Source organism: Micropterus salmoides, unplaced genomic scaffold (assembly GCF_014851395.1).
Source record: "Micropterus salmoides isolate LMB-PRFRI ecotype aquatic unplaced genomic scaffold, ASM1485139v1 Ms_hic_scaffold_2, whole genome shotgun sequence".
NCBI classification, from domain to species: Eukaryota; Metazoa; Chordata; class Actinopteri; order Centrarchiformes; family Centrarchidae; genus Micropterus; species Micropterus salmoides.
Genome location: NW_024041150.1, coordinates 28,193,867 through 28,446,844, shown reverse-complemented (window position 1 = coordinate 28,446,844; position 252,978 = coordinate 28,193,867). Strand labels below are relative to the sequence as shown.

Genomic DNA, 252,978 nt, shown 5'->3' with positions numbered 1-252,978 from the left:
GTGAGACAACACAACATTTTCTTTTTTGCTCAGTTTTGGATTAAATACCCCAAAAAAACAATTAACAACACACCCAAAACCAGCAGAATGATGTGTGATTTTTTTCAGAATTTTCTCACCAACATCTTGACTGCGTTTTAAGTTTAAACTGACAAAACTATCCGGGTCTGTCACATATGCCATCACTACCTCAACTTGTGAGAAGGTGTGTGGAAACAGCCTCTCACCAGTAGCTCAGTCAGTAAGTCACCTTCTCTAGAGAGCTGAAGCTCCAGGGTTCAAATGCCCAGGTGACCGAGTCAGACTTGCTAACAATTGGGGTGTTCAGATCATAGTGAGTCTAAGTTCTATGTTTTATTTGGATCCTGTGACACTTTCTTCTTATTTTTCTCTGCTTAAATGAGTTTGTAAAGCTTAAACTTTAAAACTTGAAAACACAAAATGTTGCAGGTGGGTTGAACATTTCACCCAGTAGTCAGGTACATTTTATGATGATCTCTGATCTCAAGGCGATGCTGCAAAAATCAAGTTTGCGTTTCCCCAATTATCTCAAAAACTAAATCATCACTTTAATCTCCTAAGTCATCTGCATCTGTTCTTCTTGTCAAATGTCAAATGTTGCGTTTTTCACGACTTGCTTGGATCCCGACCATTGCCGCTCACGGCTATATTTATTTAAATGTAATTGTTTTAGATTAGAGACAGTTTGTTTTGATATTTTTTGCTCATTACTTATGAATGTGTACAGACTAACAAGCATGACATAGATGTCAAAACTTTGACTTGACAAATAAATAACAATAATTTAATACATTCAAATTCTCAGTAAAATTCAGAATTCATAATGACTTTTAACGCATGCTATTTAAACATTTTAGACGAGCAGCTGTAGACACCCTGATAAAAAAACATTCATAACGTTAATAAAAGTTATAGTTGGTTATATAATAAATATATATTATATTCTCATACTCTAAATACAAAATGTACATGTACATGACATCGATGCTGTGTGTCCATGGATGGATTACTCAACAGGCTTACCAGGCACAGGAGCTCCCACAGCCTCTGTTTGAAGTGTCTGTTGTTAACGTTTCATGTTGGAAAGCGACGGGGCTCAGTCAAAAGTAGGAATGTCCTGATCTTGCTAAATTTGCTCCTGATTCGTTGATATGATGCATTTGCTTGTGTAAAGGCAGATGTAATAATAATAAAGCTCATTGCTACAGTAAATGTACATACATTTGAGTGCAGAATAGCTCTGTTTTAAGGACATATAATCTGCATTACAGGTTTGCTTTGATGGTTTTCTATAATATTTAGAAAGAAAAGAAAAAGAGTATACAGATAGTAAGCTGTATACTAGTAGTATATAGTATAGCTGTGGAGAGGAGTGTCAGTCTGGATCGGCTGAAACTTCTTTTTTTTTATCTAGAAGAAAATACTAAAGGATTTATTGGGGATGCTCACATACATAGGAGGGTGGGTCCCTTACAAGCCTGCGCCCAGGGGCGCAGTGTTCGGTAATTGATGATCATGAAATCACCAGTTGGAATATCACCAGGAAAAAAAAAAGCCTAAGCTTTTGTGTCTTTTCCTTTTCTACGCCTTATGTACGCCACCTTGAACTGCCTTGTTGTTGAGAAGTGCTTTACAAGTAAACTTGGAAACTTTTCTTAGAAAGCTGCTGAAACCAAAAAAACAACCTGCTGCACCCTGTGGGAAACACGCTGAAGCCTTAAACGTCTGAGGATCAGAGTCCTGCCGGGCTGCCCAGTCACTGAAAAGAGTCAAGAGGTCAGGGCAGCAGCAGAGGCACGGTGTGACCTTCGGGGCTGGGAGGCGGTGGGGCCTCAGCAGCAGGGAAACACATTTAAGATTATTAGATCAATATGTGGGGCTCTGTGCGGGGATTTTGAACGGGCAACAACATTCTCCGTATAGGCTATGGATCGATGAAATTTAAATTTGGTACTGGGATTTTGATGTTTGTTGTACTAAAGTACAGATTAATACAGATGAGTACATGTATAATTTATAGTACTATGGTAGTATATAGCATGGGAGTTTCTGCTCCACTAATGTTAAGGGACAAATAGCAAAGTTGTCCATCCACCAATTGAGTTTTCTGGTGTGTACTGAGCAGCTGTAGTTTATCGATTAGTATTACATCCTCACAGGGTATGGCAAGCCCTTTTAAAATGTATTACTTTAAACTACTTAAAAGCAACTAGTACTTGTTATATTTATTAATTACTAGTAGCCTATTCCCGTAGTTACAAGTAACTATTGTCATCATAGTAACAAGACACTAGTACTTAATTTTTACCTACTATATCTATTCCATTCTTCTAGTATCCATTATTTAGATACTAGTAACATTTTCATTCTTACTAGTACTTTTTTGTTACTAGTCATTCATTAATGGCTAGTAAAATGGCTTGATGATAATAACTTTTTAATTACTACTAGCAACAATAGGATAGTGACTAGTAACTAAGAAATATGTGAAAGTGAATTGCAGAGCCCCATAGATTTAAATTTAAAAAATGTGCAATTAGTTAACTAATGTAATAGTTACTAGTAACTAAAAATTAAGTACTAAGAGGGTGGTGATGGCGCAATGCCTTTGGTGTGAGAGACCCAGGTTTAATTCCCCATTGTGACCCATCCACCATAGTGTAACTGAGGAAGACACTTAACCCCTAGTTGCTCCAGAGGCGTGCGACCTCTGACATGTAACAATTGTAAGTCGCTTTGGATAAAAGCGTCAGCTAAATGAATAAATGTACTAGTATCTAATCAACTGTTACTAGTAAAATGAGAATAGTTAGGCTACTATTGACTAATACATATGTGGGCCTACAAGTAGCTTTTAAATAGCAGCTAATAAGTTTTAAGGAATAAATGTTAAACACTGTAAACTCTGGTGACCAAATATATTCTATTCTACAAACCTTTACTTTTTTAAAGTACATTTTTAAAATAATAAGTATTTTACAAGGTAATAGTGTGACAACAGATGAAACAATACTGTAGCCAATTGTTTTCATGACTAGTATTCCTCTTATTTTATTTATTTTTGATGTGGAGATATTTGAGAAAATAGAAAGAAGACTATGGAACAGAAATATTTTGGGGATATTAGATATAGATTGAAAAATCGTGGCTACTATAGTGGCAAGGTAGAGAGGATCAAACTTAGCCTGGATTTGGAGCTATAGTCTAACTGTGACTTTTCATCATGTTATATTGATTCATTTGGGGGTTTTCATCGGTACAATCTTTTTCCAGTTGCTTCGTTATCCTCAAAATTTAGGCTATCTGTGTGTTTTCATAAATTTGTGTGCTCATTTCATGGTTGCGATATTACCGCCAGCACTTGAAGGCAGCACGGCCATGAGTCAACCAAAAAGAAACACTGCGCATGCTCGGCAACATCTTCCACCCAGTCGGCATTGGGAGAACCGCTGCAGAAAAGGCGCTGATGCGTAGAAAACCATCTTTCTACCGCATCTTTAGAGCAAATGTCTGGCCTGAGCAGAGCACGTGGGGACTTTCTGACACTGCAGGTCACCTGCCCTCCTCCTCCTCCCCCGGCAGCTCTATGGTGGGATAAAGGGGAGGGGGATACCTTCAGGAGGAGGGAGTGGGGGTGGATGCAGCCTTATCAATAGCAGGTTGCCTCTGATGATCCAGTTCAAACTAGTTTTGCTTTACATAGCCTATGTGACTGTGGCTCTGTGGGGTTTCACACGTCCACAAAGAGCTGCAGGCTCACAGCCTAAACACGTTGACCTTCGTGGAAACATGATCGTAGTTTTCTTAGTTACAGTGGAGAGGAAAGGGAATAGGCTACTTTATGGCATAATATTCGTTTTGGGACATTACCGTCTGCCAGTGATGCGCAATACTGGTGCTGTTTAGACTCAGTTATGGACATGGACCCTATTGATTTGCAGCTGTATCGAATAGCAACCCCCCACAGGTTTACCACCATCCTGTTTTCTTATGTTTATCAGGGGAAACTATTGTCATTAACTGTAAAAAATAAACTAAGCCTCCCCCATCCCCTAACGATCATCTTGAAGCACTCAAAATAAAAGCACACGCACATCGTGGCAGCAATTTTTTTCATGAAAGCTGGACTCCGACAACAGTCACGGTTAATTATAGGGAGTGTCGGGGGACAACAAAGGGCCGAATCGAGCATCATCATCATCATCATCACCGGTACCACAGTCGAGCGTGAAGCCGGTGTTTCCGTCGCTGGAGCTTAGTGCGCGGCGCATGTCGCAGACAGATAGGCTAATGGGAGGTTTCAGATGCGCAGTAAGACGACATATAGCCTAATCTCCATGTTAGGTCTGGTGTATTACAAGAGCAGGGTGACAAAGCGAAGGGAAGCCGCGGAGGAATCACTGCAGTGCAGCAGAGCTGTCAGTCAACAGGCAGAGGAGGCTGTATGTGCAGCCAGTGCCCAGACATACGGGCGACTATTTAAGGGTTTACAGTGTCCTTTTAATATCGATTCAGTGTCAGGATACAAATGTGTCTTTATCAGAATCTTTACCACCCCATCGCTGTCACATTTATTTATCTGCGCAACAACGGAAATGTACAACCAATCTATTTTCACCTCGTATTTAATTATAAACATACATTATCAATGAGTATGAACCCTCATGTTGAATTATAAACAGTTTAAGAGTTTTTTCTAAGCCGCAGTCGCCCTGTTACTGGGATTTCCTCCTGTTTGACGCATCGCCCCCGCGTTACCTTGCGCCTTTGTGCTGCGCATCGCATCCTTTACAGCCGCGGCACCTCAACAAACCGGGGCATCCTCCTCATTAAAAAAAGACATAATGAAGAAAAACCTGTTCAGAAACAACCTCTCTACGCAATCTCACCATCACACCCCCACCTCATGAGCCCACATCATCAAAATACACACACACACAAACACACACAAGCCTGATCAGATGCAGAGAGAGCGACTGTCTGTCTCTCCCTCCTCCCTCAGCATTCAGCGGCGCATCGCTTCCACCAATCTGAGCAGCGGGAGGACCACCCCAACCCCTGAACCTGAATCTACCCGCCCTGCCAGTTTATAAATACCGCTTGGATTACGCCGGCAAGTCTTGGTCGTCAGAAACGCTCAGGGTTGCAGCAGAACATCCCCCCTCGTCTTATCCCCTTTCATCGTTTCTCTGTTTTTTAAGAAAATCTCACGCATCATCCATTCTCACTCCCACTATACCCCTATTTTTTCCCCCGAACTGTAGTTGTTTTTTTGCGGCCAGTTGCATGCATTTATCGTCTCCCAAAATGGTTTGCGAGACTAAAATTGTTGCGGACGAACACGATGCTATACCTGGGACCAAAAAAGAGTCAATCATGTGGGGCTCTCCTTCGTCCAGCGCGGCTCTGAACCCCGCCGAGACTAAGGAGGATGTGAGGAAAGATGCGGTTTTTATCCGCGAGTTCGAGCGCGGGGATCAAGAGGAGGTGCGGCGCATCTTTTACGAGGGTATTATGGAGAGGATACCCAACACGGCGTTTAGGGGGCTCAGGCAGCAGCCCAAGACTCAGTTTTTGTATGCTCTTTTGACAGGTAAGTACCTTCATTGCCTTGCATCATGTAGCTACCGGTTTATATTCCCATTAGGTTTTAGACCTACTTTTCTAATAGCCTACCATAGGAAACTTCAGCATAATCCCCTAACATTAATGATGCATGGAGTTATTTCTGATCTCACTTCACATTGTAGGATAATGTCTGTCTTTTGGTGTTTATACCCTCATGTGATTTATCTGAGGAACTTGAATCCCACACACATCTAACGTTTCTCTACCTGACCCTGTAGGCGACGTACAGTTAAGTTGAAATCTGTTGCAGCACCACACTGCGCCAACGTGGCTCCCTATCCGCCGGCACACACCGGCATGTTGCTCATCATGCAACAAAAGGCATGGCCGGCCGCATGGTGCACGTGTATAACCGGCGGCCCGCTGATGATCAGATGACATGCCGGTGTCGTGAATGAATGAGTGAATGAATTTGAGGATTGGCCCAAAGGGTGCGCGCACGTACCCATAAAGCACTCCCCCGCGCACCCCAGAGCACAGTAACCCCCCTCCCGCTGCGCGCACAAGCACAGTGCGCGCCGCGCCCCCCTCCGCCTCTGCACAGCAGCCAATGCGCCAGTCATGCACTGATCTCGTTTGGCTTTTGTTGATGTCGCCAGCGCAGATTAAAGCCTCATGTATCGTGACCGGTGCCGCTACGCACGCCAAAATCAAACAAGCTCTTACAAATACAAACTCTGTGCAGTTTCGGCAGAGGAATTAGGCTATGTCAATTTGGCGTTAATTTGACTCAGGCAGCCACAAAACATGAAACTCCTGCATGTAAAATCCCTCAATTTCCATTTCACTGCGGTCTGAATGTGTCTTAGTGATAGTTAAAATCTCTTTAATAGAGTATCATGTCCCTTCCACATGTCAGCAGCTGATGCTTCAACCACACTGGGATGCAGTGGAGTAAAATAACTACTAGGTTATTGCATGCCACAACAACATGCTCTGCAGCATCCAGCCTGCTTGTTTGTTTCCGTGTGCGCCCCCCAGCGTCACATATGACTAATTACTCCAGGTGGTTTGATGATGTCAAATGTTGTGCTCCTGCAGATGTACTAATGAGCCTTACTTCACAGTCTGGTGAATGTTACTTTGCCGCCTCGTGTGAAAGTAATCATAATCTCTTTGTCAAACCTATTCATAATGTACCTTTATAACACAATTTCATGTACCTGTTTTTACTTACTGGTGTTTACATATATCATATTGTGTTTTCTGTGTCTGTGTGGGGTCAAATTCTGCCAAAATCAAACATGTGATTCTCTTTTCTGACAGGTTTCGTTTACTTTTCTTCCATTTCTCCATAGTAATGTGCTTTTTCGTGACCAAATCCGTCACGCTGACCTGCTGTGCACCCCTCATTCTAATGGGTGCACGCTACTACTACAGCAGGAAAGTTATCCAGAGTTATCTGGACTGTGCTCTGCAAACGGACATGGCTGACATAGAGGCTTATTACATGACACCCACAGGTAAGAGGAGGGAGAAACGTCGCTGTTCTTGCTGTAGTGTGACTAAATGAGATAAATTCACATTGTCTGGTTTGTCAGTTGGCGATGCTCCGCCGCCACCAGTGCTGATTTCAAAAAGGAATCAAGAGGAATGATGATAAAGCTGTAAAGACCCTCTATCCATACTTTAAAAAGTTAGGGCCTGTAACGTTGCTGCAGCAGGAGGGATAAAAGTCAAAACTAGATGAAGGTCAGTGTGACTTACACATACTTTAAAAACTGACTGGATCTAAAGAGTAAAATCCAGAGGCAACTCATCAAATATGCAGGTCGCCTCTCTGCTTTCCTTCTCCTGCACCCTTCCCCCCCCACCTCTCCTCCTCTGTCTCATTCCCCACTCACTCGCTTCCTCCCTGGGCTTCACTCGGTAATGGGCGGAGGGGGTGGTTGCATCACAGGGCTATTGATCGCTCGGAGAAAACTGCTGATACACCTTCTGCAGTACACTTGGTGTCGGCAAGGCTCATTTCCTCCACTAAAGTTTGTAATTGGAAATATCAATCCACTTCTAGTGTCATCTCAGACTATTAATTCTGGTCATGGGGTTGAGTTTTGAGGTGTGAGCGATGGCCAATCGTTTAACACATGACACATTTTCATACATCCCCCTCCCTTGCCCTGTAACTTCTTGGACACATTTATCCCCTGTTAACCCAAGCCACGTGGTCAATATAAAAAGCAGGTGTTGGTTAAGCCAGTCAATTGCCACCCATTGTCTCTTTCTCTCGGACATTGTGCCCCCCTGGCCTGGTAATCCACTGCATACACAATTGCAATTTAGCATTCCCATTATTGCTGCAGGGCCGTGATGGTTTAGAGGGAGTCAGGCACCGCTGCTCTTGGACAATGCTAATGATTGTATCCATGCAAAGTGAATGGGCCCGGGGGGGGGGGGGGGGGGCGACACCTGGGCACCAACAGTGCAGTCCTGATGGAGAGGCACCTCTCACGTAGCTGTCATTTGTTGTGTTATGTTGTTTTGTTTGTGTGTACAGGGTGGCACCGCAGGTAGCACGTAGGAGTGTGTAATTATGTCCCAAAGACTGCTTGTTGAACTTAAAAGGTCCTGAAAACATATTTTCCCCATCAGCTTCTTACATAAGCAAACAAGCGTTGGCTATTTGACATGACAGATTTCTGTGTTTTTCTCTGAGCTCTTCTCACTGGTTTAAGGTGGGCGGGGCTCAGTTGGAAAAAGGCGAATTGACATACTTCCATGCACCAATCAGAGTTTAGCAACATTTTATTTAAAATCTGATGACAGTTGTAGGGTTGTGTGCTTACGTTAATAACTACTTTTTGACTTGATCTCCATGTAAATAACATCCATTTTTTCCCCCATTTTTTTGGACTTTTGCTTATTTAGTCACAAATATTTGATGTTACAGAGAAAAACCTATTTGAAACCAAGCTTTCAGGGCAATTAAACCTCTATTTTGTCAACGTCAGTAGGGGAATTAGGTCGTTTCCAAAATCAACCAGGAAATTCTTCTTTCTTTTATCCATTTTTTGGCTTGCCAGCAGCAGAAAACCACAAGACCTATTCAAAGAAAACGTGTAACGGTAACATACCTGAGCGTGGGGATGGAAATCAGTCTCATTATTGTCGTTGCTAGAATCAGATATTAAGGGCATTCGACAACCACAAAACAGTCTGTGTGATTTGGCAAACTAGCTTCTATTGATTAGCTAAATTAGCTGTTCAGCAGAGAGTTTCGCAGTATGTGCTATATTGTGTTTGCTTATCTCAGAATGTCCACAATGAAGACCGGGTAGGTGAACTCTAGAAACAAGTTGGAAATGTACTTGTTAAGGGATTATCTCTGCACTGCACTGCAAAAAAAGTTTCTTCAATAAATAACAGTCAAGATTAATGTTTGAGAGTTTGCAGCATGTGTCTGAAAAAGTTTTTGCAATGAGGTAACATAAGGACCGAGTGCGTCTTTGAGGGAATGAAATCTTGACATGCTCCATCTTTTCGAGCTTAAAACATAATTTTTAATCTGTGTTTAATAACTGAGATGTCTTGTGGCTTGGTGGATGATGAGTTGGTGCACCATAGAATATAAATGTTGTATTGCTGCAACCAGCAATTAATCAACTTAAAGGAGCAACACTACTTTAAATGCAGACAGGAAGAGAGATTCAAAGACAGGGAGAAAGGGAGAGAAAGAGGGAGAGCATTTTTTGACAAGCAAAATATGAACTAAATAAACTAAGTGGACACTGATATCAAACTGCTTAACAGAGGAGGTAACAGAGGAGGACTAAGTGAGCCGACCGGAGCCACATGTCGCTGTACACATGGAGCGACTACACCGATCAATGCACGTATCTCCTCTGTGTGTGTGTGTGTGTGTTGCGATCACTCACTCCGCTGCTACTTAAGGCCAGCTGTCACCTCTTTCATCTGCCTCATAATAAAGTGCGTGTGTGTCTGTGTGTAGGCGGAGAGGCTGCAAAGCAAATTGAAGGAACAATGGCTGGGAGTATAAATGTATATGGTTGTACAAAAAAAAGATAAAAAGCTTGTTTCCTTAACAAAAACACATCGAGTTTTATACGCCAATTGATCCATATTGAATTTAAAGCTCAGTCTGAAATTATAATCATTTGAAGCTTATTGTGAATTAAACTTTCCAAATTCAATACTCTCATTGTTCAGATTTCACAAGAAGTCATGTTGAGTTTAGAAAGGATTACAACTCTTACTGCTTCTAAAAGTCCATTATTCAAATTCAACTGTTCAGTAGCAGCTTGACAAAATTTTAATTCATGCAATTAAAATACAACATCTGCTACTACAAATCTCTTGGTACACTCTGACTCCTCCTCTTCCCAGCCATCTTTCTCTGGCCTTCCTTGGAAGCAATAAACCAATAATGAGTCAATCTGGCAATCAATAAGTCCACCAATGGTGTGTTAACAGCTACAAAGCATATTTAACAGTAAGTCTTTATCCGCGAGCAGCTGACTCTTATGACACTAATCTGATCTCTTTGTACTTGTGCACTGAAAAATCCTAACAATATATACATTTATTAATCCATGTGATTGTGTTGTGACTTTCAGGTTCCTCCAAACAATGAACATCTGATTTAGATTAAACAGAAACGTCCACAGTGTTACATTAAATCTAAAACAAAACACAAACAGTGTCATGAAATTATTGACCAGTTGCAGGAGTCTGTGTTTTGTCGGGCGCAAATAAGAAGCCTCTCTTTGGTAAACTCAACTCCTTCTGGACGATTGGAGACAGTCTTGCAGACACAACATGACTTGTTTACTTCTGTTCATTATTTGTGTATACAAATGTTTTTTAAAATTACACATTAAAATTACATATATAATCTATAAGCATATTTTAGTAAAATGTAATCTGAAGATTTTGGTTTTTGCATACTATCATGAACAAGCTAGAGCAGACTAGCAGGCTAGCCTTTTGGATGTCTTGGGCTACTAAGATAAAAATCTTTTTTAAATATGTGAGCAGCTAAAATCCTGAAATTTTTGGTAACTTTCCAGGCAACAGAAGCAAACACCAGCTTTACTGTTATGTTCAGTTGCATTTCTCATTGTGTCACGGGGCTGGTTTCATGTCACTGCCTATCTCATCAAACAGCGTTCGCACGGTGGTTCCCTCCTCTCGTAGGAAATAAATGTCGGAGTCACTGTTACTACGACTCTCCGCCACACTTAAACCCAGAGGGACAAAAGACGGTCATATTTTAAACCGCTTTTCAGGAAAGAGAAACCTGTAAAATGAATTGTGAATCCCGAAAGGAGGAGGTTTCTCCTCATGTTCAGGCAGTAGGCGGACAACACACCCCCTCGCTTGCATTCTTACTCTTCTTACTAAAGCACTATAGGTCAGTGTGAGGCAGCTTAGTGCCTAAAACGTGAATGTAATGTAACGAGGGCAACACTAGACACAGAGCCAAATCCTCCCCGGCTGGAAGTGATACCCACTCAGTCATACTGGCTGTTTAATGAGGCGTCATGGCCACTGCAGGCCCTCATCAATGTAGGAGACATTATAATACCTGCTAGTTTCATTGTGGCTTTATGTGTGTCTGTCTGTCTGTGTGTGTGTGTGTGTGTGTGTGTGTGTGGGGGGGGGGGGGGGGGGGGGGGGCTGCTGTGCTCATTTCTAGCTCTGAACGACAGAGAGAGAGGGAGAGGAAGGGAAAATATGTGAAGGGAGGGAAGGTGAGTGCTAGATAGAAAATGGGGGCATCTGTAGGAGGGGTGTGCTCCTCAACTGTAAGATTTATCTTAATGTGTGAGACGGAAAGAGAAATAATTGTCTGTGTGCTGGTTCACACACAGACAAAAGGATCTCCTGGGTGTATATCTGACTGCTGAGCATCTCAGATTAATAAGACATCCTCCTTTCTATCCTCTCCTCTCCCTCCAGCATTTTCTTCTTTCTCTCTCCCACCTGTATCGCTTCTCCTCCACTTCCTCTTCATTTCTCATTTACGCTGAAGGTGCTGCAGTGGCCAAGTGGGTTATCCATCATCCTGGCACTGAGGAAGTGATGTTTCCGCCCAGCCAAGGAAACCGCCTTCAGTCTCGTAAAAAAAAAAAAGAACAGAAAATAGAAAACACAGAAAAATGTAATTTAATATTTAAACGTTCATTTATTGGTGGCAGTCGACAATTACATTCACTTCAACAGAAACAGAATGTTATGCTGCAGGTTCAAAGGTTAAAGTAACAGAAATATTCTACACATCCACAAACAATAATATTCACAGACATCTAGAAGGAAGAGCTGCAACAATTAGTCAAGTAGACTCATCAGCCATCAAATATTTTGATGATAGGTGAATCACTCAAGTCCCTTTTCAAGGGGAAAAAAAAATACAAATATTTGTTGTTTCCAGTTTTTCAAATGTGAAAATGTACTGCTTTTAGTTTTATATAACTCTGATGGACATATTTCACTATTCTGACATCTTAGAAACAATTAATCGTTAAGACAATCAAGATATTACTCAACATCGAAAATACGTTGCAGCCCGAGCAGGACGACGGTATTAGAGGAGTTGTTCGACATTTTGGGAAATATGCTTATTTATTTAGAGAGTGAGATGAGAACTCTCATGTCTCTACACTAAATATGAAGCCCGGTAGCTTAGTTTAGCACAAAGAGAGGAAACATGGGAAATAAGAGTATTTCCCAAAATGTCAGACTATTCCTATTAACCATGAGGCTGCGGTACAAATACCATCAAAAGCAGACAAACCCATCAGATAAAAGCAGAATCAAATGTACTACCCAGAGACACATGATTCCATGATTGATTTACATCCAAATCACATACTTTCAGATTATCGCCACTCCAAAACCTCGTCACAATGTTGGCCATGCTGTCCTCCACGTCCTGTACAGCCTGTACATACTGAGGAACAGGAGAACACAGCTGTTACTTTAGCCGCACGCTGCAAGTACATGAACATGAGTATCTATTGTTTCACATTCTGCTTGAATCAATGCCGAACAAAGACACTCTTTGGAAATAGTGGATGACGTGTCAACCGCAGCTTCATTAATGCAGCTTTGTGCAATCTGTCACCACCATGACCCTCTGGTGACAACGCTCAATCAGTCATCATCAGTTATTAATAGGCGATAGATTTCCTGTGTGTACTTTGAGCCAAACTAGCTTGGTTTTGGTTTACACAGGAACACTATGCGTAGGTCTAGATGTAATAGGTTAGAGTCACATTTTTCACATTGGTGTGAAGCCTGATGGCCTTTGACACCGGGGAAGAAAGGGGAGGCAAATGGAAATGTAACTCACAAGGCTACGTGAGCGTTTTGCATATCGGGTTTTGTTTAAAGGCTAAATTGACGTCAAAGGCTTCTTCTTCTTCTTCTACTGTAACTCCAGGCTTTAATATGCATGAATTATTCATTTTCTGTTATTACATTGTTGTGTGTTTTATGTACACATCTGGAAAGTGTGTCCTCTGTCCGGAGGAACAAAATGCTGACGTGTCGGTTACGTGACAGGCTAATCCATACTCCCAGCATGCACTCCTCTGACGTGAGGAGGAGGGTGTGTACGTGTGTGTGCTTTTATGGCAGGACATGAGGAAGGGTGGGTGTTGTAAAGGACCAAACAATACTCATTAGCATTTTTAAGCATTTCTCTTTTAAAAGGGAAAGTTGAGCATTAAAAAAAAGAAAAAGATAAAGATTCAAAGTACATCAAAATAAACTGAATTTGTCTCTTTTTTTCTCTTGCAGCAGAACTTTGTTCACTCTTTACCAGCTGGCTGCAACCCCCTGTCTAATTTCTCTAAAACCAAATTGATATCCTAACTCAACGCTTTTAGGTCAAGGCCATATTATAAAAGAAATACATGTATGACAAAGTAAATGTCAAGAAAAGCTTCTTTTGATGATTTGTTTTGTGTCCATTGGCCCTATATGATTTTATTTGATAGCCAAAGGACAACGGAGACTTGTCTTTAGCGAAGTAAGAACCAAAATTGATTGTTAGGATAGAAAATGATGCTTTAACATAGTCTGACATTGCACTGCAAGTATACAACACCAGCAGCAATGCCTACTCATCATTTAACGCACAGCAGGGTCACAGTGATGCAACCGTTTCAACCCGGAACCACTCCTGACACATAAATCACTGGTGCTTAATGTACCCGCAACAATGACACACGTGCTGCGGAGAAAATAACCACACACTCACTATTTAATTATTAGACCACAAAGAAAATTGAAACAATACACAGAGAATAGAGTCAAGCCACTTATGAGCTTTCGTCAGGGCTTACACCCACAGTGTTTAGGACAGCGCTTGGCTCACAGTGAGTGAACTACAGCGCAGAGAGGCAGCGTCTAGACTGAACGCTTATCAACTGAATTAGCCCTCTAGGTTTCATCTGAAGGAAAAGAAAATAATCTTGTTAGACACCATAAAAAAACTGCTGCTGTGTGTGTGTGTGTGCAATTGTCTGAGTGCGATTTTTCAGTTTTGATACAGGGTTCATATCACAATATCAGCCAGCATTTAACACTCCCACACACAAGCATGGAGGCATATTAATATCCTTGTAAAGTAGTTGAAGAAATTAGATCTGTCGCATTAAGAATCCGATTTTTGCTTGTGTAAGAATGATTTCCAAAGTTCTTCCTCGCCTTCACTCTGCCTTGATTTATTTCTTGTCTTGAGATCATCTGTTTTGTTCAGGTCCCCCTTCCCCCCCCGTAATAATGCTAGATTTCCTGTCTTCCCAGCCCCCCCCGCCATGTTTGTATGCCCTAGCAGCAATAATGGACCCTTTCAGGCTCATCACTATTACTGTTGACACAGAAGCTTCGCCTCGCTCTTCCTCTGCTCACTCAGAGAGGACAGATGAATGACTTCTTCTTCACTGTCCCGCTCTTTCTCTAACTCCCCTTTCTGAGTGACTAAGCTCATTCATAGGACTTTCCGGACACAGTTAACGCACACTAAAACATGGGCGGAGCACTGTGTTAATACTGTATTAAACTCTACTCTTCAGCAGTGAGCTGCTGCACTGGAGCATCAGTGACTTGCTCAAAAGCACAACAGTCTTTTTGGAAAACAGAGTCCTATTCATTCCCTCACTAATCAATCTCGTGGTGAGATGCAGGGCAAAGCAGCTTCTCCCTCATATATTGTAACCTGCAGTATTTAGCAGGAAAGAGGGAAGGTAGATACGAGCAGGAAGAACGATGCAAAGAAGAGAGATTGGCCCATCGCAAAACAGTCCATTTGTGGCGTAGGTGAGGCTAAAGGTCTTGTTGTTTATGTACACTTTTATCTCAATATTCTCTTCAATATCAGCCACTTGGCGACTCTCCTATTTCCCCAAACCACAGACAGACACAATGTGTCAATGTCTGCATCCATCATTTATTCTTATGACAACCAGCAAAACTGCCCACACACACCGAAGTCATGATGCTAGAAAGCTAACATTGACAACAACAATTCTAAGTTACTTTATCATATCCTGTCCCAGCTGCTGGGCTGTAAGGCATCTTTAACAACACTAAAAGTCTGCAGCCACGCTAGCAGCTCTGTGAGGCGCTACGTCTGGACAGCGGTGCTTTGAGCTAAATGCTAACATCAGCATGCTAGCTTACTCATAGTGACAATGAGAACATGCAGATGTTTAGCATATAAACGGCCTTTTGGAGAATAACGTTCTCTTCTCTCTTTTGTTCTTTCCATTTCTCTCTGTGTCTCTCTCCCTCTCTCTCTTTCCATCTCCAGGAAGTGCAGTTCCCAGCAGAAACAATGATAGCTCACTAAGTCCATGCAGTTTAAAAGGAGCAGTGTCAGATGCAGCAGATGTGAAGTGCCATGATGTCAGGAAGCTTAGAGGCCAATATACCCTGCTCAGCTTTCACTAGAAAAGCACAGTCAGGGAGGAGGGACAAGGAGACAAGTAATACTTCTGAGTTGTTGTTTTTTTAGTGTAGGTCATTGTCCCATGTGATCCAAGTGATGTTTTTGAGACACAGAGTTAAGTTATACACACAGCGTGATAGGCAGAGAGGCGGTTGGCGCGTGTTCCTGTGCTGTCCTCATTCCTGGCACAGGCTCAGTTCAGACAGATGGTCAAAGGGCTTTATGGAAGTGTATCCCCCCCTCCTACGCCTCCAACACACACACACACACACACACTAAATAATAGTATCGGCCACAGGAGCTGACACTTCAGCTTTGACATACAGCTGCCTATAATGAAACATTCCATACCGTTAGCGAAGGCTGCGAGACAATTAACCATATAAAACTTTAAAGGTTCAGTGGCATCCAGTGGTGAGGGTTACGAATTGCAACAAACGACTCACTGTGCATTCACGTCAGGGTTGGCAATTAACACCCGCCGAGCACCAAATGCGGGTAGATTTAACGATTGGTGGCTAAATGTTGGAAGGCTACCGGACACATTGGCGGTCAAACGTATTCAGATCAGCGTTGTTTCTGGTTGTGTGTCACCCTTAAATTGTTCCCCGCTGTACCAAGGTATCTAAACTCAAGCAGCGCGATGGGTTCAGGACGGATGATATGTTGCTAAACAGAGTATTTCACATGCATTTGCCCATAAAATTGATCCGTGTGAACTAGAAGAATAATTTACGATGTGCGAGTAAAAACTACAACCTACAGTTATTTTTGTGCATGAATGGTTATGATTTCTTTTGTTAGTACTTAGCATTAATAAATTACAGACCGGCATAGACTGTTTTTCTTGCACGAGGATTTAATAAATTGTAAATTCAGCAGTAAAAAAAACTAACTTTGTACTTTTTGTCCATGAGGTTGCACATTATATCAATTTAGTTTTTAAATCCAACAACAAAATGGCAGTGAAAACTGTCAACATTGTCCTCTTTAAATATCTTTATATAATATAGACAACCCCTGGCAAAGTTTTATTTATTTGTATACTGTTCTGTATACTTCTTTATATCATATGTTCAGTTTATTCCTCTTTTGGGAGGAAAAAAGATTCCGATTACAATGAATGCACCATCAATCACTGCTCACCCCTCCCTTTCCAAGCTTGGAGGAGAAGTTACGATGGATGACACGCTCTCGGCTCTTGTGTTAAATACATGTGGTCTTGCATCTGTCCAAATTTCGCTTCTCTTCTTACTTCTAACAAACCAGTTGACTACTACTCCCACTTCTTCTTCTTCTGCTTGTTTTTTGTACGTATTCAACGTAGTGATGAAACATGCTCTGTAGAGCAGTTTGTCCATTTGGGCTACTGTAGAAACATGGTGGAGCAACATGGCGTCGTCCATGTAAGAGGACCCACGTGTATGAATACATAAATGGCTCATTCTAAGGTAACGGTTCATTATGTAAGGTCTTTATACACCGCTGAAAACATAGTTATGGATAGCATATTGCATTTCTGTCAATAGATCCTCCGAAATATTACACACTGGACCTTTAATAGATTGCCTGCCTGATTCAGATTTACATCAAAGCTCCACATAATCACCCTTTTTTATAAGGGAGAAAGACATTTATTATCCAGAAATGTAATGTCAGTAAACTGCACAGTCATCTGACCCACATTTATTCAGAGACAGCGAACAAGATAAAATCTCTGATCAGTCACTTCCTGCGTGCACATTTTTCCTGCTAGTGTCTCCGTACCTAACACCAAAATTGGATTTGAGGGTGAATCTACAAAGTCTCAGCTAGCGCAACAGGACACTCTCATGTGTTTTTAGTTAAACAGATTATTCTTTAGGGAGCTTTTCAGCACTTCAAGGAGTTTATGAACCTTCCCGCGTATAATTCAAAATCACAGCTCCCCAAACAGATTAGTGAAACACGCAGTGATGCCATATCCCTGTTTAGCTCCCAGGGCGGGGAGTCCTCTGGTTTTCCTGTTGCTGCTGCAACCTACATGGCAGTTGTTTGATTCAGTAACAGAAGCCTCCGGATCAGCTTAACACAGGCCTGCAGGGGCATCAAATCCCCCCTAACACACGGGACTCCAGCAGAAGCATGATGTTAATGCCACTGCCTGTTTGTGTGTGTGTGTAAGAGTGAGAGATTCAGCAGAAATGAAAACCAGAAGAGGTTATGTGTAAAAGCAAGAAAAGAGAGAGCTAGGACAGATGAACACAAATTTTTACTGTCTGCAGGTCAGCCGCTGCCAGTCATGTAATAGTCAGATTAACTTTATCTATAACATACAGATGGCATTTTAGTACAAAACCATGTAACCGCTGCCAACACATGCTGTAAATCCTGCTGACATTGATGGAAAGGCTGTTTCAACATGGTTACATAATAAAAAAGACCGTCCCTTTCCTTGAAAGATTACGATCGGTAAAGGAAATTAAGCAAGGGTATGCACCCTACAAGCTATGTCCATTTAAAACTGCCTGATTAAGGTTCAAAGGGGAATAAATGACATATTTACATTTTTCTCTGCGCTGTTAGTCACATATTTAACAACCTGTGAACTGGTGATTCTTCAGCTGTTTTGGGCCAGGGTAATGCGGGGACTATGGATAACGGAGGGGTTTTTTTGTGTTAGCATTTTTCTCTGTAGGGGGAGTTTTTTTGTAGCTCTAAAGGTCGACATGAAATACATTTTGTCAACAAACTAAACTATTATCTCACAAGCAAAATATTTCATAAGCATAATCACTCTGTGTCAAAGTGAACAGCGTAGGAACAGCAGCACGAACATAGAGGGTTGATATTCAAGATCTTAGCGGTACTCTGGTGGAGGAGCATTGGCTGCTGACTTTTATTGGCATTGGTCTAACCTTGTTTGTCTGTCTGTATGTGTGTTAGTCTTTTTATCTGTCTGTTGCCAGTGTCTGATTTATCGCTTTGGGATACAGCCCACAGACACACTATGTAGTTTTAACATGACAAAATAAGATTCAATTTCCGCAACACTATTTTGTAAACTTGGAAATTCCTAAATATATTTATTCAATCCCCAAAACTCTGTCCTATGAGATCAGTCTCTGCTCCACTACACGTTGAGCCCTAAGTGGCCGCTCCGTCATGCCTGCGCTTTTAATCAGCAGCATCTCATTGAGTGGCTAGTGTCTGCCCTCCTCCTTCATCTACTCCCTGCTAATGGAAACACAGGACGTTAATTATGATTCGAGTTTATGGTGCTAAACACTCTCATTCAACCACTGTTGTTTTTCTACTTATTCCTTTCATCCATCCAAAATATTAGTTTGTTTTTTGAGGCCACTCACGGTGTATATTTTGTTCAAATAAGTCCCGTGTGATTTGTGTTTGGGGCATGAATTTCTCTCAAGTAGCAAATGTTTAACCATAGAAAGTATTTCGATTTGACATTTGTGAGAGAGATTTGATAAATATGATCTGGAGCTTCACAGTATATTGGAGCAGATAAGTGTGAAGGTCTCTACCCTTAACTACCTCTTCATAAAAAATGTTTTTCACTGATGCTTAAAGACTTTAGGGTCCTGTTCTTTACCTTTATATCTTAAAGGAATCATTTGATGTTTTGTGAAATATACCTGTTAGCTTTCTTGCCGAGTTAGATGAGAAGATTAACTTTAGCACAAAGACTGGAAATAGCACCACCTATACAGCTCACTAATAAACACATTAGACATGTCGGTTAAACCACAACCTGTCATTTTACACTACTACATACCAATTATGTTACCATTGGACAAAGCAAGGCTTGCTATTTCCCCTTATTTCCTGTCTTTATGCTAAGCTAAGCTACCTGGCTGCTGGCTCCAGCTTTCTCTCTTTGAACTATTTGATGGTTAATGTTGAACTAATACTTGTATCTTTAACTACAGCCTCTGACAACAGTCTGCTCATAGAGACCAACCTAATTTTATCAAACTTATTGTTTCTGCCAGGCTCCTGTTTCTGGGTGGCAGTGCTTGATGGACGTGTGGTTGGGATCGTGGCTGCGCAAGGCCGTGAGGATGAAAACACGGTTGAGCTGCGGCGCATGTCGGTGGACTCCCACTACCGTGGCAAAGGCATCGCAAAGGCACTTGGTCGTCGTGTTCTGGAGTTCGCCGTGCGCAACAACTACGCCGCTGTGGTCCTCGGCACGACGGCTGTCAAGCTGGCCGCCCACAAGCTGTACGAGTCGCTGGGCTTCCGCCAAACGGGCCAGAGCGAGGACTACAGGCTCCCTGGGATGAACCGCTCGCCGCTGCAGAGGCTCTTCTTCCAGATCCGCTACAGCCGCTACCGCTTGCAGCTCCGTGAGGAGTGAGAGGTGACAGGGAGAGAGAGATGGAGAGGGGGAGATGGAGAAAGCGAGGGACAGAGAGAGAGAGCAACGACCCTCCTTCACCTGAGAGCCCCGACCGCATCCTCTCCTCTGACAGCTTTTATTTATTTTGTGTCATTAGAGATAACTCCGAGTACAACTTAACACTTCTACTATTTCATCTTTAAAGTCACTAACGTTTTCATTACTATTATGCTTTTGTTGCTGTTGTTTTTGTATTATACTTTTACATTTTAAATAAGAGTTTGTTTCTTTTCCTCTATTTTATTAAGATATTTTTTGTACCTTTATCCCTCCCTTTCCATTGTGGGAGAAAAAAAATTGGCTTTTATAGAAGACATCTAACTGGCACCCCAAGTAGGCACCCTCCCCTGTCCCTTTGGTTTTAAGATCATGTGACTCTGATCAATACTCCTCATCATTATTATTCAACAATGCCCTCTTTACCCTTCCCCCATTACCTCAAGCCTTCCCTTCCCTCCCACATTCTCCTAATTTTCCCACAGCAGAATTTATCAGAAGCAGGGCAGTGCCATTAAATATTTGCACTCGGTTTCATTGGGGGGGGTGGACAGAGCAATGGACGGGTTGGGAGGGGCCGATGGCTTCCTCCAGAGCAAAACACACAAAAAGAAGTGCTGGGGGAGATTGTGGTAGACACTCTCTTTTACAAAAAAATCTCTGCAATGTTGCATTTTGTGTGTGCACTGTACACAGAGCATGGTCACACACACAAATCAAGTCATTTTGGCTTTTAGCCAATCGCTCAAGACACCATATTGAAGCACAGCGAGAGTGTGTTACTGACCCCCATAGTGAGAGAAAAGGATGGCAGGATGGTTACCGGAATATGCACTGTGTATCCTGCGTCCTGGATGGATTTGAATCAACACAGTGCATCTTCCTCACACATCCTCCTCTTCATTCTCCTCACTGACTATGTGATTGGATCTCTCCTTCCCTCCTACTGTTTCCTATCATCAGTTAACCACTGCTTTTCTCACCAGAGCTGTGGAGAGGGTCTGTGATTGGGTTGAGGTGAATGAAGGGTGTAACTTTCTCGCTGCAGCGTCACACTGACAGATCCTAAGATACAATATAGCTGCATGACAGAGCTTGTGGATGTATGTACGCTTGACTGTTCAGAGTGTGTGTGACTGTGTGTGTTTGTGTGTGCGTGTGTGTTTGATGAGCTATGGTCAGACATCAGACCATGTCTCAACAATGTCTCAACTATTTTTATTTTGCGTGAATAGACACGCACCTTCCTTGCTAGAGTCAAGTATTATCTAACTAAACACTTTCTATGTGTACTTATAAAATGTTTATTGATTGAAGAAAGATCAATTCTAACATTTTGAATATGTTTAGTATTTGACTGACAATTAGTAATTTTATAACTTTAAACACATATTACCACATTGTAATATGCAAATTTAACTGACAAAACCTAAACAAATAGTAGCTACACTCCACATACTTAATCCAAGTTATTGGGGAACAACTTGGGTAAGACATGACTACTAGCAATACTTGCAAACCTAAAGTACATAACTGAGCACAAACAGCAAATAATAATTTACACCAATATATTGGCATTAGTATTCCCCATGTATTTATATTGTGTATACAGTTGAAAACTCGTGTAGCAAACAAAACGTCAAAGTTTCTCCCATAACACCTCTCTCCATCTCCCATCCTCCGACCATACAACCAGCAGTATATTCAGCCATCCACGACTCTGAGCCTAAGTTCTGTCATCACACCATTGGTAAAAATTAAAATATGAAACAAAATACAACAAAAAAAATCACATAAGATAAAAAAAAGATGAAAAAAAATTGAATATAAATGTAATTGTCATGAAATTAGCACTGACCCTCCTTGCCTTGCCACCCTTTCCCGCCTAAACTCTCCCCATTCATTAATCTGTCTGCAACCCTGGGCTAGACCCCACACCTTCCATTTAAACCCTGCACACCCTCCACTGACCTTTAACCTTCCCTGCCCCAGGCCACACCCATTCCCTGCCCATGTCTGCATGCGCCACAGAGCCTTGCTGCACTGCTTTTATTATTCCACTTGAAGCTTGTTGGTCCAACCCTAGACCCTGCCCTTACCCTGATGTCATCTAGGCAGTGTGACGCTCCAGGACTGGCTGGTGCCGGGTTGCAAGGCTGATGTATGGTCGTATGAGTATCTGGTGTGATGCAGAAGACACAGAAAGTGAGAGAGAAAATGTGTGTGTGTGTGTGTGTGTGTGTGCGTGCGTACTCACCAACGGCAGCACTGCCTGGATGACATCATGCCTGCCAGCCAACCAACTGTAGAATGCAAAAAGCAATGCAAGTGTGGCATGCCTCTGTACCCAGTGTGTGTACGGTGCCTGCCCTGGAAAAGTGTAGAAAAAAATGTACTGCTTTATATACGATATATACGACATATATATCTATATAAAGAAACAAAACTTATTTTTTAGAATCAACATATAAAAGAAATGTGTGTTTCTTTGTTTGGGAAAAAAAAAAGATAATTGTACCATTTGCATGAAATGTGTCTTTGAATGCAAATATAACATTTAGGGGAGAAACTCCTAGCACAGGCATACAGTGGAACCATAGAGTTGTACATTTTTTATAATGGTTTATTTTAAATTATTTGAATTCTCTGCAATCAAGACAAGGATGTGAAATTAATACCAGCCACAGGCCAGTGCTCATGAATCTTTAGGAGGTAGCCAACCGTTGTTTAGAAGTTGTACACTATTCTTAAAGCCTTGCTCAATTTGAAAGTGGCTATTGACATTCAGATTTATCCATCACTGACTGGAGGACAGAAAAGTTACGTTTTTTACCCTTTATTAGGGGAGTGAGGACATATGATTGAAAGTATCGCAGCTCTTCTTCTATTAAACCAGCTTGTGGAAAGGTTCCCAAACACTTCGCAGGACTAAGATCATCAATGGGCATTCAACAAATGATGACAGAGGAAAAATGTATTCCCATGCAGTACATAATGCAGAATGTTTACGAGCATCAAGTGATTCAAATTCAAGTCCTTTGCCAAATTTATCATATGCAGATAAAGAAAACAGGTAGCAGGGTAGTGTAATGGTTTTCAGTGACGGTCAAAGCCGTTTCCTGTCAAAAGTGTCCTCAAACCCTACTGGACCTCCATCTATGTAAGCTAAATGCCTAAAACTAGACAGTACGTACATGCTTCTTTTGCATCGAACTTTCTTTCCATAATATATATTTTTTTATTTAGGGATGTACCTTACATAACACCCAGAATGGACAAAAGTTGACCTTAGCTACTTTAAGCGGTTGATGTCCCATAAAAATAAAGCTTCTTCCCCTTCCCTCCGTTTGTTCAAGCAATGTGCCCGAGTCACATTTGGAGCAGGCTTAGCTACCGACAACTCCTTTGTCTTTTAATTGGAGCTGACCTAATTTAATTTAAATTCTGCAAAGTAAAAGCAAGGCACAATTGCACTGAAAGCATCAGACAGTTTTCAAAAACACACAAGATGTTTTCACCGGGCGAACATGTGGAGGATGCCTCACACCACTTTGATGCGTCTGCTTTGAAGATGCTGGAGAGTCAAAAGAGGACCCCGCTGTATTTTGTGACGTTTCAGGAGCAACAGCTACCACTGACCTTCATAGGGCACTTACAAACTTCCCACTAAGCTAATGGTAACAGTTGACAACAGCAAAACTACAGTGTGAACACTATACAGAAATAGGTTCTGGTTTCTCTCCAAATACAAGAATCAGACTATAAACCATCACCTGAAGAAAATTTGATATCACAGTTGTGAAATGTAGGGGTCAGTGGAGCTGAGGCTTTAGAAACACCACAGCTGAGACACATTTGGAGTCAGTTATTACTGCCAGTGTGTTTTGGTCCTTAATGTATGACTAAACCCACTCTTTAAAGACTTGGGTGAGGTCCGAAGGTTGAGAGTGAGAGGTGGACACTGTTGAGGTGGTTGTAAAAAAAAAATAAAAATAGTGGTCTGGATCTTGTGGAAGAACGTGAAGTCCGTCAGTTCTGAGCCATTTCTGCTGCTCCCAGTCTCAGTTTCTGCCACATGAAATTTAAGACACTCCTTCATGTATTTTCTGGAGAAGTTATTATCCATACTGGTACATATGAACAAAGGTAATATCATTAAAAATGCCTTTGCCAAGGCCTTATGCACTGGAAGCAAATGCTGGAGTTAAAATATCTTGTGGACTGCATGGCTCAAGGTAGTTAAAGGGTGATTTAGAATTGTAAAAATGAAGTGCACTGACTATAATGCATTTATTTCTAGTCTGAGCAATGTCTGTTTTCTACTTCATGTGAATGCAATGCCCTGTGAAGTATCACCTCCCATTTAAAACTGGTATTGCATACGTAATGTTAGAATGTAGTAATTAAACTGTATGCAACTTCTACCAGAGTGTAAATTTAGTTACAAACCATTCCTCTGAAATGTTCTGCTGATGTACAATCCAAAAACAATCTCACACTTTTTTTAAATTTGGTTTTCTGTGATTTGTTTGAATGCGAGTGTGCTGTCCTATTGGTTGAGGTTTGAGAAGGTATGCTGCATAAAGAAGGCTCTTTTAGTTTAGTGCTTTAGAGTCCATAAATGACCATCTGATGCTCTCTCTCTGATGGCAGACACAGAGGCCTAAGCTGAGGCTATTGAAGCTAACGCTTCAACTTCAGAAGTTTTATAAATCCTAAAACATGGCTGTTAAAATAATCAAACACTAAAAATATCAGTATTTGTCATGATCAGTATTTCATTCAGTTTATCAACTGGTGAAGGAGCATATAATTCTGCACAAATGTACAGATCCTGTGGGTGTGTTGATGGTGTGTGTCTATGCTCAGCAGCCTTGGGGGAGAACACTCACAGGCATGAATGTAAACTGCCAGCATTTAAGGTCTTAAAAAGGTTTTTATGTTTTAAATCTTTCCCAGTTGCTTTTTTTACTTTATGAATGAGAAGAATGGTGGGGAAAGGATGAAAAGCAGCTATTGGTTCTTTCATTAAGTGACTAAACCACTACATTAGGCGTTAGACATTTTGTGTGATTGTAAATAGTCGTATCCTACCTATTGTCAATGTATTATTTTCTGCAAACTGTCATCTTTGCTGGTTTTAACCAATCCCGATGGAGTATATTTTTGTCTCAGAAGATGGCTGTCGCCTGGAATGTTCCACCTAACGAGGAGGGCGAGGGGTGAGGGAGGAATGTGCCACATTGGCAGTTAAATGGGGGGGAGGGGGCGGCGGGAGGAGGTCTGCAGCAACAGAGCTCCACAGCATGGACTCCCTCTCTCTCTCTCTCCCTCTGGTGAGGATTTTGCTCTACTGTGGCAAATACAGAAGGACTCACAATTGGACTGAGGCCACAGGTGCCAAGAACACATAAGCACTTGTAGCACAACTGTGTCTTGTTTTGCTATTACAGTACAGATAGTTTTGATTTTTTACATTTCCTATGAAGAATATGGATAAAGATTCTCTTTCTGCTGTATGAGTCATAAGCATATATACAAGACATGATACCATGATGTATAACTTATGTATACTTCGACCCATGGCTATTTATGGAGGTGAAAATTTGTCAAAGGTGACAGTAATTGCTGCATTTTTATTCCTTATGTGGCTAACTTTTGTTCAACACAATCCTGTACTTACTTGGTTATTATATGGCAAAGATCCTGCCCACGTGCCATCTAATCAAGCAATAAATTCAAACAAACAGACAAAACAACAAAATACAGTACTGGCATACTATCAACAATGATTTTATTGAATACATAAAATGCTGCATTGATGTTATATCCCTTATACTGTACCAATTAGTGGCAATGATGCCACCACAGTTTTGGCATTGCGACATTACCACTCATTATATCGAAGCCTGATGGGGTGTTTGATTGTAAAATGTTTCTGTTTTTTTGTATTTTTCTTTACAAAGAGGTGTCAATGATGTGTTTTTTTAAACTCGAAGTCGAAATACACAGGTGTACCTCTGCATATTTGTACAGATGTCAAAGGAAATGGGGAAAATGACAAGAGGGGTATAATGGATGCTAAAGAATGAGCAGTTCAAGCAGACAGGAAAAAGATGGCGTAGCCACACTCTGAAAGTGCAATCTGCTGTCAGTCTCTTAACTGAGCTTTTATCTAACCACAAAAGACTTCCGGTGAACTTATAACACGGTATTCAGTGCAACTTCACTACCACCACTCTGTTAGTACAATTAAAAATAATCAATTAAAAACACATTGCAGCTGCCAGAATCTAAAGTCTCAATCATGTTGACTTTTCTAACAAGCGAGGTTCAAAGTCTTTCTTTGAATCTGTAATTCAGTATCTGTAAAGTTGTAAAGTATATTTTACTGTAAATAGCATCAGGGGGTCATTTTTACTCCTTTTGTAAAAGAACTGTGGAATTAAATTTTAAAGATATTTACAGCACTAATAAAGAGATTCTACAGTAGTGCAGGTGTCTTCATCTGTATTACCTCATGACAATCCCATGCGGACTAATGGCCGCCACTTTCAGGGGCTACAGCGCACGCCACCTTAGCCTTGGTGTCTCTGTCCCACACTGATGGGTCCGGACACAGCCTTCCTTGTCCTGCCTGTCTGCTTGAACTCTCAAGTCATCAGAGAGAACCTAAAACACAGCAACAGCAACCGCTCTGTTAGCTTATAGCACACACCAGGCATGGCCATGAATGTCAGTGGCTCTGGACTGAGCTATCTAGCTTTAGCAAGCTGCTGCAGTGCAAGGGGATCTTTCTGCCCTGGAGCCCTGTCATGGCCTGTTGCCAGGAAACCGACCCACACAAAGCACAGCAGGGGGGCTGATACACAGCCACGCTGTGGGGAGGCAGGCAGGTCAACCAGCTGGCCATGATAGTGGAACTGGAAGGACTTCTGGGGGGAAGGGAGCAAAATTGTAACTATGGGATCTTTGTAAACCAGGGGTTAGGGGACCTGTAGGGGCAGGGGTAGTTTGGCTACGGTGAGGAATTTGAGAAAAGGGGCCCTGAGGCATGTAAAGTACAGCAGTAAGCAAATAGTGTCTGGGGTCAAGTGGGTAAGAAGAAGACAAAGAGAGAAAAAGCAGGGTCACAGTTATAGGCAGGTATGGTGTGGGACAAGATTCATAAGGTCAAGCATGGTGTGGTGATTTAGTGTTAACAGGGAGAGACTGCAACATAGTGTAGACACAGTTGGTACACCGGTCTGCCCGACCTCAGTGAGACTGCAGTGACAACCTGGTTTTTATTGGGGGTCTATTAGCTTTCAGTTCCCTTTCTGCCATTCCTTTCGGAGACTGCTGTATTACCACACTGGGATTACTATTATTATTGTTGATTATTAACCCTTTCTTTTATACTGACAACAACTGGAACACTGTACAGATGTAAAGATGGCATTTCCTGAATTATGACGATGATTGAAACATGGATGTACATAAATTGTATCAATTAAAAATGATGATGCATTAAGCTTTTATATGTTGCAACTGTAAACCAATTTTTTTCTTTCCAAGAGAGCAGAGAAAGGGAAAAGGAAATGTAAACACACAGATAAATATTTTATTTGAAGTGATATATGTGTGCCAGCACAGCCGTGATGGTGCGAGCTGCAGGATCTACTCACACATGCCTCTGTTGTCCTTGACAACTGTACTCTTCAGAGTGACCCTCAGGCCTTGGCTCCTGTGAATGGTACGGGTCATTAAAGTGAAGTCACCACTCAATCAAATGAACATAACCTAATTTACGTCTCTTTAATTTAGTAAAGTTGAAGACAGCAGTCCTCCTAAAAAAACTGCTGTAATAACCCCGAAGTGAAAATATTCCAACTGATGGTGAAGAAAAAGTACAGCACTGGTTTACTGTTGCATCCTGTACACAGACTTCAACTACACAGAACACAAACAAAGGAGTTTAAAACAGCTTTATTAGTATTTGTTTTACTTTCGTACCTACATCGAACAACCCTACTCCAAAAGTGCAGAGTGCCCTCTAGAATTTGCACATACCAGTCTCACGCTCTCCTCTCAAAGGGGGGAAGGCCTCGCACCCTTAAACCACAGAACAATGAGAGAATGGAGGGGCAGATTTCCATAACACTGTGCATTGCTCTGAAATGCTCATACTGACCCGGTGAGAAAGGCATCTCTTGCGTCGATCCACGAAGAGCACATTCTTGTCAGTGGGTTCAATAGGCAAAGTGAAGGGCAGTTCAGCTGAAAAAGAAACTGGAGGAATGTAAATACATAACAAGACAGAACTGTTGGCGAATCTGCGGGATATCCCACATGCCACCTTTGTACCGACTTAAAAAGTGACAACTCCTATAATTAGCAGCCAACATTAGGTGACATTTCAAATGGGTAATGGGGGTTAGGCTTTGTTCTGTGTAGAACCACGTTATAGGCTTGAAGGGTCTTAATTGGAGGACAGTATAAAAAGGGGCAAAAAGAGTCTCGCCGTAGCTTCCATAGGCAAGAAAACTCAGTTAGTGTGCCTGGCAGCCGGTGACTGTGTGAGCGCATTCATGGCGGCTGAGTGGATACAGAGTGCGTGTGTGTGTTTGTGTGTTTCTTAAGTGTATGGATGCTTGTGTACGAGCATTTGTGGAATGTGTGTACGTGTGACAGAGGCACGAAGAAGACAAAGGGGAGGAGTGGGCTAGAGCCAAGTGAGCGGATAAAAGATGGGCTGTAAGCTGGATGCACATGGCCGAGCAAGATTAGATCATCTGCTTTGAACCAGGTGAATGAAACCAACAAAAAGGTGACATTTATTAAAGAAAGCATCCCTCAAAATATTGTGGCTTCATGTCATTAGAATAATAGAATATTTAGACTTTCTCAAAACTCTCCATTGTTGTCTCTTTTTTCTGGAATTTGTCTCGTAAATCATTCAATATTCATTAAGGTTTACAGGAATACTATCAGGGAACTATGACTTAAACTCATTTGATTCAAGGTTATTCTTCTTCTGTTAATAAGAGCATCAGCTCTAAAAATACTCTAAAATGTAACGTGCAAATTAGCTTTAAGAATTAAGTAAGGATTAGTGCCTTGTGCACACAGAAAAAAACCTGCGGAAATGAAAATAGGTGAGAAAGTGAGATTGGTCACACTTTCAATTAATGCAAGCTTTATTTAGCATGAACAAAGCATAAAAACAGTAAATACAAGGAAGTTTTTATAGAACACAGTACACCATATTTCAGGCATACAGTAGCTCAACTGCTACATCTTTTTTTAGATCATACTAACAACAGATTTTGAACCAATCACCCCTCTCTCAAACATGTAGCTTCACCTTGGCAACAAGGCAGAGAAAACAGCAGTGGTTTTAACAAGAGAGTGTGAAAACTGAGGAGGAGAGGAGGAGACAAGGAGAAAAAAAAAGGACCGGTGCAATCCAGTCTGAGGCTCCCGTTGCCCCCAGATACGGATGGAGTGAAAGCAGAAACTGGGAGCTGCAGCTGCCTGGTTTCCATAGCAATGTGGATGCAGGACGAGTGAAGAAGAGAGAGAGACTGTGAGACTGTGAGCGGGAGAAATGGACCAAGAAGCTCAGAAGATACAGAAAGATGAGAACACACCAGAGAGAGTGAGAGGGAACAGAAAAGGTCTGGGGCAGTGAAATAAAGTATATTCATTACAGAGGCGGTGAAAAGGGGGAGGGAGATAGAGGGAGGACTCATAGAGAAGAGAGAGAGGACTCAAGAGAAGGAGAGGGAGGATTCAAAGAGAAGGGAGAGAGGATTCAAAGAGAAGGAGAGGGAGGATTCAAAGAGAAGGAGAGGGAGAGAGGACTCAAAGAGAAGGAGAGGGAGGATTCAAAGAGAAGGAGAGGGAGAGAGGACTCAAAGAGAAGGAGAGGGAGGATTCAAAGAGAAGGAGAGGGAGGATTCAAAGAGAAGGAGAGGGGGGACTCAAAGAGAAGGAGACATTGGAGGGATGTTAAGCTCTGACATGGATCCCCAGGATTTGCCAATAGAAACTGCCACCTTCAGGGGGACCTGGGAAAAACACAGACGCATAAGAAAAGGAAAAGGTGTCAGTGTGTCAGCCTACATGCGTAGATTTCGTTCACAGTGATCTACATTGATTTCCACTCACTTAACCACTCAAAAATGCTCTTGTTTTTAATAAATATCTGCGTGCAGTGATATCATGTACTTAAGAAATGTGTGTTTCAACCACAACACTAGCACTTAAAGACTTTAAATAGGCCTATTTCTTGTGCCACAGTCCTGCTCTTTCCTCTCTGCGTGATACTGTGCTGCTACTGTGTACATCTCCATTAACCTGGGTTGCATGGCAAGAAAAAACATCTTTGCATCCACAACTGAACAAAGGTTTGAAACAATCTGAACATGACAACTGATACTGTTAAAGCACTGAATGATTTTAATTCCAGGCTTCGTGTACTCACCTTAATATGGACTCCTAGGTGGACTATGTGCTGAAGGGACTCCATGGTGCTCCTCACCAGAGCTACACACAGAAGTACATGCACGCACACATAGACACAGGTATTAATGGTCACACCAGTGAGAAGAGCAATAATTTAGTCTTTTTTTGCAGAGCACTGCAGTGTTCAACCAAACACCAATTTTACACAGCAACATTTGTATACAGATCTTGGGAAGAATGACTGCATAAGTGAAGCAAGTTGCATACAGCCTTTTGTGGCTCCAGAGAGCTATGTGAAGTCTGATAAACTGATAAATCGATTTGTGCCAAAGACTACAGGTTGGACAATGGAAAAGATCTGGGGGTGTGGAGTTCGAGCTTAGAAATGAGCTTATCAGACCTATGCGGCCTGCTCCTCATCCCTTTTTTAGGCTAGCAGTTCGAGGCTACATTAGCCGCTACTAGCATAACACATCTGAACCTCCAAGCTGACTGTCAGTGGTCAAGTTGCATTGTGGGTAAGGTAGGCGCCCGGTTTTGACAAGAAAGAACAATGCGTAGAATAAAAAAGATGATACCTCTGATTCTGCTGCATCAATGTATCAAATGTGAGTCGAACAATGTAACATGCTAAATACTAAACTGATGGAGTACACTTTTAACTGTAGCAGTGTCACATCAATTTACCAAAACACCCTTTGAAGGACTAGTGTGTAGGATTTAGTGGCATCTAGCGGTGAGGTTGCAGATTACAACCAACTGAATAACCCTCGCCCCACTATCCACGTTAAAGCGTGTACTATACTGAAATTCGTAAAAAAATGTCAGGCGATTACACTAATGAAAAACATCCATATGAATTTTATATTTCATATTCAATAAATAAATAATAAATACACACTGGCCTTTTAATATCCACCCAAAAATGTCTACTATTTTATATACAGGTGCATCTCATCATGGAAAAGTTCATTTTTGTATGTATTTTGATAAAAAAAATACCTTCTAGATTTATTACACATAAAGTGAAGTATTTCAAGACTAACCTTTACCTAAAAAATACCTCAAAACACCTGCACAGGTTTCCTGAACCTTTCATCTCTCAGTCTGGTTCACGATATTCAAATTTTTGTTGAGATACACCTGTACACTATACTTGCCGTCATAGGTACAATACTTTAATGTCTTTTTTGCCTTTATTGGACAGTTTGACAGTGAAGAAGGAAACGGGGAGATGGAGGGGGGCCTGACAAAGGTAGCGAGCCAGAATTGAACAGGTGGCATGCACTGTAGGCTCACCACATTACTGTCTTTCATACAAGTGAAAATATTTGATAACTGCATTCACCTGCAAACTGTTCCACCTGGGAGTCCTCCACTTCATACAGAAGCTCATCATGGAGCTGTGCTATCAGCCTGCAGTTACAAACACATTCAGAAATACATAACACCCCAACTACTGCTAGACTACTACTACAACTTCTACTAATAACGTGGCATTTGGCTGATCTTCATCAACCACCATGAGGACTTCAACTAAGTCCTCCCCTGCTCTTCTAACATAGCCATCTAAATCTGGTATATTTTGGCTCTGGGCTTCAAGTGTTTTTACTCTAGCTAGAGTGTTTGGCGTGCAGCATTCATTTGAGAAAACTCTTCAACTCTACAAATTTAGTTGGCTAAAATAGTGAAAGTTGCTTATGTGTTTTGGCACGATAGACTTTCTTCATTAGCGCTTGGTCGTGTTTTGCTGGTGTGGATTCAGACAAGACTACAGTGTGAAGAGCCAGAGTGTACTTGAGCTGTATGAAGAAGGATACAGCCTCGCCTTAGGTGCTGTATGATGTGGCCATGTTTGGTGGTTGTACCTGGCAGAGAGCGAGCTGGAGGAGGAGACCAGGTTGAAGATTCTGATCATGGCCATCTTACAGAGATCAGCAGCAGAACCTGTACACACATACACAGACAAAATCTCACACATATCTGTTTGACCACATTCATACAGATACAGACCAACAAACAAGCTGACACACCTGTCAGTCATCCTACCTTGGACTACAAAGTTGACAGCTTGCCTCTCAGCCTGCATGCGGATGCCCCAGTCGGGGGAGTTGATGTTAGGGAGGGTTCGTCGACGACCCATGATGGAGAGCACATAACCTAAAAAAGATATTTCAATTTTAATAATTCATTGTCAGCATTCTGAGCACAATTTAATATGCATGGTGAGATCATGTCTTCAGTACAGTTTGAGTAAATGAAGATTTGTCCTTGAAGGATGGTCCTCTCACACAACCAGGCATAAATTATTCTTTATAGTTTTTATACCCATTCAGCACAGCAGCTCTGCTACTGGCTCAAGATTCACTGCAACCAGAAATCACCAGTGGTGTAGTTTTCGCTGAAGTAGTGGGCATACTGTAAAGTGAAATGTGATAAAATAACTACTTGCCAACAAATTCTGGTGATTTTCTCCAAAGCCAGGTAAACACAATCCACATCTGCTAAAGGTGAACTACTGACATTGACAAACGTAGACCTGACTTATATATCACTTTTCATATAGTAGAGGCTCGATAGGACGCTTGATATTCTATAGTCAAGCATTAAAAAACTCAACACTGTTTTAAGCAACTGCAAATTGAAGATTAAAAATAAAATGTGACCTTCAGTTGCCTATGCACCTCCCTCTTCCCCCACCCTGGATGCTGTAGTTATACTGTGCACATACAAAAGCAAAGACAAACACACTCACATTCCCAGTACGTCCACACAAACACACACTGGGAGGCAACACAAGATTGTGCAGTGACATGATACTAAATGAGAACCACAGCATTATACATTATATTTTATTTGCTTATGCAGATGCTGTATTTGTGTTGTTTTACAATCAGAGGCGATCGAGCCTTTAGCGTAGCTGCCACCTTGGTTGTTTTAAGTGTGCTATATAAATAAAATTGATATTGATATTGATGTTGAAGAAAGCATTTTGATTTTATAATCATAAAGAAGCCAAACATGTCAAAAGACAATTAACAGGTAGCCTATATTTAGTTTTTCAGACATTCTGTTGACCTTTGCTTTTATTGTGCATTACTGGAAATTTTACAACAAAAATCAGTTACAACCTTAAGGGGTTACAAGGAAATAAGGTTGGTAACGGTATTAAAGGAATACTTCACCAATTTAGCATTGTACTTAAATTCCATTGTTGGACTCTGGATGGACAGTTTAAAAGTTTAAAAATCAAAATCGATGCAGCAAAACAACAGATTTGTCTTTATTTCCCACATCTAGACTTCACTTGGCCGGGCCGTCCAAGTATATTTGGTGACCCGTTTTAGCACTTTGCATAGAAACACAGAGAAAGTTGTTATCTTTTACATTACAGGAAGCGGACATGGTGGGTATTTTACAAGCACGGAACAGGTAAAGCAACAGTGAACACAGCGGTGCAGATGTCACTCATTAGTTGCAATGTTGGTTTTGTTTCGACATTAAAAAGCCTCCTCCACATGCGGCGCACCGCCCAATTTGTCTGTCATTCTGTGAGAAATTCAATTCAGTTAAAAATTCGGTGGTGTTATGCAAGTAGCGGATAATGTGGCCTCGAGCCTCGCGAAGAGATGAGGAGCGAGCTACAGAAGTCTGAGAAGCTCACTTATTGAACTAGATCATTTTTATTTTCAAACTTGTATTCTTTAGCAGCAACTGACAACCAAGTGAAATCACTTGAGGCATTTTATCAACCTTTACACAGCTCCCTCTGAAACTACATAAGGCTTTATACTTCTTGTTTTCCCGCATATGCAGCAGTACTCCACCTGTAAACGCACCGATTCACACAGTCAGCCAGAAACAGGCAGATGTGGAGAATCATTTGCCCCATTACAGTTTTTTTCAATGGCTAACCTTTGGTCAAATCTGAAGTCACAATGTCAAAAGTCTTCACACATCTAGCGAAACAGAAGTGTATCTGGACCAAACTGTGAATCATTTTTCATTGCTTTCACACAAAATGCAATTAATGACCACTTTTTCTAAAATCCATCCTTTTCTCATTACTACTTAACCACCAGCAAAACACTATTTATCTGCAGCACATTTTTCAAATGCTAACGCACTGTGTCCAAAACTGTTAAAAACACATTCAAAACAGAAAGATGGCAAATGTCGTGCTTTTCTGCAGCAACCAGTCTGAAATATAAAGAAAAGCTAACATTTACGTACATTTTATGTTTACGTCTATGTGCATAGAGTAATGTATATAGTCTTTTAAAATTGCGTGAGCGTAAAGCAGGAAATGTGCTTGTATTTTAGCAGAATTGGTTCAGGGGGTTTGTACATGAGACAATAGAGTGAAAATATGTTATTCTTACAGTTTTTCTCAGTCGCTTAACATTTGCAAAATAGTAAGTGCATTTCTCAAAACTCGTACAAACAGCACTACGCAGTGGAACCTGCAATAGTCCATAACTTGCTCAAAATCCTTCGTCTATCTCTCAAAAATAAATCTTTATATCAGTGAACATGTCAGTGCATCAGAATGACAAGTCCTTGTGTCATTGTTTATGAACAAGAACAAGAAGTCTGGAAGTATTTTCTGATGTAAACTATGGCTAAATGCAGAAAAGAAATCCACATAGCACAACAGAAAAAATTACCAAATAATGTAAGAAATGTAAACACCCCTTAGGCTGACGTTGCTATCTGTCATGCCACAGATTCTTATCCACATCACTGCGGAGATCTTCATCAATTTAGGATACATTTACAAATAACAATGTATAATAGACATGTATTGAATATATGCTTGACAGATTATGACAACGTGTTCAACCATTGTGCAAGTAGTGATTTATGAAATGAACTTATGACTAGATGTTTTTAGGGGTCAGACTATTCAACAGAGAACCAGTATAATCCATTGTGATCAACATGACATGAGTAATTGATAATGTAGGAAACAGCAGACAGTTGCAAAAACATTTGCAATTTGTTCAAAAGAATAAGAATTGCTTTTCCAACATGCATGTGACTAGATGATGTGGAGGTTGAATGCGTAGTTTTGAGAATTTCAGTTCTGAAATGAGATCTGAGAAATGTTCAAAAGCGATTGAGAAAAACTTTATTGTATAATGAAATATTGATTTATATGAAAAAATCATTCATACTTCAAAGATAAAGGTTTACCATTTACGTAGTGCTTCCTGTTGTTAGTGTTTTTTTTAGGTCAGTGTGTTATGAGTGACAGTGTTTGCTTTCTGAGTGAGAATTGTTTTGGTTGAGACTCCTATGAAGTGTTTTGGTGGTCTGAGTGACTTTCGGAGGTGAGATTAACTGTTTTGCCAAGATGCATGATGGTAATGCAGACTGTATTAAGAGTTTTGAAAAAAGTGGCTTCAGTTTTAACCATTGCATGTTAGTAATTGAAAAGAACTGTAAAGCACACATTTGATGTGTAGCACGGCATGTCCAAAAGGAGGATGCTCAAGTCCAAGTCAAAAAGCCTTCAAGACCAAAGCGACTCTACGATCAGTAGAAAATTACTGCGTGTGTGTGCAGCATCAGTTTCTGGATGGAAACGCTACTTTGTCTGAACTGTCTCTTTCAGTCAAGAGAGTTATTTCTAACTACACGCTGAGCAGAGCTAAAGCTACTGAGAACAGTTTCATGAAAAGTCATTTGTTGATGCAGCATTATACAGTAAGTGATTATGGTAACAGCGGGCTTACAATGACACAAGCATGCACCCACCCACACACAAGCCTACTTACACACACACAAACCCTAGTATCCACATGATGCACATACAAAGGCAAAGACAAACACACTCACATTCCCAGGATAGCCACACAAACACAACACACACAAGAATGTGCAGTGACGTGATACGCACATTACACACAAACACACACATGATCAAATGCAGGTATGCAACACACACACACACACACACACACACACACACGCGCGCATGCACGCACACACATAGACACACATAAAGACTCTCACACAGTGGACCAGTACATTCCACCAGTTGGACAATGGAGCAGGCTTACCATCTAAATCCCTCTAGTATCCCTCACTATGAGGAAAGCCAACCAGGGCATGAAACCTGAATGACCCTCTTCTCAGGACACACACACACACACAAACACACACACACACACACACTCAATCAGGAAATGAGCGCACAACAGATAGTAACAAACACTAAAAACCTTCTACTCACTGTGAATTGACCCATGACACATGTGTGTGACCTTTTCACCAGGAATGTGACCTTTGTTCTGGGGCCCAATGACCGGAATGCGTGGTCTATTTTGTACCACACAAACGATGTTTCCAACTATGGCCAGGTATCAACGTGAATCATACAGGAATGTGCATGTTTTTCACACCCAATCGGCAGGTCAGTGACACAGTCCTGTGACGGCCAGTGCTTTTCAAGTTCAGGCAGCTTTCATGATCAGCGGTGTAGAGAAAGTGGTGGTTCATTTGATGCTCAGTAGCACCAGAAACTAGGAACAGGGAAACAATTCAATAGTATCATTTATCAACTTTATACTGATGAAATTATAATTAAAAAAGGCCCTGAAAACCTACGAGCGATGTGGTCATAAAACCTTCTGCCAAAGTTATTCATGTACTTCCATAGGCCAATAAGGATTTTATTAATTATATTAATCAAAGTGTGATGACAAATGGTGAGCTGTTTGACCACTGTCAATCAAATCTGATCAAACCACATCCACACAGTCCAGAAGAAGCAAATTAGTTTTTAATTCATAAATAAAACTTAACTTTAATAGTTGCCTTTTTTGCATAGTTAAACCTGTAACTACTGTTTTTTTTTTTTTGGTCACTTGGGGTCAATAGTGAACACAATATTGAACTTGAAGTTGAAGCTGACAAGGCGAACCTGTTAGCAAAGTGTTTACATATTGAGCTGTAAAGGAGCAACATTATCATTAATCTGGAGCCGTGTTTCTAGTGAACTAGTGAATATCCAATATTCACTTTTATCTTTTAGCTCTGTTGTCAGTTTCTACCAACAATATATCTGGCTCTTTAGCTGCTAAATAAGGGTGTGACTGCTGTACCACAATGCAGACTAACAGAAAGTGCTGATGCCACCACTGCACATCAAATTAGGCTTCCCTAAGTTGTCTGGGTTAATGATCAAAGCCGGTGTATAAATACATGTTAATTTGGATTCATATGTTGTTATTGTCTGACTATATGTAAACGGAAAGACACAAATAGGTACATTTCAAAATATCACTGTCCTGGTCACAAAAGCAAAGTCTGTGGTAAATAATTCTCTAAACTTCTGAGGCATAGGCAAACAGGAAACAATACTTACAACCCAGGAGCGAAATAATAAATAAATTGTTACACCGTGTTATAGCTGAGCATTGCTGACATTTGTGCTGACTTGTGCCACAACTAAACTGCAAATTACAACTGCAATTCTAATATCTGTGTGTGTGTGTGTGTGTGTGTGAGCACTGCAGGGTGTTTACATATCTATGCAGATCTACGCTTCCCTGAGTCTGTGGTGGCCTTCAGAAGACAGTTTTTATCTCTGTGATTCCCCCTGTTGTTTTTCTACTCGTCTTTTCATCTCAGACAGTCTTTACAAGTGAAGGTACAGCATTCATCCCAGGAGAGTCAATGAAATGTGCACGATATTAAGAAGAGGACAGACTTATCCAGAGCCGTGGCTTTTATCTCATTTTAAAAGTCAAAGGAGTATCAACCAGAATGACGACAATTTAGAAGAGTGCGGCCATGCCATCTATGGCTATTAAGTCTTTTATTGTAGTTTATATAATAAAAAATATCAAACTATTCCTATTTTGTCCACTTCTTTCTTTCGTCTGGTCCATTTTTGTACTTCCTCCTTTACATCCACAGCCCTTTTTTTCTGCTCTTCTCTCGCGGCTATTACACCCACACTGTGATACTGACCTGACCTTCACATTGGCCTTTCCAATACATTTCCAATAAATATGACAAAAGCTAAGCCTGCACTGTGCACCTCACCTCTGCTCAGCCCGCCAGCATCCAGCAGTTCTAAACAAAATCAGACACCAATCAACCATAAACTTGGTGCTGAGTGGACATGGAGCCCAGGCACATATTAATCTCTGCTCTCTGAGTCACGGCACCGCAGCTAAAACAGCCCGTGACTCTAGTGCGATACTGTACGTCTCCTCACAGACATGGGGATAATTTTATCGACGAGCTAAATTTCTGCTGTGGAACATAAAGAGAAGAGGTATGAAAACAGTGACGTAGATTGGACGAAGGAGAGCAAAAGGCAGAGAGAGAGATAGACTTAAAGACAGCAAGAGAGAGTGAGGGGCGAGCGGGGCAGATAAATCCCGGCACGGTCTCCGATGGGAGGATCACCATGGTGATGAGCTGAACTGAAGCAGACTGCTTGGCGCAACATCACTCTGCCCCTGAGAACGAGGAGGCTTCCACGTTAATCTGTGAGCAGCATTTTGGAAGAATGAGTCCATTAATTAAGAAGATAACACTGGAGAAAAGGGGAAGCGATGAGTGGGGCGCGGGGTGTGTCACCGGTGATAGGTTACTGTGGGTAATGGAACAGCTGTCTGGGTGTGACGCTGGGATGGTGTTAGTGATAAATTTGTACTCCTGGCTGGCATTAAAAAACATCCACTTCCTTGACCTAACAACAAAACAAGGTTGTTCAACACTTGTTATACAAGATAAAGTTATAGTTTTCCATTCAGAAACAGCCAGATAGAGCTTGTCATAATACAAGAACTTAAGGACTCAAAGGCAGACTCGGAACAGTTTGAAGGGGTAACAAAGGGCTTTATTGAAAAGAGCAACGGAAGACTGGGTGGTAGGTTCCAACAGGGCAGAATGGAGAACACGGAGGAGGGGAGTTTGTCCAGGCAAGATATGAGCTGAGCGGGGTGTGGCGTTCAGCAGAGTTCCCAGAGGTAGTGTGATCCTGGGCACAGAGAAAAACAGTCTCCAGGGAGACAGAAATTGCAAGGAATCTTACGGGAGTAGATAGTAGGCCTTGACACATGTACCACATGTGATTAACTGACGATCTGGCGAAGAATGTGAGGAGGACTGGGGCTGAAATACTGCAGGAGCTTGATTAGTGGAATGAGGACCAGGTGCGCCGCTGGAGCCAGAGAGTGTAGCCACGCCCAGACAAACACAGACAGGGAGGACAGACAGAAAACACAGGGAAGGGGGGGAACAAAAGAACACAAGGTAGTGGGGAGACTCTGTAGTACCACAACAGTGCTAAAGTTGACACTGCGGCATTAGTACTCACACAGCTGGCTCGTTCTCTTAGATTACTCCTCATGTATTTGGTGTGTTATTGGTTTATACTGCAGAAGGTAGATTTATTTATCATTTTACAACACAGGGTTGCGTAACAAAATGAAGTAACTCATCAGTTGTCCCTTTAATGCTTTTATTTTGAAGGGAAAAGCCGATACAGCACACATAAGATGCGATTACACACCAAACCAGAGGCTGAGGTCTTGACCCAAACACAGGCCTTAGTGCTGAAGGTTTTGGTGCAGACCGACCTCATCCCTCTGCCTGTCGATGCTGGGCTCATGTACGTGTGAGTGCAATGAGGGTTAAAGTGCAGACTTTACACTATTTTGTGTGAGCGTGTTTAAATCTCAGGTGTGCTGTGTTGGCAGTTCAGTCCGAATCAAAATAGAGTGTCCCGTCTGAACCATCCACCTCGTCCCCCTCAAGTATTGACCCGCGGCAGTTTGTCTCATTCCTGCCAATGCAAGCACATCTTCTTCTTCCTCAGCCAAACACACACACACACAAACACACATGAGAGCATAGGAGTATATGTGTACGCCTAAGAAATTCAAACAACATAGTGTATGTCAACAGTCCAGGTCCTAACCCAGAGATATACACACATTTTTGTTATATTTATGGGGACACTGTGCTAATTTTTAACATTAACTCTTAAATTCCCGTAGTTTAACCGTGACTCTGATCCTAAACTCTAATCCTATAAATAAACATTTTAGCTATTGAATTCTGGGAAACTGATCTTGAGACTCAAGATAAGAACCTTGAGGTAATGCTTATATATTTTATTGCTTATTAAATCGGGGGGGTGGGGGGACACAATGGGAATTTGAATGTACACAGACCTTGTCTGTGGCACTGCTGGATGGTCCTCTGGATGAAGGTCTGGACTTCTCTGTAGGTCTGGAGGAAGCTGTCCTGGAATCGGCTGGCCTGCTCGGCGCTCACCCCGAGGATTCCTGACAGACGCTCACGACCTGTTGGAAACAACATTTACTAATTCGTATTTAACTAAGCAGGCACGCATCAGGGAGAAGTTACAAGGGAGATGCCATGCAGATGTAACATAAATAGTACAATTAAATATGATCTTGGCATTTTTTGCTTTATTTGACACTGATAGTAGAGAGAGACAGGAAGGCAGAGGAGAGAGAGAGAGGAGACATGAAGCAAAGGCAAGGGCTGGATTCAAACCCAGGCCGCTCCGCTAAGGAGTCAGCCTCAATACATGGTACGTGCTCTTATAGGTAAGCTACCGGGGCGCTCCCTCACTGATTTTTAGTAGCTTCCACACATTTATGTGCCTGGCAATGTGTGTAGAATGCTAAAGGAATTTAACATTTTGGGAAATACATTTCTTCATTTTCTTGCAGAGTGCCTCTGACAGCTCAGCTGATTCTTCTCTAAGCATTCATTGGCAAATTCCATACAAGGACATCTTATTTAAGTTGCTGTAGCCTGTCTGCCCTTGCTGCTTCCTCTGCAAGCAGCTTGTAAACCGTTGCCACCCCAGCTCCTCCTTTCAGGCTGTGTCTGATTAATGCTGTCATTCCTGTTGTTATTGATGCTCTGTTCACTACCCTGGAGGGTCTTTGCTGCTGCTCTCTGCCTCTGGCTTTCCATGTATTATCATGGATGGGCGGGGAGGTGCTCTCCCACGTAGGTGTGTGGAAGGGCAGGCATCCCAAAACAGAGACATAACGGCAAATTTAACTTACTGCATCACAAATATCTACTTTGATGAAGCTGTCCTGACTGAAATGAGATATCACGTGTTAATTAGTGAGCTTTAGAGGAGCTGGTAGGTGGATTTTGTTACCACTGGACAGAGCCAGGCAAGCTGTTTACCTGTTTCCAGTCTTTTATTGTACAGATATTTAAATGTAAATGTTCTGGATTTGTATAGTGCCTTTCTAGTCTTTGTAAAAATGGGTTAGGGTTAGGTGAATGGTGACAGGGGCCAGGGGAAGAGAAGAAAGTTGAAAGAGAAAGAGTGAACAGAGGCCAGACTGGACTAGAGGGTAAAATAAATGAAGAGAAAAAAAAGTAGAGCCAAGTGAAGGGTGAAAGATATAAGAGGACAAGATAAAAGGATAGTGGGCAAGGATCACGGCAAGGCTGCAAGGGGTGTATGTGTGTATCTGTGTGTAAAGTGAATATAAAGCTAAGAACAGTGTGTGTGTGTGTGTGTGTGTGTGTGTGTGTGTGTGTGTGTGTGTGTGTGTTCCCAGTACAGCCTGTAGCAGGAGTAGAGGAGCGGGCTGTAAGGTTAGGAAGAGATCGATAGAGGAACGTAGAGGGTGAGCTAATGGGTGCCATAGTTACTGTGTGTGTGTGTTTGAGCTGTCAGGGTGGTGTGTTGATGTGTGGTTGGTGATGAGTAATGTAATGCCAAACAGCCCGAGAGCTGGTAGGAAGGTTAGCAGAGAGGACAGTAGCTTCTACTGCAGGGATTAAAAATCAACACCACCATAAAACACACAGACACACACACACACACACACGCCAGCCACTCCAAATGTGTTTTGCTTATTGTTACTTCACTTGGATGTTCGACTTTCACTGTGCAGAATAATGTTTGCGCTGAGTTTCAAACTTTAGACATGTACCTTTGAGCATGACTCTGTGACATCACAACTAGTTCTGAGCCAATCATGGTTCAGTATGAAACTTGAAACCTCCAGTCAACATACGCACATTGAGGATGGACTTTTCAGGGGAGGTAGGAGAAATCTTAAAACTTAAAACTTAAAACTTTTGTAATAATACTTGCATATTCATAGATTCTTATACTTGTACTATGACAATTAAACACATATTGATGTAATAACTATGATAATGCCTTTTTAAATGGGAATATTGTATTCAAGTTTTTCCGGTGGCAAAACACAAATGCAATACATACTTGTACTGTCATTTTAGAAATTAAATGTAGAATAAATTTAGATATTAATTAATAATGATAACAAAAAATAATTTGAAAGTTCGCCAACATGGGCTTCATTTTTTAGAAAGTGAGCCTTAGAGTAGAAGATAAAGACATTTAAATTCAGTCGGCATGTCTGTGTGTGTGTCAGTGAAATACAGTGGGTACGGAAAGTATTCAGACCCCTTTAAATTTGTCACTCTTTGTTTCATTGCAGCCATTTTCCAAAAATTCATTTTATTTCTCAGTAATGTACACTCAGCACCCCATCTTGACAGAAAAAAACAGAAATGTAGAAATTTTTGCAAATGTATTAAAAAAGAAAAACTGAAATATCACATGGTCATAAGTATTCAGACCCTTTGCCGTGACACTCATATTTAACTCAGGTGCTGTCTATTTCTTCTGATCATCCTTGAGATGGTTCTACACCTTCATTTGAGTCCAGCTGTGTTTGATTATACTGATTGGACTTGATTAGGAAAGCCACACACCTGTCTATATAAGACCTTACAGCTCACAGTGCATGTCAGAGCAAATGAGAATCATGAGGTCAAAGGAACTGCCTGAAGAGCTCAGAGACAGAATTGTGGCAAGGCACAGATCTGGCCAAGGTTACAAAAAAATTTCTGCTGCACTTAAGGTTCCTAAGAGCACAGTGGCCTCCATAATCCTCAAATGGAAGACGTTTGGGACGACCAGAACCCTTCCTAGAGCTGGCCGTCCGGCCAAACTGAGCTATCGGGGGAGAAGAGCCTTGGTGAGAGAGGTAAAGAAGAACCCAAAGGTCACTGTGGCTGAGCTCCAGAGATGCAGTTGGGAGATGGGAGAAAGTTGTAGTAAGTCAAACATCACTGCAGCAATCCACCAGTCGGGGCTTTATGGCAGAGTGGCCCGACGGAAGCCTCTCCTCAGTGCAAGACACATGAAAGCCCGCATGGAGTTTGCTAAAAAACACCTGAAGGACTCCAAGATGGTCATAAATAAGATCCTCTGGTCTGATGAGATAGAACTTTTTGGCCTTAATTCTAAGCAGTATGTGTGGAGAAAACCAGGCACTGCTCATCACCTGTCCAATACAGTCTCAACAGTGAAGCATGGTGGTGGCAGCATCATGCTGTGGGGGTGTTTTTCAGCTGCAGGGACAGGACGACTGGTTGCAATCGAGGGAAAGATGAATGCGGCCAAGTACAGGGATATCCTGGACGAAAACCTTTTCCAGAGTGCTCTGGACCTCAGACTGGGCCGAAGGTTTACCTTCCAACAAGACAATGACCCTAAGCACACCGCTAAAATAACGAAGGAGTGGCTTCACAACAACTCCGTGGCTGTTCTTGAATGGCCCAGCCAGAGCCCTGACTTAAACCCAATTGAGCATCTCTGGAGAGACCTGAAAATGGCTGTCCACCAACGTTTACCATCCAACCTGACAGAACTGGAGAGGATCTGCAAGGAGGAATGGCAGAGGATACCCAAATCCAGATGTGAAAAACTTGTTGCATCTTTCCCAAAACGACTCATGGCTGTATTAGATCAAAAGGGTGCTTCTACTAAATACTGAGCAAAGGGTCTGAATACTTATGACCATGTGATATTTCAGTTTTTCTTTTTTAATACATTTGCAAAAATTTCTACATTTCTGTTTTTTTCTGTCAAGATGGGGTGCTGAGTGTACATTACTGAGAAATAAAATTAATTTTTTTGATTTTTGGAAAATGGCTGCAATGAAACAAAGAGTGAAAAATTTAAAGGGGTCTGAATACTTTCCGTACCCACTGTATGTCACGGCCAAGGCCCTTTCAGCAGCGTGTGTGTTTTTGTTTGTGTTGAGCTAGAAGTCACTCAGTCTGATATGCTGTGTGTAACAAAGAGTTTCCATGGATTATAACAATAAAAAAAAAAGAGTACGATCTAGACCGGCTCTGTATGAAAAGTGTATAAATTGGCGCTATACAAACATGTTGAATTGAAAGATGCTGTGCAGATACTAGAGAGCACTGCCTCTGGGTGTGACGGCTGTACCGTATGAGTGTGTTCTTATGTGTGTGAAGCTCCACATTCCTGCTGAATGAGGTCACTTCAGGGACTGACCTTTAACCTTCGTTACTGACGCTCCCTGCTTCTCTGCATGTAACCCGTCAATCTTTTTTTTCCCTCTCTCAGTTAGACCTTGTTCATCTTTTCTTCTACCATTGAAACCCTCCTATTTAGTTCTGCCCTCTTTACCGTCCATTTTCTCTTTTTCTGCCCTCTTTCTGTTGCCACTGTCCTTCCTGTTTCCACGTGTCAAAATGTTATCATAAATACGAAATGCTACTTTTGCAAAAACACTGTTGATATGCTAGTTTGAGTCTTTTTTGAAAGGTCACAGAAGTCCTCAAAAGTCTTTTTCATTTCTTTAATCTCTCACTGTATCTCTGTCTCACCTCCTTCATCCTCCCCCGCCAACATCATTTCTTGGCCTTTTTATTAGTTGACCCATTTGTATACGTATGCGTGTGTATGTGCGCGTGTGCATGAGTCCATATTGCTGCGTGGCCCCTCCTCCCTGGCCTGATTATTGTCTTGCGGAGAAAGCTTCCTTTTAGTGTTTGTTATCCATGGCAACGCATCCTCCCATGCAGAGCTGCCTGTCTCTGATCATCAGGAGCTCCTTCCATTCCTCTTCCCCTTTCCCCTACATTACTCTCTCCACATTATTCACCCCCCCCTTCTTTCTATGCCTTCAGCCTACATCTCCCTTGCTATTCCCAGCATCTGACTTTGTCTCTCTCTTTTACTTCTCACACACTGCATATATTCACTCTGAATTTTTAGCACTGATCTTTTGTTTTGTGAATTGTCCCTGCATGTATCCCATGGCTCCCTACATGTCTCAAATGAATAGCTTGCACACATTTTCCTCGTTGGCCGTTACTGTTGAGGTTTATTGAGTTTCCTAGAACTGACTCATTCATCAGTGTGTGTTTGTGTGTGAGTGTTTGTGTGTTTATGCTTGTTTTCCTCCCTCTGAGCTGCGACTCCTGCTAAAGTAGAAATGCCACAAAACACTCCATCATCATCTTGAGAGCGTCAGATGTTGCTGACCTCTTGAATGCACTCTAAACAAACTCAATCCAATAAGAGAGGGATAGCCACTGACCCAGTTCCCCTCCTACACATTCTAATGAAAATTATGCGCGTTAAGAGTCACTGCTGACTGGTTAATTAAATCGAACATATTTTCTGATTTCGTCATGATGTTGTCTTCAGGGAGAACACTAAATGTCCTGTTTTGATAATATATTGTGTCTGGGTCACAGTAAGAGCAGCACCTGTGTAAGTAAGTGAAGCAGAGGAATATAACATATCTTGGCTCCTACCAAAAGTAGTTGTACACAAATTAAATGCATCATTGTAGGGTGATACACAGGCCCAGTTTTTTGTTGTGAGGTAATCTAAACCATGGTCATGACTTTTGACCCATTTTCCCATCCCTACAGAAGGTTTATGGGAGGGTTCACCAAGTAAAATTTTTACTTTTTGATACCACGTGGAATGCAATTTAATACCTTTTTACCCAAAATATTAAAGTATGATGGAAAACCAGTTGGGAAGAAATTACCTAGAATGACTTATTATTATCACATTGTTGTCAGTACTTCCTAGCAATATATCACAACTACCCATAATCCCTGTCCCTCTACTGGCCAAGTGTGGCTACGCATTTTGACAAATAAACGCAGGTCTCAATTAGAAGCCTGGTCTGGTCCACCAATTAAAAGAATCAAAACAGTTTTTCATTAAAATGTATACATGTTGACATAACTACAATAACCTCCGGATATATATATATTGTTTTAAGGTTTACTTTTTAAAAATTCTGGATATTTTTAAGGCAGCAGATCAGTTAAGATCTGGAATTTATGTCCCCACGCACCCAAAAATTGTTGTCTTTCCTGCCCCAAGAAGATGCTGATCATCACAGTTTATAGTGATGAATTTTATTTTTTATTTTTTAAATAACAGACACACACAAATAATAAGTAACAGCAGGTTTGACAACAGGCTCCAAAGCTGTCAAAACTGCTATTATACCAGACCACACACTTTTGAAGAGTAGTCAGCCCTGCTGACAAGCTACTGAGTACCAGCTGCCTGTAAAACCTCCCGCCATCACACAGGTAAAAACACAAACGCACATGTAAACACATGTCACTCATCAGGTCCATATATACACACGCTTAAAAAAAAACATAACACACAACTACACACACCAACTCACAACAATTATTAGTAGTCATTGTTTTAAATCCACCGGCCTGGATATCCACCACATGTCCACTCACACACACATATTCATTTAGTCTCCATGACACCACTGACTTGCATCACTGTGGTTGTGTGTGCATATGCAGTAAGTGTGAGTGTTCGCGAGAGCATGCACTTTAATGTGTGTGAATCATAAATGACGCTGACACACACAAGTCTCTTTATGGGCCACAAGGGTGTATTATAAATTCATCTTCCTCTCTCTATTTTTATCTTCTCCTGCCCTTCCACCCTCTACCCACCCATCCCTGTCCAGCCCATGGATTCAGGAATGTGATCTACAACATTAAAGAAACACAGCTACTATATGTCCCCGTCAAAATCCCAGGGCAATTTTTTGTAAAGATAACCTAAACCCTGCGTAAAATAATCACATCATTGTGATACTGCAGTCTCTTTCTTCCTCTGCCTCGCTTTCTGTCTGCGTCTTCTGAATTATCTCCTTTGCTAACACATTTACCCCCTTCAAACAACGATCCACTTGCAGGTCTGAACCGGTCACCAAATTAAACTTTGATCCATTGTTTTGTCACTTTGAAACAACAAAGATCAATTGTCTAGCTGACTGATAAATCTCTTTTATCTTCACAACGTACTCACCTGCCCCGTACACAACAGAGTAGACGATGCGTTTGGCGTGTTCCCGATCCTCGGAAGTCACCTCACCCTCACGCACCCCTTTCCTGAGTGACAAAGGTGAACACATTGAGAGAGACAGTGTGTGTTACTAAATGAAAATATAAATACACTGTACAGTATGTATTATTGAACAAACTGACAGAGGCAAAATAATTAACTGATGGTACAAAACAAAATTTTGATGTTTTTTAGTTAAAAATGCAAATAAAGTCCTTGGATGACCTTTCCATACACTGGATTACTAGTTTATGGTTTTGACACTGAATACAGACAATTCCCAGACAAAATAGAGATACAACGCTGAAATTGTAGAAAACAGTTCAAATACAAGTATAATAAGTTGTATGGATGTACGATAAAAGTCTTGATTAGACATCAACCCACTTCCTTTGATCGTTGTCCGGTGGGAAACAGAGAAAGTAGAAGTACAAGACAGAAAGGTGACACAGAGAGGGAGCAAACAGAAAAGGAAAAGGACAGCAGAAAAATCACTAAGAACAAAAGGGAAAATAAGGACAGAAACAATGTGACATATGGAGGTTAAAACGACATGAAGTACAGAGACAGAGGGACTAAAGAAAAGAACAGAGACGGAGAGAGAGAGAGGCAGGGACTGACAGAGACAGTTATGTAATATGACTTGCAGACAGCAGTAGTACTGGGGATCAGACAGTGTGGGTGGGATGACACGTCTGCAATGTGGCATTCCTGGAGGGGCTGACAGGGAGCTGCCACTACTGATCGGAGCTGAGGTAATTACACTTAAAATGCCGCTCTACTGCTCTCTCTCTCTTACAAACAAACACACACATATCTCTGTTAACCTTTAACCTCCAGTGGGTGACCCAAAGGTGATCACTTTCCTCCACTGTGCATCTGGCCAAGGGAAATCCATTCTGGATTTTCACTGCCCCCTGCTGGATAAGTAAAATTCTTCTTCTCCTGCTGTTTCACCTAATCTGGTTTATTTGAAAATGAAATGGGCTTCTACATAAAATTGGCTTGTTGCTGTTACATGTAAGTGTTTGCCAATGACACAAGTTCACTACAAGGTGAAGGACTAGAAAGCCCAAAAGGTAATGTAGCAGGTTGTTCTCTGCAGCGACGAGTGTGTTATAAAGAAAAATCTACATAATATTCAAAGTAACAAGGAATTAATTTTGTGGTAGGCCAAAGGAGTCTGACTACACAGGTCATGAATAAAAAGCTTTTTATATTTTTCTCTATACCTAGAGGCTATTCCAGCCAGAGTAACAAATGCAAATTACTGGGGGGAGAGTAATGGGACATTGTGGGAGGAAGGAATGAAATAAAAAAGAAAAAGAAACTGTGAAATGAACATGTAAAAGATTGATGGAAAGTGAGGGGGAAAAGGGATTAAGAAGAGAAAAACCTGACAGAGAAGGCAAAAAAGAGACCAAAAACGACTTGTTCAAAAAGTTTTTATAGGGACAATTGCATGGAAAGATACAAAAGCTATAAAAGACAGAGAGTGTGCAAAAGGTGGAGTAATCCCAGCAGAGTTACAGTGACACCACTTAATTTCTTTAAATGTGAAAGAGAGATAATGAAAGAGACACAAAGTAAAGCCTCAGTAGAGCTGTTAATATGGTCTGTGTGACCAGGTAATCTGTTTAACCGGCTGCCCTCTGACACACACTTGACTGAGATGGATAACAGAGTAAAAGTAGCACATTGTGACACACACATGCTCACACACGCACACACACACACACACACACACGCACGCACGCACACACGCACACACACACACACATGCACGCACACACACACACACACACACACGCACACACACACACACACACACAGCATCAGAATGACAAGACAGACCTATGTGTAAACACAGACACACCAGCAGCATGAAAGAAGGAGAAAAACTCACATACACATTCACAAAAATACTTCAAAAGCACGACAATGTAATCACTAGGGTGACGAGCCCACGGGTGCCCTGCCCATGGAAAAGAGCGGGGCGAATCAGGCAGTTGGCATGGTAGTCAAGGCAACAAGGTTATTAGCGTTTGAAGTGAAGGCAGTCAGGAGGGGAGGCGGGGCTAGGAGAGAGAGAAAGAAAGAAAACAGGAAGGAGAAACCCTGTGGAGCATCAACACTCACCTTGCCAAGAAGATCAGGTGAGAACTAGAGTGTGTATGCATGTGTTTGTGTGTTATACTGGATATCAAAGAACTTGAAGATAACAATAAATTAAGAATAATCCTATGAGAAGGACATATGGCAAACTTTGCCGCCAAGTATGTGGCCCTGTGTCACAACCTGAGGGACAGCGAGTGACTCAGCGAACTGTTGCACTTAAAGGTTAAGTGTGTTAAGTTTTACTGACATCTAGTGGTGAGGTTTGCGAATTGCAACAAACAGCTCACTGTGCATTCAGTTAGAGCGAGTCCTATACTGCGCTGTGATTGGCCAGCTGCGTATTCGGGGCGTGGCTTAGCGAAAGGTCAATTACTACTTTTATGTGGTACTTTTTCTCCATATTTGTATACCTTATTCCTCTTTTTGCAAGATTTAAAGAAAATCAGATTATTCCTACACGACATGAATACACCATCAATCACCGCTCACCCCTCCCTTTCCAAGCGCAGGAGAAGCTACGGTGGCCGACACACTCTGTCGGCTCTTGTGCTAAATAATACGTGTGGGCCTCTATTTGTACAAATTTCTCGTCTTTTCTTACTTCTAAATAAACCAGAAGACTAAAACTACTACCACTACAAACGTTACTTGTTCTTCGAGCGTTTATAACATAGTGACAAAACGCGCTCTGTAGAGCCTTATGTCCATTTGGGCTACCGTAGAAACATTGCGGCGCAAATGGCGTTGTCCGATGTAAGAGGACCCGCAGTGTATGTGGATAGAAATGGCTCATTCTAAAGTAATAAAAACACAACAGTTCATTATGTAAGGTTTATACACCACAGTATAGTTATGTATATTATATTGCATTTCTATCTACAGATCCTTTTGCTGCAAAAATCTTTAGCAACATTGTTTAACTGAAATATTCATGCCACTAAAGCACACTGAATTGTGTGTGTGTGTGTGACATACCACTGAGAGGCTAACATGGTAAAGACGTCGGCCTGCGGGAGGGTGAAAATGCGGAGCAGCTCAGGGTCAGAGGAGAGGTGAGCCAGCAGACGCAGCTCCACCTGGCAGAAGTCTGACACACACACACACACACACACACACACACACACACACACACACACACACACACACACACACACACACACACACACACACACATTTTTAATGACACATTTCTCCAATTTCACATCCAAAATCATCAACTATCCAATCACAAATACTGACACATTGGGGAAGAGGGTTATTGGCTTTCTTTCCGGGAGTTACATGAGAAGATACAACTTTGATGTCTGTATGGTCTACATGCAGCTAGAGTCAGCAGCCGGGTAGCTTAGCTTAGCACAAAGGGGGAAACAGCTAGCTTGGCTCTGTCTACCACCTAGTATTTTTACAGAAAGTTACGGCACATAAGCTGCGTCAAACTACAACTTGTGACAAGACCAGGCTCCTATCTGAATAAATTGGGAGAGAGCCAGAACTGCAGTTTTACTGGTCACCAGGACATAAAAACTACATGAATAGAATCACTAGTAAAACCTACTAAAAATCGCTAAAAAAGTTTGACAATTTTGCCCCAAAATAAGGTTTAAAAAGTGTTTTCTGACCAGTTATACTTCGCATGCATCACTACTACTGTGTCTCCTCTGTAAAACATCTCTGGTTTTAGAGGTGCTGGTAGGTGGATTGTGTTACCTTTGGAAAAAGCCAGGCCACTGTATCTGTTCTCCCCACCGTTTCCAGTATTTGTGCAAAGCTAAGCTAACAGACATCCAGTAGGGTATAGGTAGCTTTGAGCAAGATATTACTAATGACGCACTGGACCAAGAAAATATGTACAGTGTCACATATACAGAATATGAAGGAAGATTTAGGGTTCAGTAAGTTCAAAGTACACTGTTCTGTACCCTTAAATACTCATACACTGTTAAAACACAAACACTATAATTCATCTGACACATTTGGTGCATAGAAAGGTGTTATTTACGCTTAAGTGTTGCAATTTTCTCGCTGTTCCTCAACTCGCCATCTTCAATTCATTTAGTGACTTCCAACATTTTCCACGATAACTGTAAATAACCTACAGAGAGTGGGTGTGAAATACGGTAGTTGCATTTGGGCAAACATGGAGGCGAAGAGAGCAACAGCAAACAGCGACACAAGAGCAAAAGAACATGAGCTTCCAGTGGAGAAAGAAAGGTCACCATCTGTGGAGAAATTGGTGTCTCTGCCTCCTACATCTTTCTCCCTGTATTACTGTTGATGGCAGTGCTAAATGGTGGGTATAAAAAGGCACGTTCCTTTTCATTCACGACGCTCACTATTGATGTTTTTGATGGCTGAGAATTTTGTGCTATCAAACTTAATTGTACCAAAGCTGAAGGAAAACCTGACATTTTTCCACAGAAGTCAAAGAAGCTCAATACACTTTGTATACACACACTCAAAGCGCTACCCAGCTACATCATTATCAGCATCAACTATCATGATCATCATCAGAGATACATGATAAAAAAACATGAGACAATACACACAAAGCTGTCAGATTTACCACCTTCATTATGTCACTTTCTGCAGAAGTCCACTGTTATTTTTATAAAGTTAGGGATTTTTTCTCTCACATTTTTTCAAACCCTTAGTTCATTTGCATTCAATAGAAAATGAACTGGGAATTATCTCTTGCATATCTTGGTCTGATTATCATAGAGCAACGTCATAATCATTGTAAACACAACTAAACTGATTAAATCCAGGGTATTAAAATGTATGCAAGTGTCATAATGCTCACAATTTGAAGCTGACCCTGTGTTTCTTGGACACGACAACATAGTGACGCAAGTTGCAATTACATCACTGCATCATCTCCACCTAATTCTCTATAACAGCAGGATGTTATGTGAATGCTACAGCGTCATCTGACAAAATGTTCTGCCTTTTGTTGTCGTCTTCTGATGTTGAAATTGACATGATTTGGATCTAATTTGTTATATCCGTCTCACAGCAAGCCAGTGCTGCTATCACATAAATAAATGCTAAGTTGGGTTATTAAGGAAAGTGATGTTACGCGGAACAACATAAATGCTGTTATTAAAGCTTGATGTGACAATTTACAGTGACCTGAGGATGGTGAGAATGTAAATGAAGAACCTACCGGCTACATCTCAATGAACAGGTTATTTGGTGTATGCTTCACCAAAATTATGAAGTCGTACAGTTTAATTTGGCAACATACCCCGTCACAGGCCGTGTTACAGTGATGCTGTTTGCACTGCTCTCCACACTGTACTTATGACTAAAATAAATCAAATTGCCATCCATCATGAATTGACATTATGAGAGATTATATGTTTTTAATATATTATTCATCTGTATATAACGTAAAAGGGATCAATTAATTTAAGGTTATTCACTGTCAAATACTGTCTAAGCCAAAATGGGTGCATGGTTCAGTGTGTAAAATTTAAGAGTAACTACTGACATAAATGCAATATAACATACATAACTATGTTTTCAGTGGTGTATAAAGACCTTATATATTGAACCGTTATGTTTTTATTACCTTAAATGAGCCATTTATATCTCCTCTCACATGGAAGTCACCATGTTGCGCCGCCATGTTTCTACAGTAGCAAAAACAACACTACAGAGCGCATTTCGTCACTACATTGAATACATTTACATTTATTTATTTAGCTGATGCTTTTATCCAAAGTGACTTACAACTGCTATACGTACGAAGAAGAAGAAGAAGAAGAAGAAGCAGTAGTAACGTTAGTAGTAGTACTAGTAGTAATCGTCTGGTTTATTAAAAGTAACAAAATAAGAGAAATTTGGACAAATGAAGGCCCACGCGTATTATTTAGCACAAGAGCCGACAGAGCGTGTGGCCACCGAAGCTTCTCCTGCGCACTTGGAAAGGGAGGGGTGAGTGGTGACTGGTGCATCATGTAGTGTTGGAATAATCAGAATCTTCCGAAGCATACAGAACTTCGTGCAATATCACATAATTTGCAAACATATAATAGTTTACTGTGCATGTAGAGTGAACTAGATCTCTGCGTGTTGTTTCAACACTCTGATAATGCTAATAATGTTGATTCCACATTCAGACTTAAGAGCACATGAACACACACTGAAGTTGGAAGAACGACTTCACAACTCGGGAAATGGGACCAATCGAGGGGTACGTGAATGCACCGTAAGCCACTGGCTGCAATCCACAACCCTCACCACAAGTCACTAAAACATACTCATCTGAAAACAGCAGAGGTTAATTTGGACATAGGACATGGATGGGTAGTTGCTGGGCAGAGTTTAAGGTAAATAATTATATGCACTTTACGTATAGGGGCAAGGCTATCAGAAACGGTGTCAATGAAAAATGGTGATTGTGACCTGACAAAGATCCAAGTAAGAAGCGTTGTCAGTAATAAACCTTTGTGGCATGGAGAAAGTGTGCAGGTGTTTTTAGACTAGAATAGAATAGAATAGAAAACTTTTCATTAATGAAAGGACAGACTCTAAAGCCTAGTTTACACTCAGCGACCGTCTGAGGCTGTGATCAGGGGTAAATCAGCCGTCGATTGGCGGTCGCCAAGTTGTTATGTGTGAACTACAAAACGACGCATCAAAGCGGCTCCCCGACACATTTCTAACACATCACCGACATCTGCCAGATATCTAGCATGCCAAATATCTGGAAAATTCGGCCGACTCAACATCCACATCCAGCCAATGAGAGCAGGCAGCTACTTTTTCTCTGCAAAACACTTTTTACTCACCTGCAGCTCTCTCTGTAGCTCAGACAATCCCTGCTACCTGCGTGTGCTAATCCATTCTTTCACCCAGATTTTTTGTCTGCTATCTTTATAATATCAAACAGCTGTTTCATGTATAGGTTCGCATCATTTTTCACATTTCACGTGTGTTTTCTTGACAAAACGCGGTTTGGAGACCAGCGTCCGGTGAGTCCTTGTCAGATTGCGTAGTGTGTGACCCCCGTCACCGATAAGTCACGTAGTGCGAACGCCACAGTGACTTCAAGACTCCCGTCACAAGACGGCAAGTTGTGTAGTGTGAACAGCACAGCCATCAGCCAACGCTGAAAGTCGTGTAGTCTGTACGAGGCTTAAAGTTGCAGGACAGACACAAAAACACCTGGTTTAAAAAGGCATCAGATGCCAAATTGTCTCAGACATTTGCCCCAAGCACTTACATAAGCAGAGAGGTAACTGGGTGCAATACATGTGACACACTAACAGACAAACACACACAAAAAACGACATGTCCTGCGCTGACAGGTCGACAGTTCTCCTGTCAGTTTGGCAGATCTAAACTGAAACACCTCAACACGAAGTACACACACACATTAAAACACAGACACACACACAGACACACAATCACACATTGAAAAACAGACACACACTTACATCCACACCCCAAAAAGCAACTGCAGTGCATTCCATTACTGCCATTTCACCCAGACTCCTCTGCTCAGCTGCTTCAAAATCAAATTAAACCCAACCAAAAGCACGGAAAAAAGACTCAAAATGGGAGCGGAGAAATATTAGAGATTTTCTGGATGAAGCAACAGGCTGTAATGGGTTTCTGCTGATGTGGAAGGAGAAAAAGTTACGAAGGATGGGTGCATGAGTTTGTGAGAGGGAAATATAATACACCAACGCATTCAAAATAGTTATTGTTACATTTATAATAATTGAGATAAATCTGACAATTTACTCGTTATCGTTGAGCCCTACTGAAAAAAAATTCCTCGACTTTTCAGTTCACAATGAAGCTGAACATGAACACCATCTACCCATACGTTCATTTATTTGTGGCGGCCCGCCACAATATCAACGCTGACCTCCACATATTGATTTTTTATTTATTTTTTATTTAAAATCGTATTTGATTGCAGAGCGTCGCACATCCTCTCGCTCGTCCCTCTGTCTCTCTCTCCCTCTCCTTCATGAAGACAGCTGCACAAATCTGTCCAACATAACGCTGTCAATCGGAGTCGGAGACCAATCTTAAAAAAAGTTATTAGCAAGCATGTAAGGAGCCTAGCTAATAAGAAGAGCTAAGTTAATGTAATGCTGTATATAGCTGGTAGTCAATATCGACTGCACCAGCCCCCCCCCCCTCCCCTAAACATGTTTAGCTCAGTATTGGCCATCTAACGTTAGCTTGCTACAGGAGGATGAAAAGATGAATGAGCGTTAGTTTACTTGACAAACTCGTGGTGGTCGATTAACGTAGTCATTTACGTCCCACTGCCATCACATTAATTATAAACAGTGGATGCACACAGGTTACAGGTTGATTGGCCTGGATTGAACGCAGCAGGTGATCCAACATTCATTATCACAAGTAACTTGAGACTTAAATTGGACTCTTGCTCAGAGACTTGAGACTTGACTTGGACTCTTGCTCAGAGACTAGAGACCTGACTTTGACTCTTGCTCAGAGACTAGAGACCTGACTTGGACTCTTGCTCAGAGACTTGAGACTTGACTTTGACTCTTGCTCAGAGACGTGAGACTTGACTTTGACTCTTGCTCAGAGACTTGAGACCTGACTTTGACTCTTGCTCAGAGACTTGAGACTTGACTTGGACTCTTGCTCAGAGACTTGAGACTTGACTTGGACTCTTGCTCAGAGACTTGACTTTGACTCTTGCTCAGAGACTTGAGACCTGACTTTGACTCTTGCTCAGAGACTTGAGACTTGACTTGGACTCTTGCTCAGAGACTAGAGACCTGACTTTGACTCTTGCTCAGAGACTAGAGACCTGACTTGGACTCTTGCTCAGAGACTTGAGACTTGACTTGGACTCTTGCTCAGAGACTTGAGACTTGACTTGGACTCTTGCTCAGAGACTTGAGACCTGACTTTGACTCTTGCTCAGAGACTTGAGACTTGACTTTGACTCTTGCTCAGAGACTTGAGACCTGACTTTGACTCTTGCTCAGAGACTTGAGACTTGACTTGGACTCTTGCTCAGAGACTAGAGACCTGACTTTGACTCTTGCTCAGAGACTTGAGACTTGACTTGGACTCTTGCTCAGAGACTTGAGACTTGACTTTGACTCTTGCACAGAGACTAGAGACCTGACTTGGACTCTTGCTCAGAGACTAGAGACCTGACTTTACTCTTGCTCAGAGACTTGAGACCTGACTTGGACTCTTGCTCAGAGACTAGAGACCTGACTTTGACTCTTGCTCAGAGACTTGAGACCTGACTTGGACTCTTGCTCAGAGACTTGAGACTTGACTTTGACTCTTGCTCAGAGACTTGAGACTTGACTTGGACTCTTGCTCAGAGACTTGAGACTTGACTTTGACTCTTGCTCAGAGACTAGAGACCTGACTTGGACTCTTGCTCAGAGACTAGAGACCTGACTTTGACTCTTGCTCAGAGACTTGAGACTTGACTTGGACTCTTGTTTAGAGACTTGAGGCTTGACTTGGACTCTTGCTCAGAGACATGTGAGCATCTCTGAGTGGGTTGGAGAAAGAAAAGGAAAGCAGGGTAGAGGGGTGGCAGTGAGGTGAGCAATGGAGGAAAAGAGACTTCTTTCTTTTGGTTGTGATGAGGTGAGGAGGGGGAGTTTCTAAAGATATCTTCCCATCAATGTTTTATGAGTCAGATCACATTTCCTCCAAGCATGGCCGGCAGCTTCAGAAACATATTGCTGAGCAGGATTTGTGTGTGAGAGAAACAACGTGTAAAAATGTCTTCCTTCATGTTTATGTGTGTGACAGAAATAGAAAGTTAGAGGAAGGAAACGGGTTGATATAAAAAGACAATGTGTGTGTATGAAACAAAAAGTAGTTATATGAGACTACACATGTGAACGTGTGATCTTGAGCCAGTACATGTGTGTGTGTATTCTCCAAAATGCCACAATCAAAAATCCTTCTAGAGGAATATGTCTGACCTACAGGAACCTTTCTCTATAGATAAACCCTTAAAACTTGATCACTGCCCTTGATGACCTTAAGATGAAACTATACAGCTAAGAATATGTAGATTTAGATGTCAGACGAGGTCAGATTAATTAGAATTATTATTATTATTAAACATCTGCTACTTTATCAGTTAAACATACAGTATATTGTAATGAAAGTGCTAAAGCAGTTTGACATTTGACCCTTCGCTAAGCCAAGTCCGACTTAGTTACTGTTGCTAAGTCCGACAAACTGTCGGACCTGTCGGACTTTTATCATGGCGCTGCCACAGTCTTTAACTTCTCTCCCTGGAGAATTATTGTCTAATTTTTGGAAAAAGTGATCTCAGAAAGGAGCAGACAGTTTTGCAGTTGCATTGTGCATTTGGATTTTATTTAGGCTGTCAAACTGACGTTAAAAAAATAAAGAATAGAAGATATAACCTACCGATCACAGAGTAAGTATACCATTACCTGAGGAAAGAGAACAATGATATTAACAATCAACACTGTTCCTGTACAGCTGGGTAGCTCTCTGTTCAATATTACACTACATATATCATTAAAAAGCAGAACAGTAGGGCTTTATAACATTTCATAGAGTAGTAAGTTAGCTAGCGTTACCTAACTAACATTACATTAGAAACAATCCACTGTCTACATTTTTCTGGATTTGTTTTAGGTTTTGGAAAGGGAACATATCATACTTCTCCTTTCAACCTCTCTGGGTAGCAACTGTTACTTTTACAAGTGCCCCAAAAACGGCGTTTGACCATATCTTGGAAAAATACAGAAAAAGAGAGCTAGAAAACGACTCCTCTTGCATTAGAGTCAATGGAGCGCAGCCATGAAAGTGTCGGACCTCAGTTAGAGCGAGTCCTATACTGCGCTGTGATTGGCCAGCAGCGTATTCGGGCGTGGCTTAGCGAAGGGTAACTTGAGAGAAAGTTCATCAATGGCAATTTCAATAATTGTAATTTGAATATCGGTATCCCTTGTAACACTTTGACTGCTGATTACAAATGACATGAGCAATATTGGGCTCTGGTAACTTATAATTGGTGTTTGTCATTATTTTTTCTAAACAAAATGAGCAATAACGTAATTAAAAAAACAATAATGTACTTGTAATGAAAACGCTCATTAGTTGCAGCCCGCATAAGGCACTCTGGAAGAACAGAAAATGACTTTCCTACTCCAAATGTCATGTTCCTTTCAATTTTCTAGACAGCATGAATCCAGAGAAAAAGGTCATGTATTACTTGAGATTACAGACATTGAAAACAATAAATAAGGCGGTACTATCTCCTGTAGTTCCTTGGACTGCATACTAAGATATTGAGGGGACTAAGCCATGCTTCAGCCATTTTTAATGCCAGCACCCTCAGCACCCTGAACAGACCTCAGTGATATTTTGCAGTACAGTCTGCAGGATGAAGACTGTGCATAAAAGCGCTTGAGCTCAACTAAAACCTGCACAGAGAGATTATGAAATGTCCCGTGGGTTGTGGTGGGCCTAGAGAGGCTTCCAGGAAGAATGCATCGACCAGTATACAGACCAAGGTCATCTGGGGACACAGGCTCGACTGGATTGTGAAAGTTAAAAGTCTAATGGGAGAAATGTATACCGTATGTACTTGGTACTTCACAACTAAAATCCAGGAGGAAAATCCCAGCTGAATGCAGGATTTATTCCAGAAAAACAGCCGTGAAAGCTCACGTGAAGGAACTACTTTGATGAATGAACTGATCAGACCCTGTTTTGTAAATAATTTATACATTTTTCCACCTTTTACTAAACCTGCAATGACTTTTTTAGATACTTGAGGGCAGTGAACACAACATTGACATATCACTGTTAACGGACTGACCCGATACAGGGGACGTAATCAGTGTTTGCTGTACTAGCTGTTTCCCGTCCAAAAACAGCGGTCCTTTGTGTCAACAGGGACCGTCTGGTGGGCCGCCATCTTGGTGAGGTCAGCTTCGCCGGTAAATTTCGTTTCTGTCGTCAGATTGAAGTATAGAAGAACAGTTAGCTTTGGCGGAGGCGGTCTTTATCGGCCTCTGCTGGCGACCCATAGGAGATACACAGACATGCAGGATATCAATCGATTCGTCTCGTCAATACAAACTTGCGGCCCTGTAGGACGTTCTGTTCTCAAGCTGTTGCCTGTAAAGCATGGGAGTGCTTTTGGTCATATATATTGACTGTTTTTATCCATATTTAAATTTTATGTTATTTGGAAATGTATGGAGAGAAATTATGTTTTGAAGATAACTCCCAATAAAAGTGAACATATAAACAGTAAATATGGCCAAAACATGGAAATAAGCCTGGTATATTTTTGAAAGATTGTGTAATAACTGTTGTATATCAGTTTCTTTTCATCAAATTTACAGTTACAGGTGTATTCTAGGTGTATTAGAAGATATTCAGTTGCATTATAATGTACCTTATGATGGTTTTGATGGTTTATTGCATTAAAATATAGCTTTTTTTTACCAGGCGAGGATGAAAATATCATATTTTTTCTGTACTGCATCTCCATGTAGTCTGTAATGGTAAAATAAATATTTTTAATGTACAATGGATTTATATTCCTTTCCTTCTGACCAAAGGAGACCCGAATTATGCATCTAGGACTAATGGTTAAGGAGATAATTTAGTTTGGGTATGTTATTTTAGCCGTTTTTCCTGGAAATAGCTGTCAGGGACCATTGTTTAAGCTGACATAGCTAACTTTTTACACTTGAACAGTTGCTCTTTGAGCTCTGTTTTTGTTCACTACCCTCTCCTGAGGGAAACATCTGGCTGCTAAATGCTCCACTATGTTCACCAGCTAGTCACCAACTGTGTTTGTCTGCCGTTTGGTGCTGAGAAGGTAGTGTACAGCGGGTTTTGAAAGACTTCCCTCTGGTAACAGCTGCCTGCAGCGCCCGGAAACGTTGCTATGAGAGCAGTGCGAGTAAACCAAAACAGTAAATTTGTGGCAGGACAGTTAAACAGTGAGCTGAAACTCACTATAAAGCTTGGCAAATCCGAGGGGAGCTGTTGAGTCAAGTGATAATTGTCTGTAGGTTCGCCCCTAGACATTGCCACATCATCTTCACCATCATCAAAGTAATTTGATACATCGTTCTGCTTTAAGAAACATGATTTTTAAGTTTTGTGATAACATACACCTGACCTTGAAAACTGTTATTACTAGTGGTAGATGAAGTCTAGTCTATAAATCAAACATACCCATCCAGTAATCCCACATGCACCTGTGTACCAGTATTTTGTGGTACACGGGTTCTTGTTCTGACGAAGAACAGCAGGCTGATGCATGTTGCTGCACCATGACTTTATTACCTTTTTAAAAAATTTTTTGCATCAGTTCAAAATAAATAATGTATAATATAACAATAAATAAACCTAACTGCCTAACTCTCTGAAATCACTGCTTTCTTCATGATAAAAAAGCACATTATGCAGCTGTTGTTAACATTTTGAGTTACAGCAGAAACATTATTTTCCAACAAAAACCTTGCTACTTTTCAAACCACGCCAATGAGATAACATATGTTGCTCCTTATTAATGCTGCACACAACAACTGTTATGTGTTTTCCCAAACTTATCCTTTTCTATTATGGGCTGAAAAACGAAACTAAAACTAACAGGGTTGATGAGGGAATTAGGTCTTTGTTCTCATTTTGGCTAGTCTTCCTTTTTCCTCTCTCAGCTCCAGCCCCCACACACCAGCAGACAGCTCCCAGTAGAAAGTTGACAATTGCAAATATAAACAAACACGCACACACACACACACATCAGGCCCACGCAGGTTGCTTCAGGACAGGGAGGAACAGTGGTTTGTTATATCTCTGGTAAAACAGCCGTGATAGCCATGCACTTTTTTACTAATCCATGATTTTGATTCTTCTCAGTGTGGGCTCGATGAATTAACACAACACACACTCAAGACAAAATCTGCACAAACACACACACACACAATGCTTTCAGAGACAGGACAGCAAATACCGTTTGACGTGCCTCTTCACTGAACTCTTTTTAGGGACAGAGCGGTAGTAGTTCAAACACACACACACACACACACACAGTAGTTGTTCCAGTTTGGGAAGGACATCGGAGGACATGAAGGGACTGACTGGGCGAGGGCTGCCTAGGAGGGGATGTTTCCATGGCAACCTTGCCTGTGTGTGAGTGTGGGCATGTGTTTGGCTGAATGTGTTTGTGAATCCGTGCCATGGTGTGTGTGTGTGTGTGTGTGTGTGTGTGTGTGTGTGTGTGGTGTGTGTGTGTGTGTGTGGGGGGGGGGGGGGGGGGGCTGCCTCCTGCTAACCCTGGTTTATCTGTCTGCTTATGTAAGTGCGCGACACACTGTCAGGGCCAGCAGACACCCGGCGTTCCCCACAAAAGCTCTCCCAGGCTGACAGTGTCCCAGCTCTCCCCTCTGTCTGCACAGTGTGGACCAGCGGTGACACCCTAAAGTGACCTTAGGATGCCAGCTAAGGTTGTGTCAGCGTTAGAGGTTTTTTCTTTTAAGTTACAAACTTACAATCTAGCTGAGGGAAAACATTTATGCTGATGTGAAAGTGCAAGAAATCTCAGAGACTTGAGAGATTGGTGTGACGAACTAACAAATCCAATTTTAATACGGACTGCTGTCAAAACAGATGCTCACACACTTTTTCCACAAGGCTGAACTATAAAAGCAGAAACGATGCTGATGCTGAAACTACAGTTCAGGAACTTTTCTGCTCCCTTAGGTTTAGTTAGCGGCTGGGTCAACAGTGAATGACATGCCTGAGCAGCTAATTGCTGCTGAATCAAGAATAAAACTGTGTCAAAACATGTGCAGTGGTTAAAGTCTGTGAGTGTGACCTTCACCTCTGTTTAAACACTAAAAACATTTAGTCAAACAATATATGAAAAGATGCTCAGTAAAAACATCTAAACAGCCGACTTCTAAAATACACATTAGACCTTCTCTAAAAGACAGATCTGCAAAAATACATAAATCAAATATCTCCTAAAACTAAGAAAACATTTCTGGAAAAGGAAAACACACCTCATTAATTTGCATTTGATGGGGTGACAGGAACAACAAAAACAGTGCTTTATGAAACACAGAAAACATTCTGATTTGACATGAATAATTGTCCTACCTGCAGCAAGAAAAGTCCAGCCCTCCTGAGGGATGAACATTGCCCGAGGATGAACAGTCACCACCTCCTCCTTTCCTGTGAGGAACAAACACAGAGCCCTGAGGAACGCCTCAGCAAATCATCCCTCGCTGCAAAGTGTGTGCTACTTTAAATGTACAAACTGTGCTACAATAGCCTCAAGTAACCTGTTTGCAAGCTCAGTTTATGAATCTTTTGTTTGGTTAAAGAAAACCAAAGCCTATTTTCCAAGCCGGTTTTGAATAAGACAAAAAAGTACTATTGATGGCATTTTATATGATATAAACATATATTCTTATCATGATTGTGCAATTAAATTAAAGTCAACACAGATTACACAAAAGTTAAATAAAAATATAACAAAACACTGTCTTTGGGTTAAAAGTTATACATATCTAAAACATTACATACATGTATTGTAACACATGGCACATAAGTGTACCAAGACAAAATTTAATTTAGATTGACCTTCCATAAATAAAAAAGCACAATGTCAAGTATGGACGTCTTTCACAGCACATTTCTAAACAAAGTTCTTTACCAGAAATACAGCATAACAGTCATTTAGTTGCAATATCCTGTTTGTGTACGTGCGCTAACACTGACATTTGACTTAATGAGGAGTTAAGTTATGAAGCCACAACGCCCCATTTAGAGGCAAATCAGAATCCTATCAGGATCAGTCCATCACTGCACTCTCTGCTATAAGGAGCTGGACTGAAGTGCTGACCTCAGTGCAGGAGAAATGATGGGATCCATCACACTCCATGTCGGCATAATGAAAATACTGCTACAGCAGCACATGCACACACACATAACATGCTGACAATGAAACTATGACACACATACAAACTGGGGTAATGTAATCAATTGCGATTAGGGCCTCACTTCGCTCCTTAAGACACAGAGCAATAACTGATAGGGATGGGGATGACAGAGACAGAGAGAAGGAGGGAAAGGAGGGATGATGTGCGGGATATAGCAGGGACAGAGAGAAGAGGATCTGATGACAAACAGCTTTGGAAATCTGAGAGTATGTGGAGCAGAGGTGCTGATATTAGCACCTCTGAATGACTCAAACAGTGAAAGCGTGATAAAGAAAGATAGAAACACCGACAGCAAAGAACAGAAATAGAGCTATAAAGCATAGTGTGGCACCGCCAGCTGTGACTGACGGCACAGGCAATGTGGCCTGGCCATGCAAACACATGGATAGACTTGTTTTGATGTTTTATTCATCTGCAAATGGAGGAATTTTGTTTTGGTCGTGTGTTCGGGACACACTGACAGCCAGCTAATCTGGTAGCCCCCCCCTGGAGCAGACATTTTTGAACTGAAGCCGTCCAGATAAGCGACAACTTTACAAAACCATGACCAAGCTTTTTTTAATTAAGAAGCTGATAATTTGTCAAGCGGTGCCAGAGCAATGACAGTCACAGTCGGATGGACCAACAGTTTGGTGCACGGAGAAATGAAAATGTAATTTATCAGTCAAAATTATTATACTGAAGATAAATGCTTCTGTTAGGCAATTAAATCTTCCTTCAACACAGAATGTAGGTGAAACAGGCAATGTGTCAGTGTAAATCAATACAAACATTAAGAAATAATGTCTTTTAGATATTAGTTTTATATTAGTACGATTTCAAATTTAATTTAGAGCAGTGTTGACACCTTGCTCAGAGAGGGCCTGACTCTGAACAGCTCACTAATAATAAAGGAAACTGAGTGTGTGGTCATGGCCGAGCGTGTGATTTCAGCCAAGTTCTGTCTTAAATTCAACTTTTGTTATAATATAATTGCTGAGGGGGCTCTCAAGCAACTGTCCCACAAAATGAAGAGTCAGGCTGTTTCCCCAAAGTGTCGGTGTGGCAGTTTTCATCAAATGATGACTGCTTGCAAGTAGGGCAAGACGAGGTAATTAAAACTTCCTCCAAAAGGAGAGGGGATGAAAAGAAGGCGGGCAGTGAAAACAGAGAAGGTGTGACGGGGAAATGATCAAATCTCAGATTGCCAAGTTGCTGCTTGTGTCCATATGGATATTGTTCTCCCCAAGTTGTCGTGGAGAAACCATTCTGCTCATGAAAGTAAACATATGTTGCATACATGATCAATTAAGCACACCTGTTCATTTTCTCAGATGTTTCAGCTGGCTCTGTAACAGGGGACACGCTGTACAAGGGATGTTCTCGCTATGAATCTTCCCATTAGCTTTTGTTAAATCACCGTCCACCATCTTTTTCTGTCCACATTACAGGCATAAGAATAAACAAGGGGAAGACAGAAAGAACCTGTTTCTATTTTAAAACACAATATGTCTCACTTCATCTCTTTTATTACCATCTTTAACATCTGAAAATGTTTAGGTGGTAGTAGTGGGAAAAAGGAACTTTTAATGTTTTTAATATTGCAAACAAACATAAGGCTAATAGGTCAAATGTGAAATATTATATAACGTCACTGAAAAATGATGCTATAACTATGCGCTGTTTACTGAACAATTTTAACTATTATCATCTTCAAATAATACGGCAGCAAAACAAACTGTACATCAGCCACATTTCAGACAAACACAAATATTGACACTTTTTAGTGACCATCCCTTTTGCTGCTGCAGATTATTATTATCCTCGTAAACCCTCTTTACAAGTTTCTGCTCATTAGGTTTTGTGCGCCCTGAGAGGTGAACCTGAACTCTCTCTCTCTCACACACACACACACACACACACACACACACACACACACACACACACACACACACACACACACTCAATATTTATCACTGTCTCACTCTCTAGGACGCGTGGGAGGGTTGTTTTGTGCCTGTGTTAATGAGTGTGTGTCACCTCACCTTGGATGTACCGCTTCTTGGTGATCTGAAGTGGCTGTCTTGGCAGCGCCTGGAAGTTCTGCATCGGGAGAACACACATTTTGTAAGCCAGCTGGAGTCAGCTGCATAGTGTGCAGTTATAGATAGTTCTACTGTAACAGTGTGTTATTTCTCTACGGAAGTGGGTCTTTCCATTTTCAACATATTGTTTCGTACAGATTAATTATTCCCTACTGGGGAAACCTGAATAAACTAATAAAGCTCTACATAAGTGAGAGGGGTCAGCTGTATGTATCTGCAGCCCCTCCCAGAATGCTCCTGTGAGGCTGTAACGAAGGGATGGAAGAAAAGATGGAGGTAACATTCACTTGCGTGAATTTGTGCGTTATAATCAAATTATTTCATTCTTCCCCACCTTCAGATGAGGCTGCTGGGAGTGCCTCCTAATACGTACTTCATCACGTTGAAACATTATTGACAATATTTTCTCTGTAATTAATTCCTTTAGCTACATAGTTACAGTAAATAAGTCATATTTAGTCATTTCAACTTAGCAGTCAAGTCATGTAAAAGAAGACACGCCTGTAGAGGCTTCTTAACGTTGGGAAACTTTTGCAAATCTTTCACAAAAAAGAAGACACACCTGTAGAGGCTTGTAACAGAATGAAAGAAATGAAGAAACAATATAGAGATTAGTGCTGTTATGAAAACATTTGCAACCTGTATTGTGAAAGAAGACACACGTGTACAGGCTTCTTAACATTAGGAAACTGTTTTCATGACAGCACTAATCTCTATATTGTATCTTTATTTCTTTTATTGTGTTCCAAGCGCATTTTATTATGTTTTCTTGGGCTGTCACTTCTTATTTGTAACTCAAACTACTATTTGAATGTGGGGAGAAAAAATGTCAGTTTCCGTTATGTAGTTTAAGATTAGGCTACATGGATACTGTTTACATTCTAGTCTACTCTACTGAAATGGCTCTTCTGTCTGTAAAAGAAGCCCTAAGGGCAGCTAAAGCTGCAGCCCAGTCCTCGGTTCTTATCCTGCTTGACCTATCAGCTGCCTTTGACACAGTCAACCACAGGATCCTGCTATCTCTCAGCAATGGGCATCTCGAGTAAAGCACTCCTGTGGTTTGAATCCTACCTCTCGGGGCGTTCCTACAATGTTTTGTGGCAAGGACGATTATCCTCCTCCCACTGCCTCTCCACAGTGGTGCCCCAAGGCTCAGTGCTAGGGCCCCTTCTCTTCTCAATTTACACCACCTCACTGGTGATCGCCGATCATTCGCTCGCACAGCTTCTCTTACCACTGCTACACAGACGATACGCAACTCTACCTATCCTTCCGCCAGGCGATCCCACCGTCTCGCGCGGATCACGGACTGTCTATCGAACATATCTGCATGGATGAAGGCTTGCCACCTTCAACTAAACCTCTCTAAGACTGAACTTGGTCATTCCAGCCAAGCAATCTATCCACCATAACATCAAACTACAAATTGACTCCGCAACCATCACTCCAACCAAGGTGGTGAGAAACTTGGTTGTCATGATTGATGACCAGCTGTCCTTTTCAGACCATGTTGCTGCAGTCTCCCACTTTGCTCTATACAACACAAGGAAAATCAAGCCCTAACTCACTCAGCACGCCACCCAGCTTCTGGTACAGGCCATGGTTATCTCTCACATCGACTATTGCAATGCCCTCCTAGCAGATCTTCCAGTTTGTTCGGTGAAACCCTTACAAATGGTTCAGAACGCAGCAGCGTGTCTGGTTTTTGATCAGCCCAAAAGGACTCATGTCACTCCATTACTCAGTGACCTCCACTGGCTCCAGAATCAAATTCAACTCACTAATGCTTGCATACAGAGTGACTACTGGGTCTGCACCCATCTACCTAAACTCAAATAATACAAACTTACGTTCCTTCTCGGCCGCTACGCTCCTCCAACGAACGCCACCTGGCTCTGCCATCCCTTCACACAAAGCAATCCCAGTCCCGGCTATTCTCATCTGTGACACCACGATGGTGGAACGAGCTACCACACGCCATCAGAGCAGGGGCGTCCCTCTCTAACTTCAAGAAGCTCTTGAAAACTCATCTCTTCCGAGAACACTTCCTCTTATAACACCTCTAACTCCTAACCTCTAACATGCACTTCCTGTGCTCTTCTTCTTCTATCCCCTACAATTATCTTGTATTGATTGCACTTTTTTGTTTTGATTGCACTTTTTGTTAACTCCTACTTCCTTCCCTAGGTATTTACCCCATTGATGTGATATGTACTATGAGCTCTTACTAGTATTTACTTCTGCTCTTACTAGTATGTATTGTCAGTTGTAGATCTGTATTTGATGCTCTGTTGATGCTTGTATGTTGTTCCTCACATGTAAGTCGCTCTGGATAAAAGCGTCTGCCAAATGAGTAAATGTAAATGTAAATGTAGTCGTAAAATCAGAGTATATACAGGAATGCTGCAGTAAAATTCAATACCTTTTTAAGACTTTGTCAAAATATTTTAAGACTGCCGCGCCACTTTGAGCTATAACCGATTAAATCAGCCACACACCTTTAAAAGGGACATTTTTGAGCTTTTAAAAGAAAGAAATATATTTATAGCCTATATATCATCAGGTTGTAATGCCACCTAGAAATTGAGGCATTCACCAACTTTCTCAGTTGCCTATAGTAGCCTGTATGAACCAACTGTTTTTTGTTTTTTTTTGTTGCAGCACATCAAACTTTTTTTTGAATCCCGCTCCATCCAGGCTGTGATTGATCTGTTCACAAAAACTGACATTGACGAGAGCATCGGCTTTATGAAAAGTTGAATGTGTTTCAATAAAAGGCACCGATTTTGCTAAATAGCCAGCTAATGTTAGCCAAACACACACGCTCCTTGGATTTTCCCTGTTGTCTTCTGTCTTACCGATTCAGCTGCTGGCAGCGCATCTCGCTCTTGTTTTTCAGGAACGGGGAGGGGTTAATCCCGTTTCTCCTGATCGCCACTCCGACTATGTTTTGGACAATTAGCATTGAGGGTCCGGCGGGGTGGGAGATTACGGTCGGTTGTACTTGTAAATCATTTCCCAGATCGCATGGATCTATTTTTTGGAGCATTCAAGAGTGAAATAGGCGCTCGGTAGATTCCTGCGGCTAACGTTACAGAAACGAATCATACAGTTGCTAATCACTGCCTGTCTAGTGTTTTTGGCTATGCATTATAAATAAATACGTTCATCTACACTTTTAACAAACAAACTTTTGGAAAAACAGGATTTTCACATTGAAAAAAATATCTTCAAAACTGAATACCTTGTTAAATGGCAATTAAGACTTTTTAATACTTTTTAATGGCCTTTATTTTCGCAAAGTTTATTTATTACCTATTAAGACTTTTTAAGACCCCGCGGACACACTGATAATGTATGTTTAATCTTGTGACATTTGTGGCTGCAGTGACACAATTCCCCAAAAAGTTGCATAGAGAGCATACATTTAATTTATAGACTTTGTCAGTGATAGCCTATTGATGAATTCCTTGATATTCCTTAACAATTTAAGGCACTGACCCGAACAGTATATTGCGGCCTGCTTTTCCACTCGGACTCACTTCTTGAATGCTAACAACTACAAACCACCATATCTATTGCATTAGCTCTCAAACTTTTTCTGTCACACCCCTCCCTCCCTTTAGAAGCTGAAAAACAGTTCAAGCCCCCTGACTGAAAAAGTGGATTTGTTTTTTATCAATCATTAACAACATGCGCGATTGAAATAAAAGATTCAGATTAGCAAAAGTATTGCTTGCATTCAGAAATTCCCCAACAGATATGACCAGCAGAAACCCTGCATAGCTGTTTATGTGGCAGTGGCTGCTTTGGCTGAGACAAAGAAAAACAGAAAGCTATCCTGAGAACCAGGCAGCACTACAGATCTTTCAAGTATTCAGACACACATCTTAAAATAGGCTCCTGGCCCATCCTGCATCGACCCACTGGGTAATCTAAAACGTTGCTGATACAGACACACACACACACACACGCATACAAAATTACACTCATGCACTTTTTTCTCTGCCTGGAGGAGGAAAAACAGGAACAGTGATCAGGCACACCGGCAAGCACACACACACAGTTTGATGAAGGGAAGAAAGCTGGTTCAGACTCAGCAGTTCCAGTTTAATCCCAGTTAATCCCACTGTATCCACCCTTTTAAACACACACGCACACTCAAACTCAAGGTGTGTAAGCGTGTGTGTATATATAAGGAGGATGTTAACGGTTATATTCAAGGACATGCAGGCCACATTAATCAATTTGTACACAGATACACGCACAACACTGGTTTTCATGGAGAAGGACAAACAATAACATTTTTTTTAAAAAGTGTCTCCCGTCATGGTCGGAATCTAAACCCGCATGTGGTTGGTTTGACCCTACAGTGAGTGTGCATGGTTGTGTGTGTGAACCAGAGAGAGACAACAGCTCTCTGCTTTCACCACTCATTCATTATTCACTAGAGGAAGAGAGAGGGGAGGATAAAAAGACAGGACTGCAGTGGCAGGGTGTGGACAGTGGAAAGAATACATCAGGGACCAAAAACACACACACACACACACACACACACACACACACACACACACACACACACACACACACACACACACACACACACACACACACACACACACACACAGTGGTCCTACAGCGTGCATTCACGGGCTGAGTGAATGAGAAAAAGTGCAAGTAATTTAAATGTATGTGTGTTGGCCTGTGATGTGACAGGTGATTCAGTGTGTCAGATGTGAGTGCTCAGCTTTCCCATCGTGCAGTGTTGCAGTGACGGCGGCATAAATCAGCACAAACACACACACATCACATACAGGATACAGAGTACAGTGAAATGCCTGACAGTCTGTCAGCATACTAGATGTTAATTTGTTGTGTAACACTGATTATAACTCAGACCTTTTGTCCTGAATATTGATTTGTTAAGAGGACACATCAACACACAAAGCTTTATCAGGACTACAGATAACAAATGTAGGAGCCAATTCGAACAACTCGTTCTCACTCCCAACTCGTCACATGGGTCATACTTGAACGCAGTGTGGGAACCTCTGTAGCGTCAGTTTTGGACAGTAAAAGTAGGTGTACAATATTTAACAGAAAGACAGTCATAGTACGGAGTTGGTTGGGGTGGACAGAGGGCCAGAACCCGGACTTTCAACCAGGAGACCGGTGTTCGTTTCCCATGTGAAACAAAAAGTTAAAATTAATATTTTTTACTTTTTAAGTTACGTAGGTTACGTAAATTGCGTAAGTTACACAAGTAAAGTTAACTTACTTAACGTTAACATTTTACTGTAATTTCGCAAAGTTAAGGTTTTACTTTGAAAGTCTAACCGGGAGCTGAATATTTATTGTTGCTTGCCATTGCTAACTTGACTGCGGAGCCCTACACGTTGAAAACGACACTAAATGGGTACTCAGGGCGTTAAAAAGCGACGCCAAGGGGTCTTGACCAAGCGTCCATTTGTGAAGCGTCGACATTGAGAATGTGTTGATTCGATAGTGAGTGGTGCCCTGTGTTTTGATATACAATTAAGAAATGTCCAGATGCTTTTAAAGAGAAAGCAAGCTGTGAGCATTGAAAGGACAGGTGGGGAGGAGGGAGAAGACAAAGACAATCAAAGAGATGGAAAGGAAAGGAAAGGAAAGGAAAAAGAGAGGGACAGAGGTAAAAGAGAAGAAGAGCAGAAAGATAATCAAAGAGCTAAAGAGCAGCTGTAGACTCCTGTACATGCATAACTGGGTGAATGAGAAATTGTAAAATATAAAATAGCCTAGGTCAGCTTGCTCTGCTCTCTGCTGACTGTACAGTTTCAAACACACACACTAACACACAAGCGTACTGTATATAGACACAATCACTCTCCAGCACTGGTCAATATAAAATAAAATAAAAACTCCATGTGCACAGACGCTAAAGCAGAGGACGGATGAAATGAAATGAAACTAATGAATAGATTCATCATGCGCCATACAGCGAACGTCAGATACATAAAGACACAACTATATTTCCACTGACGACAAGCACCAACAAACAGGTAGCACCTCCAATTATTCCAACAACCAGCTCTCAACAGATCTCTAGCCGATGTTCATGTTTGAATCAGGGCAAGCAAAGACGAACGACTGTGCAGCGCCGGAAGGTGTTCAATACCTGTCACATAAACAGCATCAACATGGCTAATAATCAATAAGGAACCTGTTAATACACACACACACACACACGCACACACGGCAATTACAATACAACTTTTACACCTTTTGTATGTGCCCAAAAACCACAAACAAGAAATATGACTACAGACTTGAAATGCTGCTCAATTATCAATTTATTATCACAGCACTTCCGGTAACAGCATCATTTACTGGACAATAACTGCCCTCCTGCACTTCCACACACACACACACACGCACACACACACACTGCGTGTAGTCTAAGTCATTATCACCCTTAATCTGTCATGAGGAATGGAGGTCAGATCATTAGTGAACACTGTGTGAGTCAGAATGAGAGAGCAATGAGTCCAAACGCACATAAGCAAACACACGCTAATTTCCTTATGTTTCATTTATTCTGTCCTCTAAATGTTTAAAACTCAAACTGGATCTTACAAACACAAGTCCAGGAGCACAAACACTGCAGGTACGCAAAGGTATCAAACACAGACAGCAAGCAAGCAAGCAGTCACACAGCGTGTATTAAAATGCAGACACACACACACACACATACAAACAGATACACGTGAGCACTGGCACAGGACGGGCTCCATTAAATGGTGGCTGGTGTTGTTGTTCCTCCCTTAATTACATCAACGTGTGTGAATTATACAGAGCTGACACAAATAAATTGTGTTGCACACATACAGAAACACACACACAACATAAATATTCCTAGGCTGTCAAACACAAACACACACACACACACAAACACACACACACACACACACACACTTGAAAATATGCCCGAGCCATGACTGCCAAACACACCAACACACATGCATGTGTACTTCCCTCGTGGGCTCATTGACTCTGAATAGGTCACTTAATCATGCAGATGTGCTTGTTTTCTGTGTTGTCTTTCTGCTACAGACGCTGTAAGCAGAATCATTCCTTATTCTCCTCAACACCACGCTGTTTGTACTCTTTCATTGCCCCCCTCATGTCCTAATACAGGATCACAATAGCCGATAATGTCCTGCAATTGGCCCCTGTTTGGTTTGCACAGACCCCACAAGAGCGTGACAATGACACTTGTTGCCTAAGCACCTGTTAGCACAGCTGACCCGGGAATTAATGTTTTTAGATTAACATTGGATGAAATATTCTTGATGGCTCGCTTACGGCTACTTCATTTGCAGGTAAGATGCAAATAACCACTTAAAGTACTTATTGTGAAAGGGCAGGATTATGCCAGTGTGCTCAAATGAGTCACGATGAGTGGCTGATGTTTCATTACCGTATATTCAATATGCATTTGCACAGTAGACAGTATGCTTGCCATGCTAGCGTTGCTTGCAAATTCTGATGATTTAGTTTCCCCTCCTTTAATCCGCTTCATTAAAAAAAAAAATAATGTGGTTGAGGAATCAAACAGGCTTATTGGATTCTGAACATCTAGACCACCTGTGTTGATGGACCAGAAAGTTAGTTCAGAAAAATATTCAGATCTAGATATTTTCACACCACAGTGAACATTTTAATACACTCCATAGAAATATTTGATCACTGTGCTTCCTGTTGGGTGTCATATACCAGCTCCATAACAGCTCTCCTACCTTTTTGGCAGCAGGGCGGTACAGTGAATGTTTAGACCCTCATTTAAATGGAGAGACCTGGTTCAAGCCCTGTGCAAGCACCTACTCTGCTAATGAGCCCCTGAACAAGCCGCTCCTCTTGAAAGAGATGAGGATTATGTTCTTCTAAATAATAAAATATTACTTCCACCATGCACTTGATTTATTTCCTGAGTATTTCCACACAGCATGACTTTGCTGTTATTTCTGTCCTGAGCTCAGATAAATCCCATGCACCTTCTGAGCTCTCTTGCACAAGCATAATGCACCCAGAGGGTAGTCCCAGGTGCAGGCTTTGTAATGAGCTGTTGCCTTAGTGTGGTAGGATGGCACCAGGAGCCAGCTCCATAAGAAGGTCTGCTGTACAGAACACCGGTATGGGTTGCTGGTATTGTCCTGACTTGCATTATAATCCTGCATGCACACTGAACACGTGGTACACCACAAAGCTTTTTGTATACTTTTAATATATATCTATTTTATTAAGGAGAGACCAATTATATTTTCCACACCGCTACATTAGTGCATCTGGCACTAATTACACACAGATTGTGAGTGCAAATTGAATGAAAAGGCGCACTGCAAATTTCATGAACGCAAATCAGGCCCACAGAGAGAGACAGAGAGAGCAGGAGTCTCCGAGGAGCACTGCCTTGTTAAACAGATGGGAACGAGTGAATCACTGTGCTGGTGTGGGGTAATTTAATCACACTGACTGCACTAATTTAACGACTCACCACAGAACACATGCACAAATAAATATACGTGCACGTCTGTGTGCACACTCAGACGCACAGTCTGATAAATTATCTCCACTCACACTGCAAACCACAAACAAACACACCAGCTAGAAACCATCTGCTCAGCATGAAGAGAAAGACATCGGCACGTGGCTGCAAAACCCACAGCCGGGTTATCCATTGGTTGGGGTAAGGTGACTGACAAGAGGGCAGAAGCAGCTCCCTGCCATCAGCTGCTGTCCCTCTGAACTCTGGGACTGCTCCTGGTAGCAGAGTTGAACAAAGCCAGTTTATGTTGCCAGTATGCGTCTGTGATTATACTTAAATGTCAGCGTCATTATAAACCCAGTTTACTGTCAAAATGTATTGGAACAGCATTATGCAAATATGTGTGTCTGTCTGTGTGTGTGTGCACCAGAGTGTGTTCGACACTGCCAGCAAGCCAGCGGAGAACATGATGTACACTTCAGTGAAGTGCTCAGATCAGCCTTGGGAGGACTTTCTGTGAATGCAAAACATTTAATGCAGAGCAGTCTTAAACGAACACTGAACTGCTTGAAAAGCCCTGAAGGAAACTCAGTTGGCAGTTTGGGAACAGACACAGCTTCCACAATAATGTGAAAAACACACAACTTAACATCAATAATGCAATAAAGCAGCATTGTTATATAGGGCTGTATCAAATATACGTTAGAAACCACTTTAGAAAAGATTCTAGAGTAAAACTTGTTCCATATGGTTGTAACCTGAGTAAATCATGATAAGAGGGGTGCACTAGCTATAGGTAAAATCCCTCAGTTGAATTATAGAGATAGGAGGCTTGCAACAAACCATAATTTCAAATTTGCATTCATGTGAGGGAACATGAGGCACTTGTGCGTGGCATGAGTGTATAAATCTTTAAACGCCATAAAGACACTAACTGAACAGTGCAGAGGGAAGAGAGAGAGAGAGAGAGAGAGAGAGAGAGAGAGAGAGAGAGAGAGAGAGAGAGAGAGAGAGAGAGAGAGCAGATGATATCGGGTGGAGTACTGCATCAAGGACCCGGCAATCTGAATGTTGTTTCATCTTTATGGTGATCCAAACAGTCAGAGAGAAGGCAGGGGAGAGGGAAGGGCAAAGAGAGAAGGTTCAACCTTATTTGTCCTCTTTGGTGTCACTGCTACACTAGAGAAAATAAGAAAGGACAGTACAGGATTCGTACACAGAGTAGACAGAAGAGATGGGTTGAGAATAGAGTGAGAAGGGAGAACAGCGCCAGAGATGGAAACACTGTAGATGGAGACGCTGGGACTCGCAGACTCCCATCCCCCCCCCAGCGAGACTCACTTCTTGCAGTGCTTTAAACACAGCACCAGTTTATGGCTGTCCTGCTTTAATTCCAGCAGCCCTTTCTTACTGCAGTCTGGCTACACCTCCATTGAACCAACAACAGATGAAAGCTAAACCCCTCTGCAACACTCCTCATTTGAATATGTGTGTGTATATGTGTGTATGATGCACCACCCTGCACACACACATACAGCTCCAAACTATAAAACGTAGCTTTTTCCCTTCAAAGCAGCGGGATGTGACATGTTAGTGATCAGTGAGTGAGTATTCAATTAACTACCGGCACATACCACTGCAAGTTATGATGAGAATAATTATGCGGGAACTTCATTTATATGCTAGAATAATAATAAGGAAAAAAGACTGGAGGGATTTGACTGTTTTCCCTCCTGGCTTTAAAATGATCTTCTCATTCCAATAAATCAAGCAGCACAGTTTCTCTCCACGCTCTGTCACAGACTAAACTCCACATTTTAAGAAACATGTCTCACACACATCTTCCTCTGTGGATCACTGTGTTCATTATATTCACACACACACTGTATTTGCACTGGTTTCATGGTAGGCCTGAATGATATGAGGAAAATCTGTGATGTGCAGATGTTAATGCAACTGTAGCCAGCAGGCTGTGCAGTGAGTAAACCTCTCCCCCCGACGCTTTAAGAGATGCACTAGCGACCGATGGTAGGGCCTGTGGGTTTTAGCCTCCTCGTTTGCGCATCCGTATCCCGTACCCAAGGTCGCTGGTTCGGGTCAGGACCGTGCAGTACCACTCAGGGGCCGGTTGCACTGATTAATATTGCGATGAAATATGACTTGTGATAAATAAACAAATATTGAAGTGTGAATATTAGCTATATAGTTTCAGTGTCAGCCCGACGGTCTTTATATTTTAAATATAACAAAATGTCGTTTCTACAGCAGCAACAGCAAAGTCACTATATAAACTCAATAATATCTGAGTGGAAACAAATCTAAATTGTCAATAAAATAAAAAATACATTATAGTGTTATGTCACACTATAAACGGATATCTCTTTTTGTCTTTTTGATAATTGTTTGGTCTCCAAAATGTAAAAAAAAATGTGTGAGAGAAAAACCCATTTTGACATCTTCAGACCACAGTCCAAAAGTCAAAGACTGTCAATTTCTAATGATATAAAACAGAGAAGCAGCAAATTGTCACATTTGAGAAGTAACGATTATATGTATTGCAACGAATACAAACACAACCACATTTGACATAAGCCAAAATTCATTTTGAACATGAAAGAAGCAGCTGGCTTATTTGGCATAAAAGAAGTGGTAAATAGCTGGTGTACTTTAGAGGACATCAAGCAGTGAAGTGGTTCCACCTGCTACACAGAAACATACTGTAGATTTTAACAGCATCAATAGTATCTTTATGTATTCAGGTTACTCACTTATTCAGCAATCGAAAGTAAGACAGGAATTTTTAGCAGAGTGACATGACACCAACACCAAGCATGAAGACGAAATTAGCAAGTGTTCCTATTGACTGTTTTGTGTCATTTATCATATGTGTTGGAAACAAATTACAATAACAGCAAAATCTACAACAGAACAGAAACCAAACTGGCAAACACACACCTACACACAATTAACCAGATACAGGCATCCACACACTTAATGGGATGCTCAACCAAATCACAGAACAGAGGTGTGTTAAACTGCAGCTGCCCAGCAGTCACATATATCTTTCAGTAGCAGAAAGATCAATTCAATGCGTAGCTCACACTGGTTGCAAATTGCTAAGTGATATATATATGTGTGTGTGTGTGTGTGTGTGTGCAGCACAGAACCATTGGACCCTGACAGCTGGGTAATGTCGAAATGAGCTATCGACCGCCTGTGCCATACAGAGGGGGGGGGGGGGGGGGGGGCGAGGGAGAGAAGGAGATAACCAAGCTCGCAAGACGAAAGAGACAAATCATTTGTAAGTGAAACTGCATAAATGAGAAGAATTACTTTAATTATTTAGTTATTCTTTATGCAAACAAGTTCTTCGCAATTTATCTGTAAATACAAATATATCACAATGCCGGGTGGCGCGGCGGTGCAGCGGTTAGCACTGTCGCCTCACAGCAAGAAGGTTATGGGTTCAAACCCTGGTTGTCCCGGCCTTTCTATGTGGAGTTTGCATGTTCTGCCCGTGTCTGCGTGGGTTCTCTCCAGGTGCTCTGGCTTCCTCCCAAAGACATGCAGACTACGTTAAAATTGTCCTTAGGTGTGAGTGGTTGTTGTTTCGTAGGGCTGTGCGATATGATGATATCTGTCGTTTGACTATAGAAAAATACCTATCGTTTACAATTATGCTATATCGTTGTGTCTCAAAGTCCACACCGTAATATTTCTGCAAGAGGACGGCACTTTACACCGCGAAGTTACTTTTACGTTGGAATTCGGCATCTACTGAATGTCCAACGTAAAATGAATATCCTAAATATATACTATAACAGATACTAAAATCTGATTTTTTGTCATTACAAGCTAAATAAGATCGATGACCTCACAGTAATACCATGGAGTAGACTGCTTATCCTTATGTTTTACTTCAGGGATGAAATTCAGCACATTGACTGATGACACTGAAGTACAAACACACAAGTGCAAAGAAATACACCCCAGTGACAAAACAAAAACACTGTCAAAGCCACCCACATCCCCTAAATCTCACTAATTCTGAACTGCTTTTTTAAATCTCTCTCTCTCCCTACGCCTATTTCTAACCTTCAAACAATCCTTTGAAGAAGTGAAGACCAGACCAAAATGTCCTTGAAATTGGTCCTCACAAAGATAACAATACAAGCCCACACACACACATACACAGACACTCCTGGCCCCCCTCCCTCCAGGAGATCCCCAAGAAACCCCAGCATGTTGTTACATAACACTTCAAAATCTCCACATCTATATTTATAAGCCAGAACAGAGTATTATGTGTGTGTGCGTGTTCTGTAATTACTATGCAGTCAGCATCATCAAAACATCTCTTTGATTAGAGAGAAAGAAAGAGAAAGGAAGAAAGCAAAAAAAGATACATAGGCGGGCAAAGAAACAGGGATATAAAGGAAGTGGAGAGCATAAAAGAACATGTTTTTTAAAGGTTATATAAAAGGACCTGCTTTTTTGTACTGTGCTGATAACTCAGACGGCCTCTTTCTGCTTTATTATGATCTTACACACCAACTGACAGAACGTAAGTGTGTGTGTGGTAAACACAACCAAAGGACCAACTAAAGGATTTTTGTGGCAGAAATTATAAGAAATGTCAGTACTGATAGTTTGCACCTTGAGTCTTGTTTACTTATTCTTTTATGAGATGTTTTCAATAGTAAATGTGCTTTTTGTTAGTGTTAACACATCAGGTGTGCAGCACAGCACCCACTTTCCACACGGCCTGCAGTTCAGCACCATGGATAGCTCCAGGGACGGCCTCACTGCAGCTCCAGTCTATCGCAGCCACTTAACAAGCCGAAAAACTCATTTCAAGATCAAAGAAATGAAGACAGAGGGAGACGTGTAATGACGGCAGGCAGGTCATACTTACTGGGTGTTTGGCTGAGATTCTCCCCGTCACCACGCTGGTCTGGTACCACGTAGAGCAAATGTAGTTCTGATGTGTTGTTGAGAATGACAGAGATACAAAGAGTGTCAAGAGTCAGAGGGAAACTTACAAATCCAACATGTTGGAACATCAACATTTAGAGGCGAAGCTTTACATCTGAATATAAATACTTTCATCGAACTACATAAATGTTTCAAGGAGTCAGCTAGGGGATCAGTAATGTTTCCATATAGCTGAGTCCTCTTTCCAGTTCAGCTTGAAAACAACAGCTGCGATTCCTCATTGCCATCACCGCTCTGATTCTACTTTTGGACCGAAGTGCATCAACAGTGCCATACGACAACTTGAACAGGCTGTTTGTAGACTGTGCTGCCAGAAGATGAGTTGGTGCAATAAGTAGGACATGCAATAATATGCAAGGGTTTCTCGAGTGGAGTTGAGTTGGAGTTGTAAACACCCAATTATACTATAATGGCTTCAGAATCTGGTGTGCTGTCTTGACTAGTAACTATAATGACATGTGACAAATCACTCTATTGGTAAATACACACAAGGCAAGTAGAGCTGGGGAGGTATGATAAGTAGTGTGATATTGGCATGGTAAAAATATCTAATTGATGGAGAGACAGTGAATATATTTGCCATCTTGGCATAATATTCAATTGCCTACCTGTTATTCGGATTTAATTTTATATGAAACCACCAATAACACCGCAAGCTTGACATCTGGGTTATGAGTAAAATAATACAGTATTTGTTTTTGTCGACAGCACCCTCCTCTAGCAGGGATTGTTGCCTGCTCTGGCCAAAAGACCACCAAATGAATCACCACCATCAGACGCCAAACAGCTCAAGAGACAGCCAGACAGACTGATTTGCAAAGTTGAGTAAGCACAGATTGACAAACACAAGCTGCTGCCTCCCGTACAGAGGCGAACCAAGTCCATGTGGAGAGACAGTCAGACAGAAATGCATCTTTTCTTCTGCCAAATCAGTAAACAGGACCAACAGCTTAAAGAGCCCAGCGCAGGCGAGATATTCTACTATTACTTTACAACAGCAGAAGCATCCGGGCCTGTGAGCGCTCTCTGCTGCAGGGGTAGAGCTATGCTGAACGAGTATGAACAGCCTACAGCATCATCACCCCGTTGTTTTCAATTGTAGTACTGAGCACAGCGGTATTATAGTGGTGGCATTCACACCAGCAGCAGCTTTGAAGGTGAAGAGGGTTTGTCTAGTAGCATACAAGCAAGGTTCTAACGCAGAACCAAACTGTGAGTAGAAAAACAAAAGCTGTGGGATGTGTTTGAGTCATTCTACCCTGCAGCTTTCTCACATCTTTTTGTTTAGCTGTTGCAGTCTCAGGGAGAAAGGTCTAGAAAAATCCATCTCCCAGAGTGAGCAAAAAGGCAGTTGAACAGTTATGAAGATCCTGTTTGTGAGATGTCCTTTTTGGTGAATGTTTACATTTGAGGTATTTCATTGACAGTTTTGCTTCGTGGCCTTAAACCAGCTCTATGCTCACCTTGCTCATCATGCATGAAAGAATCCCATCAACAAATGTCGACTTGATTTTGTGCACCTGGGGGTGACAATGCAGACAGTCGTTACTGAAGAAAAATGCTCTGCTACTGCCTACTTTATCCATATATTTTACTCGAAACATAGTTTTCTCTAAACAGACTGTTTATAATACACACTAGCTACCTAACTCTTAGTCTAATTTTGATGACAAGGGACTTTGATAACAAAAGCAAACCCTTTGCTAAACAATGTTTCTGACAATTATGGCACACGAGTAAAGAGCAGCTGAGAAGATAGCTGACCTGTCTATACTCTAGAATGATCTTTGGCAGAGGGTGCAGGTCCTGAAGCTGCAACAACTGCAACAGAACAAGACAGAGAAGAGTAAGGGTGACAGCAAACTGTTAATTAAAACTGCTAACGCAATCCTGTAACTGCTTTCTTTGCTTGCAGCAAATCTGTTTTACTTTTTGTCTTTTCACTATAGGCCAAGTGTTGCCATGCTTTTGTAATGTTCCCTTTAAACTGCATCTGCAGAATAAGTTGGCAACATGCCTGTCTGCCTATTGTCTGTGAAGATTCTCAGTCATCCAGGTTATAGTTATTCAAGGAAGGTTAAAATCAAGGGCAACTGGACTTGTTGAAGATACTTGAAGACGTTCCACCTCTCTTCCAAAACGCTTCTTCAGTTCTGTCTATTTATTGTTTATGTAAACGGGCATGTTGTTTATCAAATACTAAGAGGTAATGATGTTCCAGGATATGAAGTGTGCATGTGTGTTTGTGTGCGTGCCTCTGGATTCCTCGGTATGATTATGTCAGAGCACATATTGAAACTCAAATAAGATTGAGATGGCTTTCTTAGATTAAGGAGATCTGAGGATCAGACTGAGTCTGTGTGTGTGTATTTGTGTGTGTTTATGCGTCTGTGTGTGTTTGTGCGCCGTACTGCAGCTTCTGATGTTGACTGATGTTGTTTGTTGATGGTCTTGGGAAGTTTCTTGTTGCAGCGCTCATGGAGGCACAACTTCTCAAACAGAACCTTCAAACATTGTAAAGCCACAAATCCATAACATTGGAAGATACACACACACACACACACACACACACACACACACACACACACACACACACACACACACACACACACACACACACACACACACACACACACACACACACACACACACACACACACACACACAGAAACTTGTGTGCATACATACAGAATATACATTTACACACAAACACAACGTAGAAGGAGGGAAAGGTCATACACATTGTAGGAATTTCACACTTCACATAACAACATAATTATTATCAGAGGGGCATAGAACACACAGTTACAGGTATAGATAGCAAAAGTATACACGCAAATGCATACAACACACAGGTGTACAAGAGGGTACACACAGTTCGAAGTTGAGTGTTGCTGGTGACCAGGAATTGTTGTCCAGCTGCTCGATGGGCCTCCTGCTCCAGCTGCTTCATCTTAGTCTGACAGAGAGACACAGAGTCAGAGTGAGAGGCAAGAGGAAGGAGAGAGACAGAGAGAGGAGGGAAAGAGAAGATCAAGGTAAGACTTAATCTAAAATATTTCTAAATACTACATACATGACTCAAGGTTTGTTTTAGCCAATTTACCCGTTCTTAGTTACTTTTTAGAGGTTAGACACTAATGATACTAAGTTAATGAACTAATGTGTTATTCAGAGCAGCAACAAATTATAATTGTAATAGAAGCACTGACTGACCCATAAATCAAAAAGAGCGTTGTTGTTCTGCAACATCAGCGGCTGATTTTCTGCAAGATTATCAAACTAATTAACCTGGACTAGATGTCAAAGCTTATGCGGCGTTAAGAACATAACACAGTCCAACACATTATATGTATATATAATATGTACTAGGTAGTCGTTACTGCAAAGTCAGTGTGTAGATTCAAGGCGTTTAATAGCAAAGTGCTATATGAAGGTTTTGACTTTTTACATTATAGTAATTGCTTCATTTAAAATTAAAAATGAATTATTGCCTAAATAATGTCAAAACATTAACTTTAATGCAAGGTACTATTTCTCAAGAATAAGGTACATTTCATTCCATTACAATATTTCATATCTTTGTCAGACTTTTTCCACATAAGCCACTCTATCAGTCAGTAGATTTAAAGCCAATTCAAATATTGGGAGACAGCAATTTATTTATGCCAATATGATGGGGCACCTCATGTCTGTAGCCTGGTGACTGTTAGCTTGCACAATAAGTTTCAAGATAAGTTGATTATCAAACACATTTTCCAGACCTGGGTATAAACCCTGAGGGTAAAGAGGGGAGGTTATTCAAGGAGAGAACTGTTTGTGAGACACAACGCGTCTTCTCCTTCCTTTCAAAGGCCAAAGGCAAAGCACTCTGTTAATCTGTCTAACGCACACATCAGAGTCACATTAGGATCACACACAGGGAAACTGAAGATAAACAGCATAAGCTAAAACTTTCACACACACAAATTATAAAGAACTTAAAAATCGAAAAATACAACAACATACAGATACGTTCAACTACAGAAACACGCACACACACACTTTCTCTAACACACACACTAAATCCTAAACACAGAGAGAGCCAGAGAGGGTTTAATGACTGCTGTGCTAATCCAGTCAAATACAGAATGAACTTTGCTTCCCGGGATGGTTGACAGGCATCATGATAAACTCAGTTAGAGAGACAGGAAGTGAAGGGACACAAAATGCTGGGGGGGGGGGGGGGGGGTCTACAACGAAGAATAACAACTAAAGAGAGGAGGGAATAAAAAGGCACCTGCAATGGAAAACGGATATTGAAGCCACGAAAAGTAAAAGAGACTGATAGATAAGAGAGAAAGGTGGAGGCACTTGATAAAAACATGATAAAAGAGGAAGGCCATGAGGCTGAGTCCCAGAGAGACAGAGATAATGATGAAAACTAATGGAAGAAGACAAAGAAGAGCAAAAAAGGGAGTTTGGTGGGCAGACAATTAAAAGAATGCCTGCTCTTACAATACTGAGCACATGATTTTTTTTTTTTTTTACAACTGGGTTGAAACCCACACACCAGCTGCTCATTACGAGTCTGACTGAAGTAGAAAACACTTCTGTAACGACCTGACAGGCGAAGAAGAGAGTGAGGGAAGAATAGAAAAACAAATGGGAGGGGAGACGGAGAGGTAGGGTGACGTAATGAGAGACAACAGACAGAAAGATTTGGGAATGTGGGAGGGAGAGAGGACATTTGAGAGTTAATGGGTTGAAAACAAGTGTTAAAAATGTGATGCAAATGCCTCACTGGGTAGTCAGGAAAGTGATGGAACAGATGAGGACTCGGCTATGGCTGGACCTTGACAGAAAATGGCATTTGAAACAAACAGACATCAGTCAGAGGAGTGAAACAGACACAACTTGACAGCATGATGAGCAGAGGCGGGAGAAACGACAATAACAGAAAGAGCAATAAAGGAGAGGAGGGTGGAAAGAAAAGAGACAGAGGAATAAAACAGGAAGGCTGGCAGACATGTACCAAAACTCCAAAATATGTACTTTTCCCTCTCTCTCTCGCTCTTAGCCCAGAGCAGACTCCAGACTGCATCATCAATAATACATGCAAGCCCCTTAGTACTGGTAAGATAGAAATCCAATATGCTAGATTAATCATAGCAATGTGTTAAAATGTAGACAGTCTGATCTGGATTTGATCGGTGTTTACAGATGGATGTCCATCTAATCTGAGAAACACAGACAGAGCGTCCTGCTGAATGTGAACAATGATAAAAAGAGCATGTGCGCATGTTTGTAAGGTGCAGGCTGTCAGACAGGAGGGATCTTCTGTTCAGTGTTCAGACAGGTGAACTTGACAGCACAGACAAAAACAAATCCAACAAGACGGGGGGGGGGCATCCGTGGTTGCACTCACAGGCACATGTTATAAAAACACAAGCCCACATACGCACACAAATCCGCAGCAGTCTGCAAAAGCTACAGCGCCTCAGCATGTGTGTGTGCTGGCAGAGACAGTGATGCTCCTTCCTGCAGCACAGCCTCTTAAAGGAGAAAGACAGACTCTCCATCCTATTAATAGCAACACAGCAAGATACCAAAAGACTCTCTCTCTCTCCACAACAACTCCCCTCGCTGGCGTCTGCAAGAGTTATAAGTAGGTTTAAGAGTGTGTGTTGTTCTGTGGCTCTATTAGAAATGTGTGTGTGGGGGGGGGCTCATCATGCATTTGTCCACAACATCTGCACGTCTGTCTTTGTGTGTCCGCGATCACTCGCACCGGAGGACGTCCACCCACCACCTCACTAATCTTACCCAGAAGAAGTAAAGGAGACATTTTATTTTTCATTCCCTCTCAGGTTCTTGTTTTTCTTCTTCTTCCGTTTCTCATATCCACCCACTGTTTTGCTCCAATTTGTCTTAATACAGCAGCTGTCTACAGCACTTTACTACACTGTCAGCTAAGAGTGATGCAGCACAAATCTTAGCTGATCCTGAACATCATACCTACATGCAGACTGGCCAAAACTAAGTTTCCATTGATCAACACATGAAGGCTGTTACAAAGCACTCCAACACATTTTCCTCTTCAAAACAATGACTCACGTAAAGATTCTCATTTCATAACTGCCTTTTAGGATTCTGGTGAGGGTCCAGTTTGCTATGACGACTGCTCCAAAATGCCTAAGGGTTATTTCCATTCACTTTCTTTTAAATAAATTATGCATCTGTGGAAGGAAACTAACTGAAATGGAAAGAAATAACTAGAATTGTATGGAAACACCTAGACCGGTCAGTTTTAAAAACCTTACTTTCTGGATTGTCTCAAAATCAGATCATGATCGTCTGTGTGCTTCAAAAAGAAACATACATACAATACTGTTAAGAATACTAATTGGAAATACATTATAGTTATAAGTTATATTAAGTGTGCTGGTGAAAGTCCTGTGCTGCTGCAGAGGCAGTATAATGGAAAATTTATTTTTGTGTATACTGCTCCCGTTCCATTGTTGTGTTCTGGTGGGAAATTAACATCAGCCACGAGGAAAATGTTGATAACTCCTGGCTATGAGAGAAAAGTTTGCCTACTCTGCCAGCAGCGATATGAAATACTGATTACACTAATAGGGAAACTTTAAACTACACTAGCCGTAACATTCAGTGTCTGATGTTCGGCCTTACCCCCAGCATGTCTGACGTTCTCTGAAGAGCTTCTTTGTCCACATGGATGTGATGGATCTCCATAACTGAAACAACATAAGTATTTACTGATCCACAGGATCTAACACAGTAAATCTGTCTACCACTAGGAAGATGTAAAGCTGAATATGGGCAGCTCTAATCAAGTTTCTAATTGATTGAATTAGAGCACTAACAATATTTTTAGTAACGTAATATTGTCTCCAAATACCAGCCAATAAGGCTTCTAATGCAGCCTAATACACATGTTGCTGTTTGCACTTAATTGTGGTTATGCTCGATATTTTCACAAAACATGCACTGCATTAGGGTGAAAAAGTCATGTTTTAAATATGTGTTCAATGTCTACTGAAGAAAAACTGGTTTTCACCTGCCAGAACAGTGATCATGTTCAGCTCCATGTCCGAGTACAGCTCCCACAGCCCCTGGCTCTAGACACACAAATAGTCAGATAATGTGTTGTGTGTCTATATTGTATGTACAAGCTTGTGTGTGCGCGCACATATAAACTAACCTGTAGTTTAGAGCACAGCTCCATGTGAAGCCAGTAGAGCGAATACAGACCTGAGATGACCTGAGAGACCTGAGAGTGAGTGAGACAGGCAGACAGACAGACAGAGAGAAACATGCTCAGCTTGCTTTCTGAAGAAAGAGAGTGCAGGGACCAGGGAATCTGTGCTTACATGGAGTAACTGTCTTAGAGGCCGCTCTATCCTTTCACAGACAGATTTCAGAATGTAAATGCCAGCCGCTGTCTATTTAGAGATAATTTGGTGAAGTATTGACTTGTTAAAGTGTCCCCCGCCATGGATTTGTTCTGTAGGTGACACATCTCAACATAGAAATCCACATTTGAACTAACCTTCTTGGTACCCAGGGCAGGTGTTGTACGAGGTCTTTTGCTGTGTTTATTGAGAAGGTCCTGGTAGCAAGAGGAGGAATTTGCAGGATCCAGTAGCCACCCTGACACCTGCGGGTCCTGGATATGACAGCCTGCCACTGGAGAGAGAGGGCGGTTCTTTATGATATTGAGCAGTATTCAACATGATGTACTGTGTACTGATGAGAGACTAGCAACAAAACTTTGGAGATTACTGCACATCTTGTCATTACTGAAGTCCACTGTAAACAACAATAATTCAAGCTGTCTATAGCTGCTGTTGATTGTGAAGAACAAAACTAAACACTTTCCTACAAAACTGCAAAGAAGTGTTATTTTTTCACATTAAATTGCTTGTGCCTTGGCTGGTTTTGTTGATCACACTGAATGGAATAAGTAAATATTGAGAAGAAACTACAAACTTTTAAACAGCCACCTTTCAAGACTAAATGTTTGATACTCAAAGATACATTTTGGGCGCAGTACCAAGATGTGCTTGTATTTGTTTTTCCACATATGTATGTGCATCTATGTATGTGTGCTCTGCCTTGTTTCCAGCTGAGGTCTCGTCTGTAAAACTGCAGAGCTGTGCGAAGTAAATCCTTGGCTTTATAGCACACCACCAGTTGAGTTCTTGATAGCACCTGTAGCAGCATATCTCTGAGGAACGCGCACACACACACACACACACACACGCACGCACATATAAGTACATGCATAAACCTTTTTTTAGATGGATTCAAAAACGCATAAATGGACGCACTGTAAACTCACACTTCAAATTCACATTCATTATCAAATTCACTCTCACATCTCTCTCATACAAACACACACAGACCTCGTAAAGAGCTCCTGGCTCTGGTGTGTGTGTTGCTGGGCCCATGCAGGTGTGTGCTCTAATTTTAAGTAGATCAGACTGTCGTTTGGCCCGAGCGAGTCCTCTGGCGTGCTGCAGTCGAGGTTGTTCTTCATCAGTATGAGGAGGCCACACACCGGCGGACTGAGCTTCTATATCAAGGTTCAGAGGGGGAAATTAACATGAGCAAACAGTTAATGAAGCGGTGAGCCACAAGAGTAAATGGTTCACACTAATCTTTTAACAACTGGGACAGATACTAGGCACGGGACAAATTCTTTTTTAGTCTTTCTTCCTTTACAGCTGAAACTGAAAAGCCCTTCAGAAATAAGTACCTGACCTGGTGCTATATGTTACCTATGGACAATAAGTCTCCCGACTTCATCAGCCACAAAAAGTTTTTGTTCAGTGGTCACTTTATAAAATCCATCGTTGTTTTTTCATCTTATTTAAAAGCTCCACACTTGTGGCCCTGCTCACCTGTTCTGAGTCTAACTGGGTTGTTCCATCTCGGTGCACCAACGTTAGCACCAGCGCCTTGGCCTTCCCAGCCTTCTCAAGCATTTGCATCTTCTCGTCTTGGTTCAGCCTCCCAGAATCTTCTACTCTGGGGTCAGATGTCAAGGCTGCAGTCAGACAGCTAGCTTTGGATTGGTTCTGTAGCTCACCACCATTAGCCCCCTCACGGGATATGTTCGTTCCCTGGTCAGGGCCACATTTGGCCCACTTGTGCTTGAATGGTTTGCAGGTCAAGGTCACAGAAGATGAGGCCTGTTTGGAAACATTCATATCTGATTCACGAGACATTTTTTTCACTTTACTCTGCTGAATTTGTGGAGTTTGCTTTGCAGCATACATGTCTCTGTGTACCACTGTTTCTGTTTCATGAGAAGGACTAACTTTGGTCTGTGGTTCTGGGGGTACAGCTGGGAGTTCAAGGTTAGAGGTTTTGGGTCTGGATCTCTTCGGCTCGTTGACTCTCCCTCCTGCTTTTTCTTGTGAGGAGTGAGTTAGCTGCCATTTTGGAGGACGTCTGGTTAGATAGATTTCAGGAGGAGGGTGAGCATTTTGGTGCTGAAGTACTTCATTTTTCCTCTTTAATGGGAGGGAGGGGATCAGAGGAGGAAGATGTGAATGAGTTTGGGAAGTAGGTAGGTTGCTGTTTTCCAGCTTTGTGCTTGCTTTTCTAGCAGTGGAGGCCAAGTCCTGCACAGAGGAGGGGTTTTGTCCAGCAGCAGAGGTGCTTGCTGGGGCCAGTAAAACGCTTGAACTGCTCCCTTTGATACTTCCATTAGCAGTCTACACGACAGAAAAGGTGAACAGTGTGCGGTCAAATGGGGGGAACAGGAAACAGAGAGAACAGGGGAGGCAAGAATATTTTTAGACAGACTCATTCTGCAACATCAGAAGGCACTTGAAAACAGTCTCTCATGGTCTGTGTTTGTTTTGTTACAAAATCAATACATAAGAGCCAACAGTTAGAAAAGTCATCAGAATGAAGTTACAGTTTCTAGTGTGCATATTTAGCTTTAACACAGAGACAATTGCTTGCCTTATTAGGGTACTCTCATTCATGTTCTGCGTCTAGTTGGATAATACTAAATTTGCGAAAGAGACAGAAAGTACAGACGAGCAGCAGGAAAGAGAAAAAAGAGGAAGTGAAGGGAGGACTGTGGCACACATTCAGCCCTCAGCGCTGTGTCCCAGACAAAAACACAGACAGTGAAGACGCTGTTTGTCTGACAGCCTGTCTGAAGTAGTCACTCAGTCGTACTTATTTATTTTTCATGAAGAAAAAAAGCCAGCTTGTTTTGCCCTGATAACAATGACACTATCCAATGTGTTCAATGAACTAATCTGACAGATTACATGTGTAGAACATACTGTGTATAATATATGTGGTCTGTGCTGTATATGTATGTACTCTAACTGATAATATGTCACACAGTGAGTATGGTACTTTATGTTAGGCTCTGTAAGAGGTGCAGGTGGTCACCCACAGAATAATCCCATAGAGGCCAGTGGAGAAGTGGGAGGATGGAAAAAAAGGTGAGACAGAAATATGAGTGCCATCTCCTAAAAGTACAGCCTCACCTCCCTGTAACCTTCCCAGCATCTAATAAACATCTCCATTATTCATACTCGCAGCTCGCATCTGTATTTATGCAAAAGCGTGTGCATGAGCAGTTGTGCTCTTTGAAATCTAGGTATGAAATGTGAAGTTGGGTATTCGGAGGAATTTTTTTCAGACCGTGTGTGGGTTTGTGTATGCACACAATTCTGTATGGTTGTCAGCGGCTCAGCATGTAGGGATTCCAGTGATTCAGCTCCCCAAGGAGAGTCTTCCTCATTTCCCTGTAAACACAACCCGTTTTCCAGCTGACAAAGTCACGAACCCCCCCAGGGTGCTGTGCTACAGGATATAGATAGAAAACTGAGGCAGGCCGTGGCCGTAGCCCAGTACTGGAATGAATAAGGGGAAGGAGAGAGAGAGTGGACTGATGTGTTTACTGCTGATTGTAGTTATACAGTGAAGTCCTGCACCTCTTTCTAACTTTCTCCTCCTCTGTCTTTCAGCCTCTCCCACTTCTCTCCCCTACGTCCTTTCTCTATCGCTCTCCCACACCATCCTCCCATCTCCACGCCTCCCTTCCCCCCTTTATAGTTCTTTCTCTTTGCTGCTCCCTCCCCCTATCTGCAATATGCATAGTGAACTACCTCGTCAGGGCTTTTTTCTTTTTTCCTTTACTTTACGTCTCATTGGAGAGCTATCACTTGTCAGCAAGCTGCAATATACTGCCGACGGCACCCAGTTTCACACAACCCTGATTGATTTTTATGCGCATCGGGGAAACAGAAGCCTAATCCTTTTGAAAGCAGCTATTCAAATTTTAGGACTTTTTGGTGTGTTGCTGCTGTACACACTGTTTCCTTGGCCTACAGGGATTACAGAGGTAGAGTGGGACACAGACAATAACAGGAAAAAAAAAGAAATCAGCATTTCCGTATAAAAAGACAAGTAAACAAATCTTAGCAAGTGAGACACTTTTTCTTGAAAGTAGACTTTCTTAAAGGACAAAATTATAAAACTGATTTTTACATCTTGCTGACTCTGTGGGCTGTATCAAATAGGGCATAAACATTTTAAAATAGTATTAAAAATAAATTATTGCTTTATGTAAGTTAAGTATAGCTGTTGTGCAACTTGTGAGTCTTGTTCCACGGAGACTCACATGTACATTTTCATGGTTCTGGTGGTTCCCACGGAGACAAGGAGCTCTGAAGCGTGAACTTTTTTCCGTGCACTCCTGCGACAATGTTGCCGTGGAATAACTTTCTCTAGCCGAGTCCTCTAGAAGGGAGATGGTGAGAGGATTTCTATTAGATCATCACTTTTCTGACACATTCTCAATCAATGAACCCATGTGTGTGTTTGGTTTGAATAAGCATGTATGGGCACTTTTACAGTGTGTGTGTGTGTTTGTGTGTGTGTGTGTCAACACAAGGTCACTAACGCTAGAAATCCTGGCTAAGATCAAACTGACATTTTGCAACAACACAACTTGCAACTTGTTTGTGTGTGTTCTTGTAGATGTGTATGCTTGTACGTGAGTTGACTCAGCATTGTCTCAGCAGCTGAGACTCAAGCTCCTTTCCTGCGGCTGTAATGTGAGCAGGAACACAACATCCCTCATCAGTGCTGAGGCTCTGTCATCAACTCCACTCCGATAAAAGAAAGACAGCAGAAAGCCATATGCAAGAGTTTGATATAACTTGAAATGCTTTAGCACCCCCTAACTGTTTTTTCAAGAATAAATTAATAACAAGCATGTCCTGGGAAGAAAAAGAGCACTTCATTTTTAAATATCTATTTATAAACTTAGTAGTAGTACACTTTCTGGTTCCGTATTCAGAATATGAACCTCCACACACCCCTCCTCATTAATGTAATACAGCCCCAGCACTCTGGCTTTAACAATACGAATATCCTTTTAGTAATTATTTGAGTCTCTCTCCCTTTTAAACACATAGCATAATATTGCTTGAGTCATTTAAAGAGACCCAATGGCGTGGTGAATTCTTCATTGATCCTGTTATGTATTGTTGGAGTGCATTTACTCTTTCAGTAGCAAAGTATTCGAGCACTCTCTACTGGTAAATGCTGTAAACTGCAATTTGTTGATGTGGGCGAGACTAGATCAGTCACCACTAAATTTAAACTGAGCATATAGTTCCTGGATCGCCTGTGATTCACTCAAATAAGAACAAATGCTACATGTACAAGTTAAAGATGGCCACCGTAAAGAAACCAAGACGATGTGACAGTGTTATTAAAAAGAGGCCCATCGAGCACTTACCTTCAGATGCACTCTCATCCTCACTGTCCACAGGTGGCATCACGGACTCATGTCTGTCTTTGCCCCTCCCTCCCAGCTCAATGTCTATTTCAGGTAATTCACCGACTTCTCTAGAATCAGTCTCACACGTTCTCTCTCTTTGTTGGACGTCAGAACGACAGTGCTGCTCTGTCTCCATCTTATCTTCAGTGCTTGCCTTTGTCCTGTTCTCTGCTTCCACTTCCAACCTGACCTCCATCACATCTATTCTTTCCTCAGCGGTTCCTTTCAGATTATCAGCAGTGTTGTTGCCCGGGACTAATTTGGTCTCACACTGCACCAATGGGTTTTCTGTGTGGAGCTTCTCTCCTGTTTCAGTCACAGCCTGGCCCTTGTCCTGAGGGGTTGCAGTCTGGCAGAGGCTCACCTCGTGGTCGGCCCTTTTTAATGCTGCTGAGACCTTTTTTGGACTGCCAGTGTGACCTCCCACTAATATCTCTTTAGACTTAAAGCCAGGTGGATGTTCAGCTTCTTTGACTTCAGGTGTATCAACTCTGCACTCGAAGTCATTCTCTTCTTTCTCCCCAAGCTTTTCTCCTTCACTATCACAGTGAAAGATTTTGTCCATGATGGTTGCTGTAGATAACAAGTTAAAATTCCTCTCTAAACTAGTGCTCTTATTGGTTCCCAAGAGCCGAATTCCCCCCGTTTCACTGGCTGATCCTTTCTCATTTCGCAGGGTTGCATCCATATGACCTCTCTCATTCCACGTAACTCCATCCTGCACTTCATGTTCTGTGTTTAACATTTGTCCCAAACCAGCCTCAGTCACATCTTCTGTATCCACTATCATCTCCAAACTTTCCTCTATAACTAGATTTCTCATCGCCTTGCCTGAATGTGCATCACAGCCTGTCTCCTCTCTTGTTGCACAGCCACTGGGATGTACATGTATCCTTCCAGTTTTGACTGTTTCAGACTCTGGATGCTGATATAGTATGCCTCCATCAGTGGTCTCTTCAGTAGAGTTGGATAGACCTAGATTCCGCTTTGCTTGACTGTCTTCTAGTTCATTTCTGGAGGTTTTCCAGCTCTCTGTAACTTTGTTTTCTTTCTGTGCACCTGATGTGAAATGTGTCTCTTCACTTATTTTAAGGCTGGATAAAACTGGGCGGCAAGCCAAAGGCTCCTCTTCATATGTATTAGGGTGTTCCATTGACAATACATCGCCAGGGCCGTCGTCTGGAGGAAGATTGTGGACGAAATACGGCCTGATTTCTTCAGTGAAGCTATGAGTGAAAAGACAGAGTATGCTAAGTTTATAACCCATGCTTTCACTCACAGAATAATAAACAGAAGATCATCAATACTTGCTTAACATTCAGCTTTTCTTTTTACAATGATATATAAATATCTTAAAAGTATAAAAGTAAATCCAGCAAAATAGTCTCTAAAACCCTGAAATTTACACTTAACTATGAAATAGTAAGACATAAAATACTATCCCCATTTCCTTTGCCACTTACTTTCTCCACAGTGTAGTTGGATGTTCACAAAGACTCTCGGGTATTTGGAGGGACGGCGTGTATCGGTCTCTATGGGAGAAAGAGGCTGCTGCCTCAGAGATCTCATGCTGAGTGAATGACCGAGTCTGGCTGGTCTGGTTAGCAGGGGGTTCAGAGTACTTTCTATGGGAATAAATCTGTGAGCTCTGATAATAGGCTTCAGTGTGAGTCGCCTGCCTTTGGAGTGAGGATATGTCCCAGCAGGAGGAAGAACAGGAGGAGGCCTGGGATGACAGAGAGCAGACTGGTGTCTGCGAGGACTGATAGTAGGCCGAGGTCTGATTGCTCTGCAGCTGGTTGGAGGAGTGGTGGTAGGAAGTGGAAGAGGACACCTGGGGTCTAAACCATCACATTGGCAAAGGGACTTTTACTTCTTCTGTCTAACACTTGCATTAAGGATTAGAATGCAAGAGCACATAAAATCACGTCAGTAATAAACAGTCCAACCCACACAATTACATCTACTGTGGTTCAAATACTAATACTCCTATTAAATATATACTAATAAATTGTATTAAACTACTGTTGTGTCACTGTGTAGGCCAAGATGCTTCTGCAGCAATCTGCTCAGGTAAGTAATATTCTGACCGCAGTAGAAATAAGATATTGATAAAATAGAAACTCTCATTAAACATAAGTACATGTTCTCATATCTGTGTGTAGCCTCGGTGTGACCTATCTTACCGGTCTGTGTCTCCATCTTTGCTCTGCTCCTGACTCATGCTGCAGCTGCTCTGAACCAAAGGCTCCCTCTGGCTGCCATAATCTCTCTCCACTACTACATTCACAACAAAAAGGAAAAACAACAAACTCTCTGGGAACAACCGGGAAACTAAATATGTTAAGCATTATATTACCTGTATAAAATGCCTAGTTGACCTGTCAAATCTACATCGCATCTCCCTGTTTTACACTTTTTACATATAGTACGTGCCAACAAAGTGATGCAGGGAAATTTTCAAATACACAAGATTTACTGCTAAAGAAAACCAGGCTTGATAATTATTGATTTATCAAGTAGGCATGTTCTGTCAAAGGTTTTTTGTTTAATTACTTAACACTCACAAGGATAAAAATAACATACAGTATCCTTAGCAACATTCACCTTCTTACTTCAAAATCATCTCAAAAGTTACTTAACTAAAAATTCTGTTCTCAACAAAAAAAAGAGTAGAAAATATTAATTACAAACTGGCTAAATTGGTTAGGAGCAGTTTGGGGGATAAATTATGAGCAAGAAGATTTTCTGTGCTTGTGCCCTGACTGTTAATGTAGGAGTAGTTGTGGTGGCGTCTGGCTGCATGTGGACTGCCGGCCCGCAGAACAGCCAGGATCTTCTGGGCCGCCTGGGAAAGAGGTCCTGAGTACAACCTGCTGCTAGACCGCTCCATCTCCTCCCTGTCAGAATGCCCTCTACTCTCTCTCTACCTGAAGCTCTTTGACTCTGCAACTGTCAATGGCCTAAACAGGACAAAGGGGAGAGTTTGGTCAGTTACACAGACCTGGTTTACACTGGCATCCACAAAGCCCATCCAATAATGTGCATCTGCACAGCAGACTATACCAGGTATGCTGATAACCCTCCATAGATGTCAATAATGTAAAATAAAAACAAAGACATTTTACTTTATTTATTAGATGATTTAAGACAAGAATGAAACATTGATTTCTTAAAACATCAAAATACAGAACAAAACATTAAATTCAAAAATTCTTATCTGATATGTTTATGTACAAATATTTTGAAAAACAATCCAATGAATCCCAATCATCATATAAGCAGCACTGCTCTAGACTTTTCCCCCAAGTTGAGTGTTGAGTCATTGAAGACTCAAGGGACTGATCTCCGTCTCCTGCACAAAGCAAGGTCCAGACGGTCCAGATTTTGAGAAGGGTCACAGTTTCTGCCAGGGCTTGCAAACTTTCTCCACTGAAAGCACAGACTGTACTTATTAGATCTCTTCAAACTATATAACACAAGTCGACTCCCTTAACCTACAGACTGCACAGTGGGGTTGAGCTAGTTGTAAGCGCTCCTCATTCATCCTGGCTGGTTTTACTGCTGCCCTCTCTTCGCAGCCATTTTGCCTTCCAGATCCTCCACTATTTTCTTCAGTAGCCGTGCATCCAAGTTAAAGTAGATGTATAACTCCCTCTCCTGCCTGAGGAGGGCATTGCGCTCCAGCTGAGAACGCTTGGATTTAACCTCCCTCGTGATTTCTTGCGTTACACGCTGCAAACTCTGCAGCTGAGACTCTACTTCCACGAGTTTAGCTGTCAGCTCCTGTAGAGACAAGGGGACGGGGATGAGAAAGGAATAAATAAAAAGCAACAGGCTATGGAAATACATATGAGACTCTGAGGTACCTGAACTGCTTGATGGTCAGCTTTAATTATCATAAAAATAAACCAGGCCAGGATCAGACAGAAAGCGTTTTTTGCAGTGAGAGGCACTTTTGTTTTTTGTTTTTTTAAAAGGGTGCATAATCAGCGCAGAACGCTCACTGTTTAGACACCCTAGGCACCTTGCATTTTGGGCCCCTGCTGCGCCTTGCGTCTTTGAAGGAGCGCTCTGAGCGCACAGAGTTTAAAAAAATAAATAAAATTAGAATAAAATTCTATTCTGGCCAGAAAAGCGCCCGACGTAATTCGCTTTTTTTTCTCCACCCATTGTCCAATCGAATGAATGGAGACAGGCCCACAGTTGTGTTGACGGAAGTTTACAGTTGCTTGGATTGTCCGGAAACTGCAACAAACTGTCCCCTTGAACCGCCCATTATTAAGACGAAGCTACTGCACCAGCTGGTGGTACACCTGCTACCAGCGGTGTCTCCCCTTTCTGAGGGTCTCATGTACCCACGTTTCCCATTCTCCTTCATGTTTGTACACCTCTCGCCCTCAAACAATGTCAGAGAAAGCGCTCTCTGTTTGTCTGTTTTATTAAAGCAGACTGTTTTTAGCAACAAAAGACACAGACATGTGAGTTGTGTTGAAGTTTCTGCTAATTTGGCAGTTATTACGTAGCGGCAAACAAAGATTACAGATCGCTGGCACTATAATGTTTGATTAGAATGACAGGACAGCTGATTTGGTGGTTCCCTAGCAACATGAAAAAAAAAACAACAAAAGCACTGCTCTTTTCCAAATTCAACCAAAAAAGGCAGTGCTGTGCGCCTTGTGTTTTCAAACCTGCAAAGCACTTTCTGTCTGACCGAGGCCTAACTGGTTCTCCAAATAAGGTAATAAAGTTTATAGATTTCCTTTATAGTGACACATGTTGTCCATAAGTTAAATAAGTTATTAAGGAGGCACAGCTGCATTAAAAAATGCTCAGGAAATGTTAATTTCCCATGTAAATGCAAGTTTATCCTTTGAGGCGTTCCCCATGTTTCAAAATCTCATTTGATCCACGAATCCATAGATCACACCCAGTATAAGCATAGTGTTCTTCAGGTACTAAACATAAATATGCCACAACACAGAGTGGCAGCATATTGTCAAATATTCATGACTTAATGATCAACTAAATGTTACAGCTCTGATTAAAATATCTGTTCCTATTGACGAAAGAGATGCAGCTGTGCGTGAGATAGTATCCATTCAAAACTGTTGAGATGTTAAGTAAGAAAATATTAATATTCTTAAGCAAGCAGACAAATACACATTGTTCCTGATCCTAGTCTTTGTCATGCAGCAAAGCAGTTCCCTGTGAGAGCAATTTATCATGCAGTGCTTTTATACCCAACATGAGTGTCCTTTTATTAAGTATTTGTGATTTATGGGAGAAATGTGCAAAAATATATGGTGCTACCAGCTTCCCTCACCAAAGTGACGAGTAATTTTAAGATCAACTGACTCACATTAAGGACTGCTTCTGAAATGCACTCTGTATGATGACTGTATAAAACAAAAGGAAACAAACCCACCTGTGCATTGGGACAGAGTGGCACCTGGTCAGTGATGGCCGTTGGACGTACCTGCGGCCCTAAAACCAGCTGCTGGAGCTCTGTGTACATTGCTCTGTGGAGCGCCTCACAGTCGCCAGTGAGACGAGCAGCTGTGTAGTACTGCTCGCGCCCAGCACCGGAGAGAGCATCCCGGGTCACCTGGAGGTTGCCTGCGAGGTCCCGAGCAGCCTGGTCCAATGCTTTATATGTCCGGAAAGGCTCGGATCGACCGTGGTCAGAATCATTGTCAAGGATCTGGAGCAGTCTGAGAAAAGAGTTGCATACAACTATGAATAAATTACATTTTAAAGAGAGACAGCCTGCGCCTGCATTTAAAGAAAGACAAAGAGGGCCATTCAGGCCGTTTTCCTTTTCTTATCTCTTATCCATGAAGATGAGAAGAATAAATGACTAGAATTATATAAAGGTAAACTGGAATAATAAGGATTGACATTTGTAACAAACATGCTTATAAAATGCTGAGAGTTTCAGTTCTAAAAGATCTATACGAGTCTTCTCACCTGCTGAAAGCTGCATCCTTGCAGGTGATGATAGGGTTGGGCCTGGGGTTAAGAGCCAGGTCAGGGTGTGCCAGGGACTCCATTCTCAGGGTTGCCGCTTTCCCTTCCTTTACCAGTCTGCTATTTATTTCTCCCAGCTGCTTAAGACACGTCCTCCACCTCCTTATCTCCATCTCCTGAGCCAGAAGCACCAGGTCAAAGGACGCCTTCTGGCGGAGTAGGTAGTCACGTACCTAAGAGAGGAAGATTCATATTTCATTTCCACTTAGTCTTGCAGTGAGGTTGATGGTCAGTCCATGTCTTAAGCATGATTCTGACAGTGCAGATGGCTGATAATCGACACAAGGATCAAAACCCTGACTTTTATCTGTGATTAATTCTTGATTTGTTAGATCTACTAAGAAAGAAGGGCACTATTAAAACAAAAGGACAAAAGTGTAACATTTAGAGCCGCAACAAACAAGTATTTTTTATTATCGATTAATCTGTGGATCGTTTCCTCAGTTAAGTGATCAGTTGTCTGGTACACAAAATGTCAGGAAATTGTGAAAAGGGTGAATTGAAGTTTTCCAGAGCCAAAGATGACCCGTTGAAATGTCCTGTTTTGCCCAAAACCCAAAGATATTCAGTTTACTGTCATAGAGGAGTAAAGAAACATAAACAAATTCACATTTGAGAAGCTGGAATATTGGCACACTGGCATCCTGGATCTAAATCTACTTCTATGTTAACTGCCCAGCCAAAACCTTCTTTATGTTATCCCCGTTTTCTTCGGTCTTACCGCTTTAGGGGCACATGCGAGAGCCGGGTGTGGGCAGAGATAATGAGCAGACTGCAGTGCAAACTGAGAGGAGATTCTCACACACAGCACACTTTTTGTGTTTATGTAATCGCACATAACATCGCGATTGCAAATAGATTAATCGTGCAGCCCTAGTAAGAGATGATAAGAAATGTCGCTGACCTCCTACCTGCCTGCAAAAGACACTTTTTGACAGAGAAACGCAGGGTGAATTGGGCACAGGGATGGAAATTAACACCCACCACCTGCCAAATGCGGGTGGATTTTCCGTTTGGTGGCCAAATGTTGGAAGGCTACCCGCCACATTGGCATGTAAATATTCAGCATATACACTGAACAAAACTATAAACCCAACACTTTTTTTTTTTGCTTTCTCTTTGAACACAAAAGGCCTATTTCTCTCAAACATTGTTCACAAATCTGTCAAAATCTGTGTTAGTGAGCACTTCTCCTTTGCCAAGATAATCCATCCACCTCACAGGTGTGGCATATCAAGATGCTGATCAGACAGCATAGGTATTGCACAGGTGTGCCTTAGGCTGGCCACAATAAAAGGCCATGTTGTGTAGATTTATAAGGGGTGGGCTTCAGGGACAGACGACAGGAGTCGGGAGGGAAAGAGGAGAGAGTGAGAGTGAATAGCCGCTTTCATACGGAGAACAGCGCGAAAAGACTATCCGCAATTAAATATTATCTCAATTAAAAGGACAGAAACAAATGTATATGTGACACAAAAGGCAATTTATTATTTTGGCTGGTAAAAAATATGTTTGGCTGGTGGAATTTTTCCATTTACCTGCCACCTTGGCAGGTGAGCTAAAAAGTTAATTTCCACCCCTGACTGGGCGATATCACCAACTAACCTGATCCTGTCTGGAAGTGTAGTAGTCCTGCCTGGCTAGTTGCAGATCCAGGTCTCCCCTCACTACTGGCACATTAAGCAGCCTGGCTGACTCCCTAAGGGCAGCAGGTACTTGTCCATGAAGGAGAGCCTCCAGCTCAGCTTCCACCTCCTGCAGCTCCTTCCTTGACACAACTTCCCGGACATGCAGTGAGGAGGAGGTGGAAATGCTCTGGTACAGTGAAGAGATAGATGTGAAGGAGAGCTTGCAAGAAAAAGCTGAAACAGAGGTGATATTGTTTGCAAACAAAACACACAAAAAAACCAACACCATATGTGTCTGCTTTACCTTGGTATGAGAGGACTTCTCCGAGAGCCAGTCCAGCCCAGCCATGACACTCTTCTCTTCTGCCACGGCCTGCATCAGTTGGTGCTGGGCCACAATATGAGACCACTGAAGTCTGGCCATCTCTGTCCTCCTGCGGTCCACCACCCGCTCCTCCCTCTCTCGCCACTCATGCTCATTCTCTTCCTCCTCTATATCTTCGCAACAACTGAGGTCAAGGACCTGGAAGCGCTCAGAGCAAGAAGTCTGAACAATGTCGGAGATGCCCTGGAAGAAATGCCTCTGGGTGAAGGCAGTTAGTGTTTTAGTGTTGAGCTCCTCCTGGCGCAGGTAGGGATCCAGGGACAGTTGTGAGAGGAGGACAGTTGGGCTTTTGGAGATGGGAGGGTTTGATAGGGCCACAGGTTCTCCTTTTCCTTTTTGCTTGGCTTCTGGCTGAACTGGGAGATATGAAGCAAGCTTGCTCACCTCATCTGTTAGGTTTTGTAAAAGAGCGTTGGTGTCAGCATTCTCAGCTCCGATGAAAGCGCTGGCTCCTTCAGCTTGCATGTGGCGCTCTCCAGTTCTGCATTAAGTCGTAGATCAACATCTGCACGCGTGGTGGCCACAACCTGTAACCTGTTGTAGCGTCGTTGCTTCAGCTCTTTCTCTTTATGCAGTGCCTGGAGCTCTGCCTCCAAGTCCTCTATGGCCACATCCCCCTCTGCCTCAAAAAACACAGATGATGAAGAAGAGGGGCCTAAGATGTTTGCACTGCTCCCATCTGAAGGTCCAATGGTTTTTAGGACCTTGCCCAAGGCTGCTTCATCCAGAAATGGCTTGCCGGACTTCCGTAGCTCCTGAAAAGCACGCACCTCCTCCATGGTGAGAACATTGCTCTGGTTGAGGGTCCGACAGACAAAGCGCAAGAAGTGAAGGTTCTCCGGGGCACAGTCAAACAGCCAGTCGAACTCAGTGGCCTTCAGTGATGATGCACCAGGATAGCCTAGACGGCCGAGGGCCTCCACAAACTGACCACCGCCTAACATGGTGCTTCAGCACTCTTGGGGCCACGTTGTTATTGTGCTAGTCCGTCAAACAGCAGCACAATGTGGATTATGGAGGATTAGGTGAAGACCAATATAAAGAGTGAGAGCAGATAAAGCAAAGCATATTCATGATCTCTTAAGACTAGAGAGTTCCTGGTTGATTTGCATGATTTGGATCAGGGATAATCGGACAGACATTCAAAATTCATATCAGCTAGGTTGCGTAGAGCCTGATCCACATCTGCTCTTTATTTGTTTCAGGTAATCCAGCACTATATTGCACTCTAGAAATTGGAAACATTTCAACACGTAACATTGAACAGTGGATCACAAAGAACACAAAATAAACAGTAGAAGTTTTTAGTTAATGAAGTAGTTAATGATATGTTAGAGAACATTAGTACTTATTTTGTGCAAGGGTATACATGCTCCATTTTGTAGACAGTTTTAAAGAGAAACTTCAATTTCAATTTGGAAATTGTTGAATTGTACTGTATTATACTGAGATGTGTTTTCTAATATATTTTCCAACCCATATATATCAGTGAAGCTAGACTAAATATTAGAAATCACCACTCTGGATAAAGAAAAGCTATTCAACAGCACAAAAATAAAAAGAGCTTCCAAAATGCTAAGCGAACACCTCCCTGGAACAGTTTCACAAACTGAATAGGAATACTATATCCTTCATCAGGGTCAGATACATTGCAGGGTTGCTGAATTAGACTCTATTGGTTTTATTCCAAATCTTCCTGCCACAACAGATCAAATAATTTTCTCCATATCATACAAACATATCACCCTACAAGACATGTGACCAATAAAGGAAACTATGAAAAAAGCTGTGTGGTAGGTTAAGTTATACTTGTGTAATGCAGAGCTAATTACCGAACTAATTTGAATGTGAGTGTGAGACTATGTGTACCCTTTGCAGTCACATAATGTATAGAAACACCACATCAGGACACGCTTTCTTAAGAATAAACAAAGGAGGCCCAATATATTCTCATTAAAAAAAAAAAGTATCTGATAAACATGGCTAGGCTGAATACTGGGTCTCCGTGAGAATGCTACCTATGACACATGTTACTGAGTATTGATGACTGTTCATTGCATTAATCAGCATGAACAATCTGTTAGCGTTACGTTGATTGTATTAATTAACACCCGTTAAGGTTAAGAATAAACCTTTTATAGCTAACTAACGTGATTTTACAGTTAAACCAAACCCCAACGATATCACTTAAGTATCTTCTGACTATAGCACTATCATAGAGGTATATCTTTCAACTCCAACTTAAAAACACTTAACGTTAACTTATGTTTCGTTGAATCTTTCTCACAAGCAAAGTTAACGTTTCAGTAACATTAACTTACAGACGCATCTGAACATTTATCACAACATCTCCATCTTAGTTTCTAACAATAAGTTATTAATCAGTTGTCGGAGTGTTCGTAAATGCATTCTGATGGAACAATAATAATAATAACTGTGATACATAGACAAAAAATGTGCACATATTAGCTTCCGTCATCTGGTGACGGTATCTGTCCCCTCTTGTATTTAGCATGCAGCTAACAGCTAACGCTAACTTAGCTAAACAGTTAGCCAGTTAACAGCTAAAAAGTATAGCTAGCCTGCACACTAACTACCGGACTCTTGTCAGTTTTGTCGAAAACAATGTGTTTTGATGTGCCATCTTACCAACAAAAGGTTAATTTGTAAACAAACTGTCACTATGTAACTTACAATTGTATTCAGGAGCTCCGTTTGTTAGCATCCCGTCCTAGCTAGCGTAGGTGTATCTGCCCGCGCCAAACATCCAAACTTCTTCTTCTTCTTCTGATTGTTTGTTGGTGGATCAGCATACCGCCACCTACCGTATCGGAGTGTGTAGATTCATGGCATTTATTTAAACTGAATTCTGCTTAATCTACTATACAATAAATACATTTACACATTATTTCTATATTTCATAACCTATCAATCCCTTCTGAGTCCTGTCTTGAGCTCAAAAGGGATTTTAAACCCTCCATCCCTGTTCTGTCTCATGCACTATATCCTTAATGCCTCCCTCTGTCACGATCCTGTCCTGAGTTTCTCTTTTGATTCTCTGTTTCTAGGTTTTGGTTTTGTATCTACAGTTTAGTCCTGTCATCTGTTCTTTAGTTTAGTAATCTGAGAGTTTAATCTATTGGTCTGTTCGGTATCTGATGACACTGTGACATACTGCTCTGCATCTACACCAAACCAGGCTCTTTTCAGCTACAACTTGCTTTTGATACTGTACAATGCACCTTGTTTGATTTAAAACTTGTTTTGAATGATGACAAAACAAAACTTGTGTTGTTCTCCAGTGCAAAATCAAAGTCACAGACACTTCCACCCATCACTACTTCTCAGGGCTCCGAGATTGAGTCTGTATCAAGTAAGTTGAATACTAATTGATGATTCTCTCTCTTTTAAACCTCACATTCAGCAGTTAGCGAAAAAACTGAAGCTGAAACTGGGTTTTTATTTTAGAAACAAGTCGTGTTTTTCCTTTGAGGCCAATTCCGGACTGAATTGGGAAAAGGGGCGTTTAAGTATGCCCCCTGCGCTTGGAATCAGCAACAAAATGTCCTGAATCTTCAGGAGCCGGTTTCACTAGTTGCTTTTAAAGTACTTTTAAATGACATGGAGGCTGTACACACTGGCTGTAGATTTTATGAATGATTACTCGGACGATCCTTGTAGTTTATTACTTGTGGTAAATATGAAATTTTAGATATTTTATGACCTTGTAACTCACTAAGTATTCCCATCATAAATTGTTGTATGTTTTATGTTTATGTTATATGTTATATGTTTTAATGTCTGCAACCTTGTTAATTGTGCTGCTGCCTGTCTTGGCCAGGACGCTCTTGGAAAAGAGATTTTTAATATCAATGAGTTTTCTTTCTGGTTAAATAAAGGTGAAAAAAAAATCTGTTATTTAGTCTGTGCTTTGGTTCCATTTTTTCTACTGTTTCGCCTTGTTAATTCTTGTGAGGACTGTTGTGTTGGTTCTCAAGTTGTTTTCTTGTCTTACTACTTAGTCCTGCGTTTTAGTTCTGTGTCTTAGTTCATGTCTTAGTGTTTACTCCTGGTCTGTGTACTTCGGTGTTTGTTGTTATTTTGCCCATGTCTGCTCTGTGTTCTGTTCTTAGTTCAGTCTGTCTTCACTGCTATGCACTGCTACTATCTGTATGATTAGTTTTTAGTCTGTTCTGTGTTCCAGTTCATTTCTCCTCCTGTGTCAGTTGCCAGTCCCTTGTGTTCAGTGTTCAGTCTGCTTGTTTCATGCTCAGTTTAGTTTTCATCCAGTGAGTGTTCAGTTTGTATTCTGCATTTTGGTTTGGTCCTGGTCTGTTGTCGCATGCTTTACTTCCTTGGTTATTTTGTAGTAGTCAGTGTCTGGTGTTTGTGTCTAGCTTTTGCCTATTTCTGATTAGTCCCTCATGTCTTTCACCTGTTGACTCCCTCCCTGCTCGTTAGCCCTATTACTTAATGCCTGTGTTCTGTTCAGTTTTTGTCCGGTCCATGTAGTTTGCCATACTCTGTCTCCTGTGTAGTTTGTGTCAGCCCTGGCTATCTGCCTGTAACCTTGCCTGACTGCGCCTTGGATCTGTGTTTCCCCCATCAATTATTTTGGCTTTGGACTCAACCACTGCCTGTAAGTGTGCTCGCTTTTCGTTTATTGGAATAAACCCTCTGAACTGAACCTTCTCCGCTCTGTGTCCTTCATTTGGGTCCTCAACCTTGCTCAACTCTACACCCATTCGTGACACCCTCTCTGAATTATATTTACTACACTGAATGATAATGTGATCTACATCTTCCAAAGTGTTACACCACTGACACACCTGACTGTTCTCCATTACATATAAGATGGAGTGAAACCTTAATCTTGCAACAATGACTTCCTCTAAACTGTATATTAATTTTTAATATTATTTAAATATTGTCTCACTTTATTGTCTGGAACCCACTCCATCTGCCAAGATTGAAGTATGGCTGTTCTACCTAATAATTTTGCCTCTCTTCCACCATAAGATACTTTTATTAGGCTACGTTGCTCATGGCTGTCACCTCCTTTAAGAGTCTTCTTTGGCCATAAAGGTGCTTGTTCATTTCCTTTTACACAGTTATGAGCAGGGACACAACAAAACTCACCTCTATACTACATTTCTATCATTAGATCTTCTCTGACTGTTTGCCTTGATGAGAAACCTCTGAGAGCTGCTGTTGAATCTGTTTTTAATGCTGTATCCATCTGCTCCTCTGAAGGCCAAAATGACCGCAATGAACTCAGAAAACATGGACAACTTATCAGTCAATCTGTCACATGTGATGTTAAATTCTGGATTATATATAGGCTGCCAATTCCCACATGTCTGTCGTCTGGATTCTTTCAACCATCTGTATTGTCAAAAATCCTATAGAATTGTTTTTGAACCTGATATTTAACATTACAATGAATGTTATCTGTTGCTTAGCAGTTATTTTCTTCTAGCAGCTGTAAGTCAACATGAATCTAGGAGAGTCCATGGAGGAGCATAATTTAAAACAGATGGGCTGTAGTTTAACTCTTTCACATAAAACCTCAGTGATGGGGTGTTTCTTTCCACATCCTTTTTAATCAAACCCAATATGCTACTAACAGAGCATTTTTTTGGAGTTTTTCTTAAAGCTCTACATCAAATTGTTCTGAACCCTGTCCAATCTTTAGCGTGCTTTTCCATATACTACACCAACCATAATCAATAGTGGATCCAATTATTATTTTCTATTTTAAACTCCCTAGACATATCTGATCCCACTAAATCTAATATCCAGTTATACACCATTCCCCCAATAACTGACTCATTTTAATTAGTATCCCTTCTTTCCACATATGGCTTTTCAATATCTAAGTATCCAGCTGCCATTACTTCTTTCTACCTCAGAATCCACTTTGACGTGGGCTTAACAATCTTTTATGCTCTAAAAAGTAATCTAGTCTTTTCACAATAATTTGTACCATTCATTTACATAGATGTGATGTTAAAACTACAGGTCTATAGTGTTGAAGAAATATTGTGAGCCAGGTTCAGGTGGGAAGTTTCGGAGACTGATGTAGACTTAACATAGCATGGTTTATTGAGCCTGAGGAGATACAGAGCCAGCAACATGTGAACACCAAATGCCAACACCAAATCTGAAGGATAACATCGGAATTTTCCTTCGTTACAGATCTTGTTTAACAAATCTAAAAGACAAAATTAACAGCTCAACGTTTAAGTGTTGCTTAAGACACTTTATCTTGTCCAGGATCAGTATCACCACACCCAGCCATGCCCCCTTTTTTTGGCTCAGACTCTAAATTCTAAATCCAGACTACAGGCCTACCTCTGATCCTGTTCAATTTTCTCTTAATAGCTCTCTTTTCCTCTGTCCAAGCTTATCCACAAGATGGGTTCCATTGTGCACACTAGCAAACATGTTTACAAGTAAATTCGCCTTTTCTTTGGTAGTTTTTGCTGATTGTTTACCATCAGTTAGAATAGGAGTTTGAACAGATGTTTTTTGCCCACTAACATTGCCCATACCTATTTTAATTAGATTTCCCCTCTTTTGCTTTATCAGAGGAATGTGTGTTTCTCTTTGATTTACAGATTTTTACAATTGTTAACAAGCATTTTTCAGTACTGAGTTTACTTTTTCAAAGCTCTTCACACGATCTGTACCAACACACAGCTTGCACAACAGTCAATTTCACACCTAAATTGCACCAAAACTTCCAAAACACTGCTTACTTGTTTCAATATCAAATAATTTTACAAAAACACCAGCAGTTGTTCTCTCCAAGAGCAACCCTTTGTCACTCATAAACACAATTACCTAAAACACTAACAGGTAGCATTACAGTAGATGCATAATTTTATGGGAATCTTTGAAGTAGTACATTTTTGTGTGGTTCCTATTATGAAATACAGTAAGAATAGTAAGTCTTCATAGAATGTACAACAGAAAGTTATCGAAATGCAAGAGGAAAACAGGAAAAGCTTCACTGTGCTTTATCTTTGCCATCAAGTAATTCAAAAATAAACTACAGTAAATGAAGATTTCAAGGAAAACAAAAGTCAGCACTGTAAATGTTTGCTCAAAAAACAAAACACAGTTCACCAGTTTCTTGCATCTGTGTAGCAGCACTCCAGAGGATATCACTGCACACATGGTAACATTGGCATCCACTTTAGCTCTTTTGCCAATCAAGTGTCCTTGCTGGCATGATTTGGCCAAGTCCACGTGGGGGTTAGTCGTTGGGTCGTAAAAAAAAAATACAAGAATTACACGCAAGCAATCAACTTTAATTTTGGTAATATGAGTGAGAAAGGAACTCTTGAATTTTGAAAGCTGTGGTCATTGGATGTCTTGTGTTCAATCAATGCATTTTGTATTACAGCAAGGCAAGAGTCGGTCTCAGTTTGGTCCACATAGACTTCTGTTGTGCTCACCATGTGAAGAGTTTTGAAAAAATAAACTCGGTACTGAAAAATGCTTGTTAGCAATTGCAAAAAAATTCTGTCACCATTTTACAGTTCTTTTCAGTTGGTAACAAGCATTGGTCAAAACTGAAGCCACTTTTTAAAAACACTTCACACAGTCTGCATTACCAACATGCATCCTGGCCGAAGACTGCATATAATAATTTACTTGTGAAAAATAAAAAACTGAAACCAAAAACAAATTCCTTAAAGTTGCAGTTCAGTTTCTCTCGGTTGTTTCCACACTAACACTGGTACATAATGCCCACAACCTGTAATTCATGTACCCACCCCCTGAACCAGTTGTGCTACAATACACGCACATTTCCTTGTTTTACAATCAGATTGCAGTTCTTAACCACACTTTGTTCAAAACCCTGCACATAGTTATTCATGCACATAGACATAAACATAAAATGCATGTACATATTCTTTTAAGATTTTCTATATATATATCAGCTGATTTCTAAAAATGCAGGACATTTATTATCATTCTCTATTAATGTGTTTTTAAAGTTGTGTTTTTTTTTTTTTTTTCAAATTGGTAACATGCATCGGTCAGAAGAGAGACACTATTTCAAAACTCTTCACACAGTCTGCATTACTTTGATTGATCTGCATTGGTCAAAACTGAAGTCAGTGTCAAAACTCTTCATACAGTCAGAGAATCAGAAGTGTGTGTGCACTAAGCTGTGAATCATTTTTCATAGCTTTCACACAAAATACATTCAATCACCACTTCCTCTGAAATCCCAGAACTCTTTCTCATTACTACTGCACCACCTGCAAAGCACTATATATCTGCAGCACATCTTTCAAATGCTAACACACTGTGTCAAACTGTTAAACACATTCAAAACCGAAAAATGTTTTGCATTTTGCAGCAACCAGACCGAAATATAGTGAAAATCTTGGCAGAATATTTACATTTTATGTTTACACCTAGAGAACTGTGTAGTATTTTGAAAAAAGTGTGATTAAAAACTGCAATCTAACTGTAAATTCTAATTTCATTACAGAATAACAATAACATATTTTCACTTCATTAACTGTACTAAAATATATTTAACATGAATTAATCAAAAATATAGAAATTTGCTTCAATATGCTTTAGTGTTGTTGTTTTTTTTATATATATATCATAGCAAGTTGAAACAAAACACTAATTCTCGAAATTCCAGTTCTGCAATACAGTTTTTCTCATTTGTTTCTGCTGTACCACTGGTAGTGAGATACAATTACCACAATCTGTAATTCATGTAACCACTGAGCCAATTCTGATAAAATACAAACCCATTTCCTGCTTACGCTCAGATTGCAGCTCTAAACCAGGATGTAAACTATGTAAACATCAAACTTACATAAATATTCTGCTAAGATGTTCTACATGTTTCAGTGTGGTTACTGGGAAATGCAGGATATTTGCCATCATTCTGTTTTTTGAAAGTGTTTTGGACACAGTGTGTTAGCATTTGAAAAGTGCTGCAGATAGGCCTGTTTTGCCGGTGGTGCAGTAGTAATGACAAAAGAGTTCAAGGATTTTAGAGAAAATTGTCATTGAATGCATTTTGTGTGAATGCAATGAAAAAGGATTCACAGTTTTTTATATGTTTCTGTTTGACTGTGTGAAGAGTTTTGACACTGTGACTTCAGTTTTGACCAATGCATGTTGGCAACTGAAGAAAACTTGAAGTGATTGTAAAAGCTTGATTTTGTTCATTTATGGTCTTGCTACACATTATTCCAGATAAAACGTTCCTTTTACCACTTATTTTACTTATTAGAACATAAGTTCTTGCTTATGGAGCCCCTAAGGAGAAAGCACGAGATCCTATCAGAAGGTAGTATCTGATGTGAGACGGTACAGTACAGATGTCAGAGACACTGTCAGAAAGTATCTGGTGTGCACGAGAAATGATTTCTTTGTTGCATTTTCCAGATTTTGAGAAAGGAGAGGCTTGGTCCAATGAAAATAACAAAAGATTTAATTACAAAATGGTGATAGAGTTACTGCCGCCCCCAGCAGTGGACTGAATTGCCTCTCCTTCAAGATTTACAGCTTATGGGTCCTGATTCTTACAAAATAGTATGCTTATATCCTCAGGTATGTGGGCGGGTCCTTTTTCCCTCACATGGCTTAGGTCCATATAGTCACTGGTCGTTTGGTTGTTTTCTTCGTCACCCAATTAGGAAGGGTGTACCATTTTTGTATTAATTACTTTTGGTCGCCGATCCCAGACGTAAAACACCTCTTCAATCTACAGGATTAAACAGTCTTTGCTCTAAACTAATCATACAGAACAACAGAGGTTGTCTCCAAAACGGTCGACACCCAATCTTATGAAACAGTTCAAACAAAAGAATCCTTCTGGCACTAAACAAAGAGGTCAGTTTTCTTCACATTATAAAGCGGAGACAAACAATGGTTTACTTAACATTCTGATGCAATCGTCTGGCCTAAAACCCAACAGTTTACATTTTAAGAAGACAGAACACTGAAATACCTTTGGTAAGAAATATCAGCTTTGTTGTAACTTTTCAAACTCTACAGCTTGTTATTTAATTTTCCCTTAAGGGCCCCTGTAGTTGCAGTATTTTCTATTATATCATATTTGTATCCAAACCATAATAAGATCCAAACTGACCAGACGTCAGCACGCACGGACCACGTTCCGTTCTCCGTCATACGTTGGAGGCTGTGTTGTATGGCGAGTGGATAGTGCCAAAGCAAGGATTACCAGTATGGCGGGTGGATAGTGTCAGAGCGAGGATTACCAGGAGAAAGAGAAGGAGCAGTGTACCATGCCGTCGCCGATAGACCGTGCAGATTTTTCAAAGGGAGTGATTTGAACTGCAGACGGGAACCGGTGGCGACTTGGCGGCGAGTGCATGGATGCGGCGTATGTTAGAATTTCTATGGCGGGTGGATAGTGTCAGAGCGAGGATTACCAGGAGAAGGAGAAGGAGCAGTCTACCCTGCCGTCGCCGCCAGACCGTGTGGATTTTTGAATGGGAGTGATTGGGACTGCAGACGGGAGACCGGCGGCGACTTGGCGGCGAGTGGAAGGGAATCAACGTCTTCCGGCGGCGACGTCACGGCGGCGTATGTTCGAATTCCTGTATAAATATACGCCTACTAAATACGTCTGAACTAGGTACGTCGCCTTACAACCGTGTGATACACACCTCGTCACTAAGTACGTCGCCTTACAACCGTGTGACACTCACGCCGTCACTAGGTACGTCGCCTTACAACCGTGTGATACACACGTCGTCACTAGGTACGTCGCCACCAGTACACCATTGTCAGTGTAACTCCTATTTTAACTTTATTGAGTAAATTCAAGTCATGCTTTGTACAGCCTGTGTTAAATGCTTTTATTCTTGTGGTGACTGGGAACTCTGGAGTAGCCTACAGTTCATAGCCTGTGTTGTGCTTTATTGTTTGGATTCACTGTCCTATAAAATTCCACTGAAGAAGATAACGTTAATGCTTTCACTTCCCCACAATGTGAAAATGGTTGTATTAGGCCTACAGTTACTTATAAAATTAATCATTGAAGTATTAGAGCTGTTTCATGCTTATTCAGTTTATATTATTTGTTATAGGCATTTGCCTTTGGTTATTTTATTGGCAATGTATTTTAAATGTATATTTCTGCATAATGATTTGGATTATTTTGATCATGCTAATGTGTTACTAATCAATGTAATCCTAAAGGAGTTATAAGATACTATGTTACCTTATGTCTGCACTTTTTTTTTTTTTTTGCAATTACATTGTTTTTGAAGTACAAAACACCAAATCAAAAATCTTAAGACCCTCAGTGAAGTTCTTCATTTTCCATCGGGATGCTACGCTAAGAGAAACCAGCATACTATTATACAAGGATTCAAACGTAATTTCCCACTCTGCATAGCTTATTGTTAATGCTCATATAAATATAAAGCTCCCATGATTCTATACCAAGAACACCATTTAATGTTCAACTGTAGACAAACGTAAATGTAAGTGTTATCTGTTACAGTTAGGCCGACTGGTAAAATATGTAATTAAATCACAATTTCTTATTAAAATGCTTAAGATGCCATCTGAATATTTTCTTTAAAAAGCTTGGCTATATGCTGAATAATATTCATTTTGTTGCTTTGCGTGTATTTCATGTGCACATTGTCTTCCTTTGCCATTTCCAGCCACAGTTGTTTAGTAAAGTTTGTTCTGATGCTTTTGATTGGTTCTCATGTTTGAATTTGCAGCGCCACCGTGACTCAATTAAACTGCCTCTCAAGCTGTGTTTTTAAAATGGTTAACTGTTGAAAAACAAAACATTTATGGCAGCATCAAATATGAGGAAAACATTGATGTAAATAAAACATGTAGCTTGGTGTTGGTCTATTTTTTATATTATAAATGACAGTTGGGTACACAAAGTAAATGATAAAAGCACAATTTTAATCTACAGAATAGACCCAAAAGTAAACATCATGCCAGTTAAAAAAATTAAAGATGGGAGGCTAGAACTTCAAGTTGTCCCTGATATCTATAATACAACAATATAGCATAATTTCATGGCCTATAGGCTACTCAATTAAATTACAAATATTACCAGTTATATTTTTGAAGTTAGAGCTATAGTCTATTAATGAATAAATGTAAAAACACACTCAATGTAATATTTAATTAAGTAAACCCCACAATTGAGTTTTTCAAGTTTCTGCTGTAAACTTCTCAGCTGACATAACTTACAAAATTAAGTTGATTAATATCTTTGATAAATATTATATCCATTAGATTACCCTCCTTTTAAATTTCTGTGTAAAATTTAATTTTACAGCAACACTTTTAATGACAAAAAGGCTGGAGCATGTAGGCCTGTACTCCTTGTATTGAAAATAATCTCTGGCTCCACACTCCAGCCCAGTTGGTGGCGCTAATGCACATCTCGGCTAGTTTGCCAACCGCCAATAAAAAAAAGAGAAAAGAAGAAAAAAAACAAGCCTGACGGCGACGGGCTTATCAACGACGTTGTTCACTGGCGACGGAGTAGCCTGTCCACACACGTAGCTGTCACACGACGGTCTCCTTTGGTAGGTTATCCGTGGCACTATCCACCCGCCATAGATTCCTGTATGCCTACTAAATACATCTGAACTAGGTACTTCGCCTTAAAACCGTGTGACACACACGTTGTCACTAGGTATGTTGCCACCAATACACCATTGTCAGTGTAACTTTATTTTAACTTTATTGAGTGAATTCAAGTCATGTTTTGTACAGCCTGTGTTAAATGCTTTTATTCTTATGGCGACTGGGAACTCTGGAGTAGCCTACAGTGCACAGCCTGTGTTGTGCTTTATTGTTTGGATTCACTGTTATTTTGTCCTATAAAATTCCACTGAAGAAGATAATGCTTTCACTTCCCCACAATGTGAAAATGGTTGTACTAGTCCTACAGTTTCTTATAAAATGAATCATTCAAGCAGTAGAGCTGTGTTTCATGCTTATTCACTTTAGTAAAGTTTGATGCTGTTCTGATGCTTTTGATTGGTTCTCATGTTTTAATTTGTAGCGCTGCCCCCCAGTTAAAGTGCCTCTCATTGTCTTTTTAAAATGGTTAACATTTGAAAACAAAACATTTATGGCAACATCAAATATGGGGAAAATATATATTATCCCAGTTAACAATTGAAGGATGGGAGGCTTGAACTTCAAGTTCAAGTTGTCTATGATATCTATAATGCAGAAGTGTAGCATCATTTCATGGCCTATAGGCTAGTCAATTGAATTCCAAATATTACCAGTTATATTTTTGAAGTTTTAGCCATAGTCTATTAACAAATAAATGTAAAAACACACTCAGTGTAATATTTAAATAGGTAAACCCCACAATTAATTGAGTTTTTGCAGCCTAATAAAAGACGAGGTCCAATGCTAACAAAGTTCTGGAAGGAAAGGCTATTGCAGATTTTATCCACTAGATGGTGCCGTAGCCTTTGTAAGGTGCTACAAATACACTAGAATATAAGCAAAAATCTTGAACTAACTTGAAGTGCTGCATGTAGTTAAATTGCACAAACTTTTAATTAGCAGATTATATACTATTAACTGAACAAAACGTAATACAACCTTGTTTATAAGATTTTGACATCGTATAAATTTTTTGTGTGTTTTACAGGCCCTTGTCTTGTCAGAATAGGCCTTGTGCTGAGTGTTTCACCATTTGATATTATATGTGGGCATGGCGGTGTGTTCGGTTTGTGAGACTGAGTGTGAAGTAGTTTTAGTGTATAAACAAGTTCAAAGCAGACCAACGGAAACAGTGATATCTGCCATTAATTTGGCCAAGTTGTCACTGCACTTTCCTTTAAGTATCTAGTTTTGGAATTCTTGAACTTTGGCTGAACAATTGCTGCAACTGATGTTCATGAAAAGGTATGTATAAGCAAAAGTATACTTATTTGGGATAGTCTATGCTATTGCAAAGGTATTTGCAACATCTTTGAGGTTTTACATAATGATGTGCTCCTCCAGTGCATTTCTTTTGCCAGCAGCTCTCGCTTGCTTCCAACTTCCTCTGTAACAATGAGAAGGCCAATGTTTACTCTTTTTGTAGCCTGATGAGCCTTTTGTAGAAATTTGATGATTATTTTACTTTATAGGACAGATGTTAAAATTAGATCAAACTGTTTTGCCTCAAGGAGTTCATTGAACACTGGTCAAACTCGTTCAACGATCCTTTTTATTTCACAACTGTAAACATTTTGTGATTTGAAGGTATTGAACAAATTTTTCACGCTTCCTTTTGGTTTGAATTACAAAGGACATCATACTAACAATGTTAAAGTACTGTTGTTGTTTTTTCAAGTACAAACGTCTCAGCTGACAACTTACATTAAGTTGATTAATATCTTGGATAAATATTATATTCATATATTGCTTAAAAGATTACCTTCCTTTTAGATTTTTGTGTAAATTTGTTTTTGTACTTTCAAGTATTTTTATAGCAACACTTTTAATGACAAAAAGGCTTGAAATGTACTCCTTGTATTGAAAATAACCTCTGGTTCCACACTCCAGTCCAGTTGGTGGCGGTAATGCACCTCTCGGCTAGTTTGCCAACTGCCAATTAAAAAAAAGAAGAAGAAGTTTGAGTGAAAAAATTCAAGCCTGACGGCGACGGGCTTATCAACGACGTTGTTCACTGGCGACGGAGTAGCCTGTCCACACGTAGCTGTCACACGAAGGTCTCCTTTGGTAGGTTATCCGTGGCACTATCCACCCGCCATAGAGGCTCCCGTCTTTTCTCCTCCCCACGTTCCAGCAGCGTTTCGCAGCCTGCTCCTCTGTATTGTGCCTTTTCTTTGCTGAGAACGACAACGGGTAAGTTTTGTGAATGAAGCTGAATGGGCTGTATGATGCTCAAACGAACTTAAACGAATTTAAAGCGGTTGACTTTTTTAGTTAGGTGTTTTATTTATAACATCACACAGTGAGTTACCAATGTGCTCACTGCCGTCTTCTTTCAATGTACAGTATAGACAGTATAGTTGCATTGGTTTGCAGAAAGAAATCACCCGAAGCAAATGCCAAGTCACTGATGTGGTTGAGTTTCATGAAACATTTTTGGTATTGCTTCTTCCTGTTGTTTTTCATGCGTCCGTGTGTGCGTGCGTGCGTTCAGACTTATTGAACAGGCATGTTTGTGTAAGGTGAATACATTCCTCTTTAATGACCGTAACACTGCAGAAAGCTTTTTTGAAATCTTCTGCGTGCGCAGCCAGGGTAATCTGAGGAGAATTGATCAGTTTAAGTCTTAACAACGTAATGTAACTTTGGTAATGCAAAGATAAATAGTTTTGCTGCTAAGAAGAAATAAGATTTGAGCATTTGGCTTGACCCACAGTATGTCCCCAAGCTTTTGTCTTCATTTTCTCTTCTCACCTTAATGACTCAAACGGGCTTTCCTGAATAAATGCTTGCAGCTAATTCACTTATCAGCAGCTGGGTCTGTTTAATATCGGACAACTGCTCTATCACTCACAGCTGCCCCAAACCAAGAATCATGGTCCAAGCTAAGAAGTGGATCCTGATCAAGCACTTTGATGGCTTCCCGAAGAACAGTGACTTTGAGCTCAAGGTGGAGGAGCTCCCTGAGCCCAAAGATGGGGGTGAGATGATTTTTGTCTCTTTATTCTCTCTACTTAGGCTTGAAGAGGAGCGCACACTCTTGTGTCTTCATTTTGTCCCAAACACTGAGCACTTTGAATGAGTCATTATTTACTTGATTGAGTCACACAGAGAAGATGAAAACATCTGTTGTTTACGTGTATACTGAACACTCTTGTTTGCACTGATGTCTCTTTGTGGCAGAGGTGCTTTTGGAAGCAGTGTTTCTCAGTGTTGACCCATACATGAGGTAAGTGAACCAGAAAAAACACCCTGAAATATTATTAACAATGTCTTTGACACTACAAACTCACAAATTAGTCAAATGCAATTAAAATGTAACATAATGCATTTTTTATCTCTCCAGGCCGTTCAGCAGGGTTCGCATGAACGAAGGCGATGTGATGATCGGAAGTCAAGTGGCCAAGTAAGGAACACAAACACACACACAAACACACACACACACAGAGGAATGTCTTTCATCTGTCCTGATGCACCGTGCATGCACATCAAGATGTTTACTGAAGCAGAACCTGCATCTGTTATTAATTATTCAAGTCTTTGGACAATTTGAATGTTCTTGGCTGAGCAGTCGGATCTGTTTCAGTGGGAACTTTTTGTGTTATACATGCAGAATAAATCACTTAGTGACCAAACTTTCCACAGAACATCACAACAAACCCACATGTTATGCATTTTCTTTGCTTTGTTGTGAACCAAAGTGCATAAAATTCATCGGCCATGTGGTTTGACATCATACAGTTGTCTGGGATACCACAACACACGTAAATACATTCTGGTTTAAATTTTTAAGGCACATTTTGTGTGTATGCCATCCATATGGCTTTAGCTAGCAGTGGCAGCAAACTCTAAATTAGGGGTGTGACACAACGGACTGAATTGGGAACAGGTGAAACACGTTTGATTGACGGTTGACTTTTTTCTGTTTGTGTTTTGTTTTTTCTATAGAGTGATTCAGAGTAATAACCCTGCATTTTCCGTGGGAAACCATGTTGTTGGTCGTTGTGGCTGGAGAACCCACACAGTCTGCGATGGGACAGACCTGATTCCCATCATGCCCGACTGGCCACAAGACGTGTCCTTGTCCCTGGCTCTGGGTGCCCTCGGCATGCCAGGGTGAGACAGATGTTCGGTTGAACGTGTGGATAGGAGTTGTATCTGGCAGAAGTAAAAATACTATTTATTTTCTTGTAGACGGTTAACTGTGATTTATTTGATGGACATGGAGTTGCCTGAGCCTAATCATGAGGACAAAACAAATCCTGCTTCACTAAGTAAAAGTTAAAGATGTTAGACAAAATAGCTTTAAAAGACACAAAGTCAGCTATAAGTGTAAATGGAGGTCCCATGTGTGATCTATTATTCAGAGGGAAAATACCTAACCTGCCCTGAGTAAATGTTAGATCAAATGCTAATCTGGAAAAAGTATTTCCATTCCTCTGCTTGTTTTTAAGGTCTGTAAAAGGAGAGAGTTGTTTGTCAGCTATTTTAAAGACGTTCCGCTTAGCAGAACATCTGAGTTTTTTCTTCCTTTGAGAAAATAAACGTATAAGGCTCCAGATGTTTAGTCCAGCTAATGAGTTAAAGTCACCTCATAAGCACTGATAACCTTGCTATGGAAACAATTACAGAGAGTTTACATAACGAAGGTCAAAGAGGCACCTCTGTGGGGGGGGAAAAAACCCTCATGCTTTTCAAGTTTTGGAAGTTGGAGTTTACCCTTTCTTGTCCTCTCCAGACTGACTGCTCTGTTCGGGATAGAAGAAGTTCTGGGACTCCAGAAGGGTGAGACCCTGCTGGTGAATGCTGCAGCGGGGGCCGTTGGCTCCGTAGTGGGCCAGATCGCCAAGATCAAGGGCTGTAAGGTGGTGGGTTCAGCAGGGTCTGATGCCAAGGTGGCTTTCCTCAAAGAACTGGGCTTCGATGAAGCCTTCAACTACAAGACTGTTGGGTCCCTGGAGGAGGCACTGAAGAAGGCTTCTCCAGAGGGATACGACTGCTTCTTTGAAAACGTAAGCAATGGCAGTGTCCTTAAACGCTTCCTGTTTATGCTGTCCTATAAGAGAGTGAGTGAGTGAGACGCTCCCCAGGGGGGCTCCAAACAGTTTCAGGGGAGGCTCAGGGAATGAAAGTGAAACAATATAACATTATCAAAAGGAGGTCACATGGAATAAACTTGTTTGTGATTTGGTTAAAGAGAGGTCAGAGATTCAGTCATTTTAGAAACAGTTTTTCCCACTTCATCAAAGTCAGAAACTAATAAATGCCTGAGGACAGATTTGTTGTTTAAAATTTTATTTAATGTGGTTGGTCTAGTCTGAAGGTACGTCAATCAGCATAATTTGGCAATCTTGGCTCAATTGTTGAGTATCTACGGGATCAAATAACATAACCATGATCTCATAGGCATCCAGGAATTGAGCAAACTATGCAAGTACACTAAGAGTGTGAATTTGAAAACCTCTGCTCTATAAGATAACTTCTTCTTGGTTTTTAGGTAGGAGGCCCTTCTTCAAGTGTTGCCCTGCAACAGATGAAGAACTTTGGAAGAATAGCCATGTGTGGAGCTATTTCCACCTACAATGACACCGCGCCGCAAACAGGTGTGTGTGCTTCCCTACTTTCCTTTTCTACATCAATAGTCCTGCCAATTATTCCACTTGAACTTGATACCTGTTTGTGAAAATAAAATGCAGTTTAAAAACATGTTCAGATGATTTCATGTCTTCTTCACTAGATGGCGACATTGTATTGCTGGAAACGTCAGAGGAGCCGTATAAACAGACCTGTATTGTGGCAGAGTTTGTTTCCTTGGACTACCACAGAATGACTTTCTTTTCCTCAACCATCTCTCTCTCTTACTCACTCTCTCAGGCCCATTCCCTCACCTGACCATGATCTTCAAGCAGCTTAAGATGGAGGGCTTCATGCAGTCCAGGTGGGAGCACAAGCGTCCCGAGTCCCTCAAGAGGCTAGTGAGATGGTTGCAAGAGGTTAGTGACTGAACAGTTTATGATGTGTCTTCAGTAAAGATTGAATCTCAAGTTGTAGGGTTGCCCATGTTTCTGCATCAGATTTATTTATTAATTCTGCATCTGCAGGGCAAACTGCAGTGTCGGGAGCACATCACAAAAGGCTTTGAAAACATGCCAGCTGCTTTCATGGGGATACTGCAGGGAGAAAACATCGGCAAGGCTGTCGTTGCAGTCTGATGTGGACTGCTGGATCAATAGACAAGCATCAATATTATTAATTACAAATTATTACAGATTTCATACATGAAGGGCTGAGCAATATACACTTACAACTAACAAGCTATTTTCATGTTAACTTGTTCTTGTAGCTGTAGGTGAAAAGATCTTATTCTTAAGGAGGTGGTATTGTGCTTTTTGGCTTTTCCCCTCTCCTTTTTTTTTTTTTTTGTGAATGTAATAGGTTTGCAAAGTGAAAAAGTCCAGCCCAAAGGGAGTTCCCATCTCCCACAGAAAACTGAACTGCTTGACAACGGCTCATAGTCCAGCTGTTTCCTTATCATCCCTGTGTCGTCTCAGGGATGAAAGCTAAATGCCCCTCATATATGCTCGCTAAGTGGCTAGTCCGACATGCCCTCAAAAACACCGGTGGAAAAACACTGAGATGTGTTTTTGAAAATTAAACCATGTAAACCTGTTCTGGTACAACCCCTAAATAAGATTATGGACCTGAAAATGACCATAATACCACCTCATTTAATTTTTAGGATTAGTTCAGGATTCATTGTTAGGAGTTGAGTCTGAAACTGTTCATTCTTTAGAAGTGAGATGGTTTTATGAAACTGCACCATTCTGCTAGGTTTGGTAGATTTTCAAATGCATTTAAAGGATAAAGACAAAATAAAAGAATGGGACTTTTTACTTTAAATGAAATCAGTATTGGAGACAAATCTGAACATTTCTCCCTCACATGCAGCTACATGTTTACATTGTCAAACTAGTAGCACTCACTAACTATCTTTAACTAACCAATGTTTTGACCATCATCCAGACAATTGTCCCCTGAATGCACAGTACATCATTAGGGAGAGACCAGACTGCTGTGGGACATCAGCAGGGCTGCATGGGAAGGCTTTATATTTACTGAGAAAGGAGAAGAGAAATGATAACCGTGCAAGACGACACAAGACTGTTGGTCTGCTGTGCCAGCATGTACCTGGATGAGCTGTGCAGATCTGCTGCGGACATGTTCATACATTGTTCACACATTATTCATCATAAGACAACTAACCATGTGATTTTGTATTTAGTGAAAGTTTTTGTAAAGGTAATAAAATGTTTTGGCTTTTTGAAAATGGTCTGGTGATACATGTTTCACTTATTTGTTGGGCTTCATACTTCAATCCTTAAATTACTGAAGTCAAGATAATAGAGCAGACACTTCCTGATGCCAAGTGCAGCTTTTTGTTTGATCAGGAAATAGACTATTTTTAGACCCTAATTTGAATTTCATAAGGTTGTGGTAGTGTTGTGAGCCCCAGCTCCCTAGTAAGATATTACACGTACTGTTTGCAGACCCATGGCTCCATAGACCAATCCCTAAACTGCTCTTACCAGTAATGACACTCTGGGGCAAAGCTTAATGCACAAGTCACCAAACTGTCATTGTAATGCTGGATAAAATTGTTCATGTCCACCAAATTGGGAAAATTAACAAAAATACAGACTTTTTCAAGAGTTAGGGAGTCAAAAACCATTTGATGGAAATAACAGCACTTAATCAGTCTCAAAGGGACATGCTATGATTCATCAAGCACATAACGGTTGAGGGATTGACTTGAAGAGCAGAGAAATCCATCTGGTCAAAAAAGAGGCTATCAGGATATTGCCGAGCGTGATAAGCTATACAGATGTGAAAATGTGTTTATACCACTGTGAAGGATAAACCCATGAAATCTAATTGCTGGATATTTGGATTCTGCAATCTCAAAGTATTGAAAGATTGGGATCATTTTTATGAATTTAGTTAGTGTAAAGGCGACATAAAACTTATCAAAAACATTTATTTTATTTGTTGCACAAAAAATATATTAAGGAACAGCCTACTAATACTAACATAGACTAAATGTTTGGCTATAATTACACAACCGAAATGTGGAGGTTTAAAGGAGGAAAAAAAAAATCAAGCGGGCAAGTCACTTACTTCCGCGTTGGGTTCATTTTGCTCCAGAGGCAAAGGTCTTTGTGTTTATACTGGAATTGAGTCGCTCTGACTCAGTCATTTACGGTAAATCAAGAATTTGCCAAGTCATTGTGACTTGATTCAATGTTCAAACGCTTTCCCTCCAATTATTAAAATAACAACACTTATGAGATATATAAGATTATGCAATAACATTTTGATAATTAAAACGCTATAATGAGTTATCATTCATATGGTGAATAGCCTATAGTTGCCTGTTTTGAATGTTTGAATAAGATCACCTTATCTTGATTGTTTACCCAAAGGATTTCAAAAACCCTTAGAGGCACATCATAAACTGACCGGAAGCCAAACTTTTTTACATTACTATATTTTGCATCATTTTGTTAGGTGGACTAAAAAGGCAACACCCGACAGTTTCAAACCACAGACGGTAAATCAATCGACCCGTTTTTGCGTGAAGCTGGGAAAATGAAAAAATATGACGTCGCTGACAGCCTTCAAAATAAACGTCTCTATTATACAAAGATTTCCACTGCATGCTACTAAATCAAAACAAAAAACATATTAATTGTGAAATATGTACGGAATTGAAGTGCAGTTAAAGGCATTTCACAGGCACGTCCCACACACTTTGCCTCAACGCGGTGTGTAACTTCCAGTGTATTAATTTAATCGCCTAACAATTGAATACTTTTATTTTGTAAAGCGACGTACACTGGCTTCCGCCGCGGCGTGGCCTACGGATTAGTAGCTTGGTGCAGCTGCGATAAAAACGCGGCGTGCTGTGCAAAAAAGGCATTCCCCAACTTAGCGGCTCGTTGGTCACGTAGAGACACGTTCACTCAAGCCTCATCATGGTTCGCGAAGTGGAAAATTTGGTAAGTTTTATCTCGTTTACGTAGTGTAATGTTAGAAGCCGCCATTGTTACACATTAGTAGATGTTTGTGGTGTTTCCACAAGCTCGGGCAGCCCCCTGTTCCCCCCGCGCCTGTTTCCTCCGCGTTGATTTTATAGGGTTTCCTAGCTTGTTTAGTTGGCGAAGACTAGCCTCAAGTTAATTAAATAAATCCCTCTGATCGCGTCATAATGTTCAGAGTGAAGGCTCCCAGTGATTTGGCGATTCAGCATGAGCTGGCTTGATGCTGTCTGTTAGCCGCCTGTGTGTGTGTGTGTGTGTGTGTGTGTGTGTGTGTGTGGCTGTAGACTGTTGCCATCTTGTAGACAGGCGGGCTTTCAACTTATTGGAAACCTCTGGCGTTTACTTATGAAAACAATAATCTGAATGTTAATTGTGAATGAGGCTGTTATTGTTGGCTGGGCACAGATGCTAAAGTGGTTTGTGTTAGCAGCTGTAAGAAGTTGTAGCTTAACGTTACCGCCGCTGCTGCATCATGTGGGATCTCCCACAGCAGGCCATTCCACTGTTACAGGACGGTAATCTAATCTCCTGTCAGTAGTTTTTAACTCGCAGATTTTACTGTCGGATTGGCTATAAATCCCGTTGATAATCATAAAAGGGGGTGGTGATGTGCGCAGTGGTGTGGGAGACCCGGGTTCAACTCCCCACTGTGACCCACCGATGTGTCCCTGAGCAAGACGCTTAACCCTAGTTGCTCCAGAGGCGTGCGACCTCTGACATATATAGAAATTGTAAGTCGCTTTGGATAAAATCAGCTAAATGAATACATGTAAATAAAAGAAACCGGCAAGTGTGACATAATTATGTAGTTTGCTTGAGAGAGGTTTATTTGCACAATACTAAAACATGCTAAATAATTATAATAACATGCATAATTATAGAAGAAACATGAAACATGCAATGTAATTATAGAAGAAACACGTGAATAAAGGATTTTTAAATTTAATGATTACTGCAATTTAATGATTACTACATTATGTTTCATTGTATATTTATATCTTGAATTGCCACCTGCATTTTGTGTTTCCATTTATATAAATAAGACATTTCCATCATAAACTGATGCAGAAAATTCCAGTTTAATGCTTAAAATCTTCATTTAGTTTATATGGTCTTCCGGGTCACTACTACAGTATAGCTACAGTATTATGACCAATTCTGAAGTCATTATTTTATTGCCCAATAATCTTTCTATCTTACAATATAATAACAATTCATTTCATTAAATAAGTAAATAAAACAGTAAAAGGTGTGGGTGTGTTAATAAAAAAAAAAAAGTAAAATAAATATTAAAAGTAAATAAATAAAACTGTTAATAGGAATAATAAATTTAAAATAAATAAAACAGTTTAAAAAATTGAAAATTAAGATAAATAAATGAAACGTGTCTGTGTGTTAGTAGACACAAAAACAAGAATGAATTAATTTTAAAAAAAAGTATCAAATGTAATATTTAAAAACAATACAAATAAAGGAACAATTACTGAAATATCAAACAATGAAAATAATAACTTGAAATTTAGAATAATTATCAGTCTGAGGTTGTCCTCAGTTCATGGCATGAGGAGACATATATTGCAGCAATTATTTGACATTTGGGCATTTCTCCCGGTAATTAGGGGAGTTTCTGTGTGTCAGATATAAATTTGAATTTGGGAAATGTTTGCAAAAAGTTTTCTTTTTCTTAGTGTTTTATATTTAGGGCATGAGGTTAGAAAGTGCAGCTCTCTACCGGTCTACTGGGAGCAGAGTCTCTCCTCTTGTGGTAGCGCTCTCTCTGTTTCTCTCTTGCCCTCTCTGTACTCAAGTGTAACAGGGTTAAGTAAAATATGGAGAAGTGAAATGACCTACAACTTTGAATTCAGTAAATAAGCTGACTTTGTTTGCCAGCCAGCAATAAGTAAAATAAATTGCTTCAACATTATTTTCCAAATATAAGCTGCATTAATTGTGTTCAGATTAATAAAGCTCATCACATCTTGATCAAAAACACTTTACAGATGTTATCTGTTTTCATTTTCTGTAGGCAGATTTCAAGGCCATCCTTCAGGAAGCTGGAAACAAGCTGGTCGTGGTGGATTTCACAGCCGCATGGTGTGGTCCCTGTAAACAGATTGGCCCAGCTTTTGAAGTAAGTGGATGATTTTAGCAATAAAAACTTCTTGACAGTTGAATGGTGTGTGGGTTTTTTTTTTTATTCTTTTAATGGCTGGAAAGGGGAAAACCAAAGGTATTTTATTTTTTTTCATACTACTACTTTTTTTCAGTGTTAAAGCATGTAAACATTTTCTAACCCTAAAGGTATAATATCATAACATAATATGGGACCTTTTTTTTTTTTTTTAGGGGGAAAACACTTGATAAAATGGGAAATATATAATATAAGGGGAGGAAAACCCTACACTGGATGAGGGGCACAAAAAGTAATAATTTTATGAATTGCGATTATTTTAAGCCAAAGAAATGTTTTTAAGGACTGTTGACCGCTTCCACAGTATGCTCAGTAGTTGCAACCTTAGTGAAACCAGTGTTTCTAGTTTGTTAGTAGTTTAAGGATCCCTTTCCTGAGGGACACATGTTCGAGTGCAGCAGCCTTTGCCAAGCTGTTACAAAAAAATACCTGCATAACTGGAAGATTTGATGGCCGGTCATATGACTTTTTCTCCTCCTTGACTCATTTTAAATCAAGGACAGAAATGCAGCAATGTATTGTTCTCACAATTATATGGCAGCAGGTTCATTCTGTGTGTGGTTAATATGTTAATGCTCATCGTTTAACTCTCTTGCAGGAAGAATCGCGGAAGGCTGAGAACGTGAACGTGATTTTCCTGAAGGTGGACGTAGATGAAGCTGAGGTAAACATGCGTTTCCCATGTTTTTACTTCATTTAAAGCCTGAAGCGCCATTTACAGCTGCTGGTACAGGGCTCTCCAACACACATCATCACTCACACATGCAGTGACTTCTCTGGTATAGCCACATGTTAATCACACATTTGCGCATGTCACAGTACTGTCATGTGACCGAATGCAAAGATTTTTCTGTCTTACTGCAACAATATAGTGACATGAGAGCAAACCTTGCTTCAATTGTTTCTTTATTTAAATCCAGGTCATCAAAAAGCAAATCAAAGAAAGGCTTTACAGCTTTTGACTAGACGCACATTCTGACATGAGGTCTGTTTACATGTGTAGGTTTTTCTAGGTATTAACCAAACTTAAGTTAATGTCTGATCTGTAAAGCTGATAACATGAACCTTTTGATACTGTGTTTGATTCTCCCTTTGTAAGTGAACAAAACATTTTAATCAGGTTGCTCATGATCTTATCTTTAACACAGCAAACGTTCGCAGATGACTTTAAAAACAGGTCTTTGTTTACTCCTGTAAGTTTCTGCAGAAACGCAGAAGTATTGAGCACAGAGGGAGGCTCAGGTGTCCTGTTCATCCAGCAGTAGTTTCCTGTTTGCTGTCCAGTATCTTGATTAGTTTCTGTCTCAGTTTAATAAGTGCAGCATTCACAAGCATTTTTTTGAAACTTTTCTTTAAAGAAAAACTTGTTCCTTTATTTGGATCCACAGTAGCATAAGCATGTGGCTGTTCCTCCTGGGGTCCTTTGATTGTATGTCCACGAAAACACTGACAACTAAATAACTTTTAACTCACCATTTTAATTCTACGTAGTTCTCCACCTTTTATTTTAGTGTTTGTTCGCAAACTACAGTAATCTGCTCACTGTGCTTTTCTCTTTTATACACCTGTCTGCCTCTCCCTTTATCTGTCTGCTCTGTTGATTTAATTTTCTTTTTAGAAAAAAAAAAAAAGCGTTGTTGTCTTGTTGCACCTATCAAGACCAACATGGTACTTCATGAAATCGACACCAACAGGTGTATTCACTGCATTAACTGGTCATAATATGTGTGTGTGTGCGCGACACAATAGTTGGTTACTGTCTGTACCGCTGCGTGCAGGACATGAACCATCATGCGGCGCAGCATGCATGTAAATGAATGATTGGCGAAGGCTACAGAGATTTCTGGCTCGAGTGTATAATATTCTCTGTACTCACCTGATTAAAGCACACAATGTCTTGTTGACCTTACAGTTCATATTGGATGCTTCACACATGTATTGGTCTGTTTGGCTCATGCATGTTCACGTGGACGGTCCTCCGTCAGGGGTGTAGGAGTGTTTATGACTTAGTCCATCAATCTTACTGTTCCCTTTGCTCTTTTCAGGATGTGAGCGCATTCTGCAAGATTAGCTGCATGCCCACATTCCAGTTTTACAAGAATGGAGAGAAGGTAAGCATTGCATGGAAATATACAGCAAAGACGGAAACACTGACATCACCTTTTTTGTTTAAGTTGTACTGTGTCAGCAGTAGCTCATTTACACATCCAGCAGATATGGAGAACACTAGAATTAATTTAGTCGTGTTTCTGGCCAGCTAATGAATCACCTCCTTTTAGCTCTGTTTAGGTCTCCACCAACTCTGAAGGAAATATCTGGCTCTTTAGCTGCTAAACGCTCCACTTTTACAAGCTAGTTGCTTAATGTATCTGCCTGCTGTTAGTCACTTCATCAAGGCTGTTCTGCCAAGGCAGGAAACAAAAAGCCTCATGCAGGAACAAGTCATACAAACAGATTTGGTCTTTGAATTTTTCTGAGGGTTTTTTTTTAAAGACTGAGGTGAATGGAAACTCTGGGGTTTCTGTTCCAGAAAGAGAGCTGGCAGGTTTTCTTCAACAAACTTTAAAAGAGTTTATCTCTTACTCCTCTCCTGCTGAGCCTGAAGCAGCGGTCTGACACACCGTTTAATTTTCTCATTCACACAGTCAATATTAAGGCACATGCGGAACACATTCATTTTCAGAAGTTTACGTCTTTAGAAACATCAAAATCCCGCTTAGATATTAGTTCATTACCCAAACGTGATCTTTAACATGTCCGCTCTCGTAGATTCATCCTCGGCTCAGCATGAAATCTATACGTTGTCTTTCTTTATAACTATGTGACTCTGTAGACATCAAGGCAGCTGCCAGGTTGTCAACAGCAGCTCTGAAACAATTAGCGTGGGCTACATTACTGCAGTATCACTGTTTAAATCAAAGTGATCTGTCTGAAGCTGTAACTGATCAATGAACAATCATTTTCCATCTGTGATTAATATCACAGATGGAAAATTTCTGATCAGTGTCATGTTGGAGATGATTTAGTTAGACTAGATGTAGTTCAATATTAAAGTTTTAATGTGTCATGACAGTATTTCATTAAATGTGAAATGAGATATATATATATATATATATATATATATATATATATATATATATATATGATGATGTCGTATGTGTGAAACTATTAAAACAGTTTTTAACTGTCTGCCTGTGCTGTTTCAGGTGGATGAGTTCTCTGGTGCCAACAAAGCTACACTGGTTGAGAAACTGGCAGCTCTGAGAACATAAAAACCGCAGTAGCCACTGATACCTGTACACACCCAAGAAGAAATTCCAGTTTCATTTTATGTATGTTCTGTTGCACACAGGCAATAATTTATTCCACTCATCATGTATTGGTTACATACTGTCGTCCTGTCGGTGTCTGTATTAGCTAGATAACCAGATGACCACTTTTAAAATTTTTTTTTTTTATGACAAATTTGGCTCCTGACCAACTCCTGAAGTTTCTTTGTAGTATGTGTTCAACAAGGTGGATTTAATAAATGAACTTGTATCAAACACAACAGAACGACTTTTGATTCACAACCCCTTGCTGCAAGAGGGCATAATCTGATGCTTTAATACAGAGGTTTGGGAGGCGGGGCCTCTCCTGGAGGGGTCCGTGAATGGAAGTGACAAAATATAACATAACATTTATTATTACATTAGTCATTAGAAGGAGATCATATAGAATAACCCAAATATGTCTGAGTTGGGTATTCCTTGTGTATAAAAGTCAGGCCTAGTCTTGGGCTCTTTCATAGTCCTTTTTGCTAACAAGTTGACAAATGACACAAAATGACAAACAAATTTAATCGTGCGTCAAGACTGCAAAATACAAAAACATGAGGGATTCAATTCCACTTGATAAATTTTGGTTCTTTCATGGTACAGATTTATTGTCTCTCTTCATCTGTTGGTGCAGAAATGTATTTCAAATACTGGGTCTTTAAACTTAGTTTTGGTCATGTTCGCAATAGGACATTCACATGAAGGAAAAAAATGGAAACTGGGTTATCAGTTTTCCTGTATTTGAGCAGATGTCTCTTTAACTTTCTCCACATGCACTAATTTCTGTAGCTGCTGAGCAGATGAGTGACCGCAGTTTGGTTTTTGGCTGCTGACTCTAAATTCTGCAAGATTTGACTTCTCCATTTGTTTGTCAGTAACGAAAGACAAGAGGATTTCAATTTCATTTTTTAGCATTTACTGTAGAGCTATGGTATCTGAGTTTCTCAGAACCAGGATAAAAGCTAATCCAAGTTTCTGAAAGCATGCCACTGAAACCTGATCTTATCATGTCATGATGCATGTAAATATACTCCCATGACGACTCTCCCTTGATTGAGATCAGTGATTGTGCAAAACTTCCTCAAAGCTACACTTAAAATGTCTTGGCAGACAAGAATGTATAGTGCTAAATAATGTAAGGTATGCCGGGAGTAATCCTGAGCAAGAACCTTTCCACTTAACAGCTACATCGCTGTAATAAAACCGCTGACACAGATGTGCTTGGTGGATGGCTCAAATGAAACAAGGGGACTGGGTCATTAGTTCAGGCCTCAATTTCTGTTTACCAACAATTGGGACAGTGAAGAGAAGAGGGTTGGCAGCAGAGCGCTCATTGTGCACGTGTAAAGCGGTGTGCAAGATGGAGACCTTCACCTGAAATACATCCAAATAAATTTTTAAATGTAGCCAGCATTTGATTTTCCATTAAATACTTAAAAGTAGCTTTAAATCCATTACGTTTGAACTAAATTACTTTTACTTTGAATAAAGATGCTTCACAGAGCAGCATGTTAACTTGTCCTGCATCAACCAAGACATTAGTTTGTATAAATATAGATTGGGATCCAAGCAAGTCGTGAAAAATACAACATTTGACATTTTCAGAGGAGAAGAACAGAAGACTTAAGAGATTAAAGTGATGAAAGAATGAAGTCTTTGAGTTATTTTTGTGGAATCGCAAACTTGATTTTTGCAGCATCGCCTTGAGATCAGAGAACGTCATTATATGTACCTGACTACTGGGTGAAATGTTCAACCCACCTGCAACATTTTATGTTTTCAAGTTTAAGCTGCACAAACACTAAGCAGAGAAAAATAAGAAGAAAGTGTCACAGGATCCAAATAAAATAGAGCCCTTAGACTCGCTATGAACTGAACAAACCTTATTGTCGGCAAGTCTGATTTGGTCACCCGGGGATTTGAATCCTGGAGCTTCAGATATCCAGAGTAGGTGATTTACTGACTGAGCTATTGGTGAGAGGCTGTTTCCACACACCCTCTCACAAATGGAGGTAGTGACGTCACAGGTGACAGACCTGGATAGTTTTGTCAATTTAAACTTAAAAAACAAAATCATGTAAATGTAAATGCTCCATACTTGTATAGCGCCTTTCTAGTCTTTTCGACCACTCAAAGCGCTTTTACACTACATCTGCATTCACCAGTCACACACATTCATACACTGAGCCTAAGTGCTCAAACGGAAACTAACATTCACACACATTCATACACTGGCGGAACAGCCGCCAGGGGCAAATCGGGGTTCAGTATCTTGCCCAAGGACACTTCGACACGCAACCAGGGGGAGCCAGGGATTGAACCGCCGACCTTCCGCTCTACCTCCTGAGCCACAGCCGCCCCTAAATCACACATCATTCTGCTGGTATTGGGTGTGTTCTCAATTATTTTGGTGGCATTTGATCCAAATCTGCCATCTAGAGGATGATTGTGTTGATTTTGGCGTTTGAAGAAAGACTTGTGGAGATATAATAATAATAATAACTTTATTTGTATAGCACTTTTCAAAACCAAGTTACAAAGTGCTGTACAGAGAAACAAACATGATCCATACTTAAAAATGTAAATGAAAATAAAATTAAAAATCAACAATAAAATCAGCATTAAAAAAAATAGATCTATATAAAGATATAGATGTTAACTGATTTAGCACATTCTGAAAAATATAGAGTGACTGATTTCTGAATTGACCATAGGTTGCAGTGAAACGAAAACATTTGAGCTCACTAGGACGTACAGATGATTTTCTTAGATTTTTTGAAGTTACGAATGAGAAATGTCTAGAAATGTACATTTCCTGTAATAAGCCACGCCCACTTTGCGCAATCATTATCAAATTTTATACATCAACTGAGTAGTGACCCGAGATCGTACGAACCGAATTTCGTATGAATCCATCCAGCGAATTACGAGGTATAAACTTTTTGCAAGTGTAGCGCCCCCTAGTGGAAGAATATCCCAAGACTGCTCAGCCGTACCATCTGAACAGACGCGTCAAGTTTGGTGACAATAGCTTAAGCCAATTTTGATTTACGGGCATGTATGTAAAATTGTACAAAAAGACACAAAAGTAAAAATTTATGGGGAAAAAAAAGAGATTGACGTATCAAAATTATTTTCATAACTTTTGCGACATCCATAGATGATCCTGTCAAAGTTTCAGGTCGATTGGCAAAACCATCTCGGACAACTTCGTAAAAATAATGTTTTTGAGAAAAGTGATAAAAAGTCACATTATGACATTTTTAGAGCAAAGATGCAGATGAATCCAGAGATTAAAATGATGAAAGAAGTTTGACTCAAAGCTGTTTGAGATAATTGCAAAAACGCAAAGTTGATTGTAATAGCACCACCATGAGGTCTATGAGTGCCATTTTTTTGCCTGAATAGTGGGTGGAATTTGCACCTCACTTGCCAATTTTGGTGAGTTTTCATGCAGCAGTTTTTGCTGTCCAAACACTTTTAGCGGAGAAAAAGAAAAACGATAGTAATAATATACAGTCACAACGTCACAGTAAAGCAACATAAGCGTTCCCAGGTCCCAGCAGACAAAACAACTGTCTTTACAAATAAACAACAATAGTTTTAGTATACAGACAGCTTATGTATGGCTTAACAACAAAAATTTGTCAGTATACATGTTCCACTAAAAGAGAAATGATAACACGGCAGGACGACACAAGACTGTCAGTCTGCTGTGCCAGCATGTACCTGGATGAGCTGGACACGTTCATACATTGTTCATCATAAGGCAACTAACCATGTGATTTCATATTTAGTGAAAGCTTTTGTGTAGGTAATACATTTTTTGGCTTTTTTTCCAAATGTTCTGTCGACATCATATGTTTCACTTCATACGGCAGACTGAGTATCGATACACTATAAATCCGGTGTTCATTTGTGCATGTCCTGCATTAAAGGCCTGACATATTGTGTTATCAAGAGGTTTACACCTTTCAATCCCTAAATAAGTGCAGTCTAGATAGAATGTAGCTTTTTGTTTGATCAGGAAATAGACTTTTGTTGGTTGTGGTGGTGTTGAGAGCCCCAGCTCCATAGTTGCATACTGTTTTCAGACCCATGGCTCTATAGACCAATCCCAAAACTGCATTTACCAGTAATGACACTGTGGGGCAAAGCTTAATGCACAAGTGACCAAACTAATGTCATTGTCATGCTGAATAAAATTGTTTAATGTCCACAACATTTGGTGTAGTAGTCAAAAACTATTTCATGGAAATGAAACCATTTTATCAGTCTCACACGGACATGCTATGAATGAAGTATCAAGCACACAGAGAGCTATGCCAAGTGTTATTAGCCAAATGAGGGATTGACTTTAAGGGCACAGAAATCCATCTGGTCTGTTCAGCGTGTTAAACCATATGTGAAAATGTGTTTGCTTCTATACTGTTAAGGAGAGATCCTTAAAATCAAGTATCTGAATATTTGGATTCTTGAAATCTAAAAGTATTGAAAGAAGTTAGAAACATTCATATTATTTTATATGTTGCACAAGAAATAGTATTAAGGAAATCTAGGAAAAAATAAATCTATAGTGATGACGTAATGACGGCAGTCACTTAGAGGACAGTGTATTACCCTGTTGTATTACCAGAGCCATGTAATTTAAACGGGTAAATTATCATGGATATACTGTAAGCTGTAGAGGGCTCTTCAGGTTGCTGTTCACCAGGCTGCAAAGATGTTTATATCTGATGTTCTGATTACATTACTTATGATCAAATAATAGCAAGTTGATAACTTTGCTAACACAGCCAAACATCAAGCAAGTGCAACAAGATATAACAATATTACTGACTGGTCGGACAGAAAGAAGGCCAGCTCTGCGTCTGTCTTCAAGACTTTTTTTTGTACAAATCTCTCACCAACATCTTGGATCCTCTTGCTTGGTCACTCTCTTTTTCTATTCTTAGCTTCTTCTGTCAACATCCTCTTTTGTCTATTCGCCTGAGCCCGATTATGTTGCTTCCTCGGACGTCGTCTTCTTCTGTCTCTCCGCAGCCTCTGCTATGACATCCATACTGAAAATATTGAGCTAGCTTCTTCCAAAGAACTTACATTGTGCATTATATACTTTTTGCTTCTTCTTACAGCTCGCTTGCTGAAGAGTCATGTTAGTGCCGTAAAGCATTATGCTGTTGTTGCAAAACATTGTTCATACATGGGATTCCAACGTTAAATAGCGCCAATAACTGCTTTAACAAGGACTCTATGGGGATTGATTCACTTTTGGAGCCAGCTTCAAGTGGCCATTTGATGAACTGCAGTTTTAGTCACTTCCGAGTTGGCTTTATTTTTTTAAGCCCTAGAGGCAGGAGCAGAGGATTCCACTTGATATTACTTCACTAGAATTGAGTTGCTCTGACTCAGTCATTTACGGTAAACCAAGAATTCGCCAGGTCATTGTGACTTGAATCACTGTTTTAACTCTTTCCCTGCAATTACTGGAATAACAATACTTATTATACAGTGACACTTTGGTAATTAAAACACTAATAATGAGGAAAAAACAAATGTGCCATTATGCCATGCACCCAATATTTATATTATAACAATAACTTTAATAAAACAATGTAGGGGAACGTGTTGCTCTCAGGAGGAGGCGACTAGAAGGAGCACATATTGGCACTGGCATCCTAGCTCACACTATCCGCAACCTGGAGAAGTAACTATAGTTTCTATAGGATAAATTAGTAAATTAGTGTAATAATACAACATTAAATAAAAAGGATGTTAGCATAATATTAACATATTTATAGCTTTATTTTGTATCTAGTCTGCCTACTGATAGTTTAAAGAGTATTTGTAACATTTAAACAGATCATTAGTTGAGATTCAACAATTCAACTGTTTTCTGATATTACACCACAGTGTTTAAGGTTTTATAAATGCTAATGTTAGTGTATTCAATATTATTTCAGATAATAGTAGCTTTATACAGCTTACCAATAGGATAATATAAATTCCACTTGGGCAGTAGGCCTACAGTTGTTTCATTTTTTGGGATGTTTTTCCTTTATTAAATCCTTGTTCATGAAACATGCTCGACATGGTGGTTAGTTTCTTAATTTGTTAATGTCAGTAATCATACCATTCAACAACGTTAAACAAGTTTGCTGTAGAACCTCCAACGTTTTCATTGTCCCGCCCCCATCCAGGCTGTGATTGGTCGAGCGACTTTATGAGAAGTTGAACATGACTACAAACAGATCCCAATCTTCTCCCTACTCGAGGTTAGCAGGCTGGGAGAACTGGAGCAGGTGAGCATCACATAGTGTCCCCTGGGTAATGCAGTATATATAGAGCCATTATGCTTCTTTAGTACAGCCTTTTTTTAAATATATATATGTATAAGGTCAGATTTATCTCGACTGTTCATCCAAACAATTTTAAAAACAAGTAGAGTCACTTCATAAATTGACCTGGAGACTTCATTTTACATTAGCATTTTCTCGCATCATCCAGTTGGGTTGATGGATTTAAAAAAAATGGCAACACCTGCAGCTTCAATCCCCGGACAGTAAATGCGTAACGTGTTGATTTGAAGATGGGAAATTTAAAATATGACGTAGGCTAATTGACAACCTTCAAAATAAACCTCTTTATTAGAGAAAGCCTTCCAATTTATAAAACTAACTATCAAAACAAACAACATATTAATTGTGAAATTTGTACGGATTTGAAGTACAGTTAAAGTGCATTTCACAGGCGTATCCCACACCATTTGATGGTTTCATTAAATCTTACTTTTATTTTATAACGCAAATCCGCTGTGGGGTGGCCATAGACTGTGTGGCCCGCGGTCGAGTAGGTTGGTGCGGAAGCAATGAAAACGCAGCTTGCTCTCTAATCACGACGGCATTCCTCAACTCTGCTCGTTCAAGTCGCCGAGACAAGTTCACTCAAGCGTCAAATCATGGTTCGCAAAGTGGCAAATTTGGTAAGTTGTATTTTGCTTACATTTTTAGCCCTTATAGTTACACAAGCCAACATGTGAATGTGGAGCAGCCTACAGGCACCAATTTATTTCCACTTCAACCACTGTAATTACCGCTTTGTAATGACAACATTACTTTCGTTCTAACATCAACAGCTGGTTACAGCCTACAGCTCGGCTTAATCTCAGTTTTTTTCGCAATTTTGTGAGTTTTAGCTCATGAATTTACTGCTTTAATATCAGAAAATATTAAAGTTTTTGTTTTGGAAAATGTATGAATTTAATCTCTGAAATATTTGAGTTTTTCTCTCGGAATATATTAGATCCCAGGGTTCCGTTTCCCCCCCTACAATAATTGGGCTATATTGTTGAAACCTAGGCCTAAGTCTCTGACAAGTTAGAAAATGGAAAATAAACTGGGGAGGCGTGGAGCAACAGCTGTTTCTCTCTCTCTCTCTCTCTTTCTCTCTCTCTGTCATGTCCCTCCTGTCTGTGGATCGCCGCTGGGGAAATGTAATTAGCGCCGACAATAATATTTACAACCAGGAAAAGCAAGCTGGTAAAGAAACTGAACTAAGTGACATGTTCTGATTTCTATCTCTGGTCCGTTTCAGCACTGTGGACAGCGCTGCCCCCCAGACTCGTTTCACCATTTCACACCACATACGGGACATTTCACAGTCCAGACCTGCATTGTGTTTGAATGTAACTGACTGCTAGCTACAGTATAAAGACTCAACTTCTCAAGTCTTTATTTTGTAGCCCAAAATCACAAAGATACTTATAAGGGAAATCTCCATAAAAGAAATCCTGTAGCTTTAGAAAAACAAAGAAACCCTAATAATGCTATATGTTGAGTACACAAGAGTAGCAGGTTTAGAGGTACAATATAGCCTAAAGAAAGGAGAAATAAAATGATCTACAACTTTGAACTATAAAGGAGCTGCCTTTGTGTGATATGTTCAGCAAACTGCATTTCTGTTTGTCACACACGCTGGCAGTGAAAGCTTTCAGGTATAATGAAGGAAATGTAAGGTTTAAATTTGCCACTGCAGATGATGATCATGAGACAAACTGCCAGAAATAAGTAAAACAAATTGCTCCTCAACATAGTTACTTTCCAAATACTATAAGCTGCAATAATCGTGTTCAGGTTAATAAAGCCCATCACACCTTGATCAAAAACACTTTACAGACGTCTGTTTTCATTTTCTGTAGGCGGAGTTCAACGCCATCCTGAAGGAAGCCGGAGACAAGCTGGTGGTGGTGGACTTCACAGCCATGTGGTGTGGCCCCTGTAGACAGATTGGCCCAGAATTTGAGGTAAGTATATGATTTTGGTGATGAAGACTTGTCAAAATCCTAATTAGATGATTTTTCAGTGGCTGGAAAGAGGGAAACCAAAGATTCTGTTTTTGTCACTCAGATAAATGAGTTTCTGTCAAAGGGAAAAAACTTGAACCAGAACCAGAGAATCATCAAGGAGAGGAGAACCTACACTATAATCCTTTCTAAACTGGGATCATTTTAAACCAACAAAATGTTGTAAAGATTGTGTTGGTCACTTACAAACATGAATTGCAGGCTTTGTGAAACAAATGTTTCTTGGGGTGGGGCTGTGGCTCAGGAGATAGAGCGGATTGGCCGTTAATCAGAAGGTCAGTGGTTCAATGGCTCCCCCTGGTTGCATGTCGAAGTGTCCTTGGGCACTTACTTGGCAAGATACTGAACCCCGAATTGCCCCTGGTGGCTGTTCTGCCAGTGTATGAATGTGTGTGACTGGTGAATGCAGATGTAGTGTAAAAGCGCTTTGAGTGGCGCTATACAAATACGGAGCATTTGTCTGTTAATAGTTTAAGCATCCCTTTCTTGAGGGACACGTTACTCGAGTGCAGCAGCCTTTTCCCAAGCTGTCCACCTCAGGTAGAAAATACCTGCGTAACTAGAAGGTTTGATGGCTGTGCATATGACTTTTTCTCCTTCTTGACTTTATTTTAAATCGGGGACATTAATGGGTCAATACGTTGTTTTTCTTATGATCATACGGCAGCAGGTTCATGCTCATCATTTCACTCTATTGCAGGATGAATCACAGAAGCCTGAGAACGCAAACGTGATTTTCCTGAAGGTGGACGTGGATGAGGCTAAGGTAAGAGTCCCCGTTCTGTACCTGGAGATCTGCTGCAGGTACAGAGATCTCCAATCCACATTATAACACCTACAGTCTCTGTATAGCCGCATGGTTCCCACATATTTGAGCAAAAAAACACATTTAATGAGGTTGCTCATTATCTTATATTTAAAGTTATTTAAACATTTACACAGCAAATCTTTGCAGATAACTTTAAAACAGGACCCAGCTTACTCCCATAACTGTCTTTACGACTAACAACAGCTGCTGTGATACGAGCGGGATTTAGTACATAGATAGTAATACTTTGTTTGGCCAAACAAGTAAAACTCTTTAGGTCAGTAAACATATTCTACAAAACCGAAGCCAGTGAAGATAAACAGTCATTGGGGCTGGTAACACACAAGGCAGTGAGCACAGAGGGAGAGGCTCAGATGTCCTGTTCATCCAGCATTACTTTCCTGTTTGCTGTCTGTATCTGGATGACTAACTGAAGCAAGTCTTTCACATGCTAACGTGTAGTGTTAATGACTATGAGTCCGTCAATCTTAATGTTGTTCCCTTTTTTTCAGGATGTGAGTAGATCCTGCAAAATTAGGTGTATGCCCACATTCCAGTTTTACAAGAATGGAGTAAAGGTAAGCATTGCATGGAAATATAGCAAAGAGGGAAACACTGACACATTATCATCTTGCTAATAAAGTTGTTCTGCATTAGCACAACAGTAGATCCAGCAGATATGGAGAAACATTAGAATTCATTTAGTCGTGTTTCTGGCCACCTGATGAACTGCTAAATGCTGCGCTTTCTTCACAAGCCAGTCACTAAATGTTGCTGCCTGCTGTTAGTCACTTCATCAAAGCTGTTCTGCTGAGGCTGGCAATGATGAGCCCCAAGCAACACCCAGTCTTACAAACAGACCTGTTGTGCAAGTCTGCCTTTAATTACAGGAAAACACTTGTTATAATGCCTTAACCTAACCTGCTCATTGGCAGGTTTTCTTCAACAAACTCTCAGGCATTCTTGGCGTTCATCAAGTTGAATGGATCTGTTTAAGTCGGTCCAGTTAGGACAATTTGGTGAATCTGACTTGGGGCACTCGTACAAGCAAACCTCAGAGAAGAAAAAAATAAAAAGGTTTAGGATAAGAGTACGAAAATGCTCTTGAGTGGCGTTTGTGGGCTGTAAAACCAAAATAATACTATGTAGAGCTGAAGGGAACTGCTGAGTCTGGTGATTTAATCCATAGCAAATTCTAAGATACTCTGTCACTTTGTAATTCTTTTATTTTCTGTAATTAAAGTTGTTTTTAACCGCCCGTCTGTGCTGTGTTTCAGGTGGACGAGTTCTCTGGTGCTGACAAAGCTACACTGGTTAAGAAACTGGCAGCTCTGAGAACATAAAAACTGTAGTAGCCACTGATACCCATCTGTACACACATAAGAGGAACTTCCAGTTTCCTGTTATGTACGTTTTGTTTCACACAGGCAATAATTCATTCCACTCATCATGTACACACTGTCACTTTTATATTAAATTTTCATGCTCTTATCTTTTTTTTTGTATTATTCTTTACACTTGTTAAAGCACTTTGTAACTTGTTTTTGAAAAGTGCTCTACAAATAAGGATTATTATTATTATTATTACTGTCACCCTGTCCCTTGAGTTTCTGTATTGACTGTATTGACTACTTTTATATGACAAATTGGCTCCTGTCCAACTCATGAACTTTCTTTGTAATGTGTTCACCAAAGAGGATTTAATAAATGAACTTACATCGAGCACGACAGAACGTGACTTTTGATTCACAACCCCTTGCTGCAAGAGCACAGAATCTGATCAAAAGAGCATTTAATGGTATTTTATGCTTTAATAAAAATGTGAGAATAGTTTACACATATACATTGGACAATCACATCAATAGTTTTTTTTTTACACATCGTACAAGTATATAGCAGCATATGTTTAATACTGTTGATTCTCTATATGAAAAAATACAGCTTTATTTTACAAAATGGATCTTGCGTTGCCTTTTGCAGAGAGATGAGAATGAATGGTTTACAAGTGTGTCAGTTAACTATACAAGAATTCCCTTCATAAGACGATTCACATGGAGCTGAGTGGAGCCTTTAGAAGTGATAGTATCCCGATTTCCTTTTCCTGCCAAGAGAAGTAAGAAGGGAAAACCGTGCATCAAGGCTGAGTGCAAACACCCTTGAGGAATTCAATTCAACCTGATAACTGAAGGGTCATTTGTGCTACAGATTTACAGTCTTTTCCTCTGTTGCTAGAGAAAGTCATTTCAAAACACTGGCTCTTTAAACCTTGTAAAAATACACTGCTCATCTTTATGTGGTTACAATAGTTGTTCAGTTGGAAATAATTTTATAATAGTGGCAATTTCTACACTTACTCTACTGTTATATGCATATCTACCTACACATAGCAATCTATTTTACACTGATGTGAAAAAGATATTCTCCTTACTCTATCATGTCACTGTAACTATTCATTAAATATCATCTATTTATTTACGCTTCTGAAACAATCTATCTCTATCCCAGGAAAGTTGCTCAGCATTTTTGGAAAACTTTTGTTGTTGTCTCTAAATCACCTGGAGCAGTCGTGTCCATTCCACCCCTGACTGCAGTGACACCTGTTGGGACGGATGCACCTGCCTCCATTCAGACAGGGTGATGAACACACAGCTGTGGACATGACACACACGCACACACACACACACACAGACAGATGTTTAGGTCAAAACCTGTAAAACATGGTCATGACAGACAGATGATTAGGTGCTCAACCAGTCTTTCTTCTCTGTGCCATCAGTTATGACAAACCATCAGTAAAACTGTAAACTAAAAAACAATTAAGATGGCAGTCGTAGTAGTAGTTAAAAAGGTACATTTGTAGGCAATGAAAAATAAAACAAAAGATTCATTCATAAAGTGACACAGGAAAGTATTACAACATACCCCAAACATTCTACACACTCTTTATGGGTCTCTCAGGGAGACATGTCAAAGCCTCAGAGCTTCAGCAGCAAAAGCCCTTCTATGAGACAATCATGTTTGTCCATCTGTATATTAAATACTTTAAAGTGGTAATTTTATGCTCATTTTCAGGTTCATAATTTTATTTAGGGGTTGTACCAGTATAGGTTTACATGGCAAAACACCATATTTTTCATATCACTGTGCACACTGCTGTAACTCCTCTTTTCACCCTGTGTGTTGAACAGTTTTATCTACCGAGTGAAGTTGGGAGCTGCCCATGCGCAGGACCTAGTTAAGGACTACTAGCCAATCATGTGATCCAAAACAAAGCCGTAACTGTGGCTTTGATTTAGCCATCCATGATCCTCAAACACAGGCAGAACAACCTGAACCAGCTTCACAACCTAGACTGCAGCAAGAGCTTTTGAGTTTTAAGTTTTTAATTTGTAACAAATGTATCTTTCAAACTAATGTTTTAACTGTGCACTGCTATCTAACGTTTGGTAGGGAGGGTGGGGGTGAGGGGAGAGAGCAGACGGAGGACTTGTCACTGTGTGCCGCAGCTCAGTGTGTTTCTCCACCAGTATTTTTGAGAGACTAGTCGCTAAGTGAGCACATGTTACATAGTGGCACATATAGTTTACTAAAGTAAAGGCTGGACTACAATCGAGCTGTATTTAGGCAGCTCAGAGCAGTGTTTTCTGTGGGAGATGGTACCTTTGGGGTGGACTTTGGCCTTTTTCACTTTGCAAACCTATGACATGCACAAAAAAGATATATAACAAAGGAAAGGGAAAAAGCCAAAAAGCATAATATGACCTCTTTAAAAATTAAAGTAATCAGTAAAAGTGTTGTTGGTTGTATGTTTTATATTCCAGTGGGTTGTGTTGTCATATTTGTTTGATGTGTTGTATGTTCTTGTGCTGCGTTTTTGTTTTAGTTTAAAAAAAAAAAAACTTTCCACTTTGGTGGACAAAAGAATTTTGATTCTATCCTTTCCTTTTTTATTGGTTTATTTAACAGTGTGAATGAGTTTATTGTGCATCTTGAGAGCAAGCCCTCACTTTACAGGATTCCCTTTACTCACTTATGCACCAGCCTAAACATGCATCACTGACTCACACATAAACTCACCACTGTGACAGCGCGTGCCCGTCCACCCGGTGGGACACTCGCACTGGTAAGGTGCCACGCAACGGCCTCCATTCAGGCACGGCAGGATGCAGATCGCTGTTATTGAAGAGGACAGAGGAGCGAAAATAGGAAATCATTTAAGGTAATCAATCCCCCGCTGTCTTTGTTGAAATCCCAAACTCTTGATTCAATTGTTTGTGACCGCAGACTAGAGAGAGGCATTTTTTTGTCTTGATGAAACAGTGATCCATCTCAAGTTTTAAAAAAGCAAACCAGTGGCTGCGCAAAGAGTATAGTCACTCCAGTAGCTGTATTTTAAAGCCCCAGTTCGTGTAAAGTGTAAAATACAATAATGTTCAGTAAAGTTAAGAAGTCCTGGTCTTTTGTGATCAATTGATTAGTAAATTGTAAAAAATAATAATAATAATTAACAAGGTTCAATTGTAATTTTAATTTTCCAGAGCCCTAAGGGAAGTCTTCAAACTGCTTGTTTTGACCAACAAAAGGTCAAAAATTGTTGATTGACTTTCTGTTGACTGATTACCTGTTTAAGCACTACGGCAGCAGTCTCAGGCCAACTGTTTGTTACTTTAAAGAGTATTACTAAGTATTACTAAGAGTATTTAGCCTGTGCTAACATGCTGATGTTAGGCAGGTATAATGTTTATTCTACATCAGACCAGCATATATGGGACTTTGTAAAACATCAACCTTTTAGGGGATAGAAAACCAAAGATCCTATTGATGCCAATGCAGTTTGACTTGTGCTTGTATTATTGTAATTATAAGTGTAATGCATTAATTTTGTGTAAACAAATAACTAATAATATTTTTGCAACCTTACCTGAACCTGAGAGTTTGCACTACCTTAATAAATTAAGGCTGAAATTAAGGTCAACTGGTGTGCCCCTTCAGTCTTCCCCAGTCTTGATCAATGCTTGGGCTGATATTACTTATCTGAACAGCTTGAGCTTGGAGACAAATTAATCAGTGACATTTAGATAAATCTGAGAGACGTTTCCAATCTTTTGGTGATTCTAATTGTTCCTTTAACTGCTGTGTTGAGTGAGAAGGAGACAAACTGTAAACTGTCGGACTGTGTTTTGTTGAAGTGCAGAAAATGAATGACAGTAACTCTAAATTTCTCCGCTGAAAACAACCTTTCAGTCCATTATCTCTGACCCTCTTTGTGCACCATTGTCTGCTAAATTCCGCTTAGCAAGCTGGTTGGATTCCAGTGTGTTAGCGAGGGTTTGTTTGAATTTGAGTTGCAACACACTTACGATCATGTTCTGGGAGTGAGTGTATCGACACTGTGTTGAAATTTAATGATTAATTAATTGATTAATGATTAACTTACGCTCCTCACAGAGTCGGCCCATCCAGCCCTCGGGGCAGGAGCAAGTGTTGGGCCGCTGACACACACCTCCGTTCTGGCACTGCAGCCAACACAGCGCTGAGGGAAAGGACACACACACAAAACATATCAGAAACACATTTTCACACTTCATATAGAGCAGATGAGTGTACTCATATGAAGGAGACAAAGAACAAATGTTACAGGTTTTCATGTTTTACAGTTTATTTCTCAGCCACAGCCTGCCAAACATCTGATGCAACTCTTGGCCATGCAACCTCATGCACTAGAACAACGGCAGCATTCACACACTGTGGATTAAAATCCTTAGTACCAACTAATAAAGGATATCAACAGAAACAGTGTCTGCATGTGTTTTTCTGTGTAGACAGGCACGTGCACAGTCGCAGCAGCTGTTGAGGACAGGCTAGCCTGGATCCAGTCTTTGTTTTCATATGTAAAACACGCGAGAGGCCGTTTGAATTTCATTTTGCATGAGGATCGGCTTTGGTTTCTTTTCCTCTTTAAATTTGCAGCAAGGGAAGAAAGCTCATGAATATGGAGCCCGACTGATCCGATTCTCTGATGTGTTATTTGCACCCATGTTTTCTAAATTGTGTAGAGAAGACAATGGATCTTACACACACTGCACATCTATTCACTGAGGATGATATGTCACTGGTCTGTTTGGATATTCATTTAAAGGACAGGTCTGTTCCAATTACAGCTCTTTTCTTAAGTTGTGCTCACAGTTTATGGTTTTGTACGTGCTCAGGCTCGTGCTAATTGTGGAACTGAATTTACACTTTAAAGACAAAATATGGCTTTAGAAAGGACTCGTATATGACTCTCACAGACATAGACATCACTCATGGTAGAGCGGGTGTTGGGAAGCTGCCTTTTTAGGTTGAATAAGTGAACCATATCCTTTCCCAACCTTAACTTTTAATGAGGAAGAGGCTAAAAAGCAACAATTTCTTGGCTACTTCACCTACATCCACATACTGTACACATGTCACTGGTGTAAACCCAGGAGAAGTAGGCATTAGAGTCCAGAGAGAGCAGGCACAGAGCTGTTAATAACCTGTAGAGAAAGTTGTATCTGTTGAACAGGAGCAGGATTAAAAGGCTGAGAAGCAGCATGTGCAAAAGGGAAAGTCAGGTGAAGCAGGAAGTGTCCTGGGAAAGTCCCCTCTGTTAAACACAGGAGTGTGTTCGCTCTACCTCTGCATGTGGGAGGCGGCGTCCAGGTGCCATTCTCCAAACACCTGCTCCTTCCAATGCCCTCCATGGCGTAGCCGCCAAAACACGAGTACACTGCCACGTCCCCGAACTGGAACACCGCCCCCCGCACCACCCCATTGGCCACATGGAGGGGGGGGCCACAGGACACCCCTGTACAACAGCCCAGATGGAACGACCCAACGAGTTACTCACTACATGTGTCTTGTCTAAATGAATGTTGGCCTTAACATGCTGCTGCCGCCTTCACCATTTTTCACATCTTTAATTAAATGTCAAATAAATTAATTCAGGTATTACAGCCACAAAAGGTGCCTTTTCTAGATGGCGTAAAAAGTAGATGAGCATATCAATCTTCATTATGAGCAAAGAGGAAAGTTGCTAAGTCTACAGGGAGTGGACAAAATAAAAGAAACACCTTACAGCACAGTTCAATAGCAGCCTATTATATTAATATGTGAGAATATGAGAGTTTCCAGAAATTATTATATTGTATTGTAAGGTGTTTCTGTTATTTTGTCTACTCCTCATATCTCGCTCTGCAGAGTAAGAGATCTGTATCCACTGAATGAAATCAATCTCTGTTTTCTGTATCCCTCATCACCGGTGAAGACAGTGAATTTCATGCAAAATATCCAAATGTGTCAGATAGTTCAGCTGTTTGGCTTGAAAAACCCTCAGGGCCACAACAGGACTACTGTAAAAGGATGACGTCAAACATGCATATAGGAAAATGAACACCATGCAAATACAAACAACGAGCCATAGCAACCTAAATACTATGGTGTTGCATATTCAGGACAATTGCAAGCAAGAAAGATCAGAGGATCATCTGACAAAGGTTGCCATAGAAGCTGCAGAGGTGCCCCTAATTAGTCCAGCATAAGGACACCAACACAGTGTTTGATGCAGCCCTGTTTGTTTTGATTAAAGCTTAGTGAGAGACCAGACAACAACACAGAGAAAAACAGGCAGATTGAAGCCAACAGCCATGCAAGTGTTGAAACGTGTTCGGCACAAGGGGAGCATGCGGACGTGTGCAATATCAAACACACAGTTTTTATTCAATTCCTCCATCCTAATAACTACATTTGATCGATTTCCCCAAACATAAGTAAATCAATGGTTCATGATTTTTGAGTCCAAACCTGAAAGAGTTTTTAAAAAGTGCTATATTAATATATCAGTTTTTTACACAGACACATAAAATGAACAAAATATTGTTGGCAGTTATCTGTCAAAATTGAAAGAGTTGGGACAAACACTCATACTGAGACAAGATCATTTACAGTTGAACAACACACTTTACTATCGCAGGAACAGTGAAGATGGCTGTAAATATCGAACAGTAAACCTCACTGCAAATCAAATATCTCAAAATTATCATTTTATCAATAAATAACAAAAATATTTTTAACTCAAATTGTGAAAAATAAAGTAGAAAATACATAAAATCCAATCAATAAAACACGTACAAATATATGTGTATCCAATATCTGTCAATATTAGTGAGAGCTGAAAGACTGGACAGGTTTAACATGGATGGATCATGTAGTCACATCTCTCAGGTCTGTGGTTTTGAATTTGTTTTAAATAAAATCTATATTTGCCAGTGTGATCGAAATGAATATTTTGAATATTTACAACAGAAGATAAACATCTTTTCTTTTTGAAGAACTAAGTTCGTAGTTGTCAACATCTATCTTTCCTGTAATATTTATTTTCCAACAGAACCCGACTTAACATGCAACAGTTTTTCCAAAGTGCATATGCTATATATTTCACCTACTTTCACACACGGAGCTGATGGGGCTCCAGGTCTGGTCCGGCCTGCAGGTGATAGTGCCGCTGCCTTTGACCTGCTGACCTTTGGGACAGGTGACTCGGACCGACTGTCCAACATGAAACTCCTGCTGGGATCGGTTCCCACTGCTGTCGTCCCTCCAGCCTGGAGGAGCCGGGCAAGACTTGGCTGTAAAGAACAGAAATGAAAGATTATTTTTTAGACTAATTAAGGTTTTTATCCAGACACACTGTATCTGTTTTTATACAAAAGTAGCCTATAGTTTATTTTACCACAGATATGTAATAGCAAACATGACTGACATCCTGCCCGGTTACTGACTATATACTTCATAAAAGATGTTTAGATTTGAGACACAAGACAGTTTACATGACCTGTAAAATGTAAAATTCAAGTTTCAGATTTTACAGTTACAGTAATACACAGTAGTTAGCCTACACTGTGATATTGTTGTATGTAAATTGGGTTAGACAAACATTTGAAACTTTTTAAAATGTGATGTAATCCAATGAGACAACATCACAAATTACCACACAGTTGAGCTGCTGCCAACTCGGAACATAAAGTTTCACAAAGACAGTATTCATTACCAGGCTTGTATAACATTGCATCATGTGATATAGCAGTTCCTATTTTCATGATCACTTAAGATATGTTTGGTATCAACAGTCCACATAAAGAAATGTGTGTTTGTTTTTTCAAACTTCGTCTATTTCACAGAACGTCTCTGACTCATACTGTATCTACTTAGAAAGAAGTAAGAGGGCTCTGATTCACCCATTTTATCACAAGTGATGTGGGGAAATAAATTGTGAAACTGAGTGGTGTTGCAAAGAATTTTGTGTGGTGGTTGTGTTTGCTCCTCTTGTGCAGTTGCAACAGACTGTAAAGAAAGCAGAAAGTCATACACAACAGAAAGCCTGACAAACAAGGGGCGGCTGTGGCTCAGGAGTTAGAGCGGGTTGCCCGTTAATCCCCGGCTCATCCAGGGTACATGTCAAATTGCCCCTGGTGGCTGTTCCGCCAGTGTATGAATGTGTGTGAATGTTAGTTTCTGTTTGAGCACTTAGGCTCAGTGTATAAATGTGAGTGAATGGTGAATGCAGATGTAGTGTAAAAGCACTTTGAGTGGTCGAAAAGACTAGAAAGGCGCTATACAAATACAGAACATTTACATTTACAAGCTAGGACACAGTGGTAGGTAGAAGGTAATTTGGTAATTCACATGAAATCAGTTAAATTTCCCCTGTATTTTGCAATGTATGTTTCTTTGGAACTGCCTGGTAGTGTGTGGGCAGGAGTGCAGAGTTGTCTCACGTTGGCAAGTGGGGAAGGTGGAGCTCCAGGTGCTACCTCCCATACACACAACCAGACTATCTCCCACCAGGTTGTAGCCTTTATCACACTGGAACTCCACTGCGCGCCCTGTGTTCAGGTTATGTTCTTGCACTTTACCGTGCAGCATCTCCTTCGGGCTGTCGCAGCCTTTGGCCACTGACATGAGAGGAAATTATAGTGAATAAAATTATGATTCAGAAGAAGAAAGAAAAAAAACAATAACGATATTAATAACCATGTAGCTCATGTTCATGCCACCCTCCATACCTTCACATGTAGGAGCTGGCAGGCTCCACGTGCCGTTGGCCAGACAGATGAGAGTCTTTGGGCCGACCAGCTGCAGCCCAGCATTACATACATAACTGGCATTGTGTAGGTGAGTCTCTCCACTTGTCTGCACCTGTGCATTTTTTACAGTGGGAGGAGATCCACAGGACTGTGCTGAGGAGACAATAGACAGTATCATGGGTGTGGTGAGGTTGGCCTGTGTGTGTGTACAGTATAATGTAACAGGTTACAAAATGTATAAGGTTACACCATAAAAACAAACTTGTTTTTGAGAATTTTTACATTTACGACAGGAGCCTGGAACACGAACATCAAATAGGTGAACACTTTGTGAAGGATGTCTTTTTTTTTGGTTAACAGGAAGGAATAAAAAAAAGATGTTTTCTCATGGAATTTCAGGTGTTGCCTCCTGACTTGACTCTAATCATAGTCTACCTGCCATACAGTGTGTTGTTGTCTGTAATTACTCATTCATGAAACATTCCTTTACTGACTTGCAACAATAGATTGCATTTTTGACCCAGATGTTTCCTCTTCAGGCCCTCAAATGTAAACAAACCTACCAACACACACTGGCTGGGTGCCACTCCATGTTCTGTCTCCCTGGCAGGTCTGGATAGAGTCTCCCTGTGACAGGAAGAACAAAGTGTAAAGCTACAAGAAAAGCAGATCACCCAAACACAGCAAAGTGTACTCTACCCTATATTGATCTGTAGCAATATCAAGAAACATGATACAATCAAGATATATGATAGATTTTTTAAGACAATGAGTCAGCAGTTTGTCCTCTCTGTATGTGTGTCTTCAGTGTAATAAGGCTGAAGGCACTCATTGTGGCGGTTATTCAAATTGATGAGGCTAGCATATCAGTGGGATAGATATCAGGAATGGAATGACTCAGCTCCTTATGTTTTCTCTGTAACTACACACTACTCATTGCTAAAGAGAAGTCATGTGATTTTCTGTAATCTGATTGTTAGCCATTAGCTTAGTCTGGACAGTCTGCAGTTTAAAAGCACAGTGCAGGAGAGGACATAAAGCCCTCTGTTGTATTATAGGAGAAGAGTGGTCACCATCCCACACAAATTACACATTTTAGGAGTTAAAAAACTTGGTAAAGATGCATTGTTATGGGTGTTTTCTGATACAGCTGTGCTTTTTGATTTTGTTTTTGTGTATGTTTTCAGATGAGGTAATTCATAAACCCATGTTTTCTAATCTTAGCTGCTAAACTACTAAACTCTACAGAAGGAGACTTGGCCTGATGCGCCATACCTTCATGTCAAACCCTGGGAGGCATGAGTACATGACAAAGTCTCCATAGGTGTAGCTGTCCCCCTCTGTGACACCGTGAGAAATCGGAGGTGGTTTCTCACAAACTACAGGCTCACAGGAAACTGAAGAGATGCTTGGCGCCCAACCTCCACCCGGCTTGTCACACAATACAACAGATAGGAAAGCACTATGTTATTTGTGGTTTCTAATTGACATTTTCAGTGGAAAAGAGAGATATTTGTCAATTGCTGCCTCTGTAGAGAGAAATGTCAATAAAATTCAACATTTTAAAAACTATGGTCCCTCTATAACAACAAACAGGCGGGAACTGTCTGTTTCACATCTGAACTTTTCTAAATCTCTAGCCAGGATTTAATTGTCAAAAATGTTAATTAAGAAAGGAGGTCACATCATCTTTGCACATAGCGTGACCAAGAACGTAGTGTTAACCATTATTCAACCAGGCATTCACATTAAGACTAAGACTCAAAGAGACTTAGACAAAAATTAATGACCAAAATCTTTCCTACCTGACACTCAGCTAATGCTGGCCCCTGCAGGAGGAGACCAGGAGTGCAGGAGAGGGTGATGGTGCCTCCGACAGGAGTAAACTCCTTCCCTGTGATTAACACATGGGGGACGGAGAAGTTGGTGGGTAGCAGGCAGGGGGTGGGGCGGCACCGAATGCTGTGTTTGGACCAGGTGCCGTCACTCTGGCAGGAGAGAGAGGCTGACTGTGTGGCTAATTTGTACCCGTCCTCACACCTGGAGAGCAAGAGGTAGAAAATTAAGAAAGTATAGAGGAGACATTCTCGAGAAAAACAGAAAAATCTAACTGTATTAGTCTTTGAAATGGCTCCTAAATAAGTAAAATAAATACACAAAGCAGCCAACAAACATGTCTTTTTTTCCAGACATACAGGTTTCTAAAAAACAAGATTGAGGTCAGGCGATAGACAGCAAGTACACAGACAATGTAATATGCTAAAGTTTCACCTGGTCCCACAAACTTACTGGGACAAGGCACAGGCAATGTGGGGGCTAATGTCCATCAGAAATGCCAGAAAAATAAGATTTTAACACAAATTACAGTAATAAGTGCTAAGTATTTACCTGTATGTAACTTGGTTTGGGAAGGTGAAGGTGTCTCCCACCACCTGAGCGTGGGCGACAGTTGGAGGTTTTCCACAACTCACAGGCTCACAGCTGATTCTGGGTTCCCCCCACCTGCCGTCTCTTCCACAGGAGAGGTGTGGATACCCCTTTGGCTGGTAGCCAGGCCGACACCTGTAAATAACTGTGTCGGAGAAGGTGCTAACGCCACCCTGCAGGACAGTGTTAGGGACTGTAGGCGGGGCGGCATTGCACCTCCCCCGGCTACACAAAGGCACGCCAGGGCTCCACACCCCCCCCTTCTCACACACCGCCTGAGAAGGACCCAGCAGCTTGTAGCCGTCGTCACATTGGAAGTGCACTTGGTCTCCGCAGGCACGGTCGCGACCAAGAACCACCCCGAATTTTACCACGGGGAGGGCACAGACGCAGGGCCGACACTGAGGCACAGTGCCCACCCAGAAGCCCTGAGCGGAGCACCGCAGGATGGGATCTCCAACTATCTCGTAGCCATCAAAGCAGACATACTCCACAATGTCATCGTAGTCGAAGCTGGAGCCGTTCAGGAAGCCGTGACTGATGTCCTCAGGTGGATCACAACTTATGATATCACAGCGTGGTGCAGGTTTGTCCCAAAGTCCATCTGACTGACAAATCTGTGTGGGATCTCCATTAAGTGTGTATCCCTCATCACATTCATACTTTACCTTGCTGTTGAAGCCAAACTCTGACCCCAACACACGCCCATTGGGTATTGGTGAGGGTTTGCCACACTTGGCAGGTACACAGGTAGGAGACTCATGGCTCCAGGTGCCATCAGCCTGGCAAACGCTGACAGATTTCCCTTGTAAGAGGAAACCAGTCTGACAGCTCAGTTCTACCTCGTTATTATATTTGTACTCGTCTCCTTTAAAAGTGATATCACCGGGGACTTTAGGAGGACCACAAGATACAGGCTCACACCAAGGCTTCTGCCCATTCCACTTTCCATCTGCCTTGCAGGCGATAGTGTCCCTACCCTTTAGGACAAATCCAGGAATACACTCATAGCGCAGGACCTCAGGATACACAAAAGCACCTCCGAGAGCTGTGCCATTAGCAACAGCGCCTGGGTCACCACAAGAAACAGGCCGACAAACTGGGGCGTCATTAGTCCACAGTCGACCTGATACACACTGCCTCACAGGCTCGCCCTGCAGCTCAAATCCTTCCTCACAAGTATACCTGACCATACTGCCGAGGGAGGTATCAGTCACATTCACCCAGCCGTGCTCTGGACTGGGTGGTGTTTCACACTCTGCTGGGACGCATGACGGGGCCGTCCCATTCCAGCCTCCGTCCTCCTGACACACCAACCTGGTGGGGCTTGTGATGTCATAACCTTTGTGACAACGGTACTCAATAAACGTCCCATGAAGGAAGCTCAAGTCCATAGGTGAGGCTAATGATCCAGTGTCTTTAGAAGCAGTATCAGAGCCTCCGCCCAGTGGCGTCACCCTTATATATTCCCCAAAGTCAATGTGAGGAGGCAGGCCGCAGTCCGAGGGCACACAGACCGGAACAGAACTAGACCAGCCAAACTCCTCACAGGTCAGATGGTCCTGGCCTACTAGCTGGAAGCCAGGTAAGCAGCTGTAGAAAATAGTGACACCGAAACTGTGATCCTGGCCCTCTACGAATCCGCTGTCAATTGGTTGGGGTGGGGTGCAAGATATCTGCACACAAGCAGGTGGCTCAATATCCCACTCCCCATTGGCCTGGCACACCAGAGTCTCTGGGCCTTGAAGACGATAACCACGACGGCATGAGTAGGTAACACTGTGACCAAACTGGAGTTTTGTATAAACTACTTTTCCATTTGCTATCTGTTTAGGGATTGAGCATTCAATCGGGCGGCAAGAAGGTACCCCTCCAATCCAGAGTCCCTTCTCTCCACAGAGGATAGTAGAGTTTCCCACTAAATTATATCCAGTCTTACAGCTGTACAGGGCTTTGCTGAGGTACATCAGACCCTGGACATCAACGATACCATTAGAAATCTCCACAGGCTGAGGACATTCAACTGGGATACACTCTGGGTAAGGACTGCTCCACTGTCCGCTGGCTAGACAGGACACAGAGCCTTCTTTTCTTAAAGTAAAGCCATCCATGCATGTGTAGCTCACCACGGAGCTGAAAGGGAAAGGGGTAGAGGACGAGTAAGGGCCACCAAATGAGACTTCAGGCGGTGGGCCGCAAAACACCTGCTTACACACTGGAAAAGTGTCGTTCCACTCCTGTGATGGGGTACAGCGGAGGATCCGGGCCCCCTCGAGGACGTAGCCATCTTCGCAGGATAATTCCACTGTTCCAGATTCAGAGTCCAGGCCCTTCAGGACCAGGTGGTTCTCCTCCAGCAGCGGCTCTGGACACTGCACTGGCGAGCAGCGTGGACGCCTCGTCTTATCCCACTTTCCATACTTCAGACAGGTCCAGGTGGCATCCCCGGCCAGCTCGTAACCCTCATCACAGACATACTGCACTTTTCGGCCCACCTGGAAATCCGACCCTGTGTAGTGTCCATGGACGATGTCGGGAGGAGGGTCACAGGTCAAAAGGACACAGCTGGGAGGGTCGTTGTTGGACCACTGGTGGTTGGCTTGGCAAACTCGCTCTGGACGACCAACCAGTCTGTATCCTTCATCACAGGTGTATGTCACCCTGCTGTTGAAGGTGACTCGACCTCTGCTCTATAGGAGAATAAACAGAGTGATACATTTATTTGATATATTTACAATCACTCATGTAACCAAGTGATGAAATATGAAAAGTGTTTTTTTACAGGATGAAGAAAGTAAGACTTAATTTTACACATCTGCAGCTTACCAACAATTTCTAGCAAGTTCCTAGAAATTAGTTCCTCTTTTCACTTGTAATGTGATCATCTCTGTATATTGTCTGTATTATTGTTGATGATATTAATTCATATTTTAAACTCCAAAGATGATGTACCTTTAAGAAGGCGCTGGTATAAAGTATAGAAAGGCACAACAAAAACACAACATCATTTGATAATCTGAGCATTGATTAAAAAGATCCTAAATTTATAAATGTATAAGCAAGCATGATGTACTCCCCCTCTGTTTTGTTATTTACTTTTTATCATAACAAGGACACATGTTTACAGTGTGTGTGAATTCTGGTGTTTGTGGCTCACATGGATTTGGCCATTCTTGAGGGAAGGAGGTTGGGGGCAGGACACAGGTACACAGGTAGGCAGAGCTCCTCCCCACTCTCCATTGGCCTTGCAGGTCCTCCTCTTCTCACCTCGGATTAGGAAGCCTTTTACGCAGGTGTACGCCACCACAGCTCCAAAGCTATAGTTTGTCCCGATCACATAGCCCCGATCAATGCTCTCAGGCCTGGAACACCTCACCGGCACACAGCTGATATCGTACGGCGAAGGCTCCCACTCTCCTCCCATCAGACACCTCAGTGTGGCTACGGTGTTGAGCATGAACCCCTCCTCACATTTATAGGTCACTTCAGTGTTGCTGGCGTATTTGGCTTTGCTGACCGAATCTAAAATTGCATGGGGTAGCTCAGGTGGACGTAGGCAGAAGTTTGCGATGCAGTGAGGGGCCTCCATGCCATCAGGGGGCGCCCACACACCCTGAGCGTTACACACCATCTTAGAGTTGTTGCCAGCAGTGTATCCATCAGTGCAGTAGTAGTTAGCAGTGTCTCCGAACAGCTGGTGGCTCTCGTAGGGCTCGGCGTGGTCGATGTCGGGCGGGGGGCCGCAAGAGCGGGGGACGCACTGGGCGGAGCTGTCACTCCATTGGCCACTTGGCAGACATTCTCTGGTCTCTGGGCCAATCAGAGTGTAGCTGTGAAGAAGACCAAAAGAGATTAGCAAAAAGATAAATAAATCACGCCTCAACATAATCAGATATCAGAATGTCGCCTTTGCCTGCAGCAAATGTAACATCAGGTTTGATTGGTTACTGACATATTTCCAGTCATTAAAAACTTTGCCCTCTAGACTCACTGTTACGCAATGTTAATCAGACAAAGTAATGATCATGCATAGATCTTTTAACAGGTCAAACTGGTTGAATCATCAACATTTGAGGCAAGCATGAAACTTATCACTTCTGTACTTAGTTTTCCTGTTATATAGGAGATGTTTTGTAGAGACTCTTTATTAAACATATATATTATATTTCTTTTACTATAATTAATGACTGTATCGCTGTTGTACCCATGGTGGCTACAGTGAAGAAAGAGGGCTCAAATGCAGAAGCCAAATTTCCCCACGGGCCTTAACAAATATATCTCCGTAGTTTCAACATGCTTGAATTTCAGTTGAGAAAACATAACAATAGACTTCAACCACATTTACCCTTCTTTGCAGACATAGTGCACCTTGTTTCCCAGTTCATAGTTCTCTCCTACGATCACGGCGTCACTCAGGGCCGGAGGCTCGCTGCACAGGACGGTCACACAGCGGGGGACAGGCCCGCTCCACTCCCCTGTTGCTTCACAAACCACTTGCATGGAGCCCTGTGGTCTTCGCACCAACACACAACTTAGTTTACACACTCGCTCTACTGCAATTACAGTGTCAGAGAGATTCATAGAGGGCTACTTGTGAAAACAAATAAATCACAACTGATGACGACATACAAAGTCATACAGAGTTCATAATGTCTTTGGAGGTTGCAACTGCATTGTGCTGAAACAGATTTACCTGAGTCTACAAAGACTTAAAATAAGTAGGACTTATTTCAAGAGAAATTATGTAGGTTATTCACATTTAATAAATTCAGTGGATTCTTTGAAGATTTCACAGGCTTGTTGCTAAATTTAGCTTCTGTGCATCTGTAAATTAGTTGGTGCTGTTGTTTCTTTACAGCACATAGAGTCAATTTTATTGTTACTTCAGCTTAATGTCAACTTCATACTATTCAGCAGTCACAAAAAATTGCAATAAAACTAATCAAAGTAATTAAAATTATCGACAAAATTAGCATTTATGCAATCAACTCATCAAACATCACCAAAAGGCATAAAGAACAGTGCAGCTGGTGGTTCTTTATCCATACCTGTATCCCTCAGCACAGGTATATATGACGGTGGACCTGTATGTGTTTGTGTTGAGGGTGTAGTCGGCGTTCTGGACAGTTGGAGGCCCCCCGCAGGTCACTGGGTGACAGGCAGGTGGTGTACCGCTCCACCGCAGACTGGCGAGACAATGGAACTCATAGGGGACCTGAGGCAGGAAGCCCTTCATACAGCTGAGGAGCATAAAAACCAAGCGTGACACAAAGAGGTTAACAACAACATTTGTAAACACCTTTTGTAATATTCCCTACTGTTATCATTACACATTGGTGTTGCAGGGGATGCAAATGATACCTGAAAGTCACCTTGCTTCCACAGGTGAAGTTGTTTCCCTTCATGATGGAGTTCTCTGGAACAGTTGGTGTCGGGCAGGAGAGGGCTACAGTGCAGCATCGAAGAGATGATTAGTATAGCTGTGAGTAGCTACCTTTATCTTACACACTCGGAGTAGAGATAAATTTACTAATGCATGTTATTGATTATATTTTGGCAAAGACATGGTCTAGGATTAATGCCCCATTACATTTTACACTAATAGGATAAAAGCGCCACACAAGAAAGTATATAAATGGATAGAAGCCAAAGAGTTGTGACTGAGAGGAAGTAGCAATTCAAGGGGAGCACTAATCAAAGGGGTACTTCAGTGATATTACACTTCCACGAAAATGTAGGACACCCGAGAGACAGATAAAAAGAAGAAAAATGATAGAATTGAACCAGCAGAAACCAAGATATCTAGACATTTTCAATGACTGCAAAAGCACTAGATCCTATAGTTCATATGAATCCAACAAATAGTATGTTTTCCTTAAATCCGAGGGACGCTCGCCCTTCTCACACTGAATCTACAAATCAATTTCACCATTTTGTTATAATAGAGCATATTCCACTGCCCGTTTACAGTAAAGTCCGACACGCACAAAGACTGAATGACAGGATGTTTAGTTGGGACTCTCGTTTAATTACTGTTCGCTCACATGCTGCACGTAGCGTTTCACTGGATGTTAATTTATTCATCCTTGCAGCTGACATGAATAAGAAATGAAAATATCGTGAGAGACCGTTACTGTGGTTGTAAAATGTTTTTTTTACCACTTTGCAACAGGGAAATTGTTTTTATAGACTGATTTGAGAAAAATCTTCTCGACCTCTTAAAATAGTCATTTTCATGGTGTTTCAGTTTATTAAAGTGAATTTATTTTAATTTTATTAAATTTATTTTAGATCTTTGGCACATATTTATCTCTCTCTCCCTGCACGTTAGACTTGTGTGCAGTTTACCATTAATCAAACAGTGATACAGATATCTTACTAGGTCCAGCTTAGTAAGATTGCAGTCGTGACTTTTACCTAAAAGTAAAAAGACTGTTTATTCAGACAAGTGCATGTCTGAAAGGGGCTATATGTCTCAATCCCAGACATTCACCTCAGACTTTCGAAAGCTCCCTTCAGAACTACAGAGACATTATACTGCTTTAACTGCTTACACAAGCTACCACTCCTTATGGCGACACACGGTCAGGTACTGTTTGGCACCAGTCTGTCTACCAGTCATATATCCCCATCATGTTATATTTTAAATACTCAGATTACACCACATTAAGACAATTACAAAGTCAGCCTACTATCACCTGAAGAATATATCAAGGATTAAAGGACTTATGTCTCAGCAAGACCTGGAAAAACGTATCCATGCATTTATCTTCAGTTGACTCCACTACTGTAACAGTGTCCTTACAGGGCTCCCTAAGAAATCCATCAGACAGCTGCAGCTGATTCAGAACGCTGCTGCTCGAGTCCTCACTAACACCAAAAAGGTGGATCACATCACTCCAGTTCTGAGGTCTTTACATTGGCTTCCTGCATGTCAAAGAATTGATTTCAAAATCCTGCTGTTTAGTTTATAAAGCACAAAGTGGTTTAGGGACAAAATACATTTCTGATCTTCTGCTTCGTTATGAACCATCCAGACCTCTCAGGTCGTCTGGGGCAGGTTTGCTTTCTGTCCCCAGAGTCAAAACTAAACAAGGAGAAGCAGCGTTCAGTTTTTATGCTCCGTATATCTGGAACAAACTCCCAGATAACTGCAGGTCTGCTGAAACTGTCAGTTCTTTTTAATTAAGACTGAAGACTTTTCTTTTTTACCATAGCTTTTAATTAAATATTTAAGATTTTTCTTTTTACCACTGTCTTTAACTAGTAGATTGATAACTTACACTGCACTGTAACTTTTACTGTCCTGTTTTCCTTTTCTTTGTTTTTAGCTTTTTACCATTGCTTTTAAGAAAATATTTACACAGTGAGAAATGAGTAGGTAACTGAGTGAAAAGATAATGAGAGTGAGATTGAACAGAGTGAAGGAAGTTGTCTTAAATCTCACACCTGAGTGATTTGCAGGAACCTCTGTCCACCTGTGAACGCGCAAGTGGGTCCAGAGTATAACTGGATTAAAGCGGCCTGCAGACAGACATGTCCTGGTTTCTCTGTGGTGTCCGAGGGTTTTTGGAGTTTCAGTGGACCCAAAGATTGCTATGGAACCGAGTACAGACTAGCTAGATAGAGTAGATTAAGTGTACTTCTCTGTTTATTCTCTTTTCAAAATAATTGTAACTCAGTTATGTGCTCAACCCCTCAGCCTGTTTTTATTTTCCATTTAACTCTTTTAACCCTGATTGTACACTGCACTGTAACTTTTATATTTTAACTTTAATAATTTATTTATCTTTTGTTTCTGTTGTTTGTAACACACAGGGGGAAAAAATCAAAATCAAATTCAGCTGTTTTGATTTTGGCAGAGAACATCATGCAGGTGCCTCCTGCGTTTCAGATGACATACAGAGTTCCACTTTTAACTGAGTCAACGTAACAGATTGGCACAGTCTGCAGGTGCTGAGTAAGTCAGTTCCCCTTTCACTATGAGCAAGAATGTGGCTCAGAGCCAATGGAGGTGCTGCAGTGGTCAGGCCTTTCAGCCTGCTGCATAGTGGAAGACAAAAAGGCAGCTGCATATTTAATCACCCCTTCAGTGCTCCGTGGGTCGGGCACGTTGCATAATGTGTGTTTGTGAAGTATACATGCGTGTGTATTTGTGTCTGTACTATTTGCCTGTGTATGTGTGTCCATGCATCCACAATATCTCATCCACAAGAGTGAGCTTGTGTGTGTTTACCTGAAGGGTATCAGTGCTCCTGCTATTTGCATAAAAATAAAAGACTGTGATTATATCTGTGTAGTTTCATTTGTGTGTTGCTCAGATCCTACTGGCTCTTAGCAGCTGAATACTTTGATGAGGAAACTCAAATAGAATAACCATCCAACGAAGGTTAAAATCAAGGGCAACTGGACTTGGTGTTGCTGTGACGACAGTCGTGACGACAGTCGTTACAGCAACAGCAACAAGGAACACTAACGAACCAGCGGTATCGATGACCCGGGATAACGACCCCACTGAGGTTAAATAGCTGAGTTTCCCTGCCAGTCAGTCAGAACTGAAGAAGTCCTTTGGATGAGGGACGAAACGTCTTCCAGTAGCTTCAACCAAGTCCAGTTGCCCTTGATTTTAACCTTCGTTGGATAACTATGACCTGGATGATCTTCATAGACATATAGAATAACTACAGTACTTCAATGGCTCCAATACTAATGAATCCATTCCCACTGAGGTTGTTCACTGAGCTGGTCAATAAGGTGTGTTTAGGTGTGATTGTACATTTATAACATCATTATTATTATTATTATTACATTTATTTCTTGTTTATGTGAGTGTATCTGTGTTTCATGTTAGCCTGAAATCAACCTGTAATATTCATGTTACGTTTTAGATGAAACTCTCTTTAGTGGAAGATTGTAAGCAAAACCCAGTGGTGGAACGCATGAACCAAATAAAAAATTATACCAACTGTGAGTGTTATGAATGCAAAAGCTTTATGTATAACAGGGAATCAAAATGTTTAAATGCATTCTGACTGCGGTCACACCAAAAACCACACAGCACCTTTCCCACACATGAGGGGAACGTGGTTAATGTGACCACTCAGACCACTAGGACTACTGATTCGGCTGAGAAATACTCATAAACCCCAAACATGACACATGAATAAAATGTATATCAAGTACTGTATCTTTAACATATTTAAAGGATAAGGCGATATTCTGTAGTTTTCTTATTGTCATCAAATCCCCTGACTGAGGCCCTCAGCCACAAGCCCATTTGTCAACCATGATGACAAATTAAGTATTTTCCTAACACGGCCGCCACTGAAGTTTGTTTGGTTGGGGATTATTTACATCTGCAGATTACAGCATGTATTTACAGCAGCAGGGCAGTGACTGTGATTCAAGGTAATCCATGCAAATGTTTAACACTCTGGCTTATTGATGTGTTTTTAATAATACTTTTGGGAGACTAACGCACAAAGCAATGAGCTCTATCAGACATTGGCTACATAGACAATATTAAGTGAGATCAATTCACTGTTGTTTTTGGTCTTTTCATGGGCTATATAATGTCTATCAACAGCCTTAACCTCATTAAACTCTGGATACACTTACTTTTCCTTTCATTTTATGAAGAAGGAAAATGGCCCCCTCTTGTGGTGGGAGGTTATAAAAATTAAGCTGGTTTGGAAAGGCTGTAAAACTGGCTTAGATGGGTTGCTTTTTAATGTTTAATATTTTAGTTCATAGTTATTTTTTAATATTTAAATATTTGCTTACATGATCTTATAAAAGTACTTATCTAAGATACTCCACAACAGAAGTTAATTGTAAAAAACACATATAGAATCTAAAACTCAACAACTTACTGTAGTGTGACTTCATCACTATTGCTAAATATCCCTTAAGAAGTGTCGTGCATGCAACCTAAATATAGTGAGGATACATTTTTAAATTTCAGTTATTTAATTAAAAGCCCAACATTTAGCTGACTTCAGAATATGATTCTTAGTACAGCGTCTCCACTGTGATGGCATGACATGACCACTCAACCCCTCACCTCTGCAGTATGGGGCTGGATCGTCCCAGCTTCCAGTCTCTAGGCAGCGGAGGCGAGACGAGCCTATAAGCTCATAGCCGTCCTGACAGCCAAAGACAACCTCACCGCCCATCAGAAAGTTGCTGCCGTCTCTGTGACCGAACTCTGGAGACCCGGGGTTCTCACACTTCACTGGCTCTGGCAGGAACACAAACACACGTAACAAATAGGTTTATATATGGACAGATAAAATGTGTCAATGTATAAAATGTTTAACAGCACTGCTTGCTTGTGGAGCTGCGTCTTGTTACCTGTGCAGTTTTTTCCCTCTCCACTATACGGGTGGACACAGGTGCAGGTGTAGGAGCCCTCCGTGTTCTGACAACTAGCGTGTTCATCACAGTCAGATCCCAGAGCACACTCATCCACATCTAAACACAAACGCACATAACACAAATATTTTGTCAATCTTCCAAACAGGATTATTTTTCCCACATGTCACTGATTCAAAAAGTCAAATGAAGTACCCAGACAGGCTGGTGGATTTCCTCCCCACTTCCCACTGTTGCTGCAGTGCACCTTGGTGTCTCCCAGCAGGTAAAAGCCAGCGTCACACTGATAGACCACAGAGCTGCCGGCATGGAAGTCCGTCCCCTGAAACAAGCCGTTTTCCAGAGGACGAGGTGGCCCGCAGGACACTCCTGTTACACACACAGAGGACAGAGAAATACTATCAAGGATCTAACTCCCACAGGCTCGCTACCTATAGCTGTAAGCTTTTTTTTGTGTATGTCACATGTACAATACAGTAATACCACATATCCATCTGCTGCAGGAGGAATGTATGTTACGTGTCTTACCAGTGTTAGCCAGGGACGTGTTTGATAAAAAAGCTGAAGCATTAAAAATGTTTCAGGAAGCTAAAATTATCACTTAAGATTTCTATATGAGAACATAAAAAATTTCCACACTCAGGATTTGTCAAATGTTTTAGGTTTGTTTTTGTCATCACAGAAATTTACTCGGCAAACACAACAAATCAAAAACAAACATATGGTAAGATATGACTCATTTACATTTCAAATCGCAGAACAGTTTGTATCTCTGGCTTACGTTCACAGCTGGGCAGAGGGTGACTCCACTCTCCTTTATTTTGGCACTGTAGCACCGGCTCCCCCAACAGGTAGAAGCCGGGATCACAGGACAGCTGGACCTGGGCCCCGGGGCTCACCTCCACAGTGGAGGCGTGCAGGTGTGGCACTGCATTCTCCAGCTTGGGGCAATCTGGAGAGACCAGGAATGGTTTTCAGTGATGGAGACAGAGCCTAGAAAGGCTAAGAGCACGCATGGTAGTATTACAAGTATTCTCGTAGCAAATACAGAAAGTTTATCATTGAAGGTAATACACTGTGTGCTTAAGACTTGTGGAGCGTCTCTTACCAGCACAGAAAATGCTGTTCAGGTTTACTTTGACTCGCCCCACAACCCCGCTGAGGAAGTCTGGCCAGGCGAGGACGTTCCCTCTGTGGTTCACGTGGGAGGCTGGACAGCTGCTGGACAGGACCTTGATCTACAGTATATAGGTGGGGAAGATCAGTTGTTATATCTGTTTAAATATATATTTTATGACTGTGTTACATGTTAAATTACCTGGTTTCATAGACGTGGGTATATGTGGCATTTAACAGGAACACAATTACTACATCTACCTGTTGAGGAGTGAGAACACGATCCCAGATGTTGAGCTGACTGATGGAGCCGACAAAGGATTCGACAGGGTTGAATCCCTCGCCCCTCTGATCCTGGTCCTGACCTAACACCAGCGCCCCACCACCTATAGGACACATGTTTAAAGGTCAGAGGTTAACGAGATGTCAGTGAGAAATTATTCTCCTTGTCTACTGGGTTACTTTGTTCAGAAACATCCAACGCTGTTTTATTGAAGCTAATTATTTCTGGATATGGAAAACTTATGGCAGAAAGGTGACCAGGTCGAGGATAGCACTACACCTGGGATAGTGGTGCCGACTGACAGGCCTTTGCCTCCATCTGAAGGCTTCCCATTGATGTAGATTCTCCAGTCACCATCCCAGCTCCTCCAGGACACCCCGATGTGGTACCACAGACCCGTGTTCACTGCAGGACAGTCAGTGATCCGCTCTTTACCATTCACATACAGCACCCACCTGGAGGGAGGGAGAACCACGGGAAGAAAGCATTATTATAGGTATAGGATAGGTAGATTAAACATAATGGTACTTCTTTATTGCCCATACTCTGTTTCATGTGTACTGTATGGACTAATACAGTTTATGTGCATTTATATTCTCTTGACTGTTACATCACTGACCCATTGTAGTCTATGAGAAGGAAAGCGTTGTCACTGCCCTCCACGGCGTAAGAGACAGGTGTGCCATAATTGGTGGTGTCCGATGACCTCATCCAAAAGGTGCAGGTGATCTCCGTCAGCGCCGGCATCACTCCATCCATCATTACATAGCCATGGATACCAGACACCTCAAAGTCCAGGTTGAAGGCCGCAGACATCTCTGATAGGACAGAAAAGACATTTACATTAATGGGTGATTTTTTAAATTAAATTAAATTATTACTGTGACTGGTTCATCTTGTGCATGAGTGATTACAAACCTGTGGGTCAGGACCTCACAAGGGGTCACAAGATCAATGTGTGGGATCCTGAGATGTTTACAGAATCAGACAAAACTTATTTCTGACTTTTCTCTTTGTTTCTACTTCTAACTTCAAAATAGATGCAGCTGGGTAGACATTGCTTCAGTTTATGTCTACATGCTTTATTTATATATATAAAAGGAATTTTTTTTGTCTCACTAGACAGTTTTTGATTTAAATCCCCCAATTTCTGCCTTGCACTCTGACAAGTTTTGAAAAGAACCCTTTAAAAGATCACAACCCATAGAAATAATTTGGCAAATACTAAAACACCTTAATGAACAATTGTGAACATAAAGAGGGTTACCATGTGTTTGAGTAGCATTTTAAATGTGTTAAATCAGAAAAGTAGACACATAAAAGAGACCAACATGCAAAAGAAAAAGGTCTATGCTAATGCACGCCCTTGTTGTGCTTCAATGGTGGTTTTAACTGACACATTTACATCAGTTATCTCTCTTTCCCTCCTCTAGAGTTGCCTTGGTGATGTGTAATCTGTCCTATAGTACCTGTCTCACACCTGGTTCCGTTGAACCCAGGGAGGCAGCGGCAGGTGTAGGACCCCAGACCATCCATGCAGCTGGCCCCGTTCACACAGGGGTTAGGGTCGCACTCGTCCACGTCCACCTCACAGATGCGGCCACGGTAGCCCTCCACACACTGACACCTGAGAGAGGGAAGGAAGACACTGTAAGACAATACCACTTACAGGTAAACACTACAACATAACAACAAAGGGCATCGTGCAACAATGTTTTCAATCAAACCTTCCTCTGTCATGGTTAATGAAACGTACTGTATCTGTAGATAGTCAACTGTGGAAATAAACTCTTTTTGAGATGATGATAACATTTTCTGCTGAACTGCATGTAAGTGGTGTGACATCCCCATCTCATGTTCTGCACTGTGAGCTAGAGAGGGGGGAAATCCTCTTCCCTCCACGCTCCTCATTATTTTTGTTTCTTTCACCATACAACACTCCACTCACTATTCTCTCAAGCATGCATACCTTCTGACATGACTGACCAACTGATTATCACACTTCATATGATTATTTGAACATTAAGTTGTTTCTGTTTGTGTAAAAATAAAAGTAATGGCACCTTTGCTGCAGTTTTGTGTCACTGTACTATTCTTTTTTGTTGCGATTTTGAGCCAGCCGTGACAGTGGGTGTATTGTGTTATTATATAAAGCTGCATTCTCAGTGTTGTTATTCATTTTTCATTCAACCAATTCAGCGAGGAAAATACTTACTATATACTGTATATCACATAATACAACTTTAGAGGTTATTTAAGAACAGTTTTTAGTTAAAGGTTTCCTCAGTGACCTAATAATTTCAGTCAGATTTCTGAGTTTCTCTGAGCATGCTGCATCTGAAAAATGTCTGTTTGAAATGTCCTAATTTTTAAAATTATGTCTGAATGTGAAGCACATGAAAAAGAAGAAAGGTGCGTCACAAATTCAGTGTTTCTCTTTTAAATAATGTATTATTTATTTATGTATTATTGAATATTAAAATCCTTGTTTAGAAGTAACATTACATCATAACCAATGTTGGGGAGTAACTAGTTACATGTAATTTATTTACTTAATTTAATTTACAAAATAAATGTAACTGTAATCCATTACAGTAAAAATGTGTAATTAAATTACAGTTGCTTGTGAAAATGTTAATGATTACATTGGGGGTTACATCAAAATATTTTCTGTAAAAAGCTTGACTATATGTTTAAATATGTTGTCTTCCTTTGCCATTTCCAGCCACAGCCATTTAATAAAGTTTGATGCTGTTCTGATGCTTTTGATTGGTTTTCATGTTTGAAATTTTAGCACCACACGCCTGCCAGTTAAATTGCCGCTGAAGCTGTCTTTTTAAAATGGTTAACAAATGTTACATTACTTTGATAAAGTAATGTGGTTACACTACTATTACATTTTTATTAGGGTACCTTGTAATTGGTAACCTATTACATTTCCAAAGTAACCTTTCCAACACTGATCATAACACAAGAAGACTAATGAATTATTAGAAATCTTCCCATCAGAATTTTCATCAACTTAATTACCTGAAGTTGTTAACAGCATCCACACATGAGCCTCCATTCAGACAGGGGGCGCTGTGACATTCATCGATGTTGACCTCGCAGCTATCCCCTGAGAAGCCCACAGCACAATTGCAGGCGTAGCCAGCTGTCAGGTCCTCACACACACCTCCATTCAGACAGGGGTTGGAAAGGCACTCGTTTATTTCCAGCTCACAACGAGATCCTGTGGAAATGTTAAACGACAAGGAAAACAGTTAATACATGTATACACTGTATCTAAAGTTTAAACAGTAATAGTATTTACTGTACAGAATGAATAAGAGGTTCAACAAGTTCAAACCAATAATCCACTTGAATAATTATCTGATGTTATGCAATAAGTTTTACTGTTGGCGCGACTGTCCGACAAGGAAACCAACTGTCAAACTGAATGAAACTGTAACCCAGTCCTGTTATCTAACCTGTGAAGCCGCTGGCACAACTGCAGGTGAACTTGTTAACCTCGTCCACGCACACACCTTCGTTCAGACATGGGGAGGAGATACACTCGTTCACCTCCGCCTCACACAGAGAGCCTGAGACAAACGGGGGGAAAGGGTCAAACAGAGACGAGGATAAGCTCAAAGGTAAGCTACAGTACAGAATGTGATTATGGGGCGTTCCCATTATTAAAAACAATGGCATCTTTGAGCTACTAAAACCATTTGAGATCTAAAACAACAAGAACTCTTTGCACATGAAACGTTTTGTAATTTGTTTTCACCTGACAGCAGTGACATGACATACGCTGATGGAGGCGAATAAAGCCGTCCCGTTTAAGACTATTCAAATACTATCAAATTTACAGCTATTTAAAATGTGTAGTCAAAAGCCTGTAAGTGTAACCCTTTTAAGACTTTGAAATAACGAATTAAGTTTTTAAAACTTTGATTTAAATCATCAACACTTTACTTCCTCAATGGTCCCTTACCTAAAAATCCAGGCTTGCACTGACACTGGAAGTCTCCCATGCCGTCTCTACACAGGCCTCCATTCTGGCAGGGCGCAGAGTCACACTCATCTATGTCTATCTCACACTTGGCACCTGAGAGAGAAATATCAGAGGCTGTATCAGCTACTCGTCATAACATAAGTCACATACAACAAACACAACTGTGGAAGAGCTGAATGTCCGTTGCCACAAATGCCAACACTTAGACGAGAGTCACAGTTAGCAATGACATAAAATCCAGCACACAAACCTCTAATGATCATCTTATTCCTCCTTCTTTAAAGTTGTTAAGACATGTATGTTTATTATGTTATTAAACATCACACCGGGTGAATCTCTGACTGGTCATTTACCTGTGAACCCCGGCATGCAGGTGCAGACGTATCCCGCCCCGACCTCCTCACATGTCCCCTTATTCTGACAGGGATTCAGGAAGCACTCATGGAAAACCTGCAGGAACAGCCAATCAGATCAGTGAAACATTCAATGAAAAACACCTACCCTCACATAAATAAGAAATAAAAAAGGCAGATATAATGCAGGTAAAGATATAATGTGAATTCTAAATTAATTAGAAATCCATTCAACAATAAAGCAGGAGAAATTTGGTATTAAGAGGTATTGCCATTTTCATCTCCAGGTTAGTTGCAGCCATTTTGTAACACGTGTAATAGAGATACCCTATGTAGGGTTTTGGACATTTGAGACCTATAATAAGTTATAGACATGTGAGAAACAAGGTAAGTGTGGACAAAGACTAACCTGACTGCTTGCTTGGTAGTCCTCAATGACCTCCACCTCTGGAGCTGCAGTCACACTCTCCTCTTTGGGAAGAAAACTGGAGCCAAAACCTGACAATGACACCCAGAGAAAATACACGCAATATAAGCAGAGACAAGTCGGAAAAACACAGCAAAGATCTTTCCCCTTGCCACCAGACTCGCAGACGGTTGTGATCTGTCTGAACAAAAGCCTGCATTCTTATTAGAAACTGGCAGCATGTCCTGACCGCTGTTCGTTCCCACACCTAAGGCATGCATATTTATTCATTTCCATTCTGCAGCAGAGCAATAAAAGTCATATTATTTCCATTTCCCCCCTGATCTCTTGCAGTAATTCCTTTTCCAACTGGATTGAGCTGTCACAACACAGATCAGACACCACACAACTGGAACAGCACGTTTTGAAACTGCAGAAAAGCTGTCACACAGAGCGGCTGACACAGAACAGCTCTATATGGTTTGGTCTCTGCTGACTTCACTTGGCACGTCCTGTAGAAATTTACCATAAGTCATTTGACATGCCAACTCAGCACAGCACAATGGTGTTAAAATAAAACTATCTACATATGCCTGCTCACATCAAATTTAAATTCAACTGGAGCAAGAGCTGGAAGAAACTACGGTCAACAAGTATTTTATACTTTATGTATGTAATTAATTTCGATCACTTTGTAAAGATCTGTTTTCACTTGGGTCTTTATTGATCAGTGTCATAAATGCCACGTTAAATCTACTTTGTTTCAGTGTTGTAAAACAATTAAAAAAAAATGGAAATTTCCCAGGGGGCGAATAGCTTTTATAGGCATTATGTTTATCATGGCAACTGGTGAACTGTAACTTTATTTGGACGCTTTGCACTATGTTATTATTTCTGGTTTTATATGTCTGAATAATGAGTATTGTGTTTAAAACTTTCCAATGAAGCTTTTTAGTAATAGAAACCTCCGCTACAACCTTAATTCACTAATTATCGGAACAATATTGTAAAATTTGTAAACCAAGTTAATCTTGGTCCCATTCACTTTGTATACAGGCACACACCTCAACAGAGCCACACCAGTTGTACGAATGGACAAATGGCTGCCAAACGCACATGTAATACAACTAATAATAAGCTTTGATTGTGATGATTGCATCAGTGGTTCCCAAAGTGGGGTCCACGACCCCCAGGGGCCCCTGAAGGGGTTCCAGGGGGGTCCCCAGTAAAAGGGGAATCATTTATTATTATAATAATTTGCTTTATTTAATTTAAAGCAAAACTCCTATCAGATGGGGGTTCTTGGTCTAATTTGCGTCAGTTTAGGGATCCTTGAAAATGTAATTTCCCATAGTGGGATTGATAAAATATGTCTTCTTCTTCGTCAAAATATGTCTTCTTCTTCGTCTTACCGTAAAAAAGTTTGAAAACCATTGGACTAGATAATGGTTAGTGGGGTCTTGACACCATCAGGAAGACCTTAAGGGTGGTCTAAGAAAGCCCCGAATAAGGTAAGAAATCACCTGCACGTCATTGTTTCTTTTGTCTGAAGATACCACAGGACCGTTAGATTTTTTGTAGGAACAACTGTGATAAGAGAATTCTTTTAGAAACCAAATAAAACACAAAAACAAAGATCCTCTGGATATCAAAAGGAGGGCTTGTTTGTGTGGGTTTGACGTGAAAAGGATTTGTTTTTTTCTAGTTAGGGTCACTTACTGGAGCAGTGCTGTATGGTGGTTGCCCCTGTAATGGTGGTTGTTCCATAGAAGGGACAGGAGAGGCAGTAGGAGCGGCCATGTTCAGGCTGGTAGTAATCTCTAGGACAAGGGTAACAGGGAACCAGACCGGTGCGGGAGAAATGACCTGCCGAACAGGGGACTGCAGGAGTGGAGACATAGAAGAGAGGAGCATAGTAAAAGAAAGAAAGAAATTGAGTAGTATATATTGGAGCAGAATAACACAAAAATGTATAAAAAATGTCATTTTCTGGTTGAAAAGTCCAACGTCAACCTTCTGTATTTTAACTGGGAAACTCAGGTAGCAACATTTTTTCCAGATTTATCATCCAACTTTAAAGGGCAATCATATGACATTTCCAAGTACGAATGTCTGATATAATTGCATAATGAATGCTAAGCACTCGCTTAAAGGCTGGAATTATATTTGTTTTTGTTACCTAGCAGCATTCTGAATAACTTCAGAATGATTAAGGCTTTTCAGACTTAAAATAATCAAGTTGATAGGACATTAAGGGAGTGTTCTCCACACTGTCAAACTGTATCACCTCCACACTCTGTCTCATCCACCGCTCCTCTGGTGACAGTTGAGGTCTCGTCAGGACAGACGAGACACTCCCTGGCGCCGAAACCAGCCTGGAAGTGACCCAGCGGGCATGACTCGCAGATCTCCAACCCATTCAGAGAGTGACTACCAGGCTTACACTGCCCTGCAAACAGATGCGATTCACCGCATCATGAGCAACATTCATCAAAACAACATCAGATCTATAATTAACAAACAGTGCATCTAGTAACTATTTACGTCTGAGAAAAATTCCTCAAAGTCCTATTTGTTAATTTGTTAATAATCATTTATCATTATTTTATCCTACTTGTGGTGGATAGTCATCCAAGACTGCAATATTTTATTAGTAAGAGGCAGTACTTACACATTTCTATTATCAAAATGATACCATTTAAGTTATTTGCAAATGCTCTCTGTCCTTCAGTGAGGCGGAGGTCTGACTGTGTGAATGAATCTTACCTTTGCACTCAGCAATGCTGCGGGAGTGCAGGTAGGCCGTGGATGATCCCTCAGGGCAGGACTTACACTCCAGCTGACCCTCCTGGTCCTGAAAGGAGCCTAGCCAGCAGCTCTCACACTCGTTATGTTCCAGAGAGAAGTAGGTTCCCACCGGACATTGGACTGCAACAACAGCACACGCAACTAGTGATTTACTGGTAAAAATAAAACTTTCACAGAAGTATCTCAGAAGTATGCATGTTATACTGTTATAAAAGTAAGTAAGTAAATAAAAGGTGAGGAGTTTAGGTGGGTGTACCCTGCGTTCAATCCTGTCCCACTCACCGCACATCCTGCCTTTGAGCACTGAGCCCGGCCTGCAGAACAGAGAGGGCTTCTTGCTCTCCAGAGATTTGGGATCAGCTACAATCATCTCTGAGGACACGTGGAAACTGGACAGCGGCTGCTTGGCCAGCGTTCGCTTCAGACGATTGGTCAGTTGCTCTAGAGTCCGCAGGAGTCTCTTCTGATTGGCCACTTCTATTGAGTCGTTCCTCGACAGGGGCAGAGGGATGCTTGCTGGGAGAATGGACAAAGTTTAAAGGACTGATAACTAACAACGGATGCTATTGAATATAAAAAACATATCTGTGTGTGTGTGTTTGTGTGTGTATATAAACACACACACATATATATATATATACACATTTATTCCAGCACTGCAAATGTCAATAACCACAGAGCAAATCTAATATACCTGTGATGTTGAAATAGATCTGAATCTTTTGGTCTCTGGTAGGTCCTGTGATTTTTCGGTGCCTCTTGGTACGGTGCTGGACCTGCACACTGCTGTCTTGCTGCTGCCTGGCGAGCTGCCGGTTGCCTGTGGCAAAGCCTGACTCAAAGTAGGCGTAGTCCTGGGCACCCTGAGGACTCCAGCTGTTGCCCCAACCCCCTGGTACTGATCATTTTCAGACAGGAGAAGAATAATAAGCAAATTTGATGCTTCCATTATACCATAGGTGGGATACTTAGTGAAGATGTATTTTGTGCCTACCAATAGAGAACCCGTTCTCATAGTCGTAGTTGTACTCTAGACAGTGACCCTGTGACATCACCTCTAGCTTGCAGGTGACATCATCGTTGCTACAAATGTTGGGAAGCTGTGGAGAATAAGAAGAGAAGCAACATTAGTTTCGGGAGTTGTTTTACAGCATCTATGTGTGTGTTTATATACACAAGTCCTCACCATGCCTCCCAGTTTGGTGTTGAACTCCCCAGTAAATGACTTGACCAGGTCCACGTCGTCACAGCGAGATGCTTTAAACAGCATCTCAAAGGGTTTGAAACCATTGTTTGCTATACGGTTCACTGGGAAAGACAAAAAGAGTTTTATTTAGCACAGTGTTTGTTTTTCAATTTGCTGCACATATATGTTTGAATGTGTTTTGACGTTTAAGTAGGAAAAACGCATTCAAAAAGAGCAAGAAGTATCTGCACATACAGGAATTTGTGTATACTGAAATGTACCTGCAGTAACCTAGGTACTTAACACAATACTTGTGCTGCGCTTACCTGAGCAGTCAGGTCTGTCTGGGGAATAGGGTGGCTCCCACACGCCGTTGTAGGCACAGAAGTAGCTGTGCACTGCATCCTGAGTGAAGCTGTAGCCGTCTTTACAGTGAAGACTACAGTTAACGCCCTCCTCTTCTTCAGAGCAGACAAACTCTCCATTCACTGGGACATATGGCTGGTCACAGGTCGTCCCTGGGCACACACATAGTAGATTATACTTAATGGTTAGTCATATAGGGGCTCAATATTTTATAATACCAACACAAACACGCGTTGAAATTCTCATAGGCCTTCATACCTTTTCATACCTGTTAATACTGGCCTTTTTAATATACTTTTTAGAGATTTTAGACTTACAGTAAGTATTATTTTAATAGGTCTGTCCCTGTAGCCTGGACTGTGGGCGGCTGTGAAAACATTCACATACGCTCATGGAAATGAGTGACATGAGGCACTTTCACACTGCGTTATTTTCCAGAAGTATTGCACCAATATGCCGGCTCGCTGTGCTGTATGAAAGGTCTGGAGCCGGAAAGGGGCTCAGATTTGATCGGCCTCTGAGCCCCGGAACGTTGAAAGTAACACAGACAGAACAATGTCTGTGTGGAAAGCCTCAGCTGTCATGTTGTGTTACACATAAAGGTCGTTATTCACACCGCTGGTTCCAGAAAGCCGGATCGCTATGTGATAGCACACCTGGTTGCGGGATTATACTGCAAACATTTGTTTAATATAAATGAACAAATACGGCATTTTGGAGGATATTCTTTCTACGTTTATTGCAGGATCTCTGTATGAGAGCGACTACGGACAACTAACATGCACTACTGTCTTGTCTCAGGTTTTGATTATGTTATTTATCCTATATGTAATTATTTATAATTACGGTCCTCAATGAACTAAATTTTCTTCCTCTTTACAGATGCTTGAAAACAGTAAAGCTAACATGACCAGTGGAACAAAACTAAAAGCACAAAATTAAACAAAACAGAATATATTGAAGAGGAACACAGTAAATAGGGGAGAATAGGGAAGTTTAAACATACTGAATCAATATAAGAAAAAGTCAAATATTTACACAAATTACACAAAAACATTTATACAACAAGACTAAGTAATGTTATTTAAAAAGCCACGATGTGTCTGTAAGCTCTGTACCTTGCACAGTGATGGTGAGGTTGCAGGTGCGGCTGTTTCCTCCTGCATCAGTAGCTGTGTACTGGACCAGAGTCTCTCCTACTGGGAACTGAGACCCTGGCGTGTGGCTGCTGGTCACTGTGAGGCGACCACCTGAGAGAAACACAGCATTACAAAAGAGTTGGTTATAGACATACAGCACATTTAACACATATTGTGTAAAACAACATCGCCACAATAACATTTCACAAACACACATACAGTATAAACAAAAGTGATCTTTATACTTAATTTGTATTCCTTATTGGTTAGTAACAAATCTGCATTACTCTCGAAGGGGTACCAGTCCAAATATTATTAGAGTGGTCAAACCTCTTGTTCTGTTCATCATGGTGATAACAGTCTGGGAATTGAGACAAACTAGTTGATGTTTCCACAGATGCTTTTATGTACAATTAATCACATAACATTCTTTAACCTGTGAAGATCATATATTATGATATTTCTGGTGCAAATATTGTAACAATAGACAACGATATCATCCAATGATATGAATGTCGAGTAAAAGTGTAGGAGGACTCCCATCCAAAGTAAAACAGCAGAAAGCTCTAAAACAACCAGCAATGCTCAAATCGTTGCTAACATGACTCAACATCTTTATACATTATTTATAACCTTGAAAACTGCACATTGTAGGTTTGACTCATATTTACATGAATTAAATATTAATTATGTTTTTTCTGACCTTTTTCTGAGTCAAAGGTGTTACTACAGTTATCCTGTAGAGGGCAGTCTCGGCCTTTCCCCATTTTCCAGGACTAAATGAGTCACTCTTAGAAAACCATAGAAGTTATGTTAAACATTGATATGTTGACATGGTGTGTCTGGGCACTGCAAATCTTGGCTCATCACAAAACCTCTTGGGATTGAAGAGGGAAAATTGTTATAGTCTGAAGGGCTTAAAAAAACTGAATGTGAAGAGAGTGATGGATACATCCTTAGGAGAGGAGCGTATGAGTGTGTGTGTGTGTGTGTTTGCATGCGTGAAACCTTCTGGGTTTCGTCTTTAGGCTGACACACAGGCTGTAAACAGAAAGGCAGTGAAAACATCTGCACTGCAAGTGTGAGAGACACAGAGAAGATTAAGAAACAAAAGGAGAAGGTGGGAAAACTCAAGGATTGACCTTTCGTTTCACTTCAGTCCACTTGCTCCATTAAACGTCATTATAACAGGGGTGACACACGTCTGGCCTGCTGGAGTCTGGTGTCTCCCCTTATATATAGCCTGTGTGTGTGTTTGTACGTGTGTGTCTACCAAGTCGTGACTATATATAGTGCTGGCATCAGGGTGTGGGCCTGGAAAAACAAAACACTGACGTTGAAGCAGCGCTGGGCTGACGTCGTCTGGTCCGAAGCAGCCGCAGCAGCCTGTTATTACAGCGTATGTGTGTGAGGCGAGTGTGTGTGATGGTGTGTGTTGGACGGGGTTGCACCTCTGCAGGCAGGTGGGGAATGAGCACGCTGGGTATCGAGGGGTAAGACATTAAGTTTGAGGCCTGTGTTTGTGTTTTCACCCACGCCTGCCTACGTTTCTGTACACACACAGCTCGCTCAGTGTTATTCGTGTGTGTGTGTGTGCGTGTGGAGCCAGTGAATTGCGTAGGCTTGGCTGTGGGCTGGAACCCTGGTGAAGTCTGGTTTGTCGTCTGTCACCACCACAGCTGTTTGGGTATAGATAGAGCGCCAGAAGAAACCCTGCCAGCTCTACGATATTTAGTCTATTTGGCAGAGTGGCCTTGATGCACTCCTTTATAACAGGATCGGTCTGAAGTGCTAAGCATCAACGTAGTGAGCATAACAGGGTGGCCTAGGCTGAAAAGAGAGACTAACGGCTTGCATATTAAATCAACACAGCCAGTATGTGACCTCCTGAACTGCCATTGAACAAGAAAATCAGTACCAGCTTTTTCACTGAGCTCAAGTTTCACTGGATAAAAGTGATTGTTAAGTGGCCCAGATTACTTTTTAGAGAAGGAGTCGAGCTGAGAATTACTAAGAGGACATTATGTTTATTCACATTTCACCTAGTTCAAATCTTAGATTCAGTAAGCAAATGTGTCAGCAGTCAAGTAGATAACCGTGACTGCAACTCTATAATGATCTCCCTACACATGTTCATTTGCATATTCCTCATTATTTAGTACAAATACAGTTATGTGAAAAATGACAGAGTAGTGCAACAATAGCACTGAAAAAATGTAAAATGAGTCGGTACTATCTGAGTTAGGTATTAGTGGTCTACACTTATGTGGAAAGTAACGTGCTGTACATAGTATATGTTAATGTAATTGTTAATGTAAAAGTGTTATGGTACTTACTGACTTAGTGACATTTGTTTTTTTTGTGAAGTTAGCTTTAACTCCAGTACATGAGTCTGACAACTGTAGTTATTAGTCACTTTGACACATACATCAACACATCCTAAGCTTATAAAACTTCCAATGTCTTCAGCAACTCAAACAGAATGAATGAAGTAAAAAAAAAATCAGCAATTCAGTCTGATTGTAAGCTACCCAACAACACATAAATTAGTTAACAGATAGACTTATGGATAGGTAATAAGAGACACCAGGTTTAACTCTAATAATTTACCACTCTGAGAGACATTGAAAGAAGGTCATCCTTCATATGAGAAAGTTTAATAGTTATACTAATTAATTTGCTGTTGAATAGTGGACTTTCACTGCAGTATTGCTTTTTGAGAATATGAATACTTGTGGTTGAAGTGGGCCAGTTGTGAACTGGGAACTAAATTAATATTTTTGTGGGTGTAAACCTGGAGTGTCAACTTTGCTAAGACAGTGATTAATACCCAGATCTATTGTGTATTACAGCCGCTCTGACTGAGACAAAAACATTTATGAGTCAAGTACAGTGTGATCGCATAATGACACAAATGACTGTGTGAAAAATGGATGGACTGAGTGCAAAGTCTCACAAAAGAGCATATTTATATAACAAAAACACCTGCTTCCCTCTGCATTAACATTAATGACGTTAACAGACGCTGCAACAACTTCATCAGTCCATAAGTCTTTTTCTCTCTCAATCTCTCTCTTAAACACAGACACACAGATGAGGCATTCATGCACACAATTACAATCCATCCTCTCACCATTGGATCTTATGTCAAGTGTCTCTCACCATTATTCACACACACACACACACACACACACACACACACACACACACAGCCTCTCCTTATCCCCTTTTTCCAGTCACCCAATGGAAAAGATCCTGTTTAACCATCATCAGTGGAGGAAGAGGGTGGAGCGGAGTGGAACAGAGGAGCTAAAGGATAAACCATCTACGGAGCAGCGACCAGACATACCTGAGTTGTCGGAAAACTGTGGCACCTCCCAAACGACCGCCGTCTCCGTGTCTGTGGCCTGGACTGTGGGCGGCGACCTGCACCTGTCAATCACCGGGGGCTCTGTATCTAGAAAAGGATATCAGGTTGTTAAAGGTGGGTGTAATGCCTGATGACCAGATGGAGAACACACAATAAAAACAGCACACTTGTGCACGTTTAAACCATAGGTTTAAACGTATCAATAGCAGGTCGTTTAAATTTTAGCGTACAATTAATTGCTCCCAAGACTGGAATAGATTATAGCAGTACAGTTGGGAGCAGAGCGCTACGCTGTGATCTGACTTTTTTCGATGCAGCAGCATAGAGTGTCAGAGGGCACTAGTTAAACACATGTCTCTAATAAAAAAACCACAACGTTCCACCACCATAATAACATATGGAAATGTTCACGGCTACCATGCTGGAGGTTTTTCCCCCTGACTGCTGTGATTATTGAGCGGTTGACATGGGACACCCCTGTTTTTCACTCTCTGCAGTAACCCTGTTTGGCACCTGCCGGGGGGGAGACGGACTCCTCACTTTTACACTGAATGACAGAAATGAGCTGCAGCACAGAGGTAAGCTGGACGGAGTAACAAACCCACCAGGCGGTAACCACAGTAACTGAGAGGCCACTGGTTTGAACCTCACAAAGTTGTGCCATGAACGTATGTCAGCTAATTATGTTAAAAGTAAAATGTTGACTCTTTAACCACATTCACAATAAAGATGATTAAAGTGTCTTAATACTAATTTTCTTGCCCTTACATGTGACACTGTCTGTTAATTTCTACTAAGTTGCATGTGCAATATCAGATTTCTTTGCCCTCAAATTGCTGTCGCCTTCGGCTGATGATTACTCCAGTCCTCTGACAGACAGGCAATCATGTCTCTCAAAGTAATCATCAGGAGGCTGAAGCCAAAGACTTGTAAGACTGAACACATGTTGCCAGTATGTGCATGCTTTTCTCTTTTAATCATCGTTTTGATGTGGACCACAGAGTAGATACTGTGGTTAAGAGTGGTACAAGATCAACAACCTATTGTATTGAAACGCTTTCTTTGGAATTCGTCAGCACTGCCATGAAACAATTAATCATATGTATACAAAGCAGCTCAGCTGTGTGTACTTCAGCCAGCATTAGCAGGGAGAAGAATGAGACAAAACAATAGATAGAAAGCCAAAAAGCTGACGTCACTGTTATTAGGGAGATGACGCATCTTTCTCAGATCAGATGGGGTTTTTTTGTCTTAAAAGGCACTATGTGAAGAATGTGTTTTTTCAGATGGCATCTTCTATCAGCCATTAATATATGTAACTGAATTCCCAAAACAGACCAACAGGTCCACAGTGTGATCGAAGTCTGTGATAGCATGCGAGTCATGCCGCAGGCCATATGCAGTGCACATTGTTTGCATCTCCATAAGTATGAACTTACCGATGACAGTGACCGTGAAGGAGCAGTTGGCCTGGTTCCCGGAGCGGTCGGTCGCAATGTAGGTGATGGTTTCCCGTCCAATGGGGAACAGCTGGGGAGGGGTGTACACTGGCTTCGCCTGCACGCCCACCTGGAGGAGGAAGAGATCAGTAAAATATGAAGAACTGACTCAAATCTGGATTTAATGTAAATAGCGTTTAGATGAGATACTGTTGTCCTGTGCCAACATATGTAAAGTGGGTTGAAGAGATTTTGTAAGCACCAAGAATCCACTCATTAATAATTATATGACACTAATCTTAGTGGTTCATTTCATCATATATAGTTTGGCATGTCACGTGCGTGGCATGCATAGAGCTCATGTATGTTAGATAGATTATCTCGGCTTGTGACCCATTGAAATAAAGTAGTATGTGTGAAGTTGGACATATGTAAGAGTGAGTTTCCCTTGACATACTGTTTCATTTGAAGGTTTTTTTATAGAGTGAGACAGTTAAAAGTATTCAGTATTTCATAAGAAAAACTGCTAAAATTATAGAAATGTCAGAAAAAAAAGACATTTTGTTCAACCTAAAAGTTTTTGTGCTATGAATCATTGCATGGCCCATAGCAGGTTGGTAACAACTGACCTGAAGAAGTGTTAACTGGTTAAATCTTTCATGAAAATAATTTATAGTTGCATCCATTCTATTATAAACTTTGTTTTGTAAAGTATCCAACCTCTTCTCTAGAGTTGTCGGTGGCAGCCGGGACGTTCCAGCTGACGTTGGCGGTGCCACGCCGTTCATCAGTCTCTGCAACAATGTCCACGGGGCACTGGATCCACGGTGGTTTAGCATCTGAAGACGCAGGGAGGAAGAAACAAATAACTACAGGTTTTAGAGGAAGGGGAGAATCATGAGGGACTGGGCACTGCTAATGTTTTATCTGGATTCATCAAATTAAATTTTTATCAAATCAAATTAGATTTTAAATAAGATAAAATAAGATTAAAATTAGGGCTGAAACAATTCATCGATTAAATAAATTAATTTGATTACTAAAAAGCAAATTCTTTGCATCAGTGGTTCATTTAATCCATATAACTATATAGCACACTGTTTCGTGTAGACATTTATTACTGTTGCACATCGCGCTTACGCTGTGTGAACACGACGTGATTATGATGCCGCTGTTTGCAAAGTGGAGGAAGAGAGAGAAAATAGCGAGGGACGAAGGTCTAAAGTATGGGAATATTTCAAGCTAAGAGAAAACAACAACTCTGTAATGTTACAGTCCGTCTACTGTAAAATGAAACTTAAACTTACGTGGCCTACTGCAACAGCACAACGGCATAATGTTATAGTCTGTCCACTGTAAAACAAAACTTATGTCGCCTAATGTTACCGCAACAGCATGACGGCACCTGATCAGAAAGCACCTGGTGTTATGCCAGCGGACCACAAGCAAATGTCATCGTTGATGATTCAATGAAATAATCTGTAGAAGCTTTGAGTACTAAAATCATTGTTAGCTGCAGCCCTAATTAAAATAATACAGATGTTCACCCCATCACATCTTGTGTGCACTGAACTCAGCCGTGCTCCTTATTATCACTGAGGAAGTAGATGCATGATGTCATCCGAACCATGACCTCTTTAATCACACACTCATTATTTGGTCATTAGTGAATCAGTGAGAGAGTGCATCACTGTCATTGTTCCAACAAGACCAAATCCCACTACAATTATACTGTATGTGGTTTTAATTGTCCCTTATCTCTCTTTATCCATTAGCTCAACATCAGTAAAGAGCACAGGTTAACAGAGATAGAAGTTTCATGTCATTGTCAAAACAGTTGGGCTCATGGAAAAGGAAGTTTTATCTTGGAGAGATTCAATTTTTCAGTGATGACAGAACAGAATATCCAGACTTGTTACTGAAACACTGTTAAATCATAAATCTGAATCAGTGTTGGGAGGGAGTTGCTCACAAGTACTGACTAAGGATTTGTTATAGACCAAGTGTCATAAATGAAGTCTTGAAGTCTAAAGTCTTAAGATGTGTTGGTAAAGTGAATAATCAGGGGTAAAGTAGCTGATTTTGTCTGTTTTATTTTCAGTTTCAGAAAGTCCTCCTTTCCCTGTGATCTTCATCTGGAGCTTCATCCTGAGTCCCAGAACGCCGTTAAGTTGTTGTTTAAGTTATTCTTGTAAATAAACCAATTGGTGTATCACGCAACAACATATTAATAACTCTTGTTCTAACAAGCAAAATAAGGTTGCTTGGCTGTAACTGGTCCTTGCATGTTTTTACGGAAATGTGAGTATGCATCAAATGTGGCTGTGTCCCACTGTCAACCACTGTTTAAAGTGGGAAATTACTGGATTATTCTTTCTGTAATGACTTTTTGTAACATAATTTGTCTACGCGAAACCTAAATTAGGAATATACGTCATACATCCTATATCCTGAAGGCAATTATTCACATAACATTTCCTCTTACCCATCCATTTTGAGAGTCAGTTAAATGATCGTCTTTGACGTGGGATTAAAGGGTTAAAATGACGACAAACCTCTTGCCAAATGTTACTCTACTGTATTTACTGCCAGGTACAGTAAATAGCAATGGGGCAGCAGTAGCATTGAGATTTGAGAAACATGGACACGTTTGCAAAGTCCCGAACAAGCAGGAAACGTCCAAACTCCTGTCTGCTCCAGATGATAGTCAGCCCTCTTTATATGACGTATAATGTTTGGATTGGAGAAAACAAATGTTACATTTATGTCCACCTATTAAGCTAGTGGCAACTCACCAGCCACCATGACCCTTGGATGAAATAGCTTCTCCCCTTTTCTCATTCTGCATCCAGCATGTTGTAATCATGTGAAGCTAGCACAGTTCAGTCCAACTCAGTTTGAGCCTGCGGTAAATGAGTAAAGCCTCCAAGAGCTGAATCTCCCATCGATCGCCAGTGGTCATGCCTGCTGCGTTGTGTAAGGGAGTTGTTCTCATCTGGACCTGGTGACCCATCCACTTAGGCATCCATCTCTGCTAAACACTAACACACTTAGCTCCATTCGGCTTCATTCATCCTCATAACAAGGGAGGAATATTTCACTTCGGGTGTCATCAACATGAAGTGCGAGGCGAAGGAAGCCAGAAGCTTATAAAGAGCACTTTTAACTCTGTAACAACTTTCTGTTTCTTGATCTCCTCATAATGTGCCGCCCATATTGCATCACTCCTTCTTTCTTCTTCCTATCTTATCTACATTTTCTATTGTCTTTCTCTTTTATCCCGTCCCTTCATCCTTCCTGACAGCCCATTGTGCCTGAAGGGATCAGAAAAACTCATCTTCTCTCAGCCACCACATCATAAAACACCTACATCCTCCACCTCTCACCTCCCTGTCCACTCTACCTCTCCATTCGTTTTCATCTTTATTGCACCTCTTCCTATCCTTAATGACTGCAGTTCCTTCATTAGCAAACTTTCACCGCAAGGAAATGAGGGGATTGAGGACACTGGAAGGGAGGCAGGCCATGCACCACCTGTTTCACCTGCAAGGCATCTGGAGGGCTGCAGTCTATTATAATGATCTCCAGCCCACTCGGAGTTGAGCGGAGAGACGTTAGAGCTCGGACATGATATGGTTTGAGTTAGGGACCTGAGGCTTGCTTCAAAACGAGGTTAGCACCATTCTCACCATTCACAAAGCAGAGAAAAATGCAGAGGGAGGGATGCAGGGGGGAATTGAGAATGGAAAAATATTCTCCCTCCAAGTTTCCTGCTGTTTTCTTTTTATATCTTTCTATTTCTCCACATAGTCTGTCTTTCTTTTTTGGGCTGTTTAAACATTCCCTCTCCTTCTGCCTTGCAAATAAACCCACATGTTGTTTAATGTGTCATTCACTCTAACCCTGTAAAGTTAACTCTAGTCCCAGTTAGCTATATATTGAACTTACAAACTACCTAAAGAGGGAAATCTGAAAGGCAGGTACAACCACATAAGGTCATAACTACCAAGCAAGTTTTCCTAATCCATTAGGTCTTAGATAGATTCTCCAATTCAAGCATAGTCTATTTTTCTTTTAACTCTATTTTAATTTTTTAAAATTTCTTCCTATTTTTACCGTGTATCTCATTAATTGTTTGATGTGTTTTATTGTCTTTGCTCATGCAAAAACACTTTGTAACATGGTTTTGAAAAGTGCCCTATAAATAAAGATTATTACTATTATTATTGTCAAGACAAAAATTAAGTATATTTCCCAAAACGTCGAATTATAGCTTTAAATATATCCTACATAAATAATTTGAATCCTAAACTAAACTGTACTAACCGACCTTTGCCAACTATAGTCTACACACAGTATGTTACCTGTACAGACGGCTTTATAGACATTGGCTGTCCAGTTCCCAGAGCCCAGGCACACCGCCTTCCTGTTTCCCTGGAGGCTGTAACCTTGATGACAGGTGAGCAGGCAGGCGGAGCCCGGGGACACTGCCCTCTTCCCGCAGGCAGGGGGCGACAGCAAGATGTTCTTCAGGGTCACGATAGGGGGACAGCGCACCTCTGGGGAGAGAGTGGAAGGACCAAGAGATGAAACTGATATCTGACACAGTTTATTTAGTTCCTGGATAAATATCTTCAGACATTCAGAGCTGAACTAGATTTCACATTTTATGACTTTTGTTTTTCCATTGTTCACTCTAAAAAGCTGTTGAAGAGGTTTTCAGGTATGCATTGAGCTGAGTTGGCATTTTTTTGTGCATTAATGAAATCAGTCTGAAAAAACAATCTACTGAGTATTAAAAGATTCGGCCAGTCTGAGCAGAAAAGACAGAACAGAACAGGCAAATAAACCTCTTCCAAGATCATGAGCGTGTTTCCTGTGTTTTTACCAAACTGTGATAAAATCTTACTTTCAGCTGGCTCCACTATAAACGCCACCAATAAAGAAAAAAACTGGCACAAAAACAACAAACATTTGGTTGGAAATCAAGCCAAAAAAGCACTGACCACAGGACTCATACACTGGTGGCTTATATGCATTTTTGGGATGCAGGCCTTGTGGCTTTCCCTTGATGATCTTCCTCTCTGTCTCTAACTCCTATTTCGTTGGCTTTAGCTGTAGGAACTATAAAGGGAAAAACTCACTGAGAGGGAGATTCAACATGGGAGATTTCAATCGGATGAAAAAAATACCTCTGCATCCTCTCAGGCCAGCCGAGGCGATCCCGTTTCACCACAGTGCAAACAAACACTAAAACAAACCACTCAGCTGCGACGGCAGCCCACAGAGCCCTCTTAGCTGTGTTAAAGAGGTAACGACAGACTGCAGGGAAAATCTGAGATGGTCAAACAAACAAGCTGTAGCTCAGTCAGAGCAAGCGGGAGAGAGATGATAGTTATCGATAAACAGAGAGAGTTTGCCCGAAGCAGACGAGTCGGGTATTTAACATAGATCATAGAACATAGAGCAGCTAGCTGGTTGGTTGGAAGTGAGTCAGTGCAGGCCGGAGGTTTGTGGCTCTCACACTGTCCTTTTTTGTGTGCTGGTGTGCCTGACCTGGGCGCTCTCTGTGGCGGGCATGAGTGTGTGCAACTATTTTAACTTAACTATCAGTTTTGAAGTGTGTGGGTAGTTCTGTGTGCCCGTGTATATGTGGTGACTGCAGCTTTATGAGAAAGCAGATGTACCTTTCTTTGGATGATGTAGTGTGGCTCTGTGCAAATACACAGCAACCACTGCGTATGTGTGTTTACATACAGCATGTGTGTACAACCACACGTTTACATAAAAATACCCATGTCAAATTATTATTTTTGTCATTCATTTGATAAATTATGCTTTGGATTGTCCAGCCAGACAGGAATTACTAAGCAAAAACTAAACACATAGTATAAGCTTACAGTGAAATACAGTCAGGCTATAAAAAAGATGAACTGCAAGAGAAATGGGTTGTGTTTGAGTGAATGCAGGGCTGCACCATTAATTGTGGAAAACAATGAAAATTGAATAACCAGATAAACCAGGTATAAAACCTGGTAAACATTAGCTATTTACGGACCAAAATGCTTGAACACACAAAAAAGTTATGTCTCTTTAACGTTCTCAGTGCAGTCATCATCACAGGCTGTGGTGCCTTTTCAATGTTTTTGTTTTATTCTTGCAATGAATTGTGGGGCCTCATTTGATTTGGAATCATATGTTGCCTTTAGATATCAGGTCTGAGAACAACAATGAACCACAAAAACGAAGCAGATCTAAAAATGACCACATGGCTCAAAACAGTAAGAGGGTGTTCATCAGGTACGAATGGTTTCTTTTATGTGGGCAGGTGGTTGGGGGAGTGACAGACTCAAGAACAAAGCACCTCATGACAAAATTTTCTGAAAAAGCACTGGGTGAGATGTTGGTTTGCGGTGATGAAGGCTTACCCACACACCGAGGTTGGGGTCCACTCCACTGGGAGTTGGCCTGGCAGGTGAGTTTGGAGTCTCCCTCTAGCCTGTAGCCTCGCTCACAGCCTGCCTGACACTCCGCCCTGTAGGAGGCGCCGCCATCGCTGCACCTCAGGAAGCCATGCTGGGGCCGAGAGAGGGGCAGGCAGGAGCGGACTGCGGTTTGAAAAAAATAAACATGAGAACCCAATCCCGCAAAAAAACTACAGACAAAAAAAACCCCAGTCATAGATATTGTTATATTTCACAGGATCCATGTCTTGAGCTACGTGTTATTTTACCTCCTTTTATTAATTTACAGTTTGATTTGCTGCAAGCATTTTTGAAACAGGGAGTTTTGAAGTGAAAGAAAGCAAGAGCAACTGATACAAAAGCAGCAGACAGGGATGAAAAATCATTTTCAACTATCTTTTAATTTAGAGGCCTATAAAATGTGACAATCACAGAAAACATTTCACACAGAAAATGTACTTTTTGAATGACAACCAACCTCAATCTGCAATTTCCCCATATGTCTAAAACACACACTAATCATTTAGTTATTACTCTATATGATTTGCAAATGCTTTTCATGCTGAATATGAGTTGTAATTTATAAACACAGATACTGTATATAAATCACAAGAGAGGAGGACCAAGCAGTAAATCAACTGTGGGGATGTACAGCACTATTATCATCTTTAGCTACAACTTGGGGCCTATCATTTAACCCAAAGCGAGAAAGTCCCTATGAAATAAAAAACAAATCATGTGTGTCTGTTCTGAGTTATGCTAGAAAAGGGTGTGCAGTGTGTTATTTCTCATCACTACCCATAGACAGAGAGACGGTTCAGGAGACCCCCTCCCTCAGGGCTTTACTAGCTGGGAGGTCCTGCAGTATGTGGCAAAGACTAGACTTGGTGTAACACATACAAGCAGACATATGCACACACACTCGGAAAACATATACCCAAAGCCACTACTGTAAATCTTCAACACACACCCTTGAATATTCAGTGTCTTGGTATTTCTATGAGTCACACTGTTGCCGTCTTTCTGGTTAAAACTGGCATTTTTCTCATTAATCTCTTAACCTCTCAAACTCACTTTTCCTTTCATTCATTCCTTTGTGATTTCCTTACATCCTTCCTTCCTTTGAGTCTCTTCTCCATGGTAACTCTCTCTTGAACTAAATCTTTCTTACATGTCTTCCTCTCAACATGTGGCCTGGCAGAAAGCAGTAGTCACCGAGTAAATGCTGATTCCTTGTTCACTCTAAACATATATGATCTAAATACACAGCAAGAAACCTTTACACGCAGACACACGCAGACACACGCAGACACACGCAGACACACGCAGACACAGACACACGCAGACACACGCAGACACATCACCCTTGATAAGTCGAGTTAGTGCTTTTATTCAGGGAGTTTATACCTGGCTCTGTCATTTTATGAAGTAAACAATAAATCCATTAATTGGGAAATAATCAGCAGATTAAAGTCAGCTGCAGCTTTATCATTCTTGTAACCGTTTCCCTGTTTTTAGTGGCAGTTAGTTTTGACATTAGAGAAGCAACAATCAACGAGAACACAATGAAAATGAGAGAACCCTCCACCTGTGAAATCTTTTATTTTGTCATCATGCATCAGGCCTGCTTCCTCCTTACCTGTGCAGCTGGCAGGTGTCCCTGACCAGGTGCCATCCGCCTGGCACAGTCTGATGCTGGTTCCCTGGAGGTCAAATTCTGGCTGGCATCGCACACCACAGGCTGCATCGAAGTGGTTGTTACACACATTTTGGACGAAAAAGCCATTTTCAGGAGGAGACAGTGCTGGACAGTATACCACTGGGAGGGGAGAAGAGAAGAGAAAGGGAGAAAAGAGAAAAATATTGTGAAATCCTGAATTTCATATTCTAGCTAACCGACACATGATAGATGATGACACACACACACACAGAGGAAACCTGCTGGTGGGAAACACTGACACAGTGGAAAGTTAATATTCCTGACAAAAGGAATAAGAAGGCACGAAAGCAGAAAATTACGGGTTGTCAAACATCCTCTTCCTAATCTACAGAGAGGGGGGAAGAGAAAGCACAATGCAGTCCATGAAACTCATGATTAATGAACTGCAATGCTCTCAGATAAACTGCTGTGTGGAAATCACTGGCTCATTCTTAAAAGAATGGGGGGGCCACTGAAATTACTGGAAGCAGATTCATGATACAGGATGCTCCGATACTAACCTCGTACTTCTGTGTAATACTGTGTTTCTGTTCCAGTTGATTCATCTTCATGTTTCACTACATTTACAAACCTTATCACTGTCGTTCTCCAGTGGACACAAAGTTTAAACCTTTATATAGTTTTCATTACAAACTCATAAGGCTCACACTACCTCCAGGCTTTACTACACCGTGGCCTTGACTGGCTGACCTGCTGGGGACAGAGTGGGATGAGCTAAAGGAGGCACTTGGAAGAATGAATGCTAGATATTATTCATGTACAGTGTCTGCAAAATTAGTCATTGTAGTGATGTTTCTTCTACCGGAGAGTTTGAAACCAGCAAAGTCTTGCTGTGTTGCTTTTAAGGAAACAATGTTAAATCCTGTGCCATCTTGCCATAGACAAATCATACATTTCGGACGCAGTAAACTTCCTTGTTCTCACTCATGAGGGATGTATTAAAACTGCATTATGGTTCCTGAAAAGGCGTCATTAATGAGTCATCAGACAGTCATTAAATCTGCGCCGCCTACACAGGAAGTGGTAACAAGTATAATAATGAAGTTATGTGATGTTATTTTCCTTTTCTCTTGACGTACTGTTTTTTTTAGTCATGCACGTGGCAATTTGTCCCATGGCATCCAGCTACTGAGGATTATTATGCTACCACCAACCACGCTGGTAAACACTGCAATCTCAGCGGTACCCGAACATAAAGTACTTATATATATGTACTTATATATATATTCCTGTGTTTTTATTGTGTGATATTTGTGTGATATTGTGTTTGTATTGTGGTAAATGTGTATTTTTAAAGTTTTAATCCGCTAAATAATAAATTGCCCCTCTGGGGCCCAATAAAGTTCTACTTGGCTACTTGACTTGACTTTATTATTGCTCATACCAACTGGTCAGTTCTGCATTCTTGCTTTAGCCATTTCTTAGGCAGCAAAAACTTTGCATTCCTTGTATGACATTTAGTGTTTAAAAGAATTAAAATAACAACTGTAAAAGCTTTTATGAACAGGTTGAAACACTAATCTGTTTCAACAACTAGATGCTGTCAAATGGGATTTTCTGCATTCTACCCATCAGGCTTAATAAAATATATTTGACAGTGCAGTTAACAGATCAGCTCCTCTTACCCTGGCAGGTCATGCCAACTGGCTGATAGCCCGGCTTACAGATGCAGTCGCTGAGAGAGGTGCTGCCAGGCTGGGAGGTGTGCTGCACGTCGGGGCATGACAGGCAGGTGCTCAGGCCTCCTGGTGTTCCCTCTGGTTTATAGGTGCCGGGTGGACACGCTTGTGTGAGGAGAAATACTGTAGTTAGAAACAAATTCCAAAACGGCTCACTAAAAATGTGTGTAGCGTCCTGCACAAAGAAAAAAGACAGCTGGGTGGAAAGACTGGATGATGGACACGCATAAAAGAAAATTAAGCTGAAATGAAAAACTGCTTCACTACTGTAGACAGCTAAAAAAGCTTCGTGACTGAAACTGAAAAACAGCTTTACAGATTTATGAGGAGACTTTGATCTTATTTATGTCTGGACATGTAGCTGCGGAAAATGTGGCAAAAATGACAATGATCTCACTTGCTAGGTAAAAAATACAAGTTCAGTTCAGCTTCTTAATTATTCCAAGCAGGGAAAATTGCTTTGTGGCACCAAACACAAAAGAACATTTTTATTTTGAAAGAAATGCAACAATGAAAGAAAGGCTTACGAGCATCTAAACCCAGTTATGGTTTGCATGTAGCTCGCATGGGGCACATTAGAAAAACCCTTTTGATCACCTGCACGTGCACACGCTCATAGACACGCTCACATACATAATACAGCATGTTTCCTATTAGCATCACCTGAGTCTGATCAGAGGACAAGCTGTAAAGATGAAAAAGCCGCAGGGGTCATATAAAGGTCCTCCAACATTCTTTCATTCACTATCTATCAACTTCCACAAAAACAGTGTCAGTGCTTCACCTGCGTTGCAGAGGAGTGAAAATGAATGACTGAATCCATCACACCACATCTTATCAGGGTTTAAAGGTCACTTTCACATGGGAATATTCATGATAGATTACCTGATTAAACGTGTGATCAGTAATGTGCGTCTAATTCAGAGATACGTGGTGATCTCATACGCCTCTGATGTTTTTACATTAACAACTTTAAATTAGCTCCAAAACTCTGATTGTGGTTATTTGACTTATGTTATTACCAGGGACAGCAGCCCTTATCAACCATTATACGGGTAGTTTCACATGAGCAATTTGCTGTGCTGCAAATTCCCATAATTCACAGTGATTACTGGTGCACTTTGCAGGGAAAAACCTTTATCAGTTGATCCCCAAAGTCTAAGCAATTTTCCTCTGTGTTGTTTTTGTTCCTGTGTATCCAAACCACTTTAAAAGGAAACTTTTCAGCGCAAACACATCACAGCCACTGTGCACCACAGTTGGTATTTACATGGAAATGTGATTCACACCAACTGTTGTGCAGTCACGTCCATAGTCATAGTTCAGGAGAAATTAAAAATACCTGTTGGGGTTCCCTGGATCCCAGGCTTATTTGCTGGTGGCTTTTCAGGTGTATTGTTTGGTCTTTGTTCTGTAGTATGGAGCACAAAGATCCTGTTCATCATGTGTTTATATTTTGCCTCTTTGCTTTTGATAATGCTGTTCCACTGTGCTACCATGACCCTTTTTTAATTCAAAAGTTTCAATACACATTTTTTTATTTCGTTGTTAATGCTATGTGCAGTGTGCTTTGCTGTTCTTCTGTTTGAATTTGGAAAAAACTACTATAATAATATTAAACAAAAGCACTAATGCTTGTACACTGGTGTTAAGTATAACTCAAGAGATTACAGTTGTCATTTCTTTCCTGGGTCACGTCATAATAGTCTATTCAAGCAAATCCAAATGTTGTTTGCATTAATTGGAAAAACAAACCCAAAGTATTGACTACAGCGGTTCCAAAATCAAAACAGGCTAAAGAGGAAAAGGGTGTTTCAGACAGCTTCTTGGACAGTGTAATTTTGTGTTGAGCACTTTAAACGAGAAAGTCATAAGCTTTTCGATCCACTCCCACACACATCATTTAAACTTTTAATAAATAAATTTAAAAAAACACAGAAAAACTTTTATCCACATGGGATATCTGATTCAAAATCCTTTACTGTGAGCAGCAAGTGAGCTTTACAACTATTTCGGGACAAAAAATTATAATACCTTTTATATATCACAGTCTTTGTTGGCATCAGTTCAGAGGTCTCCTGTTTATGACATTAAACTTAAGTAAGTTGTGTAAAAAACCTTCAACAAGCAGGTTCAATTACAATCTGTTTTGCACGGTCGCTGCAACAGAGAATCCACAGTACTAATATTCTGCACAATACATTTACTCGCCGCTAAGCAAGAGGCCAGGTGTGAATTTCCACTGCTGACCCAATGCCAGCCTGGCCTCTCACCACACTCGCTCGCTCCCCCCACCCCCAGCTGAAACCCAGCAGCAGGTCAGCGAGGAGATGTTAACCGGCTGTAAAAGCAGGCACTGGCTGCTGGCACTAAAATGCACCCAGTAACCCACATCAAACACACACATACACACACACAGAAAATCCATGTGGTATACCTGTTCTGGTGAAGACAGTATGCGTGTGTGTGTGAGATAGTCTGCATTTTATTTGATAACAAAAGCAGCTGATGCAACTTCTCCATCCTGTGTTCTTTAAACTCAGAGGAGGCATCTTACATAAGACAGCTAAAAGTGTCCCCTCTGTTCAAGTCCTCGGGAATCTGTTTTACAGCTTCATTTAAGGTTTACAGGAAGCCTACTCAATTTTAATGTGAATAATAATTCACCCAGAGCGCAATACTGGAAATACTGTATCAAAAAAATATAAACTTTCAATTCCTGGCAGAAGGCATGTACTGGCAGGTAGAAATGTACATAGACTGATGTGACACACACACACACAACCACACACAGAGTTTAAAAACACCAGATTTGGCTTCTGGCTATAGGAATCGGGACGAAGGAAGGAGGCAGTGATGAACAGGAAGGGATAAATGATGAAAGGACGAGCAGCCATGATTTGAAAATAAAAAAAGCAAAAGCTGGAAGGTAAACAGGGAGAACCCGTGTGAATTTCCTTTAAAATGTATCACTGCTCCATGACTTGAGCCAAAAGTCAGACCCCATTCCGAAACTAATTGTGTTTGGACCCTGCAAGAGCCAATAGTCTCGTTTTGGGTCCATCTATTTACTGCCTATGGCTGCGGAGTTAACTCTGCTGCACTGTACCCTTCATTTACAGAGGAAGTGGACCGTCAGCGGGCCAGATGACCATAAAAGAGAAAGAGCCTGCTGAGTTTGGACTGGCTGTAACTATACGGAGGGACAGCAGCTGGTCAAAGAGATCTACTGTACACAGTAATGATCTCAGGAAAGGAAAGAGCGAGCCTGTATGATCAGAAGCTATTTATTTAACTTTAAAGCAATATTTGAGTCAATCCTAATAACTAATAATAAAGTTAAATGATGGAACATCACCCGCTTTCCTAGTTTCCCATCCTTATAACTTACGTTTTAAAGTTTTTTTTATAGTTTCTTTAAAAATCTGCTACATCAGAGAGAAATATTACTTCAATAAAAGGAAGTTGTGAGCATGCCAAACAATCATTTTTTAAGAGGAGACAGAAGATAAGACAAACAGAACTATTGAAATGGATGGCTGATTTTCCAACAACATATGTCTCCTTTATCAATCCCGCAAATTGGTGACAATATTGAGTCCCTCAGGCACCGACCTGATAGTAAGACAAAACAATGAATTGATCCTTTAACCATTATTTCCTGTGTTCAGTAGCCAAAGCTTGACGTATACCTTATCCCTTTGTTACAGACCTCCACTGTTGTCCAAATGAACGAATGATCAATGCTCCACACTGTTTCACTGGGTGACATGTTACATCACTGCAATGAACGTGAGGATGTTAGTTTACTTTGAGTCAACCCCACATACACTGTCCTGCTGCCGTAAATACTCTCTAGAGCACCTAAAAGTGTTTTAATCTGCGGAGGAAAATAGTCTCCTACCAATTCTTTCTAAGTCAACACCCCCAGATTTCTTTCAACTTGTAGTCTTCACCAGCCAACACTGACTCAAGTGACATCACTGAAGGCAATTTTGAGCCACAAAAGGCTTTGTACACCTTTTTTATTTTTACATATGCTGTAGTACTTAAGACCTGTAAACAGACTGAAATGTGTAAAATCGGTGGAGTTCCCCTTTAAGATACTAAACCTCACCTCTGAATGCAAATATGTCCAGCTTATGTAAGAGTTAACAATCACTAACATTTAAAAAACTACATTGACAATACCAAGCGCAGGCCAGTTCATCTGTTAAAGCCCTTTCTCCTAATATGAAGTAAGTAGATTTAAACTGGCAGACATGTCGGCCCCGCGAGCCAAAGTTACTATCACACGAGAATCTCTCGAGTCTCTGGGGGGAGGCTGTGTTCGATTAGCCAGACCTAAAAACAGATTGGGAAGGAAACGATGAAAGGCGATCCAGAGGGAGAGAGAACATCTGCCTCCTCAGCCACAATGACAAACAGAGAGAGACTTTACGCTTTAATTACTTGTTTAATTAAATGTATGGGGTTGATTGTTCTTATGTAGTTTGTATGATGCTTTGGCAATACTGTTGTTGTTACACATTCATGCCAATAAAGCTAATTTGAATTGAATTGAATTGAATTGAGAAAGAGAGAGAGAGGTTTTCATCTTCAGATGTATTCTGCTTAGTCCATCAAAATCCACAAACACATTCTTGCAAATACACATACCAAATCATGCAGTACTCATACACACACTGCTTATGTTGTCTTGAACATAAACCACTTTTTTTATTTTATACTAAAAACTGATATTTGGAAACTTAATCAAGCAAAATCATACACACTTATGACGAGTAGATGAGCCTAGACAATGACCTGTCATCACTCTTATTTTATTTTGTCAAAGAATCCCTGTTGTGTCATTTTGACTATAAATATAACTATATAGACTATATTTATAACTATAAAATGTTTTATCACTTTACTTTGTTTGATTTTTTGAAAATGTCGGATAAAAGTGAAAAAATCTCATTGATTGCTTTGCATCTGTGGAAAAAAGTATAAGATGTAGGGGCTGGGTATTATTTGAACATTTTCAATACCTGTGCCAATATTATACCTGAGATTCTGTAGGAATACCAAAACATTACATTTCTTTAGACCTAACGTGCAAAATATATTTAAGTATAATATATAAGAGCTAAATATGCCAAAATGCCAAAGAAAAAAATAACCAAAATATAGAGTAATGTTACCAAACATTCCTGATTTTCATCTATTTCAATGGGAAACTTTTATAACTTCAGAATAACTTAACAAGCCTAAGCATATGACCGTGCATTCAATGCTAACTAGCGATACTTCACACATTTTTAATAATACAGAGACATTTTGGTCAGTACTCAGAATGATTGAGGTTTGATGCCCAGCCTCAGTTAGATGGAGCATCTTGCCCTTTCTTGTGCCAATATGTTTGGCGTTGCAGCCATGAAAGAATATCCTCAGGTCTTTAATGAAACCCTACTTACTTTTTTTAAAATGGTGATTCAGTCAATTTACAATGGAGACTTTTTGCAATGGAAAATTTTAATATTAGCAACACGACCGTGTCTTTATCCCATATCTTTCCACACTAAACAACATTTCACTTTAGGGAAGATAGCTTTCACCGACACAAGGTGTAGCTAACATTTTGGTTATTATGTGCAAAGCAGACAATAAATGTAACAAATATTTCTGTGATCCTATAATATTTGTGATGCCGTGACCCACTTCTGTCTGTCAGTCGCCTTCAAAGCCAAACAATGAAGACCGAGGAAGTCCAGTAAATCTGGACAGAAGCCCGGCCACTTGTGGTCGAAGGCCCTCTCACACAAGAAATGTTGTTAAGTTGGGTATTTCCCTGAGAAAACAATGTTCACATGCAAGGAAACTTTCCACTCTTAACTGAGACTCCCCATGCACACTTGAGGTGCCTAAATAGAAAATGGAAATAAGCAATTAAAATGTATAGTCTAGGCCACAAAAAAACAGGCCTGACAGAGACACGAAGAAACTGGTGCTCAGTTTCATTTCAGGTAAACACAGTCTGTATATATATTTATTCTGAGCCAGCAGACTCTATGCATCTCACGCTGAATTCATCTGGACCACCAGGCAAGCTGAAAACGGTGCTAAGTGTGAAGAATGTAAATGATACAAATGTGCAACTAAGATGGACACATTAATCCTACAAGTGTCAGAAAGTCAAACACATTCAGAGCTAACAGCACTGACGGAAGACTACAACTCGACGTTCAGCTACAGACCCTCCTATCATTGAACTTATGGTTGCTTCAGTGACAAGCCACCATAACAAGAGAGCACTAGCATCTGTCTACCATTCACCATTTTATTCACACTGCTCCATATGGCAGAGGTCCTCAAGTTTCATTACTCATGCAGATGAATCTGTGAGGTCCTGCTGTACCACGAAGCTACCATGTGTAGCATCACCGATTCCTTGTACTTGTGATAAGAGAAAATGAGTGCCAAACATAATGTACTGTAACTCCTCCCTGCTGAAGTGTCCCTCAGCATGACACTGGGACCCTTCCAGCTCTAATAAAACAACAATTTCAGCTATTTATTGTGAACCGAGGAAGCTTTCAGCAGCAGCTTTCAGACTGCAAACACAGACAGCTGTTACCTGGTTTAGTTTCTGCTCTCCTTCAGGATACATTTAGCCCTCTCTGAATCAAAGGCTGAAGCCAAGATGTGCAGTGTGTCTGTGTTTGCAACGATAGGGGTCACAGGAATCTTCCAACCTCAATGGGTCACCTGTAGAAAAAGAAGTTTGGGAATCCCATCCATGTGGAAAGTCAGGAGGCTCTAAATCACAACGCCAGAGTCTCATTAAAGTCTAGTCTGCTCTCCAGTTGGATTGTGCAGTGAAAAGGGGGGATAGGGGAAAGAGCACAGCTGTCCACCTACACAGCCTCCATCTGGGGGGGGTGGGTGAAAGACGGACCCCCTGAACCCTAAGAATGTGGTGAAATTCAACAATGTGATGCAAGGCAGTCTTTGGAGAGGAACTGAGGAAGTTCAGTGGCTGTTCCATCACTGTTTGCCTGCTTATTATTCAATCCTGTTCCCAAAGGAGAATGACCTCACCGCAATTGCTAGATACCTCTTCTGGATTCCCAAGGACATTCTCTTCTGGATTCGCTTATTACAGACTCCGGGGACACTGGGATTCAACAGCAGAGCGAGGCAAACCGCTAAACAACTGTACAAACACAGGTTGGTCCCCAGTCTGGTGTGCCTGATTACAGATGTCAGTGTGCTGAGAAATGTTGTGATAAAAGACTGTGGGTATGATCTCAGTACACTCGGGAAAACATAGCATAACACTCAGAATGTTAAAAGTTTTCATTACGTCAATACCTCAGTGTTTTCCCACTCTCTGACCTGATTTGAATGTGTTATCAGACGTATATGCGCACATACAGTACACAAATGTACAAAAAACACACCGCCACGTGAACCCTAATCCGCCGTTCTCACAGTAGCCTCAGAGTTGGTGTTTCCTTGTGGGATTGTGAGTTCAAGGATGTTTTTTCCTAAACAGATTCACTGGCAGGACAGAGTAGAGTATTTGTTCACGTGTTGTGTGCACATAAAGCAGATGCTAATCCAAATGAGTCATAAACAAACTGAAAACAATTGTGGTGTCTGCCCGGCCAACTCTCCACACCCAAATATCATCTCGCACCGCTGCAAACAAACAAATTTTGTGTGTTTATGGACATAGACACACTATTTCTCCTGACACACAGACATTTCTAGAGTTGATGAAGCAGTTGAGTCAGAACAGGAGCTGATTGGTGGGTCACAGAGCAAGACAGGGGACAAAAAGAGAGACAGATGCTTCTCTTCCAGGAAGGGGGCAACTGCCGACTTCCTCCATCCTCAGCCCGTGGCCTTTGACATAGCGTGTGTCCCCCTTCATCACCTCCCACCAACCGGAGAGATTTCAGTCAACAGCTTACACACACACACACACACACACACACACACACACACACACACAAAGAATGGGAAGATCAGAAAATGAAAGGAAGTAGGAGGGAGCTGAAAGAGGACTGAAGAGGGTCAGTGAAAATATCCAGAGACGGATAGGGGTCACACAAAGGGACAAAAATGTTGGATTTGAAGAAGGGCAAAGGCCTTGACAAAGACACTGGGAAAAAAAGCACTTAAGATGCTAAAGAAGAAATTCATTCCACCTCAAATCCCCATAGGCACAATTGTCAGTTTAAATTATGTGTGAGGGAAAAGGAAGCACAAAGAAGAAGTCCAAAAAATCAAGGCAACGTGCATTTTGTCAGCCCCGGGTGATGTTGGGGCACAAAAGATCATGATTTTAAAAAGTGGTAAGAAGAAGGAAGTTATCATTCTTGGCTACAGTGTGAGTTAATAAGGGATTAATTATTGCCTATGAACATGAATACCAGTCCGCAGTGCCTTAAGTTAGTAACTGTTTAAATAAAATTTAATTGAATTAACATACGCCTAGCATAACAACAAATATCAATGTGTGTCCTGATTATCGTTGCTGTTACTGATTGTTTTAGGTTACGACTTCCTTTTAAGATATAGTAAGTGCATCAATTCACCAGAGTTCTGAAACTTAAAGTGTTTTTCTCCGTGTTTCATAAAGATTAATGGAGCGTTTTTAATAAAATAAAATAAAAATTTTGACAAACTATTTCTGTGGAAGCCCTGAGAAGAAAGTGAGAAAAAAATGCTGATGATCCATTTCCAAGTCTGATCTGAATAGTTTTCTCTCCTGTGTATATGGCTTCAGAATAATATTTCAAAGCTCCTTACCTGTTTTGTTTTTTTTATCTGTGAAACAGGTGGGGAAAAAAGTTGCCAGGTGCAAAAAAAAAAATTTGCTTGTTAAAGTTAAAGGTTATTTAACAAAACATTTTGGCAGGTGCATTTTTTTTTGTCAGGATCATTGTTCTAAGTTACTTTTCATCTTTAAAAACGTATCGGCAGGCGTTAGTTGTTGTAATGCTCATTTAAGCCACAAGAGGCTAAAGCGCCTCCTTTGGTTTTGGAGCATTTGAAAACATCCCAATGGACTAAAAATTCTGACGTTGCACGATTAATTACTTGAAAGAAAAAAACAGTCAGGAATACACGACTGTCTGTATTTCTGCGCTGAGAGGTTATGTTTGTGTTTCCACCCTGTCCCTGGTGAGCTTCAAGCTAGGAATCAGATCAGAGCAGGTTTAACAAGCGGGGTTTCCAGTCTGCTTAAAACGGCTCTTTCAATTTACGCCTGGCGCACCTGGTGACACGGTACAGTAGCTGGAGAGAGGCTCAGCAAGACAGCGAGAAGAGGGCGAATCAGGGAGACCTAGCAGGAGGAACCAGTCAGGAGGAAAATAAAAAGGAAATTGACAGAGCAATGGAAAGAAAGATGGAGGGATGGATTGCCGGAGGAGTGTTAATGACACAGTGAGGTTCTGTTTCACACCACTGGCTGTTTCACGGCTCCTTGTTTTTCATGCTCTCCAGCAGAGGAGAATCCTATTAGGCCCAGTTTATAGCCTCTCTGCCTCCACGCTCCTTCATCTCTGTCACTTTTTACACACACACACACACACACACACACACACACACACACACACACACACTGGCCTCAAGTCGTGTCTACTTTACAGCATCTGTGACCTACAAACACGGCAGCAGTAGTCATCAATTAAGGCTTTTTACAGACCTATATGTGTCGTTTAATGAGGGGAGGGAGCGTGGAGCGGAGCTGAAACATGTGGCGTCGAGGGAGGGACTAATATGGATTTCAGGACTGCCTGTACTTGATGTATAGAGCTTGCTCTAAAGCAAAAACTTCAAACGCCAAATGACATGAAAGACTGTCCGAAAACACCCAAGGGCAGCTCAGACATTAAAAGCAGCAGCAAAAACACCTTTTTAGGCATTTTTGGTGGGCTGCCAAATTTTCTTTCAATTGCTGTAGCCTACCTCCTGTTTTGTCTCCTCCATTTCTCTGTGTATTTCACTTGTTAAAGGATTATTACAATTTGGTTTTTATTTTCATAGCTTTGGCCATCATTTATCTGTTATAATAACACTGTACTCAAAAAAAATAATAGCACCAAAGATTTCAGGTGGTCTGTCAGGTTGTAAACAATCAAGCAGTTTAACCTCATTATGTACTACGTTATCTGGAGTAACAATCCTTCACTGACTACAGAAAATACAGTAGGTCAATGTTGATCCAGAAAGTCAGTCTATAAATTGTGATGGATTTTTATAATGGGCAGTTTCTAGTTTCGGTACTAGTTTTACCATTCGCCTTTGTTTTTCTAATCCAAATAAGTTTCCCTTAAGAGTTTTTTTAAAACCTGTATGTTCATCTGAATGCTAGTGTTTCTTGCCCACGTTTGACTTATTTTTATTGAAGAATTAGTAACCATGACACAACAGATTAATTGTATGGGAATCACGAATGTCTGTGCCAACATTTGAGCCTATCTATCTGGTATATGTCGAGATATATTTCAAAGGACAAATGAAAACTTTGACCTGCTGGTGGTGCCAGAGGAAAAGTCAGTGTATCGCCAAAGTAGTTTGGGTTCATCCAATTAAATAGTTGTTAAGATATTTCAGTCTGGACCAAAGTGGTAGACCGACCCACAGACAGACCATCACTGCCGTCCCTAAAGCCATGGCTAATAAAAACTACAAAAATAAAAACCCAGCTACAAAAAAACAGAATTATCTGTTATTCAGCGTCACATTATTGGAGTAATGAATGAGTCTGGGAGAGATTTTATTTCTTTGCATTACAATGCCACAAGGCCGAAGAGCTGCAGCTGGTCCTCTTAAGGTGTTGGGGTTATTATTCTAATCACTCATAAAGCCACTTTAACAGGTAGGTTTATACAGGATATAACTCAACATATATTCCCATTTCCCCCTTCTGTAATCACCTTTCATTTGTCTGTTTTATTACCATAACATCATATCAGAATACCACAGAATATCTTCCAGTTTGTAAATCACTTTGCAGTTATGTTCAATATAAATAACGATCCCCCACCCCCCAGGGCCTCCATCTGGCACAGAGCCAGTCTGATCTTTGCCCAGTCACTGAAAGCTCTCCATCTACTCACCACAAAGGATGCATGGCTTCAGGGTAAGGAATCGCCCTCCCTCTCGCTCTCTCTTTCCACTCTGCTCACCAAAGAAAAACACAAACTTCAACTTCCATCCAATCAGATTAAGCAATCAGTGGGGAGAGTCGGAGGGTGGGTGGTGGTGGCTGTGGTACTTGACCCCCCCCCCCCCCCCCCCCCCCAAAAGCCCTTCTATGTTTGTCCTCAGGAAATCCCAGGCCCCCCTTCTCATAACTAGACCACAACTGGGCCAGAATTCATGTTGAGCAACTGAAGCTTTTATTTTCGCCACAAAAACATTGGGAAACAAGGACTTGGACGGACGCAGACACACTGTACAGAAGCAGACAGTCTGCTATGGTTATTGATGCTGTGGGGATTAGGATTTCTGCAGTTAGAGGAAAGAGAGAGTCTTTATAAGCATGTTTACGTAACATGTTGGATAAGTTGACCAAACTCACTCCCTTGGTAGAAATATATTTACTCTAGAAAACGTTTAAGTGCAAATAACGACAACTGAGCAAACAGAAGGCCAGTGTCAAGTATTAGCCCGCTTTCATCCGTCTGCTGGCAGTGGCGCTAATGACTGTCAGTTTTCTGTCTAATATGCTGGTCCAGAACAAGCTAAGATTCTGGTAACTCTCTCCCTTTTCGTCTATGTACCACTGTGGGGTTGACATTTGCCTTCGACTAACAATTTGGTCAATGACGAGGTATCTTGAAAACCTCTGGCTGGAGTCCACGACGTCTGCTGTACATTTTTAAGGTCCTCAGGTGTTGATTCTTAATATTTTTGGCCTCCTGATTCTCCTCTTGTGCCATCACCATGCCATATTCCTTTCCACAAAATATCAAAATTTAATGGGCAGTCTACCATGACATTTGCATAACTTGCACTAGCAGGCTTGATTTTTGGGACCCCCATGGCCTTTTATCCAGCAGCAACATCAGAAGAAACATTACCCTTTGAGCATCAACACTGGTAAGAATGGCAAAACTGTTTTTTTATTGGGGGTGTATTGAATATTATAATGTGATGTTTTAGGACTTTATCTTAGCTTTTAATGCACTTTTGGCTACATTGCTCTTTACACAAGCTCTTTTCTTTAAACAAATATTCTCATGTCCTATTTGTATATGTTTTTTTTAAATTAAAGCCTAGTAATGTCTTTATCAACTTGGGAACAGCCAAGGACAGACCTGAAGACTAGCTGGAGCATACAGAGACTGAACAAACCACACATTATGATTATTTTCAAACATTCATCAGAAATAGTTTGCCAATTTACACAACATAAAATAATCTTGATGATAACGACGACAAACAATTGAAACATATTCAATCTAACTTTGATGCAGTAGCTCGTCATGCCCAAATCAATCAAATCAACTCAAAAATCAGTAGTTGGGGTCCATACCTTACACATACATTCATTGAGAATAGTTTGGCATTTTTGTAAACGTTTCTTAACACAGATGAACATCAAGTCTGCAACAAAAAGCTCCTTAACTTAATCTCCTTAATTTAGTGTTCGTAAATGATTTAATGGCTCTTAGTAATCTATTACAACTCCAGTCTATACTGTCTGTGCTCTCTCAAGTGATATAAACAGGCTCTGCTCTACTGCCTCCTCAGACAGGCAGCTGGTATGTGTCAGATCCTTGAACGTGGTATATATATTAATGGGTAAGAGGTGTGTGCACGCAAAGCACGCCAAAAACACGTGGCTGTGTGGTATGTGTTGCTCCCTTCATATTATATACTTTTGTGTAAGTGTTGATGATGAAGATGACCAATGTTTAGCCACATTCCTCTGAGTTTACAAAAAACATTTACCCTTTGTGACTTTATTTTTATTCTGACTCTTCTTCATTTACACTGGAGACCTCTGAAGGGGAGCGAGGCCACCGACTGAGAGGAAAGAAGGCAAGAAGTAATGATTGCAACATTCCTGCCATTTCAACACTTTTCATAGTCCTCTTTAACATTTAACAAAATCCACCTCTCTTGTTGTCATTTTAATTCCTCGGCTAAATTTATGTCCACCTCGAGGCTTCCCCTGCCAGGATCTCTCGGTCATTCACATCGAGACCACAAATATTTACAATGCAGACACAGTGAATCCCTCCTTGCAACAGACAAAAGGAAACACACAGTCCAGTTCATCCACAGAGAGATGGATCTGCTATGTTCAGGGATGAGTCGAAGCTCACTGTTGCCACGCGTCTACTCTTGGGATCAAGAGGCTTTTATGGACCAAACATTGTAAACATTGAGAAATTCTTCCAGTATCAACTCTGAGGAGGCAAAGTTTTGTTGTACTCACCGCATTCCAGTCAACCGCTTATGAAGTAAGCCAGTAAAATGCATTTCCTCATATCCAAATCGTAGACATCCATCAAGCAACAAAATATTGTGAATATTTCCGTGGAACAGAATCTACTCAGACAGAAATGGCTTACAGGCATTGTGGACAAAATAATGACCCTAAAAGGGAAATCTTGAACCTGGAAATAGTACACAGACAAAAACATCTTAACTAATTTAATACAACAATATTCCATAGGGCCGTCACTTAAAAAAACAAATGAAAAGTACCAAGAAATTTGCTCAAATTACCACTCCAGCCTAATCCTCAACTAAATTGTAGGATTGACGTAGTCCATTAATTCACTGTTTCTGTTCTTGCTTTAGAAGAACTTCTGTTGTTCTTGCTTTAGCTACAACCTACGAGAGGTTAACTCCGACTGTCGTTCATTATGAAAAGATGAATGAGCGTTTGTTTACTTTCCAAACTTGTGGTGGTCGATTAACATCATCATTTATGTCCCACTGGCTGCCATCATGTTAATTATTAACGTTGGCTGCAAACAGTTTACAGGTTTATTGTTGATCGTGTAACGTTACAGTTTTATTTAGTTATCGTTACACTTGTTTGAGAGTCTCGGGTTGGTGTTGACATACAGGAGTTAATAAGCTGTCATTAGTTACATCGCACATTACATGGTTGTGCTCTCTAAGTAAAAAACAGGTTACAGTTACAGAATCCCTTATAGCTATGCAGTTTTATAAGCAGCCTGGTTTGAACGCAGCACATGATACAACATTCATTATAACCACGAGAGACTTGAGACTTGACGTGGACTCTAGCTCAAAGACTTGAGACTTGACTTGGACTCTTGCTCAAAGACTTGTGAGCATCTCTGGCAGAAGGGAGAACACTGAACACAGTATGAGACACACACAAGCACATGAAAAAGGCCAGTTATATAATCGCTGTAACCCACACACTCTACCTCCAACCCAACCAGCAAATATTATCTCCAAATCTCTTTCCTGTTGTCTCACCCGCCTCGCTTCATCATTCATTTTTCTTTACTTCTTTCATGCTGTTTTCTGCTCTTTCTCTCTCTGCCCCTTACATCCCCAGCAGAGCCGACCTGAGAACAAAGCCTGTGCTGAGACCCTTAACACAGTCCAGAGCTCCTGTCATTTTCTCAGGCTACAGAAGAGGCCGATAAGCCAGAATGTGTGACATGAGGAAAACATGTTACCCTCCCGCACACCCGCTTCTCTCACTCCATTTATCCACTTCCCCATTCCTCTGGTGATCCTCCGTGATGCAGATATTGTGAGCTTGAGGTCGGTATTTGAAGAGAGACAACAATGTCCTGTTTGGCCAGAGTAAAAGGAAACTGTGCAGGAACTGGGTTCATCATCCGTTTCTATCTGCTGGGATTCCAGTCGTGTTTTGTGGAAGAGGCTGTTTCACTTGGCTGTCGACAGATTCATAAACAACAATGCTGTGCACTGTAGGGATTTGGATAGTGTTTCAGACAGAGCCCTTCAGCCAATGATAATAAGAATCCACTGACAGCCCTAAAGGTTCGGTCATATTATTTTCAAATGTGTCAAGCACTGTTAAATAGGGGAAAACAAAGTCCAAAAAGAATAAAACCTCTCCAAACCTTCAGTCTAGACAACGAGCCCACCTGAAGCCACACACTGACCATCAAGCTCATGCAAACCAGAGCAACTTCTAACTCTGGCAGCGTATGTCTGCCACTCAAGAGCCCTGGCATAGCTGACGCAGACGGTGTACCAATAATTCACAAAACACCTTCAGTTCAGCCAAGCCCATTGAGGTTAAAGCAACAGTGTATTAAAAGGAGACGCTGGATTTTTCTGAAAACAGCAGGAGTTTGTAAAGTTTACTTGCATGTTTCTTGGTTACGTACTTCTTTCACCACAAATCTAATTGGTTTTGGAGCCACTACTACTTCAAAAGAGCCTTGTCAGTTATTAGAGAATAAAACCTTCAATAAATACACTGTGCAAAATATATATAAACATATATGAGGGTATTTCACACCACTTTAAACCAAAACTGAGATGTCTAATAGTGCCTTAGCCTGCCAACACATCCACAACATCAACTTCACAACTTCTGTGACACATAGTCCAGCCTGGGTAAACGTCAGCTTTTTAGCACAAGGATGACGACTCCCACACAATCAAGTGTCCACAACAAATTAGCAGACTCCTCTCTTATGAGCCCCTGTTATATGAGTGAGTGAGAGACAGACAGAGGAAACAGTCGTCAGTTGCGGTTGCAGCGCCTCGCTGTGTCCTTCCTTCCTTGAGCCGGCTGAGCCAACTCCGCAGTCTGCTCTCTGCTATTAATTAAACCATTAAAACAGATTAATAAGCAGAGAGGGGCTCCAGTCTCGACAACATCTGATGAGAATTAGGGGGGCGTGCTTTTTGGCATGATGACCCCGATGCCCTTTGCTTTGGCTCTCACTTTGAAAATCCTCCTCCCTCTGCCACTTTCTTTTCTCTCAGTAACTTCTAAACTCTGATCTGATTTATTTAAACTTGTCTGTCTCCCAAATTGCCCCCCCCACCCCTCACCCCTCCCCTGCTCTGCCTGTTATCTAATTCTGGAGTGAAAACACGTGGGTTCAGAGAGGAAGACCTAGAGGGCAAACACAACTAGGATTCTGACCCATTGTTTCCTATTTTAGAGAAGATTGTTATCCAGATTTCTGCTGTGATGACTTTTCAACGCAGCGCATTCAGCATTGATTTTCTTCTTAGTCCATAGCTCCCTCTCCCCTGCCTCCCTTGCTTGAAGGGTGAGCTGTCTAAATAACCGAGGTTTAACACAGGAGTCACTTAAACACAGACATACGCCAGCCAGTGCATCTGTCAGTCGTTCTGCTCTCCAACAATCACACAGACTGCTATGTTCCTTTGTGAGTTTGGTGATTATTCAGTAAAAATAATGTAGCAACCCTTAACCTTGCACTTAAATGACGGAGACCACCTGCATCAAATTCCAACATTATGCCATGTAACCTGGAGATTTAACAGACTAGAGAAGGGACAATTACAAGACAAATTAATGTGTCATTTCATGGGCGGCTGGTAAGTGTTTTCACTTGGCTGTCTGCAGTGGTGGATTGATCTTAAGCAACACGCTCAAGCAAAACAACATTAATGCATTGCCACAAAATTCATCTAGCAATTCAGCTGTGAGACCTTTCAGAACAATTAATTTAAGAATTTCGCCACATAAAGGGGAGACACTGCCTCACCACAATCAGCGAAGACAAGCCCAACATTTCTGTCAGTGGATCATTAAAGATTAATCTCAATTAATCTCTATATTTCTGTTATTTCTGATTGAAGAAGTTATTTCAACATCATACAATGAGTTGATTAAATCATGTTACGTAAAAAAGATATTTGAAGAGAGAGGGTAAGACCTCCCATATTAGCATGAGTACATTTTACATTACTACAATTTCAGCTTGAATTTAGAAACCCAGGGAATGATTCCATATGTGTGTACGCCACATTAATATATTCATGGACATGCATGCATTTGCATCTAAGATTAATAGTTTATTGTTGTACACACACACACACACACACACAAACCCAAGAAAGAAACTTATGTATGAGATTGAAAGGAGGAAATTGAAGGTGGAGAGTGAGATGTGGTGTATCCAGCTGGGAGCTGGAGAGTCAAAGGTGAGAGAACACACATAAACACATCACTGTCTTAGTCCTCCACCTCTACGGTCCATTACTGGTCGTAATGCGATAGTGATCTGCCCTGTGGAGCTTACACTTTGTTAAGTGGACAGGCTGCTTATTTAACTTTCACCCATTACTCAGCACCGACCTGAGGCCAAGTGGCCCTGATTTGGAGGGGACACCGACAGGTAAAAGAGACCAGGACAAGAGGAAGAGAAACTATAAGGAATTCCAAATGTCTAATCAAAAGGCACGAGCGTGTTGTTTTAGTGCTGCAAACTCGGAGCAAAAACAGCCTCGGTCAGGTTGTGGAAAGTGGTGAGAAAGAAAGAACAGCAAAGCTAAACATGCCACAGCCTTTTACTAAGATAGTTGTCTGCTTAATCTAGTGCTGCTGTAGTTTTGCAGATGTTACACCGCTACTCAGGCTAAATGTTTTTCAAGTTAGACTGTTTGTGAAGAGGAGAGACAAGTGTTGGGACTTCAGCTGCTGATGAGGAGGGAAAGAGTAGCAGCTCACTTTGGTGATCTTATGTGTCATTTTACACAAGATAGAATATGTTTTTTACCCATATGCCTCCCCGAACACACACACACACACACACACACACAGAAAATACACACACACATACACACTAGCTGCTCAGGTTCCAAGCATTTAGGGCTGATATATCTCCTATTTGTTCTGATGAGTCTAAGGGTAAACTTGTGTGAGCAATTTACAGAATTTTACACAATCTTCTCCCTCCTCAGAAGCTGGCAAATTAACAAGCCCTTCCAGATAATTTTAAACCACTACATCACGGCTCTCTGCCAATAAGAGATCAATTAGACAAAAAATGGATAGAACTTTTAAGATGGTGACGACAAATTGGAGTGAGAGATTGCTGACATAGCTTAAATAGAGGCAAAGCTGGTGAAATGTGCCAAGAACCTGGCATCCATTTGTCCTCCTCTGTCCTACCTGTGCACTCGTGTTGGAGACCCTTGCCGTAGTATCCCTTCTCACAGATGCAGTCGTACTGTCCGGTGTGTGTGCCGCACTTACAGCTGGCCATCAGGTCGCAGCAATCCCTGCCTGCTTCACACAGCGAGGAGCAGCGGGACAGATCTTCCTGGATGTAGCTGCCTGTAGGGAGGTCTGAGGGCAGAAAACAAACACAGAGAAGCGCAGGTTGCAGCAGGATCAGATTACACCACCTGGACATCAGACAATTTCAGTGTTCCTGCATAACTTAACCTCCTGTACGGTGCATGAATAAGAGAAAGCAGTTTTAAAGGGTTAAAACTTCAGCAATTCTAGTATAGTTAAAAGTTATAGTTAACAAAGAACAACTTTGTTGTCAGACTGACGGATTACTTTTCAGCTGTCTGACAACTGGAGTTTTGACTGTTATAAAATATATTCTCTTGACATCATGATGTTGTTTTTCATCTGAGACTAAAATCCTTCTTAGCTCCATCTCACTGTGTGTATCTAAACGGTATATTATCACAGTATATTGGCACTCTTTGAGCCTGGCTACAGGCTGAAGTAAACACACCCTTCCACAGACCTGCTTTGCTCAAGAAATAAGACAAAGCTAAAACCTTAACCACAACAAAAATGAACAGTGCCTGAAAGCCACACATGTACAACTGACTAAAAGCAAACAGCCAAATCCTCTTCTCCAAGTATAAACATTGCTCCAAAACACAGTATCACTAACAAAGGCCCTAAATCAGAGCTCAGACATTTTGTGCAAGAAGTGGACTGGGACTGTAACTCGGAGTTGAGACTGACGCGTTGGGCAGACTTCAAGACAGGCGGACTGGAGGATGAGCTGATATTCGGTTGTGTGTTGGCTTTCTTTCTCACAGCCTTATCCTTGAGCTGTCTCACTAATCTTTACTACTGCACTCACTGTCTGGGATGTGTGTGCATACAGTCTGTACGTGCACGAGTTATAGCCTTCTACACACTCAGCGCTGTACTCAATATTTTATGGTGATAAGTTTTAAAGCCATGACTGAATCCCTGTTTTCACCTAATTGTGGGAAGTCCCTCTAAAGTGTGGGAAAAGGGCCTTACTCTGTCCAGTCTGTAAGGAATTGCAGCCTGGTGGCTGTTGCCAGTACATTACAGAAGAGACCATGTGAAATTTACATTGTCAGATTCCATTTGAAATATCATCCGCTTCCTTTTAAGTAAACATTAAACTTTAACAGGGTCAAACCTTTACTTAAGAAATATTGCTACAGGTCAAATGTTGATGATGGGAGCACTGAGATTTCAAAGAGAGTAGGCACGGTAGCTTCAACTTCAATTCACCAAAACACAGGCTTCGATGCAGCTCTCCCTTCTGCAGCTAAAATGGGTAAATGGGAAAGGGCTGAGGTCTAATAAGTCTTTAAGGGTTTGAAAGATCTAAAAAAAAAAAAACTGACTGACATAAACCGGTTTGGTTCCTTCTCTATCATTACAAAAAATCAGCACAACAACTCAGCTTAAGTGATTATTATACCTTCATGCAATGCACGACGAGCCAGGGCCTCAAACTCTGCAAAGTTGTGCACCAGGTAGCAGTGCTGGTCCTTGGGCTGCGAGGCCATGTCGTGAAGCTCACGGATGTTACCCTGCCAGATGCCCAAGGTGAAGATCTCAACACCACGTTCCCTCAGAGCTGCCGCCACTGGCCTGGGGTCCCCGCCGTTAGAGTAGCCATCAGTGATCAGGAAAATGACCTTTGTAGCGTTAGCACGGGAGTGACGTAGGATTTGCTGTTGGAGAAGAATACGTAAATAAATATATAAACTCTTTTAGCAAGGAAAATTACTGAATTTCCATGGTTATTAATCAAATCTTTCTTTTTATACCACTTGGCTCATATTAGAGGAACTCAATTTAGTTGCAAAACAAAAGTGTAAAGACATCAGGCACAGTGAGAATGTTTAATGGCTAAAAAATAGTCAGATATATAGCTTCTATAGAAACACAAATTGACATTTTTATATTTGGTTTTGTTTAGATTGAACAAATGACATATGGTGCTTGTAGGTCAAAGCTAGCTATTTGCTCCTGCTTCCGGTCTTTATGCTAAGCTAGAAGGAAAACGTACTTAGACATTGCACTTCCAAAGAACCAGCAATATTAGTGTAGTCATACTGTTACTGTTGTGCAAAGGTTGACCATTCAAATACACACACTTCCCACTGCTCTGCCTGCCAGCAGGCGACCAACATAGCTCCAGCTTTAGTGACATGACTAAACTGAATAACGAAGAACGTCACACACAACCACTAAGAACAGCCCTCAATTCTAGGGCTCCTCAAAACCCTACATCAGCAAGACAGGCAACGAGGGCACGATAGGGAGGAGGGACAAAAAAGGAGAAAGCTCTACAATTGTAATTATTTCTCCTACAGACTGCGCAGCTGCTTGCCAGTGGTCTAAAACCACCAGAGAACACTGGGCAATGCAGACCGGGCTGCTGTGTCCGCCCCAGACACCGGCTACAGTTCCCAAACTAACTTTAGCCACCATTTACAATCCACCACATACAATTAGACTGAACATTAAAGTCAGAGAAACATATCTTTATTTTCTCTGGAGTAAAGAAAAAAACACCCAACAGACCATCTGCTAGCTTTGCTGTGGAGGCCATGCTGACAGTGTCTTGGTTTGTTGTACGGGTGTTTTAAATGAGGTTAAGAGGGTTTGTGGATAAAAACCAGTGAACAATGGATGAAAAGAAAAAGAAGCAATAAGGAGGAGGGAAAATAAAGGAAACTGAAGGAGCAGAAGGAGCCAAGATGAAGTCAGTAGGACAGATATCCACTTACTTACTGAAAGCTAGAAAGGTCATGCGAATATCATAAAGAATTAGAGAATGGGAGGGAAACAAAGGATGTGTGTTGGGGCGAGGTTGGATTTTTCTGTATTCTGAGTCCAAACAGGACGTAATGGCTACACATGACAGACTGTAAAATACGAGAGGTGAAGAGAGAGGAGACACACAAGGGTGTGACCACAGAGGGAGGGGTGCAGAGTAGGAGAGAAAGCTCTGGTCTTTATTGTCTAATTGGCTAAACTTCAAGCCGCTATAGCAGGAGCGGCGTAATTATAGAGCCGGTGAAGCGAGGGAGTGAGGGAGGAAAAGGAGGCTGGTGAGGGAACAGAGGAGAGGGAGAGCCTGGTTTCTCTGATCCTCAAAGCTCCAGGCTGCCTGCTGCTTCGGTTCCCAGCCCGGGGAGGCTCGCTGCAGCCGCTCCCAGCTGTCAGCGCACCCCATCAGAGGAGAGAGGAGTGAACAAATGGATGTGTGCACACTTGCTGGTATGCCTAGCTGTCTCCTCTTTATGTGTTAATATTGTATGTGTGAGTGTTTCGGGCTTTTATTAGGCGTCTGCTCAAAGTGCTTTTGGGCCGCAGTGGTTTCTGCGTTAGCCATGAGTCAGTGGCGGGTGTTTGCGAGCGTGGAGATACCACCAAACGGAGCATACGCATGCACACCCACTAATAATACCCTCCCGAATAGCCTCTGCATACTTTAGGTCAGAGTACTAACATAAAGGCAACCACAGGAGCCAGTGTGTGGGAAGGGGCTGCCCTTCAGTGTAACTATCTTCTAGATCTTATTGGTCACGGCGTTACAGAGTAGCAAACAATTAAATAAAAACAATCAGAAGGAGAGCTAAACACATTCTGTTTGTGTGTATGTGTGTAGAAAATGCATGTAAGAGAAGAAGAAAAGAGGCTGAGTGAGTGATGAGAGAATCATTATAAATATTATCTAAATTCAGGCTGATTTCACTCATATGAACATTTGATAATTACAGCACAAGGATAAAATATGCTGTAACAACAGAGGGATAAAGACAGAGATGAAAGAAAAAGTAGAATTGCAGCTTCAAATGTTAACAGACCTGTCTGAGACTAAGCCAACATGCTGTAAAAATAATGGCAACTGCAAGTCAAGATGTTTATTATCTAGTAAATATTCTTAAAATCTTCCTTAAAACAAGTAAAAAGCTACATAAAACAATGGGTGAGAGCGTTTTGTAACTGTGTCATTGCTTAAAAATTTCCAGATATCCTTGAACTCAACCTGAAAGACGCTGACTTGCATTGCACTACTCTGATCTAATGTTTAGACTACTATACTACCTAATTAATTTGGATGGTTGAATGCAGCGGACAGATGAAGTGTCATTGAACGTATTACTCATCTCAATCTGTACAGCTGTATGTCAGCTCGAGGCCTCTCTATGCTGTACATCCCCATGCATTTCATCAATTACGCACACGACAAGTGCTTCAATGCCTGCGCAGGTCCAATAAAGAGATAACAAGCTGGCATTAATCGGACAATTTAAGTGTTAAGAGCCGTTGATATCTGTCAAAGCAGCGGTGATAGCGCAGGGACCAACAGGCCTGGAGGGATTAGTGGTAAGAGCAACGAATTTATCGCTGCTCCAAAACGCCTCAAAACTTTGGCAGAGGGGGAGAGATGAGCGCTCTGTATGTGAAGCTGGTGACTTTTTTTTTAAACAGCAGAATCACGTTCACACACATAAGTGATACAGTCTCAAAGTGTACAAATCTACACACAAACTTCTGGTAAGATTTGATCAGAATCAAGTATTGCATCTATAGTATTTAATTTAATTTTCATTAACAAAAGAACAGCAATTGATGTTATATTAATAAGAAGTAAAAAACCCAAAGATTGACCTTCAAAGTACTACATAAATAAAACTACCTGATTTTTTTATCCATTGTTCTTTGGGATAATAAAGAAGAGAAGTGATTAAATTATTAAATAAGAGCCTCAGAGCTTAACAAATCTGATTATTTTACCAACTTGACATCACATACAAAAGTGAATCGGCTACCAAAACCCTGCCATATGCATGATACCCTTTCCAATATAAATAAATCATGTAAATAAAACCTAAAGTCCACTGATGAAAAACTGAAACCTTATTCTGACGGACTCTCCATCTCCAAACAGATGCTTGTATGATTAGAACTTCAAAAGCAGGCACCTCATTGCATTTGGCAGAAGAGACTAGGAAACCCTTCCACACCTTGAGGGGTTGACGATGGTGCCAAGGTACCCCAGCTGTTAATCAAAGGCTTATATATGCATGGCAGCTATTCTGAATGCTAAATTAGGACCCCCCGCTCCATCTCCATCTCACTGCTGGCCTCCCATCAGCCCCTCCTGTGACTTTGATCAGAACCCGAACCCACCTGGCTCTGAGCAAAGCTGGTTAATGATTTGTTTTTTTCTCTCCATTTGCAACAGTGATACCACACTGAATAAAGAAGTATACCGTTCTTCAATAGCTATTCACTGACTAGTTTTAAGTTTAGTTCACTATGTAAAACACAGTGAAAGAATGGTGCACAGTTAGGTTCAATAAAAATGGAATAAGATAACTTATTAACACTGATAGTAGCCAATTTGCTTTTTTTTTGTATTTGATTGTGCAGGCATTGCAGATACTATGTCCTGCAGCAAATAAGTGTAATCATGAGTCGACAACATAAAGTCATATCTTTAAATATTTGTTATACTAATTATGTACTTTAACTGACTAATAATCTCCAAAGACAAATAATTTGTACAATTTAATATTTTACCACCATGGTTACAACAGTAACAGTTAAGCTCACTCGCTAATACCGGCCCATAAACTAAAACACAATGTGCATATGGATATACTGCATTTATGGACTATGAGCTGCTCTTTCACCCAAACACATCATTGGTCTCTCACCAACACAGATCATTTAGTGACTGAACTGATCAGAGATCAGATAAAAGTTACAAAACCTGGGTTTGACTTCTGTATGATCGTATTTGTATAATGGAGATGCTTTTTCCTGCAACTTAAATGGACTTCAAGCTGTTTCTTCTTGACACATGAACACCACAGCTTGAAAGACAAGTCTACCTTTTTATTCTCTGACATGGTTTTCACTTCCTCGAGAACCACCTTCCAAAAACAAAAACTTTATTTGCAGGCATTCCACAGCAGATCAAAAAAAGAAGAAGAAAAAAAGCAACCCAACTACATCCGTCCGGAAAGCGGTCTCCCCATCGGTCGGAAGTGGGAGCGCTTGTTTTGACAGGCTATCTGCTCTTGGCTTGGGTGGTAAGAATAACAACAATATCTCTGCAGGGGCCCAACAGACCAACATGCACACATTCACATACACTTACAGACACTAGACTCAACTTTGGTATCATTGAGCAACATCTCGGAGATCCATACTTTGCATATTTGGGCTAAACTGGGTCACCTGCAAAGAATTTTTCCCTCGGTCAGATCAGTGATCTGCCACCATCTTGTGTCCCACAAACATCTTGTTTTTGTTCCTCATAAACTGCCTCACAAGAATGACACATTTTTCATTTTCTTGTAAGTGGCTTCTGATTCAAAAGTAACTTCTATCTGTGGTTGGATCCCGTTTAAAGGCAAATGAATCCTGAGATGTTTTGACTTGAGAGCACATGTATTTTCTTGAACTGGTTGTATCTCTGATCATTTGCCTGCAAGCTTTGACTCCATTTGTTCTGCACCTCTCACAGATTGTGGAATGTTTCATGCCACATCATCTGTTTCACCAACTTTATTTCACAAAACTTTCCATGCTCTTGTTGTGCTCAGTGGGTAGCCACGAGCCTTCCACAAGGGCCACCCGGGATGCAAATGGCCATACGTGCATGTTTTTGCCTATGTACTGCAAATTACATATCCTTTACTCACAAGTAAACTTCCTAAATAACGTTTATAGATTCATTTCCTAACTTTCAGCCAATTACAGTTCATGACTGAGTGGTATGTAAATCAACTTGCCTCAGATACAGAAGACAGTCCATCTCATAAATGTAATCTCATATTTTTTTTGGCAAAGTAGGTTATTTTTACCTGCTAAAGAAAGTCTCAAAAACTCTTGGCTGCCAAAAAGCATTGCCCTTTAGAGGTAATGCTGAAAAATCAAACCTGTGTTCACAACTGCACTGTGAGTAATAAGGGCAAAGAATTGTTCCCTGTGAAGTATTATCTAAAAATCTATGGTATTCTCTACTGCAATACTGTTACCCACAAATCTTGTATTTTAAAGTTTCCACTGTAAATTACTCCTCTACCACGAAAGCGAAGACTGTTGAACACACTGTGCTGCTGTCCGGCTCTTTCTCAACAGTCATATGTGGCAAATAAAGTAATGAACCAGACAGCGGACACAGTCTGTGTATAGCTCTTTATCAACTCTGCATTTGGCTGAAAACCTGGAAACTGACACTGCAACAGCATCAAGCATAAACTGTTGCTTCCCAGTGGTAAAATCTATTTTGTCACTTCTTATGATGAATAAAATCTTCAAGTGTAGGATAGGTGAATATTTAAAACAGAAGCATGTATTTTACGTCGATCAATTCTCAGGATGTTTTTTTTTCTATAATCTGGAGCATAAAGAGATTTTATGGAAACACTGATATATTTCAGACCTTTGAAATTTGGCCACATCTTCCAAATATATAAATCAATTCTTAGACATCTCCTGCAATGGTGCCTGCATATCAGGCAACCCCACATGGTGTCTCATCCCAGATTCATTCTGTTGTGCAGGTAATCTGTACTTTCAGAGGACACAAAGAGCGGTACAATATTTTAGGAGAGGACCACTCATCAATCACTGTGCTTAAAGTGGAGGTTCCCAAACCCACAGATGATGTTTTTGAAGTTGCATAGAGAGTGCATACATAGTTGTTAACCTGCCTGGGGTATAGTTGGCAAAATTTTAGGGATGGAAAACTATTCCTAGAACAGAGGAGCTGTTACAGCTCCCAATTTGGCAACCACTGACTTACTTACCACTACCTAATGATTTAAAAGTCTTCACTAAACTCTGCCTGTGTAATGGGGATTTGCAAGCGGGCCCAAACTGAGCCCAGTTTGCCTGCGAAGTGCAATTGCATCCAAACAGTTGGAAAAGAGAGTGCGGACAGTCAGCTAATTGCCAGACACGGTAGGCTGGCCGGCTGTGAGTGTAAGCTTGACGGTTTCTGTCACAACACCATTCATCAAACTCGACAACTCAACCGGGAACGGGGACGAGTGGAGGAGAGACGCAGAGAGAAAGAGAAAAGCTAATTCCACAATGTGATGCCAAGGGGAAAGGCTATCTTGGCTGGCAAATGAGAAAGTCATTCAATTATACCGCCACTGGTCTCCGTGTTGCGCTGGCGGAACGAGGCGCTGAGAGAAACATTTTAGGCACTGACCGTGTTCCAATCGGACACGGCATTCTGGGTAATTGGACAAGGATAGCTGGTTTGACTGAGTGGGAGGAAGAATAATAAGAGTGGTTACGGTCTGAGTGCCAGTTGGACGACAGTAAGGTCAGGCTGGCTTGGCAATCTGCCTCGTGTCATGTATCTTAGGTTATTTATATTTATTACATTCTGTTTTCTACGCTCATGGCATATGTTTGACATTTTCAATATTTAAATGGTATGTTTTGTTTCTCTCTGTCCGCCTGTAGTTGGTATATAGCAAATATATAAGGTATATAAAGTATCAGTGTAGTATGTCTGTCTTTTTTAATGGAGGTCTTACTATTGCACATCTGACCTCATCTGTTTTATTTTGCGGGCACTGACATTTTGATTGTTCTCCCACTGGATGTACAGCCGCTTGGTTTGCACAATATGTCACACAATACTGAGAGCAAGGTATGGTTACTGGCTAATTTCATCATCATATGTCTGTGCTGCCTTCATGTTTTTAATCAGATGAAAACCAGTGTGCTTAATATGTTACACATGCACTGTATTAGGTTCAACAAACTGCTGCTATTGCTGCAGGAGTAAGCTAATACAGCAGATATCATCTGATTGATCTCTTCTGTTTATGATTGCATCATATCAAGCAAGAATGTTGATATTTTAGACAGCTGGAAAATGGCAGAGCATTTTAAACTGTTTTTGTGGTGGTGTTGGAAATTGTCTGCATGTGACATAAAAACAAATTTTCAACAGAATTACTTTTAAGAGTGGAAGAAGTCCCGCAAATTATGGTAACATTCATGAAATCATTCCCCTCTACCCCAACCGCAGAACAGCCACAGCATCATCTCTAAGGCCAAGCTTTGATTTTGAAATAAACAAAAGGCAACAGTGAGGTGGAGCGCGATGCTTTTTTTGACTTCAGACTGGCGCGCTGAAAGTGCTTATACACAGAGAATGAAACAGTTGGGGACTGTCGCTGGCTGAAAGCATCCGTGAAAATGTATCTGATCTCGTCCAGACTTAGCTCAGACCGCACTGTGGAGACAGACGGAGCATTTTCCTTTGTTATGTTGACTGTTGTTGCTGTAGTTGCAGTTCTTCCTCATGTTCCTCTCTCTCTGTCCTCCCCTTCTTTCTTCTCCTGAGGGGTTTGTTTGTCTTGGCCCCGGCTGCAGATGGAGATTTCCTCTAACAGAGCAGGGAATTGGAGACACGTCAGTGTTTGTTGTACAGATTCATGGAGCGGTTTCAATTTATTGATTCTCATGTTTGTTCTGGACTCGGCCCCCGTTGGTTGGATAAATTATATTAGACCTCATAATATCAAGAGGAAGCACAAGCTGGGAGGTCACTCAAAGAGGAGGACACATTTTGAGCGTTATTGCTGGACGATCATATGTACGAGGCCTGAGTTGCCATGGATTTGTACAAAACCTCTAAACCTCACCATATATCAAGAGAAAATGATGTTGCACATACTTGTTTTCCGAGAAAACTTAAATACCAGTACAAATTATGCTGTTGCTGGGAAACACCTGCATTTATTGTTTGGATACCCCAAACTGAAACAGATTGTATTTGTCTGCTTTTGTGTTCTCTGAAAATGAGACTGGTGATCCATATCGGGTTCTAGATGACTGTTTTCTTGCCAACACATGGCATTTCAAACATGAACTGATTAAAGCTGAGGCGAGTGCGTATTTTGTCTCTATATTTGGGTAACTTCTTGGAACAGGGTTTCTCCCTGAGGCTGACACAAGTAAGAGACCAGAAACTAAGAACTTGCACAATCAGACCTGGGGAATGTGCAAAAAAAATAAATAAATAAAATCATATAAAAAGCACACAAACAAAGACAACAGGATGTAGGCATATTTGTGGGCTCACAAATACATGTACCAATTAGCTACTAAACGGTCATTCACAAACAGAGACATACAGTCAGACAAACACGTACACACTCTCACTCACCAAAGACAACAACTGAAATGGAATCTGGCGCTCTCAAACGCTAACCTCAACATAGCAAGTGGTTCACTAATAGACCTACACGCCTTAGCCCATAAAAACATGTTATTTAGTTTGCCACTACTGGCTCTTTTAAATAGTTTTGGTTTCTTCAGGTGCCAAGGTCTGATGCTTTTGGTAAATCCTAATCTCAAGATGCCAAAGTAAATCCATACGCTTAAAGAATCTGTGTGATTTGTGTCTTTAATCAAAGCTGTGGACTTACTTAATGCTGTTTTGTGAGCACGGCACAGCATTTCAGAGGCATTTGATTGATTTGTAGCAACAAGATGAAGAGTTCAAGTACACTAATGAAACACAGTTCACTGCTTTATTAAAAATGCATGCTTGTTATTGAATATTAGAGGCAAACTGATACATCTGCTTGGCAAATATTATAAGCTTATTTTAGCTGGTAACTATTGTAGAACAGTCAGTACCTTGTTTGTCCACCAGAGAGATCTGACCAGTTTATTTTTACAACTGTAAAATCTCCCGCTCTGTAATTACCGTTGCAATTCTTTAAAGGATCGTTAATCAAAAATGTATGTGGAGATCAAAAGTTAATTCCTGACCACAGAAATAGCAGTTGACAAAACTATTTCACCACAAGGTCTATTTAGTAGCCATTCTGCAGCTTTTCATCATATCACAATAATTTTTATTTCAGTGTTTTTCAACTAGTCTTTCCAAGGTCAAGATTGAATTTTCACTTGCTATCTTTTTTGAGCCCACATGGATGCGAAGACCTTAAGTAAAAAAAATTGAACAGCAATATCTCTGTGAACCGAGGATGACAGTGTGACATGTTCAAACGTTCGTAAACTACTAAAACATTTATTGGAGCTTCGCTTAAGTTTCCAAGGTCAAGAATCAACTTTCACTCTCAACTTTTGAGTTAACATGTGCTCAAAAATGCAAACACATACATTTTCAACAACTGGGCAGCCCCATCTGCCAAGGAGGATCACATCAAATCTCAAATATCAATATCGGAATTGGCCGCAAAAAAACATGTATCGGTCAGGCTTTGTTCAATACACGGAAAACGTTTCATCCAAAATATATGTGCCAGACAACCTGCTTTTAAAAGAACATGGTTTCCACAGCATGGGGGCCTAGTGAAAACACACTTTTTCCAGTGACATCAAGAAACCCCTGTTTTCTAATGATATTCATAGTTGATCACGGCATTTACCTCACACGACACGACACTAAAGCTGCTGACAGTCAGTTCCTGTCCTCGCTGACGCCTCCCTGACCTATTAACCTGACCCTGAGTATTAACCCTCAAAGTCTGCTTACCACTCTTCTCTGAATCGCACATTTCATAGCGTACCTCATCACCCACCCCACCCGCCTTTCATTTATCACTCTCACACACTCACATAGAGCTCCACAAGGCTGGCGTCAGCAGCACCTATCAATTGCTGAGCAGTATTTTAAGTAAGAGGGAATCTGTGTATAGGTGTGTGTGTGTGAATACACAGTGGAAAGAACAGAGTGTGAGTTGAAGAGAGTGAGCATGATGCGTGTAGGAAAGTGTGTTGGTGTGTGCATCTGACTGACCAAAGAGTGTAAGATTCACTGTATTCAGCAGTGAAGCTAATTTTAAGCTATTCTTGTTAAGGTCACGTAAACTAAAATACAAATTAGATGTAATTAAACAGGCTATGCAAGTGATGTAATCATAAGACAAAGAAGTATTAACTCAGTCTATGCATCATGTACATTTTCACAGCAGATAGTAAGACATTTAACAGGAAGGGCACAGATCCAGATACAGTTAGGAGGTCCAGTCCCTGGTTTTGTGCATGCTGGCTCAAAAGGTTTACCTCAGTGAAGTTGAGCAATCATTAATCTTATTAGTTACCTGTGATTTTCCTGCTTTGACAAGTCGAAATGTGCGTTGTGAAAAAGGTGTAACAGAGAGAAACGCACGTTTGTGTCTCCACCTGAATCTTCATCCACACTTTTTTCATGGATTAAAATAGGTATATCATGCTGTGGACACTGACGGCTTTTCATGCAATTAGACAAACATCCAATCAGAGCTCTGTAGGTGGGATTGAGAATGGGAATGTCAACACCTGGTACCAGAGCCACAATTCTGATCCAGACAAAAATGATGATAAGAATGGATAAACCGATGCATCTCTCTTTGAAGTGTGACATATTTCTTTGGTCAGCATGACCAACAATAACTGCTCCAAGCATCTGCTACTGCAGCTTCTGTGTCAACGGAAAGTGATGTTGACAGGACAGATACTGTTCAGCCACCACTGATTGGTTAAGGAAAAATAAGCCGAAAATGACATGACACGCACTACAATATAACTTATTATGAGTTTGGGTGTAAACAGCAAGGGCTGAAATGGTGAAATCTGCCTTTATAAGCTAACAGCAGCTCCAGGAGACTCCCCACTTTGCAGATCAGATTTTTATGGCAGGACCAGGACGGCTTACGCTCCTCCACACTGCAGTCATTAAAACTTAATACCTCATCTTTGGGGAACATTGAACTGTAGGGGTAACATGCAAAAAAGGACACAGTAACGGATGCATAAGCCTGATGCGGAAAGGTCTGAAATTACCTTTGTGTCCACTGAGGGGATTTACTGGCATCTGTGTTTTACAGAGCCGGGAAATGTAAAGATTGCTCTCTCCAGTCTCCTGCGCTGAGCTCCTTCCAATTTCTCATATTTCTAAAAGGAGTGAAAAAAATGGTGCACAAGATAACTGTGACTTAAGTGTTGCAAGTAGCAAGAGAATAATTTCTTCTGAGGCTGGGTTGAAAGACAATGTGGTGTGTGGTAATATCCCCTCTGGCAAAGTATCTGACTCCTGATGCATGTACCAGGAGAAAACAAGAGAACAAGAATGAGAAATGCTGCTAGAAAAAACATTTTTTACACATTCATTCATAGTGTAAATCCCACTTTCTTGCGTGCAGTGAAGACACTAAAAGATGTCACAGAGTGACTCTGATAAGTATCCACAACCGCAGAGCCACAGGTATTTCCACTGAGTGATTGTCCCGGTGACGGGTTGTGGTGAAAGTGAAGTATCTGGGTGTTTTTTTCATCTTCAAGCAAACAAATAAACTGTTGTTTCTCTGGTTTAGATATACAGGCAGACAACAGCACAAGGATCATAGACATGCTGAAGAGTTGTGTTTTTTATCCTTTGAAAAAATCCAATCAGCTGTGGGGAATACAGAAACCCAACTGGTACTGGATAAGTAGCTGGACAAAGCCCTGACTTTACGCATCGGAATCAAAGTGGTATCACACACGCACGCACGCACGCACGCACACACGCACACACGCACGCACGCACGCACACACACTCACTCACTCACTCACTCACTCACTCACTCACTCCGTGTTGTTTCCACTGGCCTCAATCACCTCATTTTTATTCTCTAATTCTTTCTCTAACTGGAGTCGATGGTTATTTGACCGCAGCAGCTTAAGGCCAAGGCCAAGTGGGACAGTCCCAGCATCCAAACCAGCACATACTGTATACACTGACGTCGACTAAAAAACGCTGCCGCATACCCTCAAGGCAGGACAATTAGGCTTGACGCAGAGAAAGAAGCGGAGAAAAACAGCAGAAATGAAAGAGAGACAGATGGACAGATCACCCACTGAGGAAAACTGAGACAGTGAAAAGCAGACAGTGTGATGCAAACAGCAGCCGGAAAGACAGCGACTACAAACTCAGCAGCTTTTGCAGAAGCCAAATACCTTAAAAGCAATAACTGCAGTAATTTACAACCTTTCAGCAATGTCTAGAATAACTGAACAAAGAGTGATTCTGGGCTTTTTTCACTTTACAATTCCAAACAGACGATACAAAACTTTTCAAGATGGCTACATTTTCTACAAACATGCAGACGACCTACAGATGCAGAGATGCGTCCCTTCAGATTCAGATAATCTCCCTCAATTTCAAAGCCACCAACGACTGCCAGCTGCTTCACGATCCACCCGGCATGCATCGGTTTGTCTAAACATGGGATTTTCACACTTAGTTACGCCCCCACTCAATTCCCAACTGTATTTCATCCATCACCCAAAGACTACACTGGTAAAAATTTGTTGGTATTGTGTGAAACCTAATCCTACCAGCTTGTTTTCCAAACCATTCCCTCTGACAAATCAACACTGTGACTTTTCTTAGCAATGAAATGGATGTAAAACCTGATCTTGGGGTTTTCCTAAATTTGTGTTGGGGTTCCTGACGGGGTAAGATTGCTGATCTACAAAAAGATGTAATGATGATGAGGAAGGATAAAGAAGGCAGTTGAAGGATGTAGTCTGGTCTTACACTGCCAAGTCCACGGTTGCTGTAGTGAATACAGATGGGACCAGGATGCTTGGAGAGTTGTTGGAGGAAACCAGTGACCTTGGATTGGCCTACAAAGAAAAGTCTCTGCTGTGTCAAATTGAAGAGTTTTGTTCCAAATGTGATATCCAGAGTTTGGAAAATCTATTATAAAATGGTTGAGAACAAAACAATTTAAGCAAACTGTGGTTTAGAGATCAGCACGACTTAAGCTCTGGGTTGACGAAATGGCACATACAGACATAATATGCATTTTCAAAAACACATACTTGTTACTTACTTATGTATTACTTCCCTGATAGATACGCTGTGTCTAACTGAAAAGATAAGAGACTGCAACATTCCTAGTGGCTGGGGCTGTTTGAATTAGATCTTTGTAAGCACCCAGTTTTCTGACAGCTTGCACATATTTGGACCACCTTTAGCTTCTCGTGGGCCTTTCTGCACAACAGTGAGCTGCAGAAGGACCTGTGTCAATGACCACTGAACTCTGCTGACCTTTCAGCCTGCATATCTCTGCCATACCTGGCTGTCTGTCAACACTTCTCCACAGATATCTGACAGTAATGGAATTCAAAGGGTCCTAAGTTATCAATACATGGTGACAGCTGCTGGAGAACAGAGGAGTCAGTTGTCCATGTCGTCATGAATACAATTATTCTCTGCTCTGTACAAAAAACTTTTTTGATAATCTGATGGAAACAGGTCAGAAATATATTCAGGAAGCATTCAGGCTTTCTTTTTATCAGAGGTCAGTTACATCAGGCCAGCTTGCGTGTCACGTTGTGTGTCTGTGTTTGTCTGAGATAATGGTGAATGAGGAGGCCTCGGGGTCCTTCTAGACATTCAGAGGTCGCAAAGTAGGCATCTGTTTCTGGAAAATATTCAGTATCCATTACAGAGAGGAGGGCAGGGGTGAGCAGAGTGTGAGAAGGAACAGGAGTGCACATCATTAAGTAACAAAGGTAAATATTATCTATACAATTAGACACAGTAACACATAGCGTAGTTTAACCCCTGTATAGGACAGCCTGGATGGTTAGCTACGCAAGCATTTATCTTTAAACCTGCAATAATAATAATAATTATATATATTTTTGGGCTACTTGGGGAGAGCGGAAACAAGTTACATATCATCACCTTTTAAGTTGATATGACGAACTTGTTAGCAAACAGTTGCTTGATTACAGGTCCTGCCGTGACAGAGCAAAAATTCATTCATTTGCAGTCATGCTTCTGGAGAATTGCCGAATAGAAGTCCAATCCTCTATCTCTTTTATTAACAACTTATTTCATCATCTATTAATCTGCCGATTAGTTTCTCGATTAATTGGCTATCGTCTTAAACTTAAAGATATTTAATTTACTATCATAATACACAAAGAAAAGCTGCACATCTTTACATTTGGAACAGCTTGGAAAATGATTTAATCAAGATATTTTGGCTTGAGTAGTCAACTGAAGGAAAATAAAAAATCACTTCAAAGCCCACAGTTTCTTCTCCTCCAGACAGAGGTATTAATGATGACAATATTGACAAAATACAGCTCTGTCACAGCATGTTGTGAGGGAAATACCTCAAAAGACCTCGGTAGAGCATATTTGAGGTTGATGGACAAAGTTATGAAAGAGGAGAACGGAGAATACTTCTGTCAGAATGATTCAGTATGAAGAGGCCCAGAGGAGCGGAACCCGAGACTAAAGCATTTCTTCCTCCTGAACCCAAAACATACACTCACGTACACACACACACACACACGAAAGCACACAGAGACCTGTTGAGTCTATAGTCTCGATCACCGTGACACTGTCTGAATAACTTTCCAACTACACCCTGAGCATACCTGCTAGGTAAGCACCCAGTAAAGGGTGTGTGTGTGTGTGTGTGTGTGTGTGTGTGTGTGTAGTGAGTGCACTACTTCAAAATTAGATTAAATTGAGTTAAAAAAAAGTCACTCCTATTACAATATTATTTCAGGCCATGAGAGAAAAGTATGTTATGGGCCACTATTGAAGTCAGGAGTTATATCACGGTATCTGAACAACATATTTATATATGAAATACATCATCAACTATGTTGACCGAAAAACCTGACCAAAATTATGGGACTCTCAGGTAGCACCTGCTTTCTGTCATAATATAACTGCAACTTTATGAAACAGTTAGAAGAAATACAAATACAAGAAGCAGAGTTGTGTGAGTAAGGAAGAAGAAACCTGGGGGGATCAGGACTCCTCAGATGAGTCACAAGATGAATCCGAATGGTTACGTGGGGGAAAAAAAACCTCTAATGCTACACAAAAGTATTTTTACTTTTCCATAATTGTTGGTTTTTCTTGTAAAACTCTGGATTTTTTAATCGCTTCAGGTTTCTAAAATGACTAAAACTGAGCAACTGGAAAGGAAAAAGGTCAATATATATAGTATTTTTGACATGGTGTCACATGCAGACTTCACATTGTTTTAAGGGTACACAAATTGATTGTTACGCTGGTTTTTATAAAGAAAAGTTCAAGCTTCCAATTTCCAATCAGTATAGTTGAAAACACTCTTCATACTCTGCTAGTGAGACATTAAGGTAAAGAGCTGGGATAATGTTCCTTCTACTCAAGTGAATGTCAGTAAAAGTAATGACAGAAACAGTACTGCGCATCCCACCACAAATAGCAATCTGTGTTATTTTAAGGCCTCCATCCACCGTCCTGATTAATCATTTCACAGATTCACAGAAGGTGCTATATACAGTAATGGTAAGGACCTGACTCTGAAATGTCTGGTGTCTGGTGTCTGTGGACGTTCCTGTCTGGCCTCAGTCTTATCAGGGCTGCTCTGGCTGGTAGGTGAGGCGGCCTGTCTGCTCCATCCTTCTGTCTCATCCAAGTCTGCAGGAGACCCTGTGATACTGAGGAGGAGGAAGAAGCAGACGGACTGAGGGGGAGGAAATGATTAAGGGTGAGATGGTGGGATGTGGCAGCTTCACAGACAGGAAACAGAGACTTTTCTTATCATCTTATCACGGCTGGGTCCAGCCTTGGGGGCCAGATCAAAGAGGTGCACCTTGCTTTCATTTGTTGTAACGGGAAATTTGTTTACATCAGCTCTTTCGCTGAAACTGTAGTCGTCTTTGTTTTTTCATTGAATGAAAAAGTAGCTCCCCTTCTTGTCTGCGTGTTATCTCTATACAGTGTCACTTCTCAACTTCTCACAGTGAGAGTTTAGCTTGAACTTAGTGCTGGTGAGTAATCACTGGCTTGTTTAAAATTTGCCTTGTGACTCAGCCAAGAGAATAAAAAATGCTCCACTGAGCAAATGTGTTTTCTAGAAATGAAAAGGCCCCGGCGTAGACAACATTTTCCAGCATTCAGACGGATGGTGTTCATTTCCCACCTGAACTTGCTGCAATCTACAGCTCATTACCGGTTATTAAGAAATTCAGGCAAAGGCTCAGACTCCAAAACATTAACATCAAATATAAATGTGTTTGCCTGCGAGGGTGTGCACTTCAGACAAGCCAAAAAGTACAGTACATCTTCACAGGCCAAACATAAGCAACTTACACAAGCCTCATTTAATCTAATAGACAATGTTTTGAATAACAATACTGCATATTTTGACTGTAATGCATCAAAGCTGACAGCGGTGAAGTTCTTCTGCTCGACTCTCTGAGGTGGAAGTCTGCGGCTCTGGCGGAGAGCATGATGGAAAGACATAAAAACGGGAGGAGAAATGGCGTTGACTCATACGGCCTCACAAACCCAGCCCTCAATATTTGTTTCGCTAAATGAAGTAAAGCATCAACTAAAGTAGAGCTTTACTACTTTGACTATTTGTAGGCTTTAGCGGACAAATGCGGGCTTTGATTCAAGTTGTCTAACTAGAAAAATGTGGCTGATATACTCGACAACCTGTCACATTTTTCCTAAACTATCAAGCAAAATGTGTGTCTGAATAATGAGGTGAGAAGTAGGACTTGTTGCATTATGCTTCATTTTATATCTACAATGACTATTAAAATTAAACTTGTTTACAAGGTTTGGATGTCGACGAGACGCTCTGTCTGAATTCAAAATGAAAACTAAGCAGTTTTCAGACTGGGCTGTTGGAATGGGGATGTTTTCAGGACCAAAATCGTGTAGGAAAAAAAAAGAGTTTGTGTGATTTGGATTCGATTTACAAGTCTAGAGCTTTGTGTTGACGACACAAGCACAATGTCTACAAATGACATGTGACATACTCCAGTACAGTCTATAATGAAACCTCTATATAATGTAACCTCTCTGAATAAAATGATGACAACCACGTAAAGACATGTCCATAAACTGTGTGTGTTTGAATTTGTGTTTTCCTTGTACATTGGGCACATTAGGAGTCACTGGAACTTTGCACTGTAGAAGCAGAGGAAAATAAGCCCCTCTGCTAGTCCAACTTATACAGATTTCAGTCCCAGAAACACACTGGCTGAGCAGAAAGCTCAAGTGGCTAACACTAGAAAACTACTCTAAGGTCTGTTTTGACCCAGATTCGTACAGAGCCTGACCAAGAGTCAGGTAAAAACATTACTGTGAATCACCACCAGAAAGAGCCACATTCTTTCTATCAATTCCTCGACCCAGGGCTTTTTCCCTCTCTTTCTTCTACTTTTTCCTCTCATTCTTCCACTCCTTTTCTCTCAACATCTCTCTTCACACACTGCCCATCTGTCTTTGTCTTACGCAACATTGAGGGCAGACGGACACAGTGAAGTTGCCAAGTCCAGTCTAGCGCCCGTGTTTCTTCGCCTGCAGAGAGCAAGAGTGAGTTTTATCTGGCAACACATGGCAACCCAGAGGCGAATCTTCAGGATGAAGACAAATGATGAAACAAAAAAACAAGTGATTTTTAACTGGCTATTACAGATGCAGTCATTGCTCTCACTGTATTTTTTTTTGCAGACACTCGTATCCAAAGCAAGCTATAATAAACGCAACAATGGAAAAAGCCATAATTCCTGGATCAACAAGATTACTAACAACCAATAGAATTAAACGAAAGGCTATGAGCTATATAGCCTTGAGGATATTCGGTCATGTAAAAGGCAAATGCATGGAAAATGAATTAAATAAGACCTAAAAAGGGCAATTATAGTAAGCAGGAAATGAAGAGAAGGAATATGATTCAGTTTGGAGAAGGTGATGTGAACTACTTCTGTATCAGGGGCAGAAGTTCCTCAGGGGCCTGAAAATGTTTACTGAAAGTCATCAATCAGGGCCGTGAAAGTGCTGGAAAACTTCAGCGCGGTCAGTGATATCATCAACAACCATGTTATCATGTCTGACGCGAGGTTGAGGAGAGACAGAACCCCTGTGAAGTGCTGCACCCTTAATAAATTCATATTGTACGACATCTACTGTCATTTACTCTACTACTCACTACATCAAACACAGACACAGAATGATGTCCTGGTTTATATCAGTTAAAGAGAGAGAAGGGACCTTGGAGTGTTCGTTTCTGCACCGAATTTCGAATGATACCCAACCCTAAGCATGCTCCAAACAATAGTGTCTGAAACCCTCTTTACAAGTGGAATCTAGGGGGCTGCGTCTGACTAACACTTTACGCAGCTATTGGCCAGGTATCCGGGGGTGCGAAAAGTATGCAGGATCTGAACTTCTCCCTCAAGTTCTTTCTTGTCGTTCTTTCATAACATTTCACGAATACTCTCGAGTGCAAAGCCATGAATGCCTTCAGGGCAAGTGTGGGCCCTTATTCTAATTTCTACAATTAATAGCATCATCTCACCTCTGACAGATAGAGCCTGGCTGCGCAGAGCAGCTATAAACACGTTTGCCTTTAGATGTGGTCAGACGACACATCGTACAGCCTAGTTTGTTGACGCATATGACGCCATAAGAGCGCTAGAAAATGACTATGGGCCTATATTAGCAAATTTTACTCACAATAGAGATATAAACACTACTTACTCGCTCAGTATATTCTCAAGTGTACATTTACACATTTACTGCATATACTAGTTAAACAGGAACTACAATAATTGCCTACACTAATTGAAAAACCTCCTGAATCAGAAATCATTTTGAAACCTACGTAAATTGATGCTTTTGACAGACTGTATGATGTATTGGGTGAAAAGAGAGGCAGCAGACAGACAGACAGACAGCAGAAAGACAGAGATGAAGAGGGTTGGAGGAGAGCCCTGTCTCTACATGCACGGCTGGTGGAAAAATGTCTCTCTTAATGGATCCCAGCTTTCTGCAGCACTTAGAACAGCCAAGACCAGCCAAGGGAATAAAATATGGCATTATTATTATTACACTGCAATTATCCTCTCTCTCTCTCTCTGACTTTCACTGTCTCTCTTTCTTTCTAACCTGCGTTCACACACATCATGTAGACACACACACACACACACACACCGCAAAATTCCCAATTCAACACACTCACACACTGAGACGGTTTCTGTACAGTTCAGTCGGTACACGATGACAGGCGGATATGTGCCTCGTAGATTAGTGTTAGCAGACCCATCCTTTATGCAGCTAATGGAAAGAGACGACAAACGCTCCTTTTTTCTCTTTCCAGTCAGATTTAGACGATAAAATAACCCAGAGATCAGGTGATAAATTACAGGCGGCCTGTTTTGTTTTTACATCACTTGCTCGATCATGTGAAGACAGTAAACGTCAGACTGAATCTATCAGGTGTAGGGCGGCTTCAGGAGCACCAGTTGATCTGCTGCGTCTCGGTCTATATCTGGTAGACTCATCTATCTTTCCAAAAAAACTCAGCTCTGTGTAGGCTGCAAGTAGATCTCCCATTACTCATACAGGGCTCACGCTGGCCTACGGACTCTCACCATGCACATGCCATCATAGGTGAATTACAGAATTTAATTTAATATTTTATTTTAATTAGACTTTGAATCAACAACAATGTTTGGAAGCCAGCTTCAGAGCCTGAGCAGCAGTACGCCTTGCTTTTTTTTTTTCTAAAGCCATCTTTGGTTGATTTAGACTACTACATCACTTGATAAATCACCCAAAACATTCTGAGTGTTTGTGAATAATGATAAGGCACTAAAGTTCCCCCAGAAAGCCTTTTCTTGGTATTGTTGTGGTCTTTAGCAGCTGGGATGCAGCCAGCGGTCTCCTTATCAGCACTTAGCTAAGGAGGGTGAGCTGAAAACCTCTCCTGAGGGCCAAGCTTTCAGCGCTAAGCCGGAGGCTGCGGTCCAAGGCTATTAGCTATAAACTGGGATGGATTGAAGGGTAAACCTGCCAAAACTCAGCTCACCTACTCTTTGTGTCTGTAAAACTAGGCTGACGTGATTTTTTATGATCTTCTGAGCATTCATGGAAAGTTTGTGCTGTTAGTATACAGTATGTTTTAAGGTGATAATTTTCTCAGTGTAACATTGTTAAAACAGGTGGTTATTTGCCTTATGATGATCACTGGATGTAGTTTTTAATCACAACTTTTCAGAGCTGATGCTGCAGCGAGTCACTAAATGACAAACAGGTAAAGGTAAGAGATTGAAATTTGTACTTTTGTCAACAAGCCATGATCCCATTTGTCCTTCCATCTGTGTGGATGTAGACCACAGACAGTAGCTTAGCAACAGGCTGCAGTATTACAAACCAAGTTTGTAGACCCAAAAAGCTACTGAACTTTGTCCCGTGTGTATTTCAAATAACGCACAGTGCCTCACAGAACTCCTAACTGAAGGCAGATCTGAGGGATGAGCTGATCTGAGGTGTGTGTGTGTTTATACAGGACCAACCCCTATACCACCAACACAGCTTTTACAGCTGGGCTGTTTGGACTTGACAGATGAACTGTGCCATATGTCCTCGATGCATGTGTGTGATCCAGTGTGTGTGCGCCATGGTGTGCGCACGGCTGGGTGTCATGCAGCTCAAATCAACAAACCATAAACAAGCTAACATTTTGACCCCTTGTAATCCCACGTAACCCTCAAATCCCCGCCTCTGCAACAAATTACAGCCAGTTAGCTTCTCTTTAGGGGGGCAAAACTGAAATTAGGTAAAAGGAGTTTTGGAAAGACCTTATCAGTAACATTGAAGCAATACGTATTCATCTCCGACGCACTGCCCACGCCTCACAGACCAACTACACATTCTCAATTTGACTTGACGTGCATCTTCAAACCTCCAAACCTACTTCTCAGCATTGTTCAGTGTTACATGCATACAGTTAATGTCTGAGTATGTACGGGCATGTGTGTGTGTCTGTGCAAGTGTGCACTCACTCTTAATGGTATTTTTATCACTGGAATCTCCTGAACAATTAGCCGGCAGGCGGCTTCCCCTCACTATCTGCTGGTGTGTAATTTAGAGGAAGCAGGAGCAACAGCAAGGCTGCTCAGGAATTCATTAACATCAACCGTACTAAGCAGCAATCATTCCCTGCATACGCAGCAGACTAACTGATACACATACAGATACTGTGCAGTCATCCGTACAGCTAATGTTTCTGAATATCAAACTCAGGTTCAAAGGAAATGAGAAAAAAACTAAGAAAATATAAAAATAAAAAGGCACACAGACTGACATACATGCCTCACTGACATATGTTAATTTATTTTAGTCTGACTCACCGCTGCCCTCTGGAAGGCTCCTTTGGTGTAGGTGCCCCCTCCTCTGTAGTTGATGGCCGGGATCTCCTGGTTGAACAGGGAACACTTGTGCTGGTGGGACTTTGGCGCTGAGATGTGGTCCACCCTCGTAACTACATGGGTCTTGGATGAGAAGGTGACCAACGCCACCCGTGTGTCCTCTGGAGCAACAGGAAAGTCGGACAGCATCTTGCGTACGAACCTCAGCTCGCTCTGGAAGTTATTGGCCCCCACACTTGACGACTCGTCCACCAGGAAGACCAGGTCCAAGCAGGAGCTTTTCTCACGTAGCTCACGGACATTTCGTTTGAACGCCTGGCCAAGGCGCTCCACTTTGCTCTCAGCGCTCTCTGACAGGTTGCTGGCTGACGAGGAGGAGTGTAGCTGTGACATCTGCCTGGACCGGCTGGACTGCAGCTGAGGTCGGGAGTGTTGGCCAGCCGGCCAGGCTATGGTCCATACATCCAGGATGCACAAGACTAAAAGGCAGGAAGTCCATGATGGTGTTAAAGAGTACCTTTGAGAAAACATAGCGTCAGTCAGCATACCACCTGTGCTGAAGAAGGACTTTGTAGAGACACAAAAAAAGACAAAGTGGATCCTCAAGAGGAATTCAGTGAAGATAAATGTGTCCTAAGCCTGCGTCAGCATCCAGGAACATAGCAGACAGCAGCAGTTCTCTGCAGAGTTCCTCAAAAGCATTGCTGCATGGAGAGGAGTATTCTTCTCTTCTCGTTCAAAGTGTAGCTCTGTCCACCAGCCTCTCTCTCTCGCTCTCTCTGTCTCCAGTGGAAGAAAACTCCGGTCCTGACTGGAAAAATGTTTAGGCTTGCTCACAATGTATCTGTCTTTTCTTTCTACAAAAATAAATCAGTCTATCTGGGTTTTCCCTTGCTTTTTATACAGTCTGTACGTGTAAATGTATTGTTTAAAGCTTGTTAAGAGTCTGTACAAATCTTCAGGTCCTTTCTCTCTCCTGCTTCCTGCCTCTTCTGTCTGTCAGTCAGTCAATCTTTTAGTTGGTGCATCAGATCCAAGCCTTCAGTCCTCTTCTGTCCCAGTGCGCTGCCCCTCAGGCTCCTGTTTGCCTATGTGACGCTCCTGCCTGCACCGTCAGCCAAGCTCCGAATGCTTGTTCCCCTTTTCTCCCCAAATCATTTAAAAAAACACACACAGAGGAGGAGGAGGAGGAGGCGGCGGCAAAAAGTTGAGAGACAGAGAGAGGCTGAAGGGAAAAAAGGGGGCTGTCCAGTCGTGGCCGTGAAGTCATTTTTTTCCTCCTTCATCTCTCCTCCTCCTTTTCTCTCACCTCCCCCTCTCTCCCTATCTCTTTCTGTGTCTCTCACCCTCTCCCCTACACCCACCCCCCCTCTCTGTCTATCTCTCTTGTCCTGACAGTGGAGTGAGGCTCGATGTCAATGCAGTGCCTTGCCTGTCAACTTGTCAACCCCCTCTCCATAAAAAAAATCCCATCAGCAACAGGCACTGAGATCAACTCCGTACTTATCAGCATTAGATCAAACAAAGTGAGAATGAAAGGTTGGGATGAAGGGAGGAGAGGAGAAAAAGATAAAAATCTTAAAAAAAAAAAAAAAAGTCAGATAAAAATCTCAGACAAGATTTAAGAAGTAATATCAGACAGATGCAGAGTTTGGCAGGAGGAAGGACTGAAATCTCAATCTGTGATTCAGAGTTAGAAGCAGTTAAGTCTGCTCTGGATACGTGCTTTGTCAAATCATCACTCTTTCAGTAGCTATCATTTCCTCTCCTTCCTCCCCTCTTTTTCTCTCTGTGTATCTTGTTCAAGAAATCAAAAAGGAGGAGGAAAGAACTGCCTTTTTCACTCTTTGGATTTGTCTATTTCCTCCTGCACCACAGGGATTCATACGCACTCTCTCACTGCATGGTTTTTCTACATCTCTTCGGTTTCTTACAGCCTCTCCCTCTTTCTCCGGCTCTCTCCCTCTGCTGTCGTGTTTTCCTTCAGTGATTTTATCTGTAACCAAAACAAACGCAGTCGGTGTTACAGAGGCACACTGCGCCTATTAAACTAAAGGCCTGAAATTTACAACAAAGAGCTGGCTTCACAAGGAGCTGCAGAGGCTCATGAAGAAGAAAGAGTCAGGGCATATGGAGACAGAACAGGACAAGGAACTGAATATAGTAAAGTAGAAAATGAGAGAAAGAAGGTGAGAAATATACTTTGTGGCCAAAAGTATGAGGACAGCCAAACGGTATATGATGGGAGAAAGCATGAGCATTAATCTGCTGCTACAACAGCCTCCATCATTCTGCTCCCATTGAGCCACAAGAGCATCATTGAGGTCGGGCGCTGAGGTAAGACTCGCAGTCAGCGTCCAGGTTCATCTGAAAGGTGTTGTCTGGGGCTGAGGTTAGCGCTCTGTGCAGGCCAGTCGTATTCTTCCACACTAAACTCACAATCCTTTCTTTATAAACATTGCTTTGCGCACGGGGGACATGTCATGCTGAAACAGGAAAGCTGCCACAAAGTTTGAAGAATACTGTTGTCTAAAAATTCCCTCTCCGCTGTAGCATAAAAATGTCCCTTGATCCCTTTAACTAGGGCTGCAACTAAGGATTCCTTTCATTATTGATTAGTCTCCCAATTATTTTCTCAATCAAGCATTTGGGTATATGAAAAATATCTCACGGCCCAGATTTGGTGTCTCCAAATCTCTTGTTTTGTCCACTAAACAGTCAAAACCTCAAAGAAATTCAATGTACAATCACATAAGACAGAAAAAAACAGCAAATCCTCCCAAATGAGTAGCTGGAACCTAAAGAATTAGACGTTTTTGCTTGAAAAATGAATTAAATGCGGGGTGCGGTTAGTGCGACCCATGTGCAGCGGCCCAGGTTCGAATCCGACCTGTTGGCCCCTTCCTCTCTCCCTCCTTCCTCACTCTATCCACTGTCCTTTCAAAATAAAGGCTAAAAAATATCTTTTAAAAGAAAAATGAATTAAATGATGAATCAATTAATTTTCTGACAATTGACTAAACGATTAACTTGTTACAGCTCTAATCACATCTAAGAGGTCTGGCCCAAACCACAAAATTACAGCCCCAGACCCAAACAACACAAACGCTTGTGAGCAGGGGTGTCTACATACTTTTGGCAATATAGAGAGAAACAAACCAAACAGATAAGAAAAGGGCAATACGAATGAGAAAGTGATGAAATGAAGAAGCAAGAGGAGGTGACAGAAAGTTGACAGAGGGTGTGTGTGTGTGTTTTCAGCAGAGCAGTCAGTCTTGCACTATTAGCCACAATGACACACAGCTCAGGCACACAGAGTGTTTATTAGGCTGTATAAGCCAGGCTTTCATTTAACGGCACTGGAAACTTCTGCACCAAGGAGGTGGGAATAGAAAGTAGCGTCATACTGGCCAGATAAAGTGACTGAGACACAGACATATAGAGACTCAAACACACACACACACCCAGATCTACACACAGATGTAGATAGAGACACCAACACACACTCCCTCTCTCTCACACATGCCGAAAGGGGGATAAGCACAGCTGTGACTTCCTGCTTTTTGGCAGTGGAGACCCCTCACCAGACTTTCGTAGGAGTCCCAAGGGAGACGGGGGTGGTGGGCTGAGAGGAGGCTTGTGAATGTGTTGATGGGGGGTTGTGCGGTGGTCTGACTCAATATTTGAGCAAAATATGTGAGGGCGTATGTCCTACGTGTACTGTACAAAGCTTCTGAGAAGATATCTGAGAGCAGGTTTAATTATGACGTTTTTAATACCACGTACAGATGATAAATACAATTCACTCTTCTTCCGTCCTTTCCTTCAACTCTCCAGTCATAAAACAGAAACTCTTTCCTCCTCAGGGATAAAATGTGCAGTTAGGCAAAACAAGGCGTGCAGCCACCTATTTAGGAGAGTCTAACCCATTTAAAATCCAAATAAAGCAGTGGAAATAGTCATTGTTGAGAGATATAAAAATAAACAAAATACTAAAAGACAGAACAAATAAGCAGACAGTCTGCTGTAGATCAAATTTAATGTCCGCCTTTCCCAAATTCCAGACAATTTAAGGCTCTTTTTTTTTTTGGAAAACTAAAATGAAGACTTTTTAAGGATCTGTGGGGAAGCACATAAACACAGGATAACCGGTGTGTGCAAAGTTCCACATGCTACGTTTACAGAGTCCACGCAAAGACGCTCAGAACAAAGAAGACAAAAAAGAAACAGGACATAACAGTACAAGTCACTGAATATGAGAATAGTTTTGTTCCTGTGGTTAGCGCTCTGGGGATGCTTGGTCACACACATACACGCACACACAAACTTAGACAGAAATATTATCTGGCCAATGTCAAGATAAAATACTAGTCCATCACGATTAAAACATGTTGCTGATGTTGCATTACATCTGTATCCATTATTATACCGGCTCTGATAGCACTCTGCAGAGGCCCGAAAACAGCTGGCGAACAAAGCACTGTTTTAGTTTAGTACTGAAGCTCACGTTGGTGCATTTACTTGGAAAATACCACTTCATAGCAGTAAAACATGTGTAGAACAAACAAACAACAACAACAACAAAGGAATAACACTGTAAACAACAGTTAATTTAACACAAGGAGGTCTGACACTGAACCTGAGCTGTTAAGACACTTACTTCTGCCTTCTGACACACTCTTCTTCTCTTTCTTCTTCCTCTGTAAAAACACAAAATACTCAAAGGTCAAGGATAGTACAATGTCAAATAAATACCTTTTTATTTCCCCTCTCCTCACCTGTCTGTAGTCTGTAGACAGCGGTCTGGAGCATATACAGTAGCTACAGATGACAACACATTCCTCTGATTTCTCAGCAATTCTGGTCTAAAGGCTGAAGCACAGCGGGAGGACGGCCTTTCCAAAACATTCCTTCACTGCTCCGTTTGATCTAAAGTCAGGTTAAATACTTTTCTCTGTGATTTTAAACCAGATTCACACATTAGGCTCTCTGCAACCAGTGGATTTAAAGTAAATGAGTATTATGTTGAGTTTTATTGATGCGTTTGTTTGACGAGTTCAACAACAATATTTCAGTTTTCTTTTACTGCTTCTGATTAGTGCGGAAACAATAAGTTAGTTTACAACTTTCACTTTACAAGTCAGTGAACAACAACAAAAAAGAAAACACAAATTTACACACACACACACACACACACACACACACACACACACAGGTAATAATATTAATATTAAAGGCTGAGGTTAGTATTTTTAAATATGGGGATCATATAACTGAAACAGGGTTGGGGGGTAGCTACTGTGAACAGAACATGTTCTGTAGGACGTGTATCAAATGCAACAACACATTGTCTGTTTTCAGCTTCTCAAATGTGAGGATCTGCTTCTTTTCTACCTTTTAAATTGAATATATTTGGGTTTTGGGCTCCTTATTTTTTGTCACATCTGTGGAGCTTTCTATGTATATGGATCATGGGATCGAACGTTTGTGGACTACATTTCCCAAGAGCACTTGCAACAATATGCACAGGTGAACTCACTAACTTACATGTTTTGATGTTTTGAGTTCTCCTTTCACTAAACATTTGCCCTGGTGAAGGTCTGTTCACCGTCTTCCTTTCTACATCAGTGTAAGTGAAAAGAAGAGTACTGTTGTTTGAGTTTGTTACCTGGTATCATGCCTACACATACAACACGTCTACTTTAAGGGTATTATTAATAGGCCTACTAATGTCCAACATTTTTGTTCAGAGCAGGCTATGTTTTTTATACATATATTTAGTTAATAATGTTCCTGTTTTACTTTGGAAACGGTAAGAAAAACTGCCAGTTTGTCAGTTTTCCACATAACTTTAAGGAGAAGCAGTTTCTAGCTTTTAGTGACTGCTAGTTAACTGATAAAACTGAAATAGCCTTTGCAGGGTAACTTAACTGAAAGGGAAATGCTTTCTGATTGTATTCCAGGCTAATGTCATCATTTGGAAATGTTTCACAACGCTTAACAACCAAGTGGAGCCACCGCAGACAAGGAACAACAAAGCTTTCACTCTTTTTAACGAGCTCCTTCGCCGCATTTAATAGTTTAATTAGCATAGATAATTAGCAGCGCCAGGCTGACTTAAACTCTACAAAGCCTGTTTAACTGGCGGCGACTAAAATACGCTGCAAATTAGAAACCTCACACTTTATTATAAATATATATCTGTCTCCTAAGAGTATAAAACTGAATAAAAAGGTCACTTACCGTTACTAACTGTTGAAGTGGCTCTTTTCCCAATCAGCGCTGCAGAGCTGTGTTACACCGCCCTCTGCAGGCGGCTGGAGGTCACTACACTACAAGTGAGTGGAGGGTGCAATGATACAGCGCGGCCGGTAGGATGCGCACTAATATAAATCTGTGAGGGCAGCGTCTACCAACTCCCATCAAGCTTAACCATTAAAGGAAAAGGTAATCACATCCTTCACCTACATCAGGGGTTTTTCAAAGACTGAGGACCTCCACTCAGCTAAAGCTAGGGAAATGGCCTCACCCCCACTTACTTTGCTTAGTTTCACTCATGTCCTAGATCCTAGACCCCTAAACACTAATTGGGCCAAGGTAACCTAATATTGCTGTTTGACGTAACTTCACATTACACCAAATACAATAAAAAAGGTCTGTCCTAATGCCTTTATTAGTTTCTGACTTCTGATAAAGTGGGAAAAACAGTTCCCCCAAACAACTGCATCTCTGAAGTCGCTCTTTAACTAAATCACACACATGTAGGGTATTCTATGTGATCTCCTTTTGATAACTAATGTAATAACTAATATTGTTTCACTTCCATTCACTGTATCAGGTAGATCAGCTAGCTCACTGGTTCTCACTATAATTCCATCCATAAACACCACAATGACAGAATGTGTGACTATTGTGGTCATGGTTTCATACACTTTCTGTAATAAAACATCTAAAAGCAGAAATCTTATTAGATGGGCGACACTGGGACAAAATCTGGGCATTCACCACACAAATGCAATAAAAATAATAATTGATGGTGCCTTTCAATTCTGACAATTATTATAAATGTGTCTCTTTCAAGTCCTCCAGCATTATGGAAGAATAGAATAATAAACTGGAGTACAGAAGTATTAACAAAACAAATACGGAACAAATAAAGTGCAAATACCATAAGACTTTACTTTTCATCTTTCTTGGTACAGAATCTCTCAAAACTGAGTACACCCATGACGTCATTGTAAGTAGTACACTCCTAAGTGAAAATGTCCAAATTGGGCCCAAAGTGTCAATATTTTGTGTGGCCACCATTATTTTCCAGCACTGCCTTAACCATCTTGGGCTGGGAGTTCACTAGAGCCTCACAGGTTGCCACTGGAGTCCTCTTCCACTCCTCCATGACGACATCACGGAGCTGGTGGATGTCGGAGACCTTGCGCTCCTCCACCTTCTGTTTGAGGATGCCCCACAGATGCTCTATAGGGTTTAGGTCTGGAGACATGCTTGGCCAGTCATCACCTTTACCCTCAGCTTCTTTAAAAAGGCAGTGGTCTTGTGTCTTGGAGGTGTGTTTGGGGTCGTTATCATGACGGCACTGGGGAGCAACAGTCTAAACCGCTGGCAACTCACTTTTGTTGCCAGTGGTTTAGACATTAATGGCTGTGTGATGTGTTATTTCAAGGGGAAAGGTAATTTACACTGTTATACAAGCTGTAACTCACTACTTTACATTGTAGCAAAGTGTCATTTCTTCAGTGTTGTCACATGAAAAGATATTAAAATATTTACAAAAATGTGAGGGGTGTACTCACTTTTGTGAGATACTGTAGGTTTAACATTCTGATGCTGCAACACAATGCTCATTATGCGCACAATGTTTTAATAAATCAACATTTTAATTAGACATTTAAATCTAGCTTTTTTTGTCTAATAATGCATGGGCTATATAATATAAGATTTTGGATTAACATTAGTTGCAGATGTAACTTTTGTAGTCTCCTTAAACCATAAATATGTGTTACCAGGTACAATACAATATTTAACAGTATAAATAACAGAGTAATAACAGAATGAGTAACCTTAACTTACATTAAATCAAATGTTTGGGTTCATCTGTTTATTTTTTATACCCAAAGTGGCTCAAATAAGCTGACTTATCAAGTTCTATATAGTATATAATGTTTCACAAAATTATATATTATATATAGATATATAATAATTTTAAGAGCATGAAGAATGATTTCCAGTAATGCAATGTGGATGTGAGTCTGTGTGCGTGTTTGGGTGAGTACTTGCAGTAAAGGGGGGGGGGGGTAAAGAGGGAAGTAGGACTGAGCGCACATGATAGTATCACATCTGCTGAACACCAGACATCACATTTCGCTTTGGTTGGTACTTTCATAAATCGACTCAACATCTGTCAAAGCCGTATTTTATAAGAGTCAGGGCTCGTCATGTCTGAGGCGGTAGTCTTCGTTTACTGTACCATCACTGTGCCCTGCAGAGTTAGGTATCTATACAGAACTGTAGATGCAGTATGGAAGCTCATTAATGCCATAAATTTCTCTTTCTGGGTCTGTTCAGGTCAATCACATTTGGATTGGGTCTAATTATCCTCTAGTGTATTACGATCAGGTCTGACTGTCCAGCGTCCCTTTAAAATATTTATCTTTTGGAAAACTAATTCGTGGATGTAGAATTCAGGCAGGTTTTCCACGGGTTGGTTTCACATTTAATTTTGTATCTCCTGAGTCCAAAAATTGTGTCACTACATTTGAGAAAGACTTCTTCTCTTCTCTTTCTTGGCAGGTTGTATCCCTACGCCGTGTAAACTCAATTGGATATGGGCTGGTCCAACAATCTATAAATTTTTATGTTTATATGATATTATGGTATGTTTATGTGTCTGTTATAGACTGACTAATCAGTCTTTTTACCTCTGTAGTTTGTTCTCCTTGCTTTGAATGTTTTATAAGCACTTTGCTAAAATCACGTTTCGTTGCTGTGCAACCAACGGCCCTCTGGGGGCAAAATAAGTGAACACTGACTGATTGATAACAACAGTATGTGAGTGCACTCTTTTGAAGCATATTGGTGTAAAGTGTTATTCTGCTCAGAGCCCACTGTATCAAAATTGCTGAAGAAAGTAGTCAGAGCAGCTTTTAACTGAACAAACAAAATCAGGCTTTACACATTTATAAATCTGTTCCTGCAGTTTTGCAGATTGATAACAGCTTGAATGTATTTTGCATTCATGTTTGCTTACTAGTGTTTCTAATTAATAAATCTCCCCAGACAAATGTGGATGGCACAGAGAGAGAACGCAGTTTATCGGGCGTGTGCGGTCCTGCACACTCATCCAGAATATCAATACGTCTGCATGATCAGACTGCAGCAGCATGCATCTTTGTCAGTGAAGCTGTGTATGAATTCATGTCTATGAGTGTTTGCAGTTGAGACATAAAGCTGTGTGAGATGGCAGTGGTAAAACAAATGGTGTTATGTTTAGCTGAGACTATTAATAGGCTGGGCTGCACGCACATGCAGCATAAATATTTTAAAAGTCCAATCAGCCTGTGAAAAAGTGACGCCTTGAGGTTGAAAACCGACCACACACACTCATAGATTTATTGTCCTTTACTGAATAACCTCGCAAAATCTATAGCTGTACCGCCACACGATCAGATGATCCTCCTGAATCACTGAGCGCAGAACATGTCGGGTGTCGGTGGCCACCAAGGTTACAATCAATCAATACACAAAGTCTTTATATTCCAGATTTTATGATGGTGACGGATAAACATTTTTCTACATCATGGCATGTCTTGTCACCAAAAATTGTGCTACATCCACAAATATCCAATCAGGTACTCTTGTCCTTTACAATTGCCCCGAGCACACAATCATCATTCAGCCATCAAACAAAACCAAACCTGAAAAACAATTAAAATTATTAAATTAAAATAAAATTAAAATATTTTATTTCATAAACAGGCACTCAGGCATGCAAACATGTTCTTTAACATTTCATCTTCAGTGGCGCTCTGCCGCACATTCGCACAGTCACACATCTGGGAGCTGATCAGGGCACTTCAGCAGCTACGTCCGTTACAAAGGCAGATACATCACACAGATACACAAAAACACACACACCAAGAGGGCTGAGTGAGAGAGCGAGGCGTCACCGTGGGAAACGTCTGCAAAGAAGAAAGGTGTTAGATTCCACACCGTAGCAAGAGCAATAGATCATGTAGTACACACACACATCAACATACTCAAAAACATACAAATACAGGCAGTCACAACACCAACAGTTCTTCTCAACCTCAACCTATACTGAGAAATACGCCTGTATGGTCAAGTCAATTTTTGACCAAAGACAATCTCAAAACAAGGTCTTATCAGCTTTTTCCACATCTCACCATCTTACTCAGCTGAAGGAGTTTCCTCACTCACACAGTTGAGACAACATCCCTTGTCTGTTAGTGGTTTCGGATATTGACAGCATTTAGGGAAGTCTAGGCCAAAAACTTTGCTTTGTTACACTTTAAATCTGTGTCCCAGTTTGGAAGTTTCTTTTTGCCTATATCTTTTCTTATTAACTAAACTGAATATGCAGATAGTCTTTTTTTCAAGCATAATCTTTTGAAGGAATTGTTTACCTAACACTTAGTAGCAATCTGATGTCTCAGTGGGACCCTGCCATTATGGGAATGTTGACTCTGAAAGTCAACAGTGATATCAGGGATCTGGGTAAACAAAGAGCCGGATGTCAAGCATTAACTTTCAGCTGTGGAGCAGTGTGGAGGCGTAACTCTGTGCAAGACAAGCAATGAGATGAGACTCTGACAGATCTGTAGTAATATTTGTTATTTCTTCCTTACTTTTTCGTACTTTTTTACTTCTGTCCTGGTCTCACAGTAAGCCATTACAGTGCACTGCCCCCCGAATATTTTTCAGGAAAAATGAAGACAAATGTGCACCATGTAAGCATAGTATCAACTGAAATATTAAAGGTATTGAAATTAGAGTCCATCTATGAGACAGGGCCTCAAGATTAGAGGCATCTGGAGCACCGGGGCAGTTGCCTGCTCTGCCCAATTAGTGATCCAGCCTTAATACATGGACACGCATGTCTGGACATTTACATTTCTAACCAGTTTCTGTTTCCTCTCTGTTTCTTTCTCTATTTTTTGTTTGTTGAGACAAATCCTCAAGCAAGCAACCAAAAGTTGGTGACAAAAGACAGAGGGAATAACAGAAGAGAAGAAGCCTTTCTTCTCTTCTGTTATTCCCTCTGTCTTTCCCTCTGATGGGAGAGAAGAAGAAGGGTGTAAAAACACTGAGGGTTGAGAAATGAGAGGAAGCAGAAAGAAGACAGGGGACAAACAGGGGTTGAAATAAAGGAATAAAGAGCAGTACAACAAGGAAAAAGAAGAAGAATAAACCATACGAGCAGAAAGAGGGGAACGAGAGATTCTATGAGGAGGAGGGAGGAGTGGGAGAATGAGAGGGAGAGAGTAAGATGAGGAGTTTATGTCTTAAGGCAGCATGAACTGGATTCAGCCAGACTTCCATAAAAACAGCTTCGTACAGACAGTCTGGGAGGGGCTGAACGGAGGGGGGATGAGGGAAATGAATATGAGAAATGGCCACACACACACACACACACACACACACTGGTGAAAAAGAGGATACTATACTTGCTGCCTCATGTGAAAAACAGCCTATCTGAGGTTTTATCTGTACAAGTCATTTTCACCCCTCCTCACTCTGACAGAGGAAGTATGTAGGCCTCCTTTAGAGGATTCAAGAACACAAAAACACTGTGCTGTGACAAACTCAGCTGCTGGCTCAGCTGATCAGGATTACTAAATCCCTTGTTTTTCTTAAGGGCTGTCTGCTGGCAGTTTTGGTTGGTGAATGAGCAATAAGATGCATATAATTTAGCAAAGTCCAGGCAAAAACATTTGTTAGACTTGAAATCTGTGTCACAGTTTGGAAGTTTGTTTCTGTCTGTATTAGGGATCTGGGTAAACAAAGAGCCCAATGAGAAACATTAAGAGTGTCAGATGTGGAGCATCTTGGAGGTGTAACTCAAGCCGAGCTACGATCAGGACGTGTGATAGGACCAGAGGCGGACAATTTGAGACTGACTCGAGTTTGGAGGCACAGACATACGCAAAGAGATCAAAAACAATCATTGAACATCTATTTAAAGCAACGGGTTGACCAAAAAACGTTAGGTCAGGTTGAGATGCGAATTTCCCAAGCAAGCAAACAAAAACAATAATAATGGACATAAGAAAGTATATAAATGTAAGCAGTCACCCTAACACTGATTGAATTATCATCTATATACAACAGACTAATAACAATATACAATAATAAAGACAACAACAACCACAGGTTCTGTAATCCAATGTACTTTTACTTTAGAGGGTAATTGTTTTTAATGGCATTTCCTGTTTAGAGAGCCAAAGTCTGGGTAATGCAGTTAAAGTCTACACTGCATTACCTCATAATAATAATGTAAATGTGACTAACCTTACTGTGCTGGATTACACAATTTAAAGCTTCATGGGGACAGCACAGCAGTATGTAAACACACTATACACATTACACCTCATAAATTTGGTATGGCAAAGTGTTAGCAAGTGTTTACACTGTGTACACATCCAGCAGACATAGCAACATTAGCATTCAGTCCTTTTACCTCCGTTTTGGTCTCCACCAACTCCTAAGGATGTTGTTGTTGCGTTTGACCTTCTTTTCCTCCTCCCCTGTAGTTTTGTTCTTCTTGGATCTTGTGGCTGTTTTCACAAAGGTCCATTTAGGGTATCCAGAGGCTGTAAGTGCCCCCTTCAGGTGGTTCTGTTCCTTCTCTCTGGCTTGGGCGCTTGGTATGTTTTCCTTTCTGTGGTGCAGTGTTCTCATGTAGCTTATGCTCCAGTGGGTTGTGGGAATCGAAGAGTAGGTATTGGTCTATGTGTGTGGGTTTTCTGCAAAACACCAATTTGCTGTCCTCTTCAATGTGTACAGCGCAGTCCAGGAAGGCCAAACTGTTGTTGTGAACATCTTCTCATGTGTGTTACTGTCCACAGAGTTGATGTGTTCTGTGAAGGCTTTGCACTTCCTGGCTTTTAATTTTGACCCAGGTGTCGTCCACATATCTGTACCAGTGGCTTGGGTAGTCCATAAATGCATGGAATGGCTTCCCCAGGATACAAACGGTAATATTGTTCACGGGTGATGGTGTTGTCCTTCTGTAACTGTTGTAGACATTCTATGGCCTTTTTCTTGTATCCGCTGGTTGGGTCTCGTCTCAGTGTCTCATATGTGTTTGTGTCCATTTGTAGTGTGTTGACCTTGTTCTGGTAGTCAGCTGTGTTAAGTACTACCGTGCATCTTCCTTTGTCAGCAGGTAGGATAGTGATGTTTTGATCCTTGCTCAGAGATGTCACAGCCTTCCTTTCTTGGATGGTGAGGTTGGAAGGGAGTTGGATGAGGGATGAACCGTCTTCCAGTATCTTCAACCAAGTCCAGTTGCCCTTGACTTTAACCTTCGTTGGATAACTATGACCTGGATGACTGAGAATCTTCACAGATAACTTTATCTGTTTTTATCTTTGGTGCTAGGCAGATAGTATACAGCTGCCTGCTGTGGCCAAACACTGAGTGGTGAGAGTGAAGTTTACAAGGGCCTGAAAAAAACAAAGCAATGGGCTAAAAGACACTGAAACACTCTGAGGGGAACTGCAGAGATGGGTTCTCTGTGGGTTTGTCACGATGAGGAAATTCCTCTCACATTACACAGAGATGCTCACAAGTCTTTGAGCTAGAGTCCAAGTCAAGTCTCAAGTCACTCGTGCTGCGTTCAAACCAGGCTGCTTATAAAACTGCATAGCTATAAGGGATTCTGTAACTGTAACCTGTTTTTCACTTACAGAGCACAACCATGTAATGTGCAATGCAATTAATGACAGCTTATTAACTAGCCTACTGTAAGTCAACACACCCCGCAGATTCTTGAAACAGTGTAACGTTAACTAATGTTAAATAAAACTGTAACATTACATCATCAACAATAAACCTGTAACCTGTTTTTCACTTACAGAGCACAACCATGTAATGTGCAATGCAGTCAATGACAGCTTAAACTACTAAAGCCCCTTTTCCACTGCACGGTACCAGCTCGACTCGGCTGGCCTTTTTTTGGTTTTCCATTGTGGAAAAGTTGTACCTGTACCTGCTACCAGGTACTTTTTTTCGTATCACCTCAATCGAGGTTCAAGCGAGCTGAGGCAATACTAAAATGTGACATGAAAAACGCAGCAGACTGCTGATTGGTCAGAGAGAATTGTCACCATTCACTGCGTCATCATTGCGCGTGCCTGACAGAGCCCAACAGCAGAAAGTTTTATATTTTACAATTTTCATGTTATTTTATCACTAAATCCACTTCTGAGAAGTTTTGAGGTGAGAAATCAACTGTGTAGATTTCGAATATTGACATTTTTATGAGAAGTGATGGCCGAACAAAACTGTGCTTGAAAGTTTAATTTTTGAAAGTGTAGCGTCGCTATGACGACCAGCTACATTGAGGGGTACTATCTGCAATGGAAAACGGCCAAACCGAGTCAAGTAGGGCCCAGTCGGGGCAGTCGGGGCGAGTTGAGCTGGTACTGGTAATGGAAAAACGGCATAATTCTACACATCCCCAAGACTCTCAAACCAGTGTAACGTTATAACAAAATAAAACTGTAAGGTCACATGATCAACAATAAAACTTGAACTTAAATGATAAATGATTACGTTAATCGACCACCACAAGTTTGACAAGTAAACAAATGCTCATTCATCTTTTCATAACAAACGACAGTCGGAGTTAACGTCTCGTAGGTCGTAGCTAAAGCAAGAAGCAAGCTAACGTTACATGGCCAATGCTGAGCTAACCTATTTTGCATTCAGCGCTTCTTTGTTTGGGTCTTGTATGAAGTTTTAAAGCCAAAGTTTAATATGAATGGCACAGCAGCTACTGGTGTTTGTTGTCCTCTCTCACGTGTGGCAGGTGTTGTGCCGAATTCTGCACGCCTGCCGAGAATTGCATGCACCTCGTGGGTGGTAACGCTAATTCATGCTGAGAAAATAGGTGGATGCAAATCTTGGCAGTTCTGTCGAATTATGCATCCACCTCTTAAGGTCCTTTCCTGACACTTTGCTGTGCTCATTGACCAAACGTGATTATCACCACATGTTTTTGCAGAATCATGAAGAATGCTACTTCTTCTAAGTGTAAGAAATTATTAACAACTCTAAACGTTCATAAAATACTTCGACTCATTTATCACAATTGATGAACCCCACAAAGGATATTACAGCGTATAACAGGTAGGTTATAGGTAACGGAGGGAGGGGAAAAACAGCAAGCTCATCAGATGCTTCCTAAAAATAAACATTGTTCACGAGTCCCGCACCTCAAGTCCGAGTCGTGTCTGAAGTCAATGTGTGTGCGACTTAAGTCAGACTCGAGTCCGAGTCTCAAACTCAAGTCGCCATCTCTGACATTACACTTATTCAAAGAATCCATTGTGAATATAAAAATATTGATTAGTACAGCTTTAAGCGCGTTTTGAGAGAACATACAGAAATTATACAAACATTATCATAGAAACACAAGAGTAACAGCTACATGTCACGATGAATAATAACATGTGCGTGATGTTTACAGTTTATAGGTTCTCTCTTCAACCAAAACTCTGCTGCCAACGTGAATGAGTAAGTTTGGGTCGTGATCTCAGCATGTGCTCTCGAACACAACACATTGTCCCAGGAACTCATATTTTTCTGTGGACACGGTAAACACAAGGCTCGTATTACCAGCTCTAACCCTGTGCTCCCAGGCCCCCTCCACCACTCCCCTCAATCCCTTCTTCCTTTTATGTCTTTCTCCCCTCTTCACCACTCTCTTGCTGTAAATTCACACATTCCTCTCTTTCTCACAGAGGTCACAAACTTCTCCACTTTCGAAACATTTTCCTCCATATGACCTCCTCCTTCCCTCTCTGCACACACTTCTTACACCTCCATCTCTGTCTCTTTCCCCACTCTTCACCCTGTTTTGCAACCCCATCTTATGTTTCTGTGTGTGTGTATATATATATATACGGGCATGAACACACAGTTTGTCACATTATCCACATGCCTCTGAATGAACATGTGCTCGGTCTCCCTCTGGCTTGGAAGACATGAAGATTTCTTGGAAAACAATGGGCGGCGACACATCCAAACCGACGTCATTGCTCTGCTCCTTATTTGGCGTTAATATGCAAAGCAAGGGATCCAGTGCTGATATGTCTAAAAATATGCTGACCAAAACATTTGTCCATAGTATATTTACACTGACATATATATCTTACAAATCAATCAGTGCTTTTGATTTCAGAAGTTGTTCTATTTAAAGGTCAAATATAGAAGAAAGTGAGATTTACATGTCCTTTTTGATTATAAAGCAGGTCTAGGTGCTCAGTCCACAGAGAAATGCACACAGCTGTGTGTTTAAAAATGCAACCAGGACTTTGACGTTATGACGTCACATTTATACAGTCACTGCCCTCAGCCATGCCTCAGCACGGCAATTATTAGACTTTATTAACAACACATCATCAGTCACTCTGTCACTGAGCTAGCAAGCTTAAAGACAAAACTATTTTGAGGAAATGCTGCACAATCGTTGGATATCAGGAAGTCAATATATCATTGCACAGCTTTCCCATTTTCCCGTTTTTTGTCCTCTAGCTGCTCTGTCTCAACTCTAGGTGATGAAGTTGTGTAGTTTCCTGATGGACCGATAGCTTTACTTGTTGCTGAAGTAGCCACTAAGTGCTGCTAACTCTAATGTTAGCTGCTTTTAGTAAGTTAGTCATGCAGTAATCATCCAATTGGCTGATTCATATGGAAGAGTGTGAATTGAGACGCAGCTTATTGGTCTATAGAAAACTGTGAATCACAGAAAGTTAAAAAAAGAACAGAGGACATCAGAGGGAACACCAGGAAATATTTTCACTAACATCAGTGAACAAAGGTGAGTTTTGTTGAGAAAGTGGTCTTTTGATGAGAGGGGCCTTTAAGAGACAGGAGCTGCTGCAAGTCCTCCAACCAAATCAACAAAACAGGTTGTTTATCCATACCTCCCAAAACGACACATTCAAACGTTTCCTGTACCAGTCCAGCAACAGCGACTGGACATTAACTACGTTTTGATAGTCACATAACGCAAGTCACACGACATTACACACGTGGTTAACATTGTAAGACAGTTGCAGTTTGGTTAGCGGGCCTGCATGCGCAGAAGAATAACACGTCGTATGGAAGTAAGCAAGGAGCCACAAATGTTAGCTCCAGTTAGCCCATACTTGCTTACTCTCCCGATTTTCACAGGAGACGCCCGCATTTCATTGCCCTCTCCTGGTTTCCTCCCGGGGTCGCATTTCTCCCGAATTATGACAAATGTTCACAACTTTCTGTCCTTATCATTATATTCATTACCGTTTCTGGCACTGTACAAGGAATATGCCCCACAACTCTCTCTCTCTCTAGTATTTCCGCTTGTACAAGTAGCATGCAAGTGACTCAGAAGATAGCTTGTGATAAGATGCATTTGAGGTGGAAGAAAGGGAATTTGTGAGCAGATGATAGCACGGTAGAGGAGAAAGAGAATCACATGTTTAATTAGGGCTACGTCATCTTACTTCCTCCTTTGCTACATTTGTACAGCCCCTAGAGGTCGCTGCCACAATAAATGTAAATATGGTCGTAATAACGTACTGCACAAACTACCTATTTGGTCGTTTTACTGGGGAGGACAGGCTCGCTACAACGGCTTGTTTCAGACAGGATGAACTGAGGGCCAGCACAAAGAGCCAGTATAAGATAAATAAAACTGTGAATCATGCAAAACTACTCTAGTGGAGTCCCAGGATAAAAAGATACAGCTGGAAATATGGACAATATGTCTCCTTTAAATATAAAGTCATGTTATGTTATTTCCTGTTCTGTGTTTAATACATAAGGAGATGTTTAGAGGGTTTTGATCTGTGCCATCCAATACAAAGAGCTGCTTGCATGTTTGGTATTGAACATGTTACACTGTGTTCTCTAAAACATATGGGAACTTTTATTTTACTTTTACATAATGGCTACACTTCCTCCTCCTACCACTGATGTCATCCACCCAAGTGTAGCCGGTTTTGACTTGTTCCCCTGGTGGATTGGATAATGCCAACGTACAGAGCTTGGTGCTGAAACGCCTTTGTTCTCCTGGAATCACTCAAGCGTGATCTAATTATAAACAGGCTTTTTTTTCACTGAGTATTTTTTGTTTGCAAATCTGCAACCTGTTTTTCAAGAACCTGAAAAGATAGAGGAGTGCAGTTACTTTAACCAGAGAAAAAATGTGATCATTCAACAATGTGCACCCACTAGATAGTAAAAGACATGCAAAATACCCTTCCAACAACAATATAACTTATCCCATTAAAACCTGCACAGTGTAACAATAGCTCTCACTCTTTCATCAACAATCATAATGGATAAGCAACACCTCCCTGATGAAATATACAAGTAATTAACAGCTGTTTGCACTTCTTTATCATCTGATTTCCCAAATCAATCACTCCATTAATGGCCTCTCATATCCTTTGTGTCTGTCTTAGTCCCAATTCAACTGGTTTATGTTTCACAGAACAAAACTTGAACAACAGCTAAACAGGTAAATGGTATGTGACATTAAAAGAAAAAACTATTGCATTAGGGACTGTTCAAAAATGATTCTGGGGTCAGAAAATGGTAGTGGAGAGTAGGTGAGGGTATTTAAAATTCGTGATCATGTTTAAATAACTCTGGCTGTCGCCTGGAAAGGGAAACAAAGCAGGGCCTTGCTTGATAAATGAAATATCAGAATTAGCACTACTCTCTGCACCAGTAGTTTTCACACAGTCCATAAAGAAAAACAAAACAGGATGAAAACATAAAGGGAAACCAACCAATTTTAACAAATACTTTGAACATTGATTGGAACTCTTGGATTTGACCATTTTTGCTTGAGAAACTTAACACACTCACGATATTGTGGGATATGACCCATTCAAGCAAAAACACTTCTACACCAGACTTGTTGTTTTTAACACTTCAGTGTTAAAGGGAACCCAAATGTGCGGACATGCTGAAAAGGCAGTGTCCTGTTTGAAGTCCCATCCACACCACTCCGTTTTAGTTTACAAATGGAGAAATAAAACAAATACCATCTCCGTCCACACCAGCGTTTTAGCTGCATTTTAGAGTTGATCTCCATCTACATTAAAACCACTGAAAATGCACATCTAGTGGTCGTTCATGTACGCTGGGCATGCACATGCATGTGTAAACATGAAGCAGATGGTCTATTCAGTAGTTACAGAAGATTTGTATCACATTCTGCCTGTCAGTCATGTCTAGTTTACACTCTGAGTTTTGATCAGTTTATCTATTATTATGGTCTGTTGTATTTTGGGGTTCTGTCTTGCCTGTTGTCTTGTTTACTCTGTTTTGATTTTGGTTTCTCTGAGTTTTGGTTCCATGTCTTTGTTCCTAGTCCTGTGCCTTAGTTCATCTCTTAGTATTTGCTTCTAGTTCTTTGTCTGCATTAGTCTGCTCTGGACTCTGTGTTCTAGTTCTGTGTTCTCGTTTAGGTTTTGTCTGTTATGATCCCTGTGTTATAGTTGGTCAGTGTTTATCTGTTTACATGGGTTTCTGTTATTGTCTGAAGTTAGATTCTTGTCTGGTATTTTGCAACATGTGTTCTGTCTGTGTTGGTTATTCATTTTGCCCCATGTCTGCAAGTGTTCCGTCTGTTTCCCCAGTTGTCGTGTTTTTGGATTTAGCCTGCCTCCAACCAGTAAGCCTTGTATCTTGCTTGTGTGGATTAAAAACCCCACTCTGCTCGAGTGATTTGCGTTTGGGCTCTCACCTCCTCTGCGCTCACCCACGAAATCCTGACAATTAGAAAGAATAAAGTAATGCAGCCGAAGAACCACACCAGATATTTTTTTTTGTATGGACCAATAACGAGATGGGACTGTTACTGAATGTAACACAGGAGTTAAAAGCGGCTGTGGTAGCAGAAAACAGACTGGGAGTCGTCACAAAGTAAATACGGCAACATGCACAGTACCAGTGTAGGCTATAAGTGTTATTTGCATGGTGCAGAATATTTTATATAATAACTACCAAGTCAATAACTCTGTCAGTAGCATCGCGCTTCTACTTTGCATGACTTATGAGACCCAATCATAGAGCCAAACGCGAGCTTTGTTTCTAAAATCCTCTCTTGCAGAAAATAGAGATTCCTGCACACTACTGTTGCATTAAAGACATTTATTGAATCAGTTCGCCAAACTATTAACATCGGTGATAGATGAGCAGAGTATATGTGGTTTTTTTGCCACGTCTGCAGGGACCGAAATGTAACTTGTTGTTCTGATATAATATCTTGACTTTAAGAGCAGCAACATCCTTTTGTACAAGCTAAAGCTAAAAGTACAATTCTGGCTCAGGAAAATGCAAAGGTTGTGTCTAAAAAAACACAAAAATGAAGCTCCAAGATCCTTAAAAGAATAGCTCTACATTTTAGAAATGCAGTAAGCTACACTTATTTGCTTTGTTGCCGATAGTAAGATGAGAAGATTGATACTACTCTTATGTCTGTCCAGAGAATTCACGACTACAGCGAGCAGCCAGTTAGCTGAGCATAATGACTGGAACCTGGTGGAAACAGCCAGCCTGACTCTGTCTGAAATTAACAAAATCCACCTACCAGCCTGCCTAAAGCTCACTGATGAACACATTGTATCTTTGTTTAATTTGTGCAAAAAATACAAACTGCAAAAACATAATTATGGTGTTACGGGATGTTATGTGCTGGACTGTTTCTTAGTCCAGGAGCATGACAGTTACAATAAAACTTGAAAGCTACACTTGTTCGTTTCATGAATTAAACAATTAGATATAATCTGGAAATTAGTGCGCTTTACAGGTGATGGTAGGTGGCTTTTCTCCAGTCGTTGTGCTAAGCTAAGCTAACTGGCTGTTGGCTGTAGCCACATATTTGACTGACAGACACGACGTGGGATGAATCTTCTCCTCTTACTCGTGGCAAAACAGCGAATAAACATAGTCTATCTCTTAAAACTATTGCTTTAAAACATCTTATGGTTCGGGTCATCAGTATGTTTTGTCAGTGAAAAGAAAATATGAACGACCCTGACAGGAAACCAACATAGGCTGTTTTACCACCGATGACCATGTGGTAAACATGGTACAGGTGGCGTTATGGTCAGGCCCCTGTTGGAGACCTGCATCTCCCTGTGGTCTGCCAGCCTGGCACCACAGCCATTACCTCCATGTTTGCGTGTTATCGTTCCAATTTTCTAGCCACTGGGCAGCAAACAACCTGAAACTGCAACGTTACTCATTAACAGCCTTATCTGGAGAATCTCTATGCCTTTTCACGACCCAATCTGTCACCTGCCAGGGAAGCAGTTAGTGTGTGTATGTGTGTGTGTGTATGCACATATTTTCATATGATTGCATCAGCCTCCATGTGATTGAAAGGTGGAATGTGTGTGTAAGAGGTGAGGACCAGAAGAGGAGCTGCAGAAGCGTATCCGATTAATAAATCTGCCTTTTGGAAACATTGTAACTGTTATGGTGATTAAAATAGTTTAACAGCTGATCCTAAAGATGTTTTCACATGACACATATGAAATTATGTGTTCTGCATACTGCCATCTATCGTGTGTTTGTTTGTGCAAGTGAGTACAGGTATTGTTTTTTTCCAGTGTGCACATCCTCCACACACAGATATGCATGAACGTGTGTCGCTATCAGAGAAGAGGCCCAGGGTCAGTTTTACCACAGTGATAAACTCACAATAATAGCTTGCTCAGGACATACCTATGAAGTTCAAATCACACTGCCGCTCGTCCATCTCTATTTTTGAAAGATTGTGTAATAACTGTTGTGTATCAGTTTCTTTTCATCAAATTTACAGTTACAGTTGTATTGTAGGTGTATTAGAAGATATTAAGGTGCATTATAGTCTACCTTAGGATGGTTTTGATGGTTTATTGCATCATAATAAAGCTTTTTTTACCAGGCGAGGATGAAAATATTATATTTTTTCTGTATTTCATATCCATGTAGTCTGTAATGGTAAAATAAATATGTTAATCTACATTGGATTTATATTCCTTAGCTTCTGACCTTTCAAAGGAGACCAGAATTATGCATGTAGGCCTAATGGTTGAGGAGATATTACAGATTTATTTTGGATATGTGATTTTAGGCATTTTTCCTAGAAATAGGTGCCAGGTAGGTTAATCTGATGTGGATGTAAACTCCCTCATATTAAAACTGGAAGTCAGCAGTTTAACTTCAGCTGTTGTTTCATTTCAGATGCAATATGCGAATGTGGAAAACTGCGTCACTCACTGACTGCAGAGTACATACACAGTAAGATGACTCATGTTTTGGCTTTGCCCCTCCCCATCAATCTTATTCTCTGCGCACCGGTCTGGGTCCATGTCTCCAGGGTTTTGGCATGCACCCACAAGTCTTATCTCTTTGCTCAAATGGTCCAGTAAACAAATCAAACACACAAACATGTACAGGAACACACACACACACACACAAGCCATTCATTAATGAAAATACCCTCTGCAAATACTGCCTCTTCCTTTAAGCTTTTAAGTGCTTACAGGCCACATGCTGAGTAAAAAAAGGGGAATATTACAGGAATACTGACATTTGTTTATGAATCTTAAATATTCCCAAACAAAACTTGAATATCTGGAGTTTAAAAGTGAGTTTTCTAATTAGAGTTTTGTTAGCTGATGTTAGCATTAGCGAATGATTTTACCACCATTTCACAGCCTTTTAAAAAGAAGGGAGCCAAATACAGAAAAGGTAAGCTTGTTAAAGGGCATTTTAATAAATAAAAAAGGCTAAGGGCATGTGTTAGAAGTGTGGTTCATGTCCTTGGTATTTTTGATAGAGAGTTGAGGATTTTTGAGACTTGGGATTTTAGCAGCATTCGACAATTTCAATAAAACACATGGTGCGTGTGTTATTGAGTGATTTTAGTGTTTTTGTATTATTTATCATTTTTTATAAAATTATATATTATATATTAAATATTAAATTATATATTAAATCACCTAATCTCACCTTTCAGTGTTAAAACAAAAGTGATGTGGCCCATTTTCTAATTAATGTATCTACACCTCTTTATCCTGCTTTAATTGGAAATGATGCAATTAGAAGCAATCTAATCAAGCAAACAATGCCAAGTGGAGGCTCTTTGAGGAGTCATTGTGTTTGATCACAAAGCCTTCCTAATGGTACATTGACCAGATACATTGATGTATAAATAACTGTACACATTGTTTTATTTTATTTTGTATGTTACCATACGTGTGTAGCATGAATTAACTACAAATTTAGTTTCGTTATGTAGCTTTGTGCTGTATAATGACTAATAAACAACCTTGTACCTTGTATCAGCAGAGAATGGTAAGAATGTCCTGACATCAGGTTAAAAGAAGACAACATACGTATTCCTTCATTTGGGATATTTGAAAGAAATAAAGAAATACAGAAACATAATTAATAATTAATTAAGTTTGAGGTTGAGGAACATTACAACTACTACTACTCTAAAATAAGAACTAATTTTACATTTAAATTCATGTAGAAATTCTGTTTCATGCAGGTTTTGTGTACTTTTATGCAGCTCTGATCAAAGTGGAGCCCATCATATCAGTTTAGCTGGACTAAAGAGGCTAAACAGCCCATTTGCCCTCTTTGGCTGAGCTGCCCCTCAGGAGGGATGTTTTTTTAAATTATTGCTGTATAAATACGAGTAGCCCATAGTTGCTAAAGTTTTACTAAATTAACTCTCCACATCCTCCAAAGATAAACTGTCTGATAGATTGAACGGTTAAACTACAGTATTTCACAAGAAAAGCAAATATTAGAGAAAATGCTTGAAAATAAATATAATCTTGTGTACTGAGTTTCTTTTTATTTTCTGATTTCATAGATACCGTTTAAAGCAAAGTCTCTTAGCATATCCAAAGAGTTAAATTATCAAGTATATTAGTCTCTGACAGCAGGCCTGTGAGAGTGACAATACCACAGTAGAAGGAAGCTTATAAAGGAAGCTTTGACTCTCATGTCAACCACAGCAAGACACCAAAACCTGCTGAAAATGTTTCAGATAGGAGCAGTACACCAGCAAAATGTTTAACAAACTGGCCTATTGACCTGTTTCCCTATATGTGTACTACCCCATCCTGCTGACTTTAGATACATTATGTTGTGCGGAGAGTCAAAGACAAGAATGTGTGTCAGAAGTGGCAGAAGTATACGGCTCAGCTCTGCAGGACTAAAGCATTTTATTGTAGTGAGTCTGTGATTCAGGTGGCCTTGTTGTTCTGTTCACTCAGCAGAGCGCAAAACACTGGGTTGCTCAGTTATGCAGACTTTAGTAGCCAAGGTTATGTCACAGCTGCCTTTTGTTCTGCTATCATGAATTAACAGTTTGTTCAGGAAGTGCAGAGGTCTCTCAGGTGAATCTGAGGTTTCCTATGAAATCACGAGAGATGCTAATAAAGCTGAGGGACTGAAAGTTCAAGGGTCCTCGTCGCCCTGCCTCTGCAGCTGGAGCGTCCCTGAGCAAAACTGAATCCTCTGGAGGAAGTACCAACATGCTCAAACAGACTTCCATACAAAAAATGACAGTTTTTATGAATAAACCAAAGTAGGCATGTGTAGAAACAGTAAATACACCCATCTTTACAGTTGTTTGTGTTGTTATTATCAGGCTAAAATCAAACCAAAGACTGCAACATATAAAGCAATATGTTATTTATATATATATATTGCAGAAAAAATGTATAGCCTTGTGTCTGATCATTGTTTGTTTTCCCAGTTTGTTGGAGTGAGGAACTAACATATCCTGTACATGCTCCTAAACATAACTTAAAGTGAAAGACACTGGAGCTATTTAAAGAAGTCATGGGCTTTGTTGCAGACCTATCATATCGCATCACATCATTTCTGAAAGTAATGAGCCTTTACATTGAAGTGGTATCAAGTTCACGTGCAGGAAGGATATGAGGGACACGCATCGATGTGGACGACTCTGTCATTCTCACACTGAACAGGCAGCTTTTAAACAGCTATCAAATCTTTATTAAAACTCATTTACATGGGTCACATTTATAGGTCACAAACCTGCAGTCTAAAAAGGGAGAGGTTGACAACCTTCTACTAGCAGCATGGGTTAGGGGAGCTGTTTTTCATCCTATGCAAAGGGAATATATGTATATATAATATATATATGTGTGTGTGTGTGTATATGTATGTATGTATGTGTGTATATATATATATATATATATATATATATATATATATATATATATATATATATGTGTGTGTGTGTGTGTATATGTATATATATGTGTATATATATACAGGGTGGAGACACACCAGCAGCCCCTGCAGTGTGAGGAGTGATGTCTCAGTGAGTGGGCTA

General features: G+C 41.0%; 7 protein-coding genes and 1 long non-coding RNA gene across 13 annotated transcripts; 5 read left to right on the top strand and 3 right to left on the bottom strand.

Annotated features, from left to right (window-relative positions):
• Positions 1–5,050: 5,050 nt before the first annotated feature.
• nat8l (N-acetyltransferase 8-like) lies at positions 5,051–27,484 on the top strand. The gene is made up of 3 exons (XM_038732535.1): positions 5,051–5,614; positions 6,948–7,112; positions 19,558–27,484. The coding sequence occupies exons 1-3, from the start codon at positions 5,308–5,310 to the stop codon at positions 19,923–19,925; spliced, it is 840 nt and encodes a 279-aa protein (XP_038588463.1). The 5' UTR covers positions 5,051–5,307; the 3' UTR covers positions 19,926–27,484.
• Positions 27,485–29,855: 2,371 nt separating this feature from the next.
• On the bottom strand, positions 29,856–103,075 carry poln (polymerase (DNA directed) nu). Of its 4 annotated transcripts, XM_038731126.1 has the most exons (29): positions 102,907–103,073; positions 94,936–95,132; positions 94,356–94,449; positions 93,633–94,010; positions 92,128–93,395; positions 91,003–91,121; positions 88,670–89,068; positions 88,250–88,540; positions 87,752–87,921; positions 87,461–87,573; positions 86,896–87,032; positions 86,548–86,616; positions 86,404–86,464; positions 86,016–86,080; positions 82,219–82,302; positions 81,755–81,847; positions 81,108–81,164; positions 80,807–80,863; positions 79,264–79,329; positions 65,765–65,822; positions 62,896–62,970; positions 50,734–50,845; positions 47,605–47,687; positions 40,613–40,744; positions 32,463–32,573; positions 32,282–32,360; positions 31,762–31,829; positions 30,433–30,494; positions 29,856–30,016 (listed from the first exon to the last, which is right to left on the bottom strand). In XM_038731126.1, exons 2-29 carry the CDS (start codon positions 95,060–95,062, stop codon positions 29,930–29,932), a joined length of 4,515 nt encoding a protein of 1,504 aa, XP_038587054.1. In that variant the 5' UTR covers positions 95,063–95,132; positions 102,907–103,073; the 3' UTR covers positions 29,856–29,929. The 4 variants fall into 4 exon arrangements, with proteins under 4 accessions (XP_038587054.1, XP_038587052.1, XP_038587053.1 ...); XM_038731124.1 differs by having other exon boundaries at positions 88,250–89,068; positions 102,907–103,074; XM_038731125.1 differs by lacking the exon at positions 79,264–79,329 and having other exon boundaries at positions 88,250–89,068; positions 102,907–103,074.
• haus3 (HAUS augmin-like complex, subunit 3) lies at positions 95,288–102,832 on the bottom strand. The gene is given in 6 exon segments (XM_038731128.1): positions 95,288–95,955; positions 97,598–97,883; positions 98,140–98,372; positions 99,805–100,014; positions 100,132–100,658; positions 100,661–102,832. Coding segments are annotated over 6 exon segments (1,980 nt in total). The 5' UTR covers positions 101,157–102,832; the 3' UTR covers positions 95,288–95,727.
• Positions 103,076–114,864: 11,789 nt separating the features above from the next.
• Positions 114,865–120,223, top strand: LOC119912117 (prostaglandin reductase 1-like). Of its 2 annotated transcripts, none has more exons than XM_038731130.1 (9): positions 114,865–115,086; positions 115,750–115,874; positions 116,077–116,122; positions 116,240–116,299; positions 116,842–117,009; positions 117,632–117,905; positions 118,391–118,496; positions 118,768–118,886; positions 118,995–120,223. In XM_038731130.1, exons 2-9 carry the CDS (start codon positions 115,769–115,771, stop codon positions 119,103–119,105), a joined length of 990 nt encoding a protein of 329 aa, XP_038587058.1. In that variant the 5' UTR covers positions 114,865–115,086; positions 115,750–115,768; the 3' UTR covers positions 119,106–120,223. The 2 variants fall into 2 exon arrangements, with proteins under 2 accessions (XP_038587058.1, XP_038587059.1); XM_038731131.1 differs by having other exon boundaries at positions 114,936–114,960.
• A 1,570-nt stretch (positions 120,224–121,793) lies between these two features.
• Positions 121,794–127,732, top strand: LOC119911784 (thioredoxin-like). The gene is made up of 5 exons (XM_038730703.1): positions 121,794–121,949; positions 124,018–124,122; positions 124,781–124,846; positions 126,228–126,293; positions 127,389–127,732. The coding sequence occupies exons 1-5, from the start codon at positions 121,926–121,928 to the stop codon at positions 127,452–127,454; spliced, it is 327 nt and encodes a 108-aa protein (XP_038586631.1). The 5' UTR covers positions 121,794–121,925; the 3' UTR covers positions 127,455–127,732.
• A 6,592-nt stretch (positions 127,733–134,324) lies between these two features.
• LOC119911783 (thioredoxin-like) lies at positions 134,325–138,392 on the top strand. Its single transcript, XM_038730702.1, has 5 exons — positions 134,325–134,481; positions 135,697–135,801; positions 136,562–136,627; positions 137,182–137,247; positions 137,947–138,392. Exons 1-5 carry the CDS (start codon positions 134,458–134,460, stop codon positions 138,010–138,012), a joined length of 327 nt encoding a protein of 108 aa, XP_038586630.1. The 5' UTR covers positions 134,325–134,457; the 3' UTR covers positions 138,013–138,392.
• A 64-nt stretch (positions 138,393–138,456) lies between these two features.
• svep1 (sushi, von Willebrand factor type A, EGF and pentraxin domain containing 1) lies at positions 138,457–229,333 on the bottom strand. 2 transcript variants are annotated; one of them, XM_038730700.1, is made up of 49 exons: positions 227,331–229,332; positions 205,579–205,834; positions 204,039–204,215; positions 185,852–186,010; positions 184,146–184,325; positions 182,471–182,650; positions 180,407–180,601; positions 176,763–176,881; positions 176,043–176,172; positions 174,583–174,690; positions 171,213–171,344; positions 170,055–170,246; positions 169,729–169,850; positions 169,537–169,642; positions 169,237–169,440; positions 168,825–169,058; positions 168,501–168,662; positions 168,022–168,183; positions 167,454–167,615; positions 165,738–165,826; positions 165,329–165,425; positions 164,955–165,068; positions 164,446–164,559; positions 164,006–164,207; positions 162,445–162,602; positions 161,595–161,793; positions 161,255–161,430; positions 160,954–161,078; positions 160,685–160,814; positions 160,358–160,528; positions 159,772–159,945; positions 159,556–159,675; positions 159,266–159,442; positions 154,564–154,648; positions 154,251–154,442; positions 153,548–153,715; positions 152,360–153,032; positions 149,164–151,892; positions 148,581–148,815; positions 148,051–148,206; positions 147,339–147,402; positions 146,755–146,928; positions 146,467–146,643; positions 145,135–145,317; positions 143,328–143,498; positions 142,107–142,202; positions 140,747–140,842; positions 139,225–139,318; positions 138,457–138,770 (listed from the first exon to the last, which is right to left on the bottom strand). In XM_038730700.1, exons 1-49 carry the CDS (start codon positions 227,892–227,894, stop codon positions 138,740–138,742), a joined length of 10,914 nt encoding a protein of 3,637 aa, XP_038586628.1. In that variant the 5' UTR covers positions 227,895–229,332; the 3' UTR covers positions 138,457–138,739. The 2 variants fall into 2 exon arrangements, with proteins under 2 accessions (XP_038586628.1, XP_038586629.1); XM_038730701.1 differs by lacking the exon at positions 143,328–143,498 and having other exon boundaries at positions 227,331–229,333.
• Positions 229,334–232,573: 3,240 nt separating this feature from the next.
• Positions 232,574–236,785, top strand: LOC119912579. The gene is made up of 3 exons (XR_005446189.1): positions 232,574–232,977; positions 233,629–233,795; positions 236,154–236,785. It is a non-coding gene; the product is annotated as an uncharacterized LOC119912579 (long non-coding RNA).
• The last annotated feature ends 16,193 nt before the right edge of the window (positions 236,786–252,978 follow it).

Bases quoted from the DNA above. Each gene is read 5' to 3' on its own strand.
- nat8l (XM_038732535.1), top strand. From the start codon at position 5,308: ATGCATTTATCGTCTCCCAAAATGGTTTGCGAGACTAAAATTGTTGCG. The intron at 5,615-6,947 runs GTAAGTACCTTC...ATTTCTCCATAG, and splicing joins TTTGTATGCTCTTTTGACAG to TAATGTGCTTTTTCGTGACC. The intron at 7,113-19,557 runs GTAAGAGGAGGG...TGTTTCTGCCAG, and splicing joins TTATTACATGACACCCACAG to GCTCCTGTTTCTGGGTGGCA.
- poln (XM_038731124.1), bottom strand. From the start codon at position 95,062: ATGGAGCGGTCTAGCAGCAGGTTGTACTCAGGACCTCTTTCCCAGGCG. The intron at 80,864-81,107 runs GTCAGCTATCTT...TGTCACCCCCAG, and splicing joins TCATTCTAGAGTATAGACAG to GTGCACAAAATCAAGTCGAC. The intron at 47,688-50,733 runs GTATGTCACACA...TTTGTCACTCAG, and splicing joins ACCATGTTAGCCTCTCAGTG to GAAAGGGGTGCGTGAGGGTG.
- svep1 (XM_038730700.1), bottom strand. From the start codon at position 227,894: ATGCTGACTGACGCTATGTTTTCTCAAAGGTACTCTTTAACACCATCA. The intron at 148,816-149,163 runs GTAAATACTTAG...CTTGCTCTCCAG, and splicing joins CCAAACCAAGTTACATACAG to GTGTGAGGACGGGTACAAAT. The intron at 138,771-139,224 runs GTGATTTAGAGA...TTCTCTTGGCAG, and splicing joins AATGGACACGACTGCTCCAG to GAAAAGGAAATCGGGATACT.
- LOC119911784 (XM_038730703.1), top strand. From the start codon at position 121,926: ATGGTTCGCGAAGTGGAAAATTTG. The intron at 124,123-124,780 runs GTAAGTGGATGA...ACTCTCTTGCAG, and splicing joins AGATTGGCCCAGCTTTTGAA to GAAGAATCGCGGAAGGCTGA. The intron at 126,294-127,388 runs GTAAGCATTGCA...GTGCTGTTTCAG, and splicing joins TTTACAAGAATGGAGAGAAG to GTGGATGAGTTCTCTGGTGC.
- LOC119912117 (XM_038731130.1), top strand. From the start codon at position 115,769: ATGGTCCAAGCTAAGAAGTGGATCCTGATCAAGCACTTTGATGGCTTC. The intron at 118,497-118,767 runs GTGTGTGTGCTT...TCACTCTCTCAG, and splicing joins TGACACCGCGCCGCAAACAG to GCCCATTCCCTCACCTGACC. The intron at 118,887-118,994 runs GTTAGTGACTGA...CTGCATCTGCAG, and splicing joins TAGTGAGATGGTTGCAAGAG to GGCAAACTGCAGTGTCGGGA.
- LOC119911783 (XM_038730702.1), top strand. From the start codon at position 134,458: ATGGTTCGCAAAGTGGCAAATTTG. The intron at 135,802-136,561 runs GTAAGTATATGA...ACTCTATTGCAG, and splicing joins AGATTGGCCCAGAATTTGAG to GATGAATCACAGAAGCCTGA. The intron at 137,248-137,946 runs GTAAGCATTGCA...GCTGTGTTTCAG, and splicing joins TTTACAAGAATGGAGTAAAG to GTGGACGAGTTCTCTGGTGC.